The sequence below is a fragment of the Phodopus roborovskii genome, unplaced genomic scaffold (genome assembly GCF_943737965.1).
Source record: "Phodopus roborovskii unplaced genomic scaffold, PHOROB, whole genome shotgun sequence".
Classification (NCBI taxonomy): domain Eukaryota; kingdom Metazoa; phylum Chordata; class Mammalia; order Rodentia; family Cricetidae; genus Phodopus; species Phodopus roborovskii.
Genome location: NW_026126485.1, coordinates 2,744,040 through 2,997,047, shown reverse-complemented (window position 1 = coordinate 2,997,047; position 253,008 = coordinate 2,744,040). Strand labels below are relative to the sequence as shown.

The 253,008-nt window shown below is 39.7% G+C and overlaps 4 protein-coding genes across 10 annotated transcripts; 2 read left to right on the top strand and 2 right to left on the bottom strand.

The window, feature by feature from the left end:
* Nucleotides 1–33,688: 33,688 nt before the first annotated feature.
* On the top strand, nucleotides 33,689–70,142 carry B3galnt2 (beta-1,3-N-acetylgalactosaminyltransferase 2). Its single transcript, XM_051194735.1, has 12 exons — nucleotides 33,689–33,920; nucleotides 39,883–40,030; nucleotides 45,236–45,336; nucleotides 48,490–48,686; nucleotides 52,926–53,021; nucleotides 59,360–59,470; nucleotides 62,847–62,925; nucleotides 63,400–63,583; nucleotides 66,499–66,624; nucleotides 67,456–67,615; nucleotides 68,038–68,094; nucleotides 69,833–70,142. The coding sequence occupies exons 1-12, from the start codon at nucleotides 33,806–33,808 to the stop codon at nucleotides 69,971–69,973; spliced, it is 1,515 nt and encodes a 504-aa protein (XP_051050692.1). The 5' UTR covers nucleotides 33,689–33,805; the 3' UTR covers nucleotides 69,974–70,142.
* A 781-nt stretch (nucleotides 70,143–70,923) lies between these two features.
* Tbce (tubulin folding cofactor E) lies at nucleotides 70,924–98,239 on the bottom strand. Of its 2 annotated transcripts, XM_051194734.1 has the most exons (16): nucleotides 98,074–98,239; nucleotides 93,196–93,280; nucleotides 88,788–88,973; nucleotides 86,957–87,045; nucleotides 82,458–82,557; nucleotides 81,559–81,661; nucleotides 80,593–80,669; nucleotides 78,722–78,817; nucleotides 77,957–78,021; nucleotides 77,813–77,877; nucleotides 77,200–77,340; nucleotides 75,726–75,879; nucleotides 74,430–74,498; nucleotides 73,366–73,425; nucleotides 71,341–71,432; nucleotides 70,924–71,150 (listed from the first exon to the last, which is right to left on the bottom strand). In XM_051194734.1, the coding sequence occupies exons 1-16, from the start codon at nucleotides 98,171–98,173 to the stop codon at nucleotides 71,058–71,060; spliced, it is 1,575 nt and encodes a 524-aa protein (XP_051050691.1). In that variant the 5' UTR covers nucleotides 98,174–98,239; the 3' UTR covers nucleotides 70,924–71,057. The 2 variants fall into 2 exon arrangements, 1 of the variants encoding a protein (XP_051050691.1); XR_007835146.1 differs by lacking the exon at nucleotides 70,924–71,150 and having other exon boundaries at nucleotides 71,343–71,432; nucleotides 75,716–75,879.
* Nucleotides 98,240–117,662: 19,423 nt separating this feature from the next.
* On the bottom strand, nucleotides 117,663–130,218 carry Ggps1 (geranylgeranyl diphosphate synthase 1). 2 transcript variants are annotated; one of them, XM_051194733.1, is made up of 4 exons: nucleotides 129,988–130,218; nucleotides 124,027–124,119; nucleotides 121,333–121,403; nucleotides 117,663–118,945 (listed from the first exon to the last, which is right to left on the bottom strand). In XM_051194733.1, exons 2-4 carry the CDS (start codon nucleotides 124,094–124,096, stop codon nucleotides 118,184–118,186), a joined length of 903 nt encoding a protein of 300 aa, XP_051050690.1. In that variant the 5' UTR covers nucleotides 124,097–124,119; nucleotides 129,988–130,218; the 3' UTR covers nucleotides 117,663–118,183. The 2 variants fall into 2 exon arrangements, with proteins under 2 accessions (XP_051050690.1, XP_051050689.1); XM_051194732.1 differs by having other exon boundaries at nucleotides 130,001–130,218.
* A 456-nt stretch (nucleotides 130,219–130,674) lies between these two features.
* Nucleotides 130,675–252,496, top strand: Arid4b (AT-rich interaction domain 4B). 5 transcript variants are annotated; one of them, XM_051194728.1, is made up of 24 exons: nucleotides 130,675–130,821; nucleotides 131,585–131,639; nucleotides 175,610–175,720; nucleotides 178,326–178,391; nucleotides 179,913–180,003; nucleotides 182,428–182,507; nucleotides 187,773–187,864; nucleotides 198,781–198,919; nucleotides 200,633–200,712; nucleotides 203,639–203,715; nucleotides 204,902–205,056; nucleotides 207,806–207,878; nucleotides 210,105–210,199; nucleotides 211,030–211,127; nucleotides 213,625–213,865; nucleotides 214,264–214,439; nucleotides 219,180–219,329; nucleotides 231,753–231,837; nucleotides 234,470–234,668; nucleotides 236,995–238,203; nucleotides 241,902–242,015; nucleotides 244,125–244,334; nucleotides 245,714–245,860; nucleotides 250,734–252,496. In XM_051194728.1, the coding sequence occupies exons 2-24, from the start codon at nucleotides 131,634–131,636 to the stop codon at nucleotides 250,862–250,864; spliced, it is 3,825 nt and encodes a 1,274-aa protein (XP_051050685.1). In that variant the 5' UTR covers nucleotides 130,675–130,821; nucleotides 131,585–131,633; the 3' UTR covers nucleotides 250,865–252,496. The 5 variants fall into 5 exon arrangements, with proteins under 5 accessions (XP_051050685.1, XP_051050683.1, XP_051050687.1 ...); XM_051194726.1 differs by having other exon boundaries at nucleotides 219,180–219,437; XM_051194727.1 differs by lacking the exon at nucleotides 130,675–130,821 and adding an exon at nucleotides 130,885–130,978 and having other exon boundaries at nucleotides 219,180–219,437.
* Nucleotides 252,497–253,008: the final 512 nt, after the last annotated feature.

Here is a 253,008-nt window from a genome sequence, read left to right as displayed (position 1 = left end):
GGGTGAGGAGAATAATACTAGGCCCTAGGGAGTCTCTGCAGAGTCATCCCTGCCCTGAAATAGCAGAATGAGTCACATGCCAGTCACTAATCTGAGGAGTTATGGCTGTTAACATCTCTAACAATAAACACCACAGTGTAGGTCTGTAATAAAGAGGGAATATCCGAGGGACAGAAAAATGACATTTGCTCAAGGCTGCAGACAGTGTAGACAAAGCATGACTTCCATGTGTGGGTAATCTATCCCTAAAACTCTTCCTGAACCCCTGGACTGTGGCCACCTGTTGCAGGTGTACAGCACCACAAACAATCCTAACTGCACACTAGGAAGAAGCAGACACATTTGTCACACCAACTGCGCACTTCTCTCCCACCTTTGCTGGGAGAAGTCTCCCAAGCCTAGATTCTGGCAGTTTGTGGTAGATGATGTGTGGGTGCCTCAAGACCACATAGCAGTAGGTCTGAGCTTTTCTAAGACAATGCGGTAGGCCTCATCTAGAGTACCCCCATGCCCTCCTGATCCCCAAGACACAGTTGCTGAAGGCTCAGTGAGGACATTGTTTTGTAAATATTTGGAAACTGCCGCTCCTCTGACACTCAAAGAGACTTGCTGTGTGCTGCAGGACAAGCTGTTGTGTGCCAAGCTGTTCAAACCAGCAAACCGCAGACAATGTTAACCATCCCTCTTGCTCTTCTGCCAGGGCAGAAATCAAGTAAGGCTCTGATTATCCTTGAAAACCAATATGTGCTAGATGATAACCCATAATGTTGGGAAGAGTGTGTGACTTCATAGATACCATGGTTCTGATGATAAGGAATGTAAAATGGCCTCTAAGGGGGTCATTATCATTTTTATTAAATTATCATGGGTTTGTGCCTTGCTACCCTCTCTGACAGCTTTTGTGGGAACTGTTCTTAGTTTTACTACTGTACATGAGGCTTTGTTGGACTGTAACAAGATCTCTTTATTCTGTGGTCCATATTGGCATCATTAGCCTGACAGAGTAGAGCATGGTCCACAAAAGCCAAGGAAGTGGGTCAGCACCTAGGGTGGCAAAATGGGTGGGGAGAACAGTGTGCTTTAATCTCTTACCAAACTGTCTCTGCTTTACTGTCCCCCATTTCCAACCAACTTTCTTACATTCTCCTGTAGATGGTGTGTCCACTAGTAACTGGGAATTCAATCCCATGCCACACTTGGGACCCATTGAGCCTTCTCACCCCTCAACATCTTCCTGCTTATCCCTAGATTTCTGTTAATTCCCAGTGTCTCTGACATCCATCCAGTAAACTCATGAAATATCCTCATTTGGATGTAAATATTGTGTGAGCTGACACCTCTAGTCCTGAGTATACACTTGACAGAAATGTGTACATATCATCAGAAGAAATGTGCTAAAGTGTCCATGGAAGCCCTGTTCCTAATAACCCTAAGCAGAAGGCCCCTAATGCCCATGCTGGAAAGATAAGCAGATGAGGGACATTCACATGGTAGACTCCTGCACAGCAGCAGAAGGGACTGTCTCAGCTCCACCCACAGCTCACTGAGAACCCTGCTGGACTGATGCTGGGACTGACAGCAGGCAAGTCCAAGCCTACAGTTCTGTTCCATACAGCACAGGCCCGTAGGTCAACCCATGCTGACTCAAGGAGGAACAGTAGCTGCTCTCAAAGGGGCAAGAGGGGGGGACATGAGAGGTTTCTGGAATGTTCTGTCTCTGCATCTAGCTGCCTGTTCCCCTGATATGTTTAGTTTGTGAAAGCTCTCCCAGCTGTCTACTTTTGGGTGCTTTTCTGTATGTGTGTTATACTTCAATAAAACGTTGGGTTTTGTGACCACCAACTGGATCCCTCTGCTGGTTTGCCCCCACCTCCACCCCTCTGGCACTTCATTCAATGTTTGACTCCTCTTTACATGTCCTTAATACATGACATTAATAACTCCCATCATTAGTGGGACACTTTAAGGGCGTGTTTGACAACATTTTGAATACAAAATCCTTGTAATCAGCAGCTGTCTAGCTGGAGAACAGGCTGTTGATACTGCACAGGTGCCTTCCCACACCAACACTATGCTCTGTGATTTGTAGGTAAACAGCACGTGTGTCTCCCACTGAGGGGCTGAGGTGACATCCTCAGCCACTCTTGCCTTCTCACCCTGGGGAATGAAGGGACTGGATGGCCTTCCAGGAAACCCTGTAATTACAATGACCATTGGAGCGAGAGAGCAAGGTGTCATATGGCCCTGTGGTGACAAGGTGACACACAGGCAGGAAAAGCGGGTGCTGCATGCTTCTCCTTCACTCTGCTTCCACCGAGGGCTCCCCTGCCTCCGACCTGGAATGTCTGAGCTCCACGGGGCTGTCAGAGAGAGGCTTCCAGCTGTGCCCGCCACCCCTCACAGCAGTCTGGAAGCTTTGGTCTTTGATGCCGGTCTGCAGGAGTTGTCAGCACCCCCACCCCTCACTGAGGAGCCATAGGAGGGACAACACCAACAGACAGAAAGGGTTCTGTGTGGTGACTGCTGGAGCTTGAGCTGAAATCATGAGAGCTGCAGCTGGACAAGAACAGGGCTGTAGCAATGACTTGGGTAGAGTTTATCTACATGGACACGTCCTCAGCTTCTGGGTGGTAGGTCAACCCCGAGGCCAAGCAAGGGTAACTTCCAATCCCATCTCCTGAGCTGAGCACCTTCACTGCCCAGAGTGGCAGTGGTGGCAAATGAACTGCTCTCAACCCAGGGTTCACACTCATGGGTGTGAATGTGGGTGGCTGGCCCCGTGACACCTCTGCCTGTCACTCCCCGACATTTGTTAGGGGGTTTTGTGTTTGTGTTTTCTAATTATTGTCTCTCACTGAACCTAGAGCTCACTATTTTGGCTAAACTGTCTGACCAACAGCCTCCAAATTGCTCTGTCTCCCTCCCTCCCACCAGAGCCACGGTTCGGGCTATTTACCATCTCCTCTAGCTTTAGTGTAGGTTCTGGGGTTCTAAACACTGCTCCTTACGCCTAAGCAGCAAGCATTTTATTCACTGAGCCACCTCTTCCAAGGCCTCTGCTTTTTGCTTTCAGTCAAATCCCTATGTTTGATTCTGCTTTAGTTGTGTTTTGCTAACATGCCGTTTTCAGCCCCATTTGTGATAATTAACCATATGCTGTTGTCCTAGCTCCATGGCCTCAATGATTTCTAAGAGCCATGGTGTGATGTCCAGTGGCCTGCTTTCTCTGCCCTGGACATACTCTCCAGCGTCCTGTCACCTCTCTCCTCTAAACCACATGCTCCTCCACACTGCCGTTACTCAAGGCTACCTCTCTGCCTGTTTCTTGCTGCCACAGGGTCCCTGAACTTGCTGTATCTGTCCTCTGTGGCCCTGGGCTAAGTCTGATTGTCTTCTAGATCTCGACTCAAGATCAGCAAAGATTCACTGTGGCATGGTCTCTCAGACCAGCTCAGATCTGTTTCTAAGTTTGTCTGCAAAACAGTCCTACATCTGTGCTTGTGATAGCCAAGGAGTATCAGTCCCCGACTGTTATAAATCTCAGGTGGTCGGAGGCCCTGGTGTCATTCCCTTTGTATCTCATGGGTCACCTGGCCCATGAGAGCCGCTCTGTACTTATTGTAAGGATGGAAAAATTTAGCCTAATTTTCCCTAGACTCTGCCCCCTAGCAGTGAGTAGGCAAAAGGTCATTCTTGACTGTTTACAACAGGGTGGGTTACTGACAGCACCTGTGAGTGAATGAGAACAGGAAATGAGCCATGCCACACTACCCAGAAGCCCTAGCGAAAGCAGACTTCCTGGGCAAAGTACGGGCTTGGATAGTTCAAATTGATTGGTCCACACTGGATGCTATGAGATGATTGGTTCATGATGTGCGGGCTTTGTTGTAACCCTATAAAAGCTGTCTGAACCCTGTACTCAGGGTGCCCAGTCCTCTACCCCACGTGGAGTATGGCTGCGGACCACAGTGCACTGGAATATAAAAGACCTCATGCTTTTGCATCAAGACCGCTTCCCGTGAGTGATTGGGGGGGCGCCTTTCCTGAGTCGGGGCGTGAGGGTCCACGCCCTCCGTGGGTCTTTCATCTGAGGCAGTAGTGAGAGTGCTTGCCTAGCATTACTCCTGGTTCAGTACCAGGCTCCAAGTTTCTATTAGCTTTTTTTTTTTAAGTCCTTTTCTTTCTTTCTTTTGTTTTTTGTTTGTTTGTTTGTTTGTTTTTTGTTTTTTGTTTGTTTGGTTGGTTGGTTGGTTTTTTTTTTTTTTTTTTTGGTTTTTTTTCTGGCTTTTTTTCCCCCTCCACCCATAACATTTTCTTCTTATAACTTAAATTTGGGGGGGGGATTTTAATACATGAGTACTATATTCACATCATATGTATCCCTTCTCCCCCTCCAAGTTCTCCCACTTTCTTCCAAATCCCTTACCTTTCCTTTGTTATTGTTATATGGATGGAAGGATGGTGGATGGATGGATGGATGGATGGATGGATGGATGGATGGATGGATGGGTGGATGAGTGGGTGGATGGATGGATGGATGGATGCAAATTCAGTCTGCAGAGTCCATTTACTGTTGTCCTATGTCTATGTGTTTAAGGCTGACTACCTGGGAGTAGAGCACCTGTCAGGCTCATCCCTGGAGAAGACTGGTTCTTCCTCACTGTGCAGCCATTACTAATTGCCTGAAGCTCTTCATCTAGGCATGGGCCTTGTGAGAGTTCTCCCATCCTTACTGGCATGTTCACTGCTATTGCCATTGTGCTGGCCTTAACTTCTGCAGCTGTGTTGTTGAGATTTCATGGGTGTAGCTTCCCTGTCATATATAGAAGATACTACTTCACAGCAGATCCCTGTTCCTGTCTCTTGTAACCTTTCCGTCCCCACTTCCATGATGTTCCCTGAATCATAAGTGAAGGGGTTGCATTGTAGATGTATCAGCTGGGACTGGGTACCCCATGGTCAGTTGTTCTCTTCCGTTTAAACAGGTGTGGCTTAATGGTTCCTGACTGCCGCAAAGAAGCTTCTTTGATGAAGGATGGAGCTACACTTCTGCATAGGTATAAGGGTAGGCATTTAGAATGCAGTCAGTAAATATACTGGTTTGGGAAAGTGGTAGTCATAGGCTCTCCCCTAGGGTCTATGACCTCTCTAGCCATGGATAGTTGACTAGGTTTACAGTACTAGGCATGAATTCCCTCCTATTGAGCAGGCATTAAGTAGTACTAGATAGCTATTGGCTATCTAAAATATTCCCATTTCTCACCACTAGAACTGACTGGATTTTAATGAATATGGTCCGCGCTACCACCACACTGCCTATTGTTACACAAGGGAGTTTAAGAGCTGAAAGATGGGGCCTATCCAGTTAAGTACTTGCCACACACAAGCACAAGAATTTGACTTAGATCCCAAAACCCACATAAGAAAGTGGGATACTATGGTGTGTACTTAGAAACCCAACACTGGGGAGGAGGAGACAGGCAGATCCCTAGCAGGTTGCTGTCCTGCCAGCTTTGTCTAACTGGCAAGCTCACACCCAAGATTATTCTCCAGCCTCCACACACATGCCCCCACATACATGCACCTATACACATGTGCATACACCTTCATTTTGTAACCTGCTAGGAAACCACACACACAAAAAAAAACAAATAAACAAAAAACATGCACTATTGGATTCATAGCCTTGCCATGCTTTCTTGCCACTTACAAGCCATAAATCACTTGCTTGCTACAAACTTCACTTCACACTGTGTAGCTGAATGCTGGCCTAATGGTGGTAATTAAGGCTGGGGAAGGGCTGCCTCTGGGTGAGAAATGGAGGACTAGCTGGAACAGGAAAGCAGCATCCCCCAGTGAGCCACAAAAGCAGCATCATGCCATCAGTCAGTGCAGCGTGCATTTGGAGTAGGGCACATGGAAGTTTCTGTGAAGAACCAGGCCTGTCATTACCACAGCTGGGGGCTGCCAAGTGCTCACTCCCTGACTTTTCTTTGCAAATCTTTTAGTAAAATCCCCACCATTTACTTGAAGCTTTTTACATTGGTATTAGGTTTATTTTTTTGTTTCTTTGCTTTTAAGTTAAATTAGACTCAGTTCTGTTCTGTTTTTAAATATAAACCAGTCCCTTTGTCCTGGATGCTTTTCAGGCCACTGTCTCAATGCTTGCTCCTGGCTGCAATAATTGTGGCTTTGTTTTAGCCCTGCCTAGCCTCTGACATTTGGATGTGCAGATGCACCTGGGAACAACCCATTTTAGTTCAGATTGCATAGGAACAAGCTAATGACAAGGGACAGGAAGGAACTGGGAAGGTGGCTCTGGGGCAGGCACTTGCCTAGCACATGTGAGGACCTGGCTTCAACCTCAAAGCCATTAATATAAACCAAAAGGACAGGTAGTGTCTGTAGGAGGAACAAATAATGGCCCAGCCATCTAGAAGACTGAACAACAAAAGAAACGATGGAGGCAGGAGCCTGGGCTGGGGACTCAGCCTTGGGTTGAACTCTGGTTCTGTCAATAGCTGGCTTTGCTGATGCTGAGCGTCTTCACACCCTCCCCCACAACCCTCTCCACCCTCCCACACCACTCTGCTGCCATGGTCATATGAGGACAATAGCAGCTTTCCCATAAGAGCTCTTGAATATCCAGAAAATAACATAAGTGGGTAGTGTTGTCTGATGCAATGTGTGCTCAATAAATAGCATTGATTAGTGATTAGATTTGCCTTTGTAACAATTACTGTGGAAACTGTGTCCTTCAGAGATGCAGGATTGAGAACAAAACTGTACTTATGTACTGAAGAGAAGGGAGAAGATAACACACGTCAGACAGTAGCGGAAATCCCACCCAGCACCCTGGTACACTGAAACCATGAACTTTTTATGCACACTATAATTGAGGGTGACCATTCTGCAAGCACTGACCTAGATCTACCTGGAAGACAAGACTTTGCTATGATTAGGAGAGGAGGAATAGTCTAGCCTGTGGTTATGATAGCAGACTTCAGAATTGCTATGTGCAGAATCACTATAGGCAAAGATATTGGAAGGATTAAAGTGTTTGTTGGGCCCTATCAGTCTCCACCCATGGGAACAAGTCACTGCAAGTCTCTCTAGTGGCTAGGACTTTACTCTCTTTCCAGCCACTAACCAGCAGTGCAGTGCTAGACTGTCTTCTCTGTCTTGTGTCTTCTGGGTTCATGATAGTTTGCACCACTACACATGACATCAAGGGACCAGAGGCTGATGTTCTCTGAAGTGCCAGATCGTACATGGCCCACAGAGGGCAGAGCGATGCACCCTGGGCTCTCAGCTGGGCTAGGGATGCCTAGCTATAGCCCCAGCCCAATATTGGAGATGAGGATAGTTCAGACAGCCTTGGGGGATCCAGCCAGTGGGGAGTCAATTGGTACCCTGCTTTAGCCTGTTCCAGCTGCTATAAAAAAAAAAGTAATTGGGGGCTGGGAAGACAGCTCAGTTGACTTGAGTTCAATTTCAAGAACTCATGTATAACAGAGCCAGGCATTGTGGCATGCTCTTGCAATCCTGGCACTAGGGAAATAGACATGGATGGATCCCTAAATTTAGATAGCCAGCCAGCCTAGCCTACTTGGCAAGTTCTAGGCCAGTGCAACATCTTAACTAAAAAAAAAAAAAAAAAAAAAAAAAAAGCTGGACACCTGAAAAATGATACCACACACACAACACACACAATACACACGATCCTTGAGGCTCACAATTGGGGAGTAAGTAGCCACACAGTGGGGCTCTGGTAGAAGCCTTTCCATAGTGCACAGTCCTCTTCTTGGTTTTTCTCACATTTCAGACATCAGAGAGGAGCACATTTTCTCAGGATTCTCCTAAAGTCATCTAATGCCAATGACCTCAAATGCCTTCCCTCCTAATGCTGTCACAGTGAGTGGAAGGGTTTTAAAGGGAAACTGGGGACAGATAAGAACTCAATAACAGTGGCTTCAGGAGCCTGATGAGGTCCAGGTACAAATCATTTGTTCAGTTATTGTGAGTAGAACTGTGCCCCCATCACAAACCTACGAGTCTCAGCCTCAGCACCTCATGACATAGCTCAGCATGCACAAGGCCCTGTGGTCCTTCCTCAGCTTCCAAATAGAGGAATAAAGGCAGAGATAGAGAAAGAGGGATGGAAGGAGAGAGGGAGAAGGGGAAGAAGAAAACAGAGAGAGATGGGGAGGGAGGGATGGAATGAGGGAAGGAGGAAGATGGCTCGTGGCTGTAATTTTAGTGCTGTGGATGCTGAGGCAGGAGGCTCTCCAATTTGAGGCCAGCCTGGGTGACAAAGTGAGAGCGTGTCAAAAAAAAAAAAAAAAAAAAGGAAACCCAAAGTATAAAAGAGACCTGTTAAAGAAATAATTAGTTTTAAATGAAATCAGGTAGGTAAGTCTTAATCCAATCTGATTGGTGTATTTTTTTTTTTAATGAGACAGGGTTTTTCTGTAGCTTTGGAGACTGTCCTGGAACTTGTTCTGTAGACTAGGATGGCCTAGAACTCACAGAGATACGCCTGCCTCTGCCTCCCAAGTACTGGGATTAAAGGTGTGTGCCACTATTGCCCACCTGGTTGGTGTGAAGAAGAGGTAAGTGTGCAGGCATACACAGAGGGTCAAAAGAAGATGGCCATCTGTAGGCCAAGAATCAGGGTCTCAACAGAAGCCAACCCTGCTAGCACCTTAGGCTTGAATTTCAGCCTCAGAAACTAGGAGGAAATAACTCTGCTTCTTAGACCTCACAGTCCATAATGCTCTATCACAACCACCTGGAAATATTAGCTATTTTTCCTTGTTGCTGTGACAAAATACCTGAAGAAGCAGGGAAGGAGAGAGGGAGGGAGGAGGGAGGCAGGGGAGGTGGGAAGGACTGAAGGAATGAAGGAACGAAGGAAGGTTGGTTGTTTTGGTTCACTGTTTGAGGTACAGACCATCATGGCAGGAAAGCATGATGGCAGGAGTGGGAACCGGATGGTCACATGGTACCCGCAGTCAGGAAGCTAGGAAAGATGAACAGTAGTGCTCAGCCCACCTTCTCCTTTTTAAGTACTGGACTTGAGCCCATAGAAAGGAGTTGGGCCACAGTCAGGGTCTGTCTTCCCACCTCAGTTAACCCAGTGCAGACACTTCTTCATAGACATGCCCTGGGTGACTCCAGACCCTGACAAGCTGATAGTCAATGTTAACCATAACCCAAGAAAACATAGACAACGATCAGATCTTTACACAGAGCCTAAGGTATGAACCCTCCATATAGCACTTCACAAAACTCACTTTGTAAATCCTCATATCAGCCCTGGAGGTATTATTACCAAACCCATTTTACAGATGACAAAATGAGGCATACAGGGAATAAGTCCATTATCAATGTCACCAAACTGCCACATGCAACTCAGAAGCCCAAGAAGCCCCAAGGTGATGTAGGCTCTTAGTGACTTTACTATATAGTTCTTAGAGACAATGAGAAAGTAGCTGATACAAAAGTTCAAATGGAAAGAGCGAGTTACTGACTGGGGGGGGGGGGGAGGTAGGGCTTCAGAACATCTTGGGTGTGGTGTTGAAGAACTCCAGCAAGTTGGCAACCATTATGAGGGTAGGAGACCCAGAGATGGGACCATGGAAAGGAACCAGTAGCTTGGACAAAGACATGAGCAGAGTCATGGGGCCAGGTGCCACCTGTCTTTCAAAGGTGGATTATTTTGGATTTATGAAATGAGTCCCAAGAAGTAAGATTCATCAGAAGAGAAGTTGAGCTGGAGACCACAGCAGCAGCCTACCCAGACAGACTCACAGACACGAGTTCTGGCCTGAGGACATCAGGGCAACCTGTAACCTGAACAAGGAAGGACACATGGCCCAAGAATGTGGCAGATTATCACAGGTGACAGCCTCTACTTCCCAGATAGCCTTGTGTGGAAGACTGAAGTAAAACTCTTCCCAAGAGGCCAAGGCTAACAGGTCAGAACTGAGCCCAACTCTGGGATCCCAACAGAGCGAGAGAAGGGGAAATGAGAGAATCCCTTCTCCATGGCAGCCCATGTCCTCTGGGAAGTCTCTGTGCTTATTCTTACTAACTTTCCTGAGGCTTCTTGTTGAGACCAGGCCCAATAGGGAATGGCTTAGAAAGGACTGATTGCTTCAAGGGACAGAATCTGCAGAGGCCAACAAGCTTGTCAATACCAGGCACCTCCAGGGAGGGTTCTCAGTGGTCATCACAGAGTGCCATGCTTCATCCAGTGACACAAGTTTCACTTCCTTGCACGGTCCATCTTCTTAAATGCTGACATCTGATATTTGTAACTATCACCTTAAGGGGAGACTTGTTTCTGAAGAGGGCAATCTTTCAAGGCATGAACTCCCAAGTGTCTTGACTGAAGAGTTCTCCACAGCATAAGAGTGTCACTCAGAGTTCTGCACTTGCCTGGCATGGACAAGCCAGCTTCACACTCCAGCACTACAAAGAGTTCTCTATGATCAAGTCATCCCAAGTGCAGACTGCCTGTATTGACAACATTGTAGCTTCCTATCAGTTGGATGCATGGGAAGGTACATGAAGCTATGTATTCCATCATGAGTGTGTTTTATTAGAAAATAAATGCCCCTCTGGACTGTGGTGGTGCACACTTTTGATCCCAGCCCTCAGGAGGCAGAGACAGGCAGATCTCTGCCTGTTCAAGGTCAGCCTGGTCTCCAGAGTGAGTACCAAGACAGCCAGGGCTGTTACACAAAGAAACCCTATCTTGAGAAACCAAAACTATGTATGTATGGTGTGTGTGTGTGTGTGAGAGAGAGAGAGAGAGAGAGAGAGAGAGAGAGAGAGAGAGAGAGAGAGAGAGAGAGAGAGAGAGATGCTCCAACACTACTGGAAGTAAATGGACTTGCTTAAGTGTACATTGAGGACTGGGGCTGTAGTTCAGTTGGTAGAATTCTTGTCTCATATGCACAAAGTCTAGATTAGATCTCTGGCACTACATAAATTAAGCATTGTGGTACATGTGTATAATTCCATTACTTGGGAGATGGAAGCAGGAAGATATAGAGTTCAAGGTTGTCCTCAACTACATAACAAGTTCAAGGCCAGCCTGGAATAGATAAGACCCTATTAGGAAAAGGGAAAGATGTGTGGTGTGCCCAAGGCTACACAAAGAAACCTTGTCTCAAAAAACAAAAAGTGGGGGAGAAAGGAAGGATAGAAGGAAAGAAGGAAAAAAGAAACCTCATTGTGCTTAAGCTTTCCCAGTATAATATTTATATCCAAATATGTGATTAATTTGTTTGTGATCATGTTGAGTCAGGTATTTATTTATAATAGAGGTTGTATTTTTAGCATCCAGATAACAACAATCAATTCCCAAGAATGTATTTGCTTACCAAATCTTTATTAACTTGCATATCATTAATGTGAATTTGGGGCACATGTTTTAGTTCCACACAGCTATTTACATTTTTAGAACATATTTGTTTACTGAAGCACCAAATGCTGTAATAAACCATCTTCACAGCCTTAGCTTTAATTGGGACAAGAAAAAGAGAATTTTCAAAAGCAAAATTTCTCTAAATACCACCCAAATGGAACATGCCCAAGGCAGTGAATGTTTGGGCTATATTCTAACTTTTAAATGTATTTGTCATGTGGCTTGAGGAGTGGCTCAGCAGTTAAGGGCACTGGCACCTCTTACAGATGCCCTGGATTTAGTTCCAAACACCTTCATGGCAGCTCACAAACTGCCTGAAACTCTGGTTCCAGAGGATTCATGCCCTCTACTGGCCTTTGCATGCATTGCATGCATACAGTACATAAACTTACATGAAGGTAAAACATTAAAAAAATAAGCAAACTTTTAAAATATATGTGTGCATTTTATGGTTTTAATTTGCATTGTACCCCAACAGCTCTTGTGTTGAAGGTCTGGTCTCCAATGTAGCACTGTTCATAGCTGGGTGTATTAGTTAGGGTTTCTATTGCTGTGAAGAGACACTATGACCATAGCAACTCTTATAAAGAAAACATTTAATTGGGACTGGCTTACAGTTCAAAGGTGTAGTCCATTATTACCAATAGACCCTGACCAGATCAATGATTGAAAGCCACATGTTGACTGAATGATAGATCTATCTGACTGTCTTTGAGTTCTCCAGAAGGAATCCCATTCATACCACAGGTGCTGACAGACAATGATAATTTTACAGTAGTGATAGAAGAGGGATTTTTATGTCTCCCACAATAATAAACTCCTTTGGATGTATCTGTCCTACCAACTGAAGTGTCCCTGCCTACTTTACATTTTATCTTCATTGACAACTTGATTTGATTAAGAAACATTTAAGAAGTCACGGTGGTACAAGCCTATATCCCAGCACTGAAGAGTCCCCTGTCATGATGATAATGGACTGAACTCTGCAACTGTAAGAGAGTCACCCTAACTAAATGTTTATTTTTTATAGTTATATATTTATTTTTTTTCTTATTTTACATATCGATCACAGTTCCCTCTCCCTCCCTCTCTCACATGCCCCCAATCCCCTCTCCCCCACACACACTCCACAGGGAGGGTAATGCCTTCTAGGAGGGATCATCAAAATCTGTCAAGTCATTTGGAGTAGGGACTAGGCCCTCTCTCCTGCCTCTAGATTAAGGGAGTATCCCTCCATGGGGACTGTACTCCCAAAGTCCTTTCCTACACTGGGGATACATCCTGGTTCCACTGTCAGAGGTCCCTTAGACTGCCCAGGCCTTCTAATTGAGACCCACATTCAGGGGGGTCTGAGTTAGTCCAATTCTGGTTTCCCAGCTATCAGTCTGGGGGTTCATGAGCTCCCCCTTGTTCAGGTCAGCTGTCTCTGTGGGTTTCGAAGCCTGGTCTTGACCCCTTTTCTTATCATTCCTCCCTCTCTGCAACTGGATTCCAGGAGTTTGGCTCAGTGTTTAGCTGTGGGTGTCTGCTTCTGTTTCCATCAGCTACCAGCTGAGGGCTCTATAATAGTATATAAGTTAGTTGTCAATCTCATTATCAGGGAAGGGCATTTAAAGTAGCCTCAAGAACTTTGTGTCTTTAAAGAAAGAAATTAAAGAAGATACCAGAAAATGGAAAGATCTCCCATGCTCTTGGATAGGTAGGATAAACAGTAAAAATGGCAATTTGCCAAAAGCAATCTACAGATTCAATGCAATCCCTATTAAAAGTCCCAGTGAAAGATTTTAGTTTGCAGAGCAAGATTGTAGGAAAGGGGCAGGAGAATAATTCTTGCAAGCGGAATATAGAAAATCTTAAAAAATGGGTGTTGACCTGGGAGGAAAAACCAGGAATTATGAGAACAAGAAATGTTACTATGGTGATGGGGCTAGTGGTTATATGCTAGGCTGATCTTGTTAAATAGGGCTAGTTACTAAATCATCAAAACTTTGTGGAATAACTGAAGGCCCTAAATGCACAGCCAAGAGAAAGCCAGAGTATGAAAAAAGTTTCTCACAGGTCTTGGCCCACAAGTAAATAGGTCCTCAACCCTGTCTGGGCCACTCCTGGCCAACGGACAGTCTGGGAACTTTCCAAGTCATTCTATGGTTTATCCTTTGAATAAAAACAGGTCATACCTGGGTGGTCTCTCAAACATGAGATCATACTTTGTAATCAATCACCTTGGGCCCCATGCATGTATGCTGATTTGTGGTCTTCTCTATAAAAAGAACCTGGACCATTTGAGGGGTGTGCAGCTTTCCCCGAGTGCACTCGTTCAATAAACACCTCTTGCTTGTTGCATCTGGTTTTGGTGTTAGTGTCACAGGGCTCTCCCATCGGCCCATCAGGTTCCCAGAATTAGGGTCCAACACCAGCACAATTCTTCACTCTCCTTAAAAGGACAACACTCAACAACCCTGCACAATAAAGGAACTTCAGGAGGCATCACCATCAAACTTCAAGCTCTATTATGGAGCTATAGTCCTGAAAACAGTTTGGTATTAGCACAAAAACAGACAGGTAGACAGACCACTAGAAGCAAATAGAAAATCCTGATATTAATACACACACCTACAAACACCTGATTTTTGACAAAACAGCTAAAAATATATAATGGAAGTAGGAAAGCACCTTCAACAGAGGTGCTGGCACAACTGGATAATGGTGTGTAGAAGACTGCAGATAGACCCATGTCTATCGCCATGCACAAAACTTGAGTCCAAATGGATCAAAGGCCTCAACATAAATCCAGCCATACTGAACCTCTTAGAAGAGAAAGTGGGAGGTGGTTCTGGCTTTAGAAGGAACTGGTTATGGAAATTGCAGACCAGGCATGTGTCAGGAATGTCCCTGAATTGAGGCTGGCTGTAAGAATTAAAATATATATATTTTAATAATTTATATATTTATATAAATATATATAATATATTTATATATTATATATATCCTAACTCTTCAATGACCCCAGGAAGCTAAAAGTTAAGAAATACTATCTAAAAAGCCCTTAAAAACCTCAAATTCCAAACCCTGTCCTCTGCCAGTAAATAGGCAAGGTCACAGTCCTTGCTGCTTATGTCAGACAGGCCCTTGAGTATGTAATCCTGGCCTAGTAAGATAACAGAAAATGAGCTGACTAACCCCTTATCTGATGTCCGTAAATGCTTGTGAAACCCCCGCCCCAGTGACCTGTGTGTAGGCTTTGTTATAAACCCTATAAAAACTGTCTAAATTCTGGCCTCGATGTCCTCTACCCCTGCGTGGCATATGACCGTGGACCTCAGTGCACTTGGAATAAAAATTCCTTATGCTATTTGCATCTAGACCACGTCTCCTGAGTGATTTGGGGTGTCGCCTTTCCTGAGTCAGAGCGTGAAGGTCCATGCTCTGCAGGTCTTTCAAGGCCTAGTAGAGAGGCCACTGAGTGAAGCTATGAAGTTGAAGCCTATTTATTGCCTTGGAGAAAGGAAGCTGTTAGAAATGTCAGAGTTGTAAGTTAACTGCCTAGAAGAGCTGCTAGCAGGAAGCGGAACCAGCCCAAGAGAAAGAAGTGTGTTGCAAACTACAAAGCCCAACAGAGTTGGAGATCTGAAAAACATGGAGCTGCAGGGTTTGAAGTTTGCCCAGCCGGTTTTTTGTTTTTGTTTTTGTTTTTGTTTTGTTTTGTTTTGTTTTGTTTTTTGTCTAATATTTCCTCTCTATGTCCCCTTCCCTGTGTTTTGGAATTAAGGTGTGTGTGTGTGTGTGTGTGTGTGTGTGTGTGTGTGTGTGAGTGTAGTGCCATTATATGTTGGGAGTATATGATCAGCTTTTTGATTTTGACTTTATAGAAATACAGTTAAGAGGTCGCCATGTGTCTAAGAAAAGACGTTAGATGTTTGACTTTGAAATGTTTGAGACTGTTATAGACTATGGGGTCTTTTGAAATTGGACTGAATGCATTTTTTTTTTTTTTTTTTTTTTTTTTTTGCATTATGATATGGCTATAAGCCAGTGAATGGAATGTGATGGTTTGAGAAAAATTGCCCTCTCCCAATGGAGTGGCACTATTAGGAGGTGTGGCTTTGTTGGAAGAAGTGTGTCAACTGAATCTCTGAAGTAGTATAAACCACCCAATTAAATGTTTTACTTTACAAGAGTTGCCATGGTCATGGTGTCTCTTCACAGCAATAAAAACCTGCACTAAGACAGTTACATTATAAGGCTTTGTCTCAAAACAAAAAGAAAACGAGAAAGATATGAAAGGACATAGATCACGGATCATTAGAGATTTGCCAGTGGGTATGTCTGTGAGGATGTCACCTGGGAAGAGTGGGGGGGGCAGGCATATGTCTCAATATACACAGAATCACGGGCTGGGGGTCCTGGAATGAAGAGAGAGTAGGGAGGGACAGTGAGAGGGAGACTCAGAGAAAGAGGGGGACTCAGAGGAAGGGAGAGATGGAGGGAATGAGAGACATGGGGGGCTAGGGAAGGCAGTCCATTCTCTGTGATCCACCAGAATGTGAACAGGCAGCCTCTACAGCAGAGAGCTAGTCCCTGAGCCATGCTTTTCCGTCCATGGTAGACAAAACATTCTTTCCCTCCATTAAGTTGCTTCTTGTCAGACTAAGAAAGCAAGGAGAAGAGCATGCAAGGCTATGCTGTCTCTTTCTCATCCTTTCTCATCCTTTCCTGCTTGGAACAGGTGCTGCCTCACAATGTTCCACCGGCTAACACGTCTCTCATTGGGCTGCCCCCTCCAAGCTCTCATCATCTGCTGAGAAGATTTCCTCTTTGCCATTTCATACTTTCAGCAACTTAAGAACACCTACACACTGTGGGTATTCAATAAATGTGGGATAGGAAGCTGGGTAGATGGTGAAAGACCCGCAGAGCGTGGACCTTCACGCTCCCACTCAGGAAAGGCGACACCCCAAATCATTCACGAGAAGCGGTCTTGATGTGAAAGCATGAGGTCTTTTATATTCCAAGTGCACTGGGATCCACAGTCATGCGCCATGCAGGGGTAGAGGACAGAGGACCCTGAGTACAGAATTGACACAGCTTTTATAGAGTTACAACAAAGCCCACACATCATAAACCAATCATCTCATAGCATCCAGAGCCCTCGAGGTGTGGACCAATCAATTTAAACCATCCAAGCCTGCGCTTTATATACCAATTAGTTTTCTATAGCCCTGGAGGTCTGCATTTGTGTGTGCTCCTAGGTGGGGTGACAAATGGCAGTTAGGTTAGGTCACTGGGGCGGGGTTTCACAAGCCTTTTACAATGTCAGGTAAGTGGCAAGGAGTGTGACCTTTCGCTTATTTACTAGCTGAGGACAGGGTCTGGAATTTAAGGTATTTAGTATTTTTAAACTTCTAGCTACCTGGGGTCAGTGGAGAGTTAGGCTGTATTTTTCCATCCTTGCAATGGCTCAGGAAGTACAGTGCCTGCTGCATGAGTCTGAGGACCTGAGTATAGTTCTTAAAACCCACATTTAAAAAAAAAAAAAAAAAAACAGGCATGGTGTTTTGTGCTAGTAATTCCAGCAGGGGGGAGGCAGAGACAGGAGGATTCCTGTTCGCTGGCCAGCCAGCCTACTGGAAATGGCAAGCCCCAGGCCAGGAAGACACCCTGCCTCCCTAACATAGTATACAGCACCTGATGAACAACACCTGAGGTAAACTTCTGGCCTCCACATTCAGGAGTGCACACATGTAGACATGTGCACTTGAAAACACATAAACACACACACACACACACACACTCATGAAATCACTAATCACTGCTCTACTGGCAGGATGGGAATCAGCCTTCAGACACAAGCTGAGACAGGATTCACTTAAACTTAACATACAACTCAGTTTCCTCAGTGTTGATGAAGTGGTCCCAGAAACAAGTTCATGGTCTAGGAAAATGAGTGTGAATCCTATGACTTTTGTACTGTGCTGTGTTTCTATCCCAGGCTAAACCAAAGCAAGAGGCCCTCAGATGACTAACAAAACTCTCTATCTCTCTCCTGCGTTTAAGGTCAATGGGACACCTCATCTGTAAGATAAGTTTGTTTGTTGATTGAATGAGTGGCTTTGGGTGTGACAGCAATGAATGGATTAGTCTTTTAAATGGAACACTATGGAGTGAGCAAGATGGCTCATAGGTAAAGCCATCACGCTTGACAACTTGTGTTTGATTCCCCAGGACCTACATTGTAAAAGAAGGGAACTGAGTCTCAGAAGTTGTCCTCTGACCTCCACAGCATGCACACACACACACACACACACACACACACACACACACACACACACACACACACACACACATAAACACACACACACAAAAAGTATAAAAACATGAATCAGTATTTTTACACTCAAATCTACTGTAGTGAACAATGCTGAGAAAAAGAGAAAGGAATAGAACCAGGAAAAGGAACAAAAGGTCTGTATCACAGGGTCTTGCTTTATCTATCTTAACAATAAAACATTAAAGTCTTCTAGAATAAAAGCTTTCTATACCTGTGTAGGTCAAGGCTTGGGGGTGCCATGGTGTGACTTGACTCTTAGTAGTCCCTCCTATATGTTTTCCATACATTCACAACTCTTAGGGATCCATCCCGCAAATCAGGCTCAGCATGGCAGGCAGTAGTCTCTAGAAGTGTCTGCCTTACTGTCTAGCAGGTACTTCATAAACATTCACTGAAGCAAATCTAAGAACAGGGTATTTTACAAGATGTTTAACCATTAGAAAATCACAATCAATGATTTAGGAAGATATGGGATTATGTGTGAAATCTATGTATTAGCAATTTGTGATGGGTGATTCACCAAGGTAGATGGGATCCCAGATGGTGACAGATGGCTTAGCATAATGGGCTCCCAGCTGTGCTAAAGGTAGAAGTACAGAGATAACTGAGAAGAATTAAGTTAATTCTGAGCTATGAATTTACAATCATATCAAGGCTGTATAACAGCATTCAGGAGGCTGAGGCAGGAGGATTGATTGCCTTGAGTTCATGGCCTACACTGGGCTACTGATACTGTACCAGGCCAGCCAGGGCTACCTAATGAGGCTGACTCAACAACAACAAAGAGATTATACAACAATAGGTTACCTGGATACTTTTGATGTTACAAATTCAGGTATCTCTCCCTCGTTGTCACTGCAAGCATTACTCCTTGGCACATTGATCATATACTTCTCCCTGTAGCATTCAGCTCTATAGTGTTTCCCCAAGGCTATGGTTTGAAAGCGCAGCCCCCAGTTTGTAGCATTAAGAGGTAGGGCCTAGCTGGTGGGAGTAGTTCATTAGGGGCAAACTTTTGAAGGTGATCCTTGTCCCTGTTGCCTGTCCTTGTCTTTGTGTTGTTCTATCTGCTACCATGTGAACAAGCCATTACTTCATGCTTCCACCCCATGGAGAGGCTCCACCCTGCCTTCCCCATGGTGATGGACTTTTCTTCCTTTAAGCTGTTTCTAGCAGGCTACAGCAGTGAGAAAAACACCCACACCCCTGGGCAGCTAAAGACACACAGACCCATGCAGAGCAAGAGTGCATGGCCTCTTGCCACTCAACACTATCCATTTTAAAGGGGCCTGGCCTCTCCAGCAGGAGCTCATTCTCCCTGCATCATCTCAGAACTTCCCTCAGAGAGCCAAGGGAGGGGAGTCAAGTGAGGGGTTGGGAAGAAGTTACTATTCTCCAAGTGTTCCATAAGGTGAAACCAACAGGAGGATGTCCGTGCATGAACAGTCACTGTGAATGCTCCAACCTGCAGGAAGCAGTACTCACTCACCCTCTTATTGGTCAGCTAATGAAGTACCTCAATCTCGGTCTGTCTCTCTTTCTTCCTTCTTTCTTTCCTTCCTTCCTTCCTCCCTCCCTCCCTCCCTCCCTTCCTTCCTTCCTTCTTTTCGTTTTTGTTCTTGTTTTTTGAGACAAGGTTTCTCTGTATTGTTTTGGAGGCTGTCCTGGAACTAGCTCTGTAGACCAGGCTGGTCTCGAACTCACAGAGATCCACCTGCCTCTGCCTCCCAGGTGCTGGGATTAAAAGTGTGTACCACCAATGCTTGGCTATGTCCAATTTCTATTATGTGTCTCATAAGGTACCCCAGACCAGTGGTTTTCTCCCTTTTATAGTTTCTCATGTTATAATGACCCCTAACCATAACATTATTTCATTGATACTTCATGACTTTAATTTTGTTATTATTAATTATAATGTAAATATTTGATATACAGGATGTCAGATATATGACCCCTGTGAAAGTGTCATTCGACCCCAAAGGTCTCAACTCACAGGTTGAGAACTAGTACCCTAGACAAAAGTCAGCAGCTGTTTCCTCCCCTGGGAATCCCACCCATTCTCAGGAGTTTCTGTCGCATTTCCTAATTACTCACTTTACTTAATATCTCTTCACAAAGCTTGCTTCTACTTTGTTCACACCTATTAGTGTGAGACAAACTCAGAGCCACTGTCTGAGGTTGACATTTGGTGACTGTTGAGTTTCTGGCACCTTAAGTTCCCGGATCAAGCACAGATGGGCTGAGAAGATTCCTGTCACTCTCAAAACTACATCATCAGTACCATTGATTTTGTCTGACATGGCAGAAGACACAGCACGGGGCTGACCTTCACTACTCCATGTGTCTGTTTGAAGCATAGCGAATGTGAAATGACAGACACTATCACCACCCTATCCATTGGAAGAAACACCTCAGTTCACAGACAAAAGCCCCTTGAGTCTAGAAGGCTGATCTAGACTTGTCCTAGGCCCTTTACTGTGAGGTACAGGGACACCATCTGCTTTTCTGAGAGACTGTGTTGCCTCCATCTTATCCCCACTCCCTGTTCCTATCCTTTGCTACATGGTTTTGCATCTCCCTCATACAAAAATGAATACTGTTCTGCTGGAGACATAGGTCAGTGGTTAAGAGCACTTGCTTCTCTCACAGAGGACCTAGGTTCAGTTCATAACCCCCACTTGGCAACTCACAGCCAGTTCCAGGGGATCCAGAGTCCTCTTCTGGCCTCTGTGGATACCAGACACATGCAGGCAAAGTACTCATACACATAAAGTAAAAATAAATCTTTTAAAAGATAATAAAATGTAAAGATCTGTGTAGAGGGAAATGTGATCAAAACACATTGTATGTATACAAACTTCTCAATGAACTAATAAAATATTATAAAGGGTCTCACTATGTAGGCTTAGCTGGTCCTAGAACTGACTATGTAGAGCAGGCTGGCCTCAAACTCACAGAGATCTGCCCACCTCTGCCTTTGGGATTAAAGGCATTTACTACAGCACCTGGCAATATTATAATGCTTTTTCCCCCCTCAAAGATCAGATGAGGTCATATGAATAGCCACTTTAGTCTCCACAGGTTATTACAGGCTTTGTTTTCCAGCATCAGTTTCTGAGAGGAAGGATCTGTAATTCAGATGATATAAACCAGAAGGGAAAATTGTTTGATGGCCTCAAGTTATCGGAACCTGACTCTGATGGCCTGGTGAAAACTCACCCTAATGTGCACACCAGTGCAGATAATGAACCCTGGGCATAATTAGCTACTTAGAATTGCCCTTTTATCTGCTAAGATCAAAATATCATCCTGTCCTCTGACTCGGCAAGTTCTAAGACACTCTGGCTGAATTAATATAACGTCATTTTGAAGACCTAATAACTGTGTCTCTGCTAGCACTGGAAATTAATTTTCTCTGCGACTCAGCTTAAGGCTTCCTTCCCTGCGTGCATCTTAGTGTAAAGGCTTTGAAGTGACTTTAATGATGTATTCTGGGTAAATATAAAAACACTGTTGATGCTTAACCTAAACAGAGGACAAGGGTATGGGAGAAACTTCATTCTTTTCTCTTCCTTTGATCTCTTAAAAGCAAGACTCCTGACACACATCTGGGTGCAAAAGAAACAATGAGGAACTAAAGGAAAAAAGTCAGAAAGGAGGGGGACATAACCTGAAGTCACTCTGGGAGAATTCAGTTACAGAATAGAGTAACTTAGGAAGTGTGTGACAGCAACTAGGAGAAATGCATCATGTTATAGATTAAACAGCTAAAAGGAACATTAAAGACTGTTTTAGAAAGCTTTCAGATACTTGTAAAAGTGGAAGCATCTAGAACAGTGATTCTTAACCTTCTTCATATTGTGGTGACCCCAACTATAAAATTATTTTCATTGTTACTTTGTAACTGTAATTTCACTAGTGTTATGAATCGTAATGTAAAATATCTGTGTTTTCCAACAGTCTTAGATGACCCTATGAAAAAGGTCATTTGCCCCCCCCAAGGGTGTCATGACCTACAGGTTGAGAACCCCTCCTCTAGATTCTTGCTTCAAAAAGAGATTTAGTTTATGTTCAGAATAGGACAGTGCTATTTGACGCTAATTAAGTTTGGTTCTGCTTTTCATTTTTGTTGTTGCCTTGTAGTCAAGGTTGACCTTCAGCTTCTGCCCTTCCTGCCTTCCATTGTTTGGGTTACAGGTATGCACTGCCATCCTTGGTTTTGTAAGGTCCTGGGAATGGAACTCTGGGCTTTGTGCATGCTCAACAAGTGCTCTACCAGCTAGCTACACCCCCAGTTTGGGAGGCCAAGGAAGTTCCAATGAGAAAGAGTCAACGTTTTGCTTAAGGTTTTTAAAACTTGCTCATTAAGATAACCTAATTCATTTTAAAGTTACGGTTATTATGAACTGTGTAATCCTACTGTCCCACATTGCTATTTCATATTTGAAGCACTTGGCTGTCCTCCTCTGCCTTGTTCCTGCCCCTCCTAACTAACTACCTCCTCTGCTTCCAGCATTCTTGACCTTAATTCATTTTTTTTTTTTTTTTTTTTGGTAGCCACTGAGCATCCTCATCATGTCTCCTGCATCCACCTTTAGTTGAGCTGGGGTCCTGAAAGATCCGCAGAGGGCGTGGACCCTCACGCCCTGACTCAGGACTCACGAGAAGCGGTCTTGATGCAAAAGCATGAGGTCTTTTATATTCCAGTGCACTGGGGTCCACAGCCTTACTCCAGTCCATGTGGCTTCCTTTACTGAAATCAGCCCCTCAGAGAAATAGGTATTCATGCCACCACCCCACCACCACTCTCCACCCCACCCACCACCCCTGCATATACAGAGAAGCTGTTGTAGAGGGCCATGCAGCTGCTGAGCAGGTATAGGAAGACTCGTGGGCAGGAATCCAAAGGATTAAGCTGCAAGGCTTTCAACCCTACCAGCTATATATTTCAGTGAAAAACCTGCTTGTGCTGACCTGGATACCAGGAAGCCATAAGCCCATGACTGTCCATATGGCTGCCACAGTGTGTTCAAAATAGTCTGTTCTGAAGAAAACTAATGGCTCCCCCCCCCCTTGTTTACCTTTTCTACTAGAATAGAAGATCAAAACCAACTTTATTTAGTTCTCATCTGTAACATTACTGGTGACAGGCACACAGAGACATTGAACAAATATTTGTTGAAAGAATAAAGGAGGCAAGAATGGTGATATACACCTGTAACCATTCAGGAATCTGGGAGAGGATTGTGAGGCCAGCCTGGATGACAAAGGGAGTTCCAGGCCAGCTTATATACAGAGTGAGACTCTGTCTATACAGTTGATGATGCTCAGTGGAATGTATAACGTCTGCAGAGCCAATTGGCTGGTGAGCAAACACGGCTATGGTATTGACAGAAAGCCAGGAGAATTGTCAGTGTGATGAGGACATTGGGAGGGAGTATTGTAGAGCTGGTGAGCACTTCTCATTTATTGTGACTCTGTCTTTGCTAATTCCAGCTTGGCAGTGGGCTCATAATTCAGCTACTATGATCCTGTCATAATGCAGCAGCAGGACCCTACTGGGGAGACTCTGAGATGAGACCACTGTCGTGGACATTTTCCATAGCAGAACACTGTTAGTGTGTCTGTTGTGCTGGTGGGGAAAGGGGGAAGAACTAGAGGAAGCTCCAGGGTCAGAGGAAAAGGCAGAGGACTCCAAGAGATCTCCTAGTAATAAAATATTGCTAAGAATGTACTTTGTCCCTAGTAACAGAGTATGTGACAATCAGGACCCGAGACGCAGGTCAAAGACATGTCCATGTCCAAGGTATTTTTAGTTTTGTTATTTTAAGGGAATTGATAAACATAATCGACATAATCCTTCCTTGATTTTTTTTTTTTTTTTTGGAGACAGTCTCACTCTGTAGGTCAGCCTAGCCTTAAATTCACAGCAATTCTCCTGCCTCAGCCTCCCATATGTTGGGATTATAGGCATGAGCCATCATGCCTTGCCAGAATCAATTTCTTCAGGGACACAAACAAAAGAATCTCTGTCTTCATCTCTGTATCTCCGAAGACTAAGGTGGCACACACCAGGCTCTCCTCTCCGTGTCCCTATGAAAGTTCAGAGGTAGGAGCCTTTGCTCTCTCCTTTATATTCAAAACAGCTCTAAGGTGTTTCAGAATCTCCCTGCACAGCTCTAATGAGGCAACACGCTTTTCTCTCTCAAGGGAACATATGCAGATCCCAATCTTGAGCCCCAAGGGTCTCATGGGGCTACATGGAGTGCTTTGATTCTGTTCCTTTCCTTACAGAGGTTTCTGAACCTTAAATTTTATGGCATTAGATTATTTCCAAGACTGCATGAAGGATGTGTGCTCTTCTTATTCCCATCCTCCACTTTTTACATAGGGTCTTATTGTGTAGCCCAAGATAACCTTGAGTTCCTGGTTCCCCTGTTTTAGACTCTCAAGTGGCTGGCATTATGAAAGTATGCTATCATACTAGACTTTATGGCTTTTAATTTGTAAAAAATTGTAACCTTTGCAAGTCACTCATTTTTTTCTCTTTGCTATCTTTGGAAGTTTGATTTTTGAGACATGGTCTCACTATGCAGCCCGTGCTTGACTCCATAAATTTCTCCTGCCCAAGCCTCCGAAGTGCTGGGATTACAGGCATACACCACCATACCTCACTCTGGGTGGACTCTGTGTGTGTGTGTGTGGGGGGGTGCTTTCTAGGGTGGCCGGCCTGGGATTGGTGGGATCCTGTGGCCTGATCTTGGGGCAAGCTTGGGGATTGGTGGGATTTTGTAGCCTGATTTTAGGCTTTTTTTTTTCCCCTGTAGGGTGGAGTTTGGCCACCTGCTTCTTGCCGCATATGAAAAGCTTTTAGAGCAGTGTAAGGGAGGGCTGGTCACTTGCTCCTCCAGGGGCTTACAGTTGTTATTTTGGTTTCCTGGGAGTCAGGGTTTCTCTGTGTAGCCCTAGTAGTTCTGGAACTTGCTTTGTAAACCAGGCTGGTCTGGAACTCAAAGATCTACCTGCCTCCGCGCTTAAGTGCTAGGATTAAAGGCGTGTGCCACCATGCCTTCCTTATTTTACTATTATTAGTTTTAGATTTTTTTGAGAGAGGGTCTTACCACCTGGCCTGAAACTCAGAGATCCTCCTGCCACTGCTTCCCAAGTGTTGGGATTGAAGGTGTACATACATCACCATACCCATCTTAAAACTTTTTAAAAATAAAGATTATAAATTATTAGGATAAAGTGTGGATATAGCTAAGTGGTTATGTTACAACATACATAATATATTATTTATTCCTGAACTGGAAAGCAAAAGAAAGGTGAAGACAGAATTGTATGTTTAGATTCATGTACATGCGGTACTCATGAAGGCCAGAATTGAGTGTCAGATCTGCTGGAACTGCAATTACAAAGGGCTGTGAGCTGCCACATGGGTGCCAGGAACAGAACCTGGGTCCTCTGGAGGGGCATGTAGAACTTGTAACTGCTGAGCCATCACTCCAGCCCCATAATTATCTTCTTAAAGGCAAAAACCAGTGTAAAAGTACACTGTGAAACCAGCCTATTTAATATTGTGAAAAATTATCTTCTCTTAGAGAATCAGTAGGCATGTTACTTTACTAGTTTTCCCAGATAAAGTCTAAGTTGAGATCTCCTATTTTTGGACTTATGTGGCTGGCCTCTGTCAACTTTGGTTGCCTTCCAATTTCTCCACACAGATAAACAAGAGGAAAACAAGGGAGGGAAGCTTTTTACTGCCACCTAATGTTGGGGAAAAAAATAGCCACTAAGTGCAAAGTGGAAAAATTTGCATAAAATACTTAAGATGTAGTAAGGACAAGATGGTCACATGTCCTGGATTGTAGAAAATCCCTGTTGTCTTGGCATTTGTCTTGTTTAGCACTTGGCCAGCTCCCTTTTTCCTCACAACACTAAATTGACAATAGATTAAATGGCCACTATTGGTTCCTTCCATACTGTGTGTGTTTGTATGTGTGTGTACACGTGTGTGCAGTGAGAGTGCACATGTGTATGTGCATGTGGGTGAAAGAACTTGACCTCGGGTGTCTTCCTCTGTCATTCTCAACCTTGGTTTTGTTTGTTTGTTTGTTGTTTTTTTCCAAGACAGGGTTTCTCTGTGTAGCCCTGGCTATCTTTGAACTTGCTTTGTAGACCAGGCTGACCTCAAACTTGTAGAGATCTGCTTGTCTCTGCCTTCTAAGTTCTGGGATTAAAGGCATGTACCACTGCCGCCAGTTGCACCTTGCTTTTTGAGGTGGAGTCTCTCACTGAACCTAGAGTTATCTGTTTTAGCTAGGCCAGCCACAATGAGCCACAGGGATCAGTCTCCACCTCACCAGCACTGGGATTACAAGTACATGCTGATGAACCCTGCTGCTTTTTATATGTGTTTTGGAGGTTGCACTCAAGCCCTCGTACTTGTGTGGCAAGCACTTCACCAACTGGACCATCTCCCCAGGCCCCAGACAGCATTTAAAAAAACTCCAGTGGGGTATGGCTCTGCCAGCTAAGCACACAGTGACTCAGCCTGAGTGCTGCCCCCCCCCACCCCCTTATTCTTCCCTTTCTGAACTTCAAGACCAGGATTCTTGAAAAACTGACTCACATGTAGTTCTTCTTGTAAAACCTCACACTTCATCCTGCTCTATAGCCTTGTACACAGTTCCTACCTTCAAACCCCATCATACTTCTTGTTTTCCATGATGTTATCTTCTGTTTTCCTTTCCATATTCTGGAATCTTCTCAATGCCTTTATCATTCAGTTTCCTCTCCTCACACCTAAATCTTGATGTCTCCGATTAGCTCTGCTCCAAAGGCTCATATGATTTTTAATAATCAACTCTCTGAGATATCCAAATTCATTTATTCAACTCAGTAAGTCATTCAGTAAATATTTATGAAATACCTAGACAGTAGTAGTTGCCACTCCAAGTACTGGGATGCATCAAGGGACAAAAGATAAAGGGGAAATGTTTTTGTTCAATGTAAAGAGTAATTGTTAAACCATACTTAAGCAAAATAATTGAGTGAAATGAAATAAACAGGATAGGATAGCAGAAAATAAATGAATGGATTAGAATAGGACTAACAGAGATGGGGTGTGGTAGGAGGGCATTAAGGGAAGAAGGGAAAAGGTCGTTTTTTAACTGACTACCATGAGTTACAAAGCCATCTGAATGAAAAGCCAAAGAAGCAAGAGTGTACATGTGTGTTATCACAAGCCAGCAGTGTTGGTCTACACCTGTGGTCCATTATTCCAGAAGACAGTGAATTCAAGGCCAGCCCAGGTTACATATGAATTTCAGGCCAGTTCAGGCAACATAGCAAGCTCCTGCCTAAAAATATAAATCCAGAGAGCCAAGGTCACTGTGGTTCTAGAGCAGAGCCCGTGGGGGCACAGAAGCAAAGGATGAGGCTCGAAGGTGAGTGCTGCAGATCTCAACCATAGGCCACAGGAAGAAACTGAGTCTTCATGACAGAACTTTGCAGAGTTCTGGCTAAGAAGTTCCATCAGATTCACTGCCTTGGTTCAGGTTTCCTGGCACACGCTCTGACACATGAGACTGTTCTTGGGAACATGCAAAGGATGTGAGGAACAGAACTAGGCTGTGGAAGAAGCTGGTCTAAGATGCTGTTGTCACTGAGGCCATGAGATGACTTGAGTTGTCTCAAATCTTTGAACCCCTGTTCAATTAGTCACTGGTGTGGGTTGCCTCGGGAGAACACTGCCCCAGGCAAGGTAGCTACTTCTAGTCATAGGCAATTCCCAGACACAGACTGAGCACCACACAGATAACAACACTCCACCCTGGATGACAGATGCAGTGCAAGGTGTGTGGCAGCTACTCTCCAGGACAACTGCCTGGATGCTCCTGCATCCTCAATCTGCCTGTCACCACTGCCACTTGTCTCAGTGCATGCCTGACCCTCCACTTGCACATTTACTACCACGGAGAGACTCTCCTCCACACCAGCCAGTCAGTTCTTGGCTCAGCAGCCTGAATTATCCTGAATGATCAAACAGGTTGGATTTTGTCTATCCTCTGTGCACAGCCCATTTAGTGGTCATTCTCACTCATTTCAGAACAAAAGCCAAAATCTTGCTACAGTTTACACCATCTTGCTGGAGTCCAGATCTCTACTCACCCTCTGCTGCTCTGTTCTCCACTTCTTGCATAGCTTCCTTGCTGGAAGCCCACTTCTATGGAGAACTGAAGAGTTTCTACTTTCTTTCACTTCCAGGAGAACCCTGACCAAGTGGCACAGTCAAACTACACAAGGATCAGGAAGCATTGGAATGGTTTTCAACCTGTGGATCACTACCCCTTTGGCAAACCTCTTTCTCTAAAAAAAATATTTACACTATCATGTTAGCAAAATTACAGTTATGAAGTAACAACAAAAATAATTCTATGGTTGTGGTCACCACAACATAAGGAACCGTATTAAAGGGCTGCAGCATTGGGGAGGTTGAGAACCACTGTCCTGGGCTGAGATGTGAAGAACTGCATCTTCTGGTTAAAAGGTTGCCTTCTGCTAGTCAGGGTACAGGCATTTACTCAGAAGAAATCAACTATTGGCTAAAAACGCAAAAGTGATCATTTAAATGGTCACAAGGCTAGGGCAATGTGTGCCGGAGCCTCTAGAGAGGATGCTAGAGCCTTTGGAAAGGAGTCAATGTAGCGGTGACTAGCCAGGTAAGGTCATTTCCTTGAAGAAGAGAGGGACCAGTTGAGGGAGGCAGAGAAACATCAATGATGAGTTAGAACTGTATGTAGACCCAGCACTTAGGAAGGTGAGGCAGGAAGATCCTGAGATCAAGACCATACGACAGAAGCAAGAACCAATGAGTAAGAAGGAAGAGAGGGAAGGAAAGAGAGGAAGAGAGGGGAAAATAGCAGGTGTACTGTGGTGACATTTTGTTTATGATCTAACAAAGTAAAGCTTGCCTGAAGACCAGAGAGCAAAGTTAGCTACACTAGTCAGCCTTACAAGTTAGCCAGTGGTGGCACATACCTTTGATCCTAGCAGCCACATTAGTTAGCCATAGAGGCTGGGCTGTGGTGGTGCACACTTTTAATACCAGTACTAGGGAGGAATATAAGATGGGAGGAGACAGGAACTCATGAATTCTGAGTGGTGGAGACAGGATTGCCTGTTTCAGTCTGAGGTAGAGGTAAGAGCTTGTGGCTGCCACTTTGCTTTTCTCATCTTCAGCTTTAACCCCAAAATCTGCCTCTGGGTTTCTGTTATACATGCTACAGTGTACTGAGTAAGAATCAGTAAGAGAGACCCTCCCGTGAAAGAAATGCCAGGCCTTTGGAAGTGGCAGTAAGGGAACATAGGGACCTACAGACACAGGTAGTCAGCACTGGCAAGGAAATGGCAGGTAGATCCTAGAAACAATTTTGTCTTGTTAACAAGTTTAAATATTCTTTTCTGTACCTTATTAGGAGAGACTCTACATAGTCTGCTAAACTCTTGAGCCATATCTTAGCTGCAACAAGAGGGAGGGACAGCGTCCCCTGGTGGAGTCAAATCACATAGCCTAAGAATAGTAAGAGTGGAGATGCTGAATGGGAAGGTAGGACAGCATCCGGAATGAGTAGCCAGAATGGAGTTGTGCATTTGTAATCCTCAAATACATAGGAAAAGAAATGTCCTTTCCTGCCTCCAGCTGAGTGCTAGGATTGCAGGTTTGTGCCATCAAGGTAATCAAGGTAAAATGTAGATTCCTGGGCATGGAGAGATGCTCATCTTACTTACTGCTCTTGCAAAGGACCTGAGTTCAGTTGCCAGCACCCATGGCTCAAAACCACCTTTAAATCCAGCTTCAGCAGACCCAGCATCCTCCTCTGGCCTACACAAACACACACACACACACACACACACACACACACACACACACACTCACACACACACACACACACACACGTTCATACACAAACATACGTACTATCATAGTTAGGGTCTTATTGCTGTGAAGAGATGTCATGACCACAACAACTCTTACACAGGAAAACATTTATTTGGGGCTGGCTTACAGAAATTTACGTTATCATCATGACGGAAGTATGGCAGCATGAAGGAAGACACGGTGCTGGAGAGGTAGCTGAGACTTCTATATCAGGATCCACAGGCAGCAGGAAGTGACTGTGACACACTACCAGTTTTGAGCAACTTAGACCTTAAACCCCACCCCTTAGTGACATACTTCCTCCAACAAAACCAAACCTACTCCAACAAGGCCATACCTTCTAATAGTGCCACTCTCTATGGACCTATAGGGGCCATTTTTATTCCAACCACACACACATAAGTAAAACAAAATGCACCTATTTAAAAGTGTAGAATCCTTAGCATAATGTGTGATCTGGCATCTGTCTATTCTATTTGCATTAAGGTTTTACCAAGCTGCTTAAATCTTCCTAGCAGATATCTATTGCTCTCTTGAGATTTTATTGTTTTAATTTTTACTTGAGAGTGTCCTTGAATGTCACTTCTTGTCCTTGTTAGTTATACTCTTTGATTTCTGTACTCTTCTGTTTTTCCACCCCTAGAAGTGACCTGTATAGTGAGCTCAGGGCTAAGTTGAATATCTGTTGCTTTGGGCTGCCACAGCACCCTGGGCAGTCATTTCCTAGATACTGGTCAATGGCAATTGGAGAACCAGGCATCCTAGTTTGCATCTGCATAAATCTAAACCTCTATTAACTTGTTCATGTCATGAAAACATGAACACCTTGACAGTCCAGATTGATTGTATGCTCATTAGGTTTTCAAGACTTTATTTCTTCAGTATATTAGGACAATTTTGGTGCCTAGCTATAATGTTCATTATAACCAAGTTGTTTAAATACTATTGTATTAATTAAATTGTATTAATTAAATACTATTGTATAAGGCATTCTGCGCAATTTTAGTTTCACACAATTCCCTTACTCAGCTTTAATACATACATACATACATACATACATACATACTACACACACACACACACACACACAGCACACTAAGGTGTTCTAACATGCTGGCCAAGTTTTTTGATTACATTTAGTCTGCCCTTCACCAGTATCATCTTGTCAGTTTCTGTTTCAGTTACTTGTATATAGCAAATACCTTTGGAAGTGCCTGGCACATAGTAGGTGCTCAGTAAATATATATTAAATGAATAGATTTGACAAAATAAGAATTCTTCTTTGAGAGTTCATAATCTTGTTTTTTGATACTGACTTTGAATTCATGACTCTCCTTCTTCAACCTCCTCATTGCTATTACAAACATGTGCCTAGATCTAATTCTTTATTCATAAAATGAAAATGTTTGGATGTCAAAAGGCTAATTTTCTTAAGGACACACACACACACATATAAACACACCCTTTCTGACAACCAATTATTGCTCAGGACAACTTTTCTAAGATATACAGAAAGTAAATTAGCATAGTTTTAAAAGATTTATTTTATGGGTATGCATGTTTTGCCTGCATGTATAAATGTGTGTCACATACCCCCTGGTGCCCTCAGAGTCAGAAGAGGGCAGCAAATCCCTTAGAACTACTGTTAAGGTGATTGTGACCTGTTACGTGGTGCTGGAAACCAAACCTGGATCCCCTGCAAGAACAAGTGCTTTTCACCATTGAGCCATCTCTCTAGCCCCCATGATAGTTTTTAAACAGAGAAATTCTTACCAAGAAACTTTTAGAGGGGCTGGAAAAATGGCTCAGTGATTAAGAGTTTGTACTGCTCTTTTAGAGGACCTGAGTTCAGGTCCCAGAACTCAAAATGCAGCTTACCACCACCTATATTCCACCCTGGGGAATCAGATGCCCTCTTCTAGACTCCAAAGGCACTGGTGTTTATGGACATACATACTCACACAGACACACATACACATAATTTAAAAATGAACCTTAGAAGAAATTTGTAGAAATTATTCTTCCTTATTGCATTGTGAACACATATGGCAAAGGAGTATACAGAAATTGGTGACATCTGCCAAATACCCATCTGCTTCATCTTTTAATTCTGTTTCTTGTCTTCAGAGTTCTTGTATGGAGGAGTCCTAAAGTTACCTGAGTGTTGAGACAAATTTTCAGGACATGCTGTCTTAGTGTGTAAGATGGTTCCCAATGGTCTTTGCCTCCTGGCAGTCACTCTGCAGTGACTACCTGAATATTCTGCAAACCAGTATTCACTTTACAGAGTCTGTGTGACCAATTTACTAACCCAGAAGTGACAGTGTCTTCATGAAAGTGTCTGCCATCTAAGTAAGCAATGTAGAATGCAGACTCCAACCACCATCAAGCAAACCTTCAGATGACTGCAACCCTGGTGGACAATCTGCCTGCAACTTTGAGAACTTGAACCAGAACTCCACTCCCAAATTCCTGACCTGTAGTAAAGTTTGAGGAAGTAAATGATTACTGTAAAGTATTCTGGATTTGTAAAGGATAATATCAACCCAATACTGCCCATTGGTAGACCAAGTGTTCTACCATTGAGCTTCATCCCCAGCTAAAATTTCTTTTAATGGAAACGAAATTTGACTGCGTGTGTTAAGTTTTCATTTTATTAAGTACATACAACAGTGGAATACAGCTTTTACGTGGCTAAAGCAAATAAAAATTTCAAATTAAAAACAAAACAAAAAACAAACCGAGAACATTGCGAAACTACCCAAAGAAAAATCAATAGTAAGGGGCTCCGTGGTAAAGAGCTCTTGTTGCTCTTCCAGAGGACCCAGTTTCAGCTCCCAGCATCTAAATTGCGTGGCTCACAACCACATGAAACTCCAGCTCCAGGGGACAGGGGCAGGATAGGTCTTCCTGGCCGGTAAACACACACAAATGAAAACCAAACAGATCTCAACAAAAGCGTCGGGCTGAGGATGTAGCCCCTCAGAGCTGGTAGAGTGCTTGCCTAAGGCGGATTAATAAATCCTGGTTTCCATCCCCAAAAACTGCACAACAACCACATGTAGTGGCGCAGGCTTGTATTCTGTGCACTTTCGAAGGATCAACGGTTCAATGTTATCCTCAGCAGCGTAGATTCAACCAACTCCTGGAGGTGGATCTTCTAGAAACCCAGCCCTCTCACACACTTGGTCATCGCATCTTAGGCTTCCTCAACTTGTGGGAACTTTCAAAGTCACCCGGTCGCCACGACTCTCATTCCTGTCCTTCCAACAAGTATCTTCCTGAGGAGTGCGCACACGCCCAGCACCTAGGACGGCAGCAGCTTTCAAGTCCTGGGTTCTCCTCCACCTTCGCTTTCCTTAGCGAGGCCCGGGGCTTCCCGTCCTCACCCGGCGTTCTTAACCGAAGGACAGTCGGGAACTCCCCGCCGCCCTCTGTATGGGGATATGTAAGGGGAAGCACACTATTATCTCCTTCAGCGTTGAGGTGTCGTGCGATCCCGCCTGGGCTGGGGAACTGCTCCTCGAGGTCATGCACCCTGCAGCGCTGCCCATTGCTGAGGGAGTCGGACAACAACTTCGGCAGTCAAGTGCGGGTTCCGTATGCGCTATGCCCGCCCCAACCGCTGGGGAGCACTAGCATGCGGGTCACAGCGCGTGCTCTGTGTGCTTAAGACGCGCGTGCTCTCTGGTCTCTTCGCCTCCGCCAGCGCATAGCCCCATGGGAAATGTAGTTTCTAGGGCTTGGAATGTTAGTCACGCCTCCTGCCTAGGCTCAGAGCGGGACTACAGCTCCCGGCCATCCGGCCGACGGCGGTGCGAGGACGGGACGCGAACTAAAGGGCGGGGCGAGAGCGAGGAGGGCGGAACGGGTGGGAAGGCCGCGCGCGCGGGGGCGGGGCTTCGGCCGCGGAGCCGCTCGCTGCCGCTTGCGGTCCGGACCTGAGGCGCCAGCCGAGGACACGGCGCCGGGTGCGGGCTCGGGCGCGAGCCCTGCCGGTGGCACTCGGTGATCTTAGGTCCCCTCGCTCTCGGCCGGGACGCAGGAGAGAGCAGCGCGCGGCCGGGGCGCTAGGTGGTTCAGGCGGGGGCGGCCAATGCGAAACTGGCTGGTGCTGCTGTGCCCGTGCGTGCTCGGGGCCGCGCTGCACCTCTGGCACCTCTGGCTGCGCTCCCCGCCGCCCCCCCGCGCCTCCGGGCCCGGCGCGGCAGGTGAGGTGCGGGGCTGGGTGGCTGCGCGCGTGGGAGGCCGCGGGAAGGGCCGGAGGGGCACCGAGCGGGTGCGGACGTCCCGGGACAGACTGAACAAACGGGTCTTTTCATCCGCGTCGGGCGAACTCGGCTGCGTTTCTTTCTCAGCGTGTGCTCAGCGGCCCACACGGTGCTCCGGGGCCTTGGTCACAACTTGGGGGGGGGGCATCTCTCCGAGGGGGGCCGCGAGCGTGCCGGTGCTGACGGGGCTGGCTTCGCGTGTCAGAACTCACTTTGCGGTGAGGAGAGACTTGACTGTACTTTGTGTTCCCTGATCATGAGGTGAGCTGGTGAAACACTTCTAGACGTGAACTAGGGCGCAGCTCAGAGTGCAGTCGCCGCTGCCGTTCTGCTTGGGTAGCTTGCTAATAAAGGAGCATGTGAATACGGGATTCTTAACTCTCGGGTCCATTTGTTCCCAAACTTCATCCCTCGTGGGAATGAAATCTTTGTTTTCATTCGCTCAGTGTTGTCCCACCACCCTGAACACTGCCTTAGGGTCCCCTTTATGTCTTTTTCAAGTTTTTGTGTGTGTTTTTGTTTTGTTTTGTTTTGTTTTTTGTTTTTCTATTCCCCTCTTCCCCCGGAAAGCTTATATAGACCTAGATGGTTATTTTTAAAGATAGGGTAATGCTTGTTTTTTGTTTTGTTTTTGTTAAACTACGTTAGGATTTATCTTACCACTTATATCCAAACAGCTGTTTTCTTTTCAGAAAGTTTAAAAACAGGCCTTCACAGTCAGCATAGGACTGAGCCTTATAACGTATTTAGCAATCCTTAAAACTCTCCAGCTGTTACCAGATTACGCTGGAGTTATTTTAGTAATGATCTCTTTTCCTATTAGAGAAATCACCAGCTTTTGGAAAGGTTATTTGTGTGATTGAAAATAATTAACCACCTAAGTGATGTAATGAAAGTACAACATTAGTGTGTGTTTAGCTTGCTAAACAGGTGGGGGTTTTACAAAACTAGTTGAGAAAAGTGTCATGCATACAAAACACTTTGCAACCTAACATCTGTTGGGGTTGTGTTTTGTGGGTTTCTTTCTCTTTTTCTTTTAAATAGATGAGAGAGTTGCTAGGATCTACTTGCACAGCCAATAGAATACATACAGCCCCCACATGAGCAGTCTTTTTGGGTTCAACATAATAAACCTTGCCTCTGAACTTGTATTTTAGTAAGCCTGCAAGCAATTTTTGGGTTTGAACCAGATTATTTCCTATCCTTTTAATGTTTGAATGATGCTTTGGAACTTATCCATTTAGACTAGAGGAGGTTCTTTCAGGAAACAAATTGTAGGAAGGGTCAGAATCATATAGGTTCCTACTAGTTGTAAAAAGTTTTGTTGATACTGGAACTTTGTCAGATATGTTTTTATTTATTTATTTTTCTTATTGTTCATATTGATTCCAGTTCCCTCTCCTTCCCATCTCCCCCACTCCACAGGAAGGGTGAGGCCTTTCAGGAGGGATCATCAAAATTTGTCAAGTCATTTGGGGTAGGGACTAGGCCCTCCCATGTATCTCTAGGTTAAGGGAGTATCCCTCCATGGGGAATGAGCTCCCGAAGTCCTTTCGTGCACCAAGGATACATCCTGATTCCACTGCCAAAGGTCCTGTAGACTGCCCAGGCCTTCTAACTGAGATTCACATTGAGGGGGTCTGGGTTGATGAGATAATGTTTTAATATAAAGCCAGATTCCTATCCCACTCTTCTCCCTTCAAAAACAAAAGCAATATTTTGATTGCAACTTTTTCCCACAGGCCTTTTTCCTATTTTGCTGTTGAAATATTTAAAACATTTGGGCATATTTACATTTTAGTCTTTAAGCCTAAAACTCAAGCCTTTACTTGAGGTCGTGTGTGTGTGTGTGTGTGTGTGTGTGTGTGTGTGTGTGCGTCACAGAGCTCTTGTAGAAGTCAAAGGACAATTTGAGAGTTCTCTTCTACCATGTTGGTTCTGGAAATCAAACTCTGAACATCAAACTTGGGGCAAGTCCTTTGACCTGATGAACTGTTTCAAAGCCCAGTAATTTTTTGAAAGGGAAATTTACTTTCCCTGAATATTAGAAAAGCACTCCTGGCTGACAGTTGGTTCAGCAAATGGTAGTAAGCTGCTGGACTATCTCCTCTTGCAGGTTGGAATTAGCAAATAATCAAAATAAAGTACCTGCCCTCCAGGTGTTAACCATTTGAAAGGGAAGACAGCATAAGACTATAAATGTAAATGTCACAGGGATGGTGAGTGTGATGAAGGAAGACTGAAGCAGTTTCTAAGAGGGTAAACAGAGATCAAGGAAAGCCACTGTGAAGAGATGACGGTTGAGCAAGGACCTGAGGGGAGTGAGTCATGTTAGTACTAAGATTAGCAATTTTTCTAATGTGGCTTTAAACAGCACTGGAGAGGAGGAAGGTCTCTTGTGAAACACAGCATTCCAGAGGGACAGACGGCAAAGGAAAATACAGCCTTTGGACCAGGAGATATAAACTGTGACTTGATCACTGGTTCTAGACAGTGCCTTACAGAAATTATACAGTGGCTAATATAGAAAGATGATGTGACCTAGTGGTCAATATAGAAAAATAAGTGACTGAGAAAAGGCTTCTCTTTGTAAGATATCTGGAAAGAAGGAAGCCAGCACCGGAAAGAAGAGGAACTTATCACCAGGTATGTATGTACTACCTGGAGAGCTAGGTGTAGGACTGGATACCTGGGTACAGTATGTTTGGAGACAGACAGGGCAAGCAGCTCAAAAACAAATTGAGCTTGATGGCCAGCTTTTTGTCTAGGGCTGGTTCTTCCAAAATTATCCCTCTAGGCTGTATCTCAGGGCTTCACTTCCCATGTTTATAAACTGATGAGCTATAAAGATGAGTTCACCAAAACACTCAGAGCAGCACCCAGTCACTAAACACTCCAGGAATTCTGGAAAGTGCTGGTGGTAAGGAGGTGGCTAAAGCCTGTGTCAGTAAGGTTCCTTTGAAGCTGGCAAGAGCACACTGTAGTGAGGCAGTGACTATTTCATCAGTAGATGGACTCAATGTTTCTCTTCATTTTCAATATTTTTGCCTGATTGTGATAGATGCCATCCAAGAGCATACATACGAGGTTTTGTGGGGGTTTATTTGTTTTGACTTCTTAAGCTTATTTTGAAAAATCAGTTTTGAGGTCAACGTCCCTTAGACTTTAATATCCACGGTCATGAAAAGCTCAGCAGGTTGCCAGACTCTTGGGAAAGATTACATATTAATATAAATAGTCATTGCTCTTGGGGTGCTTGCTTGGGGTTGTAATTATTCTTGTCATTGTGGAGATCTTGTTCCCTGTAGGCCTGTGCCAATTAGCACAGCAGACCTAGGAAATGCTCAGTTTGAATGAGTGAATCAGGAGATTAAAATTGAGAAGATACAGTTTTTCTACCTGTATTGTCTGTTTACATGCCATGAGGACCTTATAATTTAAATATATTTCTTTCATAAAGGGAAACAAGTTCTGTGGAGGAAAAGTTGAAATTATTTTAAATGAAAGGAAAGAAACATGATCTGTACTTATACATTATTTTCAATATAATACATGTTTTGAAAAATGTATTTTAAAAATGTTTTTGATGTTTCATACACATGCTTTTTAGGCATGTGACTATGCTGGGTGATACATTTTTATAAGCTGAGCACTCTCAATCATGTTAATTTTAAATAGGAAAACTATGGGGTTGGGAATCTAACTCAGTTGGTAAAATGCTTGTCTTACAAGCATTCGGATCTAAATTAGATCTCAGCCAGGCATGTTGTAATCCCAGCCGAGCACTGAGGAAATGGAGAGTGGAGGGTCCTGGAGTTTACCCAGCCTAGATGGATCAGTGAATTACAATTAAAAGTGAGAGAGCCTACCTCAAAAAACAAGATGGATAGCATTTAGGAATAAAATGTCAGCAACTCTCCCTGAAGTGTTGAATATATATTCAAAGTGTGCCCTGAGTTTGTTTTTGTGGGTTTTTTTTTTTTTTTTTTTTTTTTGTTCTGTTTTGTTTTGAGACAGATTCTCTCTCCAGGAACTCACTATGTAGACCAGGCTGGCCTCAAACTCATAGAGGTCCATCTGCTTCTGTTTTTGCCAGTGCTGAGATTAAAGGCATGTGCCACAAGTCCCAACTCCAGTATTCCCAGTAAAAGACTTCCAGGTTACAGTCTTACCAACAGTGAGGTAGACTAGCTATTGTCCTGAGAACACTGTCAGCATTCTCTTGAAGTACCATCATTTGTTTACCTTATAAGAAGACATTTGTCACTGCAAATGCAGAAGAAATATAGTGTATAGTTGCTGGATTTCAATCTTGATTTTAAGTGAAGCTAGGCTTTTATTTCCTCCCAGAGGTTGTTGCCTTTTTTCAGGACTTGTCCTTTAGTGCTTTATGTCTTAGCCACCTCCCCTTCTTATTTCTAGATACTGGAATCAAAGCTATGTTTCTTATGCTTGTTCCATGTAACAGTGTGATGAGTATATAAAACAAAATTAGTGAGAGGAGCTATGAGCCTCAGTGGCTGGCTACCCTACCTAGGTACCTAAAGCACCCACCTGAAACTTTTACCCTTTTATATGAGGACTGTGTTGGGGGTTTATTATTGGCATCTGTGGTAGAAGAACTTGTTTCTCTTAATTTATCTGGGAGTAGAAGTTTTCTAGAAGGCCAAGAAACACTGAGTTTCTTGAGAGAGAGAGAGAGAGAGAGAGAGAGAGAGAGAGAGAGAGAGAGAGAGAGAGAGATTCCTTCAAAGAGAAGCAGTTTATCAGTGGTTTACATGGGGATTAGAAACAGACATCAGAACTGACATTGAACTGAGGCATGGCATAAGATCAAAAAGTATTTTACAAAGATAACTGGTTATCTTTGTGTGTATTTAGTTGTTTTAAACAAAACCAGAAACCTTGTTTGGCAATAATCTGGATGTTCATGGAGAAGCTAGCTTCAGTAAAGGCTTACAGTCTAAATGGAAGCTAGATTTAGAGCCCAGAAAGGGGTAGGTTTGAGAAAATTTTTTTATGAAAAGTTTGACTAGACACCAGAAACAGGGTACTATTTGGCAATCATGGATATTTGGATTGTTCTGAAATTTTGTTTTTGTGTAGAAACCTTGTTTTCTGATGTCAGATTAACAAAGCACTGGCTAGATGTGACTTTTGACCTTTTTCAGATTTTTAATCTTTTAGAAAGGCATTTTAAAAACAGAGGTAGTAGGTCATTTAAAAACTCTAGCTTGGTGTAGTGTTATTCAAATGTAATCCTGGCATTTGAGAGGTAGAGATAGGATCAGGAGTTCAAGGTCAGTTTCTGACCAAACCCATGACCCTGTCTCAAACAAAAAAACCTTTTCTGTTGGTTTCTCTTGATTAGGAAACGGAGGCACATGGGAAACTGGGGTAGTGCCTTATTTTAGCTGTGGGACCCTGTCAGGACTGGGTGGCTAGCACATTACCTCTATCCTGTCACTACAGTACACTTTTAATATCATTGGCAATTCTGTACAAGCATTTCAATTATATTTCAAATTTGACTCATTTACAGTTATTTTTAGCAATAGGTATAGCTTTTGATAAATTGTTAAATATCTAAGAAAAAGGTGCTTCTGGTCTGGATTTTTAAAAAATATTCATATTTAGGGTGAGGTACTGGATTCTCTGTATTGAATTATTTGCTGAGTAAGTATCTGTGTGTCATGGTGGTGACACATTAAGTCATACTGTAGGGCTGGGGATGAGTTTGTGGGTTGTTTTAAATTTAAAATAAAATTATAAATTTTATTTCTATTTATCTGTGTTCTATAAGCATAAGCATGTTTTATTTGTAATAAACTGCTGAAATATGCTGAGTTTACTGTAGTTGAGATGTTGTGAGTGACTTGTAGTCTATGTTGCTTATTTATAGGTCAATCAGCCTTATTTCCTCAGTGGAAATTTAGTCACTACGATGTGGTGGTTGGTGTGTTATCAGCTCGAAATAACCATGAACTTCGAAATGTGATAAGAAACACCTGGCTGAAGCATTTGTTGCAACATCCTACTTTAAGTCAACGGTAGGTCTTCTGGATTACTCCTTTGCCCATTTCAAGAATTGAAAAAATAAAACAAAAAACCCTTAAGTTTTAAAAGTCAGATATTGGGGCTGGAGAGATGGCTTGGTGGTTAAGAGCACTGGCCATCTTCCTGAGAGTCTAGGTTCAGTTCCCAACACCCACATGGTGACTCACAACTGTCTGTAACTCTAATTCCAGGGGATCTGATTTCCTTTCTGGTCTCTCTCTGGGCACTGCACACATGTGGTACACAGATATACAGGTAGACAAAACACTCATACATGTAAAATAAATCTTTATTTTAAAAGGAGAGATTGATTTAGAAACATGGCTCTTTTGGAAGAAATGGCTACTTTCTTTTGAATTTTAAAAGTAAGTTTTATCAAGATTTTAAGCCAGAAAGCACTTGGAAGAGTATGTTCTTGGGTTGGCATCCTAGAGTATTTTCAGTAACCTTTCTTTTTTCAGTTGTGTAATATTTTTAGTGTATAATGTATGGTGTGCATGGCATGCCATATTCTTTCCTACCCACCCTCCCAGAACTGGGTTTTGCACTGCCTCTCCTGCTGATAGTAGGCGGCCCAGCTGTTGGTCAGGAATGTTTGGGCATGAGTGGTTGTTGTGGGAAGTGAAAGCAAGGAAAACCAACATAACACTATGGTTTTTGTCTAAGCAGTTGAGGGCAAGTTCTTATTGGGCATGATGGGAAAGATACTGGAACTCAGTTCTGGAGGAGCATTAAAGGCCTTATCCTTGCTACATAATAGGATTTAGTATTGCAGTCATGTACTAAGGACCCGAGACCCTTCTCAATGTGAGCATCTCCTAAGACTGCAGTGAGGACCTGAGGAGAGAGGCCTGGGGGTGAGCTGCCTAACATGGGAAAACACTGAGGCTGTAGCAGAGAAAGTCCTCTTGGGGTTGTATTAAACTGTCACTTTCTTGGTTGGCTGTTAAGGTAAATTGCAGTTGGGAATTTTCTTGACACCTTCAGTGAACATGTATGGATTTCCTGTCTTCCTCATGGCAGCTTCCATTCCTCTTTCTGGTAGGTTTCCTTAGTATGTAACTGCAATAATAAATCCTGTTACCTAGCAAGGAATGGCCTCAGAACTACTTCCAGACTTTGAATTCCAGTATCTTTGCTGTCATGCCCAATAAGAATGTGCCACCAACTGTTCAGACCAAAATCATGGTGTTATGTTGGTTTTCCTTGCTTTCACTTCCCACACCAACCATTCACACATCCCTGGTACAGATTTTAGGTCATGCCTAGAATCAAACTTCTCAACACCCTTTACCACTGCCTTCCTTACCTAGCCTACTTTTGTCTGTCACTTAGATTGTTGCAGAAGTTTCCCTACATAGATTGCTTGCTTTTTTATCTTAGTCATATTCCACCTTATATTTTCCATATAGCTGCCATACCAGAATGATCCTCTTAAGATTAGTCAAATTTTGTTAATTCTCTATTCATACCCCTCCATTGATACTTGTGTTTGTATATGTGTGCAGGCTTGCACATGTGTGTACTTGCCTGTGCCTGTTGTCTTTTCTTAGAATAAAATCCTATCAGGCGTAGACAGGAGCTTAAGGTCATTCTCAACTGTATACTGAGTTTGAGGCCAGTCTTGGCTACATGACACTTATCTCTGAATAAATATAATAAAATAAAAACCCAAATCATAGTAGTCATTGACCTTTTCTCCATCACCTTCTCCTATGTAAGTCACTTACTGTGTTAACCTCATGCCCCCAGGGTTTATTTTTTTTTTAATGCATACCAAATAATGGTGGTTTCATTATTATAACATTTTCATAAGGTTTTCATTATACTTTGCTCATACTCGCCCTCACCATCTCATTGTTCCTGTTAGTCCCTCACCCGAAAGAGTCCACCCTTTTGCATTCGTATCTCTATGTCTCTCTCCCTCTCACAGTCACACTCAGTATCTGTGTTCTGCTTGTGAGAAAAACATGATGTTTCCTTTCCCATTCCCCATACCTACCCCAATTCCTATCCAAGCTTCTGCTTCAGAGCCTTTGCTGTTGACTAGACCACTCTTTCTTTAAATGTCCTCATGATAGTGTTCCATCAAGTCTCTGGTAGATGTTACCCAAGCAAACGGTGCAGATTAACTCTAATTCTTCATTACTGTCTTTCCTTGCTTACTTTATTATTATACTTATTACCAACTGGCATGTGTAATGCATTTGTAAGTTATTCATCATTCCCATCTTGGAGATAGGTTCTTTGGTTTTTTTGGTTTGTTTGTTTTGTTTTGTTTATATTAATGATAGAATTCCAGTATCTAGAACCTAGACTTGACTAAGAGTGAGGTACTCAACAATTGTTGAATGAATACATTAGAATTAAAAATAATCTGTATAACTTATACCAGTACTTCATTTGCCTTTGTAGCAGTTATTTAAATGTAGTAAGCTTGTATTTGTTTTCTGAAGATAATGGATTATCTATATAAAAACAGATTGAAGCCCAAAAATAACTTTCTAGAGCATAATAGTTATGTGGATTTAGTAAGGTTATTTAAAATAGCTACCAAAAAATGATGAGTATATATAAATTAAGTAGCATATTCACTGATGTCTGTCTGCACCTTTATTACAAATGCTAATTGTCTAGATAAGGTGTTCTACCTCGCTGGCCAGCAGTAAAAGACTGCATTCTGTGATTACGTTATTCTGTGATATCTTGTATTTGTACCAAAGGAGTCACACTCAGGGTTATTTATGAGGACTGTGTTTGGTTCTAAGCCTCTATAATAGACTGTAATTTGTCACTTTAATGTATTTATTGTTCTAAGCAGGTTGTGTACTATATGTGTTAAAGCACAAAGGTATAGTAGAACTGGAGTTTAGGGGCCCTTGAAGTTTAGTAAATAGAACTAAGTGTGGTAAAGCAGTGTGTGCTACAATGGAGATACATGTTAAATAGCCTGGAATGGGCCTGGAGAGCTGACTCAACAGTTAAGAATACTGGTTGCTCTTCCAGAGAAACCTGAGTTCTTATCCCTTGCAACCACCTGGAATTCCAGCTCCAGGAAATAACTCCTTTTTCTGGCAGCTGCAGGCACATTCATAGGCAACACAGGCTTGCATGTTCATACACACACACACACACACACACACACACGCACGCACGCACGCACGCACACACACACACACACACGAGAGAGAGAGAGAGAGAGAGAGAGAGAGAGAGAGAGAGAGAGAGAGAATGATAAAATCAGTCTTTTTTTAAATAGCCTGGGGTGCTTGAGAAATATCAGTCATTTGTAACCTGGGCTTTGTTGAAGGTGAGTGTTAGAGCAGAAGGAAGCCTGGCAAAGAAGGGGAAAGAGAGAAGACTGTAAGAGAGGGGGAAGGAGGAAAGCCTGTGGCTGTGAGAAATCAGCAGTGACCTGCTTAGCTCATGGCAAGCAGTTGTATAGAAGCTGACATGTTCAGACAAGAACTGCTGAGGAGTGTGACTCCTTAGTGGTGATCTCATCAAAGGATGTAGAAGAAACAGGAGGTGTGTCAGTGGCTGCTGGCTGGCTGCTGGCTGTCTGATGTGCTGAGGACTGGATGAAAAGAGAAAGAAGCTCAGCTGAGAATGTGTTTGAGATCAGGAACCCATAGGCTGTGGTGTCCTCTGTAAATGTTGATTGAATGGCTCTCTGTAAGAGTGCTTATAGGTACATAGATTTATCATAATTTTATTACTATAACAAGTGTAATGCATAATTGATAGGTAATAACACTCATGCAGTTAATTTTCATAGAATGCTTCTATTTTGCCAGGATATTAGGTCTGTAATGAACTTATGGCTGGAATCAGCAAAGGCATATAGCTCTGAGGTAAATATTTTAAGTTAAAGAATAAGACTTAAGTAAGGCTGGAGATATGGCTCAGCAAGTACCTACCTGTTCTTTCAGAGAACCCAGGTTCAATTACCAGCACCAACATGGCTGCTCATGACTGTATGAGATCAGTCCCAGGGAACCACTACCCTCTTCTGACCTCCATGAGAACTGCATGCATATAGCACATGGATGTACATGAAGGCAGAGTACCCCTACACATAAAAATAATAAATTGTTCAAAAAACTTTTCAAAGTAAGACCAAAGTATTTACTAAGATAGTCAGTACTTTATTTTCATCAATGAAGTCAATGCCTTCTTTGAATCAGCTAATAGTTTTTGGATGTTGAAAAAGTATTCAGATTTTTTTATTATTATTCACAAAGTAATGACTGAAGATCTATTATACTTAGTTTTAATCTGCATTACTAACATTTTCTCATACCTTCAGGCTAGACAAACAGTGATACAAGAAGTCCAGTCCTTATTTATATTGTTTATTGATTTTTGTGGTTTAAATATTTTACCAAGGCCAATTTCAAGCAACTACTGTGACATAACTGGGTATAGAACTGTGAAAAGATATATACCATGTACCATGAGTATTCCATCAAACATATAAAAGTATGGGGAACTCTAGTATTCCCTTGTTTTAAAACAGTTTGTTTTTGTAATTTAATAAAAGCTGTACTTAACCATTTATAAAGTTCCTGAAAAATTGACACCTAGCTCTCATAAGCTAGCACTTAAGAATTCAGCTCCCTGTGGGTAATCTAGATGCCAAAGAACTTGAGGATTGATTACTCTGAGGATGAGTCTACAGTAGATGTGCTAGGTCAAGAATCATTCTTTTACCGGTTATCGCTCTAGGAATAAATTAATGTTGTCAGAGGATAAAGGAGTAAGAATGAGCAGACCAAGAAGAGATGAAGGGCAAAACCCTGGGTAACACATCACGAGGTAACCAGTGTCACAAGGTTTGGGAATAGCAGGGATCTCCTCTGACAGAAATACTAGTCCAGCAAGAGAGAAGAAAAATTCCAAAGGCATTTTCTGAGAAGCTGGTATTATTATGATCTACTGCTAGCTGGCACAAACATTTGCTGGTAACCAGGCCAAACATATACACTTACTTTAGAACTATAGAAGAAGGCTCTTACAAAGGCATTCAATAGTATCAGTTCGTGGGTTGGATGTCTCCTTTTGTTGGGCTAGAAAAATGAAGTTAGAGAATAGCCCTCATAAATGCTAGTGTCTCAAAGGTCTGAAATGAGCATGAGAAAATGGGTGTGTGAGAAGTGAAGATCTGTAACTGACGTTAATGCCAACCCATCTCTCAGTGTGCTTGTGAAGTTCATAATAGGTGCTCGTGGCTGTGAAGTGCCTCTGGAAGACAGAGAGGACCCTTACTCCTGCCGACTGCTCAACATCACCAATCCAGGTGCGTTCAGGCTGCCATCTGTGTTTGTTGTCAAGTAAAAAGTGCTAATTTTATAGGAGAGAGTATATTTTTAACCAACTAAATATTTGTCATCAAAATTTGTGGTCCAGCCTTTTTGACAGACTGACTATTCACTCAGGGAGTCTCTGTGATTCTTTACAGCAGCTAGAGAATTACTCTAGTTTGCTGAATTTTGAACTTTTGGAAAATTGTCGATTTTACCTGTTAATTCATGATACCATGATACAAATACTGTGAGTTGACTTTGATTTTGAATTATTGCTAAAAACCAGGTGATGTGGCACATGCCTGAATCCTAGCATTGGGGAACCAGAAGTGGGAAGATCACCTCTGCTTAGGAATCAGCCTGAAAAATAAATATATCAGGAACATGCTGTATATACATATATATAAAGAGAACAATTTTAGAAAGTTAAAAACTGCAGACTATTGACCAAGCTTCTGCAAAAGAAACAGGAAAAAGTTCAAAATATTAGAAAAAGTAATTTCTAATATTTCTTAAAATTGAGTTTGTGAGAATCTAGGTGAGGATGCAGAAAGCTGATGCTAAGGAAGTTTCTGTGTGGGCAGGGAGGCTATTACTACTGCTTCATTAGCATTCCTATTGTGTTCAGCTACAATTCTAATGGAGACTTTTCAAATCTCTGTTTTGTGTGCTGGGTCTGGATTCTGGTCTTTCAAAGTTTATCAGATCTTCTTAGTTACATATATCTCACTTTTTGAAATATGATGTGTAGATATGAGCTGCTAATCTGTGGCTCTACAGCTAGCTTTGCCACATTCTAGCTCTGTGTCCTCCTTGTCTATATTTCATTATCTGTAAGCAATGAATAGAGGGTATAATTGCACATGCCTTTAATTGCAGCCCTTGGGAGGCCGAGGCCAGAATATTGCTACAAGATTGAGATCAACCTGCCTACATAATGAGTTCCAGATCATCTACAAAGTGTGATGCTATTCACCCCCCCCCAAAAAAAAAGGGTCTCCCTCATAGAGCTTAGTACAAGGGTGGAGTAAATGATAAAACATGAGCATAGGTCCTGGGACTCCATAGATATTTTGTACTAAAAAGCCCACCTTTTTCATAGGTTGGATTCCAGTCCACTTTTTAAGTAGAGTATATATTCTAGTCTATGTCATAAAGCAGAGGTTTGTAGACAATGTTTTTCCTATACTTGTTTACTACTCGGAGGTTTCATTACCTTTTAGTAGAGAGCCAAAGGATCATAAACTTCATCAAATGTGTTGTTGCTAATGTAGTAGCTTACAGAAATTAAAACAAACAACATACAGAAACATTACACAGGCCTGGAGGTATGGCTCACTGACAGAGTATCTGCCTAGGAGTGTGTAGCTCTGGTCCCATCCCCAACAATTGTTATATGGAACTTAGCATCTTAAGTATTTATTGATAATGCAGCAGATGCCATTAATAGAACACTTCCATCGTTTAATACATAGACAGTTTTAAAACCACACTGTTTAATGTAGATAAATCTTATTTTACCTCCTGAGCATTTGGGTTATTTCTGTTTCTAAAAGTCATGAACAGTAATCCTAGTGCTGCATGTCTAGACGGTTTGGTTGATAGTTGGCTGTCAAAGCCAACAAGACTTTCTGCTCCAGGTAGCTTGAACTTAAGGTACATTTGTTTAAGGTAAAGAAAGTCTAGGAATGACTTGACCTCCTGTTTTTTAATAGACATGCTATTTTGTACTCTGGATGCCTTTTGTCTCCTAAATATATTAAAGAGAAAAACTTGCTGTCATCCAGTCTGGATGCTGACAGTGCTCTCTAGCTCATAGCAAAAGTCTGTCCCTTTTTGCCCCTTCCTGCTCATGTCTATTGTCAAGAAGGAGGCAGTATGTCCTGTTAATCTCCTTCATTGTACTGAAAAATCTGTCTTAAGTATAAGATAGCTTCTAGGGACTAAAGTGGGGGATCTAAATGCCCTATACGTACAAGGTTGGGTCATATTTTAGAGTCTCTGTAGTAACGCAGGGTTGTCTTTCTTAGAGTATCAGTGTACTTGGAAAATTCTGTCAAAGCAGAATTTTGTGTTTTGTTGTGTTCTTTTGAGGAATGGGATCTAGTGGTTTTCAATGAGATCCATAGTGCCAGGAATCAACCCCAGGACCTTGTGTGTCCTGGGCATGTGCAGCTACACCACTGAATTGGATTCACAGCTCTGATATGAATGTTTAACCTGGCCACAGTCTGTGTATTTACTTTATAAGTAAATGTGTATGCATATATTTGTTTAACCGGTTGGATTGTGAACTAGAGAACTTTGCCTTTAAAGTAGGTTTTAGGGGTTGGGGATTTAGCTCAGTGGTAGAGTGCTAGGCCCTGGCTTTGCTCCTTAGCTCCAGGGGGGAAAAAGTAGGTTTTATATTTCTCAAACTAGTTTTGATAAATGAGCCATATTGCTTATCATCTAATCTGTGGTTCATTTATAGTAATTATAAAAGTTGCTTGAAAAGAACTATTGGCTGGAAATACAGCTCTCTGGTAGAGTGAAGCCCAGGTTCAGTTCCTAGCACAGGAGAAAAGAACAGTTCGAAGAACCAATGAGCCACTAAAAAGAGACTGACTTGTGAGTCACTAAACCTGGGTCTGATTCCTGAGTCTGTCACTTTTTGTGACTTGGAGATGATTACTTAAGTGTCCCTTAGGGTTACAGTGTCTTAACTAGGAAGTGACATGATGTTCCTCCCACAGAGGGAGGTGGTAATGTAAGATGTGATGGGCAGTGATACAGTGGGTGCTCAGAATCTGTTTGATTTACTTGTCTGCAGGAAATATTCTACAGCAAGTTTCTCAGTGTTTGCAGTGATTTCGGTTCCTTCTGTATTGCAGTGGTTTCCTTACATACCGTAAACTTTTAAATTGCTTAATAAGAGGTAGCATTTTTAGATTTTTTGTAGAGCAAGATCAAATTCCCTATTCATTTTTACTATATTAAGTACTGTTTTTATTATGTTCACTGAGTCCTTCCATGTAGGTGCCTGCAGTTGACTTATATTTAGTATTCACCTATGGGATGTGTGTGTGTTAGCACAGTGTGTGTGTGCAGAAGTCTGGATTTTATTTACTCGATGATATAAAACCCTATTCTCATTGTTTGTTTAGTTTTGAATCAGGAAATTGAGGCCTTCAGCTTTCCTGAAGATGCCTCCTCATCCAGACTCTCTGAAGACCGAGTTGTCAGCGTGAGCTTCCGTGTTCTCTACCCAATCGTGATTACCAGTCTTGGAGTGTTTTATGATGCCAGTGATGTTGGCTTTCAAAGGAACATCACAGTCAAGTTGTATCAGGCAGAGCAGGAGGTGTGTATTAACATGTACAGGATTTTTCTTTTCTTTATTTGTTTGTTTGTTTGCTTGTTTAGGTTTTTCTAGACAGGGTTTCTCTATCAGCCTGGCTGTCCTGGAACTCCCAGAGATCCATCTGCCTCTGCTTCCCAAATGCTGGGATTAAAGGTGTGCACTACCACCCAGCTGTGCCACTACCGACCGGCTAGGATTTTTCTCATTTTTCTTTTTTAGAACAACTTTTCCTTGTGACCCCAAGTAGACTGAAAGGCTGACCATTCTCCATGCTTGGGTGACTTCCATCTCCCAAGTAGATTGAAAGACTGATCATTCTCCATGCTTGGGTGACTTCCGTCTTCTGGTATTGGTTGAAGTTAAATATGTTGCACTGTAATGCTGGTTTGGAGAGAGATTACCATAGATAAATGAGTTATATGTACAAAAAAAAAAAAAAAAAAAAAAAAGAGTTGGACTAGATTAGAAATTCCCAACCTAAATCACCCATAGCTTCATTAACAAAAGTGTCACAAACATGAGCTGGAGAAAAGATAACCCTTTGAAAAACAGTGCTGGCACATTGTATGGCCACCTGCCAAAGAATAAAATTAGACCCATATCTTTTACCTTGCCCCCCCCAAAAAAAAAATCAGTTCAAACTGGATCAGAAACCTTAATTTAAAATTGTAGAGTGCTCTGGGAAAACATTTCAGGACATAAATACATCAGGACATTTGTTACATAAGCAACACATTTCTGAATAGAACCCTGATAGTGTAAGAACAGAGTTGACAAATTAGACTACATGAAACTAAAAGTCCTTAACAACAAAAGAAATTGCCTCTCAACCAAAGAATGGATAAAGAATATGTGGTATAGTTATATAGTGGAATACTACTCAGTGGTAAAAAAAAAAAAAAATAATGACATCTTTAAATTTGTAGGCAAATGGACAAAACTAGAAAAAGCTATCCTGAGTGATGTAACCCAGACCCAGAAAGACAAATATAATATGTACTCACTCATAAGTGGATATTAAACATGAAATAAAAGATAACCAGCCTACAGGTCACAACCTAGAGAATCTAGAGGACCCTAAGAGAGACATACCTGGATCCACCAAAGAAAGGGAAAAAGACAAGATCTGAGTAAATTGGGAGCTGGTGGGTGAAAGGGGAGAGGGGAGGAGAAAAGGGGAGTGGGAAAAAATGGATACCTTAATAAACTGTAAAAGAATACTTTACCAACAGAATGAGCATATTACAAAATGGAAGAAAAGTCTTTGCGAGCTATACTTCAGATTAATATTTGAATATAAAGAACTAGGAAAATGAAACATTAAAATAACCTACTGGTCAAAAAAAAGGCCAGTTTTTTGAACAGTTCCCAAAAGAAAAAAAAGGGGGGGCCAATTTTTAAGTGTTCAACATCTCTGGCCATCAGAGAAGTACAAATCCCATCTGACCCTATTTAGAATGATCAGTGTGAAGAATAACAAGAAATGCTGGTGTGGATATGATGGAAGGGGAGCTGCCATCCATTGTTAAGACAGCCACTTTGGAAAGGAGCATGACCATATGTGACCCAGCTGTGCCACTCCTGTACATACTCACAGGACACTACAAACTACTGCAGAGAAATATTCTCACATCCATGTTTATCACTGCTGTTTTTACACAGCAAGGAACAAAAGAGTGGATAATGAAAATGGGGCACATATGTACAATAGAATTTTACTCAGTCATAAAGAGAAGTGAAATTTGCAGGAAAATGGGCAGAATGGAACTAGGGAATGCTATGTTAAGTGAGGACACTAAAACTTGAAAGACAAATACCACCATATGTTCTCTTTCATAAAAATGTCGATCCTGTTAAATATCTGGGTCAAGTTGGAAGTAAACATGGCTGAAGGCCAGGACCCTAGAAGGCAATTCATGAGACTTTCTGGGGGTGGGGGGAGAGACAATGGAAAAAGTTGAAATAGAGTAATGGGATGTAGCAAGTCTTTCTCTGTCCTACCTGCCAGATATAACCACACAGAGACTTCTTATTAACTATTAAAGCTTGGTCAATAGCTGAGGCTTGTTTCTAACTAGCTCTTATAACTTAACCCATATCTTGTAATCTACATTCTTTTATGTGGCTCAACTACCTTTACTTTGTAATAACCATACTGCTTGCTCTGTGTCTCTCATGTCCTCTCTACCCCCAAAATCCTGCCTAGCTATTGGCTATTTATCTTTATTAAACCAGTCGTAGTCACATATCTTCACACAGTGTAAAGGAATATTCCACAATAGGAGAGCAAAATGCTACTGTGGGTGTGGGAGCAGGGAGATAAGAGGATAAATAATATACTAAAATGAAATATGTATGAAAACATCATATGGAAACCAATTAATTTGTTAACTGACAGTTTTTTAAAGCTTCTTTCTGCTTACTCTAAGCCCTTGTGGATTACTGTCTTGGTAGTATTGTCTTTTCTGTTGATGTAGGCTTTCCTTGTATGCCTAGCAACTAGATACTGTGAATGATCTATTGTAGGACCTCTCATTACATCCCATTTCGGTTTTTCTTTTTTTGCAGTAGCAAGCAATTACATTTGCTAGAGGAGATTCTAAACTGTTCCTTGCAGTGGACAACAGTTGAAACCCTACTTGGCTCTTTCTGCTCTTTAGTTGGGCTGCCTGGGTTCTGCTTCAGATGTGTGTTTCATGAGTCAGCCTCAGATTAGGGCAGTTTATATGGAGAAACTAAAGCTCACTCTTCCTCTTCCTCTCCTTCCTTTCCCTCCCCCTCCTCCACCTCTGCGTATATGCGAATTTTCCTTGTAGCTGATGCTTTTATCCCACCTGTGTCCTCTGACTTTTTTTTTTTAAAGTTGGTATAGAGCTGTGCCTTCAACAAAGGGGACTAAGGGGAAGATGGAATAGGCCCACTTTCTCCTTTTCCACAGTTTGAGTCTCTTCCAGGTTTTGCATGTACTTGAATTATAGTTTCTTTCAGATCTTTTGTTGTTGTTCCTTACTGGTCTGTTTTTGTTTTTTGAGATGGGACAGCCCAGGCTGTCCTTAAACTTGAAATCCTCCTGTCTTAGCCTCCTGAGTGTTGGCTTGCAGATGGGTGTCATCATCTGTGGCTAAGATTTTTTTATGTTTTTTCAGAGTTCAACATTGTTTCCTATACATAGCAATTGGTCTGCTATTACTAGAAACCTTTTTTTGTTTGTTTGTTTTTTGTTTTTGTCGACTGTTGGTTGGTTTAAGTTTCATTGAAGTCAGACAAGGTCAGACACAGAACTGTAATGCCAGTGTTCAGGAATCTGAGGAAGGAGGATTTCTACACACTCAAGGCCAGTCTAGACATTAAAGCTATTTCCAAACCAGCCAGGACTAGACCCTTTTTCTCTTTCTTTCTATACCCACTGAGTCCAGTTAGTGCTGCTTATATGACCATGGGCTCAGGGTCATCCACTGGGAGGCCCTGGGGATCCTACCAGTGGTCATATTTCAAAGGAAAGTGAGTTTCCCTCATGGCCACAATTAAGGACCTCAGCAGCTCCTCCCTCACCTGTGATAGAATATTTTTTAAATTTTTTTATGTGTATGAGTGTTCTGCATAATATATACCTGCAGGCCACAAGAGAGCATCAGATCCTATTATAGATGGTTGTGAGCTACCATATGGTTGCTGAGAACTGAACTCAGGACTTGAAGAGCAGCCATTGCTATTAACTGCTGAGCCATCTCTTCAGCCCTAATTTTAATTATTTTTTTAAGACAAAAATTGGCTAAAAATTTCAACAACTTTCAGGTTTTTCTTTTTTTTTTTTTTAAATCTATTTTATGTTTATGAGTGTTTTACCTACATGTATGTCTGTGCACCACGTTTATGCCTCATGCACACAGAATACAGAAGAGGGCATCAGATTCCCTGAAACTGAAGTTATAGACAGACAGTTGTGAGCCATCATGTGGGGTGTTGGGAACCAACTTCAGATCCTCTGCAAGAGTAGCAAGTACTTTTAACCACTAAGTCATCTCTCCAATATCATCAAAGTTTTCTAGTGCTATTGCCATGGTAATTAAATTATTATATTATTTGTTTTACAGCTCTAGGGATTCAAGTAGTGAGCATGATTGGTGGCTTTGTGGGTTTACTGACAAAGCTACACAATGTCTGAGGATCTGTTGAGTATACAGAATATAACAGGAAATATTGTCTTTGTTTTTCCATCCCTCCCTACCCATCTTGCAGGAGGCCCTTTTCATTGCTCGATTCAGTCCTCCGAGCTGTGGCATACAGGTGAACAAGCTATGGTACAAGCCTGTGGAACAGTTCATCTTACCAGAGGTATGGCTATAGTGAAGACCAGTGTGGCTTTTGTAGGCCTCACATCAGCTCTACAGTGTGGAACTTGCGGCACTACAAAGCCTGCACTAAAATTTGCAGTTACACCAGCAGAACTTCATAGCCATATTCTTCTAAAAGTGCCTGTTGCCATGGTTAACTTGAAGTTGAGAACAGTGTGACTGTCTTAGTGACAAAGGTAGTATTAGGTCTTAATAGAGAGCAGATCTTTTGGAAGTTCAATGTTTTACTCATCTAAAGAATTTTTTTAAATTCTTCTAGGATATTTTGAGTGTATTCTGATATCCCCAAGACTGCCAATAAAGTTTACCTTGAATCAGAGAGATGAGCTAGCTACTAGCTGACCAAAATTAGCCTTAGAGGTTTTGGAGGACCCAGGAGAAGCACAGGAAGTAATAGTTAAGGGCTTTGGAAGAGTCTGGCCTTTTGGGTCTAGGAAGGAGAGAGACAGGAGGTAACTGGTCACTTAACTGCTATTTCTTTTAGTTAAGGTAAATTTTATTAGCAATCTTGATAGTGTCAGAGTGCAATCAAAATATCCCAAAGTATTGCCAGGTATAATGAGGTACACTTTTAATCCCAGCACTCTTGGAGGTAAAAGCAGGCAGATCTCTGTGAGTTTGAGGCCAGCCTGGTGTACACAATGAGTTCCAGGACAGCCAGAGGTACATAGTACCAAAAATTAAAAACAAGTTAAGTAAAAGTTTAATAACAATGAAAACTTGTGGACGATGTCTGAAAACAGGTCTGTCATCTCTGGGCTGCCTTAGGACAATCTTACATGCTGGAGGCCATTTTGCCTATCAGGTGCCCTCATGTGTCCTGAGAGTTTCCCCGGGTAGTCAAGGACTGTCACAGAGGCAGGTATGAGCAGTGCCCATCCACCAGCTTCAGCCTATTCATGAGTCCACTTCTGAACGAAACCATGGTTGAGGTCAAGAGTGTTGGACAGTTGTGTAGTTCATTGAAAACTGAGTTTGTCTGCAATATTAAAACTTGAGTTAAGATGTGAAAGCTAGACCATTGACAGTTTCCCCTTTAAGTGCTAGTCATGGTGGTGTTCCAATTAAGGGAAAATGCAGAGACACATATTTTTATAGTATGTTTTATACTTTTTGAATCCAGTACAAGTAGTTGAAACATTTGCGTCCTGGTTAGTTTTATGTCAATCTGACACAAGCTAGAGCCATCAAAGAAGAGGGAGCCTCAATTGAGAAATGCCTCTATAAGGTTGGGCTGCAGGCAAGCCTGTGTGGCATTTTCTTTATTGATGGGGGAGCACTCAACTCATTGGGGGTGCCACCCCTGGGCTGGTGGTCTTGGCTTGTATAAGAAAGCAGGCTGAACAAATCATATAGAGCAAGCCAATAAGACGCTCCCCTCCATGGCCTCTGCATCAGCACCCGCCTCCAGTTTCCTGCTCTTTGTGAGATCCTATCCTGATTTCCTTTGATGATGAACAGCAATATAGAATTGTAAGACAGTTAAACCCACTCCTCCCCAACTTGCTTTGGTCATGGTATTGCATCATAGCAGTAGTAACCCCAACTAAGAGAATATGTTAATTCTATATCATAGGAATCTAGTAAGAGATACTTGTCTTTTCTATGGCAGTGTCTCCCTTGAAGTAGAGATGCTGCACTAGCTGGTCCTGAGATCTTTTTAGGGAATGACTGATTTTACATCTACACTTAAAATGTGCTCCCACATGGCAAGCAATCTATAGATTACTGCACCATCATTTCTATATACTGCTTAAGTTCCCCATGAGTTATCCACTTGCTCACCAGAGGATACTTAGCAATGCCTGGAACTCTGGTTTATAGCATTGGGGTGTGGGTATTCAAAATGTCCAGGGTTTGAGCTTGAGAAGCTTCTTGAGGGGAGGAGTCTCTGGGAGTAAGGTCAAAAGGAGGAAAGCAAGTTTTAATGCTGCGGCTCATCACAGGTCTCTAGAGTCTGTCCCCTACTTTTGATCACCCTTATAGAAAGAAGCTTTTTTTCTTGGTCTGTAAAACACATCCTTTCCTCAGAATGCCATTGCTCTTGAGAAGTGCTATGTCACTGCATCTGCATTTCTCTTTAGAATACAGACAGCAAGGAAGTGCATGGAGAGGACATAGCTGTTGAAGTGTGAACTGCTAGGGAGACCAGGCATTCAGATAGTGATTCTAGCTTCTTTGTAGGTTTATAGTTTTTCAGAATAAAAATTTAGTTCAGGGATAGGGGTGCCAATGGTTAGAGGATCTTTGATGATTTATTGTTTTTGTCAAAGAATAATCGAAAAAAATGTAACAAGCCCTGTCTGCGCCAGCAAAAGCAAAAGAACACTACTTAGTCTGGCTTACATTTTACAATGAAAAAAATACTTTATTACTACTTTAATAATTTATTCAATTTACTTTGATCATATTCACCCCTCCCACAAACTCCTCCATGAATGCACCCTCACCTTATCACCCAAATTCAAGTCTCTCTCTCTCTCTCTCTTTTTTTTTTTTTTTTTTTTTTTTTCATTTTCTAGATAAGCCATAAGGTCTAGTTTGTGCAGCCCATATACTTGAGTGTGGGGTCATCCACTGGCACATATTCAACCTACCAACCAGTGACTTAACCCTTAAAGAAAACACTGATTCTCCCTCACACAAAAGCAATCAATTGTCTGTACCTGAAGTTGTTTGGTTGCTTTTGTTGTTTTGATACAGGGTCTCCCTGTATAGTCTTGGCTACCCAGGAACCCACTGTGTAGGCTGGTTGACATCCCTTGGGTGTTCTGTCTGCCTCTGCAGGCATGTGCCACCATGCATGGCCTGAAAGAAGGTATTAATGTTGTCATTCCTAAGAACCTTACTTCCGGTAAATAAGGGTCAGGATAAACAAATAGGCCGAATAGATGTTTATTCAGGGAGAAATAACTTACAACCTAGACAGATGAACACCAGGAAATTCACCCCGATCCTCTCCTGTCCGAGTCACGCCAGAAAGAGAGCCTTCCTGGCCCCCTCCGACCCCCCCCCCCCAATGGGCGTGGTCAGTGCTACAGAAGGACTACCTCACTACAAACCTTACTTCCTTTTTAGCTTTAAGGTAAATATGGTAGGTATTTCGTTGCTTTTGAAAAATATGAGAAAAGTAAAACTTTATTGGTGACTATGTGGGAGAATATGGGATTTTTATACACACACACACATATACACACACACACACACACATACATGCACATATATACATGTTTATAGTTTTGTTTTTCAAGATAGGGGTGTAGCCCTGGCTGTCCTGGAACTTGATCTGTAGACCAGGATGGCCTAGAACTCAGAGATCTTTGCCTGTCTTACATATTTTCTAAAAGTCTATAATAAATGCATATTAGCTTTATAAAAAGAAAATGATAAACCTTTAGAAATCTAGAAATTAAGTTTCTACCATATGTAGCTTTTACTTTGTTGAAATGTGTCTGGTGTTACATGGATTTTTTTCCCCCTATATCAAACCTAAGTGAGAGTCACCCTTGTGGTAATCCATCTGTGAGGAATAGATGATATCACCTCATTACTGTCACACTATCTGGAGTATCACATCAGTATGGCTTGTCACACTGTGTTCTTTTGTAAAGTGTTCATCCTGTGGCCTGCCCACTGAAGTGTAAACTCCATGAGAGCCACAAGTTTAAGTGAAACTACTATGTGTTTATTATAAAATAGCTGTATTTCTCTAATTGTATATTTTTCTTAATAAATGCAGTTGGAACCTAAAACTGCTTTCAGTAGAAAGCCGACTTGTCATTCAGCTGAATCCCTGGGCACATTACTATAAGCTTGGTGGACACTTACAATTACATTTTTGTGAAAAATGAGTCTGTAGTCATTATTCCAGTCCACAAGAAGTTCCTATTGTTTATATGCTTTAACTACTGTGTTATAATGGATGAGAAATTAGAACTAAAACATAGAAGAATTACCATGTAGAAGGGTTTGTACTAACTTACTATTTTCCCAGACTATAACAATGATTTTTTTCCCCGAGTCATAGTAGTTTTATGAACTTCAAACAGGGTTGCTATAAGTTGTTTTGGGTTGTAAGAGTTTCCTGGTTTTATGAAACCTAAAACAGAAAATTGAAAGGTGTGGGAGAGGAGGTGTGAGATACAACTATCAGCTGTGGCCTAGATCAGGACAGGGAGTGTGCTCGCTGCTGCCTTCCTTATATACAGCTTCAGAGAAAGTCAAGGACTCTTGCACAGTGGATTTCTCTAGTGATGAACCTTGTTGACAATTATGTCATGGCCCACTTATTATGCTAAATGGATTTGGGTGCCAGGAAGAGCTACTGGCAAAGAGCAAGCCAGATACCAAAAGTTATTTGATTGGATTGAATAGAGAATGGTTTCCATACTTTTCTGTTTGTAGGTTCAAGGTATAGTTTTCACAGAGGCCTTTCCTTTTGGTGTGGCTCCATATCTCCTGCTTGACTCTTGACCACCTGCTTTATTTTACTCAGCATACCTAGACCATTTCATCCATTATTGCCCAAACGTCTCTAGTGAACTCCAGATATGCCTGCTGATTCTGGATATTGAAATGGTGTTGTCTTCCAACCATTCTCATTGCCTATACTTTCATTTGTGGGTCTAGGATTTTCTTAAACCACCTAAACCAGAATCAAGGGCTTTGTCCTTTGGTCTTAGACCCAAGTTCTGTCCATTCTAATTCTCAGGTGTTCTCATATCTTTCACATTTTTCTGATGTTAGAGAATTAGAAGAAAGAAAAAAAGACTGTTTTTGTTGGGAGATGGATGTGTGACTGACCCAGGCCATCTCATCCAGCACACAGCAGTGATCAGATTCCCACTGATTGACACTGTGGACCATTGTCAGTTTATCCATCTTTTATGGTAGTGACTCATAAGAGTGACCTGAATGACCCTTACCTCTGACCTGGAATGTCAAGGTGAAATAATAGTACTTAATTTTTGGCAATGAACTTGATCATAGCAATAAAAAATGAGTATTTTGAAGTGATGTTTCATCCAGGAGGGATGTGACTAGGTAGTCTATACCTAAATCTTTCTCCTGTACATATTGCTGCATTGGCAAGATTCTTTGGTGATTGTTTTTTTTTAATGCCATGGTCAGTGACAGATTGTTGGAGGGTGTAAAGGTCACTACTTAAAACTTTACTCTTAATCACTTCTCAGTGATTGGAACATGATTTCCTCATCTATAAAAGAAGAATTATAGTTAACCCACAGGCAGTTCCCTGGGAATCTCTGTGTTGTTCAGTAGTCTCACCAGGACTGCATGGCAGCTAGTTCTTCTCTTCCTACCAGTCTCTGCTACTCTACTGACAACCTCCAATCTTCCCCTGACAGTCTTCCCCACTTCCAAGCAAAGGCCAGGCTTCATAGTACCATGGTGGCAGAGAAGCATCTGGTCTACCTTAGATCTCTCCTCTCTTTAGCCTGGTGCTACAGTCTGTGAAATGTTTATGATTCTGATGGTGTTGTGCTGTTTCTCCCCACTTTTCTGACCCAAACTTTATGCTTTTGTGGTAATTTGAAGTTCTTTCTGCATAATACCTACCCCAATTCTTGCCAAAATGTGTTGTTGTTATTGTTGTTGTTTTGTTTTGTGGCCACATGTTGGTAGCATTTAAAGATAAGGGTTATTCTGTTTAAATTTCTAATATTCAATGTATAGACCATAGCTTGGTAAATATTAAAAAAAAAAACTACCACAATAACTTGAGCTTTTTTTTTCCCCCTAAATTTTATAGTAGCGAGCAAAATGCAGTTGGCATTCTCAAACTTTGCTAATGACCTTATAAATTTATAAAAATGACTATTCAAAAGCAATTTGATAGTTTGTACCAAATAAATACATAGACACACCTTGCTTTTCCCAGTAATTTCTGGGAATTTATTTTAAATGAAGTATTATGGGAAAGAGACATTTATACCAAAATATTCCATTGTTACAGTAGCTATTTGGTCAGCAAGTAAATCAGGTGTCAGCCAAGTGGCATGTTATACCCATGTTAGAAAGGACAGCTCTAAAAGTTGTAGCAACATTAGAAAATTGATACAGCAGGAACTGGCAGGAAGCATCTGTAAACACCATGAACTTTGATGTGTCCAGAAGAAATAATTGAGGACATACACTACCATGCTAATAAAGAAATGTTCAGGTTGTGGCTTAAAATTTTAACTGATGCATTTCAGGGGATGGGGAAATGACATTATTTTCTCTAAAGTTTTACATATTTACTGATAACCTAAATGGCAAGAATAAACAAATTGATCCTCTGTCATTATTCCCCCAAAGAGCTTTGAAGGTACAATCGTGTGGGAAAGCCAAGATCTCCATGGCCTCGTGTCCAGAAACCTACACAGACTGACAGTGAATGATGGAGGGGGTGTTCTCAGAGTCATTACAGTAAGCTGTCCTTTCTTTGTTTGGGTTGGTTAGAAACATTAACTGTCTTATGTACATAAAAACTGTAGAATTCGTTTTTATCCCAGGCAGTGTCGGACAGTGGTTTTGAATATACATAGTAGAAAGTGTTGCTTAATCACTTCACTGTAGTGAGGATGAGCAGCTGCATGGTGTTGTAACTCCAATATTAATGGTAATGTAATTTTGCCTTAAGATTGGTACATTTTAAAGTATGGTATTGTATTTCTTAACAATTTTTTTTATTGAGATTTTTGGAAACATTTGTTCATAGCTGAGTGTAGTAGTTTATACTGTGTTCTCAGCACTCAGGACACTGAAATAGCAGGATTGTTCTAAACTTGAGATCAGCTAGCTATAGAATAAGAAGGGAAGAAAAGAAACACTTCTCCCATAGGTGGCTATCTTACCTTGATAGCAAAATGGTTAAAAATACCAAAATATAGAGCTGAGCACAATGTCCTGTGCCTGGAGTCCCAGAGCTCCTTGTCAAGCAAAAGCTGGAAGATTGCTTTAGCAATCAGGGTCTGCCTGGGCAGCATAGCATCATGCTGTCTTTAAAAAGAGAAAGCAAGAGAATACTTGCTTTTGTTTTATTTTGAAGCAACCTCTGGAATTTCTCACTATATTTCTCATTTAGTCAAATTATCCTCAGATTTAAAGCAAATCTAAGTTAGGTAAATTTCTCAAACATAGCATAACAAAGGTATAGACAGACTTAATAAGCAAGTTGTGTTGTGGTGGTGTTACTAACAACTTCCCAATCCCCCTTGGTACTTGGTCCAATGAACAGGAAGACACTTGACATTTAAATGCAGAAGTTCAATAATCTCTTGAATGTTAGCCCTGCTTACATGAAATAATTCCTGGTTTTAAAATGAGTGTCATGTGATTTGTTACATATTCAGAAAGCATTTCTTGTATACCCACTGAAAGGCAGACACGTTATTCCATCACATCTAAAGTCAGGGAGAAAGTGACAGGCAGTATGCTGAGCCTGATAGTCTCAATTCAATAGACACACTCACAAATAAGTAAATGTAATTTTAAAGTGTTTAAAAGAAAAGGAAATATGTTAAATAAATGGACCCACAAAGTCACATGTAATTATACCCTCAGCCTTGTAGGCCATGTACAGTATATTATCCATTATTTAAGATAGACAACTTTATGGGAGGAATCATAATTTTTTCTTTTATTATTTTCAGGACAAGTGCCTTTAATATATTACCACTTAACTATTTGTGAAACTTAAAGATACCTAGCATATGCCAAAATTCTATAGTCTTTGATTTGTTATCCTAAGGAAATAAGTTTCCTTCTGAGTTGAAGATTTAGTTAAAATCTAAAGACAAATGATCTGCTTTGGTTGGAGGAAAACTAGCTGTGGAGGGTGAGAGACAGCTTATTCAGCCAACCGAAGAGGAAAGGGGGATGTGGCAAGCCCCTTAGTGGAAGAGATTTCATCAAGTCTGCTGCATGGATGAGTTAGCAGGCCTGCCTCTAAGTGCATGCTTTAGTGCCTGCCATGAACTGTCCTCAGTGATGGACGTGACCTCAAAGGATAAGCCAATACACACTTTCCTCTTAGAAGTTGCTTTTGGTTGGAATGTTTATCACAACAACAGAATCAAACAAGAGCACAATGAATATTAGAATATTAGTTACATTCTAAACAAATCAAAATAAAGTACTGCAGTTTAAACAAAAAAGTATGCCACAATTACAGAGTTTAAATCAGCTACAAACTGTATTTTAAATTGAAAACATGTTATCCACAGTGACCTCAGAATACTCTTTAGTGTCCTTAAAGTGGTGCTGTGTACAGTCCTTCTTTACTGAGATCTGCTTAAAGAGACAGTATTCTTTCTGACAAGAGGAGTGCAGTGGAAGTACTGAGGACTGATTGCTTTTGGCAGTTAGCTTCAGGCCTCACAGCTAGGGGAGAGTTCTGGAAGGCAGACATGTTGGAGTACAACATACTGATGAAAAGCGCCTCTAACCTTAAGAGGCAGAATTGTTGTTGACAGTTAAGTTCTAGGTCTTCCAAAGCAGTAGGAACTTAGTCTCCATCTGATTTTGTTGGGAACAGATGATGTTTTTTGTTTGTTTGCCTGGTTTCTGATACAGGGTTTCTATGTGTACCCTAGCTATCCTGGAACTCCTATAGATCAGGTTGGCTTTGAACTCATATCCACTTGTCTCTGCCTCTCAAGTGCTGGGATTAAAGGCATACACTACCTTGCCCAGCTGGGAACAGATGGAGATTTAAAGAGGTTTTTCTCTGCATGGTCCTAAGATGCACTAAGAGCTTGCCAAATTCATGAGGATTTTTGTGAGGAAAAAAAGTGCTAATTCTTTAATGTTTTTAAAGTGATAAAGTTAGATGTAACTGAGTTTTATACTATTGTGGTTATAACTATAGGAACATTTACTTATGTCTAAGTTGGAATTTTGAGCACTGAGACAGAATCATCTTGATGCTTTAAATCCATGGCATAAGGGCTAGAAAGGTGACTTAGTGGTTAAGAGTGCTGGCTGCTTATCTTCATTATTTTTCTTTTTGCTGTGATAAGGCAAGACCAAGGCATCTTATAAAAGAAAGGCTCATGGTTCCAAGTGGTCAGAGTTCATGACCACTATGGTGTGGAGCCTAGCAGAGGGCAGGCAGGCTGGCTTGGTATTGAAACAGTAGTTTGGAGCTTGCATCTTGATCTATAAGCTAGGGGCAAAGAGCTAACTGGAAATGGCTTTTTGAAACTTCAAAGCCCACCACAGTATTACATCTCCTCCTCCAGCAAGTCCACACCTCCTAACCCTTTACAAACAGTCCCACCAACTGGGAACCAAATATTCAAATATGTGAGTCCATAGCAGGGGGGCATTCTTAACTCAATCTACCACACTACTCCAGGGACCTGCACTGGCTTCCCAGCACCCACATAGTGGTTCTGGCCTTATGGTCTAATGCTCTCTCTGACCTCCAATAGCATTCAGGTTCAGGTGTTGAACAGACATACATGCATACAAAATATCTATGCACATAAAGTAAAAATAAACAAAGTAGGCCAGATGGTAATGGAACATACCATTACCATAGCACTCAGGAAGCAGAGGCAGGCATATCTCTGTGAGTTTGAGGACAGCCAAACATAGACAAAACAATTGTCTTGGACATCCCCCCCCCCCAAAAAAAAAAAAAAAAAAAAAAGAAAGTAAAAAGAATGAATAAAAATCCATGGCTTCAGTACCTTCTGTAGGGCAGACACCTTGGGTATCTGCTGATTCAGCTCTGCATTGTAATACATTCACTGTTAGTCCTGAAATGCCTGAGTATTTCTGTTCTCATCCCTTTCAGGCTGGGGAAGGGACACTGCCTCATGAATTCATGGAAGGCGTGGAGGGAGTTGCAGGTGGCTTTATCTACACTGTTCAGGGTAAGTTGACTAATGCAAAAGCAAACTCGGTGTAACTAACCTTGTTTTATAATATGCTGCAAAAGGTCATCTTTTCAAGTTAAAAGTTCCCTATTGAGCTGGGTACAAAGCTATATGCCTGATATGCTGACACTTATGAGACTGTAGGAAAACTGTGACTTCAAAGCCATCTTGGGCTATGTTGCAACACCCTGTCTCCAAAACAAAGCCCCAAAGCTTACTTTTTAAGGTACTGCATCCTGTTATTCAAGTAAAGCATAGCTAGACTCTTTCTGTTGGTTCCAGTTTTGTTGTTTCCCAGCATAGCTAACAGTGCTGCAGAGAACATTGTGGTGCCCACGTAAGATAATATCTCTAATGTCCTATCACAAGTAGACTTCACTGAGCTATATAACTCTGTACCACCTGAAGATCCTAATGAATGTGTGCTCCACAGCAGTGTTTTTTCTCTAGCAGTCAGCTTTTCCTTTTTAGAAGGAGATGCACTGTTACAAAGCCTTCATTCGAGGCCCCAGAGACTTTCAGACCACATACGGGATCTGCGAGTGGAAGATGCCTTACTGCAGGAGGAGAGCAGCGTCTTTGATGACATTGTCTTTGTAGATGTTGTGGACACTTACCGGAATGTTCCTTCAAAATTACTGAACTTCTATAGATGGTAGGTTGTGCAGATGTTGGGCAGCTAAAAGTTGCTTTGTTGTTGTTTTGATGTAGAAACATTAAACCATTGAGATTTCAAAATTCAAAAGACTAGTCATCTGGGGTGTATGACCTAATATATCACAGATCCTTTAAAAACAGTATCTTTTTAATTTTAAGGTTTTTAAAAAATTACTTGTGTGTGTGTGTGTGTCTATATGTCTGCTTTGTGAATGTGTGTACCTTTGGAGGCCAGAAGGTATCTCTGGAACTTAGTTTATTAGTACCCTATGTGGGTACCAGGAACCAAATGGGTGGGTCTTCTGGAAGAGCAATACTTAGTCCTGACTTCTGAACCAACTCTTCAGCACCTCCTAGATCCTTTTAAAGACATCTAATGTGCTGTGCTTTCTTATTTGGATGATCAGATAGATCCACAGTGTGAATGGCATTAAGTGGTCAAAACCAACAAAACAAAAATTAATTCCTTTGGAGTCATTCCTACACACTGTGTCTCACCTAGCATTGGGTGAAATTAGTGAGTGTGGAAATGGTCCTTTTTTAGTTTTGTTCTTACGTATCCACTCCAATTCCAATTCCAGTCACACTAAGGTACTAATCTGAATTCTGCTCAACTAAATATCCACCTTTAAATATCCAGTCTCTATTCCATCAACTTCCAAACTCCTTGCATTGGGATAGATGCAGTGGTACATGAATTTTGTCCCAGCTGCACAATGGCTGAGATAGAAGTCTCCTTTGAGTCTGTGTAGAAGTTTAAGGCCAGCTTTCACAACATAGCAAGGTTCTGAAAACCAACAAATACTCCTGGTTTACAAACTTTTGTAGATACTTAATGAAATTAGTTCTCCTAACTTGTAGACTTCCAGTGATTTTTTTTTTTTTTAGATCTTGGTTGTGTTCTACATTTGTGATAGTTTGTTTTTAACATGCAAAGTTGGTGGTGTTACTTGTGGCTGTGCTGACTTGCTTCAGTGTACCTTGCTCTCACAGGACTGAGGTTCTAACTCCCTGTCTGTCTCGCTCGTGCCTGACCTGGGAGTTTATAACTTGGGAGTTTGCCTTATCTTTTGAATCCTTGTCAAAGGCTTATTTCTTGGAAAGGCCTACCAGATCTCTTTCTGCACTTCCTTCTCAGGTGGGAAGTTCACAAGGGCACTGTGGATATGTTTTGTTAGAGTCATGATCTATAGACTGGGGCTAATTATTGTTGTCATTTTGGAATCATCTGTGGGTGGAATACCAGGATTGCATTTAGACAGCAATGTATTAGGAGCCTGTCACAGATGGGTGGTGGTGGTGCACCTTTAATCCCAGCACTTAGGAGGCAAAGGCAGATGGATCTTTTGAGTTTGAGGCCAGCCTGGTTTATTATCAAGTTCCAGAGCTACACAGAGAAACCCTGCTAGCAAACCAAAAAAAAAAAAAAGAGCCTGTCCCTCAGAGTTCCAAGTATAGATGAGGCCAGCATGAGGAGCTCCAGGAGGGAAGTCAGGACTTAGATGGGATAGGGCCAGTAGACTTTCTAGCATCCTTTTGTTCTCCCTCCCCTGTTCCTTAACATACTTCTCCCATTGTTTTCTGCTTCTCTCCCTCACTTCCTCACCTCATCAAGGCTGTTTTCAGGTCTGCCTCCTCATAGCCCACATCATCCTTCACCCTCTGCTTTTCAGCATGCTTTGTGTGGAGGGAGGGAAATATTAGGGATAGAAGGGAGGACATTGTTTTTCTAGTAGGAGATAACTAATTGTACCTCCCACATTTTAAATCAGTGCTTAATTATTTGGCTTTATTTCCTGAGTAGAATCACCAATGATCTAAATGTCTTTATAACAAACGCTTATTTTTGATTGGCAAATACTGTATGTCTGTTATACTGTTAAAAGTAGCTTAAAAGGCTAATCTAAGCTTGGTGGATGGGACCTTTAGTCCCATCATTTCAGAGGCAGAGGCAGATGCAGGTGGATTTTGTGAGTTAGCGGCCAACTTGGACAACATAGTAAGTTCTGGCTGGTCCTTTGACAAGACTATACTTAAGAACAGATGTGCATATCTAACACTAATGCACAAACTGACTTAGTGGAGCCCATTTTATATGGAGTGATACCTTGCTCAGCCTAGACACGGGTGTGTGGGGTGGATGATGGGCCACTTAGTAGACTTCCTAGGGGAAACTTTACCCTCTCTGAGGAACAGGTGGGGTGTATATGTGTGGGAAGAGTAAAGAGAAGGGGAACTGGGATTGGAAGATTTGAAAAAAAAAGAAAAAGAAAGAAAGAAAAGAATAGATGTACAGGGACTGACATTGAGGTAGGGAACTGGTTTTGCCCTGTTTGAGGCCATGCATTTTTGGTGTCTAGAGAAATGAAGTAAATCACCCTCCTGTTCTTCCAGAGATTGTTTATTATAATTTAAATGCTGGAAATTGGTTCCAAAGAAAAATATGTTTGCATGATATAAGTCATGTTTTAACCCATAATGTATCTATTTAAAGAAAAAAAAAATGTTTGAGACAGTCTTACTCAGTATCTCTTGGCTGGCCCAGAACTCCACCTCTCTGCTTCCCACCACACCTGGCCCGTTTCATAACACACCTTATTCTATGGTGTTCTAAGTGAGAGCTTCAGGTCTGATACCTTGATCCAGGACTTTAGAACTAGGCACACATGGGGCAGGGTACAGATGACAGGGAGGTCTGGCAGCTGTCATAGAGAGTAACTGGGAAGCACTTGTTAGAATGGATATTCTACTTCAGTCACTTTCTTCTCTGTCATGCCAGTTGGCCAGGTGAGGACCAACCACAGTTGATGGCTACAGTGATAGTATTCTCTGGATGCAGGACAAGACACTGAAGGTGCACAGCTATAATGCCTAGGGTTGTGCTTACTTGCGTTTCCCTTTTTCTGTCATCAGGACTGTGGAAACCACCAGCTTCAATTTGCTGCTGAAGACAGATGATGACTGTTATATAGACTTAGAAGCTGTGTTTAATAGAATTGCTCAGAAGAATCTAGATGGGCCTAACTTCTGGTGGGGAAAGTAAGTGAAACATGGACAGCCATTGGTTTTCAGTGTACCTAAGTGTAATTAATTTAGAATGAAATATGCAAGTTATTTTTCCACAAGGAAAATGTTGTGAGCTTTTAAAAATTTTTTTATTAATTATTTTTTATTTTACATATCTATCCCAGTTCCCTCTCCCTCCCTCCCATACTCTCTGACCCCCTTTTCCCATACCACCCCTCCCCAACTCCACAGGGAGAGTGATGCCTTCCAGGAAAATCTGTGAAGTCATTTGGAGTAGAGACTAGGCCCTCCCTCCTGCCTCAAGGTTAAGGGAGTATCCCTTCATGGGGAATGTTCTCCCAAAGTCCTTTCCTGCACCAGGGACACATCCTGGGTCCAGTGAGCTTTCTTATTAAACTATTTTGTATTAGTTTGCTGTCACTATAATCAGAAGTAATTTGGGGGAGGGGTGTCATTCTATTGAAAAATCTCAGGCTTATTAGCCAAGAGTCAAAGATGTGGTTTTAGAAGTGCATGGTCCTCAGAAGCTGTTGTATGGTTTTGTTAGAGTTATATATGACATATCCCCATAGCCATTGTCTTTGCTACTTCAGCAACATTGCAGGATTATTGGTTTGGTGGGCTTGGTTTCATTTGAATATGTACTGAAACACAGAGTGAGCTTCTCTTAGCTTCCATTAAACTGAGAGCTTACCTAATTAATCTATACAAAGTACCATTGGGTAAATAATTCCTTTCCTTAGATGCAAGAATTTTTCCCTGCTCTACAAGCTCATCCCTTCATAATAATCAAAAGAATGTAGTAGATGGATGTGGCCAGCCATCACCTTTGTAACATCTCAGTTTCAGGTTGAATTGGGCAGTGGACAGAACTGGAAAGTGGCAGGAGCTAGAATACCCCAGCCCAGCCTACCCTGCCTTTGCATGTGGGTCAGGGTATGTGATCTCCAATGATATTGTTGACTGGCTGGCAAGCAACTCTGGAAGGTTGAAGACCTATCAGGTAACAAGATTACTCATCCAGTCCACTGTCCTGAGATGTCCCTGAAGGAGAGCCAGCTCCCTGTGGTTTTCCTTTCTCTGTAGGAATCACTCTCTAAAGGTTAGGAATGTGTTCCTGCCACCTCTCAAACTCTAACCATGATGTCTGTTCATATTTGAGCCTGTTTATACTGCTTTTAGTCTTTGATTGTAAAGTGTATTCTCTGGAGGAATATAAACATTTTTTGCTGTAAGAAGGACGATAAAGAAGAGCTTTCTTCCTCCTGACCTGGTTATAGTGACCAAGCGTGCCCAGCTCTTAGATCCATAGCACACAGTCTGTCTCCCATCTCTAGCTTGCTCTTGTACATCTAGGTTGGCTTAATCTACATATGGCCTTGTCTTTACAAAAACATTAAAAACTTTGCATTTGATCGTGAGTAGGGTGAAGATGTCAGCATGGGCATTTGGATGGCAGCCATAGGACCTAAAAGACACCAGGTAAGTGGGTATGGGGGTGTTGGCTTCAGGGCTCTTGGAGGTGTGCAAGTGAACTTAGATACTGTGCATCCTATCCTAGATATAAGAAATGAAAGCCTTCTGGCATCCCAGCTGTGCTCAAAAGTTGCAACACTCTGCCTCATTCTTCAGAGCAGGTATCTAAGTTTAAATCAAAAGGAAATGCTATGAATGAAAGTTCCTTATCCACAAAAAGGAATTAGGTCTTTAGATTTCATCAGAAATTCTTTATAGTTTTATAGTTTAGAATCTGTTGACTTGGGTTTCTGGCCCATGACAGTGAGACCTCTCAACTGACACTCTGACAGCAAACTTTTCCTAGTATTTTATTTGTAAGGAGCCAGAGGTAAAAGTGTTTATGCAAAGACCAAAACTGAAGGTAGGAAACTTGAGGGCAGGAGGAACAGGCTTTTTTGCCTCACTTGTACTGACTTCTGGATTCTTGCACCTTCTACTTTGGCTATAAAAGATACAGAGAGCAGGACATGCAGTGCCTGCCATTTAGAGCCACACATCCACACTTGCTCACTTGGGAACAGGACTACATACCCAGTCAGCTCAGCCTATAAGTCCTGTTGCTACATCACACTCTCAGACCTCTCAGTGAATCTGAGCATTGTGACCTGTAGTTTCCAAAGGCTGTTTATGGGGCTTGTGGATGTGTTGAGATCCTTTATTATGACCCTGGGCTGTAACAGTAATACAGAGGATGTTCACTTTGTCCTGTCCTGTGGGGCACTGTCACTTTTAAATACTTCACATTGCTGACTTGGGCTTTCTGAAGCTGAAGAGCCTCTTGGATAGGAAGCTTTGCTCTCTTCCATGTACCAAGGCATGGGGCCCACTCTGCTGCCACTAGTAAGCCCCTCATGCTAGATGTATTTTTGAGAGACAAGGATCACCAAATACCCTCTAGATACATGCTAGTTCCAGCAGTTCCTAGGCCCATCAGAATTGTCATGGTTTAAAAAGATTTTCAGGATCAGGCAGTGGTGGCACACACCTTTAATCTCAGCACTGGGGAGACAGAGGTAGGCAGATCTCTGTTGAGTTTGAGGCCAGCCCTGGTCTAGAGTTCCAGGACAGCTAGGGCTGTTACACAGAGAAACCATGTATTGGGCGGGGGGGGGGGGGATTTTTTTTTCTTCTGGTTTTAGCCAGAATTTGTGTTCTCAGATTCAGTGTGTTTCTTCACATATGTGTTGTTAACTCTGCTTAGCAGTGTGGAACTTGGGACTCAGATCAGGAGTCTTGGATGTGTCTGTTCTTACAGCATAGTGATGGGAAGAATTCGACTTTGCTGTTATAGCATTTGATACTTAAATGAAATGATTTACAAAGAGTTGCAGACATCCTATCAGAACCCTGCTGCCGCTGTTTGTGACCAACTCTAAAAGGGAATACGAAAAGTGTTCATTTGTGTCCTCTGTACTTTTTATAGAATTGCATGTGCTGACCCTTCTGAGAATCTTAATGGTTTTAACTGACGACGTAATGATTGTGCATTTTATGGTGTAGTGTGGCATTCAGTGACTTTTAATCTTTACACTTTAGTTTCTGTGTTCATAGCCCCACGGCTATGAGGCTGTAGTGCTTTCCCAAAATCAGAAGCCACCCCCTCCCCAAATCCAGTGAGTTGGCTCAGCTTTGATAGAGTACATTGAAGTGTCTGACCCACATGTATTGTTTCCTTATTCTGTCTTATATTTCGTTTCAACAGGACAGTCTGTGGCTATGTGAAAAAACCTGTGAGACAGGAATGCTGTCTTCTCCACAGTACTCACCACAAGAGCTGAGTAGACTGTGGGAACTGAAGGAACTGTGTGGGGATCCTTGTCATTGTGAAGCAAAAGCGCTGTGATCCCCAAAGACCAGGGACTGTAAGTCTGAGGAGGAGACCCTGTGGCTGGTGTTGGGCCGTAAGCAGTATGATTATTACCAGTGTTTGCACAGATCTTAATGAATCAGCTGATACTGTAGCATAAGTTTTTATTTATAGATTGGAAGATTATTTAATACCAAATCATTTTTATAAAAAAATATTTGTAACTAACTTCTGATCACTGTTACTAATTAGTAATTCATCACTACCATTTTTGGTTAAACATAGCCAAATTCAAAAAGTTGTAATAACTCCATTTGAATCTCAATCAGAGTTATGAAATAGCTCTGTATAGCTTATGAAAATATAATAGTTATGAAATAGCTCTGTATTAGGCCAGAAAGAACCTACAAAGATGCTGTGTGGTGCTGGGGCCACACATACCAAAGTCTGGGTTGCTGGAAATACCAGTTTGTGGATCTCTGACATGGGCAAACTGGCCTTGAAAAGGAAATACTGTAATCTTAAGTTTGTGATCTTGCTTTTAAAGATTTTTTTTTTTTTTTTTTTTTTTTTACATAAGTGCCATGTTTTACCATTTAATGTAAATCCTGAATGTCTCAGCCTAGCACTCTCACGAAACTTTTTGTTGAGTATGAGTAAAAGTAAACACCTCAGGGTTCAGTGTCACAGGGAAGTAGGGAAGGCACTCTGCCTTGCCTGATGTTTACCTAAGCTTAAGGTGGTGGTAATATGTGGAAGATAGCGTCAGTGTAGGTATAGTATAGGGGAAAGTATGTTGTGGATGTGTTTCCCCAGTTTAAGGGACAGAATGACCAACCAAATCACTGCAGTAAACTTTTCAAACAGTTAAGCAGCCCATAGCAGATGTTAACTCTACTCAGATTTAGACTACTGTTTCTATTCCATATTTACATTTTCACATAATGGAATGCAGTAAACTGTGAAAACACAAGTAGAAAAGTCACTAGTAATCAAAGCCTTTATTAGTCTATTAATATACAACCAAATGGTCCTTTTCCAATTGGTCCTTTTCCAACAAAACATACATCCTTTGTGAAGGCAAAGTTTTTGTTTCTGGTATATACAACCAGTCGGATTGTTACCATCTCACTAGTAGACAATCTCCATTCTCCACAGAATAAAACTGTAATGACTGTAGGTCATTTTCAAGCTCAATTTCTCTGCCTGGCATCTAAAATTAGAACAAAGTGGGGAGGAGTGAGTAAGACAGATCTGAAGATGAATGTTACACATGTTGCCCTCCAATGTCAGGTAGCTTGAGAAGTCTAAATGCTGCCTCCATTTAGAATCTGTTATGTATGGCTCATGGTACTGTGGAAATCTAAGCTTAGCTTAGTTTGTGTTTTTGCTTAGCAACTTACCTTGGGACTCTCATAGGACAACAGAAGTTCTGACACAGGAACTTTGAGAAGACGTGACAGTAGTCCCTTTACCTTTTGGATTGTCATGGAATCTATCAAAGAAAAGGAAAATCCATTTCTCTCAAATGATGACTATGTGTAGAAACAGCTCAGGCGAGACAGCATGATTTTTCCTTTCTTAGCATCAGTTTACCTAAGATACTAAGTGATGAAGGCTTGAGTCATTTTACCAGTTGATTTTTTCGGCAAACTGAGAAATGGAGCCAATGTTTGACCCAGGTGGTCTTGACAGAGCTGTGTCATACTACTTCAATAGCATTTACTATTTCTTCCTCAATCTGAGTAACCAGAAATAATCGTCTCACTAAGGAGGAAAAATATAAGCCTTTGTGATAATTTTCTAATGGGTTGCTGAAGATCCTATGAGTGGGGCCTTGAGGACACCTCTCAGCCTTATTTTCCCTCTAGAAGAGAGCATAGACTTAAGTGGTTGATGAGGTCCCTCCCAGCACGAGCATCCAGTCACCATCAGGATGTGCACACATATGACCAGGTGTGGGAAGATAACTCAGAAAACAAATGCTCTGATTTATTCAGAACACACTACGAACTTCTTTCCAAAGACAGGTTGTGGTACATAATGATATTTTGATTAAGAATACAAGTTTCTCTGAAGCTTTAGCTGAAAGTACAGCAATAGTGTGGTGGTCCCACAAATATCACAATGTAGTCAATTATTTTTCTATAAAAATCGTTTTTTATAAAAGCTGTGTTTTTATGCAACTTGTGATAATAAATCTTCTCTATTTTAGAATAAAACTAGCCTTTTCTTGTTTGTGACCCACTTTGACAGCCATACTACCCTGAATGTGCCTGATCAAACTTGCTGTGTCTAGAGTAGGCTGGGTCCCAGACTGAATAAGGACAGGAAGAGGAGAAAGCAGGTTGAGTTGTCAGCATAGCTTTGCTTCTATAATATGGAAATGATGTGACTGCTGCCACATTCCCACAATTGTCTTTCCTGACATTAACATCCTTACATTGCTTATGTTGAGGATTTCTTCTGAGCAACAAGAAAAAAAGTTAATACACACTGTTAATTTGTCGTTACATGCCACAGTAATTTAAAAGGGAGGGGTGGTGGACTGACCCTAAATGGATGGTTATTCAGGAAAATATTCTTTTGAGTGCAACTAGCCTTCCAAGAGCGATATCACAGGCAAGCTTATTTTGTCTAATGAACAAGGATGTGAAAATCAATGAATTCACTGCACTGGTAGGCAAATAGAGAAATATATTTACTGGAGTCAAACTTGTGTTTCTTCAAGTGCCCCTGGCTTTAAATCTAACCCAGTGTTTAGCTGTGGCTCAAGTTAATCTTAAGAATTTACAGAATTGTGTAATGCTAAAATAATAGGCTGATTCTTCTGAGTGCAAGGTCAATTATATTTACCCAAAAGCATTTATTTCCCTAATATTCACTCAGTTTCTAGTAGTTCAAATGTTTTTTAAAGGATCCTGAAAAATACTCTCCCCCAAGTTGTTTAAAAGCACTGACTTTCCTTTGATCAGGAAATCGTCTCAGAAAAGCCGGAGACAATCAGTCTGGGAGCTTAAATACATAGGCGTGGGAAGTAATTCCTTTAAGGGGCCAAGTGTTTGAGTCCTTACACCTGTGGCTGGATATGCCATCACATGGCACAGGTGTGGTGGCAAAGCCTTTTACCTAAGCACTTGGGAGACAGGTATCTGAGTTCAAGGCTAGCCAGAGTAACACAGTAAGACCTGTCTCAAAACAAAAAGAAACCCCACCACCAAAGGCAGGGGAGCGTACAAATTTTAATAAAACCGTTTTCCAGATAAGCTGATGGCAGACTGGAGACTTGATATGTTTTAGATTAAGCACTAATGAAAACATCTAAGTTCTGAAGTCTATAGAAACTAAAAGCTAACACACTCCACCTAGCTCTAGCCTAAGCCAGTGCTTCAAAGGTACTTGAACAGCAGAGACAGGCATGCTCTTACCTGGCAACTGTTTTTCTAATACTTTCTGTTCATGTTGGTTTGAGCATTTTATCTTCAGTGCTTTAAGGAAAAAGGAAAAAAATTAATAACAACCATAGCAGGTATTCCACAGAACTATTATACCTCTGAGGTAGAGCTCATGTTTTGTATACACAAGACCTCCAGTAAGTAAAAAACATGCAGATCAAGAAACCATCAGATAATACAGCAGTTTGGCATAACTTGGCTCAATCCTCATAAATGGGTCTTAATGGTGTTCAAAATCTCTTATTTCCATGAAGCTAGCTGTGATGGTGCACACCTGTAATTCCAGGCTATAATACCATTTTGAAAGGCTGTGGTAGGATTATCACAAATTCAAGTTCACCCTAAACAACACATGCTAGCTATGAGATGTCTCAAAACAAAAAGCAAAAAGTCAAAAAGGTATCATCATGGTCATCCCAGAACTGGGGAGGCTATAGAAGAGAATAATGAGTACAAGGCAGCCTCGGTTTGTATAACAAGATCATATCTCAAACAGCAGAACCAGCATTCTATCACCTTTTCCTTCCCTCCATACTACTTCCTAACAGTTTAGCTAGGTTCTATATGAAGGACACACCACAGGATTGCACATTACAGCGTGCTTCACTACTCTTCTCTCTTCTACACCTAGAAGGCTATTCAGAGAGTCTGCAGCATGGGAGTGGTCAGAATGCCTAACACAAACTGGGTGAGTCTGAGATTATTACTCCCTAAGACTGGTTCTCAATCTGGGGGAGGCTGTTGCCTTGAATGAGCCTTTCACAGGGTTTGCCTTTGCCTAAAACCATCAGAAAACAGATATTAACATTATGATTCATAACAGTAGCAAAATTAGTTATGAAGTAGCAATGAAATAGTTTTATGGTTGGATGGGTCATCATAACATGAGGAAGTGTATTAATAGGTTGCAGCATTAGGAAGGTTGAGAACCCCTGCCCTAAGAGAACAAACGTACTTCACCCTTATCAAGCAGGTCATCACCATATACTTCACACCTAAGACCCCAGTATAAAGCAGGTGTATGAAAGGATTCTTACTTAGTAGCTGATTCTTGAGCATGAATGGCTGCTGTATTTTGAGTTCCTCATCCTCAGGTGCACCATATTCTGTTTGTTAAATAAAAAGGGATAAATAATAAGCTAGAGGCCATTGTAGAGAAACAATGTTAGTGTGACCAGAGCCTCTCCCAAGATCAATCCAGCATCACTGGTCAAATTATATTGTGATTGGCCTCCTCCTGCAGAACTGCTTTTTGGATGGTTAGGAGAGATAAATAGCCACTCCCAAGGAAGATCATCTTCTATGTGACTGTATGTTCCATGCTTGTTCTAACAGTGGCCTGACTACACTCCCCATGCTCTCAAAATCTTAGTGGTCTATATGCTGAGTTTCTGAATGACTCAGGGCAGCCAGCACATGTGGCATGGAATGCTAGGCAAAGGCAGTGTTGTACACCACACAGCTCAGAATGGTATGCAATTAAAACAATGAGTTTTTGATTTCTGGAACGTTCCACTTAATGTTTGGGGTTTAGGTGGGCTAAAGGTAAGTGAAACTGCAGAAAAGGCTGAACTCCTATCCTCTGCTGCCCTTGGTCAAGTGGTATTGGTTTCTTTGTACACACTTGCCACTAAGAAGCTGAACTACATGAACCTGCCAGCTGCTTAGAACCTTCCCTTTCCTGCCCTCAAGTGACTCAGAATTTACCTAGAGCAGCCAGGAAATTGGGCCAGCTAATGGAGTAATTTGAAAGTAATTCCCACAGGCAGCTTGTCTTCCTAAGATAATGTTCCAGCTGAAGCATTTATTCAGTTAGCTGCTTGCATTGAAAATATGTGAAAAGAAAAACAGCCTAAAAGTGAACCATGGAATTATGAAATGATGATATCAAAACAAAGTGAGAAGTATATTGGGACATAATGCCCAATCCTGTGCTTCAAAGCCTGAGGCCCAGCTATCGAGTGTGCTAAAGGAACTGAACACCAAGTACCAAATAACACAGGCCCAGACCTCAGGATAGGACTTGGGAAGAACAATACAGTTTATGTGTGAACTTGCCGTGCTGGGAGCATTAAAAACACCAGCACTTCCATGACCTGGAGTAGCAGCAACCTTTGCAAAGGGGCTACCCACCACCAGAAACTGAGGGTCTCTGGGGGAACACTTCCAATTTACTGTCTGTTTTCAACTCGCTGATGTGGTACCAGGAAAGTGCCCATAGCCCCTCCTAAAAGGGAACAGGTAACCCCCAAAGCAGGAAACACTGAGTCTTCTTGAACTAACACATTAGGGCCCTGTTCCAGCTGGAGTCCCCATGGGCTACCTGGACGTACTGTGGCACAGAAGCTGGTATCTAGGATGGGCTGAAAGAAACTCTGCATTTGGCCTGTTTTTGTCTGGATCCGGGTGTCCACCAGCTCTTCTCCATTCATTTCCAAAGGTTTTTCGGTAATCAAGCTCAGCTCCACGCCTTTCTTCTGGAAGAATCTGTGTTGATATGAAATCGAAATATGTCATCTTCCAGTGAGCTGCTCATGTTTTTACCCAGTTCTCCCTCTGGTGCTCTAGCACAGACAATACAGTTCTTGCCCTTTAACCTGAGCTAAATCCCCAACCATTCTATACCTTCCTTTTCTAACACAACTCAAGTTTATTCAACAATTCCAAACTGGGTGTTGTGGTTCCTACCAGTAATCCTGCATGGAGTTCAAAGCCAGCCTGAGCTAGAGACCCTTGTCTCAAAAAAACATTTCAAGGTAAATTTTAATTCAAGAAAGACTAGTCATTATATAACCCTTAAAACTTACTTACATCCCCAAGAACTTTCACATTCTTTTACAAAACTAATACCCAGGGCCAGCAAGATGGCCAGCAGTTGAAGCACTTTCTGTAGAGCCTAATGACCCTTGTTTAATCCCTGAGATCCTCGTGTTAAAAATTGAAAACAAACTTCTGCCAAGTTGTCTTCTGATCTTCATATGCCCACTAGTACACGACCCTCTCTCCCCGCAAACAAATAAATGTAATTTAGTTCTTTAAATTCTCGGTTTTTTAGTTTTCTTTTTAAAAAAAGATTAACTTTGTATTTTTGCTGCATTTATGTATTGCAGTATAGTATGCCTGTAGTATCTGAGGAGGCCAGAAGAGGGCATCAGATCCCTGGGAACTGGAGTTACAGATGCTGTGAATCTGTGGGTTGTGGGTTCTCTGCAAAGGCAATAAATGCTCTTACCCACTGTGCCATCTCCAGCATTCCATCCCCCATTTTGTAATTTTCATCATAATATCTGCACCATGTGCCTGGGTTCATCTTTCTTGGTATGGGCTAGAACAGCTGGCTTCCTTTAGGAAAATTCTGAGTGTGCCTAGGCCTCAAAGCCTCACTCTTGGGAGGAACAAAGAGATAAGAGACATGTTCTGGGCCTGTGTTCTGCCTTCTTTACAAGGACACAGGATAAAGTACCTACTAGTCCCCCATCACTCCTTAAATGGTCTTTGTTGTTCAGGCAGCAAAGTAACACTGATCTGGCACTGACCTAAGTATAACCCTCTTCCCTCCAAGGACTTGGCAAAGAATCCCAGTAAACAAAATGCACCTGGTCTTCACTTTATAACAGCTGAATGTAATTTGTCTTACAGTTTTGTCTAGTCTAAAAAAATAAAAATAAAATGTAAACCTAGTGCCATGGTACACCTGTAGTCCTAGCTACTCTGATGGCTGAAGCAGAAGGGATGCTGAGTACAGAAGCTGAGAGGCTTGCTCTCCAGAAAGAAACCAAAGAGCATGGTTAGGGTCCTAGTGCTCACCTGACACCTGTTCAGGGTCTTCAGCTGACCGATCTTGGCAATGATGATCTCTTCTGCTTTGTCTCTTTCACACAGGGGGTTTCTAGTACAGGACAGAGCCTGTAGGCTCTGTAATTTATCTAGCTCATTGATAAATGACCACTAAAGCAACAAAAAGCAAAAGCAACATGTGTTAGAACACATTTCAGATTACTTGGCCTAGCACATAACAGTAAAACTGCCTAGCTCTCACCTGAGGTACAAAGGTGCACGACACTAACACCCACCCATGTGAATTCAGTGATATTCTACGTCTGTATAAATAACTCTAACCCTATAAGTTTCACCCTGAGGAAGCACTTTGCTTTTGGTTTAATGTTTTTTTTAAGATCTGTTTTTATTTTATGTGTATGGATGTTTTGTCTGCATGTCTGTCTGGTCTGTGTATATGTGTGCAGTAAGCAAGGAAGCCAGAAACAGGGCATTGGTCTCCTAGAACTGGAGTTATAAATAGTTCTAAGTTGCCATCTTTCTAAGCCCCTAGTTTAACTTTTTTGACAGAAGGAACCTTCAAACTTTGTGTGCAAACAGAGACAAAGTAGTATTGTGCCCTACACACTGGGGCAGCTCTTACTTCTGAGATTTGGTTGTCATTGACTACGAGGTACTGCAAAGACGGGAACATGGATGTTTTGCACCCTAAAACAATAAAAATGAAACAGTAGGAGTAAAAGAAACAGCTAACATAGGAAGGAAGAACATTACTAATCTTATTTACCAATTCCAGCATCTGGAAAATGTATAGAAGAAAGTCCAATGTCAGAAATGAGTAGGTGTTCTAATCTGAAATTAAAATGTTAGATTTAATTACATAGGACACTAGACTAGACTAGCAAGTCTTTTCCTCCTCCTTGGGTTTCCATCGTATTGTGAACACAAGGTCTAGAAGGAAAGTTGACACTGATTTGTGCTCCCACATGGCCCTCTAAGATTATGGAGTACTACCTCCTATTTTGTCAGGTGCTAAGTGGGTCTCAAAAGAGGTACATGGTTTCACTTCCCCAAGACAAATGTAGATGTAGGTGTCACCACTAGGACCAAGTTTGCAGCTACAGATTACCTGATACCTAGTTCACATAGCACATGAGGGACAAGTACATTCTTTAGATGAGTTCAAGTTGAAATTCTCCAAGGGACTTGCCCAGTTTAGGAACTATATAATTTTTTTTTATCTATTCAGAAGATATATTTAACATATGACAGTTCATTCACTAAAAATGATATGGATCGACAGGCGGTGGTGGCACACACTTTTAATCCCAGCACTCAGAAAGCAGAGGCTGATGAGAGTTTTTTGAGTTCAAGGCTAGGTCGGACTACAAGTGAGTTCCAGAACAGCCAGAGGTGTTACACAGAGAAGCCCTGTCTTGAAAATCAAAAAGGGAAACAAAAACAAAAAAGAAAGAAAGAAAGAAAGAAAAGAAAAGAAAGAAAGAAAAGAAAATGATATGGATCTTCAAACAGGCAAGCTTTAAGGGATTACCTGGGTAGGTATGCTATGAGGCACAGCTGGCTTTCATCAATGGCTGGGTTAGAGGAAAGGTTTAGTAACCTCATCTTCTGCAGGACATTCATTGGCCTATATGGAAAGTACAATTTTTCAATATGGACTAATCTCTTGTACCAGGTGTTACAAAGGGTTAAAGATGGATTTGGCCCCCCCAAAAAAGGCTAACCGAAGGGATGCTCTGTTGAAATGCTGGCAGAGTCAGGGTCCCTATCCTGCCTTTGATAATGGAAGAAAAATGGCTGCACTTGCCTCCACAAATTAAACCATTCTATACAATACAATCTTTATAGCCTGAACTAACTCAAAAATTTCCCCATCCTAGACTTTTGTTCACATACGTATTTAAAAATGTTGCCTAAAAAAGGGAGATGGGGTCAGAGAGATGACTTCAGTTGGTAAAGGAACTTGCCACCAAGCCTGATGACTTTCATTCTATCCCCAAAACCCACATGATAAAAGGAGAGAACTGATCTCACAAATTATTCTCTGACCCCCACATACATGTACACACTCAATCACAGTCTAAATAAATAAACCAAAACAATTTTAAAAGAGGGAAATGAGGGCCTAAAAATATAATTTAGTATCTGAGAGCATTTGCTGCTCTTGCAAGTTCTGTTCTTAGCACCCATGTCAAGCAGCTTTCATTCAACTGCTAGCTCCAGGAAACATGATACCCTCTTCTGGCTTCCTCAGTTACCAGCATATACTAACAAAGACATATAACACAATTTTTAAAAAGAGAAAATACTATTTTTCTAAAGGAAGATAAAACCATATATTTATTTAGGAGAACATGAGTTCATACACTATAGTACAATAGCCTTAAGCAGATACTACCAATGAAAGATCCTTCATTTGCCAGGCACAGCCATCCACACCTGTCTTCACAGCAGTGGGAGGTAGAGGCAGATCAGAAGCTGAAGCTCATACTTGATACATAACTAGTTGGAGGCCAACTTTGAGACCTTGTCTCAACACAAATAGGTCTAACAGGATTGCTCAGTGAATAATAGTGCTTGCTGCACAAGTCTGCCAACTTGAATTCAATCCCTGGGGCTTACAATGGAAAGACAGAGCCCCAAAGGTTGTCCTTTACCCATACCCCCCTCTATTCACACATAAAACACCACATACACAGAATAATAAATTATAAAAAGAGAAAATTCATCATTTACTTTAAAATTTTTGCAATGCTAAAGAATGAACTTAGGAGCTAGAGGGATGGTTCAGTGGTTCAGAACAATGGCTGCTCTTCCAGAAAACTGACATTCAATCCCCAGCACCCAAATGGCAAATTAAACCCTCTCACTCCAGTCCTAGAGGAGCAGACACCAGTGCCTTCTTGAGCATTGCACATTTGTGGTATATAGATCCATTCAAGGCAAATACTCATACACATGACCCAGGGCCTTTGCACATGCTAGGCAAGCATGCTACCACTCATCCCTTAGCCCTTGGTTTATGAGACAGGATCTTACTAAGGTGCCCAGGATGGCCCTGTTTCAAACCATGGGGTGAAAAAAAGCCTGTACTCCCCCAAAAATCAGAGAATACATGTGTGCAAAACTAATAAATTCTAATATCTACTTTGGTTGTTTCTGAGAATTCAAGATATTAATACAACACTAATATTCAAATATTTAATTCGGATGTTTATGATGAGTTTCTTTTGGTTTGAATAACATTTCAGTTGACAATCTAATCTGTAATACAATGAGAAAGGAGTAAGTACTACTATAATGAATGTCTGCAAACTTTCCTAAAAGTTAATGCTGGACTTAACTGAGATTTTATTCAAAATAACTGAATAGCAATACAATCACTGAAGCAAAGCACATTACCTTTCTGAAATGGAGATATTGTTAGATTTGAGGTAAAGTTCCTCAAGGACTGGCCATGAAGGGGCACAGCGCAGCACCTGAAAAGGAAACTGAACTCAGTGTCTGGCAGCCTCTGCTGTCCCTGGCCATGTTCAGCCACATCACCACAGGAACTCTATTCCTTGTGAACAGGTCATGTAAGCACCAAGTGGTGGTGCAGGAGGATGAAGGATCATATTGAAAGACTACAGGAAGACATTTTTCTGACACTGTTAACCCAGCAGCTGAATCAGCACCCAACTTGGGAAGTACTCAAAAGGAGCTGGGAATGCTAATGGACACCCCAACTGGCTAGTGGTCTAAGTCTAGGACAGGATGTGGTACTCACCTTTTTAGTTCCGATACCACTTGGACACATAAGGATATGCTGAGCACATAAATATCTCATCAGTTCTTAAATTTATTCCCTTGAGCCTCACTGCCACCCCCCCCCAATCCAATTGCTAAGGGCTTTTCTGTCTCAGTATGGGTGTGCAACAGAAGAGGGAAGGAAATCTGCCAAAATCGGGGGCCCAGAAAAAGATGTACCAAATGCCACCATGCCAAGGACACATGTGGCTACTCATGAGCCAACCATACCAGGACAGTAGATTGTGAGGACAAATCTGTATACGGGAAGAAGAGACTCTTCACTTCATGCTCTGCCCTAACAACATCTGCAGGGAACCTGGAGGAGCCAGTATTATGGCTTTTAAAACCACACATATTTGGTACATGTCACTGTGAGCATCCATGTTCAAGACTGCAGAGCAATACAAAGGAGCTAAGAAACAGGGACAGGCTGAGAAAGAACATGGATTACCAGATCTACTCTTTTCTATTGTTTGAATAAAAGAGTGACTGAAATGAAACCAGTTAGTCTTCAATTCCCTTTTAAAGCAAAAATTGTAGTCATTTATTACTGTGTAATAAAGCAAATATAATTACCTCAGCCCATGTTATTCCCATTTTATTTAGGACTAAAATCTTCAGATTAGAAAATGTTCCAGTTGGAGTTGGTGAGTCACAGGGAAACTGCAGTTTATTTTCACTGAAAAGAAAAAGGAGATATGAAGTACATACTCCTACATGGCAGGTTCAACACTGTGACTTCAACAGTCTGGGGTTTAACCTGAAGATTTGAGAGGGGTGAAGCTTCAGGTTTCCTCATACAAGTGAAGTTGACTTGGGCTCCCATATTCCAGAAGAGGAGAAGTGGATTAAATTATACTCATGTGCTCTATAAGAGGTGCCTTCAAGCTTGACTGCCTCTCTATTGCACCTGTTTTGGCCTAGTAAGGCTTACCTGCCTATGTGAAGCACTTAGGAATGAATGCGATAAGGGCTGGGGTGTGTTCAGTAGTAGAGAGCATATGAAGCACAAAAACCTGGGCTTGGTTCCCAGCATATTCAGAAGGAAGGGGAGGAAGGAGGAATGTACTAGCCTAGTTGAGCCCTTGGAAAGTGAGGTTGAGAGATTAAACTAATCAAATATTTGGGAAGGCCTCCGAAAATATAACCTGAGTAAGCTGAGAAGTTAAAAATCTTTATTAAATCTACATTACGCAATGTCCCAATAAACTACTTATTCCTAAAGAATTAAACAGCGATTTCAAATAAACAAGTATGTTCAGCATTAACCCCTCTCCTCTGCTGAGACCACACGTACCATAGTCTCTCTTTCATGGTCAGACTTATAAGCTATGAATATCTACTCCCACCCAGCTGATCAGCACACAGATATATTCCTTATTCATAAACTTCAAGGGACCATTTGAAAACTGCCCTTAAATGAACTTTCAGCAAAGTCCATTCAGCTGTCAGAGAAGGCAGTGTAGAGTCCATACCTGAGATCCAGAGACTCCAGGTTATTGAGCTGCTCTGCAATAAGAATCACTTCATCCCAAGACGACAACAAGTTTTTGGACAAATTTACAACTCGAATATCTAAAGGCATATTTTAAGAAAAAGTAATTTCCAAAAGACTCCCCAAAGACAGAATTAGTAGCATTCTAATTCAGAAATGGAGATTTTATTTGTTTTGTTCTTAAGACAGGGTTTCTCTGTGCAACCTTGGAACTCACTCTATAGACCAGGCTGACACTGAACTCAGAGATCGCCCTGCCCCTGCCTCCCAAACGTTGGGATTAAAGGTGTGCACTACCACTGCCTGACTGGAGTGGTGATTTTAAAATTCTCACTGTCTGGTCTGAATTTTTTTTTCAGGAACTCAAGTATTTTTATCTTTTAAATTATCCGTTAGACTGGATATATAGAACAATGGTGGAATGCTTCTCTATATGTCCAAAGTCCTGAGCTCCAACTCTAACATTGAAAAACTAAAAGAAACACTATTATCCTGGTTCATTCAAAAGCTAAAATACTCATTTTCATGTAAAATGTGAGACAAGCATCTATAACCAAAGGAGAATCAAGTGTCATAATCAAATTTCTGCAGGATTGACTAAAAAAAAAAAAAAAAAAAGACAGTGACAGATAGCAGCTGATACACTGTGCAGCATCAGGTGACAACCAACAGGCCTTGCCTTCAGCACTGCCTTAAAGCCACATGCATGTACGACTGTGCACACAGCCACCCCTCTCTCCAGAGCACCAGTCCCAAACCCACAGAACTAAACAGCACCGGCCTAGAAGAGAACACATGGGTGGCAGTAACACAGGCAAGACAGAGGCTGAAAACCACCTGAGAACTCAAAGCCTGCAATATCTGTGGTTCAGGACCACAAATTTAGAACAAGGCTCTGGGACCATCACACATGCATGATCAATATCCATGTTCTCAAGCGGCTCAGAGTGTAACACAGTCCCAGACCAGCTAATGGAAGGCCTAACATTACCACCTATTAAGTGTGGGTGTTACTGTGGTTACTCTACAAATTGTTATTTATCAAGGGCCAACCTTCCTAATGCTGTGACTTCAATACATTTCCTCATGTTGTGGTGACCCCAACCATGAAATTATTTTTGCTGCTATTTCATAACTGTAATTTTGCTACTGTTATGAACCATAAGGTAAATATTTTAGAAGACAGGTTTGCCAAAGGGGTCACAACCTATAAGTTGAAAACCACCATCCTAGGCCTCGATGGCCAGACTACATCATGAAAGACATCCAGGCTGCTTCCAAGCCTACTAGTCTGACAGAAATGGAAATACTGGAGAGGCTTGAACAGACTAATAGGACATGACCTGGGTCTCAGGAAAGTCACTCTGCTATCAAGTTGAGCTAAGGACTATAGGGAAACAAAAGAAACAAATGGTACCCTGTCTTAGTTAGGGTTACTATTGCTGTGATAAAACACCATGACCAAAAGCAACTTGGGGAAGAAAGGGTTTATTTGTCTTACATATTCTGAACCATAGTCCACTGAAGAAAGCCAAAGCAAGAACTGTGTGGGAACCTAGAGGCAGGAGCTGATGCAGAGGCCATGGAGGAGGGCTGCTTACTGGCTTGCTAATGGCTTGTTCAGCCTGCTTTCTTACAGAACCCAGGGCACAGGGGTGAACACTACCCACAACGGGGTGGGCCCTTGCCCATCAACCACTAAGAAAATGCCCTATAGGCCTTCCTACAGACTGATCTTATGGAGCATTTTTCCAATTGAGGTTCCATCCTCTCAGATGACTCTAGCTTACATCAAGTTGACATAAAACTGGCCAGTACAGCCCCACTATAGGCTTGGATCGCACCTCAGCATGACAGGAGAAGGAAGTATCAGGCTGAGTACCTCAGGCTGAAAGCAGAACCAGCAGTATTTGCCAAACATAGGAAGTAAGGAAAACAGAAATAGAGTTGGTCAAACACATGGTACTGCTGTTTGCTGGATGTAGAAATTATCGTACAATGTGGTACATTTACACAATGGAGTACTACACAGTAGTAAGAAACAATGACATCCTAAAATTTGCAGGCAAATGGACAGAACTAGAAAAAAAAAATCCTGTATGAGGTAACCCAGACCCAGAAAAATAGATATAGTATGTACTCACTCATAAGTAAATACCAGATATAAAGCAAAAGGTACCCAGCCTATAGCCTACAATCCACAACCCCAGAGAAGCTAGAACCCTCTTTCAGAAACAGATGGAAGCAGATGCAGAAATCCACAACTAACCATTGGTCCGAGCTCCTGGAGTACAATCAAAGTGAGGAGGAAGTGATAATATGAACAAAGGAGTCAAGACCATGATAGACAAACCCACAAGAATCAGTTGACCTGAGCTAGTGAGCGATCATTGACTCCAGTCTGACAACTCAGAAACATGCAAGGATTCCCTGAACATAGGTGAGAATGGTGCAGCTGGGGCAATATATGAGGCCGCTGGCAGTGGGCCCAAGATCTAACCCTAATGCACAAACTGACTTAGTGGAGCCCATTTTATATGGAGAGATATCTTGCTCAACCTAGATATAGTTGGGGTGGGGGAGGCCTTACCCTCTCTGAGGAGCAGACAGGATGGGGGGGCAGTGGGAGGATTAGGAGGAGAGGAGGGAGAACTGGGATTGGAATGCAAAAAATAAATTCAAAAAAATATTAAGGCGGGCTAGAAAGATGGCACAGTGGTTAAGAGCACTGGCTGCTCTTCCAGAGGTCCTGAGTTCAATTCCCAGCAACCACATGGTGTCTCACACCATCTGTAATGAGATTCGGTGTCCTCTTCTGGCCTGCAGGCAGACATACAGGCAGAGCACTATATACATAATAAATCTTTGAAAAGATTACTGAAGTGGGCTGGAGAGGTCTCACTGTGGGACATGTTTTTGAGATAGACATTAGACAGAAACAGGTGTTAAATGAGCCCCTGGGAAGAGCAGGGAAAAGGGAAAGATGAGAGCAATAGGGGAAGGGAGAAGCATGTTGGGGTCCAGTTGTGCCCCAGCAGAGTCTCCAAGAGAAGCTGAAGACACACAAGCACTCTGCTGAGAGAAGGGGCCTTTCATAAAGAGACAGGATGCATTCACCCAAGGAGGAAGAAACCCACAGCTGAACCTTCAATTAATTTATTTATTTAATTTTGAGATAGGCTCTCTTGTAGCCCAGGGTGGCCTTAACTCACTATGAGGATACAAATTCCCTTAAATCCATGATTCTCCTGTCTTGTTTAATACCAGGATAACAGGCGTGCACTCCACACCCAGCTGCTGATTCACCTTTTCCACCTTAGAAATTCCAAAGCACAACTATGTCTTATATAGAGAAGCAGGGAACAATCAACCTGTCAGTCCCCATCAAAAGTCCGATTTTATGCATCCCACGATACAAGTAGGAACATCAAACATACATGAAACATGGAGACAGGGCAGTTGTGGCAACTCAGATGAATCATCTCAGTACTAGGAAGGCTGGGGCAGAGGGGCTGAAGCAATTTCAAGGCCAGCCTGAGCTACAGCGTGAGACACTATATCAGAAACGTACAACAACAACAACAAAATACCCACAAACATGGAGAGCCTGTTTTACCACTCCAGGGCTTTGGCTGGAAATGAATCAGTCTCAGGAGGAAACAGGCGGGGGAACTTCATGAGGAGCACAGGGCAAGGAAGAAAGGCAGACATATACAGTCATACCCAAACCTACCAACCTAATACATGTGCCCACCTCCAGTCAGCTCTCAGCCTTACTGGATAGCTTTCTTCACACTGGAAAGACAACTGATGGAACCCTGGGCATCCCCTGCCCATACTGAGGAATGACCAGAGATCAATACAACAGAGGAAATTTTAACCAAGTCTATCCCTTTGCTAGGGGCCCACTCTGAGAGCTAAGCATGGTGATTCATACTGTATGTAATACCAGCACTTGGGCAAAGCTGAGATAGGAGAACTAACATGAGTTCAGGGCCACCCTCAGGTTCATAGTGAATTCAAAGCTACCATGAACTGCCAAGTAAGACTCTTATATTTTTTTTCTTTTTTTTTTTTTCTTTCTAAATTTTATTTCTTTTTTTTTTTTTATTTTTTTTTCCTTTTTTTTTTTTATTTAAATGTGAAACAAGGTTGTTTTACATGTCAATCCCAGTTCCCCCACCCTCCCATCCTCCCCTATCACCCCACCAAACCCCAGCCCATCCCCTTTCTGTTCCCCAGAGAGGGTGAGGCCTTCCATGAGATAATTAATACTCTATCTTAAAAAAATAAATAAAAAGCCTCCTCCCCAGCACCAGAAAACTGTATTAAAGCATAATAAAAATTTTTACACTCATTGGCTTTACTTGCAGGCAAAAGTGTCTGAGAATGTTTGGGAATGTACTTAACTGAGCTGTATGCCTTAACAAAGGCACACAACCAATGGCTTCAGGAATGAGCTGGCAATGAAAAGGATACTGGGGCAGGCTTCAGCAATTCTTCCTTGTTCCCCAGCACAACTCACAGCACACTTCCACAGGGAAATGTCTTGCAATGCTCTCAGTTGGCTGCATAAAAAACAGTTCATATGTACATATAAACCATATGTTACCCACTGGTCCTTTAAAACCTTACACAAAATACTAAAAATGTAACAAATGCACTACCTACCACATAAATTAAGAAGCAAAGTATTACAAAGGATAATGAAATGAAGCATCATAGATTAGAGGCAGCTGTAGACAATGCCCCTCTCCAACACACCTTGCTCTCCCTCATTCTCAGCAAACTCTCCAGCCATAGCTGCCATGCACTTCATCCTGACCAACTCTGTGCCTCCACTGTTTGATTATCTACCATGAAGTAATGTAAGTGACACTCTGCTATACAGATCCTCCTGTGACTTCTTTCCTCTAAAGAATGTTGTGAAGCAATGAGATTCCATATCAGTGACACTCAGACACTTGTCTTCAAACTTAGTGTTATACTAGACCCCAATGAGGTTCCTCATTCTTCTGACAGTTGGCTGTTCCCTAAAAAGCTGAAGTGACACTATTGAGCATCTCCTGCCCACTGAAACAGACTGAAACAAAGCCTCTCTAGGAAAATGTCTAAAGCTTTGTGTGTGAGAGCTCTCAGCTATTTCCACATATGCAGGATTTGTGTCCTCTACCTGTCAGAAGAGCCAATGTCCTGGCACTCACAATCCATAGCTAGGCTTCAAGGCCCATTTCTACCACCTCCTGTGGTTCTAGGCAAGTTGATTAAACTCTTGGTGCCTCTAGACTTCATACTGGTAAAATGCTGTTGCATTCATTTTAATTGTAGCCGCTTTATTCACATAATAACCAAAAGGTAGAAACAGCCCAAGTGTCCAGAACAGATGAACCAAATGTGACATCACATTTGACATGCAGTGTTTGGCCTTAAGAGGGAAGAAATTCTGACAATCCATAAATGGAGAGAGCTTGAAGATGTTACTCTAATCAAAATGATCAGACAGACACAGGGATAAATATAGCACAAGGATCCCACCTGGTGATCCCAGAACAGATAAAGTGGCAGATAGAAAGAAAAGGGCTGGAAGAAGTCGAGATAGGGAATTAGTGATTATAGGGGATGGAATTTTAGATTGGAATGATGGGAATATCTGGGGACTGGTTTACACAATGACTAGAGTTGACACTGCTAAACCATTACTACGTATACTCTGCTATAATTTTAAAAACACAACAATGACTTAGTGAGTTAGTATTTATGAATGTCTCAAAACACTGCTTAACACACAACTGCTTATTTTAATTAATATTTGTAAAAACAGAAAATTGACCACATTGAGGTATAAACACAAGTTAAATGCATGGCAAAGGTGATTACAATCATCAGAAACAGGCTCTAGGCAGAGGCCCTTACACTTGTTCAACAGGCTCAGAGAGTTTCAGTGACATTTCCTAGCTCCAATTTTGTGTGTGGTTAGGACCAAACAACTTCATGATGACTTAGGTATTAACAACCTAACTTAGGTGCTACCAACTTAGTATCCCTGAGAACTGCATAACCAAGGATGATCACTGACTCCTGATTCTCCTACCTCCACCTCCCAAATTTAGGGTTACCAGTATGAATAAACCACATTCAGCTAAACGAGGGTTTTAATTTCCCCAAATAATCAGTGCTTGTGTTCTCCACATTTCAAGCCACTATGTGAAGATGAACCAACATGGAAGGAAAGTTGCAAGGATCACCACACAATGAGAACTTTAATCCTGGTCTAGTGACTAAAAGCCAGGCTGCCAACATCAGTTCTTACCTCTGCTTCTTTGTAATACTGTCAAAACCAACAGTTTCCACTTGTTTACTTCCAACTATTAGGGAACATGATTTTCCATCCTCATCAGATCCATCTTCTAATGTGTAACGCTTCTTAAGGGCAGTAAGAAAGTCTACTCCAAAATTAGCTTTGTTTGGACGAACAAAGGAGCCTCCTGTTGGGTGCCTGAGAAGGGAGAGAAATTACTATATAAATATCATCTGGCAATGAGCATGGTGACAGAGGCCTGTCAATTCTAGATAATGGGAGGCTAAGGCAGGTTCCAGACCAGACAAGGCTACATAGTAAGACCTTGTCTCAAAAAAAAAAGAATAATTTCTTACATTATTAGATACCACTTTATATTATTTAATCAAGAGATATTAATATGGCCAGGTAGTGATGGCACATGTCTTTAATTCTAGCATTCCAGAGGCAGGCAGAGTTCTGTTGAGTTTGAGGCCAGAATGGTCTACAGAGCAAGTTCCCGGATAGCCAAAGGTACCCAGAGAAACCCTGTCTTGAAAAGCAAATATAAATAAATAAATTAAATAAGGCCCCCAAAAGTAATGACTATTATAAGACTTTTAAAACTACTTTTAATAGAGGTATGTTACTGGGGTTTGAACTCAAGGCCCTACACATATTATACAAACATTCTATGATCCATATCTACAGGGTCTCATTAAGGGCCTTGAACTTTAAACAAAAGAAACTTAAATATCTACATATCTATGTGAGCATATGAGCGCCACGGCACGTATGTGAAGGAAGGTAAGAAGACAGTTTTCTCCTTTAACTGTGTCCCAGGGATCTAATTCTGGTCATCTAGCTTAGCAGCAAGTGCCTTTACCAGCTGAGTTATTTTACATGCCCACACTGAATTTTCTACACTTCTGCTTTAGCCTCCAGAACAGTAAGATAATGGGCATGTGCCATTATGCCCAGAAATTACTATATTTAATTCACATAGTTGCTTTGTTAATACATATTTTGTTTTCTGTGTTTTTCAGACAGTCTCCCTCTGTAACACAGGCTGGCCTTAAACTCCCTACATATCTCACACTAATACTGAACTTGTAAAGACCCTCCTAACTCAGCCTCTCCAGTGCTGGAATTGTAAGAGTTAGTTATTTACTACTTTTAATTACTTTAATTAATGTTTTTATTTTTTTTATGTATGAGTGTTTTGCCTGCATGTATGTATGTGCATCACATGTGTGCAGTGGTCAATGAAGCCAGAAGAGGGCACCAGAATCCCCGGAACTGGAGTTAAGGGCAGTTGTGAGCCATGTATGGGTGTGAGAAACTGAACATAGGTCTTCTGCAAGACTAAGCCATTTTTCCAGCTTCTTGCTTACTACTTTTTAAATAGTATTTTATGCCTCCCAGAATGATTCAGAATAGGGGAGGTGGGAAATAAAAACTGACCTAACATAAACTGCATAAAACTGTAGAATCTAAGGTTGAATGAAAACTTGGTTTTAGAAAAAGCTAAGAAAATTTTTCTTTTTATAAATAAATGTTGAAAAGGTTTTTTTTTTTTTTTTTTTTTTTTTAAGAAATGCTAAAGGCAGGGGATGGGATGAGGATGAGAGAGAAAGAGAAAAGACAAATTGTTAGGTAAGCCAAAGGGTTCAGTGTGCCAGTAAGTGCTTCTTGTGCCAACCTGGTAACCTCAGTTCAACACCAGGACGCATGTAAAGCTGGAAGAAAGACTGACTCCGTAAAGTTGTTCTCCAACTTCCACACATGCACAGTGGTACAGACGCCACACACACACCATGTGCATACACAATAACTTTTGAAATTAAAAAATGTAAATTAAACCAGGCATTGGTAGACCACGCCTTTAATCCCAGCTCAGTTCAAGGTCAGCCAGGTCTACAGAGATAGTTCCAGGACAGGTTTCAAAACAATACAGAGAAATACAAACAAACAAAAATTTAAATTAAAATGCTAATGTTTACAGTAAAGTACTGGAATTAGAAATACGAAATCTTTCTGGGCCGTGGTGGTTCATGCCTTTAATCCCAGCTCTTGGGAGACAGAGGCAGGTGGATCTCAGAGAGTTCAAGGCCAGCCTGGTCTATAAAATGAGTTCCAGGACAGGCAGGACTTAGAGAAACCCTGCCTTGAAAAACCATTAAAGAAAAAGTATAATTTTTTTTTCAAATACTGTGATCTAAATTAAAAAAAAAACAAAAAAACTGCAAGCTGGAGAGATGACTCAGCAATTACAGCATTGGCTGCTCTTACAGATGACCAAGGTTCAGTTCTTAGCACCCACATGGTGCTTAAAACTGTCTCTAACTCTAGTTCCAGGAAATCCAACACCCTCACACAGATAGATATACATGCAGGCAAAACACCATGGTACATAAAATAAAAATAAATAATTAAAAAAAAAGTTTTTAAAAACTAAGCTAGAATTTAAGAAACGGGACATTTTGCCAGATGTGATGATATATTTCTTCTATCCCAGCACTCAGGAAGCAGAGACAGGTAGGTATGTCTCTGTGAGTTCAAGTTAAAGGCCATTCTAATCTATATAGCAAGTTCCAGGTTAGCCAAGGCTATACAGTGAAACCTTCTGGGGAAAAAAAGAAAAGAAGAGAGAAGGGGAAAGAAAGAAAATATGTATTTAAGGTGATGATAGAGGAGGAAAAAAAACTGCAAATCACAAATAGGGGACTGGGGAGATATTAGCTGGGTAACATGAGTTAAGGCCCCCAGCATCCACATAAAGGCTAGCCACTGGTGACACATACCTATAACCCCAATATAGAAATAGAAAGATCCATGGGGACTACAAGCCTGCTAGTCCAGCCAGTAAATGAACTCTAAGTTCAGTAATCCTGCCTCCAAATACAAGGTGGAAAGCAATAGAGGGAGACACCATATGCTGACCTATAGCCTCTGTGCTAGTGCATGCATACGTACATACTTATGACTTTTCTGAGACTGTTTTGCTACTCAGTCCTTGAACTCACGATCATCCTGCCTCTACCTCCACCTCTACTGTAGTTTCGAGATTACATGCATTTAGCCTCAACTCATACTTCTTATAGCAATGGTAATGAGTCAGTCAAAGGGAGATATTTATCACTTTTGGTTGTAGGCAGATGGAGAATGTGGAATTGTGTCAAGGGGCTGTGGAGTAGAGCCTGTACCTGTTATAGATCAAAGATCTCAATCTTGAAACATTCCCAGCAGGTTTCTAGCCAAATGAATGCTCATCAGTAACAAATCTCGAGAAGATACAGTGATTTAGATGGAAATCACTAATATTCTAAATTAATGTAAAGATGCTGCAGTGAAACAAAATTCTGAACCCAGGAGGAAGATGGAGCAACTCATAAGTATCCTCATCCCACTGTTCCCTACTGTTCAGAACCCCAGAAAACTTCACAGCTTCTGACATATACAAGGAAACCAAAAAAAGGTATAGTGGTCTTTAATTCCAGCACTCAGGAGGCAGAAGATAGATCTCTGTGGGTTCAAGGCCAGCCTGTTCAACACAGTGAGTTCCAGTCCAAAAAAAGAAAGAAGAAGCCAAGGACTAGTCAAGGCATGACAGTGTTCACATATCATCCTAGAACTTGAGAGGTAGAGGCAGGAGGACCTCAAGTTCAAAACCAGCCTTAGCTATACAGCAGGTTAGAGGTCAGCCTCTACAACATGACTAAAACAAAAAGGAAGTGGGATGGGAGATGGCTCTGTGGGTAAGAGTACTGCTGTGAAAACATTACAGCTAGTATCCCCAGCACCACGCACAGCCACATAAACTATAATCCCAATATTATAATAGGGCGTGTGGCAGAGCTAGGTGGTTCATGTGTTTGCCTGCCAGCCAATCTACACAAAACAGTGAGCTCTAGGTAAGAGGCACTATCTCAAGAAAATTCAGCAGGGCTGGGAGGTAGTGGCACACACCTTTAGCCCAAGCATTCTGCAGGCAGAGGCAGGCGGATGTCTGTGAGTTCAAGGACAGCCTGGTCTACAGATTGAGTTCCAGGACAGGCTCCAAAGCTACACAGAGAAACCCTGCCTTGAAAAACTAAAACCAAACAAGAAAGAAAGGGAGGAAGGGAGGGAAGGAGGAAGGGAGAAGAGGGAGGGAAGGGAGAAGAGGGAGGCAGGGAGGAGAGGGAGAGAGGGAGGAAGGGAGGAGAGGGAGAAAGGAGGAAGGGAAGGAGGGAAAGTTCAGCAAGAAGCAAAAGACAACACTTCTCTGGCCTCTACACATATGAGTCTATCTACCTGCCTCTGCCTCCTGAGTGCTGGGATTAAAGACATGCACCACCAGGCTGAAGTACCTTTTCAAACCATTCCAGATCCAACTTCTTCTCCAGTCCTATTATTTAATGATTAATTATGACCTTGCCAATTCATAAGAAATATTTACCTGCATTTAAAATACATAGTACCTTCATGGCTGCCATCATGCTTTCCTCTCTCAGGATTGTCCCATTCGACTCCTAGCCAGACTCCTAGCAAAACAAAAAGAAAAAAAGAAATGAGTGATAAAAGATGAGAGGGACACTCTATTCTCCTTCAAGCAAATACAATTTGTAACAGAAGCTGCATCACACACAGGTTGAAAGGCTGGCCTTGAACTCATAAGATCTGCCTGCCTCTGCACTGGGATTAAAGACATGCATGGCCAACGGCCCAGTTCTCTCCTTTTTCAACTCCTCCCATTCTTTTTTCCCCCTAGGTTTCTCTTCCCAATTATTCTCTCTGCTTGCCAGCCCTGCCTACCCAGCTAGTGACCATTCAGCTCTTTATTAGACAAATCAGGTGTTTTAGACAGGCAAAATAACACAGTTTTAGAGTTAAACAAATGCAACATAAAATAATGTAACACATCTTTGCCTCATTAAACAAATGTTCCACAAAACAAACAAATCTTAACACATCTTAAACTAATATTCCATAACAAAGTAACACTCAAAGGGGTTGTGCACATATAATTAAGAAGTATGCAGGAGCTTACCAATCTTTCCCCTCAGTTCTGCTGTGGACTTTAAACTGCTCTAAAAAATGAAGTCTAGGAGCCAGACATGTCTAGGGCTGGCCAGTTGGTAGATCAGGATGCTTACCACTAAGCCTGTGTTGAATCCCTGGGACTTACATGGTGGAAGTAGAGAAACACCACCAGCCAAGTTGGACATGGGTGCTCACACGCATGTATTTACACAGACAAAATAAACTAGTCTTAAAAAGAAGCTTGTAAGGAGAATGGGTTTTTCTACCCGCCGCCGGCTCTTGTTCTGTCACCAAGCCAGCCCCAAATAACACACTGAGACTCTGTATTTGATACAATGCTGTTGGCCTGGTTACTTGTTTTTTTCGGCTGGCTCTGTCTTAAGTATTAACCCATTTCTGCTGACCTATGTATTTCTCTTACCGGGGAGCTGGTGGATACTGCTTTCTCCAGACTCTCCATCTTGTTTCTCTCTCTTCCTTCTTTTTTTTTTTTTCTTTTTTTTTTCCTCCTTCTTTTTTTTTTTTTTTTTGGCCAACAGTGTTTTTTTTTTTTAAAAAAAGTGAGAAATATATAAAAAAAATCTCCCCCCCCATGCTTACAAAGCCTATGTATAAAATGAGTCCATATGATCAGTGTATTTCTACCTTATATACTAACACAAAAGGCCATATTATAATTGGATTGACTGCTGAGCATTAAAGCCAAACTAAAGGACGCTAGTATACATGAAGCCTTGGGTTCCATCTTCAAGGCTAGGAGGTTAAAGTTGTTGGATAAGTAGACTATTTAATTGAGTTTGACAGAGGTATCACCAGGTAAGTGACCTTACCAATAGGCTAGGAGCTACTCCAATTACACTATCTGTAACTACAGGGCCCATCTCATCACAGGGCTAGCCTGACTACTGGACACTGCAGACATTCACGTGCCATTCCTTTACCCATTGTACTAAAGCACAAGGATGGATATTGCCAGAATTATTGGCTTTGTTGCTGCTTTGACTCTGGCTTCCTTGCACAAAGTCCTAAGATAACTATTTTGAAAGATACCTAACTATACTCATGTGATGAAAGATTCTCAACTATATCTCTACAATGCTCAAAGAGGGCACACCTTCTCAGAGCCTCCAAATGTAGCCAACAGCTCACAGCCAAAATTAAGTTTCACTATTCTAATGGTTGGAATCCGATATTGCAAGGTTAGCCTAAACAAAGCTATGAAGGAGGCTGGTTTGAACAACATACTAGGCAGTCTCAGGTCTAGAATACCCCAATGTCTCTGTGCTTTTGTAATCTACAACCTGTGTCTTTAAAAGATCTACAACAAACCGTGATGGTGGTGGTGGCCTTTAATCCCAGAACTTGAGAGGCAGCACTTGGGGAAAGCAGGCACTGCAACCTACCTGGGCAGCACAGTAGAGCTGACCATATTGACAGTGGTGTAGGTGAACCCAGCTGAGAACATGAGCATCAAAGATCAGGCCCCACCCATCATCTGCCATGTGGTGGTGTGGGCAAGGGAGAGATGCCCCCACCTTATGGCAATTGGGAGAGCTAGCCCTGAGGTCATAAAATTGGGTGAGATGTTCCTGCCCCTCACCAGCTGCAGCACTCAGGAGAGTGGTCCCTGCACCTCACCTAGGCAGTAGAGTAGAGCTGGCCCTGGTGGTATAGGTATGAGTGAGCCAACCCTGAGGGCATGAAAGCAGAAAGGGCTCCACCCCTTGCTCATTGCTACATAGGATGAACTAGTGGGGCAATGCTGGAGAGCTCACCCTGGTGGTGAGGACCAGGGAGAGCTGGCAGGCTGACCAACCCTGCAATTACCCAGGCCCAGAACCAGGGTTATGAATTGGCTTGCCCCAACATCCACCCCATCTATAATCTGAGAGGAAACATGAAGGGTATGATCCTGCAGATCCAAAGCTGCAGGATCTCCACAACACATGACAACAACAGGATATCCAGGAGTCTCAGTATCAACAGTGTAACAGAAACTATAATGAATACTAGCAAGTAAAGATCTATGGATAAAAGGATATACTATGTGACTCACTACAGCTTCCATGAGGAGATCTTTCTTACGTTTTCACTTAAATTTTATTTTGGGGAGAGGGAGGTTGCAAGGGAAAATATGAAGGGATGGGGAGATGAATGGGAGAGATGCATGATGTGAAAGACACAAAGAATGAGAAAGTTAAAAAATATTAAAGAACTGAGGACATGGCTCAGTGGCAGAGCACCTGCCTAGCATGTCTAAGGTCCTGGGTTTAGCCCTCAGTAGAAAAGAAAATTAGAAATTATCAAATTGTTTGTGATAAAATTTGCTACAAATTTTAAGCAGGGCTGCCTTCCAGTAACAAGTAAATTACAATAAGCTCCCCAAATACTTAATGCTCACACTACTTACTTGAAATTCTTACAATCTCTGGTCTAAACACAATCTCATGTCTACCAAAGACAATGACTGGTGTGACATAAGGTTTCAATAAATGTTTTGTCTGGTTGATAAATTTAGTTCTTTCTCTCTCTTACTAGCTCTCTGGTTTAGAACCCAGAAGCTTGTGGTTGGTTGCTGTGTGGCTGGGTAAGCACCACTTTAGCTGTTTCTGCCATCTCCGAGAACATATTTCACTGACTTCCCTCTTGTAGGGTCTGTTCACCCCACATAGGCACCGACAACAATCAAAGAAACACTCCATCCTGGTCTACCTGGGGAACCAATAAGTTTAACTGGGGTGACTTACAGGAGCAGGAGCCATTGAAAGCCAGCCATACCAACTCCAGCTTCTACTGCAAAGCTTCTACTCTCAGGAAGAAGTATAGCCTAGGGCAATGCCCCCTCCCCCATGTCCCCATAGGCCCAATCTTGTACTGGTCTCAGCTGACTGTTCAAGAGGAAAGCATTCCACAACAGGAAAGTATGTCAGGTGCCACACTTAAACACTCACACACTCCTGTCAGTACTGGTAGGAGGATAAAGTTAAAAAACAGTAACAAGATCTGAAAGCTAAAGAAGAGTGCTGTCCATGACATAGATAGGGATTTAGCACCTTACCACACTGAGTCAAGGTGTGGTACCTTAATGAAGCTTAAAAAAATAAGCAAACTTTAAAAACCTGCAACAAACAATGCTAGCTGGGTGTGATGGTACATCTTATAATCCCAGCACTCAAGAGTCTGAAGCTGGACACCAAGAATATGAGATCAGCCTGGGACAGACAGTGAGAACTTGTCTCAAAAACAAAACCACAGGTGGAGCATGCCTTTAATCATAATACTCAGCAGAGGCAAGTGAGTCTCTGAGTTTGAGGCCAGCCTGGTCTACAGAAAGAGTCCAAGACAATCAGAGATATACAGAGAAACCTTGTCTCAAAAAACCAAAGTCAAACAAACAAACAAATACCAATAAAGTACAATTAGAAAATGTTATATATATAAAACTTAGGCAAATACTCAGCTCATAATGTTAACCCTTGCATTAGGTAAATAAAGCTAAAACAATCTTAAAATATTAACACTTCTCTATTTTCAAGAAAAAAGAATATAGCAACAGGAAACGGTGAGGCCACAACAAAGATTTTGTTTGGGGGGTGGGAGGAGAGCAGGGTTTCTCTGTGTAACTTTGAAGCCTCTCCTGGAACTTGCTCAACACAGACATTCTTTATTTGGAAACCCATCTCTAAAATCAATCAAGAATTCTGATGCTTGGACAGATGGCTCAGTGGTTAAGAGCACTGAATGCTCTCCCTGAGGACCCTGGTTCAATTCCCAGCACCCACATAGCAGCTTACAACTGTCAGTAACTTCAGTTCCAGGGGATCCTGAATCCTCACACAGATATTCATGTAGGCAAAACACCAATGCACATGAAACAAAAATAAATAATTTAAAAAAAAGAATTCTGATGGCAAAAAGTAAAGGAATAAAATTCTATCATATGACCTCTAAAAGGAAGCTAGAATCCTTTGGTGCTTAAATCAGTAATCCCAGCACTGGAGAGACAGGAAGTCCACCTCAAGTTGAAGGTGAATCTAGCTTATATATTGAATTTAAGACATGGGGCTAGAGAGATGGTTTAGCAGTCAAAAACACTAGCTACTCTTCCAGGTGGCTTGGAATTTGCCATGTAGATCAGGCTGACCTAGAACTCAAGAGATCCACCTGCCTCTGACTCTGAGTGCTGGGATTAAAGGTGTGTGCCATCACATCCAGTTCAAAACTGGTATGATAAAGCACTACAGAGGTTTATATAGACTTGACTCAAAGGTTTACACATAGTGTTATAGCTTACCTGCCACAGGAGGAACAGCACCACAAAAGCGCACTGTTGCAAATTCTTCATTAACTTCAACTCTTCTACCAATGACATCTAATGGCAAAATGTCACTCATTATAAGACAGCAGGAATCCAAAATACAAGATCTAGGGAGGGAAACATGAAAAACTGACAAGAACTTAATAACCAAAGATTGTAGCCTAAGATGGCCTCAAGTGTTTAAACTTACAGCAAGTCCTACTGCCTCAACTGTTCAAGTGCTGGGGTAATGGTTGTAAGTCACCACACCTAGTCAAAGTTTCCCTTGGGGATTGAAGAAATGGCTTATTATGTAAGACAATTGCTAAGCACACACATGAAGACCTGAGTTTAGATTCCCCAGAAAAAGCCAAATGTGAGACAGTGTGAACCTATAATTCCAAAGCTTGCAAGAGGAGACAAGAGGATTCTTGGGGCTTACTGGTTAGCCAGTTTTGACAATTATTGGTGAGCTCCATGTTTAGTGATTAACACTGTCTCAATAGGCAAGGTGGAGCCAGGCAGTGGTGACTCACACCTTTAATCCCTGCACTCAGGATCAGAGGCAGATGGATCCATTCAAGGCCAGCCTGATCTACAAAGCAAGTTCCAGGACAGGCTCCAAAGTTATACAGAGAAACCCTTTCTCAAAATACATAAAATTAAAAAATTTTAAAAAGGCAAAGTGGAAAGTGATAGCATATAGACCTCTAGTCTCCATGGGTACACACATGCATGCACATGCACACATGATATTAAAGGACAATGGTTGGGCTGGGCTATGGTGGCTCTTGCCTTTAATCCCAGCACTTGGGAGGAAGAGGCAGGCAGATCTCTGTGAGTTCGAGACCAGCCTAGTCTACAGGAGCTAGTTCCAGGACAGCCTCCAAAACCATAAAGAAACCATCTCGAAACAAACAAACAAACACAAAAAAAGAAAGAAAGAAAGAAAAAAGAAAGGAAGAAAGAAAGAAAGAAAGCAGTGGTTGGGGCTGGAGATCTAGCTGAGTTGGTAATGTGCTTGCCTAGCACTCACAAAGCAGAGCGGCTCATGGCTTTAATCCTAGCAGTCAGAGGCCAACCTGGAATATGAGATCCTATCAAGAAAAGGATAACAACAACAACAACAACAAAAAGAATAACTCAAAATTTTAGGTGTGAAAATATAATGGATACTATCCCTTTGTTTGCTTTTTCTTTAAGACAGGCTCATGTAACCCTGCCCAGGCTGGCCTCAAACTCACTATGGGATTGGTCTTGACCTGATTCTCCTGCCTCCACATCTCAAGTGCTAGGATTACACACATATGGAACCATGCCCAGTGTATTCTGGAGACAAGATCTCCCATATAGTATATGGTAGCCTTGAACTCCTGATCCTCCTGCTCCCAAAATGCTGGAATTGGCTATGACATGCTCAGCTTGGCTATGACTTCTTTCAAACTGTGATCTTCTGAAAATAAACACTGAAATAAAGTTTCAAAAGCCATGTTTTAGATGTACCAGTAGCAGTGAAGACAATCCATAGAATGAAAAAGACACTGTGACTAGATTTTAGTTAAGTTTAGAATCAACATTTGGGAGAATAACTAGATAGAAATGGTGAAACAGAAAATTAGTATTCTTGGTTGGTTTGGTTTCTACCTTGGTGGTACTCTAAGACACAGCAACTTCTAAAGAGTCCTTGTACTACAATGGAGTCTTCAGCAATGAAAAGCAAAGGAAGTCATAACAGACCCTAACACATGGGGAAGTAAAACAGCTTACACAATTTGAGGAGACTAAGCAGTTAGTAGGAACTAGCCTGGGCTACTTAATGTTTTAGGAAACAGATTAATAGGCCAAGGCAAAGCCCTGCTCATAAGTCTGTGCCCTGAAGCAAAGTTCTAGTCAATGAGTAAGATGCCGTTCCTAGAATTCCACAAGCCAGAAAAGGAAAGAAACTCAAGAGTCCTGCCATGAGTCTGAGATTGCTGAGCCAAAGGGAATATGCATTTAAAATTTTGGTAACTAGTATCAAATGTCCTTTTATAATAGTTGTTCCAATATATATATAGTCCTATCAGGAGAATAAATCCATGTATCCTAACAGTCTTACCTTCACAGAATATCCACAAACTTTTACCAGTCTATGTTTTTTGTTTTATTTTGTTGTTTATGGTGGGAATCAAATCCAGGACTTGAGGCTTCCTATGCAAGGGCTCTACTGCTAAGCAAGATTGGTAAAACATGTATTTTACTTATATCCAGTTATAACAGAAGATGAGCACCTAATAACTTGGATTTACTTTTCTCTGGACTTATACTTGCTCTCCTTTCCTTTTGACTTCCTTGTTTTAGCTTTTTGTTTTGTTTTGTGAGTTCTATCCAGTCTCATCCTGTCTCCCATCTCTCCCCTCCCCACAAGACAGGGTTTCTCTGTGTGTAACCCTGGCTATCCTGGAACTTGCTCTGTAGACAAGACTGTCCTGGAACTCACACAGATCTGCCTTCCTCTGCCTCCCAAGTGCTAGGACTAAAGTTGTGCACCTCTGCCACCACCATCATACCTGGGGTTTTTCTGTTTTTTGATTTTGTTTTTTCTTGAGATAGGGTCTCTAGGACAACTCAGGCTGGCCTTGAATTCATTTTGTAGCTGAGGATGACCTTGAACTGATCTTCCTGCTATCACCTTCCCAGTGGTGGGATCAGACGTGTGTAGGTTTATGTGGTGCCAGAGAGGATTGCAGGGCTTTGTGCATGTTAGGCAAGCACTATACTCACTGAGTCACATCCCTAAGCCCCTTTGTTTGCTTTTCAGACGAGCTCTCAATATGTTGGCCTTGAACTCACAGCTCTTTTGCTTCTTCTAAATCACACTCAACTGTTTCCTATTGCTCTTGATGAAGTGACTAGTTCCTCAAAACAATTTGCAAAGAATTAAAACCATAAAGTCAACAACTATCTGTACAAATATGTTTATAACTTCATTATTCACTAACAGCCAAAAGATGGGGAAAGAAATCTAAGTGTTCATTAGAATAAAGAATATGGTAAATACTGTTGTGGGGTATTCACCAGGAAGACTGTTCAGACATGGGTTTAAGCTAACAGGAAGTCTTTATTGGCTAGCTGGTAACTACACTGGGTGTTCAGGATCCCAGTGTAGCCCTGAGCCTTTCTCAGGATGAGCTTTTAAGCACAAAAACCATGTTCTGGGTTGACACACGTCAGTTAACAGGAAGAGTTAGGCAGAAGTGGAACTACAGAAGCTAAAAAGTACTGTTAGCACATTAGTTTTCCAGAACTGTAGACTTTGATGGATCAGGCCTTTCTTTCTTTCTGTCTGTCTTTCTTTCTTTCTTTTTGCAGGTGGTGTTGTCTTTGTGCTGAGTTTTACTGCCTGAATGACACTTTTGTCATGGAGTCAGTTGTGCTAAAGGGTCTGTTACAATACAGCAAAAAGTATTATTCAACCTTAAGGACAGGTACCAAGTGATCCTTTTTCTATGCAGTATCCAGGCTTGTCAAACTCAAAAAGAGCATTGAGTGTGGTAGTGAATCCTACACTTGAGAGTAGATCTCTGTGAGTTTGAGGTCAGCCTGGTCTACATTTCAAATCCCAAGGCCAATTATGGCTACATACAGAGAATGTCTCAATTTTTCCCCCTTTGGTTTTTTCAAGACAGGGTTTCTCTGTATTGCTTTGGAGCCTGTCCTGGAACTACAACAGACCATGTCTAAATAGATAAATAAGTAAGTCACACATCAATCTATGATGTTTTCATTTTTTCATATTACCTACTTTCTAAATAATACTCATTTCACATTTAATATGTTTATCATGTTCCATACCTCCTACACATATCCTACACATATGACAGGGAAAATGTCATATGAGTTTTGATGTGCTAAATTTAAATATATATATATATATATATATATATATATATATATATATATATATATTATTAAACTGCATGATAAAAGTTTAATAAATTAAAACACACACACTGGGAAACAGTTCTAACTACTAACTCTATTGTTAAGAAATTCTCCAGACATGGTGGAACACACCTTCAATACCAACACTTGGGAAGTAGAGTCAGGTAGAGAGTTCTGTGAGGCCAGTCTGGTCTACAAAGGGAGTTCCAGGACAGCTAGTGCTGTTACACAGAGAAATCCTATCTCAAACCCCCACAATCCCCACCAAAGAAGAAAGTCATTCATATCACATAAAAAATAATTAAATGCTGAGATGAGCTAGGAAGCTTGCTGAAAATCAGCAACTTGAAGGTTAAAAAAAAAAAAAGTATTCCTCCCAGGGTAAAAATTCTATTTAGATTTTAATGAAGAATATACAGTAAAATTAAGTCAATCACAAGAAAGATAAAAACAGTGTATCTTTTAAATACATAGCAGGGGGGAAAGAGGAAATGAATTAACAATTCAAAAAAAATGGCAAGAAAGTACAAAGTGCAGGGCTGAGAGATGACTCAATGGATAAAACCTTTGCTATGCAAGCATGAGAACAAGATTTTAGATTCCCAGAACCCATGTAAGCACTCGGCATGTGTGACGGCCACCTGTAATCCCAGCATCTGGGATTAGAGACCGGATCCTTGGAGCAAGCTGGCTAGCTACATTAACAGGAATTGGTGAACTCCAGGTTCAGCAAGAGATATTGCCTCAATAAATAAAATGCAGAGAGATCAAGGAAGACACCAAATGTCAAATTCATGCCTCTGCATGCACACATGTGTACATGCATCTGTACCACATATATGTCCCATCCCAAGTACACAAATATGCATACACTCACACAAGTAAAGTACAAAGTATTGGGTATAAGATGTAGCTCATTGGCAGACTGTGTAAGCTAATATAGTATGGTAGAAAAGTGAAAATATGTTCATTCAACAATTAAGAGTGTCTACTAAAAGCATGACACTTCTAGGTAATAAGTGCACAGCAAAAAAAATACCTGCCCTCTAGAAGCTTCTATCCTTGTGGTGAGAAACAAAATAAACCAGATAACATAGCATGAACTTAGTAATAAACACAAGGACAAGAAGTACAGTGGCTCTGTTAAAGATGGAAAAAAGTTGGCTAAGGAAGTAGTACTCCAAAACAGATAATAGAGGTAAGGTATTGAACCATGTGGCCATATAGAAGACCATACAGGCAAAGAACAGCAAATCTGAGATTCTCAGAAGCTAGGATGTGTTTGAGGCCACATAATGAAGCAATCAAGTAGTTACTAAAACAATACATCAGGAATGAAGCAGGGCCAGGGCATTTAGAACTCTGGGGACCATTTAAAAGAATTGTCTGCAGAGTGAAAGAGCAAAGCAGTGTTTAGTAGTAGATTTTTTTTTGTTTTGTTTTCTTAAGAAGAGAGATTATATTACTTTCCTAAAAAGATCCCTCTATATTCTTTAATGCAAACTGACTAAAAAATAACAACAACAACAACAAAAACAAAAAAAACAAAAAACAAAAAACTGTGATTAGTAGTTAAGGAGTAGCAATCCTATGAGAGATACTGCAGTTTTTAAAGGTGAATGTTGTAAGAAAGGGCTTGAAGATCTGGACTATTTTGACAACCAGAGGATTTGTTGATATGAACATATTAGAATGCTGAGTCAGAATGACTCCAAAGGTAAGGGCCCAAACAAATGTCTCAGTACAAATTATTGTAAACACAATAAATCTGCAAGTCACAAGGCAAAGTGCTGCCAGACCCACAAGCCTGTAATCTCACCTGCTCAGGAGGCTGAAGTAGGAGATTCAAACACTCAAGACCAACACAGACAATAAGACCCTACCAGGTTGAGTTCTAGCCTATAAGGGAAGCACCAGAACAGAAGGAAAAAAAGATGAAAATGAATAAAAGTAGGAGAGGAAAATGTATTAGTTTCAGCACCAAGCTGTGGTCTCCTTTACCAAAAGCAAGTAACCAAAGCTGGATCAGGTTTCTCCTTCAACATCAAAAGAAGCAGACTTCCAGAGAAACGGATTCATTTGCATTATGACTCAATTGTGAACAAATAAAAAGTTCTCTTCATGCAACAACAATGACAAAACACCACATTCTTGATGATGCACTGAAAATGAAGCTGATTTATAGATGAGATTTATAGAATGGGGGGCAGGGATACTGATTCGGAAATCGTACAGTATGTAATAAACAAGGAGGAAATGGGCTGACACGATTATCTCCTGTGATTTGAGGGCCACTGTGGAAGAATGTTCTTCACATCAGGGCAGATCTGTATCAGGAATTTAACTTCTATTTTATATTTTATAGATCCTAATAAAAAAATGTTATATAAAGCTGTTGGCATTGAGATGTGATGGCCCACATCTTTAATCCCAGCACTCTGGAGGCAGAGACAGGAGAACCTGTGAGTTTCAGGCCATCCTGGTCTACATATTAAGCTTCAAGACAGCCAGGAGTACATAAAAAACCTGTCAAAAAACCAAACCAAAATAAACAAAAATTCCAGGTGTATGCTGTGTTTACAACAGCACCCATAACAAAAGCACATAGAAAGTTAAAACTAAGAAGACAGAAAAAGAGAGTACATAATATCAATGGACAGTGAACCTGAACATTCACACCAGATGAAATCAGTCTCTCCCTTTATCTGCTCTGTCTTTAGCATTTGTAAACCCTATTGTTTCAACAAGCCTATTTCTTTGGGGGTGGCTAAACCACACCCTAATTTGAATACAACAATTCACATTAACAGTCTCCAGATGAGAACTGTAAAGTCTTTGCAAAAAAAAAAAAAAAAAAAAAAAAAAAGTATTCCCAAGGTGTAGTGGATCCTGCATGTAATCCCAGCACTCTGGATGCTGAGGCTGGAAGTTTGCCACAAGTTCAAAGTCATCCTGGACTAAAATATGAGCTCCACATCCAGCAATGAATCCTTGCTTTAAAAATTAGTTAATTCATTCATTGCTGGGCATGGTAGCTCATGCAAATGATTTCAGAAATAGGGAAGCTAAAGCATGAGGGCTGACGGTAGTTCGAAGCCAGCCTAAGATACATAGTGAGGTCCAAGACGGCTTAGGGCTACATAATGAGACCCTTTCCCAAAAGAAAAAAAAATCTGAATACTGCCCCTACAACGACCGCAGTCCACCAGAACGGTCAATAACGGAAGCCAGGGCTTTCCTCCACAGTGGCAGCCTGTCAGGTCCTCGGTCGCCTGGCAGCATCATCTGAGAGCAGCGCCCAGAAGACGCTGACAGAGCTGGGGGCGCTTGGCGCAGGCGCACTAGCCTTCCGCCGGGTCAACCCAGAACGCGGCCCCACCGGACAGAGAAGTCTCGGAGCTTTACGAATGCGGAGCCACCTCAGGGTGCGACGGCGGTCCCATGGGGTAACCCGCCACCTCAGCTCCATGACTTTACAAAGCTCACCTGCCCTCAGCCCCTGGGTCGGCACCGCGGGGCCCTCACGCTCGAAGCGACGAAACTTCCGGCTCTGCGCGGAAGTACCTAGAGACCGGAAATCCCACATCCGCAGAGGAAGTGATAGCTGCGAACCAGCTTAACTCACCCAAATTCCAACCTTAGCCTGGCGAGGTTCTAGCAGTTCAGGAGGACAGAACCCCAAAAGACAACAATACCAACCTGATTTTAGTGCTGCAGCTGATACAGGACAGCCAAAACGAGTATTAAGAGTTCATAGCTGGGCGTGGTGGCTCATGCCTACTACAATCAGTTTTCAGAAGACTGAGGCAGGAGGATTGAGACCAATTCGGAAAGGGGGGGGGGCGGGCGAGAGGGTGCAGATAGCCTTGGTTGTCTAAAATACGAAAATGTTTCATTCTTATGGAGAAAAGTGTGGTGTTGATCCCTCCAGAACTGCAAATGTTACACAGCTAAGGCATAAGGCAGAATGAAGAGTAAATGGCAATGTTTTAAATTGAAGCCACCACTGTAAACAAGTAGTTCCTGTGAATCATGTTTTTGGTTTTCTGAGATATTAAAAGCCATTAACTAATTGAAAACCAATAAGATGCCATGTACGTATGGCAATGTGTCCTCTAACATAATTAAAGTTCAGTATACCTGGGGCTGGGCATAAACTTAGTGGAAGAGCTCTGGCTTTGCAGGATCCAAGTCAGATTAATCGTATATCACTACAAAAAGTAATAATAAAAGAAGGCTGTCACTCAACCAAAGCGGAACTATGTAACTTTCTAGCAGATGGCATGCATGACAAATCTATTTTATTTCTCAGCACCGATAAGTACCCTGTAGTCAATCTGCTGTCTTTTGATTTATGAAAGATAAAATGAGCTTTCCAGAAGCTTTCCTGTTTTAAATCCTTTAGTAGGACTAGAACATCCCACTCTTGCCTCAACTCTCTAATAGAAATACAGAACTTCAAATAAGAGTTTTCAGGGATAACATTCAACTAAGCTAGTGATGCCATTTGTTCTGATGCAAGGTCTCATGTACCCTAGGCTGGCCTTAAAACTTGGTATATAGTCAAGGTTGGCTTTGAACTCTGGATTCTCTTGCCTCTGTCTCCCAAGTGCTAAAATCACAAGCTTTCACCACCATGCCAATATCTCCACATAACTTCATGTTTTTCAAGGAATTATTGATACAAAACATCTGCTCATAAAGAGATAAGAGGTTATTCTGAGCCAAATTTGAATGACCTTGACCCAAAAAACACTGAGTTTACTCTGAGTGACTGTGGAAGAGATTACTTGCATTTTTAGTCTCTCTCAAACAGTTTCAAAATAAGTTGGGAAGACATGCGTTGCAGATTACAGCAAAAATGGGTCAGTTGCTTCAGTTTCAGAAGTCCTGTTGTTTTAGCTTTAGGGTTGGTAGAAGCTAGAAGTCTGCTAAGTTTAACAATGCATTCCAAAACAAAAACAACAACAACAAAAAAAAACAAAACAAAAAGCTGCCCTAATAATCAACAAGATGTTAAATCAAACTGGCATCAAACTCATGACAATCTCTCTGCTTCCACCTCCTGTGATAGGATTACAGCTGTAAGCCACCACAACCGCCAAAATTCGATTTTTAATTTTTGTTACCAAATGTCTCTTAAAATTGTACACATGTGCTGGGCAGTGATGGCACACAACTTTAATCCCAGCACTTGGGAGGCAAAGTTTGAGACCAGCCTGGTCTATAGAGAGAGTTCCAGCATAGGCTCCAAAGCTACAGAGAAACACTGTCTCAAAAAAAAAAAATGTGCACATGTAAGTATATTGTTCTTCTCAAGTGAAAGTGAACAAACACTGGTTGTTTGACACTACAAAAGGCATTACACAGATCTATTACCAAAAAATAGGATGGGTTTAAAGGAATTTTAGATAGCCATGTAATGAAGTTGGGCAGCACTGAAAATCTTGCACAAATCTCCATCTTTTCTCACTTGGCTTCTCCCATAGTATGTTGGAACAGGACATCTGCAAGATATTATAAACCCTTTTATAGGTATTCTTGTAAGTTTGATTCCCGAGGACATCTGGTCCCAGAGGGGATTGCTTTATATCTGGCTCTTGTCAGTTTTGTTTATTGTTATCTCAATAGGGTGACTGGTGTTATTCACACTACCTTTTGAAGATCTCCCCCAATATGTCCCTGGTACATGTGAATGGAGGCTCTTGAAGAGTTCCTGCCTGTTTCATAAAAATAGAAAAGATGACTGGAGGTTTTCCATGCCGTGCTCAAGATCATTGCTCCTGTGAAAGAAGGAAGCCTGGTGTGCTTCCAAAATTCATGTCCCAATAAATGAGTTGGGTACCATACACCTTTAGAAAAATTTTCCCAAATTTTCCCAATTGAAATTGCATGGGGTTTGTCTTGAAGGAAATCACTACTCCCAGGACTCAGGTGGGGGAGGCAGAAGCAGGCAGATCTCAGTGGCCTGGCCCAGATAGCAAGTTCCAGGCCACTCAGAGCTACATAGTGAGATCCTGTCTCCAAAAACAAGAAGAGGATCAGGAGGGTAAGGAGGGGAAAGTAAAGAAATTTCATTATCTTTACCCTTGGTAGGGAATTTTTTTAAATGTGTTAGGATTTTTAAAAGCATACCTTCACTATTTGTGAGGATCTTTGCTTTCCTTGGTTAACAGTTAACTATTTTCCTCAAGGTAGAGTAGTAAGGAAAAAAGCAAACCTCTGGATTCTCTTGGGCTAGCCTTGTGTCTGTTGTAATTTTCTTTGGGCCTTCAACCAGCTGCCAAATAAAGACACAGAGACTTACTGTCAATGTTTGGCCTTATCTTAGGCTTGTCCCACTAGTTCTTTTAATTAAATTTAACCTGTTTCTATTCATCTATGTTTTGCCTCAGGACTTTTTTTAACCTTTCTTTCATTCTGTAAGTCCTGCTTTCCTGCTTCCTCTGTGTGTCTTGGCTGGCTGGCTCCTCTCATCTTCTTTTCCTTCTTCATCGATCCTAAATTCCTCCTCCTACTTATTCTCCCTGCCTGGAAGATCCACCTATACCTTCTCCCTTGCTGTTGCTGTTCAGCTTTTTATTAGACTTTAGGCTGGCAAAGTAAAACAGCAACACATCTTTACATAGTTAAACAAATGCAATACCTCTTTACATAGTTAAATATTCCACACTAATCTTGACTTCCACTCAGGGTTTCCCTGAGACATTTTGTCCTTTGTGGACAGTGCACACATGCCTTTTCTGTTGTGATAATTGTTTCACAATCTCTTTTGAAATGGCTTTTTACATTGAGTACATGTAACTTTGTCTTCCTCAAGATAGATAGTGTGGTAGTTTGAATGCAATTGGTTCCCATAATCTCATAGGGAGTAGCACTACTAGAAGGTGTGACTTTGTTGGAGGAAGTATGTCACCATGGGGATGGGCTTTTGGGGGTTGGTCACTCTTTTTTGGCTTCTGACAGTACCTGTACTTACATGTGTACATTCTCTCTCTCTCTCTCTCTCTCTCTCTCTCTCTCTCTCTCTCTCCCTCTCTATCTCTCTTACACACACACACATGCACGCACACACACACACAGGTAAGTAAAACTAAATTAAAATTTTAAGTATTAGAAACCAACTAAGCAAAAACCATAGGATCATCAAGCAAAGCAAAGAGAGTTGAAGGAAGGGCTCATCAATATACAGCCAAGAAAGCAGCATAGAAACCAGGGAAGGAAGGTGAAGCCCCATGTTGTTTGTTAAGACTAGTGATACAAAACACAACTCTTGCTCTAAAGAGAGAAAGATAATTTATTACAAGTGAAGTATGAATGGCCATCATTGGGGAATATTATTTTAAGGCATGTGACTTTTGTTTATGTTGCATTTGTTTAACTCTGTGAAGTTGTGATTTTTTTTTTTTTTTTTTTTTTTGCCTTTCTAAAACACCCAATGGTCTAATAAAGAGCTGAATGGTCAATATCAAGGCAGGGCAAGAATAGGTGGGGCTGGCAGGCAGAGAGGATAAATAGAAGGAAAAATGAAGAAAGCCACCCAGCCAGCTACCCAGTAAGAGTGGAAATAAGATATACAAAAGTAAGAAAGATAAAAGTCCGGGGGGGGGGGGGGGGTAGTCAGGATAATTTAAGAAAAGCTGTGGGAGCTCATCTCACATAGAGAGATACTCCCTCAGCCTAGACACATAGGGGAGGGCCTAGGCCCAGCTCCAAATGATATAACAGACTTTGAAGAGTTCCCATGGAAGGCCTCACCCTTCCTGAGGAGCAGAAAGGGGATGGGCTGGGGTTTGGTGGGGTGATAGGGGAAGATGAGAGGGTGAGGGAACTGGGATTGACATGTAAAACAAGCTTGTTTCTAATTTAAATAAAAAAAGAAAAGAAAAGCTGGCTAGCAATAAGCCAAGTTAAGGCCAGGCATTTATAAGAAATAATAAACCTTTGTGGGTGATTTATTTTGGAGCTGGTTGGTGGGCCCCCCAAAAAGCCAAAATAGAAAAAACCAATTACAACCATAGTCTGAAAACATGGATTCAGGTTACCCTGACTTATGTCCTACTGTAAGAGGTTACATCAACTTTTATAGTTATAGAACAATTGATGGTCATAAAGTGATGCATTTATCAAATACTTTGGTGGGGACACTGAGTAGGTAGATCACAATAGAACAGGGTGAATCTAATTTATAGATTTCAAATGCTACTTTTTTTTCTGTTTGTTTTGAGACAGGGTATTTCTATGTAGTTCTGCTTGTCCTGGAACTCACTCTTTAGACCAGGCTAGTCATGAACTCTCAGAGACTCCTGCCTCTGCCTTCTGAATGCCAGGATTAAACACATGCACTACTTTTAAGAGTAGGTTTCCTGCCCATCTGGTCTCACCGCCCCACCAGCCCCAAACAACACACAGAGACACTGTATTAGATATTATGTTGTTGGACAGTTACTAGTTTCTTACTGGCTAGCTCTATCTTAAATACTATTTGTATTTTGTATTAATCTTAGTATTTGTATTAATCTTAGTATTTCCATGTGGTCTATCTTACTGGAGAGAGGGCCGGACCTCTGTTCTCTCAAGTCTCTACATCTTCTCCTCCCTACTACTTCCTCTCTTCTCCTTGTCTCCTAGTCATGCCTATCTTGCTTTCTTATTGGCCAACAGTGCTTTATTCATTAATCAATATGAGAAACATATTTCAGGATGACATCTCTCATCACACTACCATGCCAAGCTCTTTAAAAGATTTTTTTTTTTTTTTTTTTTTTTTTTTTTCGAGACAAGCGTTTCTGTCCATAGACCCAGCTATCCTGGAACTCACTCTGTAGACCAGGCTGGCTTTGAACTTACAGAGATCTTCCTGCTTCTGTCTTCTGAATGCTGGGACTAAAGTTGTGTGCCACCCTGTCAGGCTTCTTTTTAAAAATTTTTATTTACCCAGGTCCCCTCCCACTGCCCAGTATCTCTAAGTCTCTTTTTTTAAAAAATTAAAAACATTTAAAAATTTTTATGTGTATGGGTGTTTTGCCTGCACAATTTTGTGTACCACTTGTATGCCTACTAGTGACCTCAGGCCAGAAAACAGTGTTTGATCTCTCGGAGCTAGAGTTATAGATGGTTGTGAGCTGGAAGTTGAACCTGGGTACTCTGCATGAACAGTCAGTGCTCTTGACTGCTGAGCCATCTCTAGCCCGAGATGCTATCTTTATCTTTACGGTATGATAGACACTAATGCTCTGCTAAGTTTAACAATGCATTCCAAGATTTTACCTAATAGTAACCAAAATACTAAGTGAGACAGAGATGGTTGGTAAATGGCTATCAAAAGATTGATACAGGAAGACAGAAAGTTCAAGGGCAACCAGGACAATTTAACGAAACATGTCTGAGAATAAATGTAAAAAGAAGGCTGTGGCAACAAAGGTGAGGAAACTAAAAATACCCCGAACATAATGTGGCTTTCAATCTACAACATCCAAGGTCTCCATGTCCATGACATTCTATCCATGCCAGTCTGCAAGACCTTCAACACAGAGCATGTTGGTTCACAGATTTTAGATCCAACAAATTCCTGTTTCTTGTTGGGCAGTGGTGACACACACTTTTAATACCAGTACTAGGGAGGCAGAGGCAGGCTGATTGCTTGAGTTTGAGGCCAGCCTGATCTACAGAGCAAGTTCCAGGACAGCCAGGGCCAAACATATAATAAATAATCCTGTTTCTTCTCTACCACCTAACTACCACCACCTGCTAGGGATAGAATCTAGGCTAGGCCATTGCACTGAACACACACTTTAAAAATTGGGATTCTCCTGGCTCCACTAGCAATGGTGTCCAAATTTACAAAGTAATGTGTGTGAATGCACACATATATATGTACACAGGAACCTGTGAGCCATAGCACATGTTCAGAGGTCAGAAAATAATTTTGAGAGTTGTTTCAGCACATGGGGCTTGGGGATCTCAGGTTGTCAATGTTATAACAAGCACCTTTCAGAGCCATCTTACTCACACATGAGACCTTGTCTACACCTTTGTTTCCTTCTTGTTTTAACACTTCCTCACCTCTCTGGCTTCTCTCTTTCCCTCCATCCTTCCAAAATCATATGCTCAACCACCACCAGCAACTTTAAATCACTAAGGTGATTACTCAGCTTTCTCCATGTCAGACTCATAGGGACATGTTTGTTTAAAATAATGTTTAAAACAAGGGCAGGGGGAGCAGGCTCAAACTTAAAAGATCAAATATTTACCGTACAATCCATTTTGAATCTCATCATTCATTCATTTAGTCAATATTTAGTGAGTGCTAGCTTTAGTGAGTGCCTGGCTATTTTTAGGCCATGGAGACCTAGCAATGAAAAAGAAACACAGTCCTGGAGAAATTTGTGCTTCATGGTGTGAGAAAAAATAAAAGGACACACAAACGTAGCTTGCAGATGAGTTTGAAGATCCAGACCAGTGGGTAAAATGTTTAGGACAAGAGTTCAGATGCCTAGTACTCATGGAAAAGCTAAGTGTGCTGTTCATATCTGTACCTCTAGAACTGGACAAGTAGAGTCCTGTGCATCTCCAGAGTTTGCTGGCCAGTGAGTCTAGTAAATCAGTACGCTCTGGGTCAGCGAGAGACCCTGTCTCAAAAAATAAGGTGGTGGGGCTAGAGAAAGGTTTAGCAGCTAAAACCTCTTGGTGCTGTAGTAGGGCACCCAGGGTCAACTCCTAATACCCACATGGAAGCTCACCACCAGTTCCAGGCAACTGACCTGACATTCTCTTCTAAAATCCATGGGTATCGAGCATGCACGTGGTACACACACATACATGCAGGCAAAACACCCACACATAAAATAAATGAATATAAAACATAGAATAAGATGTAAAGGCTGGTCTGTAACTCAGAGAAATAGTGCTAGCTTTGTATTAATAAGTCCTTAAGCTTAATCCTTAGAACTGTCAAAATGATGATGTGATAATGTGGGGAACAGTACAAGGAAGATACCCACCATTGACCCTTGGCATGACATGCACACACATGCATACTCACACATGTGTTCCCACACAAATAGGAACACACAACACACACACACACACACACACACACACACACACACACACACACACAAATATATTGGGTTGGAGATGCAGAATGCTTAACACATACAGAATTGTGGGTTAGAGCCTCAGCACTTCAGCACTGCATAAACCAGGCTGGTGCTGCAAACCTGTAATCCTAGGATTCAGCAGGTAAAAGCAGGAAGATCATTTCAAGTTCAAGGGGTAAACCTCTCAAGGTCAAAGCAGTTAGGCCCCATTCTCCAGACTTTGTTAAGGACCACAAGAGCCTTTCCCAGTCCCTTGAGGTGGGAAAGTGGCCAGGCTCTGCCCTACAGGGAAAAAAAAAAAAAAATCAGGCCACAAAATCCCTCCAATCCCAGGCCACACTGGAAAACTCAAACTCAGTCCCCCAAGAAACCCTATATAAAGCCCACCTCCTGCTCCATTCTTTGCTGGCTCTCTCCTGGGCAGAGTCCTTCACTCTCTTGTCTTTTCAATTAAGTCTCCTGTGATGCTTGCTGTGCAGTGTGACTTTGAGGTATTTCTTGGTTCCTGACTGCCAGGATACCTTTCCCTTCAGAGCTGTAACACTTACACAAGGCAGGCAACATCACAATATCCTATACACAAAAAAGTATGTATGGGTAATGTATCAGCCACACACACAATATCATTTCAGGTTAAGCTAAGTGCCATAGTGACAAGATGGAAGAAGACAACCAACTTCAGCAAAGCTTGGGGATGGGAACTCAGCAAGTGAACTGCTGCCACATGGGAAGGATCCGGCTGTGGACTGAAGTATTTGAAGAACATGTGTCTGTACTGAAGAATCTACACACTGGTGTACTAACTAGAATAGGTGATTGTGTGATGGGAGATGTTGTATATATTTTGCTATGTTAAGGTTAAAACCCTTCTTTTTATTTAGACAGAAAAGAGGAGTTGATGGGAGATGTCATTCTGTAAATATGTTTCTCATACTGGTTAATGAATAAAGCACTGCTGGCCAATAGGAAAACAAGATAGGCAGGACTAGGAGACAAGGAGGATTCGAGGAAGTAGTAGGGAGGAGTCAGCATGTAGAGACCTAAGAGAACAGAGGTCTTAGCCCCACTCTCCGATAAGAGGAGACCACGTAGAAATACTTAGATTAATAGAAATGTGATGGGAGATGTCATTATGTATATATGTTTCTCATACTGGTTAATGAATAAAGCATCGTTGGCCAATAGGAAAGGAAGATAGGTGGGACTAGGAGACAAGGAGGAAAGAGGAAGTAGTAAGGAGGAGTCAAGATGGAGAGTGTGTTATTTGGGGCCGGCATGGCAGTGGGTCCAGGGCAGTAGGAGAAACATACTAGTACAATTGTGGAAGGAGGGGCTACTACAGATTGAGAGCCAAAATATCTTGGGTTATCTTTAGATCACTGAATAACCATTTCTACCAACCTCTAAATGTGACTTAACTTCTTTGTAACTACCAAGTAAAACTTGTGGAATACATTGTTTTTTTTTTTTTTTTTTTTTTTTTTTTTGATTCTTAGAGACAGGGTCTCTCTCTCTCTCTCTCTCTCTCTCTCTCTCTCTCTCTATATATATATATATATATATATATCTGACCTTGGACTTGCTATATAGTACATGCTAGCCTCAAACTAATTGTTCTGGTTTTATTTTTGAAATACCGGGGGTTAGGTGTCACTCACCCTACTTGGAATGCACTGTTGAACTTACAGGGCACCATCCTGGAGTGACCCTATAGCTGAGGATGTTATAAGGTAGCACCTGAAATTCATAGAAGACACTCCCTTTTCCTGATGCTGTGGCCTACCTTATGTCTCTAATAACAGATTTAGTAAATTCATGACATTCTTCTTATTTTTAATCTATTATATTTCATTTGTATTAGTATTTTCCCTGCATGTACGACTATGTGAGGGTGTCAGGTGTGAGCTGCCATGTGAGTGCTGGGAATTGAGCCTGGGTCCTCTGAAAGAACAGCTGTGTCATTTCACCAGCCCTGATTCACGACTTTCTTTTGTTCTCTGACTATAAAAGCTTATGAAACTGACGGGGGGATGTCCTTCTGTATACATGTTTCTCTTATTGGTTGATGAATAAAACAGTAAACAGGTCTGTAAACAGGCAGGCAGTATAGGCGAGGCTACCAGACAGGGAAAAATCTGGGGGAGGACGCAGAGGAGCAGCCAGAGACACCACATAGCCACTGAAGGAGTAACAGATCCGGACATTTTTCTCAGACCATGTGGAAATACTTAGATTAATGAAAATGGGTTAATAATTAAGAGAGAGCTAGACAACAAGAAGCCTGAGTCATCAGCCAAACAGTTTATAATTACTATAAGTCTTTGTGTGTTTATTTGGGGCTAAAGGGCTATGGGACCAGGTGGGACAGAAACTTCATCTACATGAAAACTGGATAGGTAAGGTGGCTCAGCAGGTAAAGTTACCTGCTACCAAATCTGGGTTCAATCCCAAGATTGATAGGATAACTGATTTCTACAAGCTGTGCCCTGGCCTCCAGATGTATGCCATAACACACATGCACTAGATAAAATATATTTAATAAAAAGCATTTTTTTAAAGTTTAACAACACTTTCACAGAAACATGCCATTCAGGGTAATAAGATTTTGTGTTGCTGGGGCATGGACACTCATATTTAGCTTAGAATAGGCTCCTTCTATCCTCTTTGGACCAAGATTTTTGTTTTGTATCTGAACAGGGATAAATAATAAGATGGCAGAGGGCTGCAATTGGTAAAGTAGCTGTCACACAAGTAGGAGGACCTGAATTCAGACCCCAGCACCTATGTAAACAGAGTGTGCTGACACACACCTGTAACCCAAAGCTGGGGAGGTGGAGAAGGTAGATCCACAGAGATCATTGACTATGCAAACAAGCCAAACTAATGAGCTCTGGATTCAGTGAAAGACCCTGTGTCAAAAAATAAAGTTGGGGCTGACCAGATGGCTCAGAGTGTAAAAGCATTTGCTACGTACGTATACTTGATAACTTAAGTTTGATCACTGGAACCCAGAGTAGGAGAGAACTGACTTCCAAGTCCTCTAACCTCCATGTTTTGTTGCATGCACACACCAGCATCCCCACACATTCTAATGACAAATAAATTAATGAGTAAAGAGTGATCAAGGTGGAAGGCAGAGGTCAGTGTAGTCTATGTAGAGTTCCAGGACAGCCAGGGGATTGTTAGAAAAGAGAAACCCCCCTCTAGGAAAACAAAACAAAAATATCAACGACAACAAAGCCTTTGACATGGCAAAATCCAACTCTCCAAGAGGATATTGGAAGACTTTCTTAGGCAGGAAAAACATTCCTGTAGTACAAATCTAAGTAAATAATTTTTCCCCCCATGACAGTATTTCTCTGTATAGCTTTGGGTGTCCTGGAACTCTGTAGATCAGGCTGGCCTCCATGGAGATCTGCCTGTTTCTGCATCCGAAGTTCTGGGATTAAAGGCATGCACAAATAAAATCATCGTATTCAATGAGTTGAGTGACTCATTTTTATGTTCTGGTTCTCTTCTGAATTAACAGCTGTGACCACAGACTAAGTAAAGAATGAAATTTTGATTATTAGATAGATAAAATGACTCTTATGAAGTCCTCAATTCACTATTTGTTACTGACAAAGCAAGACAAGAATGAGAGAAGCTGGACAGTAGTGGTGCAAGCCTTTAACGCCAGCACTCAGGAGGCAGAAGTATGTGAATCTCTGTGAGTACAAGACCAGCCTGGTCTACCGAGTGAGTTCCAGGACAGTCAGAGCTACAGAGACTCTGTCTCAAAAATAAAACAAACAAAACCAAAAAAACCAGAAAACCCAAAAACAAAATGACAGGAGAATCATGAATTAGTACCAGACCAAATTTAATTTGATTAGGCAAGGAAATAAATGACTTATATATTCTTTGTCAGGCATGGTGAGACACATCTTTGATCCTAGCACTCAGGAGGCAGAGGTCAGGCTGGCAGATCCTTTGATCTTTGAGGCCAGCTATAATTGTATAATGATACCTTTCTCAAGGAAAACAAAACAAAACAAAACAAAAAAAACCAAAACAACAACAACAACAACAACAAACAAAACCTCATAGTCCAGACTGCCTCAAACTCGTATGGCGGAGAATAACTTTGAACTTCTGATCTCCCTGACTCTACCTCAGGCTTGCTAGGATTAAAGCTATGTTCCACAAAATACTTTTTCTGTATATTTTTTCTCTCACAGGAACATTATACACAGATACTATTCAGTTTGGAGCACATGACACACACACACACACAGACACACACACACACACAGACACACACACACATACATACACACACACACACAGAGAAAAATAAACCGGAACCAGGATGTGACCTTCATTAAGTGGAGCCTCCTTGGTATAAAACCTGAACTTGTGGGGTGTTAAGGATGACACACTCTTAGCAGTATCATTCAGGGAAAGACAGTAGTTCTTTGGTTTTTAGGCCTAAAGAGATTTGTCTAGGAAGTCTTTGTTTTGAACTGAAGCATCAATGAATTGGGAACCATCCACGTCAAGCAGTTAGGAAGCAGAAAATTTCTTGGAAGGTAAGTCTTTTTTATTCATAAACCTGGAACACTTGTGGTACTAGGGAGTTGGTTACATTTAGCACCTCACATTTCTAAGCCCTGTGTTTGTGGCTCCTGATACTTTCAATTGTGCTTAAAAAAAAAAAAAAAAAAAAAAAAAAAATCTACCTTATGTGTATGAGTGTTTTGCCTACAGGTATGTCTGTGTATTATGTGCATGCCTGCTGCCTGCGAAGGTCAGAAGAGGCCATTAGGTCATTGGAACTGGAGTCACAGATGGTGATAAACTTCTATGTGGGCAGTGGAAATTGAACCTGGGTCCTCAGGAAGAGCAGCCTCTTAACCCGAGCCATCTCTCCAGCTCTCGTTTGTATTTTTATGCAAAGGGATTCTGACAATGAAACTCTTTCACTCACATCACCCTCATTTACTCGGTGTTTGGAGACTAGTACTTGAAAAGATAAATAGGAAGCCACTCCACGCTTTCAATTGAAAGAAGCTACTGAGTCTAATCAAGAATGGCAAATATTATTCATTTTCTTCTGTAAACATCTTACTTAAATGCTTCACTAAAGCCACTAGTGCAGGGTTCCCACCACAGGCCTCAATTTGTTTGTAGGCTTTAGCTTCCAGCTCTCTAAGAGTGTATCGAGTATATTCAAAAGAACCTACATCCTCCAGGTACTGCACACAGTATTTTTTAATATCTATATTTTCTGTTCTTTGGCGCAGGATGTTCTGTACCTGGGTGTTTTCTGGCCTTGACCAAATGGCGTGAATAGTAGGGAATGAGAACTTTCCTTCTGTCAGGTCTTCACAGAAGCTTTTGTTCTCACTGTATTCTTTGGAGTGTAGATTGGCATAATCATCTCTAATCTGGAAGAAGAGACCAAGTGTATCAAGCAGTGGCTTTAAATCTTCTTTGTAATCAGAGAACAACTGCATGAGACCTACTGCTAGTCCAAATAGTCCACCTGTCTTCTGCAACACCATGGCTTTATATTCTTCCTCAGTGGGACAGGTGTAGGTGTCCCTCCAGTAAATATCTAGGCCTTGTCCCTGATGGAGTTCCAAAAGTTGTCGTGTGAAAAGCTTCACAGCATCTGGGTGATCAAGTGTTAAGACTTTTTCTAGGCCAAGGAAATAGACATAATTGGCAGAATTGATGACAGATGGGATTCCATAGATGCTATGAGCCACTGGAAAACCACGTCGGAGCTTTGAATTGTCTTCAATATCATCAATGAGTAAGCTGGCATTATGCAGCATTTCAGTCACTTCAATGATAATCTAGAGGGAAACAACCAAAACAGAAAGAAAATTTCACTAACACACATATACAACACATACTGCTGTGGGATAATCCTTCTGAACACTGTGAATACATGTTGCTCTCATTGGTTAATAATAAATAGTAAAAGCTGCTTTGGTCTATAGCAAGACCGAATATTGCTAATTGGGAACGCCAAACTGAATACAGGGTGATAGAAGGGTAGGTAGAGTTGAGGGAGACTTGAGCCAACTTCGTTAGAAATAAGATGCCAGCAGACTGGTAAAAGCCATGGCCACATGGTGATACATAGATTAATAGGGTTAATTTAAATGAAAGAGCTAGTTAGTAATAAGCCTGAACAAAGGAGATTAAATTCAGGAATCATGGTCTAGAAAGAAAAAGGGGCATATAATATAGAAATTATAGGGAAAAAGGGTATATTAATATAATGGGGAAAAGGGTAGATTATTGAATCTACTTTAATCTAAAAAACAACTATTAATCTCAAAATATACATTGGTACAGATTTTAGTTTATTGATCTAAATTTAAGGTTAATTTTGTTATGCTGAATGTAATTTCTATTTGTTTAAGGTATTGTGTTTATACAGCTCAATTAAAAATATACTGTATAAGGAATATAGATTTAGAAAAATACAGTTAAGTCAAACTTAAAGTTATGTTAGGTTATCTAGATCTATTAAGAGATATATTTCAGATAGACAGGTATTCTTCAAACATTCAAAACCTATCAAATATGGTATTTTAAATGTTTTAATAACATACTCCTGAAAAGATGATGGATATCCAAGAAACCCTGAATGGAGGAGTTTGTTCTCTTTATAGCAAACATCAGCCATGTGGGCAAAGAAACTGCACTTGCTTTAATTGCTGACAGTTATTATCCAAACTGAACCAGCAGGAAACAAAATAAAGCAGCTGCCAAACTTTGCCAAAACAAGGTAGGACAGTCCTTTAAAATTCTTTGCTTCATAGGAAAGTCTGTCAGGCCAAAGAGAGATGCCCTAACGTTGCAGAGGAACCTTGGGTGACTGTCCAGGCAGCCAGATGTTTCTGTTGTTTCTTATGTATTTGGAAATCACTTGTCTGCACTCCCTGCTTATTAGGTAATAATATTATTTCCTTCTCTGGTCTTTGATGGAGTTGAAGACTAGATAATTACAGTTTTTCTTAGTTATGATAATAAGGTAAATTACATATAAAACTTTAAATTCACCAAGTCAGGATAAATAATTAAATATTAATTAATATCAATTTTGTCAAATATAGATTAGATATTGTAACTGTTATTCTTACTTGATAACTGTTTTATTGTCTAATTTAGTATGTTAAAGTTGAAACATTCCTTTTTTGATTAGACAAAAAGGCAGAAATGGGATATCCTATTGAATGTTGTGAATGTATGTTGCTCTCATTGGTTGAGAATAAAAGCTGCTTTGTCCTATAGTAAGGCACAATAGCTAGGTGGGAAAACTAAACTGAATACAGGGAAAAAGAAGGGTAGGGTCAAGGGAGATAAGAGTCAGCCACCCAAAACCAAGATGCCACCAGACCGGTAAAAGCATGGCCATATGGCAATATACGGATTAAAAGAAATGGGTTAATTTAAATGCAAGAGCTAGTTAGTAATAAGCCCGAACTATAGGCCAAACATTTTGTAATTAATATTAAGCTTCTGTGTAATTATTCAGAAGTGGCTGTGGGACATAGAGAGACAGAGAAATCTCTGATTATAACACACATGTAAAGGTATACAAACACATACATACAAAGACTATTGTACACACACACACAGAGAGAGAGAGAGAACTTTTTAAGACTTACTATTTTTAATCTGTGTATGTTTCAGTGTGTGAGTATATGCATGTGAGTACAAAAGCCCTTGTGGGCTAGAGACATCTGATTCCCTGGATCTAGAGTTATAGGCAGTTGTGAGGTGCCTGCCGTGATTGCTGGGAATTGAACTTAGGTATTCTGCTAGAGCAGTACATGCTCTTAATTAACCTCAGAGTCATCTCTCCAGCCCAGAATTTTTTTTTTTAGACATAGAGGTAGCTCCTAAGGTACATAATAAGTCAGAACAGGTTGTACTAAATGATATTACCAAAATTTCAAAGTCTCAATTGTCTTATGCTTTTACAACTAATTAATATTTAGCATCCTCCATATATAAATATTATATTAGCATTAACAGAATAAGGATCATGGAGTATTTTTAAATGGCACTTACTCATTCCTTGATGATTAAATGGGGGAGAAGAGTAAGATGAAAATCTCCTAAGGGCTGGGGTGTGGCTCAGTGGCAGAGCACTTGCCTAGCACATTCAAAGTCCAGAATCTGACTCACAATAGGACAAAACAGAAAAAGCAGACTGTCTAGTTACCTGTAGTTTGTCTTCTGGAACTTTTAGCCAGTGATTAAATGCCTGTGAAAGTTTGGTTCTCACCTGTTTTCCTGCAATTAAAACATAGGACATGACAAATAAAACATTATTTTACTTAAAAAGTAATTTCAAAATCATTTTCAACTGTGTTTGTACGTGCATATGCATTTCATGGTGTACTTGTGCAGGTCAGAGAAGTCAGCTTGCAGGAGTGTGTGGGTCCTAGAGATGGAGGTGAGGTCTTAGGCATGGTGATAAGCACCTTTACTGGCTATGCCATCTCATTATCTTCCAAATTGAAACTACAAGAAAAATTGAAAAACTTGCTTCAAAACTGATCAGACTTAGTAAGACAGTCACAGAAGCCCATTTCCTTCCCTGCCGAATACCTCTTAGATTCCCCATTGTAAAGGACACAGTGGGGCTGGATTCATTTTCATTTTGTCATTCAAACTATACTTGGGTGGGTAAAGAGATCGCTCAGTGTTAAAGAGCTCTTGATGTTCTTGTAGAGGACCCAAGTTTGATTCCCAGCACTCATGTCAGGTGGCTCACAACCATATATAACTCCAGCTCCAGAATATCTAATACCCTCTTTAGTCCTCTGTGGGCACCCACACTCATGCACACATGCTTCCCACCCCAACACACATGCATACACAAATAAAGATAAAAAAGCACATCTTTTTAAAATGAGGGCTGACAGGAAAGTCTAAAGCACTTCAGTGAGGTTTAGTTTTAAATTAGGGATGCAATGGACATTGAATGGAATGGACATTTTAGAAAATGCACTTTAATTTCTTCCTTTTTCTGAAAAACAAAGACAATCTATTTGGGGACAATAAGAGCACTATCTGTCACACACAAACTTCAAAGAATTTTGCCAATAAATTTCCTCATGAAATTATCTGTCATTCCTTTAAATTAAGGTTTTAGAAAGTACAGTAACTTCAGTTTACAGTTAAACCAGTTAAACAAGTGCTAGCCTCTTTGTGTTGACTAGGGCTTTCCAAAAGCATTTTATTTTCACATGGAAAGCTGGAGAAAGGTAGGTAGTAGCTGCCAGTAGAAGTTAAATTATCCTAAACATAAAGCAATAGTAGATTAAAAATTACAACCAGTTCATTCAGTAAAAATATTGTATGCACATCTAATATTGCAAATTCAGAGCTCAAGAAAATAGTTATACATAAGTAAAGTTTCAGAGGCTAGAGAGGTGGCTCTGTGGTTAAGGGCAGTTGTTGCTCCTCCAGAAGTTCCAGGTTTGATTCCCAGCATTCACTTGGTGGCTCAGAACTGTAACTGTAACTTCAGTCCTAGGGGAACTGACCTCCTGGCTTCCTCAGGCACTAGGAATCTAGGAATAAACACACACACACACACACACAGAGCCAAAACCTCCATACACATAAAGTAAAAGCTTAAAAAGAGACAAAAAAGTTAAGTTTCAGTCTGGGTACAGTGATGCATACCTTTAATCCCAGCACTAGGAAAACAAAGGGAGATGGACCTCTGTGAGTTTGAGGTCTGTAAGACTCTGACTCAAAAAAAAAAAAAAAAAAAAAAAAAAAAAGTTTCAGAGGTAAAGGTGATTAGGGCAAAGCCTAATGACCTGAAATCTATCCCCAGGATTCTCTATGCTCCAGATAAGTCACAGAAATAAATTAAGGAGAGTAAAAAAAAAAAAACCAAAAAGGAGTTGGGTTGGACAGATGGCTTAGACATTAAGAATGAGTTAAGAGCCAGACAGCACTTGGGAGGCAGAGGCAGGAGTTTCAGTCCAGCCTGGTCTATGACTGAGTTCCAGGACAGGCGCTAAAGCTACACAGAGAAACCATGTATCAACCTCCTGCAGTCCCCCACCCTCCTACCCCCTCCAAAAATAATGAGTTAAGGGTTAAGATCCTATAGAGAGCCTGGGTTTGGTTCCCAGCACCTACATTACAGAAGGCTCATAACTGGCTGTAACTCCAGCACCAGAGAATGTAACATCCCCTTCTGACCATAGTCATTTGCATGCATGTGCACATACCATCCCACAGACACATAATTAAAAGAAGAAATAACATTTTAGGATTGGTCACAGAACACATGTAATCCTAGCATTTGGAAAGCAGAGGTAGGTAGAAGGTTCACCACAAATTCCAGGTCAGCCTGGGCTACTTAATGAATTCTAGGTTACTTAATGATTCTATGTATCAACAAGATTCTGTCTCAATAAAACAGAAATGTTTTATTTCTTTTAAAATCAATTCTTAAAAAAACAAACAAAAGAAAAAAACAAAACAAAACCAACAACAACAAAAAACAAACTTAGGACCTCTTGAAGAGCAGCTAGTGTTCTTAACCTCTGAGCCATCATTCCAGTCCCCAGAAACATTTTCATTGTATAGTTCTTTGAATAATTCCTTTTTTATTTTGAGGCAGGGTTTCTCTGTGGCTTTGGAGGCTGTCCTAGAACTAGCTCTTGTATTTCAGCATTGTCTAGAACTCACAGAGATCGCCTACCTCTCAAGTGCTGGGACTAAAGGCGTGCACTACCATTGCCCAGTGAATAATTCCTTTTTTAATGATATTACTTCAAATAGAAGGTATCAAGACCATTTAAGTTTAACCTTTTATGCTGCTAACATTTAAATAAATACCATTCTCTGAAAACTATGCTATATAGACAATAACTGAACTGTTTGTTACCTGGTAATTGAAGTAAGTACCTATAGGGCTCTAGAAGAATTCTTTCAGCTTTCTCTTGAGTTTTCTCCATGTTTTATAAATTTCAAAGCTGACCTGTTAAAAAGGAGAAATAAAAAAATGATCTCATGAATCAAATTACCTTTAAGTGTTAGATTGCAAAGGAGTTTTTATTGAGGTGTTTTTGGAAAGACAGATCTTAAACTTTATTTATATAGCAAAAAATTACATGTATAAAACCTTGAGAATATTATGTAAAGCAAAAAGAGACAGCCACAAAAGAACATGCTGTATGATCCTATTTATAGGAAATGTTCTGAATCAGGCAATCTATACAGATGGGAATGCAGGTTAGTGGTTTCTGGCTCAGAAAAAATAAGGCTGTTACTAATGAATAATGAAGGTGTGTGCACAAGCTCGCATATGTGTGTGTGTACATATAGGATCAAAATGTTATTAGAATGGTGGTAACTGTACACTGTGACTATACTAAAATCTACTAAACTGTAATTTTTAAAAAGTTTTTGAAAAGTTTTATGGTGTAGCCCAGGATGGCCTGAAATGTGTGACTGTGGTTTTCAGTGCTGAAATAACAGACATGCATCATCATACATAGTTTGTCCTGAGACCTGGTCTCACTATGATGCCCAAGCCGGGCTTGAAATTGTAGGTTCAAGCCAGCAAACTCATCTTAACGATATACTTTATATGGGAGGTATATAAATTATATCTTAAGTTTCTAAAAAGAAAAATTCTTCATACCACTGATTACATGGATCAGAATGTTTAGTTGATTTTAAAGTAGTTTTCTTAGATGATTTATAGTAAACTTTGCTAGTTAATGAATCATAAATGGCTTAAATTGTTGACACCAAATAAATGTTAAAACAAATTCACAAAAAGATATTTCAATAATGATTACAAATATACTTTCCATGAATATTAAGGTAAGTGTGCTTTGTAATTTGTGAACATTTTTCTCAAATCAATAAATTTTAGAGATTGTTTTTAAGATACATAACAATTTGAATGCAATTATTTTATTTAAGAATTCCCTATAGTGCTTCATTATTTTGGATAGTGCCTTTATTTCCATACTTCCTAGAATATAAGTTGTGGCATGTATGTACATTGGCACCTCTGGCATCATTTTGATTTTCAGGACCACAAGCCCTCGTCTAATAATCTTTTATGGATTCATGGTGTATATGTAAATATAAAACCAAATTTAACTTGGTTACATAACAGCAGCTCATGGTTATTGCTGGTCAAGATCTTGCTGCATATCACAGGTTCTGGAACTGGAAAGCACCTGTGATGTGTACATTGAGTTTCTGTTCTACCTGATCCCACAGCTGTTTAGTCCCAAGTAAACACACAGAGGCTTATATTAATTATAAACTGTTTGGCAGGTGGCTCAGGCTTCTTATTGTCTAGCTCTCTCTAAATTATTAACCCATTTCTATTAATCTAAGTATTTCCATGCGATCTTGGCTTACAGGAGAATGCCTGAACCCATTACTCCTTCTGTGGTTACATGGTGTCTCAGTAGACAAGACAGCAATTTCCTGTTTCTTCCTGCTTAATAGCCTGTTACTGCCCAGCTACCTTATTTCCTGTCTATGCAGACCTCCAGCCCTCTATGGTTAGCTAATGGCAAGCTCCAATCTCTGACCCTCAGACAGGCTTTATTTGTACAAGCAAGATATCACCACAGTGATGGTTGGTGCTGCCAACTTGATGACTCTAGAAGAGGGACTCAGTTCTCTTCTATCATGGACAGAACAACTCAGGTTGTCAGGCTTTGTGTTAAAACCTTAACCCAGAGTCATCTGCTGACTCCATACACAAAATTAAAAGAAAGTTAAGAGCTAAAAGCTTTACTGATCTCCACAAAAGCACTGTGGCATATGGTTGATCACACACATACACACATACACACACACACAAATACCTGTGATAAACAAAAATTTTTGTGTGTACATGTATTCATGTGTATGAGTACATGTTTGTATAAAAGCTATATAACAACCTTGGGTCTTTTAAATCATTTTTCACCTTATATTTGAGACAGGGTCCATCACTGAACCTGGGCCTTGCCGATTTAGCTGGATTGGCTAGCCAACTGAGTTTCTGGGATATGTATTTTCTGGCCCAGGTAAGTGATAAGGTTAAAGATGGAGGGGATATGGAACTTGGTTTCTCATGCCTCATAGATGCTTTATTGACTGAGTCATCCCCTGTAACCTCAGTTTATAATTTTTTATTGAAATTCAGGTGGCTCTTTACAAAACACACACACACACACACACACACACACACACACACACACACACACTTTGTTTGAGGCATGATTTTCCAATGTGATTTAGGCTCCCCTAGAATGAATAATCCTCTTTTGTTAGCCTTCGAGTGCTAGGATTACATGTGTACCACCATGACCAATGAAAAGCATGCTTTAAAAAGTATTCCTAGCCGGTGGCGTTGGGCATGCCCTTAATCCCAGCACTTGGGAGGCCAGAGACAGCATAGCCTACAAAGCAAGTTTTAGGATAGCCAGAGCTGTTACACAGAGAAACCCTGTCTGGAAAAACAAAAACAAAAAAGTATTCATTTATTTAATTAAAGTACTCATTTATTTAATTTTGCTATAAAGATACATTATGACCAGTCCAGTGCAGTGGTGCACACTTTTAATCCCAGCACTCAAGAGGCAGAGGCAGGGGGAATCTCTGTGAGTTCAAAACTAGTATGATCTATATAGTTTCAAGATAGCTAGGGCTATGTAGAGACCCCATCTAAAAAAAACAAAAACAAAAAACCAACAAACCAGGATATTATGACTAAGGCAACTTATAAAAGAAAACATTTAATTGGAGGCTTGCTTACAGTTTTAGAGGGTGAGTCCATGAACATCATGATGGAGATCTGGCAGCAAGCGGGCAGGCATGCATGGCACTGGAGCAGTAGCTGAAGAGTTTACATCTTATCCATAAACTGGAGGCAGACAGCTAACTAGGAATGGCATGGTCCTTTGAAATCTCAAAGTCTGTCTTTAGTGATACAACTCCTCCAACAAGTCCACACCTCCTAAACAGTTCCACTAGCTTGGGGGGGGGGGGAGGAGTGGGCATTCTCATTTAAACCACCACAGTGGTGTAGGTGGAACCTTGAGATTGACACCAGGTAATTTGTTTAATCTTCCCACCTTATTTTTTGAAAGAGTCTTTTACTAAAGCTAGAGTTTGCTGGTTTGGCTAGACTGGTTGGTTAGCAAGCCCCAGGGATCCAGTCTTTGCCTCCCCATTGCTGGGATTACAGGTGTGTGCAGCCATATCCAGCTATATAGATGCAAGCATTTTACCTACTGGGCCATTTCTACAGTCTCAAGAGCCCTTTTTTTGGTAGTCAGTTCTTAATAATAATATATGTCAAACATACACACACACACACACTCTCTCTCTCTTTCTCTCTCACACACACACCAGCAAAATTAATTCAGAGAGAAACATCCCAAATACAAACTTTCTAGTCAAACGCAGTAGAACATGTTTGTAATACCAGCACCTGGGAAGTGGGGAAGAAGGATCAGTAGTTCGGGGCCAGCTTGGGCTACATGACATGTGTCAATCCCTCACTTCCCAAGTTCTCCATTATCCTTGACTAGTAGTTATTATTAAGAAGAGCATCATAAGAAAAAGAATGGTCATAAAAATATTTTGAAATATTTCAAATAGCAACCTTTTTTGCCCTCCAAGATACATAGGGTTTTGCAATGTAGTCTAGACTGACCTGGAACTCCCTAGATAGTCCAGGATGGCCTTGAACTTTGGTCTTCCTGGAGAGGTAGGATTGCAGTTATTAATATTGGGCATTTTACTTTGTTCTTAGAGGTTAAAGATTAAAAGATGCAAAGAAGGAAGACAAATAATGTTGGCAACAGATCATTTAAACATATGATAAGAAAAATCTGTTCTTTTTTCTTTTGGGTTAAGTCCAAAGCCTTGCATTTGCTCATGATCTACCCCAAACCATCTTTTAATACACTCTCTTTTTAAACCAGCTAGTAGTCATTTGTTCTCAATTAGGGCAGTAGCAAAAATCATGCTGCTATCTTGTTTGCATTCTGGAAAACAGATTTTACCTAACTTAAAATAACAATGCAGTCACCAAGAATTTGCCTCTGGGTCAACAGCAGGTACCTTCTGCACAGAAATTAAGAGTGACACATCCTTTAAACACTGAAGTGCCATGTTGTTCCCCCCACATCCTCAGAGCCCTGGCTTTCCTGGATTTTACTCTGTAGACTAGGCTGGCCTCAAACTCAGAGATCTGCACCTGAAATACAGAAGATTTTTATTTAATCTTTAATACTTCTCTACTAATGATAAATTAAGAAAAGTATTTCCTTTGCTCCCTCACAGTTTGACAGTACTCATGTAAATCAATTAATGTCCCCTTTCCAGAGAATATTTATACATGGTTTTTTGAGACAGGGTTTCTCTGTGACTTTGGAGTCTGTCCTGGAACTAGCTCTTATAGACCCGGCTGGTCTTGAACTCACAGAGATCCACCTGCCTCTGCCTCTCCAGTGCTGGGATTAAAGGTGTTCCTCACCACTGCCTGGGTGAGTTCCATATTCTTTTAACTTTCTTTTCTTTTTTAAACTAAGGACCGTCAATTGTCATGGGTAGAATTCTCAGCTTTTCATGTACTATACTTGTAAGTGTTGAGTGGCACAAACTCAGATAATCTTATATGGAATCTCTACAGAATGCCTCAGTGTGATCTGTTATCATTTTCTCACTTTCAAAATTGAAAAGCTGTTGGAAATTTGTTCGAAGAGTGGATTGTGAATATTTATGCAAGCAGATCATTTTCCCTGTTGAAATACTATTGCAGCTGCCTCTTTGATTTCCCATCATTACTTTTCTTTTTCTTGAGACAGGATCTGTCTGGCTCAGGCTAACCTGAAATGCATTAAGTATATCAAGCTGGCCTTGGAATGTGTCAGCACCACAATGCTAAACTCTTCCAATACTTTTGGGGGAGTTATCATTTTAGCAATTCAAATTGGGAATCCAACATATCCTACTGTTCACTGGGCCATTAGAGCAGATTAAACCTGTTTTAATTTTTTTTTTTTCTTTCTTGTGACAGGGTCATCCTGTGTAGTCTAGGCTGGCCTACAATACACAGTAATCCTCCTGCTTCAGTCACCAGGATGCTGTATCAAAATTCCTTAATCAACTTTCCTCACCTCTCTGTGCTTCAGTTCATCATACCGAGAAGCTCTCTGCTGAAACGGGTTTCCAGCATGTTCTTTCTGGGCTCTCCTTCTCTTTAGGATCTTCTCTTGCTGGCTTCTGGAGCCAAGTTCTATCCTCACTCCTTCAGGAAAACCTCTCTATACTTCCCTGAGCCAAAGTTCTAATTCACATCTATCACTTTGTCTGAGCAGCCGCGTTCAGGAAGTTGTACAAGGTCCAACCTGTCTTTCCATGAGGACTGAGCTTCTCCTAATATCTCAGAGGATAAAACCTATGCATCAGCACAAAGCAAATACTGAAAGTTCCATGCAGAGTATCTTTCTCTCTCTCTCTCTCTCTTTAAATAGGCAGGCTCTGGCTTGAAACTAGCTAATCATATATGGGCCACCAAGAAACGCCGCTGTGACGCGCACAGCAAGACCCTCTCACTCTAAGCCTGGAGAATGATGCTTCTGAGGGAAAAGGGCTCGACATGGGCAGTGGTGTAATAAGGCGGGCTTCTCCCCTGAGCTACATCGGTACCCCCTTCCTTTCCCCGGAGCTCGTCTGACTTCCCCCACGTCCCACCACCAGGTTGCTAGTCACCCCGAGCCGGGTCAGCATCCGGGTCCTCTCCCTCCTTTCTTCCTCCTCCTCCTCGGTATCCCCCTCCCCCACTCCCCATCCGGGTCCCCCTCCCCTCCCGCCGCCGCACCACCGCTGCTCACGGTTCCACAATGATCTCAGACTTCAAGACGCCGGTCCGAGACTAGAAGTACCCACATCAACTTCTCACTTTTTAGTTCAGACCGCGGCTCTTCGCGAGACCTCCTTGGAGCCCGCCCCCTACTTCACCACAGAAATCTCCGCCCTCCTCAGCGGCCAGCGACGCCGCATTACTCGGTGCAAGAAAATACGCCATCCCTGTCACACTGCGCAGGCGTCGTATGCCACCTCCCCTCTGTCTTATGGCCGCGCCCCCTTCCCCTCCCCTCTCCCGTAGAACTCAGGCGAGGCGCATTGTGGTCTTGGTAGGTCTTATGTCCGAGAGTTTGCCAATTGGCCTGGAAGAGTGGACTACAAATCCCAGGAAGCATTGAGGCATAACTTTCTGTTTCCATAGAACTGGTGGGAAAATGGCGTCGTTGTTTGCATCGCTCAAACCAATAAAAACTGCAGAGAGGCGGGCTCCGAAGAATCCTGGCCAATCCTAGATCGTCTGATCGGCATCCGGGAAAGAGGCAGGGGAGGGGAAAAGAACCGAGGGGAGGGGAGAAGGGAAAGGGGGGGCCGGGGTGGGGGGAAGAGATGTTTGCCCGTCAGTCGAGTCCGGAGTGAGGAGCACAGGCGCCGGAGCGGAGGGAGAGTCTCGAGCCACAGCTTGCCGCCGCCACGGCCACCGCCTGGACGCCTGCCCGGAGAGAGCCGCAGAAGGTCGGCCGCCGCGGTCCTCGGAGGGCAGCGAGACCGGGGCCCGGACCTCCGTCTGGGAGGGATTTTTCGTCGCCCCCTCCCCCCGCGAGGGAGCCGGAGCGGCCGCCAAACAAAGGTACCAGTCGCCGCCACGGGAGGAGGAGGAGCTGGAGCCCCGGCCGCCGGCGGACCCGCAGCTTCTTCGCCATCTCTCCCCCGGGCCTGCTGGTGTTGGGGGGGGAGGCGGAGCGGGGGACTCTGGCCGCACGGCTCAGACCTCGTCTGCGCCGGAGGTAGGGGCATTATTTTTCGTGGGGGAAGCTCCGGGCCGGGCCGGGCAACGGGGCTGAGTCGGCGCTCGCAACGGGGCCTCGGCCTCCCGGGACCCCCGCCCCCCGCGGTGCTGAGCCGGAGCCGCCCTTCCCTGGCCGCATCGTGGGCCCCGCGGCCTCGGCCGGTGGGGCTGGGAGCTGGGTGTCCTCGGTGCCCGTGCCCGGCCCCGGCTCCCACTTGTGGGCCTGGGCTCGGGCGGGACGCGGACCGGCTCTATGGGGTCGAGCCGCCGCAGCCCAAGGGCTCGCCGGTTCACTCAGGACTCATCCCGGGGCTCTGGGCATCGCGGTTCCGTGGGCTTGGACGGCTGCAGCCGCGCTCCAGGCCGCGCTGGACCCCGGGTTTGTTGTGAGTTTTCTTCTGACAGAAATGGCGTCATCGTGGAGGACGGAGAAAAAGTCCGTGGAGTCGCGACAATGGGGCGGCAAGGGGAGGGAGGTGGGGGCGGTAGGGGCTCCGGGATGGCGCGTGCCTGATCGGGCTCCTGGCCCCACTCGGTGCCGCCCCCGCCCCGACGGCGCAGGGGGTGCCGGTGTACTGACCGGGTGTCTTTGTTTCCCCTCCAGGTGCAGGTGAAGCTGGTGTCGCCGTGGGGATCGCGGCCCCAGAGTCACCATGAAGGTAAGGCGTCACTCAGCCAGCTTGAGTGGCTTTCGAATTCAGGAAGTGTAGGGGCCGTGACTGTGGCGGGCCTGCGAGTTTTGCAGAGGCAGGTGTGTGGAGTGGCTCGGTGCGGAGCTTTCCCTGGAGACAGAGGGTCAGCTGGTGCGAACATCCACGGGCTGTGTCGTGGAGTTGTGGAGTCAGTTAGGAGACTATCTTACCAATGCTGTGCAGCTCCGGAATAGAACAGCGCCTTTTGCATGGAACCTTAGGAACAACTGCACGAATTAAAGCGTCTTAATTCGGAAAACAAAGCTGGTCTAGTAGCCTGACTCTTGAAACAGTACAGTGTGGGTCTGTCTGTTAACACCGATGAAAGAAAATTTCATTTGATTGTATCTCAGAGCCGTGAATTTTAAGCAGAAAGCAAAAGTTAATTTTGAAGATGTTTAAAGCAGTTTGTTGCTCTTTACCCTTGAGATCCTATTTGGCCTGTCGCACCTTGTATTTCCAGGGACTTAGGGTTGTATGGTTATTTTTCTTTATGTTGATGTACTGGGTCTTGGAGTTGTCACGTGCTCTGTCTGCTATGATGTGTTGTGTGGAAAACTGATGGACAGGTTCCTCTGAAGTAAACATGTTGACCGCAGAATAGCTTCTAAGAAATAAATGTGTCTTAAGTAGTTGTTTGCTAATTGGTGGAATAAATCGTAGCAATAAAATTTAGTCATTTTAGGAAATTGTAAAGTTTCTTTTTTTTAAATTACTCTGGTTTGAAAAGCTTTGGATATCTGTCTAGATTTAACAGGTGGAATTTTGATACTATAATATTTTTTCCTTTAAATCTATACAAATTCGGATGTGCTTGAAAATGGTAGTAGTGTGTGTTTACGGGAGTGAAATGTAACTGATAACGTGTCAGAATGTAAATGGCATCTACTTTTGACAGTTCTTTTGGATTTTTTTCTTCTTGTTTTAAAATTAATTTCACTTGTTTCCAGAGTGAGGATTGCTTTTGTGGGACTGCATGCAGGTACAGTTTCAAAAGTTGAAGAATGCAAATGCTCTTGCCACTTAGGTATTTGCCTATTGTACAAAGCATTAGCCCATTTTTAAATGGCTTTTTTTTTGTTTGTTTGTTTGTTTTCTTTTTTTTTTTGAGTTTAGGGCTCTGTAGATGACTTGGGTTTTATTTACTGAGTCTCTGTCTTTCATGTGAATGAAAACATAACCAGTGGTTGGGAAGAAATTTTAAGTTGACTGATACATGTTTAATATATTTGGAAGATGAATACATTTTTGGAATGTTGTAATCTATCACAGTTCCCATTGTAAAGCCTGCTTGACATATCTTAGAATGTAAATGTTTTTCTGAAAGGGTTATACTAAATTGAAGATTAGATTTTTTTTCCCTTTCTTTTCCTGTTTAAAAAACTTGCCTGTTTAAAAGAAAGAAAAGAAAGGAAAAGAAAAGCCAGGTGTGCCAGTGCATGCATGTTAATCCAGCAGTGGAAGGAGGATTCAGTAGTTCAAGGCCAGCCTGGGATAAACAGTGAGCTAGAAGCTAGCCTAGCCTACATATTGAGTTGGAAGCCAGCCAAGGCCACATGAAACTCTGTCTCCAACAAGCAATCAACAAATAGAAAGTATGCTGGAAACTTTAGCCCTTAAGAGTTTTATGGTATTAGACAAATGCTGTGTGTGTTACTCCTTTTAAAATAAAGGTATTTGTTATTAGTAATGTTTAAAAAGTTGTTAAAACAAATTTCCAACTTTATAAAGAACTTTCTGTTTTTTAGTTTAGGAAATTTTGGGCACTCTGTTACTAATTGCTAGTATTAAAGTCTTTGCAATTTAATTTTCTATGTGTAAAGATAAATTCCTCCTGAGTGCCTGAGTGATGGCTCCGTGGTTAGGAGCCTGCAGCCCTTCCACATGGGAGTTGAGTACCCAGCACGTATGTTTTGCATCCACCTTGTAGCTATAGTTCCTAGGGAGGGATCTAACACTCACTTCTGGGCTCCACTGACACCTAGATACATGAAACATTCATTTACATAGCCATACACATAATAAAAGTAATAAAGATAAAGCCTTTAAAAAAAGATGGCATACACCTTTAATTACAGCACATAGGTGGCAGAGACAGGCAGATCTTTGTGAGTTTGAGGCCAGCCTGGGCTACAGAGTGCAATTATCAAAGAAGCAAAATAAAATGAAGAAAAGGTATTTAGTGTTGAATATATTGGGTCTAGTTTTATGTGTGAAAAAAAAAGGTCTCATGTACTTGGTATGTCTGTACATGTGTGAATAACATTTGAGAAATAGAGTGATTTTATGCTGTTTGTTGAATCTTGCCAAACATATCTTCTTTGAAGCAAGCTTTTTTTGGGGGGGGGGTTGATTTCGAGACAAGGTTTCTTTGTGTAACAGTCCTAGCTGTCCTGGAATTTACCCTGTAGACCAGGATGGCCTTGAACTCACAGAGATCCACCTGCCTCTGCCTCCTAAATGTTGAAACAAGCTTTTAAATTTGTTCAAAATTAATTTACACAAAGCCTGGTCATGACTAATGCTCTAGAGATTATTTTTGCAATTTGTTTGTGAGAACAGTGACTTGTCACATAAAAGTAGCCTGCTTTAGGATTGGTGTTACTGTTGCTATAGACAGGGCTATCAGGTAAAGTTGTTGGTGTCCTTTTGTTTTTTCTTTTTGACAAGTATATTAACTTTTATTTATTCGTGTGTGTGCACACTCTCATGAGGTCAGAGGACCTCATTTATGCAAGTTCATTTGTCTCTTTCCACCAAATGCGTCCCTAGGATTAGACTCATACTATATGAGTCATAAGGCCTTATGGTAAGGACATTTAACTGCTGACCATCTTTATAGCCCTTCTGTTGTTTTTCATAATTTTGGTTGGTAGACCTTTCAGCATCAATATGATACATTAGGAGATAGGCTATGAAAATTGCAGCTAATTATGTTATATTGAGTCCTACTTTTTTTTTTTGGAACTAACATGTTTCTGTTTTTTTATACTGTGCATGTTACCAACATTTTTAATATACCACAGTAAGCTGTGGAGTGAGGTAGGCTGTGTGTGTCCTAGACATTAGAATGTTTAGGGAATGAGTGATTTAGATGCTGTCTGGACTTTTCCATGTGTCATTGTCTGTCAGTGAGTACTGGCTTGGACCTTGTAAACACACTGCATGGTTATTAGTGGCCTCTTTTTAGTTGTGGATATGCTTGCATACTACTTCTTTTCCTCCTTTCTCTTTCTTTGTTTCCTTTTCTGCCTTTTTTCCCCCCCTCAAATAAATCATCATTTAAGAACCACTTCCATGTGTTAGCCAGGGTAATGAGGTAGCATCAGCAATTTGGCTTTCTCTCCATGTAGTAGAAGACACTGAAAACTTTTAAAGCACTTTCTAGCATATTTGCTCCAACATATCATTGTTCCAGTATGTGCTGTGGAAGGACAGCTAAGTGAAAGAGTCATGGAAAGTGTTCTGGTACAGTGTGCTGAGTGAGTGTTAAAGAAAGGGAAAAGCATTTCAGATAGAAGGTAACAGACACTGGGTGGTAAGGAATGAAACAGGGTTTTTTGAATGAAATAGGCAGGAGAATGGCAGTTCAGTGTTGCTTAGGTTACAGAGCTGACCTGAGTGATTTTGTGATAAGAATCCCAAAATTTAAAAACAGTATGATGTGTTTGAGTGAGACTCAAAGAATAGTGATAGAAGATAAAGTACTGCTCCTTTTGAGCTAATGAGATTGAAGCATCTACTTTACCGTTGAGTTACAATTATAGTCTGAAAATTTCCTGAAGTGCTATGTGAGAGGCCTGGAGACGTGGTTCAGTTCATAAATTGTATGTTACACAAGCATGAGGGATCTGAATTGGACCCCAGTACCCATGTAAAAAGCCAATATAGCGGTGTTTGCTTGTAATCCGAGCACTAGAGAGGGAGGAGATATTGGGGCTTGTGGGGATAGCCAATCCAGACAAATCGAAGTGGTGTGTTCCTGGTTGAGAGAAAGACCCTGTTTAAAAAAAAAAATGGAGAGGAGCTGGCAGGATGGTTCAGCTGGTGAAGACACTTGCTGCCAAGCCTGACAACCTGAGTTTGATCCCAGGAATCCTCTGGTTTCCACATAAGTATGTTCCTCTCCTAACCACTCACCAAATAAGTACATGTAATCATTTTTTTGTTTAAAGATAACGATGGAAGAAGGCACTTGATGATGACCTTTGACCTGTGTGCATGCACTCAAGTGCATTTGTACCCGTACACATGCACATGTGAACAGGTACTCATGTATGAGCTACATGAAACTTTAAAACTTTAAAAATTAATTTTAAGGAAATTGTGTGTGTGCCAGAGAGAGAACGAGAGGGCATATTTTGTGTGTCAGAGTGAACATTGGAGGTCAGAAGACAACTTGGTGTAGTTGGGTCTCACACTTTTCCTTTATATAGGTGCTGAGGATAAAATTCAGGTCACCAGCCTTAGTACTTTCATTTTCCAAGCTCTCATTTGGCCCTCTTCATGGGATTGCCCTGCCTTGAAATTTTCAGTCTCCAAAAACTGATAAATTTACAGTTTTGTATAGTTAATATGTTTTGTAGCTTTTGTTGTTGTTTTGTTTTTTATTTGAGAGAGTGTTTTTCTCTGCAAGCCTTGGCTGCTCTGGAACTTTTTTGTAGAACTGGCTGGCTGGCCTCAAACTACTATGATCCACCTGCCTCCGTCTCCCAAGTGCTGGGATTAAAGGCCTGCCTGAGTGTTGTGACCATTAAGTTATCATCCTTGTTTACTCTGTAGAAGCCTGGAAGTCTTCTACAGAGTGCGATATGGTATACATTTTCAGACAGAGCAGTAATTGATGTAAGGAGAGTAGACAACTGTATAAGAGTGTAAGTGGACAGACTGGTCATAGAGCTGTCAGCTGGTAGTGAGAGGGTGACGGGAAAGCCATAGTATTGAAGATGGAGGATATTGGATTAGAAATGCTACAAGTGAATGTTCTCCTTGTTGTTAACAGAGCAGCAGCTCCTGAGATACCTGCCCTCCACTTAACACTGTTTTATGTAGTTAGTAAATGGAGCTCCTCAGATTGAGTGTAACCAAAAAGGTCTTTCTCCAACTCCTTCCTAGTCTACCCTCATGAACAGGAGTATGAGTTCAACAGTCTGTTAGTTATTTTGATTTTTGTAATTTTAAAAAATGAGATAGCACTCACAAACTATAAATTTGCCTTTTTTTGTTTTTCAAGACAGGGTTTCTCTGTGGCTGTTGTCCTGGAACTTGCTCTGTAGACCAGGCTGGCCTCCAACTTACAGAAATCCGTCTGCCTCTGCCTCCCAAGTGCTGTGATTAAAGGCTCAGCCACTGATGCCCAGCTAAATTTGCTTTTTACAGTTTTTTTTTTTTTAAAGACAGATTTTTATTATTTATTTATTTATTTATTTATTTATTTATTTGTATAGCCCTTGCTGTCCTGGAACTAGGTCTGAAGACCAGACTGACCTCTAACTCACAGAGATCTGCTTACCTTTGCCTCTGCCTCTCTGCCTCTAGTGCTAGGATTAAAAGCATAAATCACTACTGTCCAGTTAAAAATATTTTTAAAGATTTGTAACATTTATTTTCTGTGTGCATACACATGTGCTCCATGACGAACATCCTCAGATGTGTCTGTTCATATGTGTTTATTTGAACATAAATATGTATACATTAAAATTTTTGTTACATACTAAATGTATTTTTGTGTGTGGGTATGTACACCATAGTTTTTCAGAGGGCAACTTGTGTGGGAGTCTCTAGGGATCAAATTCAGGCTTAGTGGCAAGTGCTTTTATCTACAAAAGCATGTAGGTAGCCCAGATGAATATTTATTTTTCAGTCTGTTGACTCCTAGGAGTGAACCTTTTTCTTTTCAGGGAGTGTGACTTGTGATAATGTATTGAGTGCTAAGTATTTACCTTCGGGTGTTTGTGTTGTGACAGGTGGCTATTAAGACCCTGGAGACTTAAAAAATGCACTCATCATTTACTGAATGTTATAGTGTGCTAGTTTCTGTTCTAGCTGTTTTAATAAATATCAGTGAATCAAACAGATGGAAGTTCCTGGGTCTGTGGATCCTACATGTTAAGATAGTTTGTTAGCAAAAAGGAGTAAATATGGTAAATTACTGCTTTTTTAAAAAATTATTTTATGTTCATTGGTGTTTTGCCATGGGTATCAGGGGTCGGGGTCCTCAGAAACTAGAGTTATAGTTGTGAGCTGTCATGTGGGTGCTGGAAATTGAACCAGGGTCCTCTGGAAGAGCAGTCAGTGCCTTTAACCACTAAGCCACCTTTCCAGCCCCCAAAATTACTGCTTTAAGGAACAGATAGCATGAGAATAAGGAAAGGCCTGGACTAGGTAACAGTGAAGAATTCAGGGCCTGGGTGGGGTGTAAGACGGCATCATTGAGAAGAAATTTGGGCAGGTACTTGAACATGCACTTATGGGCCATTTGGATGGCCTGGTCTCAGAGCACTAGAGGTCAGGGTAGTTGTTGTGGAACAAGGGAGGAAAGCAGTGGGAAGAGATAGTGTAAATGGATGTGGCTTGGGGCAGAGCACAGAAGGCCTTTCTAGAACCTGGGAGGTATTTTGAGGACTCGGCTCAGACTGCTGTGGAAATAGGTAGCATTGCAGGCCTTAAAGAGAAGTGGTGCAGTCTCACTGCAGAGCGATGGGGTTTGATTATGTTGTAAAGGGTCGCTGACTGCTGTGGAAAAAATGCTAGTAGGAGAGGTGAAGATAGGAGCCATCAAGAGATGAAGCTATTTTATTAAAGGATGATGGTGGCTGCTTTTGGAAGTATTTATGTTCTGTGCCAGCAAAAAAAAGTCTCATGTGTTGCTCTGTGAAATGTGGCTTGAAACAAGTGCAGACATGCCATGCTTAATGACTTTTTAGTGTAGAGTTAAAACTTTGATTTGTGCTGAATTTTTATGGCATATTTAATCCCTAATTCCCCCTTCTCATTCACCTCTGAGCATCTCAATATGTTGAAAAAGTGCAGTGGATAGCCACAGGTTGTCATTTTACTACTATTGTTGCTGTTACTGTTTTTATTACTACTAATATTTTATTTTAGAGATAGGGTCTCACATAGCTCAGGTTTGCTTTCAATTTGCTATGTAGCTGATGCTGGTCTAGAACTACTAATCTTTCCTGCCTTTACCTTCTTCATGCTGGGATTACAAACATATGCCACCCCACCTAGCTCTGTTAACTGGGTTTTGAACTCTGGGTTTAGCAATGACAGGCAAGCACTCTACCAATTGACTTGGATGTTCAGTTCCTCTAGTTTTTAATGATCAAAAGTCATGTAAAATTGAAGCTTTTGAAAGAACCATTTGTTTTTGCTCAACACTCTCAGAACTAGGCCCTAGCTTCCAATCAATCCTACACTTTCAACACATTCTTGTTGACAAGTTTGGTCTAAGTAGACATCTATGGAGTTCATTGTGTATGTGAGGTGATTGTAGTTACAAATTTTCACAAAAGACATGTTCTTTTATCTCTTGGCAATTTTCTTTCTTTTTATTTTTATTGTGTTTTATTTTTGAGACAGGGTTTTACTATGTGTAGCCAGCCTTGACTTGCCTGGAACTGGTTATGTAGACCTGGGCTGGCCTTGAACTCATAGAGATGAGTCTGCCTGATGGTGCCTCCCAATTGCTGAGATTAAAGGTGGTGTATCACCATGACCCCTGCTCTTTTTTTCTTCAATTTTTAAATTTATTTTGTGATTTTGAGTGTTTGGTTACATATATGTACCACATGTATGTAGTGCCTGCAGAGGCCAAATGAGGATCTTTTGGAGTTGTAGTCACACGAGGTTGTGAGTGGCTATGTGGGTGTTGGGGACTGACCCTGACCCTTCTGCAGGGTAGCAAGTATTCTTAACTACTTGACGATTTTCTTGCTCATGGCAGTTGTTTCTTTATGGGGATAGTGCAAATGCAGTCACACTAGCATGCCTGGAGGAGTGATATCAGGTGCCATTGTTACCTGGGTTGTTGTTTTTTTATAGTGACAGCCTTTCATCCAGCCAGGACCAGTGGCACATTCCTACTTTTCATTGATCTACCCTGCCACCCCCCACCCCCCCCACACATATATAGAGGCAGGGTTTCTCTGTAATAGCCCTGGCTGCCCTGAAACTCACTCTGCAGACCAAGCTGGTCTGGAACTCACAGAGATCCACCTGCCTCTGTGCCCCTCACCCCTCTTAGTGCTCGCATTAAAGGCATGTACCACCATGTCTGGCTGGCATACCCATTTTTATAATAATTAACCTGGATCTATAGCAGAAATTAGTAGTTTAAGACTGGTCCTCATTTAACCCAGGCTGGCCTAAGACTGGGTATATAGCCAAGGATGATTTTCCTGCTCTTCCACCTCCAAGTGCTGGGGTTACAGCTACATGCTACCACATCTAGCAACAATAAATTCATGAACAGGACACATACTGTCTTCTTTCTGATATCATGGATCAGCATAGTGACTCTTTTGGACAGTTTTAACTCCATTAGAAAGATCTGCTAGTATTCTATGAAAGATGACATCTATGGACCTACCTGTCTCAGACTCTCAGTGCTGGGGTTAAAGGTATGTGTCACCATTCCTATCTTTCATTCTTTTAATAATAGTCAAATGATTGTAGAATGTGGAAGATGTAGATTTTGGTAAAATATGGAATGTTGTGATGTAATTAACTTGAAATTTTTATTACCTAAGTGCAAAGTATCAGTTTAAGCTTGTAACTTGAGTGAGACAAAGGAAAATATTAATGAAAATAGACCATTATTACCTTTTTGGCTTAGCTCCCTTTAAACCTGATGGACACAGAGCAAAACATATAAATGAGTTCCCTTTTGTTACTAGATGATTGAAATACTTTGATATAAATGATTTACATCAAAATGAGAGAATATCTATTGCTTCTTAAACTATATTGCTTTAGTCCATTTGATGTTACTAATTTAAAGAGTTATTAAATTGATTTTTCTTTTTAAGTGGAAATGACATTGAGATTTTCCTATGAAAAATAGTATGCTTTTAAGAAATGTGATCATTTTCTTACTAAAATTGGAGATGGTGTTCAGATTTGGGGAAAGTTGGATGAGGGGTTAGACAACTTGATAAAGTTTACGTGAATATAAAAACCAAATAAACAAAATGAAATAAGAAAAGGCTGGTTTGCATAGATCAAGAAACCTTATTTCAGCAGCTCAGTTGGCTATGCCCCTAGTGCTGGGACTAAAGGCGTGTGCTACCACCGCCCGGCTGAGGATTGTATTTGCTAATTGGTTATAGAAGTAAGAGGTGTAGCTGGGCGATGGTGGCACACACCTTTGATCTCAGCACTCAGGAGGCAGAGGCAGGCAGATCTCTGTAAGTTCAAGGCCAGCCTGCTCTACAGAGCTATTTCTAGGACAGTTGGGGCTGTTACACAGAGAAACTGTGTCTCCTGTCCCTAGAGTTAACAGGTGATTGTGAGTGAGCTTCCGGGCAAGGCCTTATATGGATGCTAGGAACAGATCTCTTGCTCTTCTGCAAGAGCAGCAAGTATGCTTAACTTGAACCATTTCTTTAGCCCCACAGTTGCTCTTAGAATTCCCCAAAATCTGTTTTTTACAGGTTAAATTTAATTAAAATTAATCTTGGATTTCATGGGAATATTCCATAAAACATTTATTTTATGTGTGAATATTTGCATATATCCTTGTATGCCACATACATACCTGGTGTTCTCAGAGGCCAAAAGCAGCTGTTTGATTCCCTGGAACTACAGTTAGAGATGTTTTGAGCCACAATGTGGGTGCTAGGAATTGAACCTGGATCCTCCACAGGAGCATTGCTTTTAACTGCTGAGTCATCTTTCTGGCCCTTGTGAAATTTAAAAGTCACTGGGAATTTTCAAGTGTGATTTTGAAGCATATGTGTACAAGTTAATGTATATTTGCCCTTACACTTTGCATAGTCATTCATTTGTCCTATTGAGTTTTTCATAGAATACTGCCTATCATTACAAATTGATTCAGAGGATACAGTTGGAGATCAGTATGAAAGAAGACATTACCTTGGGTGGTGTGGTTTGTCCAGGTTAACTTTAGTGTTTGGTGGTAAGGAGGTTGAGAGGTTCTTTTCTGGACTATTATTACTGTCAAAGTCTTAACAGGAAATAATCTGTATCTCCCTTATGTAGTGAGATAGTCCTTCTGTAGCACTGGCCACGCCCATTGGGGGTGGAGCCATGGGTGGAAGTGACCGGTGGAAGGAGGTCGGAGGGGGCCAGGAAAGGCTCTCTTTCTGGCGTGACTCGGACAGGAGAGGATCAGGTTGAATTTCCTGGTGTTCATCTGTCTAGGTTGTAAGTTATTTCTCCCTGAATAAACATCTATTCGGCCTATTTGTTTATCCTGATCCTTATTTACCGCATTACCCTTATGTTTCAAATTTAGCCATCACTTAAGAAAGATAATTCTGTATGAAGTCTTATACTACTCTAAGTGTTAGGTTACAGTGTGTCTTGGACACATATTTTAGAATGGGCTCAAGAGCGTTGTTCAGCCTTTTGATGTTGAGACAGAGTCATCTATAAGATTCACATTTGAGAACCTGCAATCAATTTACAAAAAATAATTGCAAAAATCTACTTAATTTATTTTTATTTTTTTATGTATCTGTGTGCACATGCATGCATGGTGTGTGTATTTGTGTGTGGGGTTGAATGTGCCATTATGTGTGTACAGAGGTCAGAGGACAACGTGACAGTTCTCTGCTTCCACCTTGTGGGTTCCAGGATGGAACTCAGGTCATCAAGTTTGGCAGCAAGTGCCTTACTCACAGTCATGTCACCAGTCCCACTTTCAAAGTTTTAAGCAAGTTTATGATTTTGTGTTGGACCACTGGTTGTACATACCCTCTAGATCAGTGGCTCTCAACCTTCCTAAAGCTGTGACTCTTTAATACAGCTCCTCATGTTGTGGTGACTCCCAACCATAAACTTACTTTCATTGCTACTTCATAACTGCAATTTTGTTACTCTTGTGAATTGTAAATATCTGTGTTTTCTGATGGTCTTAAGAGACCCCTGTGAAATAGTAGTTCAAGCTCCAAAGGGGTTGTGTCCCACAGGTTGAGAACCACTGCTGTAGACAGACTTATTTAAAGTATTTTCTCACCCACTGTGTAGCCTAGGCTGACTTTGCATTTGTAGTCTCCTGCTTCAGCCTCATAAGTGCCACAGGCATGTGCTAATATGCCTTGACTTGTAGTCTCTTAAATTCTAGTTTTGGAACTTCGGCAATGTAAGTCAAGGATATCTGAATTACTGCATACATGTTCTGTTACTATTCTTTTAAAACAACTTTTTAGTTGAAAAATATCTGTGACTATTTATGTTAATGTGTGTGTAGGTAAGTGCATGCCACTGCACATAGGGAGGTCAGAGGACAACTTGTTGAAGAGCCCCTATTGTTTCTACCTATCTCTGCTTCCCATCTTGCCACAGGAGTGCTAGAATTACATATGTACTCCCACATCCAATTGTTATGTGGGTTGTGGGAAATGACCTCAGGGTTCCAGCCTTGAATAGTTTAGTGTTTTTACCCACTGGGCATCTCCTTGGCCCAGGGCTGTTATTGTATCCAAAACATTAGTAGTTTTTTGTTGTTGTTGTTTTTTTTTTTTTTGTGAAATGAATACTGATGAATACTGTTGCAGGTTATTTGCACAGATACCCTGAGACTGTTAATAAAGTTAACAGAGCCAGCTCCTAGCTGACCTGTATTAGAGGGACTTAGAGATTTCCAGGTTTTTTACATCTGGGAAGTGTGTTGAGAAGGTCAGCAGGCTGCTCCTCCCATTTCTTTAATCTGTCAGGTTTTCACCCCAATATCTGACTTCCTGAGTTTTTATTGGTAATAGAACAACTTAGATACACAAGAGTACTGTAGGAAGTCAAACCAAAGATCTTGTGCGTACAAGTACTCTACCACTGAGCTATATACCTGTAAGCCCAGATTTGGAAACATTTGACTTCAGAAAACAATTGTTTATCCAGAACATAGTCATTGATGACTACTTAATAAGCTTCACTGAAAATAATGTTTTTGGCTTTTAGCAGTACGATAACTACTATCCAGCTAGCTGCTCTTGCTGCAATGTACACAATAAATTTTTCTTTGAAAAAACAAAAGAGAAAATGTAATTACTTCTACAGCAGAAATGAACATTTGATGCTATTGAAATTTTCAGCAAAAGACAGAGAAAAGATTTACTTGCACTGATAGTTAAGAGTCTTTTAAACTGTTTTTTAAAAAGTACCCAGTAAGTGGTATTAGTGATTAATGGTGATGATAGCTAGGACAAAGAGAGGTCTTTTCTATACTTTATTGGTTGCTGAAATTTAAGTACAGTTTTTGAGATGAAGGTAAATTATTAATTTCATATGTTTTGCAAAATGGGGATTTAGAAGTCACTGCTGAACAAAGCTGTAGCTGCAGTAAGTGAAAAGTACATTGAAAATAGTTTACACAGTGCTTGGTTAGGTGCTGAGAGGCCAGTACACATGGTAGCTGTGCTCGTCTGCTAGGAGCATGAACTGTTTTATAAGCTGGTACAGTGAGGCATTACTAGGACTTTTTGCGATTTAGTTGTAATTTGTATTTACCATGGTGTATGCTGTTTCTGAGTGATGGCTAGCATCCATATGTGAAGTTAGTTATAGTACTCATCCTAAGGGCTTGTTGGCAGTGACTAAATGTAATAACAGTGGTTACTACATAGCGGGGTGTGTGTGTGTGTGTGTGTTTCTCTGTGTATCCCTGGCTGTTTTGGAACTCACTCTGTAGATCAGGCTGGCCTCTAACCTATAGATCTACCTGCTGTCTGCCTCCTAAATGCTGGGATTAAAGGTGTGCTCCACTACTGTCTGGCTGACTGACCCTTAGTATATTGTAGCTAATTTACTAGTTTCAGACTACTAGACTTGTGTGTGTGTGTGTGTGTGTGTGTGTGTGTGTGTGTGTGTGTGTGTGTGTGTGTGCGCGCGCACACACATGCTATGATGTTTGTGTGGAGATTTGAGGACAGATTATGGTACTGTGTTCTCTCTTCCCACTGTGTGGGTCCCAGTGATCAAATTCTGATCTTCAGGTATGATTGCAAGTGCCTTTATCTCATTTTGTAGACTAGGCTGGCTTCCACCTGCCTCTGCCTGCTGAGTGCTGGGAGGAAAGACATGGGCCACCATACCCAACAATCTGTTTTTGGTTTTATGCTTTAAATTCTACAAGACAGTGCTCTGTGGTAGAAATACAGATTTCTTTATCATGAGGACTGTGCTCTACTCCCTTCCAGTCGTTTACCCCCCCCCCCCCACCTTGAACCAGGGTTTTACTCTAGCCCAGGCTGTCCTGGAACAGTGCGCCCAAGTTTTCTAATACATTTATTGGCAAGAGTGGAATAGTTTCTGGTCCCAACACACTATATAGTTGGTTAGTTTGCTTATTTATTCAGTTTGTGTGTATGTGTGGGACTGAGTGTGTGGAGGTTAGAGGACAGCTTTGCTGAGGTTCTTTCTCTTTTCCACTGTGTGAATTCCAGGGATTGAACTCACATTGGGCTTGGTGGCAGGTGCTTTTACTAGCTGACTTTCCTAATTGGCTGACATCTGTTTTTTGTTTGTTTGTTTTTGTTTTTGTTTGGTTTTTTGGTTTCTCAAGGCCGGGTTTCTATGTGTAGCCTTAGCTGTCCTGGAACTAGCACTTGTAGACTAGGGTGGCTTTGAACTCACAGAGGCCTGCCTCTGCCAAATACCATAGGGCACTACTATGAAGGCCTGATGTAGAGTCGTTTTGGCATTTATTAGTTAATTTGAATGTCTAGTGTTACTTAACAGCCTTGTGAAGTAATTTTGCAGCTGTTACTAATGAAGTCTAATTGTAAGGGATTGCCTCTTAGGTAAGCTATAAGGATTAGCAGAGGAGGCCCTTTTTGTTGGATGGTTACTTCTCAAGAAGCTCCTGTTGAGCCCAGTGTAGGGAGTACCCACTGATATAGCTCAGGTGTAGGGAGCTTTCCCTAAGTTAGATCTCCAGTACCTACAAAACAAACAAAACCTAGGCTGTTTGGGATCTTTAATGTAGCAATCTTGAAAGGTTAATTTTGGGACAGACCAGTATAGACAGTGACCCCAGCAGATGGAGCTTTTGGTCCAGAGTATATGGCTTAAAGGGATTCCTTAACACTTATTCTGTAATATTTTAAGTTCTGTAGTCATTAGTTATTTCTTAAAACATCCCTCTGAGGCAGGTCAGCAGCATTTCCCTCTTTTTATGGTTGAAGAAGCAGATGCAAAGATACTGAGTGATGTGCCCACAGGCACACATTTAATTGATCATAGAGCTTCACTCCAGTTAGTACACTGAGCCCTGCTGCCTAATTATTATAAGTAAGTCATAAAGTTGTGGCCATTTAGTGACCTTTCGATAGTTTTATTGAATAGTGAATATAATTGCAAACCTTTGACTACTTTATTGGAAACAGGTTTTATATCTAGAATGGATTTACATAGTAGTATTAAGCATTCTTAAATTACCTGATACTCTTAAAAAATAGAAGACATTTGAAAATTACTAAAATGAACTATAGTGGTTTAATTCTGGGAAACTTTTCCTGCTTCATAGTTGGTTTCTTTTCTTTCTTTTTTTTTTTTTTTTTTCCCGAGAAAGGTTTCTCTGTAGCTTTGGAGCCTGTCCTGGAACTCACTCTGTAGACCAGGTTGGCCTTGAACTCAAGAGATCTGCCACCTCTGCCTCCTGAGTGCTAGAATCAAAGGTGTGTACCACCACCCCTCTGCTACTGTTTAATTTTTAGAAGTGAAGAATTTATGTAAAACTATGTTAGCTAAATTTTGAGGCATGGAATGGGACAGCCTTTTATAAGCCTGTCATTGCTAAAATTTAGGTACAACACACACACACACACACACACACACACACACACACACACACACACACACACTGTTTTGTTTTTGTTTTTTAAAACAGGGTTTCTCTGTGTGACAACACTGTCCTGGAACTCACTCTCTAAACCAGGCTGTCCTTCAATTCCCTGAGCTCTACCTGCTTCTGCCTCCTGATGCTGGCTGGGGTTAAAGAAGTGCACCTGACCCGTACTTATAATCTTTACAAAACCATTTAGCAAATTTCCTTGTGTGATGCTGGTGGAATGTATTCATTTCCTGTTAAATGAACTTGTTACAAATTTAGTTGCTGTTGAAACATCAGACTCCATTAGCTTAGATTTCTGGAGGTCTGGAATCCTGCATGGCTCTTACTGGACTCCTTTCTCTTCTTGGGATGGCTTACATTCCTGCCTTTTGCACCTTTGGAGACTGAACACAGTTAGAGTTTCTTTACCCCCATTCCAGCATTCCGGTTTTTAAAAATTAAAATTTTATTTTATTGTGGGTATGGGTTTTTGCCTGAATGTATGTGTACCACATCCATGCAGTACCCAAGAGGGCCAGAAGAGGGCATCAGATTTCTCCCAAATTGGAGTTACAGAAGGTGGTGGGCTGCCATGTAGATGTTGGGAATTGAACTAGGTCATCTAGAAGAGTAGCCAGTTGGTGCTCTTAACTCCTAAACCATCTCTTCAGCTCTTGAACACAATTCCTTTTCTTTTGGCATTTCTATCTCTGTTTATTCAGCTTCCTGCTGTCAAGAATAATGATCCATATGATAATATTGTATCCAGCCTTTTGCTGTTGTGACATAATGTTGCCATCCACAAAGTTCACACTTCAGAACTATGCAATCACATTACAAACCACAAAAATTCCAAGATAATCTCATAATGTTTTAAGTAGGTTTATGATTTTTGTTTTGGGCTATATTCATCATGATCATTGCATTCCAAGTTCATCTGAACCCTTAGTCCATTCTACAATTTTAGATTTTCCCTTGATAGGTAGTACAGCATTTTTACATTCTGTGGACCAATGTGCAGACAATTTGTTTGGAGGTATTCTACTTACCTCAGCCTTCTTTGTTAGCTTAGCAAAACGATTCAGCAGTTTAGATAGATCTCTTTGTAAAATGGGATTATTATCTACTCTTTACCACATTTGAATTTGATAAAGATGGAAATTGTGTGCTGGTACAGACCAGCTATGCATAGACTACTCCTCAAATAAACAGGTGCTTTGTGGTTGATCTTACCTGAAATTTAGATGCTTAGGGAACTAGGTAGTTTCCAAGATAGTTAGTTCATCACTTGGTAAAGTCCAAGCTGGGCACCTGGTTCTCACTAAGCTTGGTTGTAGGAAACAGAACAGGGTGTCTGGGATCTAGGTGCATCCTTAAGAGTAAGGATATCTAGCTGATTTCACTTTTCATTTGATTCCTCTAAAGTCAGTTTTTTTTTTTTAATTCTTTGAGATATTCATATGATTCACTTTGATGGTATTCCCCACCTCACTAATCACCCTAACTCCTTCCAGATCCTTCTTACCTCTTCATTTCTTTTTTAAAATAATCCATGAACTCATTTGTGTTGTTCAGTTATTGGGTGTGGGACCATCGACCAGAGAATGGTTGACCTACCAGGAGCCACACCTTTAAAGAGGAATGACCCTCCCTCCCCCAGAGGCCTTTGACTGTCCATAGCTCCTCACCTAGGGGTGGGGCTTATGAACCCCTGTCCACTCCATGCTGGAATGTTAACTGATATGCTCTTGTGCAGGTCTTGTGCATGTAGCCATAGCTGCTGTGAATCTGTGAGCATAGGGGTACTGTTTTGCTCCAGTCCTTCCTTGTCTCCTGTTCTGAGCCTCTTGTCTCTGAGCCTTGGGGAGAGGATGTGATACAAAGTTCATTTTGTGGTTGAGCACTCCACTGATGCTTGAACTAGTTGTGAGTTTCTGTGTGAACCACCATGAGATAGTGTCTTAATGAGCCTCAGGCTGGCCTCAAAGTCACTGTGTAGTTGAGGATAAACTTAAATCCTGCCATCACTTTCACATACTAGGATTACAAGTGTGAGCAACTGCACCTAGCCTTTAATCTGAGTCATCTTTTAACTTGGTCTTTCAGCTTACCAAAGGCTGGTAATGGGAGACAATATTCACAGCGAAGGAGCATGTGGTGGGAATGACTGCTAACCCTTCTGATAGGACGTTTAGGAACAGGCATAAATCTTCTGTGTTATTCTTATCTTCAGAACATTTGGAGTACACTGCTCTAGAATACATACATTCAGTACATTTCTATATCAGCATTGGCTAGGTAATCTTGTAGTTGTTCCAGGTAGAAAAAGAGATCAGTTTTTGTTTGTGCTGGTAAGCCTTGATGAGCTTTCCATTCTTGGGACCCATCAAGTTGAAGGAGAGAACCCATTCCTGAGACTTCCATAGTGCTGTGGCAAGCCTGTGCCTGTACACATACAAATAGATAAATACAACAAATATTTTAAAAGTTATTTTGCCTTTATTTTTTATCTGTATGAGGGGTTTTTGCCTTCCTGCATATAGTGCTTGTGGGGGCCAGTGGATACCCAGGAATTAGAGTGCATTGCTGAGCCATCTCTTTATTCTTGGGGGGAAGGGTGTGTGTGTGTGTGTGTGTTGATTGGTTTCATTGTTTAGGTAAATTTTTCAAATAATTAAGAAATTGTTTTGTTAAAAATACATTTATATTGGGGCTAGAGAGATGGGTACAGCAGTTTAAAAAAAACAAAACAAAATAAACAAACAAAAAACCCAAAAACTTGCTGCTCTTACAGGGGATCCAGGTTCCTAGTATTCATGTGATGGTTCACAGCAACCATGAACCAGTTCCTCTTCTGACCTCCATAGGCATCAGAGACTGTGATAAAACTCTGAAACTATGCAGCAAAAGAAATCTTTTCTCCTTTTAATTTTCTCTGTGGCAGTGAGCAAAGTCTGGCACATTGTTTTAATTGTGGTGCTTAAATTGAAACAAAATCTTGTAGACGAAAGTATGCTCTGTAGTCTGTACAAACAAGATAAAATGCTGTAAACAAAATATCTGAATATAACATTTCAAAGAAGTACCATAGAAACTTATTTGCCTTTGCCTTTAAAGGTATTTTTTTTTTTTTTTTTAAAGGATTTAGTGGGATGGGGTTTTTTGTTACAGAGTAATTTCTTAAAAATTATTCAAATCCTTTGTATCTCAAGTAAGGTATATAAAAAATAGTAGTGATTATAAAAAATGATGGTCAAATGTCACTAAGTGTTCATGTCTTCAAAGTAAAGCTAATTTTCATGATCATACTTAAAGGGTAGGTTTATAGATAGGAGAATAAGACCCATCTTAGCAACCATGCTGCCTTGCCTGCCTATTGGTTGCTGGGTAGAATGAAAGGACAAATGAAAGTGTTTGTTTCTTTTGTAGAATTGCTGGAGTAGAGTGATGTGGTATGAGGGCCAATGTTTCAACAGTCCACTTAAATATTTAAGGGGAGGACGAAGTGTTTAAATTCCTTTTTGAGTCAGTAAAAAGATGCTCATACTTTTTAGATTCCAGTTGTCTCCTTTCCTTTTCTGTGCTGAGGATTAAAGCTGGGGACCTTGTGTGTGTCACAGCACATGCCACCCACTGTGTTCCATCCTTAGCCTGAGGGAGGTTTGTGTCCTACATTTGACAACTGGCAGGGCCTTGAAGAAGATTCTTTTGGTTGTAAATGTAGCTTTAGAACTTTTTGCATGACAGTACTGTAGGCAGCTGCCACTACTGGACAAGAATTAGGGATTCAGACTCCAGAGTAGATAGACTAACTTCTTCATTTGGACCTCCTAACCAGTGTTCATTTTTCCAACATCCCAGAAAACTTCTGCATTTTCAGCCAGTGCCAAACTTCACATTTCCTCAAATAGTGCTGTTACACTCCAGTAGGAAATTACTTGTCTCTGAGAGTGCAGAGTAAGTTAACACTCTAAATTTTTAACATGTTGGATGTTGGATTCTTAATCCAAAACTTCAGATTTTAAAAATTTCAGACAACTTAAAAAACTTTATCCCATAGAACAAGCTTAGTCATTTACTTGTATTAGGTTCATGTTAGCAGTGATTCTTAACCTTCCTAATGCTTCAACAATTTAATATAGTTCCTTATGTTGTAGTGGCCCCAACTGTAAAATTTACTTTTGTTTCTACTTCATAACTGTAGTTTTGCTACTGTCTTAAACCTGTTGTCCCCCCCTCCTTGAAAGGTGACCCCCCCCCCAAAGGGGTTGTGACCTACAGGTTGAGAATCAATGCTTTAAAGGATCTACAAAGACCCATAGGATGCATGACAGAGTTTGGTATTTCTTTCATTTTGCAGTGTTGGGGCTTGAACTGGACACATAGTATGAGCTACCCCCTGAGTTCCAGGACAGGACAGCAGTGTGAGCATATAGGTTGAAACCAACTTTTATGGCAAACATTATGCACGACTAGTTGCCCCTGAAGTTACAGCATAAGTTGTTTTATTGTAGTATTAACTGTGATCAAGCGTTGATGAAACAGATGCAGGGTCTTAAAAACAGTGACAATATCAGATCTTACTGAAGCAGAATGAAGTAGGACATTATCAGAGCAGCTCTCTGCCTGACATATTTAGCTGTGTATAAGTAGTATCTGTTTATAAAGCAGGTAATCATGAATATACTGAAGGAGGGGTTTTTAGCTTTTGGAGATGAAAGCTAGAGTTTTAAAACTAGGCATTCTAGAAATGCATATACATACTGGAGATACAGCTGAAAAAAACTAAGATATTTAAAATTTGTAAAAACAAAAGATTGATTTCACATAATTCACATTTTGGTACCTATTTGTTTCATTCTATTACCCCCTCCACTATGTGGCATTTTAAAGGAATCCTAGATACTAATTCACCCCTTAATATTTCAGTATATATCCACTAACATACTTGGACTTTAAAATAAAAGTATAATCACAGTGCTGTTAATGTCACTAAATAGTACTGTTAACAAGTTCTTAAATTCCTTAATATGATGTAGATAAAATGTTCACATTTGCCTAGTCTCAAAAATTGTCTTTACAATTGGTTTTGTTAATTTAGGAGCCCTAAGTTCTCACATCACAGTATTTCGTGTATTATGGCCATTAGTTCTGAAGCCTTTTGGTTAGCATCAGCATAGCAGGCTCGGTGTTCTTCATTAGGTGGTTTCGTTCTTCCTATTGGGATGATCATTAGGTTGGTTTAGTTTTAGTTTTACAAGAACTGGTCAGGTACTATCAGCCTTTCTAGTAGCTTTCACTCACAGTTGTTTCAGCTCACCCCAAGGATGATCGAAAGTGGTCTGTTGATGATAACAGCTCAGTGGTAGAGTGCCTTGCCTAACATAAAAGATGGTTTTCTTGTTATATCTTACTGACATTTATTAGTTGAAATCCTTGTATAAAGAAAATTCTTGCATCTTTAAAATCTTCAAAAGCAAATAGATGCTTAATTTTACCTTCTTCATTTTGCTAGGTTGTGGGGTAATTTGTCAATGCTCTGGTGACTGCCAGTTTTAACCTATGGTTTCTTGAAATGTCGTAGATCTTTATGTATGATGGGGTTTAAAACCACTGTAATTGTTTTCTCTTTTTTTCATGTCCCCTTCCCTTTCTTCCCCTCTCATTGCCTTTTCTCCTCTCCTTTCCCCTCCCCTCATCAAATCATGTCTTTTTTTTGTTTGTTTGTTTGTTTGTTTTTTGAGGCAGGGTTTCTCTGTATTGTTTTGGAACCTGTCCTGGAACTCACTCTGTAGACCATGCTGGCCTCAAACTCACAGAGATCCTATTGCCTCTGCCTCCTGAGTGCTGGGATTAAAGATGTAGGCCACCATTGCCTGGCTAAATCATTTCTTTTAAAGATTTTTAAAGCATTTAAAAATTATATTATTTAATTGTATGATGTGTCTATGTTATGTGCACGAAGTGAAGGTACCTGAGGAGTACAGGACAGAGTATCAGAATCCCCTGGTGCTGCAGTTAAAGGTGGATGTGAGCCATCTAGCATGGGTGTTGGGAACTGAACTCAGGCACTCCGAAAGGGAAATACATGCTTTTTAACTGCTGAGCTATCTCCAGCCTCTGATTTCTTTCTTGCTTATTAATATTTTTTATGTGATGGGTGTATTGCCTGTTGTCTGTGTAGTGAATGCAGTGCACACAGAGACGACAAGAGGGGCTCAAATCCCCTAGGACTGGAATTGCAGATGAGCTTCCATGTGGGTATTGGGTCTTCTGGAATAGTATTTAGTGCTGTTAACCACTGAGACATCTCTTCAGCATGTTCTCCTCCTCCCCAAAAAACACTATTTCATGTAACCTAGATTGGCCTTTAACTCACTGTATAAGCAAAGCTAATCTTGAATTCTTGCCTCCTCCTGCCTTTACCTCTGAGGTATTGGGATCGCAGGAGTATTCCTCCCGCTATGCCTGGCTGCAGTTGTGTGTTAGATATTTCTGTTGTCTGTCTTGTAGCCAGATGAGTCCTTTGTAATGGAGTCCTCTGTTCTGTGCATTTCCTGCTCTAGCCTGAGAACCAGCTATTTCTTCAAGGAGCTCTGGTTTCCCCAACTGGGAAATGGCCTTTAGCGATCACAGTTCAGTTGTCAGTGATGTTTGTTGCTGTTGGATTACTCTTTCAAAAATAATAAGTAGAACTGGGTGTAGCAGCTCACTCCTGTAAGTCCAGTACTCAGGAGGCTGAGGAAAGAGGATCACTAGGAGTTTTTGGCCAGCTTGGGTTAGAGAGTGAGACCTTGTCAAAACAAAATTTAGAAACATGGATATGTTATGACTTTATACTGATATTTTCAGTTTTGCATAATTTTTTAAATTACATTTTTGTATTTGTGCATGTGTGAGCTCACACATGTATACACTTGAGGAGACTGAGAGCAACTTTGGTTGGTTCTCTCCCACTGTGTGTGTCCTGGGGATTTAACTCAGGAGTAGCAGCAGTTATCTATTTGTTAAGGCATTTTGCTGGACCTACAGTTTTAACTTACTTATAATGTAAATGTGTATTTAGAATTAGCTGGCTGTACTCAGTTTCAGCGAAACTAGCTTGTTTGACAACATACAGAGGCATCCGAATCAGGAGTCAGAGGACCATGTATTTGCCTTCACATCTTTAGGCTTGAGCAGGGTTTTGACATGTGCCATGTTAATGTCATAGGCTGTTTTGTTTGGCATTGACACCCACAGTGAAACAGATTTGTTGTCTTTTATCTACTTTCTGTCTGACTCATTGGTCAAGGGGAGTTTGATGGTGTTGATGGTGGCATAGTGGTCCAGTATCTGACCATTTGGGTTATTTCTAGAGAAGTGTTTCTTAACCCGTGGGTCAAGGTCCCTTCGGGGGTGTGGGTAGCAGCATTGCTATGTAGCAATTGATAGGTACACATGCCACTGTTACTGTCCTAGCAACATGACCTGCAGCTTTGCACACTGGGACTATGTATGATCTGAAGCTGATGATTTGCTGACATTGGGGCAGGGATGGAAGCCAGCAGGTATGGATAAGGAGCAGCAGATAACTGGTGACAAGAACTTTGCTCTTCTGCAAAGGGTGAAGAAAAAGGGAGAATTAGGAAGGCTTATATAGTTGGGTAGAGGATCCTGGTAATGTAAGACTTGAGGCTAGAGGGATCTGTGAGAGAGTGCACTGAAGTCTAGTCTACGTAAGTGGGTGTGAAAGTGGAAAGAGTGCTGGTAATGTTGGGGAGATCGGGTCACTTGAACATCTGCATCTAGGCCAGTGGGTCTTTTCTGTTGTGTTGCCTTCTAGTTGCTAGCCAGTGAGCATAGGGCATGACAATGCAGGGATGGTCTGGCTGAGTTGCTAGCCACTCTCTCTCTAGAGGAATCACAGGCTGGAATGAAAAGAAAAGGGAATAAATAGGCCAAGCTTGAGGTAGTTACAGAGGCCTTGCTAATGAACTTGCTACTCCCTCCCTCATCCAGGTAGCTGGGTCATTGTTGTACAGGGCTAATATTGTAAATATATAGCCCCAAGTTCCATTGCTCCAAGTCTCCATGCTGGGAGACATGGCATGAGGTAGGGTTATGTTTGCTAACAATACTCAGTGCTGGAGTGACAGAACCTACAGAGCTCGTGTTGGGCTCAAACAGACTGATGGATGGGACATTAGGACCAGAGATAGCACTGGACTAGAGCCTGGAATACATGATGAGGTAAAGTCCAAAAAAAGAAAAAAGGAGTTCTAGGAACAGTTTTAGGTGGTCTCAAACTCCCTTCTGTCTCAGTGATCAGATGCCAAAGTGGCTCATTGCAATAGAACCTTGCCTCCAAGGCCAGGACCCCTGTCCCTACATCCACTATTGTCTTTCCTACTGTCAATAGATAGAACTTTCCCACTGCCCATGAAAACCCATTGCTCATTCAGACTTGGAGACCACCTGAGTTCTTGCTTTTCAAGTTTTTGGTGGAAAATATTTACCATAATCAAAGTGTTCACAATGTTTTTAAAGTGATGATATTGGTTTGCATATCAGCAAAACCCCATATTCTATGTATAACTAAAGAAATTAAGCTTTATTTTATCTTGTTTTTATTTAAATTTTAATTTATGCTTCCATGAACTTTTTTAAGATTCTGATTTAAAAGTCCATTGTAAGATTTCCAAGTCTCCAGATGGTTATTAGACATCAGCAAATAATTCTTGTCTATATATCACATTTTAGAATTAATTTTTTTTTTTTAAAACTGGGTTTTGAACTTACTGCCTGCTATTGGGAAGCAGGTGGAATTATAATTGCTCAGAGTTGAAATTGTAGTGTTTATATATAGTCATTTTCATTCTGGCAACCTCTGTCCATTATTGAGTTGTCTTGCAGGCCGATGTTCTCAGACATAGATTTAAGCTTCCAAATTGTGTTCATCATTTTTCAAACTAGACCCCTCCCCCCCCCTTTTTTTTTTCTTCTGAAGACAAGGTTTCTCTGGGTATCCCTTGGCTATTCTGGAACTCAATATGTGGCCTTGAACTCAAGAGATCTGCCTGCCTCTCTGTCTTCCAAATGCTGGTATTGGTGTTACTCATGTGTGCCACCACTGCCCAGCTACTAGACAGTTTTTTAAATCTTCTAATTTGAGTTTAGGCAAAAATGTATATTTTTAGAATTAAGTGACTTAATTTTTATTTAATGATAACTTATCATACATAGTCATTTGGGTCTCCTCATCTCCCTTTTGCTTGCTTCAGAAGCAGGACCTTGCATATATTAGGCCAGCGCTGTGCTGCTGAGATATATATATATATATATATATATATATATATATATATATATATATCTCAGCAGCACTTCCCAGCACAAAGACATTATTAAAAATTAACAACAACAAAAAAGAATCCAGTGGTGGTGGCATACGCCTTTAATCCCAGCACTCAGGAGGCAGAGGCAGGTGGATCTCTGAGTCCCAGGACAGCCAGGGCTGTTTCACAAAGACACCCTGTCTCAAAAAAAGTAAAATGTTTTTACTAATAGATCAAATAAGATTAACACAAACATAGCAGACTTAATGGTATTGACAGTGTTTTCCCTCAATAGTGTGAGGTAGAAAATATATTAGGGATTCCCAGCACTATTTTCCAGGTTGGTAATTTGCTAGGAGAACACACAGACCTGACTCTGTGATGATTGTTTTTACAACCCTCTATGCCTTATTACAACAAAAAGATGGAAAGCAAAATCAGCAAAAGGACAAGGTTCATGGACTGATGTTTGGGGGAATCCAGGTACAAGTCTCTGCCAGTAGAGTCACACAAGCCACACCCAATTCTCCAAGAAATTGTGACAATGAAAGGGAAAATGTTCCTAACTAGGGGAAGCTGGTTAGAGGCTACATGCAGGGCTTGGTGACTGTCACACAAATACCCCATGCCTGCCATATATACAAGTAATTCTGGACTCTTGAGACTGAAAGCAGGTGCTGAGCATAACCATTTTGTTCAAACATGCAGTTCAGGCACAGTGAGCCTTTCTTATCAGTTGATGGTAGGAGCTCTAAAGAAATCTAGCTTTCTGTAAATTCCCAAGTGCCAGTCAAGGTCAGCCCTGTAAGCAGGCCTTTAGCAGAGCAGTCTCACTGCTTTCCCTATAGAGAGAAAGATTAGCTCTCCTTGCCTGTGATGTTAATTCACTTGAACTTTTTGTTTTTTTTGTTTGTTTTTGTTTTTAATCTTCTAGAAGCACCCCTCTTTTAAGAGAAAACAACTTTTCTATAATATGCTTTAATGAGCTTTTCTGTTTTGTTATTTTGATTTTTTTTTTTTGAGATAGAGTTTCCCTATGTAAGCTTGGTTGTTTTGGAGCTGATTCTGTAGACAAGGCTGGCCTGGAATTCTTAGAGATCAACCTGTTTGCTTTCAGATTGCTAGGATTAAAAAGGCCTGTACTACCACACCCAGTTTGTGAGTTTTCTTTTATTGCCTTGTTGCATGTTGTGTAGATGTTACAATTTAGAAAAAAAAAAATTTAGATTATTTTTATGTTTTATATATGAATATTTTGCCTGTGTACATGTGTGCACACAAGAGAGTGTTGGTTCTTCTGAACCAACTGGAGTTGTAAGATTGTTGAGAATTACCGTGTGGGTCCTGAGGACAGAACACAGGTCCTCTGTAAGAGCCAACAAGTGCTTTTAACTACTGAGCCATCCCCTCTAGCCCCAACTGTCGCACTTTTCTATGATTTACCAAACCACTTGCACTTGTCCATTCCACTCATTTTGTGCTACATGGCTCAAGAAACCAAATGGGAATTCTGTTTCTGAGAACCAATATAGGACCTTGAGATAACCTTGGGACCCATTGTTCCTTGGTGTGTGGAGTTCTCTGGAGAGCTTGTTAAATCAGTAGTTGATAGTTTTTTTTTTTTTTTTTTTAACCTCAATTTCTAAATCAGGGCATGGAGTAGAGCTGAAATTATATACTTTTAAAAATTTTTGTATATGTGTGCCCTTTCTGCATTCCTCTGCTCACCAGAGGGTATTGGATCCCATTATAGATAGTTGTGAGCCATCATGTGGTTGCTGGGAACTGATGTCAGGATCTCTAGATGAGCAGCCAGTGCTCTTAAACTCTGAGCCATCTCTCCAGCCCCTGAATTTATACTTCTAACAGATTTCTAGGTAATGCTGATGCTGTTGGTCTGGGGATCCCACTCTGAGAACCACTTTGTGATCTATAATCATATACTCAACACATCCTGTGAATTCAATAGTTTGAAAGTGAACAAGCATTTATACCACTGTAAACTCCTATATGTAATGTTTTTCTTCAAGATAAATGTGGTTACAGGATGCTTGTATAGACTAGCCCAAGAAATACTAGGGAATCAATTAATTCATGTTTTAAAAGCTAAAAAATGGCTTTCCTGGGAAAATGAAAGTGACTGTAATGTGGACTTAGCAACTAGGTTGGAGAAGAAAAGAAAGCATCTGAATTCCTGGGTGATGTCTGCCAGCTCTTTGTCTCTATTTGCATGCATTTTGTTCTTTCTCTGGACCTGAGAGAAATCAACAGCCACCTGTGTTCCTTAGTGATGGATGATTCTTCCCTTTCCTGTGATTAGAAACCATGATATTCCCTAAGACAATCCCTCCTGGAACGAATTTTTTTTTTTTCTTTTTTTCTCTGAAGCACCTATCCAGGTTTGTTGTAGTCCTAATTTGGTTGATAGATTGTTTATTTACTCATACACTTAGTTGGTACCAGTTTGACACTTACTGTTCTTTCGTCATTCCTGTTTGTGACTTAGCAGAAGGGTTAGCCAGTGTTTTTCTCATACATAGCATTTTACCCTTTCTGGAAGGATGGAGACATGGAGAATCAGGATGTCAGGTAATAAGATTGGGTTATAAGCCAAGGCATTTCAGTTATATCCTCATTCTTCCACATCTTGTTATCTCTGTACAGCCATATCAAACTGGGCTTCTCAGAGATTCTCTCCAGTCTAGCCTACGAATTCACTGTGAAAACTGTTTTATTAACACATGTAAATAACTGTATTCCAAAGATACAGAAGGTAAATTCTTAGGTTGGGTGTGGTGGTAAATGCATGTGATTGACTGCATTGCAAGTTTGAAGCAAACTTGAACTATAAAAGTCCTTGTCCTAAAAAAAAAAAAAAAAAAATTTGCAAGGCATATACATTTTCTTAATTTTTTTGTTTCAAGTTCCTGCTATTTCAGTTGACAAAGCTAAAAAGATTTAACGTAAATGTGTTGTAGGTTATCTCTGTATCTAGGTAACAGAATTATCTGTTTGGTTTTTGCAGTTGTATTTTATGTTGTACAGTCAGCTTTGGCAATACTCACATGTTATGGGTTTGATGAAACAACAGAGATAAGATTAGTAGTAAATGACCTGCTGTTGTGTGGTGATGCAACACTGGCAAAGGATCTGCAGCCTTTTGAATGGAAGCAATAGTATGAGGCTAGACTCTTATGCACAACACTGCTTAATATCAATAGCAATCTAGTCTGAAGTAGCCTGTGTCATGTTTTTATTATGAGTGTAAAGTTTTAGCAGAATGTTATCCATCATGTTAAATATATACTATTTGAGTTTTTTACATATTGGTAGTTTGAAATTCAGTTCTGCTGACCTTTTTACTTTAGAATGCATAGTCCTGTAAGCATATAGAATCATTGTGTTGGGTGGGTAAGATGGCTCAGTAAATAAAGGCACTTGCTGCTAATCTTGATGACTTGATTTTGATTCTGAGAATCCACCGTGGAAGGGAAGAACCAGTTTCACTAAGCTGTCCTTTAGCTTCCTCACACAGACACACAAATTGTATAATTTTAAAGAACCATCATGTCTCAGGTGTGTATATTCTATAATTTAATGTTTTTGAAATCAGGGTGCACTAAGCCTTCAATGGATAGTATGTTTTGGCTAATTGGCAGCTTTTCTCCCCTTAGTGTTAAGAGTGGCTTAAAATCAATAGTGACTTAAGCAACATGAAATATGGTAGCTTTATCCTTATATGAATTCAATTATATAAAAATAATTTATCACTTTAAGGAAGAGAAGGACATTTAAAAAAAACAAATTTAAAGATATTAATTTAATTTTGTGTGTATGGATATTTTGCCTACATCTGTATCTGTGCACCATGTGTATATGGCACTGGAAGAGGGCATTGGATTCCATGTGTGTTCTGTGAACCAAATTTGGGTCTTCTGGAAGAGTAGCCAGTGCTCTTAACCACTACGTTGTCTGCAGCCTGAGAAGGGCATGAAAAAAAAAGTTTTAATAACAAAATGTTTTAGGTGGCTGAGGCAGGAAGATCTTGTTTGAGACTCACTCTCAAAAACAAAAGCAAATCAAGAAAAAGTGTTGAGATGGCTCAACGGCTGCTCTTCTAGGGGTTCTGAGTTCAATTCCCAGCAAGCACATGGTAGCTTACAACCATCTGAAATGAGATCTGATGCCTGCAGGCATATATAATAATAAATAAATAAATCTAAAAAATTAGTAAATAAATCTAAAACATTAGTGTTGATCACCTTTTCTACCATATAGCATCTGTTTTGATTGCAAGACCTGTGGGTAAATGGAGTAGTCAGGAAGCTGGACAGAAATGTCCAGAGAACATTGCCTCTTTGTTATATTTGGAAAACTAATGAGTCTGGTTCCAAAAATTGCTGCTGTATATTCTCACTATTGATGTTGTTCAGTCATCCCTTGAGCTGTCTCATATCCATAGGACTAATAAATAGCCACTCATATTTAACTACGTCTGTCATTAATTTCTGTATCATCTGTTTAAATACAAAATTTTTAAAAAGTATAGTGATAACCTGGCCTTGGTGGCTTATGCCTTTAATCCCAGCACTCTGGCGGCAGAGGCAGGTAGATCTCTGTGAGTTTGAGGCCAGCCTGGTCTACATAGCTAGTTCCAGGACAGGCTCCAAAGCTACACAGAGAAACCCTGTCCAAGTATAGTGAGAGTGAGTAAAACAGTCTTTATCATAGGCCAGATACTTAAACAGTAAAATGTGATTTTTTTTTTTTTTTTTTTTTTTTAATTTTAAGCACAAGGTCTTAGTGTTTATATTTAGCTCTGACTGGTCTGGAACAATCCATGTATATCAGGCTGACTTCAAACTTACAGAGATCAACCTGTCTCTACTTCCCAACACTTGGGATTAAAGACATATACTACAATGCCAAGCCTTTACATTTAATATTTGTGTAATAGATCACAACTTAATTATATGTGTAATGTAATTTATATTTAAATGTTATTCCATATTAATACCTTCTACTTTGATCACTGCATCTTAGAAATGTGACATTAGATGAGGAAGCTAAGTAACTTGTCCCAGTGACATTATAGTTGTGGACTTGAGCCCAGTACTCCAGAGTTTTTGCCTTCATCTGCTAGTGTAAGGTGCCTCTTAGTAGTAGAAGGTCATTTTTGCATATCTTAACCAAATGATGACTCAGGTTTTCTGTTGTTTTTGAGATAGAGTCGCAGTTTTTTTCAGTTCTTTGTATAACAAGTTTTCCCTGAATTCCTTCTGTATGTAGGTGCTATTGCAATAGCAGGGTACACAAAGATAAGTAAGATGATCTTTCTCCTGCAGGCAGCTCATTCTAGTGCAGTGATTCTAAACATCTGGGTCTTGACCCCCATGTGGGTTATGCATTAGATATCTTGTCAAATCACATATTTGTATTACAATTCTAAACAATAGCATAAATTAGTTATGAAGTGACAACCAACAGAAAAATTTTATGATGGGGTCACTACAACAAAAGGAACTGTGTTAAAGGGTTGCAGCATTAGGGTGGTTGAGAACCACTGATTTAGAGGATTGATGGGAATCACTAAAATACAGAGTGAAGACTTAGGAGTATAGTTATCTGGCTAAACCTGTGTGAAGTCCAGCACCACCAAAATTAACATAAAAAGGAGAAATGAAGCATTGACCTCTGCTATGGTTAGTATAGCCTACTTGACACCTTGGAGGCAAGCCCTTGAGCAGGTCTGTGAGGGATTATCATGATTGTGCTAATTGATATAGGAAAGCCTACTTTAAATTGAGGGAGTGACCATTTCCTGGTCCTCCATCCTAGACTGCAAAACATTTTGTTGCTGCTGGGTATTGAAAGCAGGGCCTCACTTGAGTTTGACCACATACCTATGCTCTGAGTGATGTTACTGATAAGCAGACCCTTCTGTATTTGAATAAAATTTTGAATTCGCTGAAAGTTAACAAATAAGATTAATTTATTCTGAGGACAAAGTGTTATTGTGTTATTGCTTTGGGGCACTTAGGAGAATGTGTTGTTGCTGGGGTTGCACTCAGGTGAGCTACACCTCCAGTGTCTTAATTACAGTAGACATTGAAGGAAACCTGCTAATTATGTGCCTCCCCTCCCCTCCCTCCCCTCCCCTCCCCTCCTCCCTTTTCCTTTTCCTTTTTTGAGTCAGGATCTTACTATGTAGCTCTGACTGGTTTGGAACTGCTATATAAACCAAACTGGCCTCAAAGTTATAGCGATCCATCCATCTCTGCTTCATGGGTATTAGAATTAAAGGTATGAAATATCATTCCTGGCCTCCTCAAAGTGTTTGTCTTAGTTATTACTCTCATAATTAGGGTTTCTATTGCAGTGAAGAGACACCATGACCACAGCAACCCTTATAAAGGAAAACATTTAATTGGGGCTACCTTATAGTTTCAGAGGTTTAATTATCTTCATGGTGGAATCCAGGCAGACATGGTGCTGGAGAAGGAGTTTAGAGTTCTATATCTTGATCCTCAGGCAACAGAAGCAACTGTGAGGCACACTGGGCGTAGTTTAAGAATAGGAGCTCTCACAGTGACATACTTCTTCTAACAAGGCCATACCTATTCCACCAAAGCTACTCTCTTTGGGAACCATTTTCTTTCAAACTGTCACATTCCATTCCCTGGTCCCCATAGGCTTGTAGCCATATCATAATGCAAAGATGCATCCAGTCCAACTTTAAAAATCCCCATACTCTATATAAATCTCAAACTTATTTAAAGGTCTAAAGGTCAAAGTCTTTTCTGAAATTTATGTAATCTCTTAAATGTAATCCCCTATAAAATAAAAATAAAAAAAGCAGATCACATACTTTCAACATATAATGGCATAGGATATACATTAACATTCTAAAGCATTTGGAAGGGATCATAGTGAGGAAATCCTGGACCAAAGCAAGACCAAACTCCAAGCTCTGCATTTCTATGTTGATGTCAAAATGCTCTTCAGATCCTCAACTCCTTTCAGCTTTGTTGTCTGCAACACACTTGTTTCTCTTGGGCTAGTTCTACTCCCTGTTGGCAACTTTCCTTAGCAGGTATCCCATGGCTCTGGCATCTCCAACATCTTAGGGTCTCCAAAGCAATCCAGGCTTCAATTATCACAGCTTCACACAATGGCCTCTCTAGGCCTCCATTCATATACACCCCTGACACATGCCTGGCCACAGTGGCAAATTTCATAGCCCCCTTCTTCTATCCTTAACTCCAGAACGCATGTGGCTGAAGCTACCAAGTTCTGCTGCTTACTGGGGCTGGAATATGGACCCCTCATTCAATTACATCATCATCAGCTTTCTGTTTTCCATGATTTCCTTCACTGACCAAACTTGACTGTTCTGGAACTTAAAGCATTCTACTGTTTTCCTAACCCAGAGTACCAAAGTATAAATTCCTCTAAACAAGCATGGTCAGGCCTATCTCAACAATAACCCAGTCCCTGGTACCAACTTCCTGGTACCAACTTCTATGTTAGTTAGGGTTTCTATTGTTGTGAAGAGACACTGTGACCACCTCAACTCTTATAAAGGAAAACATTTAATTGGGGTAGCTCACAGTTCAGAGGTTCCTTCCATTATCATCATGGTAGGACATGATGCTGGAGAAGTAGCTGAGAGTTCTACATTTTGCCGGCAACGGCAACAGAAAGTGGTCTGAGACACTGTGCAGTATCTTGAGCATATATGAAACCCACAGTGACTCACTCCCTCTAACAAGGACACACCTCGTAATAGTGCCACTCCTTTTGGGGGGTCATTTCTTATTTTTAAACCACCACAGTTACCTTTCTCATTGATGTGACAGAAACACCTGACAAAAGCAGCTCAGTAAGGAAGGGTTTCCTTTGGCTCCAGTCATAAGAAGGCATATTGTCTATCAAGGTAGGGAAAGCGTGGGGGAAGGATCTTGAGGCAGATGGTTGGTTGTATTATGTCCACAGTAGGAAGTAGCCAACCGCAAATACGGCCAGGATATAAAACCTGAAGACCCACCCATTGATCTACTTAGTGAGCTCCAATTCCTTTATGCTTTACAGCCTTATGAAGCTCACTAGCTAGAAACCAGGTGTTGGGACACATGAGCCTATGAGAGATGTTTCATCTGCACACAGTGACAGTGTTCCTTGCTCAACTCTGCTGGTGAAATGTCCAGTTAGAATGTTTGAGATACTTGTTTTCAAGAATGTGCAGGTACCACTTAACATTCGTGAACATGAAATTATTCCCTGGGCTGATAGGTATGAGTCTAAGATTTACTTAGAAGTAATTGTGATTCTATCCCCCTAGAGTAACTTAAATTTTAGAAGAATGTTAAATGTAGGTAGGTAGCATCTAGAAAAGATTTTTGTGCTTAGGAAAAGGTGGTTTTTAAAACAAAAATTTGGAATACCAGTTTAAAAACAATAAAAGAAAAACCAGAAGGACAGGTAAAGAGCCTAAGTGGATAATTCATTAAAAAATATATTTGTAGTTCTCAATATATGCTATATATTTTCAAATCCAGTACAAAGAATTAATGTGCTTCTTCACCTGACCTGCCCATTGGCATTCAGCCTCATCTGTTCTATATTTCATTTCTTTTTCTTATGTATGATTTTCACCTGAAGGCACACTTTCCTACTTACAGTACATTCTACTCCAGGGGAGGAAATCAACAGTATTACTATCCCGTAAGACTCTGCCAGCTCTCCTAATCCATTTTCCTTTCTGGCCCATTTCTATCCAGGAACATAGGTTCCCTGTTTGTTCAGAATTCTTCAATCTAGAGCTTGCTTCCAACTTTCTCCATATTTCTTGTTCTTCATAATTTGAAGGAACACAAACTTTATTCTGTAGGAAGAACAACTTTTGTTTGGATTGTTTCTCACATTAGTAGACCCAGTCTTGGAAGGAAGGATGCTCTTTTTCCCAGTGCATCACATGTGCCATCCCTGGGGATGGAATGTAGTCTAGGATTGTACCAGTATTAATCAGACCTCCTACTAGTCAGCTTGGCATCTGTTAATGGTATTTTGCATTACCTGTGTCATTGTGGCTCAAGGATGAACCTTTATCTCAGTCACATTTATTAACACTGTATTGAATGGATGGGCACCTTGTTTTCTGCATTTTAAATTTGATCATTCATTCACTCATAGTATATGGAGGAGGCATAGATTCAAGAGCATGCGTTTGACTAGATGCCCCATGTTGTGGACATCAGAGAATAACTTTCAAGAGCTGGTTTAGCCCTTCGACTGTGGGATCTGGAGATTAAATTTAGGTTGTCAGGGATAAAGAGCTTTTATCTGTTAAGCCATTTTACTGCGCCCCCCCTCCCCACGTTTTTGGAACAGGCTCTCAAAAATTAACCTAGGGTTCATTTATTGACTGGATTGGCTCTTCCATGAGCTCTATCTACTTGTCTCTGCCTCAACTCCAATAGAGGTTAATGTTTGTTTAATATGGATTCTGGGGATCCAAACTCAGGTTCTCATTCTTGTCCAGCAAAAACTGAATGACTGAGCCATTTCCCAGTCCCATTGAATGTCTAATAAGTTACAGTGGGATATGGGGACCTTAAGTTGATTAGTTTGATTTACACACACACACACACACACACACACACACACACACACACACACACACACACACACGCACACAGCCCCGGAAATATGTTGAACAATTAATAGTTATGTGATATATAATTTTATCTAGCTTGGACTGGTTGTAAACGCCCTGTAAATTTGAGGCTGACCTTGAATTGCTGATTCTCTTGCCTCTCTACCCTCTAAGTGCTAGAATTATAAGTATGTACTACCTACATCTACCATTCTTTTCTGCTTTTCTGCTCAGAGTTTGCCTCATCTGACTAGTAGGAGCCCTTCAAGCTGCTTCTTGGGTGATCCTTTGAGATATCTCCACCATTAACTGAGCTTTTACTTTCTAGTATGAAATGCTTCAGGTTCTTGCTGTATTTCTTCCCAACATTGAAACCAGCCTGGCTCTAAGGCTTACTGGTTTCCTTTAAGGGAGTATAGTGTGTACTATGGAAATCGTAAATTAATGTTATGGAAATGACATTAATGTATTAATTCCTCTCTGCCCCAGCTTTTCTGGCACTTGTTCCTGGGCTTTCTTGGTGCAAAGAGTTAGGAAAAACAATAAGTATGTGTGTATGCACACGCTTTTGTTCACGCCCACACATATGCATGTATATTCCCCCTCCACATAAATGTGCATTTATACTTCCCTTTGTCTATGTACTTACTGTATACTGTGAACCCAAACCTTTATACTACCATTTTGCTGCCCTCTTTTTATTTTATTTTATTTTTTTTTACTTTTTATTGATTCTTTGTGAATTTTGTATCATGCGTTTGAATCAATCCCACTTATTCCCCATTACTTCACATTTTCCCATGCCCTTGCACCACCCATCAAAACCAAATTTAAAAGAAAAGCCAAAAATAATAATAATAACAATAACCAAAAAAGAAGAATCCTGTCGTGGAAGCTGTAGTGTGGCCTGTTGAGTCACATATTTGACAGTTCAGTCCATTCATCCTTACTTGGAAATGCTCATTGGTCTGGCCTGAGGCTTTTGGTTTCTTCTACACCACAGATAATGGGCTCTTACTGGAGCTACTCTTGGATTTCCTGTTGTCCTGTGTCATGGAAATTTCTGTTGTTTTTGATCTGTAGGTTCATTCCCTTCATATGTTCTAACAGTTCATAGATTTAGTGGATATTGGGGTAAGTCAACTCATAGCCCCGGGTGCTAGTTGGTTTGATCATTTCCCTAACTTTCCCTCATCACCACTACCCAGGTGTGATCTCTCCAGCACTGTCTCAGCTGGTTCAACCAATGCAGCCTACAGCAAGGGACAGGGTCTATTTTTCCTGCTCTCGGGCCCTCAGATCCAGATTTGGGTCTCCCTCACTCATCCCCAGGGCCAGCTTTACTGTTTCGCCCAGAGGAGGTGCAGAACCCTCTTTCCTGATTGCTATAAGGGGAGGACAAGGGGGTGGTGGGGTCAGCTCTCCTGTTCTCACACCCTCAGGGCTGGGTCACCCGATCCTGACAACAGGGTTAGCTCTAGTGTGCTGCCCAGGCTGGGTGCAGGACTTGTTCTCTTTTGTGCTGCAGCTGGTGTGGGTCAGGGCTAGTTCTCTCACTCATGATGCCCAGGGCCAGCTCTCTTGTCTGCCACAGGTAGGAAGTGGCAGAGGTGCTTCCCTCTTTTTTCCACTGTAACCTTTGATTGTCCTCAATGTAGCAAAGTTTCCAGCTGTGCTGCTCATCTCCTAGCCTTACTCAGCCTCATCCATGTCTTCAGCTGTACAGCCAGGATGTGCCTGTGTTGTCACTTTTCATTCAGTGTATACTCAGCATTTGTTTCTCCCTCCCTGAGCCTTTGTAAACTTTACCCTTATTAGCCCATGACCTTTGTACCATCAAAGAAGAGAGTGGACATTGCCCAGAGAAGATTTTAAGTTAGATTGTATAGTTTTATTTCCTAAATATGTTTTGTAAAATAATTGTGTGTATTAAACTTTGTTCTGTCCTTTAGTGCTCATCTATGGTATATGGACAGGTTCTTACTCATATGCCTGTTGGAACTTTCCATTGTTTTAATGCCGCTTTGGGATTGTCATATACAAATAGGTTGCTTTTCACAGATTTATTTCATCCGGTATGTGTAAGAAACATCAAATTTAATAGTCTTGTTTTGTGTGATTCTCCCAGTTGCATCAGCACTGTAACCAATTTAAATGCCCCTTTCTTTCTAAGAAACTACCTCAGTGAAATGCTATATGGCATGTTTTAGGATTTAAAGGATTGATCTTAATAACCAAATGTTTTCTTGGCAGTATCAATGTTACCCAGCCATTGCAAGAGCTGCTTTAGCTGTTGTTCTAATACTTTATGTGGTAAACTGCAGCCTGGAGGCACATTAGAGATCACTGTTAGTGCCTTTATGCACTTATGTGGCTTCCCTGACACTTTGAAGGAGGTGCAGCCATTGGGAGTGAATTTTCAAATTGCTTTTTTCCATGTTCCCATGGAATTGATTGATTTTTGTGTAAGGTGTATATGTGTGTGTGTGTGTGTGTGTGTGTGTGTGTGTGTGTGTGTGTGTGTAAGGACATTTGGTCGATTGACTAGAAAAATAATTGTTTAAGCAACATGGGGTAACTGAAATAGCTGTTGCCTTAGCAACTAGGAAACTGTTCTGTTTGCTAAACAAAGGGATGGTAATTTAGTGGTTTAATTTCCTTTGTGGTGTGGAGGTACTACTTAAAAACATCTTATTTTAGCTGCTGGGATGGTCTATATTACTAAGATCTGAGAAGCAGAACAAAAAGAGAAGGTAAGAGGATTTTATTTTCATTGACCATAAAGATACACGTATCTGTCAATTCTCTTAGACAGTGGAGTTGGTTAACCTACTGACACAGTTCTTTGTGTGCGTTTGCCTTGGACCATAGTACATTAGTTTCAGAGTAGCTGTGCAGACTTGGTTGAGTTCTGCTGTACTAGTGGATTGTGGTGCACTTCATTAGGCATCAGCCTTGTGGAGACCTAGCAAGTGTTACTACTAGAAGGCAGCCTGATTATGTCATAGGTGAATTGAGCAAGGGAAAGGAATCAGTTACACACACACACACACACACACACACACACACACACACACACACACACACAGGAAGAAAGAGATGATGAAATTCTTTATACAGGAATTGATTTTTAATGACTACCCTTTTTAAGGACATAAATTGTTTGCTCTGTATTTTGCACTGTATACTGGACATGTTCTAAATACTGCAGGTATGTAATGTGTTACTTTTCTTCTCTGTGAGGTAGTAACTGTATTCTGAGCCACAGATGTCCTAACCCAGTATCTTTTAGCTGTAAAGTGGTAGAATTGAACCTAGGTATCTCATTGAGGAATCTGCCCTTGCGGGTGGAGGGTGTTGGGGATGGAGCTGAGGAAAACACCCATTTTATCACTGAGTTACATCCTTACAGAGGTTGGTGGGGTTTTTTGTTTGCTTGTTTTTTTTTTTTTTGGTTTTCAAGACAGGGTTTCTCTGTAGCTCTGAAGCCTGTCCTGGAACTCTTTCTGTAGACCAGGTTAGCCTTGAAATCACAAAGATCTGCTTGCCTCTTTCTCCCAAGTGCATGTGACACATAGCAGGGCAGTATTCTTAATTAATATTTTATATCATCTTTTATTAGTATAAAATGTGGGATATAGGTATGTATGCACTTACCCATATGTACACATATGGAGGACAGAGTAAATGTTGGGTATAATCCCTTAATGGATTCTACCTTACAAATACATTTTAATTAAAAAATGACTTTTATATGCATGTATGTATGTTTTGGGGAGGTGTGCATGCCACACCAAGTGTGTGGAGGTTGGAGGATGAATTCATGGAGTCGGTTTTGTACTCTAATTTTATGTGACTTCTAGGGATTGAACTCAGGTGGTCAGGCTGGCAAGGGAAGTGCTTGTATCCATCAAGCCATTTTGCCAAATCCTCCACCTCATTTTTTAAGGAAATGGTCTTTCTCTGAACCGGAATACTGGGCATTTATACTTGCCTGGCTGGCCAGTGAGACCAGGATCTGCCTGTTCCTCTACTCTACACCTTACAGTGCTGGGTCACACATATGCATCACCACTTTCAGTGCTCTCTCTCTCTCTCTCTCTCTCTCTCTCTCTCTCTCTCTCTCTCTCTCTCTCTGTGTGTGTGTGTGTGTGTGTGTTGTGGATCTTCATGCAGTTCCTTATGCTTAGTCATATCTCCAGCCCATACAAGAGAATTTAACTCTGAATCCCTGTCACTACATACAGAGAAGAATAATTTTTTTATTAATGCAGTACCTGGGATTTCTTTAAAAATAATAAGGGTGTCAGGTGGTGGTGGTGGTATAGGCCAGCCTGGTCTATAGAGTGAATTCTAGGACAGGCTTCAAAGCTACAGAGAAACCCTGTCTTGAAAAACAAAACAAGGGCATAGATATAAGATGGGCAATGAGGGATGGATATCATTCATCAAAGCATCTTATATTCATATGTGAAAATGTCAAAATGAAATTTATCATTTAACATAATATGTACTGATAAATGATTTAAAATTGTGAAAACAACAACAAACCCCAATAATGTTGAAGACGCCATGGGAAGGGAAGTAGATGGGATAGTTGTTAATGAATTCACAATTGGTAGCGGCCAGTTTAAGGTTATGTGCAGGAGCTGTTATACTGTATGTCTTTTGTGTGTATGTGTTTGGAATGTTCCTTTACAGTTAAAAGGCAGGGTATATGCCAGTTAGAAATGAACCTTTTTCAAAGGTAGGTTCTTACAGTATAGCCCTAGCTAGCTTGGAACTTGCTATGTAGGTCAGGCTGGTCTCAAACAGAGATGTATCCGTCTCCCTCTCTGGAGTGCTGGGATTAAAGTTGTGCTTTGCCATGCCTGTGACATCTTATCTTTGAAACAGACTTTGAGCAGAATATTTTCATTCACAAATCAATCTATTGTTATATGTGTTTTTCTGCTTATAATATGATGCCTTTGATTAGTTCTGTACTGCTAGAAGTGGAGAAGTAACACTTTAAAGTCATCTCATACATACCATTGAACTTTATTACTAGACTTAGTACTAAAAAAGTAATGAATTCTGGTTAGTATTGATTCTAGTTGACCAAAAGAACAAAGTGATTCAGCTTTGAATTTGCACCAATTTATAGTGAGCAATCGTTTCAAGTGAGGTTTGTCTCTGGAATACAGAATTAAAAAGGAGGTAGCCACATGTGAGTTTCTGTTGATGTAATTTCTGATTTAACCACATGGAGAGCTTCATAATGATATTGTTAGTAACTAACTACTTTGGGTCTCAATCCTCACTGATAATGCCTTTATTTTTATGATATGCAAATTAAAACCTAGATAGGTTTAGTGAAAGAAACCATCTAGTTATAACCTTGACTTGGTGCTATGAAGGTTTGTGTACTTAGTTGTCTGCTGTTGATAAATGACTGATCTCATAATTACTGTCTCATCTAACATTACTTATGATAGTCTGACCATATCAGTTAGAGATGTGACTTGATTATCTTCAGAGAATTGCATTTATAGTTTGGATATTATTTAATAATCCTAGTTATGTAGTTTTACTTCTAGATGATTACGAATGTCTCAGAGCAGCTCAAAAATTTTGATGTCTTTGTAACTTTTGTGCCTCAAATTGTTAGACAGATATGTTTAACATTCAGACACTTAAACCAAAGGAGAATTTAGGAACAGAAAGTAACTTGCATAGAATGATGCAAAGGAAATAGAATTAAGATGGGTGTATTGCACAAGTCTGTACTTGTAGAGCCAGGGGGCTGAGGCAGAATCACCACAGGCAAGCTCCAGGCAAACTCCAGGCTACATGGGGAGATCCCATCTTAGGAATATAAAACGGGGGCTGGTAGGAGAAGGGGGGAATAGAATCAGAATGCCAGCAAACATGGGTCACTGCTTTTCCTAACAGGTTATCCCTACCCGGCCTATGTTTTTGTTTTAGGTTATATTTGTTTTCCATCTGCATACGTCGTTCTAAGAGTTATTTCCTTATATGTAGTTTAACTTCTTTTATTGAGTTTTAGCTTGAAGGAAGGAAAATAGAACTTTAGAAAAATGAACTTCCTTGGTATTTTAAGGAATTAACACTCTGCTGCTGCTAGTGTAGATTCTAACTCGTGAGGTTATGGTGGGGGCTTAGTGTGGAGAAATCCTTCCTTGAGCTTCAATTCAATGAATATCTTGAGTACAGTGGTTGAAATGGTGCTAGTATTTGATGTGAACGTTAATGAGAATATACTAGCAGAATTGGAAATTCTTACTACTATATTTTTATTCAGAGGTCTGTTAAAAATTGAAAAGCCCACCAGAAGATTACATTTTACAAAATATGGTTCAGTTATATGTGCATATATGTGGACACACACACATAGACAAGATGCCATACCACAAGGCCTAAATTTGTCTGCTGGCTCTATTTATTTTTCATCTCAGTGATATTGATGAAAAGAAAAATTGTTATGATGTACAAAATAGAGATGATACTTAACCCCAACCCATTTCAGTGGGCTGCTATTAAGAAACAAAATTAAACTAAAACACTTTTTTTTGTTGTTTTGCTTTGTTTTGTTTTTTGTTTTTTTTTTTGTTTTTTTTTTTGTTTTTTTTTTTTTTTTTTTGAGATGGGCTATCTCTGTGTACTCATGGCTATCCTGGAACTTTCTTTGTAGACCTGACTGTCCTCAAATTCACAGAGATTTCATCTGCCTCTGCCTCCTGAGTGCTGGGATTAAAGGTGTGTGCCTCTTTCATTTTCATCCTCCCCTCCCTCCCTCCTTGTGTGTGTGTGTGCATGCGCATTCACACGCACATGCCATGATGTACTTGTGGATATCAGAGAACAACTTGGGGGAGGTTTTTTGTTTATTTTGGGGGATTGAACTTAGGTTGTGAGGCTTGGTAAAAGCATCTTTACACACCAAGTCATCATTTTATCTGCTCCCAAAGTTAACTTCAGAAATATTTATTTACCTCTGTGTAGGTACAGATAGGAAGCTGTGTGCGTGTATGTAGGCTTGTGGTTGACATCTGGTGTCTCCATTGTCCTTAATTCTTAAGCTTGTGTCTCTTACTAAACCTGAAGTACATCAATTTTGGTAAACTAGCTGGTCAATAACTTCAGGAACTTCTCCATCTTCTTCCTTAAAGCTTGGGATACAGGTACATACCAGACTTTGCATGTAGGTTCTGGGGATCTCTACTTGGGTTGGTGCTTGGGTGTCAGTTGCTTTACCGACTGAGGCATCTGGCCAGGTCCAATTGGGTAATTTTGTTTTGTTTTTTACTTAGTCTATAGCTCATAATTTGGGGTTCCTCACTATATACTATATCTCTCAAATGAAATGTTACTGGCTAGCAGGGGAGGAAGGATGCATTGCCAGTGGAATTTGTGAGTTGTGGAGAGTTGTAGTTGTGATGTGGTCATGAAGACTGTCCACACCTAACTGCTTAACCACAGTGATTTGAAACTTCCTTAGTTTTTACTATCTAATTTGAAAATACTTGATAAAGATGGCGTTAAAGATACAATGTGATGATTTTATATATGTGTGTTCTGTAGTGTTTATTACAAAAAAATTGATACCCTTCTCTTTCCTTACTCTTTGTGAAATAAATCCACTAAATCCATCCTGTGTGGAATTTGGCCAAGGAAAATGGTATTTTAAGATTGCTTAGATGAGTGGATAGGAGGTATGCATTTGTAAACCTTAAAAAGAACAATATAAGTAATTAGAGAGATGAATAAGAATACTGGCTGCTCTTCTAGAGGATTGGGATTTGATTTCCCAGTAACAACATGTTGTCTCACAACTGTAAGTCTATTCTGAGGTCATCTGGCATCTTCTTCTGGCCTCCAAGGCCACTGAGCATATGTGGTGCATAAACATACATGCATTTCAAACATGAATAAATAAAAATATGTAAAAAGCAACAAAGTTACCAAGTTATAGTTAACACTAAAACATTAATAACAATAAAGAAAGTGGTTCTTCACTTCACTCTTACTACAGCCTAAATGTACTGATTGACTAATAGACATTTTCCTAATTTAAGAAGACATATTGGTAAGCATGCTTGTTGCCAAGTCTCATGACCTGGAACCTACATGCTGGAAGAGAATAACTGACTCATAATTTGGTGCAAACATAATATGCACACTAAAATTTTTTAAAATGCTGGGCAGTGGTAGTACAAACCTTTAATCCCAGCACCCAGGAGGCAGAAGCAGGCAAGATCTCTGAGTTCAAGGCTGGCCTGGTCTATAGAGCAAGTTCCAGAACAGGCTCCAAAAGTTCACAGAGAACTCTTGTCTCGAAAAACAAACAAATAAAACTTAAAAAATTAAGGGTGTATACTTGATTTGTCATTAAAAAACAAAACAAAACATTTTTTAAGCTGGGCATGGTGGTCATGCCTTTAATTCCAGCACTTGGAGGCAGAGACAGGTCGATCTGTGAACTTGAGGTCTGCTTGATCTACATAGCTATTTTCAGGGCATCCAGGGCTTTATAGGTTCAGAGATCCAGTTTCAAAGAACAAACAGCAATTCAAAACATTTTGTGGCACATACATGTAATTTTTGCTTGAGAGGCTAAGAAAAGTGGTTCTTGAATTCAGTGCCCATCCTCCCTCCCTCTCCCCTCCCTGCTCTCCCTCTCTTTGTCCCTCCCTCCTTTCAAGATCAAGCAAGATTGGGTGTGTTCAGGGTGGTATGGCCATTATATCAGGGTGTCCAACTTCTTCATATTTGATAAGATGCTGTCATCTACAAATTATGTTCATATGTTGGGACACATGTATGCCTAATTGTAGCCAGTGGTTAATGTCATTATAGAAATCTTAGATACAGTTGCAAACACTTGGTTATAACATTGGAATCTCTGTATACTCTTGATAGATTGTTTCTTAGCATCAGGGGTGCTTTTAGATTGAGAGATCCATGCTGTGTGTGACTTGAGTTGGGTGCTTATGGTAGAATTTTGTACTTCATGTTTTTTGGGATTTCTAGAGTGTGTTAATGAGAGTAAGAAGAAAAGGGTTGGACAAGTACATTGGGGCACTTTTTGAGTATTTGTCTTTATAGTAGGTCTTTCTAGTCCTTTTAGAGAAGGCACTGGGATTATTCAGTAAGGGATTTTTCCAAACTGTTACTACCTCTTTTTGATGAACATCTTAGGCTGTTACTAATTCTTATAAAACAGTTTGGGGGAAAAGCTGATTACATTAATCTTCCTTCGGCTATGGAATTGATGAATGTGAGATCCAATGCAGAAATACAGCCTACTATAAAAGTCAAAGCAGCCAGATTAGAATCAGTAAAAGCAAAACCACAGGTGAGCAGTGTATTACTTAAGGCAGAAGAGCAGACCAACAATGAACACAGCATTTTGCCAGTAGTTTGAGACAGTATGGGATGGAGTGATTACTCATGTGGCTCTCAGCAATAGTTGGGAACACATGTATGCCTTTTATTCTGTCTTAAAGTTCCATAGATAAAGAACAGAACCATCCTGAATCTGGATGACTACAAGGTACAGCCTGTTAAAAGACATTCATTCCTGCTTTTAGATTTAAGATCTGCTAACTAGCAAATTATATAATAAGTACATGTTTTAGTAAGTCAATGAGTGAATGAATGAATAGAAGGTGGGAATCTTAAATGGGAGGCTACATCTTGAGTGATTTTATAATTCATTGTGTTTAACGGAAAAAATGTCTTTTTATTGTGCATGATGTACATTTAATTAGTCTATAATACACATTTTATTATTTTTAATTCATTGTATTTTATAGATGGCTTGTTTATAGTACACATCATTATTCTAACTTAAATTGCTGTAATGAGATTAGATGTATTCTGAAGCCTGATTATAGGAAAAGCAATTAAGCAGTTTAAATCAGGTTGTATTTCTTTGCATTTTTAGGCCCTCGATGAGCCTCCCTATTTGACAGTGGGCACTGATGTGAGTGCAAAATACAGAGGAGCCTTTTGTGAAGCCAAGATCAAGACTGCAAAAAGACTTGTAAAAGTCAAGGTACAGTATCATTTGTAATTTAATAGTCATTAAATATTTGATAGTTGAAGTCTAAAAAGCCAAAAATACTTTTTGTACAAAATGAGTTTTTTGAAGTGGTGGCTATAAAACCTTATAAAAACTAAACTATTTGTAGCTTTAAAATATTCAAATTGAAATAAAATTTGCTTGTCACAGCTGATAATTTTACTGCAGACATGTTTCTTTAGGGTTGATATTTTAGTGTTCGAAAGGGCTTTAGAAACTATCTGATTTGATTCTTTAGTTTTATTATATGTAAACGATAGCCATATTGGTACATTCCTTTAATTCTTCAGGAGGTAAAAAAAAGGCCAGTCTGGTCTCCATATCAAGTTCCTAGCCTGCCAGGGCTATATTTCTTCCCTATAGCAAAACATTATCCTGCCTTCCTTTTGTGACCCTGGGATGGAATCTTGGGCCTTGAGAATACTAGGCAAATATTCTATCTACTAATCTACTACATATCCTCAACCCATCTTTTGTTTCTCTCCTTTCCTCTTCTTTCTTTCTTTCTTTCTTCCTTCCTTCCTTTCTTTCTTTTTTTTTGAGACAGAGTCTTGCTATTTAACCCAGGCTGTCTTTGAACTCATAGCAGTTCTCAAATTGTAGCTTTCCGAGTGTTAGAATTGTAGGTATATGCCACCTTAAACTTGGCCTTCTGCCTTTTGGAAAGTCTTACTAAAGTATTTGAGTTTTGGGTTTGTTAATGGACAAATATAAATTTAGTTGTCTTCATTTTAAGAAATTACCATACGCCTGGTGAGGTGCACCTATGGTCCCAGCTATGTACAAGGCTGAGGCGGAAGATCATTTCAGCTTAGGAATTGGAGGTTCTCCATTTCAAAAACAGGCAAGGGGCTGGAGAGATGGTTCAGAGGTTAAAAGCACTTCCAGAGGTCCTGAGTTCAATTGTCAGCAACTACATAGTGGCTCACAACCATCTATAATGAGATCTGGTGCCCTAGTCTGGCATGCAGGCATACATGCAAGCAGAACACTGTATACATAATAAAATCTTAAAGTAAAAAAAAAAAAAAAAAAAAAAAAACAAACAAAAAACAAAAACAGGCAAAAGGGACTGGATTTATAGCCTAGTGGTGCAACATCTGCCTACCATGATGAGCAGGGCCCTGGATTTGAAGATAGCAGCATGAAATATGAATAGATGAATGAATATGTGTGTTTAATAGAAGATGTCTTTGTATTTGAAAAATTTAGGGCAGTGTAAACTGAGGACCAGTGAAACATCTTAGTGTTATGGGTACCTACTCACATGTTGGTAATGAACTGGGTGGCATGACCTTTCAGGGAATTCTGTTAGATAGAAGGAGAATAGAGATAGGAGGGGTTACATTGTAGATGAGCAGGTAAACATGTAATCATTGAGTTGAATAATTAATCAAGTGGGAAAGGTATGATATGTCCCCTGAAGAGTTCTGTACTTGCTGCCTTTTAAGCGTGTGTTAAAACTTCCTGGGCAATTCTGATTTCTATTTTGGCTAAAAACTATGTGATAAAGCCTCTAAATTAACTGTGAACCCAAAGGATGCTTATCTTGCCCCCACCATTTCACAGGCTGGTGCCTGGAGTTGCTTTTTAATTGGTTAAGTGGGTATTCTGACAGTGACATTTCCTGTTCTGTCTGGCATTATATACTTATGTTTCCGGAGCACCTAGTTAGTTGTTACCACAATCCTATGGATGAATAAAAAACCCACTTATGAAGCTGTGCTGTGGTGGCACGTGCCTTTAGTCCCAGTCCTTGGGAAGCAGAGGTAGAGGCAGGCAGATCTCAGTGTTTTTAGGTCAGCCTAGTCTATATATGGAGAGTTCTAGGACAGCCAGGGCTAAGTAGAGACACCCTGTCTCAAACGAAGTGAATACATTTTAAGCAGACTTGGTGATACATTTCTATACTGCTAGCTTTAATCTATTGGACTTTTATTCCACACCAAGTATTAACTAAAAGATGTTGGGATTCTAGTGTTAAGATTTAATCTTAATGCTAATGCTGCTTTTGTGTGACACTGAATTGTATGGGACATTGTGTGTAAAAACTCCTTTTCCATAGTTGGTTAGTGAGTGTGCCTGTTCTTTATTGACCACAAGACTCTAATAAAGAGCATGCTATTGTATCAGGTTTCTTGGGTTTTTTTGGGAGGGTGTGTGTGTGTGTTGAGACAGGATTTTACTGTGTAGCCCTGGCTGTTCTGAAACTCACTCTGTAGACCATGCTGGCCTCAAACTCACAGAGATCCACCTGTCTCTGCCTCCTGAGTGCCACTATTTATTCTTAAATTAGGCCTTCACAAAATGATAAATTCTCCATAGATTAAGAAAAAGTTGCATAGGTATAGTAATGAGTGGTAGAATGTAGTATGATGAATAGAACACCCAACCTCATAGGTATGGTTACATTCATTTTTGAATAGAAAAATCGGTTTAAACAAGTTTTCTATTAATCTCTTTAGTGTTTGGGTTCTTATTTAGACTAGGTAATCTTTATTTAGTTTGTGTTATTTGTACATAGAAGAGCTTTGTGTGTGTGTGTGTGAGATTAATTAATTGGATTCATATTTTCTAGGTGACCTTTAGACATGATTCTTCAACAGTGGAAGTTCAGGACGATCACATAAAGGGCCCACTGAAGGTGAGTCATCATTATTCTCAGTTTTAATTGTAGACTGATACTTGATCTTTTCCCTTTTAATGTATTTGTTTTAATTAATATAGTTTTATCTAATTGGAATATATTTAATGTTAAATCATATCTGAAATGATAGCAAAATCTGTTTTAAATGCAACAAACATCAAGGAGGCAGTCACTGCTTTCACACAGGTATTCCTTTACTGCAGGAGTGGGTTTTCCAGGAATAAGATTTGTAAAATGTAAGCTCTATGCTCTAAAAAGTGAGAAAATTAAAACATCCATAGCTCTTGATTTTGGAGCCACCTGCTGGCAGATGAAATCTTTTGAAGGTAGCTGAGAGTTTGACCCATTTGTTCTTTGGAGTAGATGTTGCTTTACCTTATTGCTTGCCAGTAAGCCAGCTACAGGTAGTTTGGGAAACCACTGTGTCTGAAATTGCCTACTGTCTGGGCCTGAGGAATCCTAGGGAATACTTAAAAGAGTGAAGAAACATTTGTAGATCTTTGTAGAAAAAGAAAAAAAATCTTACTTGGTACTGTTGACTTCTAAAACTCTTCAGTTTTAAAAAATGTTTCTTATTACTAACTAATAATTTCCCATCATTTCTATTTTATAGACATCATGTTTAATATTTGATATACATATCTGTCACTTGCAAGAATCAGGACAAAGTCATATACAGTTAGAACTTTAGCTAACATTTACTTAGCACTTAATGTGTATTAGTGCTGTGCCAAATCTTTTTTGTACTAGGATTTTGTTTAGTCTTGAACAGCTCTGTAGAAGGGGAAACTGAAGGAAAGAAGTAATTTGACCCCAGTTTTACAAGGATTAATGTCAGTGCCAAGATTCAGACTGCTTCACAGCCTGTGTGCTTGAGAAGATATGCTGTTTGGATTCTCAGTACACAAGCCTATCCCTGCCTCCTAGGCATAGCACTATTGTTTTTTGCTGTCTGGCTTGCTTTGTTCTGGCACAGGCCCACAGCTCTCTACCACCAGGACTGTTTTAATCATCACTATAAGGTCCTTGCAAGTATAAATACTAGCATGTTTATGATAAGATAGAAAGTACTGTAAATGCCTGTCAGCAATGGGACATTCTAACCCTTAAGAAGAGATCAGGACTTTTTTGATTACCTCTATCCATCATCCCTTCCATGAAAGAAAGGCAGAAGGCTGGGGAAAGACAGTCATTTTACAGGCAGTACTTCTCAGCACACTGTAATGACCCGTGGGGGTTCTCAGGACCCTTTTATAGGTCTTTAGGGACAAAACTGCTTTCTTAGTAATACCTCAATGTATTTGCCTTCCCCAGTATATGAGCATTTTCACTGATGATAAGTAGAAAAGTATTGTCAGTAAACTGTAGGCATCTTCAAAACAAATCAAGCCAGTAGCTGTTTCATTCATCACTGTGTATTCATTAAAAAACAAAAATTAAGGTTTGTTGTTACTTTTAATTACCTTTTGGTTAGTTTGTCTTTAAATTTTTTTTCCTAATATTTAAATAATATTTTAGGTAGGCGCTATTGTAGAAGTGAAGAATCTTGATGGTGCCTATCAGGAAGCTGTTATCAACAAACTGACAGATGCAAGTTGGTACACTGTAGGTAAGACAGTAATTTTCTGTTAAAAATTCATTTTTAGTATATAAAATTTGTTCTAACAATTCAGATAAAACCAGATTTCTTGGATTATGTTTTCCTTTACTAATGCCATAGATGCTGTTGCTAGTATCGGTAAAAAATATTTCTAAGCTGTATATGTACATGTAATTTGAAATTATTTAGTAAATGGTGTGGTTGGATTTCTATTTTGACTTCAACATATGTTAAAGAAAATTCTCCATTTTAATCATTTCTAAGTACAGAGTTCAGTAATACTAGCTGTTCAGCCTGTTGTATAACAGAATTTCTTAGTGGCTGGTTGTACTCATTCATTTTCAGTTCTGCCAGTCGTTTTGCTGTTACAGATGGTACAGATGAATGTTCAGTGTGCGCATATTATCCTAAATTTTCTTGTGCACTGAAGAATAAATAGAGGTTAAAGGGACATGTGCTTTTTAACTTGAATAAAAACTACCTGCTAGTCAGGCAGTGGTGGTGTGTGATTTTAATCCCAGCACTTGGAAAGCAGAGACAGGTGGATCTCTGTTGAATTTGTGGCCAGCCTGGTCTTTCAAAGCCACAGAGAAACCCTATCTCCAAAAGCAAAAACAGAACAAAATCCTGTTTGTCTGTCTTGAAGATTACTGTACTTAGTGTATATTTCCCCAGTTCTTGTCAGACTGATGTCACTAGTCCTTTGAAGTTTTTGTTAAGTTGAATGTGTGTGTTGTTGTGTATCAGGATGTGTAGCCCAGGTTGGCTTAAACTCACAAGCATCTTGTATAAGCTTTCCTAGTCTGGATAAAAGCATTCACCATCAAACCTGAATCAGACTTAAATCCCTGGTATCCTCATGGTGGAGGGAGGGAATCTATCTGCACAAGTTGTCTCTGATCTGTGGCAAGTACATGCAAATATGCACACGTACATATGCTAGTTAGTTTTGTGTAAACTTGACACAGGCTAGAGTCATTGGAGAGGAAGGAGCCTCAACTAAAAAAAAAAATACCTTGATAAGACTATGGGCAAGCCTGTAAGGCATTTTCTTACTTAGTAATTGATGTGGGAGGGCCCAGTTGGTTGTGGATGGGGTCACTCCTGGGCTGGTGGTTGTAGGTTCTATAATAAAGATTGAGCAAGGTAAGTGAAACAAGCCAATAAGCAGTATTTCTTCTATGGCCTCTGCATTAGCTCCTACCCCCACGTTCCTGTCCTTTTTTGAGTAATTGTCCTGCTTCCTTCAGTGATGGACTGTAATGCAGAAGTTAGAAATATAAGTCAAATAAACCCTTTCCTCACCAAGTTATTTTTGGTCATAGTGTTTCATCACAGCAATAGTAACCCAAACTAGATCACACGTACAAACATGCACGTGCGCTGTCGAACACACACGTGCTTACACACATGAACACATGAACACAAATGTAATAAAAAATTTAAAATTCAGATACAGTAATTTTATTTGATATGACTATACTCTATTCATGATTCCTAAGGAATATTATTGGGTTTCTTTTAAGTTTTTTGTATTCAGTATCTTCATCAATTTTCAAGTTGTGACACTGTTATCACAGTCAAATAAGTTAATAACTTCATCAATCATAACAAACATTGTAGTACCTTTAATCAGTAAATCATAGTTTTGCCACCTCAGGAAACATTTGGCAATATCTGGAAACAGTTGATTTTGATAACTGGGATAGTAGTCTTTCTTGGGTGCAGATTCCCATTGTGTAAGGCATAGGATCAGCTTGTCACACAGCAGCTTGTTTGGTACAGTTTGTTTGTGGGAAGTGTTGAGATTGAGGAACCTTATTGTATTGTAAATGGAGTTATTTTTTCAGGGGAGGGGACAGATGGTGCATAAATTTGTGAGTTGCCCATAATGGGTGTTTGCTCCTTTACCATTCTGAGATTATTAATAAGCATTTAAATGGTTTCCTCGTGAAATGCTACTTTTTTTTCTGTGGGTGTGTTTCTTCAAGAATGAGTTTTTAAATTACATATTGGGGTGTGTGTGTGTGTGTGTGTGTGTGTGTGTGTGTGTGTGTGTGTGTGTATAGAATGTGTGCTGTAGTATGTATATAGAGGTCAGAGGACAGGGAATGTGTGTATAACAGTCAGGACAATTTGTAGGAATCAGTTCTCTGTTGTATTGTGAATTTGGGTCTTCAAGTGAAGGTGGCTGAAAGTGCCTTTATCCATTGAGCAGTTTAGTGACTCAAGATGATATATTTAAGATGCATTTTCCTAGAAATGGCAAGCAACTATAAAGTTATTTGTTAGAAAATATGAAACATGAACTGAATTCCAAATGTAATTCTTAAAATTGGGACTAGTTGTAACTTCGAAAATTTAATGATTCTGACATCATGTTGTTAATTTAAAAAGTTTCTCAGTTGCTTCCATTTTTACTTCCTCATATAGTTTTCGATGATGGAGACGAGAAGACTCTGAGACGATCTTCTTTATGCCTGAAAGGAGAGAGGCATTTTGCTGAAAGTGAAGTAAGTGTAGTAAATGAATATATCTACAGGGTTTTCTTTTTCTTTTTCCTTTAGACATGGTCTGACTATCTAACTCTGGCTATCCTGGAACTCACTCTGTAGACCAGGCTGTCCTCAGTTAAGTTCAGAGATCCACCTACCTCTTCCTCTTGAGCACTGGGATTAAAGCCCGACACTGGCTTGACATATTTTGTATGGGGGTTAGTAAAGTTCTACTTTTTCAATTCATTGAACAAACCTGTTAGTCAGGAAATTCCTGAGTGCGTTAAGTGTCATTAGGATGTGTTTTAGACCTAGAGCAAAGGATCACAAAACCAGAGGAACTAGGATACAAGGTGTATTTTAAGAGATTCATATAAAGTCCCTCACAGAAGGGAGAAGGGACAAGGCCCCAGAGCACAGGGGAAGTGGGGGGAGGGCAGTGAATGGAGAGAGAAGTAGGAGAAGGGAGGAGAGGAAAGCACGTGCGACTAGGAAGAGTGAGTCAGGGTAGGAATAGAAGACGGAGAGAGAGAGAGAACATAAAAGAGGGAGCCATTATTGGTTTGAAGAGAAAACTGAACCTAAAGAAAGGCCTAGAGACCTACAAGACTGCTGCCAACTAACAATTTGAGCAACCGTGGAAAGGGGCTACCATAAATGCCCTTCCCTGATAGTGAGATCAACAACTAACTTATCCACCACCATGGAGCCCTCATCTAGTACCTGTTGGAAACAGAAGCAAACACCCATACCTAAACACTGAGTTGAACTAGAATTCAGATGCAGAGGGAGAGGACAAGACCAGGTTTCAGAAACACAAAGAGACAGCTGACCTGAACAAGGAGGAGCTAAAGGGCCCCCAGACTGGTAGCTGGGAATCCAGCATGGGACTGACTCAGACCCCCTGAATATGGGTCTCAGCTAGAAGGACTGAGCAAGTCTAAGGGACCTCAGACAGTGTAACCAGGATGTTTTCCTGGTGCACAAAAGGACTTTGCGGACACATCCCCCGTGGAGGGATACTCCCTTAACCTAGAGACAGGAGAGAAGTCCTAGTCCCTACTTCAAATGACTTGACAGATTTACATGCCCCACCTGGATGGCATTGCCCTACATGTGGAATTGGAGTGGGGGGGTTGGGAGGGGAGGGTAGTCAGGGTGTATGTGAGGGAGGAGAGAGGATTAGAGGGAGGGAGGGACAGAGAGGGAACTGGGATAGACATGTAAAAAAAAAAAAAAACCTCTTGTTACAATAAAATTGAAAGATAAAATATTAAAAAATAAATGTAATCTGTGAACTGTACTGAAAGCCCTGAGTTAAAACACCAAATTTTGTCTTCTTTGTTGTTTAAAGCATTTCATGACTTTTCTATCAAGAAAATAATAGGCTTGTCTAGTCACCTTGAGACTGCCTGATTTTGTTTTTGATTTTTTAAATAGGGATTCTATGAATCCCAGGCTGGCCTTGAATTCATGATTCTCTTGTTTCTATATTCTGAGTGCTGGGATTATGGGCTTGTACCATTATGCTTGATTTTCTATATACCTTTATGTAATTTGTAAGTAACAATGTGAATGAGAAAAAAAGTGTGATTTATTATCTCAGGTTATATATGAGTTTGAAGGCTTCTTAAGAATTAATGAAAATACAAAGAAGAGTTGAAGGTTTAAAGATATACAAGCATTCAGGAACTAGTTCTTATTGACACTTCTGTAGCTTTGTCTGGCTGCTCTTTCTGAAATTAACCTGTTTATGCTTTTACGTTTCTCTTTTTCATGATGTTAATCATTCTCTGATACTAAAATGTATATTTTGTTTGTTTTTGAGGTTTGTCTTCCTAGGTAGCATGTATCACAAGAGCAGGTGATTTGTCTTCTTCATTGCTTTGATCATATTTCTTGCTTTAGTGCCTGGCACAGGAAGGGAACTGAGCACTTATTAGTTAGATGGAATGAAGTGCATGTGTCTACCAGAGTCTTTGCTAAGTGACATGTGTACACTGTCACATTCTCTACATTATTCCTGATTACTGTTATTAATCATCCCTAATTAATTGGTTAGGATACTGATGGACAGAACTAGTCAGACTAGCACTTTCCAGCACCAAAGCCAGCTCTTCATTTTAAAGCTGTGTCCAAGGATCTGAACTTAAGTGCTTGAGTCAGCAACACGAAGTAACATGATATGCATGGTCCAGTTAATCTGGTCCAACCAAAGTGACTGATAACACAGTGAAACTCACCTGCTAGACTTTGTCCTCTGTGTTTAGAAGAATGCATTAGTATTATTTACTCATCTATTAGACCATATTTTGTTTTTAAAATACTTAAGGTTCCATCAGTGATTTTTGTCCCCTGTATATTTTCAATTTCTCAGTCTTAGCCCTCCCTGCACTTAATAAACTGCTTGATATTTCCAGATTGTGGTTTGTATTGTCTTGTCTTTTGGGTTCCTTTTGAGCCCAGATCCTCTCTACTTACTTGTTGGAATCTTCTCTTAAGGCAACCTGAAATGCTTTCTGCTATACAATATCTTCCATGTGGTTTTTGCCCAACTTACATCATGTAATCCTTTATTTTTTTGCACTTTGCTCAAGTATTCCTGCTGTGTGATCTTTTTGTTATTTACTTCCCTTATATGAAATTTAAAGTACTCTAGGGGGAGTAACCACATTTTCTTTTCTTGGTGATTCCTCCTTTCTCCAGCAGTGTTTGCTAGACTAGAGCCTTCAGTAAATAATTAAAGGAGAGGTTTTTTGTTTGTTTTTTTGTTCTTTGAGACAAGATCTCAATGCAGCACTGGCTCACCTTGAAATTCTGATCTTCCTGCTTTACCTCCTCAAAGCCTTCTCAGAGTGCTAGAATTATGTACTGTTAAAATTTGACTTAGTTTTCCAGGTTTGCTATTTTGTTGGCTTTTGGAAGCTGCTCTCTGTAGCCTGGGTATATATTGAACTTGTGGCATGGAACTCTTCCTTTTCTCCCAAGTGCTGGGATTACAGCTTTGTACCAACATACCCAGGTTTTGAAGGTTCACATACAAGAAGTCAGACTACTTTGGGGCAAATGACATGATAAAATACTCTTTCTGCATTTATGACTTTTATTTGTATTTATTCACTTAGAACATCTATCTTGTTATTGCTAGTATGTATGGAGTTTTAAAACACTGACTTTTCACCTGATGTGGGCTTGGTGTAAAGAAATATTTAATATAATAGTTTTTGTTTCATTAGAAGAATTTGAGCCAGGTGGTGGAGGCACACCCTTTAATCCCAGCACTAGGGAGACAGAAGCAAGTGGATCTCTGAGTTTGAAGCCAGCTTGGTCTACAGAGTTAGTTCCAGGACAACTAGTGCTACTCAAAGAAATCTTGTCTCGAAATAAAGAAAAATTAAAAGAATAATTAAAAAAAGAATTTGAAACTGAATTCATCAGGCAGGTATAAGCTGAAGTAGTATGAATAGGAGCTATGTGTTTATGGTGCCTTTAAGGAGGGTGTTTTCTTTTCTCTGTGAAGGTGTACACTTTCATTTATGTTTTGCTGAGGGGATAGTTAGGATAATAGGGGTGCATTAACTCCTTCCCATGTGCCAGTGTTCGCTAAGGTCACTGATGAGCTATGTGGACCTGGGTGTCTCTAATTGAGTAGTTTACCCTGTATTGGGGGGGCAATAGTTAAGCAATGAGAAATATTTTATAATTTTACTATATTAAGGCTTGGTAAGGAAAGTATATAGAAGGGAATGTAACCTGCACCTGTGTATTCCTTCTCCTTTATTTGGTTTCTCTTGCAGGGTGCTCAGGATCAAACCTAGGTCCTTGTGCTTGCTTGACAAGTGCTCTGCCCTGTCATAGACACCTCTTTTTATAACTCTCTAATATGTAACTTTAAAAAAGCTTACTTTAAATAGTTCCTCAGCCTTACTTTTATCTTGATAATTTCCCTAGGACTCCATCATTTCCAGAGCACTCAGAAAACTATGTCCTAATAGCAAGCATTCTGTTGATGGGAAAGGGGGAGGAGAAGGTGTGTGTGTGTGTGTGTGTGTGTGTGTGTGTGTGTGTGTGTGTGTGTGTGTGTGTGTATGTGCTCTACTAGGTGAAAAGAAAATAGATAGACACATCAACACTGATCATCAAAGGGTCAAAGTTAATTAAAGTAGCGTCTTTGAAGTGCTATCTGAAGTTTTTAGATACACTTGTCAGGAAATAAAGGCTGAAAAAAGTACAAGAGAAGCTTGTAAAGTACATTCTGATGAGGTGTGTAGTTAATAATCAAGGAAGGAATACTCATTTTCATAGCAGCAATTATATTGTGTGCAGCAGGTTAAAACAAAAGAAATTAAATACTAAAAGTCAATTTTAAACATTTTTTAAATTTAATTTTATGTGAATGGGTGTTTGCCTGCATGTATGTTATGCACCACATGTATGCATGCAGTATCTACAGAGGCCAGAAGAAGGTCTTGTATCCTTTGAAACTAGAGTACAGACAATTGAGAGCTGTCATCTTGAGTGCTGGGAATTGAATCCAGGTCCTTTAAAAGAACAGCCAGTGCTCTTAACCACTGAGCCATCTCTCCAGCTCTTAAACATTTTTTTTTTCAACTATTATAAGAGAAAACATTTAATTAGTGGTTTGCTTACAGTTTTAGAGGTGCAATCCTTTACCACCATGGTGGGGAGCATGGCAGCATTCAGGCAAACACTGGAGCAATAGCTCAAAGCTATATTATGATCTGGTGGAAGGAAGGAGGGAGGGAGGGAGAGAGAGGGAAAAAGCATTTTCTTTAGGAAAGATTTATTGTAGAAAACATTTGACAAATTATATTTTCTCTGGAGCTCCCTTTCAAGCTCATGGTACTTATTTTGATGGTTAATTTTGTTTCAGTTACTTGTTACATTTTATTTTTTAAATGGATTCTAATTTGACCTCTTACTATATAAGTAGGAGTCTCATTTCATATTTGTGCTTTGGGTAAGCTATTGGTTGTTTTGTATTTTAGTGATTTTCGGTGTGTGTGGGATTCTAATAGGTAATGAGTCTTCTAGATAAGCAGCCAAGGCTTTTCATTCTTTTCTCCAAGTATGGGCTCATTCATCTTTATTCTAATATCTTTGAAGCTAGAATTTTCTTTCATTAGGAAAGATGTATTGTAGCCTTCCTTGAGTGAAAAAATTTCAGTTTCAAAATATGAGCATATTTCACTGGTTTGGTTTAAAATGAAGAAAGCACTTGCAAAGTAATAACTTTTGATGGGTTTGTGTTCTCACCCACAGACACTAGACCAGCTCCCACTCACCAACCCTGAGCATTTTGGCACTCCAGTCATAGGAAAGAAAACAAATAGAGGAAGAAGATCTAATCATATGTAAGTCAATTTTCATAACTTAGTGAACTTGAATTCATTTCTCTTTCTAGTGTTGTTTTAATAGTTGCGATTTTTAAATTGTAATTTGCAAAATGCTAATGAGGTCTTCCAGTGATATCTGTTCTAATATCTATTCAGACTCCTCAGCATGGACTTATCTCCATGCATCCCTCCAGCCTTAACAGCTGGGTTTATCCTAGGTCTTTCTTCATATATCTTGATCCTGCTTTTGGAGCGAAACTAGTCATTTGTCCCCATCAGCTCATTTGATGATATCATGCTTTTAATCATGTTTTTTAAATTTTTTTCTCCTCTGTTCCTAGTACCTCCCTTCTCTGTCAGTATTTTGCTTACTCTGAACCTCTCACCTTTATGTGTACCATTTTGTTGTTGCTGTTTTTTCCTTTGAAACCAGATATGATTTTTCTTTTATGAATATCCTAAATTCTTTGCATTTATCAAATGTCATTGATAAAATTTCATCTCCTACTATTATTAAAGTGGTTAAAACCAACTTCCTTGAAGCAAGAAACAGAAGTTGGAATGGATGGGACAATAGAATATAATTTTAAAATTTATTCTCTCAGAAGTTTTAAAAATTCAATAATTAGACTAAACATTTATATATGAAAAAACATTCTAACAAATTATATAATCTTGAAGCAAAATATTGTTAAACAACTGCAAATAAATAATACATATTATGTTAGATTATAAAAATCCTTAAGTGAATGCTTTCACTATATAAAATCAGATATTAAATCTGATTGTTTTTTGAACCCTCAAGATGGAAGGTGGGTAAAGCATACTCATACTATTTAGTTTCAGTCACTTGTGAAGATAGGTGGGTATCTGGAGAGATGGCTCAGCATTTAAGAACTATTGCTTCCCTTTCAGAGGACCAGAGTTTAGTCACAGTACCCACATTGGGTGACATTGATTACTTTTGGTTTCCATGGTGTCTTTTCTTGCTCCTATACATACACGGATATCTATCACACACACACACACACACACACACACACACACACACACACACACACACAAATCAATAAAATTTCAGATTAAGGAAATCACTCTGAGACATAGGAAGGAGAACCGAGGCTTCAGCTCATCCTTGTCCCTCAGGCTTTTTCTGTTCAACTGACGGATTTGGATTTCCTCAGCTAGAGTACTTTGCTTACTTTCCAAATTAATTTTAATGGTAAATAAACTCTCAGTTGAGGAGTAAAATTAGAAGACTAATAACTGCACTGAAAAAAACATTCATTGCTACCCATTTTCTTATCTTACTAATTTGAGTTATGCATTTACTCTCTGAATCTTCTAGAAAATGTTTTAGTTGCCAGAAAAATTTTCTGCCTTGTTACTTGGCTGGTGACTTGATTATTTTGAGGATACTTACTTCATAGATTTAAAATATTATTATTATTCTGTGTGTGACATTTTAAAATTGAATAATTCAGCCACAGAGAAAAATAAACTGAAAATAAATGGTGTGCCCAATGTAGTGGCATGGACCCTTAATACCAGCACTTGGCAGGCATAGACATAAAAATCTCTGAATTCTTTACCAGCCAGGCTGCATTCTAACACTGTGCCTGAAAAAAAAAGGAAAGAAAATGTGTGGTGGTTATCAGTAAGAATGACCTTCATTGTGAATATTAGTTCTAATTCTGACACAATGTCTTTGAATTTTGAGAGGATTATTATATTGCCATAAAATATTCACTGAAGCATGTGAATTGTGGAGTGTTTAGATAGTTTTGAAAATTAATGAGCTAATGTTTTATCATTTATCATTATTTGTCCCATAATACTGGGGAGTATATTCAGGTTTTAATAACTGATTACTGATACCAGAGTGGTGAGTGTGAGACGTCAGAGAATCTCATTAAGTGCTGATTCTATTTATCTAGCTCTGTGTGAGTGTAGATGGCTTGAGTTTGCATATTCTGGTGCTTGCTGTGTGACTTTGCAGGTTAATCTTCTCATGTCATGTCTCACTTTTCATCTGTAAAATTAGGGATGTAGTATTAACTCTCAGAATTTTGAAAACTAAATTTATATTATAAGTTTTACATGCATATATACTTAAAATGCTTATATAGCATGTACAGGTTGGTAATAATCCACCCCAAATGCAAAAGTGTTATAGGTTTGGGCATTCAAATTTGAAGATATTTGGATAAATAGACTTTACTGTTGGAGTAATCCCAGTGAAAAGTCTAGAATGTAAGGACTAAATAGAATTATCCCATATTTACTTGAAAACATAGCAGGATCAAATGTGTATAAAGAGATCTCCTTCTTAAATTGTTCTGGAATGCAGTCTGTAGACTTAGAATGGCTGGGAACTCAGAGATATGCTTGCCTCTGCCTTGGGATTAAAGATACACACCACCATCACTCAGCTAAGAATTATTTTTTTGATTTTAAAAATTACAGTTTTTTTCAAACCATTTTACACATCATCCAGAAATGCAAGAAGACATTCAAAATGGATTTAATATGGAATGTCACATGGTTTGATCTATTAAAATGACATAAAGATCTATGTAACATGAGTTCTCATAGGTAATAATAAAAGTCTGGAGTCAGATATAGGGGAAAATGCTGAGAGATCAGAGAGACGAAGGAACAAAACCACAGTCACTCAACTTCCCAGCTGAAAAGAGTGAGCCCCTTACTCCTCCCACCTTATCACCTCTCTCTGCCTAGTTATATTACTTCTTGTCTGGTCTGTCTGTATATACTTCTAGACCTCTATGATTGACTAGTGGCTAGCTCTACCCTCAGGCAAGCTTTATTTGTACAAACAAGATATCACCATAATTTCCCCTTGTTGTCTAAAATTAAAGGTTATAACTAATATAAGAAAACTGCATATAATAAGTACAATAACTATATGCAACATATGTAGCCAATAAATACATCAACAATGTCTAGTACAATTGACAAATTCAGAGAAAATACTCAATATCCTATTCTGGTGAGTCCAAAGGTTGTACCTAATTCACTTTCTATTTTAACTTGCAATTCAAAAGCTATCTTTTTATGTCTTTCAACCTTATACATTTACCTTTCTTTAGTGAATTTCCTTTCTGAATCTGGTAACAAGGAAAACTAAAACTATAACTATAAAGTCTTCAACTCCAGCAAAGACCTCAGAAGGAAATAATATTACCTTAGTAAGCAGGAAGTGCAAGCAAGTGACTTTCCCCCCCAAAATGTGAAAAATGGCTGAAACAACTGTCTGCTTGGACAGTCACCCAAAGTTCCTCTTCAGTGTTGGGATATTCATCTTTGGCCTACAGGTCTAGCACATCAGACTTTTTTTTGTAGGGCTGTCCTACCTTGTCTTGGCAAAGTTCAACTGTCCTTTCTTTTGTGTCTTCCTTGTCCAATTTGGACTGTGTACTGTCATCAGTTGAGGCAAGAACACTTTCTTACCCAGTGGCAAATGTTTGCCACAAAGAAAGTAAACTCCATGTGGAGTTTCTTTGGTGTCCATCATCTTCTCTGAAGTAGATTGGTACTGCCAGGAGCAAACATGTCTCATTGTCATGGAAAAAAACAAAACAAACAAACAAAAAAAACCTGTTAGTAAAACATCTTAAATGCCGTATTTTGCCAATCTGTAAAGTGTTTGAAGATGATCTGTCTATCTAAAATACATCTCTTTTTGACCTTGAAGACAACTTAATATGACTACAAGTTCCATTGTAATGGTGACTAATTACTAACCTTATTATCCTAAATAGTAATAATAACTTCCAAGGGCTGAAAATTTACATTACATTGTTAAATGAGTTGCATATGTAGAATATCTTGAACAAGATTAGAAATGTTTATACAGTATGTTCTAACAAAAATAATCTCAACTTCAGATTTAATATTTAAAACTAGTACTTTTTGGTTTAAAGTAGGTTCAATAATCTACCTTTTTATTTTGTTTCTATATTCCCCCCTTGTTTCTTTTCAAAGTAGATTCAATAATCTACCCTTATATCCTATCATATCTATATCTGCATTTTTCTTTTTTAAACAAGAACTCTGAATCTATTTTCTGTTGTTCAACTTTTTTCATGACCATTACCCATACCCACTTGTAACCATACCCCTAAACGATGACAAATATCCATAACCCATTGAAGTTCCAAAAGCCATCCATGCCAACTCTTGGGACTGTAGTGTCATATTTACTTTCTGTTGGCCCCTTTAGGGGATCCTGAAAAGAAAAAATTGAGTTAATTGTCAAGTCTTATGAGAGGTAGCTGTATCATTTGTTGTCTAGTCTCTGCATAATGGGAAAGTGCAGGGAAAGTGCTGGCTACAGTAGTCTGTAAGACTGGGTCATCTCGAAATTGTCCTCAGCAGTTTGTAGTTCAAAGCCAATCTTTAGGTGGTGTTTTTCATCTTAAAGATGTTGTCACAGTCCTGATGAAATTGTTGTTGTGGGGCCCCATCATCCTTTTGGAGACTTGGTCATGGTTCACTGCAGAAAACTTAAACATTTTAAATGTCATATGAATCAGATTTCAAAGAGATTAAAGGATCAGTAACTGTTATGTACATCCACAGTACAAAAACGTAATTTCTAGTTGTCTGATAGAGACACAGATTCAAAATCATATATACAGGAAGCTAAATGAAGCCTTTTTCTAGAATCAGTGAGTACTCTATTTGACAATTACTTTCATGGCAGAAGTTAAAAATACATATATGAATCATATAAATTTTGCGATAATATTTATGAGATTGGTAAACTATGGATTGAGGAAATTGCTTACATACTATTTCCAGTGGCTGACTTGCAAAATATTGGCATATGGTAGGGTTATTTAATATTCCCTGTGGGAGATCCTTCCACTGATATCTCTTAGCAGGCTGAGAATTATTATAAGTAGGCACTATGAAGGCAAATTTTTCTCTTTTTCTTGTAAAGGTATAGTGAAAAACAGTCTTTAAATCAATAACTGTAAGACGCTATTCTTTAGGTAGTAATGAAGGGAAAGCAATTCCAGAGTGTAAAGAGCCCATTGATTGAGTCATTTTAGTTACAGTTTTTAGATCTGCTAACATTCTCCACTTTCCAGATTTCTTTTTAATAACAAATACAGGATACTTTCAAGGGATGGATGATTCTTCAATATGCTGATATAACAGCTCCTGTACCAGTTCTAAAGGCCCGCAGTTTCTCTGTTGTTAAAGGCCATTACACATAAAGGTATTACCCATCAACCAATTTAAAGGAAGGGCTGTTAGTGTCTTTAAAATATCAGCATCTGTTGTACCCTGTTCTTGAACAACCTGAATGGCTTGTGATTGTTCTTTGTAATACCTTCTAATATATTCCCCAGAAAAATACATTAATTTATGTTTTATTTCTGAGATTGGGGGGAATGTTAATCTGAGTATTCCATTCCTGTAATGTCCACATGTTCTCATAAGTTGATTGCTATATGGCTTTAATTTTCCTTTCTGTTTTTCTGGCCCTATACATTCAACCCATCTTGTGCTCTGTTTTACCTGAGATAAAGTTCCAATCACTAAAAGCTGAACATATACCTCCTGAAGCAACCAATTTGGATGCCAAGAATCTGGTGCAATTATTGTGACATCTGCACCTGTGTCTATTTATTTGTATTGCTAATTTTGGTGTTTTTTTTTTTTTTTTCCATTCGTAGAAGTTTGTCAAAATATTTGTTTTATGGTTTCTCCTGAAATTTTTTAGTCTCTTCTTCTTTAGCTTTTCCATCATCCAGAGCAGTATTGTTTCTTATAATAGGCATTCGGTTCTTTAATTGCTCTGGGAAAGCGTTTCCTTCATGGTTATAGGAAATGACTGAACTGAATTTGGCATAGGGGCCTGTAAGAGGCCTCTCAAGGCATTTCCCAATGGTAAAAATTTGACTTACATTCATTTGTCCAATGCTTGCTTTTGCCACACCTTTTGCATAATCCACAAGGGAGAGGTATTCTGTTTGAGTTATGCTTAGAAAAATCGTTATTTCTAAGAATGCCCTGCCTATCATCCCTTTTTAAGTGACATTGTTTGCAAAAATTGAACACTGTATTTTGATGTGTTTTTTTTTTTTTTTTTTTTTTCCCCAATCGTCTGGAAATCATCTTTCCTTTCCATGCCTCTTTGTGGTCATGAGATTCAATATTGATTGTATCTTGGATCCATTTTTCCAGGTGTGCTGATTTTTGCCTTTAACAGCCTAATTACCCCTTTGCATTGTGCATTAGCATTTTCTATTTACTGCTGAAGTTAGTCTTTGCAAGGAATCTGTTAAGGCTTCCTTCGGGCCCTGTATAACTTTTTAGTAAATGATTCAATTTTCTTATCTCCTTCTCCAATTATGTCCTGAGTATCAAAGCTGCCGTGCAGCATAAATGCAAGACATGGCCATCATACAGAGATCCCTTTTTACATCAGCATAATCTCCCTTTCCAAGAAATTGATCTTGGAAGATTTCCATACCTCTAGCCTTACTTTGTAGTTCAATGGTTTTAGCCTCATCTTTCTACCAGGTCTTCTATTGTAATTGAGGACCAGGGTCAGAGACTACTTTAACCAAATCTCTCAAGTCCTGAGGTATAATTCTATTACAATTTGACCAAGAGTTTAATGTCTGCTTCACAAAAGGTGAATGCCTGCCATATGAGACTATCACTTCTTTGAATCTCCTTAAATCTAACATTTCCAACAGGACTCCATTTAACCCTTGCCCAATTTTGGGGATATCTGTCATTGGGCAGTTCCTGTAAGGTTACTGGACAAATTAAAGTTGGTTGTTTGAAATCTTGGACTATTCATCTCTAACCTTACAGTGTAACAGTGAAATTGGTTCTGAGTTTTTCTATAACTTATATCTTAGCACTCAGCCAACTTTTTTTTAATGATAAAAATGATTAAGTTATCCTGTCATTTAATTGTTCCCTTTTCAAACCGTCTAGCATATTATACAGAGAACTAAATCCCACCATTGTAATAGGTTACCATTTTTAATGTAGGAAAACTCTCTCCCTTCCCCCTCCTCCCCTCCTCCCCCTCTGTCTCTCCCCTTCCCCTCCCCTCTCCCTCCCCCTCTGTCTCTCCCCTTTCCCTCCCCTCCCCCTCTGCCTTTCCCTTTTCCTCTCCCTCTACTAATTCCCTCTTTAAGAATTCCCAATTGTCTCACCAAATCTGGCAAAGAAGATGGTGGAGCTTAAAGTTGCATAGCATGTGTGACTGGAAAACACAGGTGGTGTACAGCCTGGATGAGGACAGGTGTAGCTACTAATGTTTAGCCAAGAGCTGAGAGTGGCAGCTCGAGGAGAGGTCATCTAGGGAAAGCCTGAAACCCACGGGGTGTGTGTGTGTGTGTGTGTGTGTGTGTGTATGTATGTATGTATGTATGTATGTATGTATGTTGTAGGGATAGGGGAGTGCTGGCTGTCTGAAAAAGGCACACAGGATTGTGTGGAAGAAGCACACAATTGTGGTGTGAGCTGCCTGAAGGCAGAGCCAGCCAGTCTAGGATGGGTAAGTCCTGTGGTGTTTGGAGCCCAGGTGGTTCTGGGGTTTAGGTGGCAGCTGGAGACTTTAGAGAGGGTACAACAGGAAAATCCTAACCTTGCTCAGAGGCTTGAGGAAGAAAAAGAAAACCTTAGCTGGGTGTGTGGGTGACTCCGGCAGTTTCAGCTTGTGCCAGCGGCTGCAAAGCCATAGGCAAGTGGCTTTTCTTGTGGATTCATGCCTTTAAGTTGGGTGCCAATATGTGACATGAGTTCTAATACGTCTTAATAACAAAAGCCTGGAGTCAGATATAGGGGAAAATGCTGAAAGATTAGAGAGACAAATGAGCAAAACCATTGCCATCTTACTTTACTTCTCAGCTGAAAGAGAGTGAGATTCTGTCTCACTCCGCCCAGCTATATCACTTCCTGTCGCAGCTCTACATTGAACATAAGAGTGAAGTTATGTAGGCACTGCTTCTTAATAACTAGTGAACATGTTAAATCAGTAGTTTTTATGTTAAGAATCCTAGCACACAGTGAGAGGTGGGATTTGGGATTATATTAGACACAGTGGATGTTTGAAAGCTGTTTGTTACCGGTTTTACTTAGTTGATACCTTTCACTGCTGTGGTTGATTGGCCTTACTGCTGAGGGCTCTGACGGTATTCCTGCTTGGTGTTTTGCACTTTGGTTTGTGAGCATTGTAAGCAAATATCACAGCTTGAAACACCCATCTCTTTACCTACATTTCCCAAGAGTTTGTTCTCTTGTTTATTTCTACAACAGTCTTAGACCTAGATCTTAAGGACATTCTTGTGACCTTTTCAATTACTTTATTGTAAAATGTCTTCATTATGGCTTGAACAATGGTTATTTTAAATGTACTTTAGCCAGGCATGGTGTGTTGTTTACTCTGTCTTGGGAGGCTGAAACAGGTAGCTGACAAGTTTGCAGCCCACCTGGGATACAAAACAAGACCTTTTTTATTTATTTATTTATTTATTTATTTATTTATTTTTTACAAACAACCAAATAAGCAATGTGTTTTTGCAGAAATATAAGGTTATATTTCCCTAGGTTTCTCAGGACTTCATTGTTGCAGTATTGCAGAACCTTTGTTTTTCTTTCAGCACCTATAAATCCACACATATCAGCTAATCTGCCCCCATTCTGAAATTGTTTTTGACACCTTCCACTTGATTTCCAGCTTGCCTGTAGTTAATCCAAGAAATTTTTTTTTAATGACCAACTTCTACCTTGTTAAAATTTAAAGTAAGTTGTTATTCTTACTGTGTAACTGAACTGAGATTTATCCTTACTGTGTTCCTATTCTAGACAGAGCTTGTGTTTTATTCTGCCTAAAACAAATTCAATATTTAGAATTATAGACTAGTTTCCATGTGCTTTTCTCCTCTAGCTTTGTTACTGTTTTTATTTATTTATTTTTTAAAGATTTGTTTATTGATTATTTATACAGTGTTCTACCTGCATGCCATAAGAGGGCACCATATCTCATTATAGATGGTTGTAAGCACCATGTGGTTGCTGGCAATTGAACTCGGGACCTCTGGAAGAGCAGCCAGTACTCTTAACCTCTGAACCATCTCTCTAGCCCTGTTGTTTTTATTTTTAATAGCCTGTTAAAGGTGGAATAGGTAGACAAGTTTCTGATGTCACTTCCCTTCAGAAGAGGAATAAAACCTAGCAAAATATGTAGTGATTTTTTTTTTTTTTCCCCCTAACAAAGGTTATTTATGTTTCCCCCTGGGACAGTGCTAACAATTATCTGGAAAATGAATGTCTTAACTTAATATTTGCAGGTCTGTGACTTTAGTCTGCATATTATAAACCTTGCCTTTAAAAAATTTATTAGTTAACAATTTTAAGTATGTTCACAAAATTGTTCAAGAATTACTACTTTGTTACTGTTTCCAAAAGATATATATTTTTTAATTTTACATAACTTCTTTTGAAATGAAATTGTTTTTCTCCTTTATTTTTAAATACTAAATGTGGTGGAGATTAAGGCCAGGTCACTTGAACATGCTAAGGCAAGTTGTCTATCTCTGGTTCATGTTAACAGTTTCACTTTTAGTAGAAATTAGAAAACATTCCTTTTATGATTGCTTACGCCCATATATCTAGTGGTTCAGTCTTTAAGAACCTATTCATTATTAATTTTCAATCTTTTTAAAGTCTACAGCACATAAAGTATGAAATTCCTCCAGACTTGTCTGAAATAATAATAGATTGTTGAAACTATGCTTGCATTTGAGCTCTTAGATATTAGAAATCTTTTTTTATTTTCAGGATTAATTGTGGATTTTCTTGTCATTATACTCAGTATAAAGTATCTTTGTTTTCTTTATCTTTTTGTCCTTTTTGTAAAATTATGTTGGACTTTTTTTCTACTGTCAAGGAAGTACAGTACCTAGTACCTGATTCCAAATATTCCTCTTTTATAGTTGTCATCTTCCTAAATTACTAGCCCAGTGCAGTATTCTGAGTTTCTGTAAGGCATTTTACACCAACACAAAAGAATCATGTGCATATTTTTTGTGTGCTCAGCTGGGTTTATTTGCTGTTAATGATTACTGTAGCAGTCTGGATTTTCTTCTTGTCCTCTCACTGTAACTTCCAGTTAAAAAGCAAATATGCCCTTTTGTTTTAGATTTTATTTTATGTGTATGGGTGTTTTGCCTGCATGTATGTTTGTGCACCATATATATGCATTGCCCACAGAGGCCAGAAGAGGGCATCAGTTCCCGTGGAACTGGAATTAAAGATGCTTTTGAGCCACTACATGAGTTTTGAGAATCTAACCTGTTCCTCTGGAAGAATAACCAGTGTTTTTAACCCCTGAGCCATCTCTCCAACCCCTGCCTTCTCCCTTTTTAAATTTTCTCAGTATTGTGAATGCCATAAGACTATCTCCTCATATATTTACAATTTGACCCTGAGATCTTGTATTTTGTAGTGTAATACTGAGATTTGTACTATGGGCCTTTAGCTTTTTTGAAGACTTGAGGACTGGTTGTTGTGTTCTGTTTTTTTCCCTTAATCTTTATTTTATCTTTTGGGACATGTATTTCTATGTAAATCAGGCTAGCCTCAAACTTTAGATCTCCATGTCTTGTCCTCCTGCCTGTTTGAATTATGGGTGTGCACTACTATGTTTATGTCTTCCCTCTCCCTTATTTTTCAAAATAGTAAATCCAAAAGATTATGGGGGATATAATGTACTTTTGTTTGAAGATATACTTGCTATTACTGTTTGGAGATTAGAGAATGATTTAAAATCTAAAAGAGTTAATTTTCAGCTTTTGGGAAATGTGGGAAAGTTCTGAAATAGCTTATTTATCTTCATGAAGGTAAATGAGAATGTCTTACTTTTTCTCTCTCTCTAGACCAGAGGAGGAATCTTCGTCCTCATCCAGTGACGATGATGAGGATGATAGGAAGCAAACTGATGAGCTACTCGGCAAAGTTGTTTGTGTAGATTATGTTAGTTTGGATAAGAAGAAAACATTGTGGTTTCCAGCACTGGTGAGTATTTGAGTATGAAAAAAATATTTTTTTAAATTATGTGTTTAAGAGTGGCTGGAGAGATGGCTCTGTAGTTAAGAGCACTGGCTCCTCTTCCTGAGTTACTGAGTTTAATTCCCAGCACCCATATAGTGGTTCACAACCATCTAGAGCGGAATATGATGCCCTCTTCTAGTATGCTGGCATTATATTCATATATAAATAAGGCATATAATGTTTATTTTTATTTTACTTGTATGAATATTCGCTTTTATGTGTTTATATACCTTTGGAGGCCAGAACAGTGTGCTGGATCCCTGCTAAGTGGGTGCAAGAAAGTGAACCTGGGTCATGTGCTGAAGCAACAAATGTTCTTAACCACTAAACCATCTTCCTGCTGAGCCATTCACGTCTTTCCTCCTTTTTAAAGACAGGGTTTCCTGTAGTTCAGTTTGGCCCCCTGTTGTCTAAGTAATTAGGTTGGCTATCCATTCTTGATCCACCTTCACCTTCCAAGTGCTTACAGGTGTTATCACCCATGTGTAGTTAGAAAGGTAAGTTTATAAGAGAAATGGTGGCTTTTCCAACTGATTTTCTTTTTTTCTAGGTAAAAACATAGGAGAAAGTATCAAGCATCATTAGGTGAACAAAGATTACTTCCCCAATTGTTTTGATACAAAGAAGTCTTGGTGATTTCTAAGAGAGGTGGTTTTCACAATGAAGAAACTGGGTGTTTGGGGTAGAAAATTCATGATGTAAACTTCATAACTCCCAAGTCCACTGTAAAGTCTAAAATACAAAGAAGGGCAGACTTTTTGTGGGCTAGACATTGCTCAGCTGATAAAGGTTTAGCTTGCCACTAGCCCTGATGACTTGAGTTCAAGACCTCACTCATAAGTAGGAGAGAATTAGCTCTTACAAGTTGTCCTTTGATCTACACATTCCTGCAGTCTTGCCCTTACTCAAAGTAAATAGTTGTTTTAAAAAAATAGTTTTAGAGAGGAGTGCTAAAAGGAGGGATATTTTGATAAAGACACCGTCCTTTGTAAATAAAATATAATTCTATGAAAAAACTTAGCCACATATGCACACAAACTCGGTGTTTGTGACTTTGATTAGCTAATGGACTCCTACACTGCTTCCCCATACTGGCCTTGACTGTCCTGGAACTCTCTCTGTAGACCAGGCTGGCCTTGATCTCACAGAAAATTGCCTGCCTCTGCCTCCCAAGTGCTGGGATTAAAGTTGTGTGCCCCACCCCCACCTCCCTACCCCTGGCCATTTCTGGCTGTGATTAATCATTAGGAATACTAATTCATGTCCTAATGCTTTCATGACAGATACTTTTCTATCTGACCCATTTCCCAGCTCAAGAATTTTTGAAAGTTTTTTTTTTTTTTTTTTAAATTAAGTTTAATTGAATTTAAATGTGTTTGTTTCTGTGTGACTGTGTACCATGTATATGATGGTATGAGGTTTGAAGAACTCAGAGACCTGTCTGCCCAGCTGTAAGGTGAATCTTTTACAGCATACTTCTGTGTTAAACCATCCTATAAGCTTTTAGTTTTTATTGAAGGCTTAGCATGTGTTATATGAGACTCTGGAAACTCTGGACCCTTGTCCCTCTTCAGCCACATTTTGCTGTTCTCTACCTTCAGAAACATTTAAATAGCAGGCATGAAAATAACTGTAAATATACTCTGACTTATGATAGTTCTACACTTTCTTTTAAAGGTGGTTTGTCCTGACTGTAGTGATGAGATTGCTGTGAAAAAAGACAATATTCTTGTTCGATCTTTCAAAGATGGCAAATTGTAAGTATTGCTTGTGTGATTTTTTTTTTTTTTAATATCTCCCATATAACCCAGGTTTTCCAAATTAGGTTGTTAAATGATGAATTTAGTTATTTCTCTTTACCATCTTTAATTTGGAGAGGAATATTTCAAAGAGAATGATTTCAAAGAGAATGGTTTTTACACTCTCTGGAATTCTTATGGTGTCTTTATTTACTAACTAGGTCTGCTGCCATGACTCTTAGCAGTATCTTAGTCATGGTGGTTCAATTAGGCAGATTTGTTGTTTAGTGGATCTAATGAGCTACTAATATACTTTATTTCTTTGGTGTTACTTATTTTATTTATGGTGGGGAGTGCATTGGTATCATAGTGTACATGTAGAAGTCAAAAGACATCTTGTAGGAGTTGTTTCTCTCCTTCTACCACATGAGTTATAGAGAATCAATTCAGGCTATTAGGCTTGACACCAAATATCTTTACCTACTGGGCCATGTTAGTGGCTCTAGGATTTGTTTTTGATCATTTACTACTCCTTGTTTCTAAATAAGATGTGTTGCAGTAGCTCTTAATCTCTGACCTCTTTGGGGATTGAATGACCCTTTCACAGGGGTTTGCCTAAGACAATCTGAAAATACAGATATTTACATTATGATTCATAACAATTGCAAAATTACAGTTATGAAGTAGCAATGAAATAATTTTATGTTTGGGGTCATTACTACTTGAGGAAATATATTAAAGGCCGTGATGGTATTAGTAAGGCTGAGAACCACTGTTCTATTGGCTAATGCATGACTTCTACAATGATCTTAGGATTTTAATGGATTTTTTTTTTTTAAATGCATTTCACATGTCAAGAAAGCGGTCCTTCTTGGAGCTTTTTTTTTTAAACCACATTTTTAGTTTTACTTATAAGAATTAAATAGATAAAGAAGTTGTGTGTTTCCTCTTTTCCTCCCTCCTCTTCCTGGGACTGTTGTCTCTCTCATGGGCTGCTCAGTATCATGTCTTTTCAGCCTCCTAGTAGCGAGGACTACAGAGTCATGCTACCATGCCCAGCTGAAGCCAAATCATTTTCTGCTGAATCTTAACTAGTGTCAGGACCGTCAGGTCACCACTTCTTGAGGATTAGTGTTAGGTTTTCAAGTTCTGAAAAGTAAACTTGAAAATAATCTTTGAAAACAAGTTTAAGAAAATTGAGATAATCAGATAAATTTCATCACTAAATTTGAGTACTTGTTTCATATTAAGAAGTAAATTACATTTGGGAATAGAAGGATAGGTAGATGGTAATTAAATGGCATAAGATTGCAGTTTGGTGCTTCAGAGTCTTACATATAATGTTACAGTTGTAGTATAGTTCTTAACACCATCTTATGTACTTGGTATTTCTCATTCCCTACTCCATTCCCTAAAAAGGTAACGGTGTAAGGTAATAGATGTGTTAATTAATTGAGTTGAATTTCTTATAATATGTCTGTCAAATTATCATATTGTATGCTTTAAATATGTACATTTTCATGTGTCAGTTAAACCTGGCTGGCTAAAACTAGAAAAATATTTTATATATTAAATTAAATTTATATATAAATTAAAACTTACATATTTAATATTATACTTTCATTAAAGTGTTTTAAAGATTCATACTGAGCTGTGCAGTGGTGGGTGCATGCCTTTAATCCCAGCTCACGGGAGGCAGAGGCAGGCGAATCTCAGTGAGTTCAAGGTTAGCCTGGCCTACAAAGCAAATTCTAGGACAGCCAGGAATGTTACACAGAGAAACCCTGTCTGGGGGGGGGGAGGGGTGCACGCAAACAAACAAACACAAACAAATAAATGATCTATAATGAAACATGAAGTATATATTGTATGGATGTGGGAAGGAGGTATATAGAGATGTAAATTAAACAGTGATTGAGTTTCAGACTGCTGTATTGTGATTGAGGCATGTTTGAGACTTATTTGCACAATCCTTACCCATTTTTGTATGTGCTTGAAATTTTTGAAAGATTAAATTGTTTTACAATTTAATATTATGCATATGAATGTTTTGTCTGCATGTGTGTCTGTGTATGATTTTGTGTTTTGGTACCTTTGAAGGCCAGAAGAGATGGTCAGATCCTCTGGAACTAGTTAGAGATAGTAGCAAGCCTTCTTATGGGTTCTAGGGATCAAATTGTGGTCATTTTGAAGAATAGCCATAGCTATTAACCCCTGAGCCATCTTTCTAACCACAAAACAAATGGTTTTAAAGAGATGGTTTGATTAAAATTGTATTTGGAATGTCATTTTTTTTAATTTTGTTTTTTTTTGGGGGGGGCTACAAATCAAATATGTAGAAGCCAAATTTTTGTCTTTTTAAATTAGAGAATAAATATTATTTAACCTGTCCCAGTTGTTTGCATAACTCTCCTTAGGGTTGAGGCATTCCATAAGAACCCTGTTTTCATTGTAGAAATTAATTTGTAATCCTAAAATAGTTCTTGAAACATTATGAAACACCCCCAGAACAAACATAGACTAGAGAAATTTGTCTTATTAACAGGCATATTTTCTTTCTGCCTTAAACTAATATTATTATTATTATCCCAAGACAATGGCAAGTTTCACTGTTGATTTTTTTTCTTCATTTGATTTGTGTGTTCTGCCATCCAAATGCTTATTTTCATTGTTACATTGCTGTAGAGGTTCAACATTTGTTTCTAGGCAGAGAACTGTTTGATACTGTGTCCCTCTTTTGCTGGTTCTGGAATTTGAACCTAGCTATAAATGAAACAAATCTTACAGCAGAATCCTTTCATAGACAGTGTGAGATTTGGGACTACAGCCTTATGTACAGTTGTTTTTATTACTCATACGAGTGTTCTCAGTTTTTTGGTATTTGTGATTTGATGACTGCTGCCTTAATATCTCATTTTCTCATATTTATAATTGAATAATGCAGTACTTCAGTTCCAAGGAAAGATGTCCATGAAATTACTAGTGACAGTGCACCGAAGCCTGATGCTGTATTAAAACCAGGTAAGGGAATAATTTTGGAAAGATTATTAGTAATTTAAAACCTGTTTGTTTTATAAATTAACACCCTAATCCCCCCCCCCCCCCCCTTTCCTGGTTTTTCTGTGTAATAGCCCTGGCTATCCCTGGAACTCACTCTGTGACCTGTTTAATTATAAATTAACAGACCATATTCCACCTCTGACAGGGTTTTCAACCCTGGCTGTCCTGGAACTGCATTCAGTAGTTGTGTAGACCAGGCTGACCTCAAACTCACAGAGATTCATTTGGGTCTGCCTCTCAAGTGCAGAGATGAAAGGCAAGCGCCACCACTACCTGGCATACATGAATTTTCTTGATTTTCAAGTTACTTTATTTTATTAACATTTTCAGTAGATTTATATTTTGAAAACTTGTGAATCTTGTTATACATCTTTTTTTTGGTAGAAGTTCTAATTAAGGTGATAATCTGAAACAATAGTTAAAAATATTATTAGCTATTTTAATAATGTGAATTTTACCTAATGAATTCACTATTGGTTTACAGGGATGACAAAATTAGAATCTGGGTAATTTTAATTTGTTAACTCTACTAATAAATATTCCTAGTCAAAAGGCTCTAGTAGTTATTATATCTGACTGAGAAGATATAATACTGTTATTTCTTTTGTTATTTATTTATTTACTTATTTATTGCCATTGTGAATTACTGTTTTCACTTTTCCTTGTTGGGGTCGGTAGACTGCCTTAAAATCATAACAAATCATGATTTTAGTTAATACTATGTATAAAAGGAGACTAATTGTTTTTAACTAGTTTTAGTTTAAACTCATTAATAATAGAATTTCAAGTTTAGTTCAGTTAGAGGTGCAGAGAACATTTCTGAGTAGACTTTGTATTTGATATGGTACAAAAACATTGCTTCTTTCTTCTTGTTTTTGTTTGTATCTAAGAAGCCTTCCAGTGGTAGCAGTGGGCTTTCCTAGCTATAATTTGGTCTCCCCGGTATATGATCAAAAGGATGAAATGAAGCTTCATCTAACAGCTGTTAGTACAGAGCTGGGAACCTTACACACACTTGACAGATGTCAGTGCTAGTACCACAGCTTTTATCATAGTATTTTTTGATAGTTCAGTTTTCATACTTACATTTTAGATAATTCAATTGTTTTAATCTGTCCAGTTTGCTAACATTATGATCTGTTTCTAGCCTTTGATCAGGCTCTTGAATTTCACAAAAGTAGAACTATTCCTGCTAACTGGAAAACTGAGTTGAAAGAAGATAGCTCCAGTAGTGAAGCGGAGGAAGAGGAAGAGGAGGAAGATGATGAAAAAGAAAAAGAAGATAATAGCAGTGAAGAAGAGGTAAATAAAAGCTGTTGATGCCTTTAAAAATGTTAAGTAATGTTTTACTGTTAGGAATCTTTTCATTATAAAATGTTGTCTTATTATCAAGTTGTTTGCTTCTTACCTGAAAACAGAAATGTAGGCTTGAGGATTCAGAGTAGTTTCATACTTTCATCCTAAGGTGATTTTGGGGTGCTTTTATTTTATAAGATGACTAAAGTACCAACTAGTCCTTAACATGGTTTCTATTTTCATGTCCATAGTTACCACCTTATGTTAGGTACATAATTATGTACATTTTCATAATTACCGAAGCACTAGGAAAGTGTCCAGAATCATGCCCAGTCACCATTAAAGAAAAAAGTGATGGTCACCATCTTTTAGATTCACAGAATGGAAAGGATTTTCATTTCATACACATGTGTTTCCTTATGTATTAATTTGGATCATGCGGTTACAGTTTTAGATTTTATTGTGACTTCAGGTAACGGGTATTCTAACACAGAAAATTACTGAGTAAGTGGTATGCAGGTAATAACACCTACTGATTTGACCATGAAGTGAGCTGTGTTTTCTATTTGGAAAAACCACAGTAATTTCTGGTGAATATGTAATGTTTTCAGTTGGGGGATTCTGTTATTTAACTGAAGTAAATAGTTAATGTAATAGAAATTTTTTTTGGAAATTATGTTTTAGAGTACAATGACAAGGGATAGCATAGAAACTTCTCTATTTCAGTCTGGCCTAGGTCTGCTCTTTATATTAAATAATAAAATGAGAACTGGGTGCTTGCCTGGAATGCTGGAAGCTCCTTCCTCCATTATTTTGTAAACAGAAGTCAAAATAACCAGTCATGTGTTCAGAATCTCTGAACCCCCCCTCTCCCCCAGTTTAAAAGTCAGGCTTCAAGTGTAAAGCTTCCATAATGGTCCATCCTCTGCCCCTTTCTCATCTTTGTCTCTGTGCCCTTTCCCTGTGATCTCTGAGCATCGTGACCTTACATATCTTGTTGTTTCTCATCTTTCACACAGTAACACTTTTGCTTCTCCCTCTATCTTTCCCCCATCCTGCTTGTGTGTGTGATAGTGGTGGTGGGGACTGCATGGCAAACTTACGGTCAGTTTCTAAAACTCTGGAACCATAATATCCCTCATATTAGGAAACTTCATCTCTCCATTCTCTGAAGTACAACTTTTTTGTGTACTTTTCCCCTTGTATTTTTATATGTGCTTGTGTGAATCTCTCTGTCTCCTCCCACCACTCCCACCTTTTATTTAGTTTTATTGCCTGTTTTTCCTCTCTGTTTTGTAAGCTCCTCAAAGAGAGGTTCTCTATCTTATTAGTATTCTTATATTCTCAGTGTTTATCATAGTGCATAGCCTATAACAGATGGTCAATAAATATTAGTTAGCAAACATTTTTAGATTTGTGTACAAGTATTTTTATAAAAGCAAATCTGGATTCAGGGGTGCTGTTGGAAGCAAATCTGATCATTAGTCAAACATTTTAAGTTAAAAAGAAACAAATAGAAACAAAATTGGCTTAAGTCAATTATTTTACCATGGTAATATTTAAGATAATGTCTTAATTTTTTTCTGTATTTGTATTTGACTGCTTTACCAAAACCATGTGGGCTGTTTTAAGTTGAGAAATATGGTTTATCACAAACAGGTTAATAGTTGTCATTTAATCTTTTTCTAAGTACCAACCAAATGGTTTAATGATATTAATGTTTTGTTCCTTTTTAAAATTGACTGTCCTTTGCTCCAAAAAGTTCTTAAAACAAAGGGGAAAACTCACTAGAACAATGGCAGTGGGCATGTGACTTTTCCAAATTAAAAAATATGTTAGTTTTGTTTAATATACTAGTTGGATCTCCTATGATGAGTATTAGAATTTTTCTTCCAGTTAGAGTAACTGCACAGCTTGCTTATGTGTGCTGAGTCATTTTCTCTGCAGTTACTCCTAACCATGTTCTGTCACAGCAGGCTCCATAGCTTTTTCTTTCATTTGACTGAGCACCTAGCTTAGTGCCTACACTTACAGGTGCTTTTTGTTTGTTAAATGGATGAAAGTCAATGAATTGGTGAGTTTCTCAATCTTACCTACTACCCTGCTCCTTGCAGGTTGCTTCAGGACCAGCTCCCTACTGCCACAGCCCTTGGCCACAGCAGCAAGAAGCTAGTCCCTCCCTTGTAATTGATAATTCGGGGAACTATTTTATTACTTGAAGATTTCCCTAAGTCTGAATCTTCAGGTATTGTAGATCAAGTTTGTTCCCCACTTCACTGATTATGTAAGCTTGAAGTACTATACAGTGGGGCTGCCTATAAAGAAGGATACTTAGAGCAAATGGGACCTGTGCTTACTGAGTTCCTCGAGGAACAATAAAGGAATCTGCTTTGATGTTAAACTCTAGCCCAATTTTAATACAAGTGAAAGTAGGTGTTCTTGAGCCTGTGACCCTGATTTAAGGAATAGATCTCTGATAGCAGTACAGAGTTCAACAGTTTTATCAGTCTTTTCTTATACAAATTTTGACAGTTGGAGTTCTGTTGATACCTTTTAGGATGTATTCTTCTATATGGTGCAAAATGTGTAGACTTAGTTGGTTTTGAATAGCTTAATAGTAAAAAAAAATATTTTGTGAACTGCCTTTGAAATATTTAAATGAGTGTTAGTTGCTGTTGGCAAGAAATGTTGTTTGCATTAATAAAATTCTGAATTGAGGAAAATAATCTTTTTTTCCCCCTGTGGTTAAAATTAGGAAGAAATAGAACCATTTCCAGAGGAAAGGGAGAACTTTCTTCAGCAGCTTTATAAGTTCATGGAAGATAGAGGTAAGTGTGCCAGTCTTACTGTGTAAGTGTGGGGTGTTTTTTTTTTTCTTCTTTTTCTTTGAGATAAGGTTTCTCTGTGTAACCGTACTGGCTGTCCTGGAACTCTTTGTAAACCAGGCTGAACCCTTGCTCACATAGATCCACCTACCTCTGCCTCCTGAGTACTGGGATTTAAGGTGTGTGCCACCACTGCACAGCTGAGTATGTCACTATTACTATGTAAATTCATTGAAGATAGAAGGTATGTATAAGTTCATGGAAGAAAGAGCTGAGTGCATCACTCTTACTGTGTAAATTCATGGAAGATGAGGGTGAGCTTGTCACTCAGAACTGTGTGTAAGATAGAAGACAAAAGATCACCCTTGTTTTTGCATTAAGTAATTCCTAAGACCCAGCCTCATAGACCAAGAGAATTTAACTAAGTAGAGATCCAGAAATAGAGAAAGACATGTAGTCGGGATGTGATGGTTCTTGTCTTTAATCTTAGCACTATGGAGGTTAGTGCAGGAAGATTTTTGAGCTTGAGGCTATCTTGGATTATACAGTAGTGAGAGCCTGTAGCAAATGCTTATTATCAAACCTAGTACTCTCCAGTAGAGGCAGGGTTTAGAAGTTCAAAATAATCCTCAGCTACATAGCAAATTTGAAGCTAGCCTGGGATACATGAACCCTTCCTCAAATCACACTCTCCAAAGGAGACAAGGACTAAAATTTGAGATAGGTGTTCTACACCTGTAATTTCAGCTGCTCAGGAGGTTGAGTCAAAGAAGATTCAAGCCAACCTGAGCAACTCTGTGAGACCTGGTCTCACAAGTGAGACTAATGCCAAGGGGTAGTTTAGTTGATAAAGTTCTTTCCTTGTAAGTATGAGTATATGAGTTCAATCCCCATTACCAATATTTTATAAAAAGCCAGGTATGGTGGCATGTACCTGGAATCCTGGTTCTGGGAAGGAAGAGACAAGCCTGCTAGTTTAGTCAAATAGGTGAAACCAGTGAAATACCCTGGGGAAATAAAAATACCTCTGTCCTCCACATACATGTACATGCGCAGAAAAATGAATTTATATGAAAAGCAAAAAGGAGGACTAGAGAGGTGGCTCGGTGGGCAACAGTACTGACTGCTTTTCCAGAGAACTTGCACCCTGAAGTAACTGTCAGTTGTTGCAGTTCCATGGGACCTAAGGCTCTCTGTTGGCTTCTGTGGTTATCAGGCAGACACATGGTGCACAGACTTGAATGTTTGTAAAACACCCATTCATTTGAAATAAAAATCTAAAAAAAAAAGTAAAATAAAATGAAAAGTAGGCCAAGTTCATAGTTCATTGGTTGAATACTTGCGTAGCATGTCCAAAACATGGTCAGTCTCTGGTCTCTCACACACGCATGCAGGCACATGTGAACTTGGGCAGGGCAGAGGACGTATGCTAACAACCTTTTAGAATTTACTGTGTTAACGTAGACCTGGTTCTGAGTGTCTTTTTGTATTCAGGAATGGTAGTGGCTGTCATGGTATGGGTTTTTTTCTTTTCTTTTTTTTAATTCTTTAACGTTAAATGTTTTTGATCCCTATATTATGCTTGTGTGAATGGAGACCTAGCCTAAGAAGTGAGGTCTTCCTTATAGTTTTGTGTGATATATAAGAAAAAGTGTAGAAAATGAGTAAAGCTTAATTAGAGAAGAATGAAAATGATATGCTTATCCACTCATCCACTTGGGTTTGGTAAAGGGCCCTGTCCTCTCACTTCCTACCACTTTTTAATATCTTGGTAGTTTTGCTTAGTGTCTCCTTGTGATTTCCTCTGTTGAATGAAACAGCAGTGTAGCTTTACTAGAGAATCATTTGGAGTGTTAATGAGTAAAAAAGCATAAAGCCTCATAAAATAATGGATTGACAGCTGCCCATTGTGTATTTCGTGCTTCTTTAGTTTTTCTCAGCTTTGTCTTCCTGATGTTTGAAAGTTTTTCAGTTTAAGCCTTACCTGGTACTCATCCTTTATACCACCAGAGGGAAGATGCTAGAAAGAAATACAAGACTGTAAAAAAGACTGGTGTGCAAAATCTTTAAAAAGAAAGAAAAAATGGTGACCTGGGTTTAGATAAAAAGTTTTCTGTTTTTTGGTCCTGTGGAGTATGTATGTGATAATCATTGGTATTATGTAAAGTTTTTGAGATTTTAGATAAAAATATGTCACATGGTGCTAATATATATTTTGTGTTTTAATAGGTACACCTATTAACAAACGACCTGTGCTTGGCTATCGGAATTTGAATCTTTTTAAGTTGTTCAGACTTGTACACAAGCTTGGAGGATTTGATAATGTAAGTACTATGTGTAGTGATTGTGTAATGTAAGATTTGTCACCTCTAAAATTATTGTCTATTAATAAGAATGTAGGGAAACTAGGATGAAAAGTACAGTCTAGAAATACAGAGTAAAGGTGATTCCCCCCCCCCCCCGTGACAAGTTTGATTTCCTGTAGAGTGCCAGACTTTGACGAAGTCCTATCTTAGTCAAAAGTCAAGGCACAGCCACAGAGGTGGAAATACTTTTTTTTTTTTCCACCCTGGAACTTCCCATGTAGACTGTCTTGAAACTCACAGAGATCCACTTGCTTCTATTTACCCCAGTGTAGACATTAAAGGTGTGCACCACTATACCAAGTCCCTTCCTCCCTCCCTCCCTCCCTCCCTCCCTCCCTCCCTTTCTCTCTCCCTCTCTCCACTAAACTGTGTATTGAGCTGGTCTGAGATGATTTTTCAAAGTTATGTATGATTTATCTAACTCATAATGTACTATAGATTAAAATGATGTACTAAATTTTGACTTACTAGCTTGTAAGTTATGGGAAGAATATACTTTGAATTTTTTCTTTTTATTAGAATTGACATTTTATTAGTATTGACATTTACCATAAATGAATTTATTTAACAGTCTAATAGTTCAATATTTTGATACTTAAAACTGTCTAATATTTGTTAGAGCAATAAAGCTTTTTATTTGTAAACCACACTTAAAATTTTTCATTAGGTATTTTTTGTGCTTTTAAGGCTAGAATTAAGAAATGTAAACATATATTTGTTATGTATGTAAAATGTGTTACTACCTTCCCACCTTTGATTTGAAAAATTTTATTTCCTTTGTCCATTAGATTGAAAGCGGAGCTGTTTGGAAGCAAGTCTACCAAGACCTTGGCATCCCTGTCCTAAATTCAGCTGCAGGATACAATGTTAAATGTGCCTATAAAAAGTAAGCCAGTGTACTCAATGTGACTATCTTTAATATCTTACCTAGAAAACAGCATGGGATATATTATTAAACTTAAGCTATTTTAGAAGAAAATGGGATTTTTACTATAGAAATATTTCTATATATTAAATATATGAGTCTGTAAAGAAAATATTGGATGCCAGGATCATTTGAAAAGTACTGCATAGAAATTAAGAAGCTAATGTCCCCGATCTCGTTATTAGCTGTTGGTAGGTGACTTTTGACCCTATGTGGTTTTCCTACATCTTAGAGATAAAGAGAGTTACTACAGCTTAGGAGTACTCTGCTGATTGAGTGAAGTTAACTAAAGTTCCTGATACCTTGCATATTAGAAATACTCAACAATTGATTTTTACCATTTATAATTTTAATAGCTTCCACTAATCCATCTGGTAGCTGTGGTTGTACTCTTTTATTTAGATGTATAACTTTTCACTCTTGCCACAGGTATTATGTTTTAAGCAGAGCTTCCTGTGTGCTTTGAACATATTCACCCCCAACTTTTCCTCAATTCACCTTCCCTTCTCCACCACTCAACTTTCACCCCCACCCTCTTTGTTCCCTTCAATACCAATTTGTACTGCCCAGATATTCTTGGATGTGTGGTCTTCTGCTTAGAGAGTGGTTAATATACCAGGGGCTACTCTCTTATGAACAATTATCTTTCCCTCTCCCAGCAGCTAACAATTTTTTATAGATCCATAGCTTGGGTGGGATCAGGTACCCAATTCTTCTTTCCTTACTGAGATTTGGTCTGGCTTTGGCTTGCATGGGTTTGTACATTCTGTCACAGCTACTGTGAGTTCATGTGTGTAGCTGCCTTGCTGTGTCTGGAAGATAGTGTTTCTTTGTAGTCATATACCACCTCAGGCGCTTATAGTCATTATTCCCTCCACCCAATCTTTCTTCCACAGTGATCTCTGATTCTTGGGTGGAGGTTGGGCTCTCTCTCTCTCTCTCTCTCTGTTTCTCTCTCTCTCTCTGTTTATTTTTTCTCTCTCTGTGTCTCTTTATGAATGACATTCGTCAGTCTCTTATTCTCTTCACTTTAGCTGTGAGCTAGTGGGTCACTATTGCAAGTAGGAGTTTCTCAGGTGATCTATGAGTATGATGATAAGCCATTTAGTTTAATGTTATGTCATTTAGCTGCAATAGTAATAATAGGGTCTCCCCTAGTGTTAGTGACCCTAGTGTTAGTCTCCATAGGTTTCTAGCCTGATACTGGTATCCATGTGTGGGTTTTATTCTGTGGCCTTGAACTTAAATCTAATCAGAAAGTAGTTGCTTTATTCTCATAATGTTTGTGCCACTGTTGCCCTAATGGTCATGCCTTTCCAGGTCACTTATTATTGTAGCTTGAAGGGTTAAAAATAGCTGGGTATGATTTGAGGATTACTCTTTTAGTAGTTTGCTTAGCATGTTCTAGCACTATAAAAGTGTGCATGTAGAGATGAATCGTCCAGGTTTGTTATAGCTTGATTTCATCATGTCCTATTACTCAAGCATGTGTTATGTTCAGCAATAGGATCTTACTGCCCATTTCTGGAGAGTAATCATGAGCAATGCAGTAGCCTATAATGTTTGGGAGTCTATAGAAAGTCAGGCCAATAACTCCAAAGGAAACAACTCATCCCTCTATTGGACTTTTTGTTATCCTCTGGTGTCTGGTGTGGGCATTGTTGGCCTGTTATGGGATAATGTTTTTCCAAAAGGTATTTGGTATTATTTATCCATACCCCTATCCCTCTTCTGACAAACTCTCCCCTCCCTCATTACCATTTAGCTCTTCATGTTCCATTATTCTCTTTTAACCTTTTATACAAGTGTATTCTATTCCCTCCCTTAGAAGTCCCTCCCTGTGACCAGTTAGTAATTCCCTGATCTTTGTAGATATTCCTAATAAAATACGCATATTCTGAAGTTCAACAATAACATTCACAGACAAGAGAAAACTTGTTATGTCTTTCTGGGTTCAACAGTAACATTCACAGACAAGAGAAAACTTAGGATTGTCTTTCTGGGTCTGAGTTACTTCATTCAGAGTGATTGTTTCTAGCCCATCCATTTAATTATAACTTTAAAAATACATGTTTTATTTGTGTTTTTCTTAAGGGAGGGAGGGAGGATTTAAGCAAAGTAGCCCATAACTGTAATCCCAGAATTTTGGAGGCTGAGGAAGGTCAAGAACTTTGGAGATACATAATTAGACTTTTTCTCAGTAAAAGTCAAGGGAGACAGAGAATTAGAATGCGTTGAAGTGATTATATAACCTAAAACATGAATACATATTCAATAACAACTCTGTAATTCGGGCATGGTGATGCATACCTGTGACCCCAGGAGGCTTCCTCATTGCTTCCAGCTTTAGATCACCTCAAAGGGAGAAACAAGAAAACAAACCAAAGCAATTCCTCACACTGTTCAGTAATATATTGGAATATTCCTTACCAAATGTATCCTTTCTGCATGTTTCCAGGTACTTATATGGCTTTGAGGAGTACTGCAGGTCAGCTAATATTGACTTTCAGATGGCATTGCCAGAGAAAGTTCTTAACAAGCCATGTAAGGATTGTGAAAATAAAGAAGTAAAAGTTAAGGAAGAAAGTGAGACAGAGATCAAAGAAGTAAATGTGGAAGACAATAAGAACATGACAGTAAAAGAGGAAACACCTGCTGAGGATGAGAGCGAAAGAAAAGAAAACATCAGACCCTCTCTGGTAACCTGACACTGTTCATTTTCTTTTGTTATATTTTCTACAGTCTTTGTAAGTTCTCCAAATTAATTTATTAGTGTACTGCACAGTATTATACCTTGTTGTATCTTTTGTTAAGGGCATTTGTTAGTTTTTGATATGCTGGTGATTAAACTTGGAGTCTCCCCAGCCCTAAAATGTTATTTTAGAATAGTTTTATAGTAACTATTCAAACTGAGTTTTAGCTGTTTTCATGTAGTGTGTTCTTTAGAATGTAGGAGTTTCTTACAGAGCATTCTGGCTTTACCAGTAATAATAGCTGTGTCATATTGGCTGGCACCTCTCATTGCTGACAGCTAGGATCATGGATTTAGGCTTAAGTTTTTACTGTTGTTGGTTTAGTTCTTCTGATCTTTCTCTAGGGAAGTAAAAAGAATTTATTAGAATCTATATCTGCACAGTCTGATCAAGAAAAAGAAGCCAACATTAAAAAGCTAGAAGAAAAGGAAAATTTAGAAGTTAAAGACAGTGACACAGCCAGGGTGGAGGAGCCCCTCGGCCCAGAGGTAGACGCCAGAGAAGAGCACGCACAATCTGGGTAAGGTCCTTGATTTGCTTGTGATATGTTTTGACTGGTTGCAGTCCCTTACCTTTTGTTCTTGTGAAGGTTTGAAAATAAATGTATTTGATGGCTGAAGTGCAGAAGAGTTATTTGCATTTGTTAAGAAATATTGATTCCTTCAGAGACCCCATTAATGTGAATTATTGAAAAGATCATATATTTTTGATCTATTCTTGCTCTCATCATGGAAATTTATATAGGTTTTTTTTTTTGTTTTGTTTTGTTTTGTTTGTTTGTTTTTTTGAACAGTGCTCTTTACTGGACCGCTAGTAAGAGTCATAAACACAATACACTATCTGTGGGGTCTGAGGGTGTACGTGCATCTTAAGCAATGAGTGTGTGGGTGGGTCATTTTGGTTGCATGTGATGAGGAATACTTAACTTGATTTGGCTTCTTGCGTGCGAGTGTTGACTCATATACACTGCTGGTGGGTTCTTGGCTTTGTAGGTAATCTTTGAATTTTATCTCAGATTTTAAAAAATCCTAAGCATCTATAGTGCTAGAAGCTCTTTTAAATATATACAACCAACATTTTTTCATTTTAGAAATTTAGTTATAATATATAAATGCAGAAGAAAAATAAAATTAAATGTGATCAGGTAAATATAGTAAGAAGTGTTTTTATATTTTGTTATGTTCTTTTTGTATATGTGTACATATCTGAAGTATATCTTACTGTTGTTGGAGATTATTCCATTTAAGAAACTGTAAAGATTGGGAGTTTTACTGAAACGTTGATCACGTTAGCTTTCTAAAATATAGAAGAAAACAATACAAAGATATGGCTTGTATACTTCTGGCAAGATGGAGCAGGAAAGCGATGAATATAGTAGAGTGTGTTCTGAATGGCTTCTTACTACTTGTGTAGAGAATATTAGAATTATTCCTACCAGAAATTTCTAACTCAGAAAAGAATTCATTTGCAGCTGTTAGCTAAAAATCTGAGAGCTACAGTGTCTCTGGAATGTATTCTACTGTTCAATACGTGCTAGTAATTCTTCTCTGTTTTACTAAGTGTCCAAGTTGGCCCTTTAGTCAGTAAATTCTATTTTAAAGTTTTGGTTTTTTTTAACTTGTCAGTTGTATGAGTCCTTTATGTAATAACTGAATATTCATGAGTACAGTTGTGGCCTGCACAATGATGATATACCCAGCCCTGTTAATGTGAAGATTACTTCATAGCTTAGGCATATAGAAAGCTAGGTTTATATAAGTACACTTTATATTTGTACAGTGACATATTTCTTAGAACGTATCATTTTTATTAAGTAATGCATGACTATTCATAGCACAAACCAAAAAAAATCATTTGATATTATTTAAACGCATGAAGAAAATGAATATTAAAAGTGCACTTGCATTGCTTAATCCCAGGTACATTCTTAGATACCAATGCTAGGCAATTTCATGGTTGTATGTAGCAGACTATGACATCACTACTAGGCTGCATAATCTTAGGTGGACACTTACTGTATGTGCAGTGTCAACATGGCTGTGCTATGTGTAATGTCCCCTGCTGTACCACTAGAGTTCATCTGCCCTTCAGTTCTCTTGCCTTGCTGCTACCTTTCCAGCACTGTTGCACTAACGTGGCTGCCAAATGAGTAATGGGTGGGTTGCACACAAAGTGATTAGCTCCTGGCAGAGTGGAGCAGGATGGTGCAAGCTTTTCTCATATACTCATAATGGCACACTATTTAATACATAAGAATTGTTAGGTTTTGGAATTTTATATTCAATATTTTTTTAATTGATAGTGATGGTGGGTAACTAAAACCAAGGGAAGCAATAAAGGTAGACACTACAATTGATTTCTTGGTTTTATCATTAAGCGATAACAGAATATTTACATTTTTAAATAATTAAACATATTAGGATATAAGGTGTTTTTTTGTTTGTTTTTTGGTATTTAAGTTTTCCATATTTGGCTACCACCAAGCATTTTCTCTATCCTAACTCTATAGTCTGGGTTAGGAGATTAAAATGGTAAATACTAACAAGCTGCTTGGCTTGGTGCTTGCTCTTCAGCATGTATTAGTTCTGCTGAGGCTTCCTTTTCTTCTTACATTGTGAGGAGTAATAACAGACTAGGGAAATTTTGCATTTCTTGTTGATTCAGCTTTATTTTGTCAGTTTTATTTTGACATAGCTTATTTCTCAAACATCATTGATCTTCAAAAGATAAATAACTTCAGGACAGCCAGGATTGCTTAATGGGTAAAAGCGTATGCCCTACAAGTCTGACTGCCTGAGTTGGAGACCCAGAACTCACAGTGGAAGAAGAGAACCAACTCCCCAAAACTGCCCTCTGACCTCCATACTTGCCCTGTGGATCATTACACTTGTACTCATATAAAACATACATCAGCACAATAATTTTTAAAAGATAAAATGTGTGTGTGTGTGTGTGCGTGCGTGAATGCGCGCACACCCTTTTATGTAATATACATCAGCTTAGTTTTTAATGAGTATGTTGGTTATAATTGGAATTTTCAGGAAATGCCTTTCTGGGCATTCTATGCACCATCAAGTTCATCATTTACTCTTTGAATCTGCCAGTGCTGCCTTTTTAAAAACACAGTAGTTTTCCTTTGCTAGTTGCCAGTATTTATGTTATTTGCTTCTTTGAACTTCAGTGTGTGGTTTAATAAAATTTCATTTAGTTGGTGTCTGAGATTGTATGTAATTGCAAATTTTAAAAGTTTTGATTTGTTTTACAATTTCCAGTTTCTTCAACCACTTACAGGGCTGTCTTTTTGTCTGATAATACTGACATGTACCCAGTGGGCTCGGTGTATTATTTGATGCATGAGTTGGGTGTTATCACTACTTTATTTTGGAGCTTTCTTTCCTTTGTACTATGTTCCTCATCACTCTGTTAGATGTCCAGGATATAATCCTTTAACATGATGGAGTAGTAATTTTTAAGAGAGCTCTCCTAGCAGTTTCAGTATAGTATGTAAATAATACATTTATTTAAGGTTATTCTTACTAGTTAGAATGCCAACTCTGATTATGTAGTTATCTTGGCTAATTACTTGGCAAAAATACTTTGTGATAGAAATGCTAATGTTTGTTGAATAACAGTTCATGCTTTTCATTTCAGATTAAAGTTGTTGTCATTAGGCCTAGGTTTGTAAATACAGACTGACTTGACTATACCTATATACCTAAGTCTTTACCCATTTATTTGTTTTGAGTTTCTGAGAACAGGGTCTTGCTATTTTGTTGTCTTTGATCTAGAGACCCTCCTGGCTCAGTCTCCTGAGTATTGGTAGAGAGTATAGGCTTGAACCATCACTTCAGACAAAGTTGATGAATTTAATATCTCCGTGACCTCACTCTTCATTCCATGTATCTGTTAGGTTTTCTCATTACTTGTGTAATTATGTAGCTGAGACACATTTTATGAAAGAATGTAAAACTGAGACTAGCCCTGCAGGGACCTTTCTATATCTATATTCATATGATCACACAGTCCCTAGCTTATGAAGTGATAGATCCTTTATGGAAGAGACTTGTTGATAGTGTGTTCACATCACAAAGCAGACAAATTGCCTAAATAGAACACTGAATTCATATTGTAACTTATTTTATGTAAAACTAGTGATTGGGAAGACTCACGTCTGGAGATTTTACCCAACTTTTTCAATACAGATTTATGGATAATATAAGAAGAGCGTGAAGCTGGTTTGGTGATGTCTTTTAGAGACTGTGGCAGGAAGATCACAAGTTCAAGGCTATGCTTGTTTGTATAATGAGACTGTGTCTCAAAATCCCAATTGGGGGAAAAACCCCCCAAGAATACAAATGCCAATTTTAGAAATTATATGGTATTGAGATAGTGAAAACAGTTAAGTTCTGTTAAGTTTGTGATAGTTTGTGTTTTAGTTTGTCAGTATTCACAGTTGGCCTCTCAATTTGCTTGCCTTTTTAGAAACTTTTAGGTTGAAAGGATCCATGGCATGAAAGTTCAGTAATATCTGGTAAAGAGCAGAAATTGTGATATTTGCATAGAGAGATGTGATACTCATGTGACTGTATAGAAAATTCTTGTGAAAGTTAAAATTATATTTCATTTTAACATTTGAGGATCTGGTTGGAGCATATCTTTACTAAGAATTGCCATTTGTTTAATATTTTTGTTTTAAACATTCTTAGGTTGGAAATACTGGTTTTAGAATAAGTTTTAATCAGAAAATGACAGTTAAGTGGTCTGTGTATATGTTTGTATCAGCTGAGTTGTAAAACACTTTCATAATAAAACATAAGAGAATGATTAGTTAGGTTTCCTAGTTTCCTACCACTCAACACAACTTACATTCTTTTGACTCGTGGAAATCAATCACTCAAACTTAATATCTCTCTCTGTCTCTCCGTCTGTCGTTTAAGCAGGGTCATACTATGTAGCCTGGGCTGGGCTCTGAATTCAGATTGGTCCTCCTACCTCATCCTGGGATTGCAGTACAGGAAATTTTCTTTTAATGGACTTACTTTTACTTCTTCATTTTTCTCTAAATAGATCTTTCTGACACTTGTCCTCTCATACAGGTTTTAGTTTTTAATGCTAACTTGAAACTCAGAGCATTTTATACACATGGAACCTGCTGTTCTGGAACAATCACAGCCACGATTTTTATCGGTATATGTGGTTTGGAACTGAAACGCATATGAAGTAACTTTTATTAACTCTGCAATTTTTTAAACCTTTCAAGAGATGAAACCAATAAAGAGGAAGAAGAAGATGATGAAGAAATAGAAGAGGAGGAGGAGGAAGAGGAGGAAGATGAGGATGAAGATGATGGCGACAACAATGAAGAAGAGGAGTTTGAGTGCTATCCACCAGGCATGAAAGTACAAGTGCGGTATGGACGAGGGAAAAATCAAAAAATGTATGAAGCTAGTATAAAAGATTCTGATGTCGAAGGTGGAGAGGTCCTTTACTTGGTGCATTACTGCGGATGGAATGTGAGGTAACTTGAGTTTCAGCTAGTGATTATTACAACCACTTCTAAAATACTTTTCTATTAAAAACTTACATAACGAATTACAGACTTACTACTATTCTAACTGAAATCACATTAACATTAAAAATACCAAGCTTTTAGCATGTAAATACCTCACTTAATGACACCCTACCACTCTACTTCATGTTTTCAGCACTCCACAGACAGCTTTAGTGTATGAGAGATAGGTCTAGACAGTTAAGTCTAATACATGGAGGTTAATAGCGTGTACACTGGAATGAAATGATAGAAAAACCTCACACAGGTTATGTTTTTTCGATTCTTGACTTCGTCATATCATTACCAGGCTGCCTGCTTTCTCTATTTTTAAGTCCACACATTCTTCTTTGTGGTCTTCCTAAGTCATCTCACCCTCTTCCAGTAGGCAAGGATTTCAAAGTTGGAATTTCTGAAGAAGCATCACCAATTTAAAAAAGACCTTATTATCAGCAGCTACATTACTGCTTTTTCAGAAGTCTCAGGGACTTACTTGTATCTTTGAAACTGTAGCTGAAAACAGAGAGAGTGCACCTGCCCACTGCTCTTTAGTCCAGGCAACGAAAGACAACACAGGTCTGGATATAGGTTGTGCTCAATGACTCGAGATTTTAACATGCATGATTTTGGGAAGTTTATCTGAAGAGACTGTATTCCAGCTTTATCCAAAATTGAGAAGTCAGTTTTTAAGACAGACCACTTAGTTGTCTTTTAACAGTAACCTCATTAATTTTATAATAATTATTGTTACATATGAAATTGTATGTATTAAATTTAGCTTGTGATAGTTGGGACTTGAAAGAAAAATTAAGCTTAGTTGTTTCCACTGGTGGTTTTATGAAGGGAGTCCTTGTGTTTTCCAGGAACAATACAGTTGTCAGGTTTTCTAGTTAAAAGTTATTCTTGGGGAAGACATGTGGTTCATAGGTAGAGTACCTACTGAGCACTATGAGTCCTTCAGTTTAGTCTCTACTATCACATGTACACAACCACAGTAATGAGAAAACATTTCAAATTATCAATTTCTTAGCAGTACACCTTTTGTTCTGTTGTAACTAACAGCACCAAGTTTTGGAAGTGTGACCTAATGTCATACCTTTCTAATTTGAGAGAAGTATAGTTTTGGTCTTTTCTAACTCTAGGAGAAAGCAGCAACTTAAGTCAAAAAGTTCAGACTCATTAATGTTCTGGTCAGTAAGATTAGTAAAGGTGTGGGCTTTAAGAATGCCTTCTCACCTGTGCTTTGAAGTGCAGTTGTCCTGAAGCATAGACATTGCAGATGGTATATGCACCCCTGGACTCAGTCTGTCCTCACAGCTCTTGGCTCTTCTGTCTATTGCAGGGCAGTTTTCTCATTGATAGGCTGGCTGATTGCTAGAAAGCTCAGATTCTTCCATGGGAGTATTCTGTGTAGTGTTTCAGTCTTGGGCAGTTTTCATCTTACTGAATAAAGGTGTTAAGGTGGTTTTGCTCCTCCCTCAGGTGCATGTACCCTAAATGTAGACAATGAAGCCAGCAGGCTGAACCAGCCCAGTTTCAGCACCACCAGAGTAGAGAGCTCTCTTTCAGCTGCCCTTTCTGCTCTTCATTCTTATTTTGCTGATTTCCACACAGAAACATTTTTTCGTCTTTCTGTATATTGAATACAGTACTTGAAATTTCATGACTGAGAAAGGCAGTGTCTATCTTTCACAGCATTAAGGCTTGATTATCTTTACTAATTCTCTTCCTAAGCGAAAACATAAGAAATCAGACATGAAGGAAATTATTTCACAATTTAAATGCAACTTTTTATAAAACCAGTAAAACGTCATGTTTTTTTGTTTTTTTGTTTTTTTTTTTCAAAGAAAAGAATAACTAAAGAAAAGCATAGTTAAGTTAGTGTTTGGGTTTCAGGAGGTAGAAGAAATAGAAAGAAAGGAAGATTTTAAGTTGAGGTATTCAGATTTATAATGACACAGGAAGGAAAGTGGTACCTGAACCAGCAAGTCATGCTTGTATTGTTAAGACGGATGCTGTCTGTTTTGACCTCAAACAGTCCAGTGCTAAGAAATTTGCAAAGAAGAACCTAACCATCTCTATGAAGACTTCGGGGGTGGATCTGCATACTTCTGCAGCATAGAGGACAGGATTGTACTTCAGCACATTAACAGTTAATCTCCTTTAAGTCTCCCGGTTCTCTGCATTAGTTCCAAAGAGTGTCTTACTGATAAACCAGCAAAAACTACTGCTATTATTGCTGTATCTTCATGTCTGAAACTAATCCAAAGGACTGCAACAAATCGCCAACAGCTCGTCAGTTGTTTCCTATTACTTTAGGGGCTTCAGCGTACTGTCTGCACCAACATTTAAGAGATGTTAGAGATGAAACGTTATGCATGGAGGTTCATGAAAACAGCTTTGTTGGCAGTTACATTGGTTAACGATTGAGGATTTCTTAGAACATTTAGTATGGAGCCGTTTTTGTGTACATTTTGTCTGATATTTAAGGAGAATTTTTCTTAAAGGAAATAAGAGTATATTAGCTTTTCAAAGGTTTTTTTTTTTTTTTTGTAAGGAGGCCAGAGAGCTGGCTGAGCAGTTAAAAGCACCCACTGCTCTTTCTGAGGACGTGAGTTCAGTTTCCAGCACTTACACCATGACTAGCAAACATTTGCAATACCAAGTCCAGGGGATCTGATGCCCTCTTCTGGCCTCCAAGGGCAACACACGCATTGCACAGAAATAGACACACACGCATGTGCACATGCACTAGGTACACATATATGCATACATACATACCTACATGCAGGCCAACACACATATACAATAAAAGTTGTTGATTTTTGTAAGTTTCCTTTTTCTGAGATTCATAAATTTAAATTTTATTCATATCTTAATTTACAGTTCTAGTTTAAACAGGTATATTTATACAAACATACTGAGTCAGTTTCTGCTGCCGCATGAAAGAATAAAATGTATTTTATTTAAATTTACTTCAAGTAACTTTGGAGCTCTTGAGTACAAACCATGGTAGTGAATTTTTCTGATACAGAGATTGTGTATCAAGTTAGTACCTAATTCTATAGAATCATTAAGCATAGGATGTTTGGAGTGTTCTAAGTCATTGTATTAATAGTTTTTAACCCTCCTCAAAATAGCATTCAGTCTAGAAAAATAAATACAAATAAGATGAATGGACTAAAATTACAATGTTTTTGAAAATATGTCTCCATAATTTTTTAAAAATTCTACTCCTATGGATGGGTTGTAGCAGCAGTAGGGCACTTTTTAAGCAAGTGTGAGGACCTGCCTGAGTCCAACCCCTGGTAATACTGCCACAAAAATTTATAAACATTACAATACTTTAACCTTTTTGTTTTTTTAATTGAGAGGGAGAATCAGTTTTTTTTTTTTTTTTTTTTTGTTTTGTTTTGTTTTTAACATGTAAGAGTGTTTTACCTGCATGTTATCTGTATGGTGTCTGCAGAAACTGGAAGTGCATATTAAATGGATCCCCTGTAACTGCAGTTACAGATGGTTGTGAACCACCATGTGGTTTCAAGCAACTGAATCAGGGTCCTCTGGAAGAGCAGCTAGAGGTCTCAACCATTGAAACATCTCTCTAGCTACCACTTTAGCCAGTTTTTAATAGTTGACACTCTTCTGTGTTTTTAAAAATATCTCTAAGTGGTGTTAATATTGGTGTGTTTTGGTATCATGTCCTTGTTATATAATAAATTAGGGCTGATTTTAGAAAATAAGGTTATGCATTATGAAAATAACCCACTAGGATCTACATGTGAAATTCTAGTACTTAGTTTCTGAGGCAGGAAAATTATAAGCTTGATACCAGCCTGGTGTGTATATAGTGCAGCTTTTTTTTTTTTCTCTCCTCACATCCCCCAATAACATACCATGTATATCATTGAATGTGGTCAGTAGACCCTTCCTTGTTTTATAACTGGGTGTATTAGAACCATCTAGGTTACTAGGTATTTATTTTTGTTTTAGATTTATTTGTATTATTTGTATTTCTGTGTGAGTATATGCTACTGGAGGAAGTAGTAAGCGGTCTTAACCACTGAGCCATCTCTGCAGCAGCACTGGCTTGTGATGTATAATAAGTGAATACTTTATTACATTACATAGACACTGATTGATTAGAGATACAGGAAAGTATCTTCGTCTTTGGTTTCTGAGTCAGGATTTGGTTATATAGCCCTAGAATTGGCTTCCATCCTCTTGCCTCTGCCTCCCTACTGTCGGGGTTACTGGTGTAATCCCACCATGCCTGGCTACCTGTAAACTCTGACATACCTAATAATAGTTCTCTTCTATATTAGAAGTTAGAGAAAACTGAAAATACCTTTATACCTAATAATATGTTATTTTAAATAAAAATGTGTTATATACTTAAATTGTGTATTTCTCCTTGTAGAGAGGGAAGTGTAAGAAGAGAAACTGCATGCAGGGGCAGATTGTGGGGAGGCAGATGATAAAGTATAATAAATATGAAGATATTTCCTCCCATTACTTGTACACTAACTTTAAAAAGACTACATGACAAATTCAGCCTTACTTTGTGATCACATTTAGTTGCTGTTTATCAGGCTTTATATTTGATACACAGAAGTTGAATGCCTGTTATGTGACAAGCATGGGTCAGCACTGACATTAAGAAAATGGTTTCTATGAAAAGCTTTCTAGTCCAGTTGAGGACACTGTTCGGTGAGATTTATAATTTTAAACTCTCATCCCCCCCGTCCTCAAGTTTTCTCTGTGTTTCCTGCTTTTCCTTGGCCAGTCCTCATCACTTTATCTGAATTGTGGCTCTTCTTTTACTTCCCTGTCGTAGATGAGAACACAAGTTTGACAGACCTCAAGCACCCCTCCCCTCCTGCTCGACCCTTTACTTGAATAGCTGATCCTACCTGAAGTAAAACCAGTGCACCACTCTGTTAGGATTTGATTTATGCCTTTTTTTCCCCCTTGTTCACTCTCCTGTTTTCTTAGCAGACTATTTTACATTGTTCCTAATTTCTTCCCTCCCTTACACTATATCTACCTCATGCCTGCACCTACAGTTATTCTGAGTGTTGTCACTTCTAGTCACAAGTCAGTGCCATGCTAATGGCTAGATATTGTTGTCTAGTAAAGGACATGGGACTCATTTTCTTGATCTGTTCAAGTTAACTCCACCACTAGACTTGCACTTACTTCTCCTGTCTCAAAGAAAATCCTGTCATGAGCCTGTTTGGTTCTGCTGTGCCATCTATGTGCATCACTCCACTGACTGTTGGACAGTGTTGTTGCATCTGTCCTGTTTTCGTTTCTGGGTAAGCACGCTCTGGTCAGGCCCCACATCCCATGTTTTCAGAACAGTCCTTATACCAGGACCATGAGTTATGCCATCCTGTCTTCTCAGTGATGTCACATCCAGCTGATTACTCCTTCCATGATACTCTTGCCTGGGTTTGGGCTGCTGCAGCTGCACCTGTTTTTGCTTTTTTCCCTTAATTAACTTGTGTTTTATTTCTTATTTATAAATGGAAGTTTTCTCTATTTTAATTTCTTATTTTACTTTTTCTTCTGATAACTATTGCAATTTGTTAGCTTATGTTCCTGTTTTCTAATCATAACATGATTCAGATAATGAATTTTTCTGAGCTCAGGAATATAATTTCTCTTCAGAACACTGAGCCTGCCTTCTGGTTAGCAAATGAGAGATAAATTTCATTGGGAATTCTCATTTCTTAGTACTTTCCTCTTTGTATCCTTTCAAAATTATTGAACTGTTACTTTTCAACTTAATTTTTTTATTCTTTTTCTTGACTAGTCTATCCTTGCTTTTTGTATTTCTCTGATAGATTACATTCGGTGGAATTAGTGTTCTAATGAAACTGTGCGCATGCTTTGAGATTATTATAGTAATGGTAAAAAGACAGTGAAAACTCTGGAAAACAATATTGTACTTCTGTAGTGTAAAACTTAAAAGGTTCATAAAATAAACCTCATTTGATAATGGTTTGTAAGCAAGTATCTGTAAATTTGTTTTAGAAGAATTGACATTTTGAATTAACCACAGTTTAAGAGTACAAGTGAAAATCAGTATCAACTTCATGAAAAAAATTAACCTTTCTTTATATTTTCTTCTCAGACTGTTGACTGAACCTGGGTCTGTCCCATTGAGCATTTATAGGTTGCAGGTGTTTTAAAGACATCCACTTGGACATAATTTATAGATTAACAAGTACATCTGTTTTTTGTTTAAATGTACAATTTCTTAAACTTAATCATTTATTAGAAAACCCATTACCTTGGGGATGTTTATAAAACTTAGTATCTACATCACAATATGCAGTTAGCACCACAGTTTTTTAACCTTTGCAGAGATCTAAGCTTGGTTCATATTGTGTGATGTTTCCTTGTCATTACATGTTACCTCTACCTGCTGACCTACACAAGCATCACAAATCCTTAGAAATACTATTGTTAGGGTAACTATACCGTTTTGTTGAGCTGCTTGTAACAATACTTAAATACAAGAATGCTGTAATATTCATGTTTCTATCGTTCTACTGTTATGTTCTATTGGAGGAGGTGGTAAAGATAATGTATTATGTAGCCCAGACTGGCCTTGAACTTCCTGTGTAGCAGAGGATGACCTTTTTGATGCTTCTGCTCCATCTCCTAAGTGCTGGTTTTAGAAATGTGTTCCACTATGCCTGGCTCTGCTATTTTATTCTTTATTGTGATGAATTCACTGGATTCTGGATTATAGTATTGGGGGTATAAAATAATGTTGTCAACAATTTTAATTATTGAGTATCGTTTTAGAATTTTGATATTTAACTTAATGGCTGATCATTTGAGTTTTCGTTGTATTAACCTTTACATGTATTTGAGATAGTTTTTAAGAATTATGTCAACTTGGTTTTTCTCTGAAAGTTTGTTTTTAGATTTGTTTTGCTTTGCTTTGTTTGTTTTGTTTTGTTAAGACAAGGTCCCACTCTGTAGCCATATCTGGCCTGAAACTCTCTAGGTTGGCCTTGAACTTAGAGAGGTCTGTCTACCTTTTTCTCCTAATTGCTAGAATTAAAGGCATGCACCACCATGTCTAGCTACTCTGAAAATATTTTTAAAACATCTGTTTCTGCATGTAATTTGTATTTTAAAATAATGGTATGGCTGAGTATATATATTATGGTGTGCATACAATATTTCTTTGCAAGTTTAGTTTCAGGATACCTGTGCTGGAGATGGGTATAGTCACCATTTTGGTTAGTATATTTAGTAGACTAGCATTCTATTCCTTGTATTATGGCCAAATGATTGCTTAGATGATTTTGCTGATATCGCCAAACAAAAGTCATATTTTTTTTGGAATTTCTGATTTTCTCTGGTGAGAGCAAGTACAAAGTGGTCTCTGAATGGTTTCTTTTAGCTTTGTGTCAGTATTTTGAACACATAAAAAAAGTCAAATCCACCGTGGCTGCTTCTTTCAGGTTTGTATTGTTACTTTTACTGTTCTGCACTGCTGTCTTCTAGGTTAACTTGTGAGCTCCTTGAAGACAAGAGCTGTGATTGGACTTCATGCTGAATATGCTGAGATGTGTTTTATAAATAAGTTTATATAAGTTTTGACCATTTTTATGTGGCCCATGAGATATATGAGTCCTTTGTGTTAGGTAGTTTCAGTAGATGTCTTCTCAGATTTGACACGTTTACTTTGCATAGCAGTTTTAATGTATAATGGATGCTTACCTGGGTTCTGAGTGTACGATTTATCATTATGTAATGTACTAATAATGGAACTTAAAAGCTGAGGCTAACCAGACTCTCTCCCCCCCCCACACACACACTTTTTTTTTTTTGTAATAAGGCTTAAATCTAGAGCCTTGCTCATGTTGAGCAAGTGCTTAGCCACTGAGAACTATAGCCCTTAATTAAAATAATCAGACTTGATTTTTTTAATATTTGTTTTTTGTTTTTGTTTTCTTCAGATAGGGTTTCACTGTGTAACTGCTCTGACTGTCCTGGAATCACTCTGTAGAGCAGGCTGGCCTCAAACGCACAGAGATCCACCAGTCTCTGCCTCCTTCCCAAGTTGTAGGATTAAAGGCATGAACCACCTGCCCTGCTCAATATTTGTTTTTGAGTTGGGGGAAGAAAAACCGATAATTGTCCTTTTCACTGATACCCTGTGAATCTCTCCATGAAGAGGCCAGTTACTATTCCTTGGTACTTTTAGTGAAAATCTTGGTAGAGGCAGAGGGTGTGTTAGCCATCCTGTCTCCCAGTTTTCTCTAGTAAGAGTCTTAAGAAGACAGCAAGTCAGGTGGTGCTTCTCCAGCCTCTCTATGTCATGCTGACAGATAAAGAGGATAACCTTGAAGACCTGTTCCTCAGAGTTGCTGGTACAATTCTAGTGTTCTGTCTGCTCAGTAGACATCCACATTGGAATGCATACCCTAGTGTCTTGATTTCCTGTGTTGTGGTTCTCTTTCCTAATGTCATAATGGCATTTTCACTCATACTTTGTTCTTATTGCTACTCCTTTCCCATTCTCTCCCTCCTTTGCTCCTCCTGTAGGTTCCTTTCCTTCCTCACTCACATTGCTCCCCTTCTTTCATGTCACATGTGTTCTATTACCCTCTTCTCCCCATTAAGATATCTCTGGGCAGGAGAGACAACTCAGAGGTTAAGAGCACTAGCTGCTCTTCCAGAGGATCTGCGTTCAATTCCCAGGAACCACAGGACAGCTCACAACCTTCTGTATAATGGGATCCTGTGTCCTCTTTTGGCATGTAGGCACGCATGTAGACAGAGCACTCATACATAAAAAATATACATAAGTAAATTAATTAAAAAGAGAAACCAATGGAAGATGTCTCTTCATGATTCTCATTCTAGTTTCATGATCCACATTCAACACTCTTGCATACATATATCTAAAACTTAAAGTCTAGAGTTTGCATATTGAGAAACAATGAAGTATTTTTCTGAGCCTGGCTTATTTTACTTAACCTAATGATTTCTGGTTATCTGTTTTCCTGCATATGTATGATTTTATTTATGGCTTGATAAAATTCTGTTATATATGTATATATGCCAGATTTTCATTATCCATCCACCTGCTAATGGATAATTATTTTGCTTCCGTTTCTTAAATTATTGTGAATAGAGGTTATCCTATGTGATTCCTTTTTTTTTTTTTTTTTAACACTAACTTTTTTTGGTCTTTATTCTCTTCATTTGTCAATGTGTATGTGAGTGCAGACACCTTTAGCCTATGTACTCTTCTGCTGAGCTATCTCCCTGATTCCTGCTGTTGACTCCTAAAGCAGTAGTTAACTGGGGGAGCCTCATGTACAGGGATGATCAGGATAGCCAAGAAGACAAGGCTGGTCATGTTTGCAGGATAATCTTTTTTTTATAATGTTGGTTTGGCTTGGGTGTTTTTTGTTTTTTTGGTTTTTTTTTGTTTTTTGTTTTTTTGTTTTTTTGTTTTTTTTTGAGACAGTTTTTCTCTGTATCCAGGTTAGCCTGGAGCTTTCCATCTTCCTGTTTTGGCCTCCTGTGTGATAGATTATAGGTGTGATTAATGTCAGCTCCAACGATCCAGTATTTCTTGTTTTGAGACAGGGTTCCACTATGTAGTTCCTGGTTGGCATGAAACTCCATTTGTAGACCAGAGTGACCTTAAATTCACAGATATTGTCTTACTTTTGTCTCCTCCCATATGTTGGCATTGAAAGTGTGTAGCATAACACCAAAAGTTCTAGTATTCTTTAAAGATGTACTTTGAGGTAATTGCTCTGTAGACCAGGCTGACCTTGAACTCAGAGATCTGCCTGCCTCTGTCTCCCAAGTGACAGGATTAAAGGCACGTGCCACCACCACCTAGCTGTTTTTCTGTTTCTTAATTGGAAATTTTCTCATTTTTGCCATTTCCTTTAAAAACACGGAGTGCTTTAAGCTATTTGAATTTCTTATAATCCTAACACCTGAGTCAAAAGCAGGATCATTAGGCATTCAAGGTCAGTCTCAGCTGTATAGCAAATTCTGACTAGCTCATACTATATGAAACACTTTCTCAAAAGCAAAAAAGAGGTCAGCCTGACCTACAGAGCAATTTTCTGCACTTCTAGGACTATACAGAGAAACACTGTCTCAAAAAAAAAAAAAAAAAAAAAAAAAAAACAACAAAAAAGTAGTACTTTAAGTGGTTATGATGGCACACACTTGTAGTCCTTGCACTTGGAAGGCAGAAGCAGGGAGATCTACATGAGTTTGAGGCCATCCTGTTCGACAAACAAGTTCCAGGAGAGCCAGAGAAACACAGAAACCCTGTCTCCAAAAGTAAATAAATAGGCTCACAGTAAGAAAGGAGTTTCTGTGCTTTGTTTTTGAAGTGCACATGGCATGTGTTGTTATTCCCATTTCACAAGTTGGCTTGAGATTTGTTCTGTTTTTCAATTTATTATTTGGGGAGGTGTGTGTGTGTGTGTGTGTGTGTGTGTGTGTGTGTGTGTGTGTGTGTGTGTGTGTGTATGTATGTGATGTGTATACCTATGCACCTCACAGTGTGCATGTAGAAGTTAAAGAACAACATTGTAGAGTCAATTCTTCTCTTTCCATTTTTATATAGGTTCTAGAGGTTGAACTCAGTCAGGGCTGTCAGGCTTGGATATCAAGTGTTTTTACTTGCTGAGCCATCTTACTGGTCCTTGAGATAGGTTTCCCAGGCTGGATTTGAACTCCTGGGTTCAAGTGTATCTGAAACTCTAGGTCCAACCAATGCCCTGTTCATTCTTACAAAATTTATTATCTCTAGGATATGTTAGATTTGGGAAGCCAACATTCTATCATTCAGGTATCCTTTGTCCTAAGTGGATTTCTTAAAGCATAATGGAGTTTTTGATACTGCTGTGAAAGGTCAAATGTGCTGTAAAAGCTACTGTATCAGGATAAGTACCAAAAGAAAAGTAATACTTGATTTACAGCTTTCCCAAATATTATTTATTTGAGCCTCAAAACCATATGTGGCATGTGACTAGTAAGAGAAACATTGAGATGTTCCCAGCATGCAACCTACATCTGTTCGCATTTTCTCCTTTATGGCCACCATGGTGATCGTCCTGTGTGGAGTTGAGTCAGTAGTTTTACTGTGACCCATATAACACTTGCCGAAGGGTTACTCTAAATACTTCTAGGCCTTCTGTTTGTCATAACATGAAAACATGTTTAACCAAATGATGACCTGTGTAATTTACCTTTTTTTTTTTTTTTTTTTTTTTTTCCTTTTTCTAGAGGAGTGGCCCATTTTTAAGATAGCGTCTGTCTTTGAAACCCAGACTGGCCTGGAGCTCCTGACACTCCTCCCTTAGCTTCCTAAAGCCTGAATTACCATACCTTGCTATCATAGTTCTTGATTTGGGACCTTTGTTACTTCCCTATAAATACTTGTAATAATGAATTTTATTTTAAATATTTTAAACCTCATTTTCAGGTTCTATAGTTTTAAATGTTACTGAAGGCTGAAGCCCATTGAGCATTTGCCTAGTGTGTACAAAGCTATAATTTTTAATCTCCCAATATTGCAGACAGATAAACAAACAAAAAATAACAAATTGTTACTCTCTTTATTTTAGAACACAAAAAGAGAATGACTGAATTCATTTCTAATGTTACTTTTTTTTCTAGATTTTTTTTTTTAATGGAATTGTTCTTTGGTATAAATAGCTTAATGTTGTCAATATTTTGTACCTTGTTTTTAAAAAGTCATCACAGCTCTGTTGACCCTTTAATGTCTGCAAATGTATGAAAGCTTTTTATAACACAGAAAAGTTGACAGAATAATATTTTTCTAGCGTTTTATCAGCAGCACTCTCTACCCTGGGTTATTTGGCTTTCTATCAGTATTGCTTAACTACAACATGCTTTCTTGACAGGTCTAGAATGAAAAGAAAGAAAAAAAAAAATGCATACCTGCTGCTTAGGAGCAAAACAATGTGTAGAAAAGATTGTAATTTCTCATGTACATGTTTGGTTTCAATAGAGCAGAGGATTTATGGGGGTCTGTTTCAGTCAGTTAGCTATATTGACCTTGGGACAGTCAATTTGACTCTCTTGGATGTCTTAATTGCATACCCATATCAGGAGGTTGAATTAAGAGATCTCCAAAAGACTTAGAAGTTGTAAGATGTTAGCACTCAATATTTGAGTTTTCTATTTGAATATAGCATAGTTCCTTCTGAAGCACGTAGCTTACATATTTATGTTCATTTCTTTTCATTTTAGATATGATGAATGGATTAAAGCAGATAAAATAGTAAGGCCTGCTGATAAAAACGTACCAAAGATAAAACACCGGAAGAAAATAAAGGTGAGCCTTGATTCTTGCCACGCACCATGGCTGTTAAGTACATTTTCCCTTTTTTTTTAGAAAAAAAAAAAAGGGAATTAAATGGGCATGTGCTACTCCTGATGTTATCTTCTCTTGAAAAGCACTTTCTATCAAATGTTAGTTTTTGCTCTAATTTTGTCACCTTGTTGGAAGGGTTTTAGGAACAGTGCTCACTGATCTTTGAGGCCTTTTCAATCTCAACATTGTCTAAAACTATATGACAAAATTCATCCATTTAAACCTTTCCTGTCTCTTGTAGTTTCCAACTAGGAGCCGTCATGCATTGCAGGTAGGGGATGTGAGTTGTTGTAAGTGGATGTAAGGTCAGGAGAGGAGATGTCTAAAGATAGAAGAGAGTAGTATCTTTTCATTTTTATCTGACTGGTTACTGGGTCAAAATGTTTTCATTTTCAGCACCCTCTTCACCACACACTTTAAATATAGCTACCATAGGACCTGTGTTCTCATGTGCAAAATTGTACTCCTAACATGATATGATTATTGTTACTAATTATGAGATAAATATTTTTAATATTTTATTAAAAACAGACCATTAACATGATTTTAATACATTTCTAATCTTTTTAAAAAGGTTTTTTATAATTTGTGTGGAGTTCACATGCTTAGTAGTGGTTCCGAAACTCAGTCTTCTTAGTCCAGTGAAATGCTGTTATGTTTTTATTTAGAGACCCCTTGTGGTCTCAGATGCTGAATGCATTTATCTTGTTGGCAATCCTTTTATGTTAGTACAATAATCCAGTACCTAAAACTCAGGATTTCTTAAACCTGTTACACTCTTCGTTGGTAATTATTGGAAAGTATGTAAATCATGCTGTATTTAGCATTGTTTTTAGTAACTGGAAGAACATTTGTTAAATGTTTGTTAAAAACCAGTGTCTTTGTACAGAGCAAGTTTTGGAATAGCATTGCTAAGTAGATGAGTCAGAGAAGCAATGTTTGGGTAATGCATATGAAGTGTTCTCTGAATGGCTGTCTCTGTCCACTGCTTGGCACTACACTAAACATGTTAAAATTCCTGGTCTAAGGAAAGAAGCTTGAGAACTATTAAGTGTTTTAAAGGTTTATTATGTATTTCTCTTTGGTATTGTACCTCCCTCCTTCCTTCTCTCAAGTTTTCTCTGAGAGCCATTGTTAGAGACACTCCTTTGACAGCCACTAGAAAAAATGTTTGAACTTAGACTGAAGTGGATTGTTTCATCCTTCAGTGTGCATGGTACATTGTGATTTCTGAGATCAGGTCATGAAATGCTTAAATGCTGGGAGTAACAGTAGACATTACAGGCTGTGGTGGTCCAACTGCCCTTCTTAGGATGTTCTGAAAGTTATGCCCAGTCCCTTGATTGACCCTCACTATAGAAACATGTACCAGAGTCACCTGCAGAATACAATAAAACAGCTATCTGGTTCTATTGTTAGCATTTTGATTCATCTTGTTTTTAGGGGTCTGCTTTTCTAGCAAGTTCTCAGAAATTGCTGTCTAAGGACCCACTTGGAGAATAGTGGCTAACCAAATTTTAACTGTTACATGTAAGGGACTGTATTTCCTATGCACCAGCTTTTGGAGATTTGTGAAAATAATCCCTCATGTTTTCAGTCTGTCTGTATAATAGGACTTAAGAGTTGTTGTTGCAAAGTCACACTGTGAAGAGCATAAATTGCAAAACAAACAAAAACATTGCTTGTAGGAAATACCTTAGCTTTAACTCATGTGTTTGTTAACTGAGCATGAGAAAGTATCAGCCTTTGAGTGAGGTGAGAAGGCTGCTTCTGAGCTTGCTTCACAGAAGGTCAATGTGTATAATTTCTTCTGTAAATTTCAAAGTACAGAACATAGCAACTCCCAGTTTGTACTTTACAGCGAGAATGTTCAATTTTAATATAAGAATGTTGAAATTGAGTTTTTAATTTTATACATACTAAATTTGGATCTTTTATTTAATTTTCAAGAATTTATAACAGTTATTAGCAGTACTCACTTGCTAGTCTTAATCACCTGTTGGATTTGATCCCTACTGTTAGATTATAAATACAGAACAATCTTTTCATCTCATTGTTTTCATGAATAACCTAAAATAAACATGGTATTCTGTTACAAGTAGGTTTTTCCGCCAGCCTGGCCTCACCACCACACCAGCCAAAATAACACACACAGACTCTGTATTTGATAAAATGCTGTTGGCCAGTTACTAGTTTCTTATCGGCTAGCTCTGTCTTAATTATTAACCCATTTCTATTAATCTAAGTATTTCCATGTGGTCTCATCTTAACAGAGAGAGAGGCCCAGACCAGACCTCTGTTCTCTCCAGTCTCTCCATGTTGACTCCTCCTTACTACTTCCTCGGATCCTCCTTGACTCCTAGTCCCGCCTGTCTTTCTTTCCTATTGGCCAACAGTGCTTTATTCATTAACCAGTATGAGAAACATATTTACAGAATGACATCTCCCATCAGTATTCTTTCTCAGTTATACATTTAATAATATTAATTATAATAAACATTTGATGTTTCTTTAAAATAGAATGAATATTGTTACTAATAAGTTGTTCATAGTACATTATAGCTAATATCTAATGCTTTGTTTCTTAATCTAGAATAAATTAGACAAAGAAAAAGACAAAGATGAAAAATATTCTCCAAAGAACTGTAAACTTCGACGCTTGTCAAAACCACCGTTTCAGTCAAATCCATCTCCTGAGATGATTTCAAAGTTAGACCTTGCTGATGCCAAAAACTCTGATACAGCTCATATTAAATCTATAGAAATTACTTCTATTCTTAATGGACTACAAGGTAAACATAACTGTTGTATTCAAGTATTGATTTAAATTTCCATAAATATTTAAATGAATTTGAGTGTGGGTGTGCATGACTGTAATCCCAGTATTCAGAGCTGAGGCAGGAGGGTTGAGAGTTGAGGCTAATCTGAGCAGTATATCAAGAGTCTATTCCCCCCTACCCAGAAAAAATCCCAAAAGTTAAGTTGTATAAAAGAAGTTCTGTGGCATCAGGTTGGCTTTTGACCAGATTTTGCTGTGTGTTTAAATTAGTTGGGCACCTCCAGTGTTGGTGTTTCTCTAGTTCTTGTCAATCACTGTCCTGTGTGTTGCTGTCAAAAACATAGGTTGTGCTGTGTATTGATATAAAGCAATTCTGAAAGTTATTTGTGAAGAACTCATCTGCTTATTTGTTCTTTTTATGATGCTGTTATGGTTATCACACATGGTAACAATGAAGCAAATAATAAAAGCAGAGGACTGGCCTGGAGAGATGACTTTGTGGTTAAAAGCACTTGTTGCTCTTACATAGTCCTGAGTACAATTTCTGGCACCCACGTGGCGCCTCATTAACCATGTAGCTCATTAGAGATTATTAAATTTGCTGTGAAAATGTAACAGGGATCTGATCTACAAATTAAATTAATTCCTTTCCCTAAAAGTTTTTTAAACTGCTCATAACATGAGTCTTAGTTTTTTTTTTGTTAATTTTGATTATAATAGAAATTAGATTTTTTCCCTTATTTTAGAAGACTGTATATAGATTCATTATATAAGCCTGCTGCTATGTACTATTCTAAAAATTTGCTTTAAAAGTTTTCTAATGTATCTGACATGTAGACTACTATATGAAAAAAATACAGTTTAAAGAACAAAAATTAGACACTTCCGTCATGAGCAGGTAGCAGTTAATTAGGCATGCCTCCTCAGGACTTATTGCTACCTTAACTTTATGTAACATTTTTTTAAAAAGTAGGATTTAATTATTTATGGTTATACTTCTAAACAAGATATTGCTTACTTTAAAAATAATAAATATGAACATTTAATATAAACCACAATTTGTGAGAAAGCTTAGGTTAAAGTTGCCTGTTCTTACTGCTGTTTGGGTCAAATGTGGTGCACACCTTTAATTCCAACACTGAAGAGGCAGAGGCAGGCAGATGTCTTGAGAGTGCTTGGCCAGCCTGGTCTACAGAGTGAGCTCCTGGCCAGCCAAAGCTACACAGAGACTTGTCTAATTAGACTCTCTAGGTTATATTCTGATTTCAGAGTATGCTTCATTAGAGAGAGATTTGTTATTAATAACTTCTTTGGGGAGGTAGGTCATTCTAGAATTATTAGCTGCCTAGAAGGCAGAGGAGGTGGGTCTCTACAAGATTGACTCCACCCTGGTCTACATAGTGAGTTTCAGGACAGCCAGGGGTACATAGAGATACCTGTCTTGTCCCTACCTCCCCACCCCCACCCCAATATTGGGAGGGCAATCTTGAGGAAGAGTTAAATGTTTTTGACTTGGCTGGATAGAAAGATTCAAGAGCTTTTCTCTAGTATAGGTTTTGGGTTCTGTTTTTCTTTTCTTTTCTTTTTTTTTAAATTGAGAATTCTCTTGTCCTGAATTCTCAGTAAAAATATATTTTAAAGATGGATTTATTTTATATGTGTGTGTATGTATTTGTGCCAAGTGCCTGGTGCTCACAGAGATCAGAACATGGGTTGGGTCTCTTGGAATTGATGTTAGAGATGGTTTTGAGCCACTATGTTGATGCTGGGGACTTGGGTCCTTTGCAAAAGCAACAAATACTCTTAATTGCTGGGCCATCTCTGCAACCCTCCATAGTCTTATTTTGATAACAGTATTTTCTAGTACTTTATGAACAAGTACAGGAAAATGACAAATTTCTTTAGAAATTTTCTGTAAATTAGTTTTTATTGTAGTTACTACAGTTTTGTTGTTGTTGTTCAGGGTTAGGGTTAGGGGTTAGGGTTTTTAAGTCTGTTTTTCACTAGTCTATCAATGCTGCAGCCTGGACAAAACTCAAAAAGAAAAGGATTTTTATTTCTTGTGTTGAGGGTGTTGAGCAGCTCTCTGTGTTAACTCATGCAATAGCTAATTCACTACTGTGAAGAGGATATCCATCTGTTCATGACTTAGGCACTTCTTAAAGTTCCCACTTGCCAGTATTGTCATAGTGTCAGTTAAGTTTCAGCTTTAGCTTTGAAGAAGACATTTAAACCACAGCACCTAGGATGGAAGTTTTTCTTTCCATTTTTGTTTGTTTGAGGCAGACATAAACAATAGTCTTACTAGGCTTATTATCCCTCACCTTCTTATTTTTTAGCTTCTGAAAGTTCTGCTGAAGAAAGTGAGCAGGAAGATGAGAGGGGTGCTCAGGACATAGACAACAGTGGCAGAGAGGAATCAAAGGTAGACCATTTGACCCACACCAGAAACGAGCTTATTTCAAAAGAGGAGCAGAGCAGTCCATCTTTACAAGAAGAAAACAAAGTCCACACAGATTTGGTAATAGCTAAAACAAAATCTCCAGAAAGATTAAGAAAAGACATGGAAGGGATATCAGAAGATACTGATTTTGAAGAAGATGATGAAATCACAAAAAAGAGAAAGGATGTTAAGAAAGACACAACAGATAAATCTTTAAAGCCACAAACAAAACGAGGAAAAAGGCGATATTGCAATACAGAAGAATGTTTGCCGACTGGATCCCCTGGAAAGAAGGAAGATAGAACCAAGAGCAAAGAGCCACTTTGCACAGAAAACAGTAGTAATAGCTCCTCGGATGAAGATGAAGAAGAAAAGTCCAAAGCAAAGATAACACCAACCAAGAAATATAATGGCTTGGAGGAAAAGAGAAAATCTCTACGGACAACTAGTTTCTATTCAGGATTTTCAGAAGTAGCAGAAAAAAGGATAAAACTTCTAAATAACTCTGATGAAAGACTTCAGAACAGCAGGGCTAAAGATAGAAAAGACGTCTGGTCAAGCATTCAGGGACAGTGGCCCAAGAAAACACTAAAAGAGCTTTTCTCAGACTCTGACACTGAGGCTGCAGCTTCTCCACCCCATCCTGCCCCAGATGAGGGCGTAGTAGAGGAGTCACTGCAGACTGTGACAGAAGAGGAGAGTTGTTCACCCATTGTAGAGCTAGAGAAGCCACTACCAGCTAGTGTGGACAATAAATCAGTTGAAGAAAAACCCCTAGAGGTTAGTGACAGAAAAACAGAATTTCCGAGCAGTGGCAGTAATTCTGTACTTAATACCCCACCTACTACACCGGAGTCGCCTTCATCAGTCACTGTGACAGAAGCTAGTCAGCAGCAGTCTTCTGTCACAGTGTCAGAGCCCCTGGCTCCAAACCAGGAGGAGGTTCGAAGCATCAAGAGTGAAACTGACAGCACAATTGAGGTGGACAGTGTTGTGGGGGAGCTCCAGGACCTCCAGTCGGAGGGAAATAGCTCACCAGCAGGCTTCGATGCAAGCGTAAGCTCCAGCAGTAGCAATCAGCCAGAACCAGAACACCCAGAAAAAGGTGAGGTTGAAAAGTACATACTGACTACTTGTAGGATTTTCCCCTTAATGTCTTGGTAGTTTTTTAATGTGAGGTGGTTAAATGGTGTGCTTGTATGAACACAGTGAAAATAGACAGAAGGAAGGTAATTTAAATAATGATAATAGGATGCATTTGAGGGCCTTTAATGTCCTTTTCCTGAATCATCCATAACATTTCAAGTGGACTTTAGACCTTGCATATTGGCCCAGAGCTAAAGCTAATGAAATTCATTCTATAGGTTGGTTGACTTAACTATATTTCTATAAACACTGTGTTGGCAGTTACAATGTGCAGTCTCTCAAAAACATTTTGAATTGTTGACAGACCCCTACACCCTTAACCAAATACTGTAAATAGGGCTTTGGAGCAACCAACTGTCCAGGCACTGCTTCCGTCAGAAAACCGTGTCAAACTGATTTGCAAACCTGACTTGTGTGAGTTTGTAAAGGAATTTGATGCTTTACTAGATGTATAGCTTCCATATTGAAGGATCAATGTATATGTTAACAATATTCTACAGTAATATTCTTGATTTTCCTCGTAGTTGTTCAAAGTGGAAAATCAAATCAGTACTTTATTAACAATTTATTAATGCCTCCTCATAGTGCCATAGTTGTACTCTGCCGCCATTTTTCATATAAGCTGCTTTGATCGGGTACCTTAAATCAGTATGCTTAAGGCCAGCACTTGGTTTTGTAATGTACATACACATTTTAAAGATAGAGCACCAGAGGGCATGTGTTTTGAGTAACAGAGGGTAGTGCAATAGTTAGAGGGTCTTAGTTGACCATAAAGAAATATGTCAACTATGTATGCTGTAATTCCAGCCTTGGGAGTCCTAGGGAGGAGGCCCTAGTGTTGAAGGGCAGCATGGGCTACAGAGTGAATTCCTGGCCAGGGGTGCTGCATAGGGAGAACCTTTCTTAAGTAAATAAAAGATATTCAGTAAATCATAGTAAAAACAGAAGTTGTAGTTATTGGGGATTTACAATTCTAGGTATGCTATGTCATGGAGTTACATTATATATTCATGAAGAAAGGCATTTTCGAAAAGAAAGTCAGGCCTTTATCAGTGTTGTATTAGGATTTCAGTTCTTGAGAGATTATATGTCCTTTTTGTGGTTTTCATCTCTTAAGAAAAAAAAAAAAATAAAATCAACCAGAAAGAGTTTGATATATTCTCTACTGAGAGTCAGTCAGGGCTGCCCTCTTGAATATTAAATTAAAAGCATGGAGCGGGGTAGTGGTGCACACCTTTAATCCCGACACTCAGGAGGCAGAGGTAAGTGGATCTCAGAGTTTCAAGGCTAGCATAGCATGGTCTACAGAACAACTAGGACAGCCCCTGTCTTAGGAGGAAAAATATGGAACTTGGACTGGCAAGAAGTTCTATGGGTAAAGGCACTTGTCACCAAACCTGTATGACTGGGACTGATTCCTAGAACCCACTTGGTTGAAAGAGTGAATCAACTCATAAAGGTGTCTTCTTACACACACACACACACACACACACACACACACACACACACACACACACACTTTATAATTTTACTGTTTATTTATATGTACTTGTACATGTGGGCATGTGAGTGGAAAGGACGAAGGGTGTCAGATCACCTGAAACTGGAGTTACAGGCAGTTGTAAGTAGCCAGATGTGGGTGCTGGGAACCAAACTCAGATTCTCTACAAGAATGGTATGTGCTCATAACCACTGAGCCATCACTCCAACCCCATTTTTCTTTTTCTTTTTTAAGTGCTGTGGCTGGAGAGATGGCTTAGTGGTTAAAAGTGCATACTTCTTTTGCAGAGGACCAGAATTCAGTTCCCAGCACCCACATCCTATGGTTTACAACCTCTTGTATGTAACTCCATCCAGGGGATTTGAATTCCCATCTTCTGGCCTCCATGGACAACTCCATTCACATGCTTGTATTCACACATATAACTGAAAATAAAATAAATTTTATTTTTAAAAAAGTATGAAACTTGAGGCCATCTGGTTTATGAAATCAAAATTCTTAAGTGTTTTTTTTTTTAAATTCATTTCTCAATAAACTCTTAGGCACCTATCATACAACCTCATTTTAATTAAAATATTCAATAAAAAATACGAAGTTCCTTAAAATGAGTAGCCTATTACAGTTTTCAACCAAGGAAACTGTGTTTTGTAAACTGCAGATTAATTTCACAATTGGTAAAAGAGGTAGCAAGAAACACTTTTGTCTGGCATAGTTTTATTATATAATAATTTCTATGATGTATTATAGTCTTAGAAATTGGAAGCAAGTGGGTATACCTCTTTAGTTTCTGGGCTTTAAAACAAAAGCTTATTTTAGGTAGTCTAAGAGATTGTGTATAAGTAAAAGACATAGAAGCATAGCATGTACCAAAGACCTCACAAGTAGTGTACACAGATGCTGCAGTTTGGAGTAGTAATGAATCTGTGAACCTGCAGCATCAGGGAAGTTCTTGTCCAAGATAAACACGTGAGCTAGATCAAGAAAGGATGATGTTGGTTTATAATATTATAATATAATGCAGATCATTTCACCCATAAAGATGAGTTTGTAAGTTGTATGCATATTAGTTTGCTAATGCCCTAGAAGTAAATTCACATAAAACAAGCATGAATTACTGCCAAAATGTATCCAGTTAATATATTAAAAAGCACCATGTTTCAGGTCTGTAATTGCAGCACTGGGGAAGTGGAGGCAAAACCAGGAATTCAATGTAATCTTCAGCTATATAGGAAGTCTAAGCCTACGTGATTTCCTTTCTTTCTCTTCTATCACATCATTCAAAATTGCATTACTTTGCTAACATTTCGTTTTGTAACAGGACCTTAATACTTCAGTTTTATTGAATCTTAGCAAATTTTAGCATATTCTTAGGTTTGAGTTACTAGACCCATTAACTGTGCTGAGAGCATTTTCAATCTTGATTTTCCTAAGAAGAGTGTACCTTGCCTTTCTGAACGAAGCCCTTATTTTTTTTTTTTTTTTTTTTTATTCCATATTATATTTTTTATTACTGGGCAAATCATTCCCAATTTAAACATGACCAAATCTGCAGGTTAATAATCTTGATCTCCATCCATCTGGCAGATAGATCATGTTGACCATGATTCAGTACAAACTCTCAGTTTTGTCATTGTGTGAATCCTTCCTTACAGGCCCAGCTTGGTTCTCCTCCAGTGTCTTCTCTTGGAGTTGTACATGATTTTGTTACCGGTTTTCATCCGAATCCACTGAGGAATAGGACGATTTTGCTTTTGTTTCTTGGCCAGGAATCGCTTGATTCTGAAAGTCTTTTGAGAAGACATGGCAAGAATCTGAGTTAGGCGTGTGCTGCCCTATGGCGGAGGAAAGGCGAAGAGCGAAGCCCTTAATTTTTAATGGGTAGCTGAGCTTCATTAATAACAGTTAATTAAAATTTGGGAATATTATCCTATGATAATTTATATAAATCTTATAAAATTTAGTTTGGGGTTTGCTTTCTAAATATTTAAATGGTCAGCTAGGGAATATCTGACTCTGGTTTGTGTTACTGGACTGGTTTTGCATCTTCATTGTAGAGCAGTGCCCTAGAATCTGTGCAGCCCTAGTTTCAATCCCCAGGCCCATCAGAATAAAAGTGAGATTCTATTCTGTATAACTTAATTTATTTCTCATCACAGCCTGTACAGGTCAGAAAAGAGTGAAAGATGCTCAGGGAGGAGGAAGTTCATCAAAAAAGCAGAAGAGAAGCCATAAAGCCACCGTGGTGAACAACAAAAAGAAGGGGAAAGGCAGTAAGTGTGAAATTTGCTTCAAAGCTTCATGGTATAAAAATAACCCCCCCCCCCCATTAAAAGATTATTTGGTTATGGGATAATTCTACATTTTGAATTTTTTTCCTCATAACTTTAAAAAATGTCACAGAGGCTGGACAGGTGGTGCACACCTATAATGCCAGTGTTTGGGAGGTAGAGCAGAGGAATCGGGAGTTCAAGATCACTCTGTCCTACATAGCCAGTTCAAAGTCAGCATGGACTACATGTGACTCTGCCTCAAACAGCTAAAAGTTACACAGATGTTTTCTGATCGTGGGTAAAGTCTAGGAGTGTTCATGTAGACATCATGGTTCACTTACCTTCATGTTCAGTGTCTACATGTACTATGTGTACTTCTGTTACAAGGCAGTGGATTGTTTTGTAATTCCAGAACAGCAGGCAAAGATAAGTGTCGTAGGCAAAGTTCCAGTCTATGAAATTACCCTTTGGTCCCCAATCCATACTACTTGAAAGCAATCACAAGCAATGCTTTTTGCTAAGTGTGCTCTAAGGCTGGCAGGTACTGTTCATTGGCCTGCAGAGTATACTGCTTTGCTTCTTCTGAGGGCTATGCATTTGATCTTTATTTATTATTTTTGTAGACAAAATGAGAAGTGGAAAATATGTAAAGAATTTTTTTTCAGGTGCCCCACACTGACCCCTGCTGCTCCTCCGAGACTCCTGCCACCTCCACTGCCTGACCTTTGCTAGCAGCGGCCTTGGCTGCACTGCAGTGCAGAAAAGGGTTACGCGGTCAGCTCCCCGAGCTTCTGCTGAGCCCATATGACTTCCAGGCGGTGAATATGGCATCCTTCGGGGCCCCGGGTGGCTGTGCTCAGCAAGGCCGTGTCAGGCAGGCTGAGGCAGGCCACAGCACACAAAGGGGCCAAGCCTTGGGTGGCTTAGCTTGGAGTTGCTATGGTTCCAGAGTGGCAGTTAGGACTGGGAAAGATTCATTGAGATATGTATAGGAGTGGCAGAAGTTGTTTACTTTCAGGGAAAGAGGTGTACCTTCACAGTTTGGAACACTTTTGACACCTTCAGAGCCCCTGCTTGAGTGCTGTTAAAGACTAAGCCATCAATGTATGTCAAATTGGTTATAGATTACTTGGTGTAAATAATAGAATAGTTAAAATATGTTTTTCTTACACTGTAATGCTTTTGTCATCAACATATCAGTTTATGTCATTTCCACAAAGGCTCCTCTTCAAAGAGTCAATATATTAATCCATTTAGAACAGTTGGTGGTAACTTTGATTATCTGGCTTCAGTCCTGATAAATTTACCATTACTCATTCTCTGAGCATGTCTTAGTGCAGTCATTGTAGTGGGATCTAATGTGGTACTTTGTGTCCGGAAAGAGGACATGCTCAGCTAAACAAACTACTCCTGTCATGTGACAAGTGGTCAGGGATAAGTTCATCCATTCTATGACTGAAGCTTTATTAGCAGATTTTGATAAACTCTGGCATATGTTGACCACAGAGATTGTGATGATGACTTTTAGGAATCAAGTTGTTGTGTGAGGAGATCAAGGAATTCATTACCCATGTCAGTGTAGTTTCCCAAGGTATTCTTCAGTGATAATGGTGATTATGCACCAATGTGGTAGCAGAATTGGTACATTTTGCTGTGCACAAATAAAGTCTTTGTAAAGAAGTTTTACAAGAAATGTCATATTCCAACAGAGTAAAAAGCTCTTTAGCTAGGGAAGACTGTGTCTGAGTGAAGCATCTGTGTATGGATATGTGGGAGCATCTAGATACTAGCTCACTGTATTTATAGTGAAACCAGCAGAATGGAAGATCAATGAAAGTGAGTTCATACTATTGACAACCCAGGTGGAAGACTTTGGCTTTCGTTTCCCTTGGCTAAGTTATGTCTGCATTTGCATGTGATTTTTCTAGGTTTTATTTTTCCAGTGCTGGGGGCTGAACCTAGGGACTAATCTTCCTACTGATTTTCTAGGTTTTTGTAGGTAGATTGTTTACTGTAGTGGAAAATTCAAGTGGTGAGTTTATAGTTACCCTCTTAAGTTGATGATAGAGTGACCAACTTTTGTTTATTGATGGTTTCTTTCTCTTTCAGCAAACAGTAGTGACAGTGAAGAACTTTCAGCTGGTGAAAGTGTGAGTAAGACTCAGAAGTCAGTCCCCACTGGAATAAAGTCCCACAATAGCAAGTCTCCTGCAAGGATGCAGTCTCCAGGAAAGTGTGGCAAGAACGGGGATAAAGATCCTGATCTCAAGGAGCCCAGTAACCGGCTTCCCAAGGTGTACAAGTGGAGTTTTCAGATGTGTAAGTAACATATGTGGACTAGGCTGTAGGCATTTTCTTAGTTCCTCCTGATGCCAGTGCTGGAAAAAATAAGCTACACTGAGCCTGAGAGACCTGACAGTGACATGGTATAGACCTTACTAGGATCCTGACTGGAACAAACAAATTGCTAAAAGAAAATATTAAGGCACTGAGTACATGTGAGGTTGATAATCTGCTTGGAAACAGCATAGGGGTGCTGGAGGAAAGACTTACTGGTTAAGAGCTTATATTGTTCTTTCGGAGGATAACAGTTTAAGTCCCAGCACGCACATCAGGCAGCTCACAACTGCCTGTAACTCCAGACTGGGATACAGGATTCTGACACCTTTGGCCTCTTAGGACACCTTCAAGTATAGACCACACACATATACAAAATTAAAACAATAATTTAAAATGATAAAATGTATCTTTTTCTTATTTTGCTTTTTAAAGAAACAGTATGAGAGCTAGGCATAGGGACACACACCTATAATCCCAGAGCTCAGGAGCCTGAGACTGGAGGATTGAGAGTTTGAGAACATCTTGGGTTACAAAGTGAGACCCTGTCTCCCTTCCCTTCCTTACTCCTCCAAAATATAGTTTTAACCTTCTGGTGTCTTTGCATACTACTTGTAAATATTAATTTGCTTTTTGAGACAAGGTCTTGCTACATAGCCTGTTTGGCCTTGTACTCGGTGTATAAATCAGGTTGCTTTCAAGCTCAGGCAATCAATCCCCTTGCCTTAATTGCCGATAGCTGGAGTTTCAAGGCTGTGCCATACCTGGTCTCTCTCTCTCTCTCTCTCTCTCTCTCTCTCTCTCTCTCTCTCTCTCTCTCTCTCTCTCTCTCCCTCCCTCCCTCTCTCTCTCCCCGTGTGTGTGTGTGTGTGTGTGTTCTACTATGCCTTACACCAGATATAGCCACGCTACATTATCTATTTTTTAACTGATACACTATAGTGTTACTGTAATGACTAGAAAACAGCGGAGCGGATAGTAGTGGATATAGTGGCAAATGTGTACTCCTAGTATTCAGAAGGCAGAGACAGCAAGAGTGGAAGTCCAAGTCAGCTTGGGCTACATAGCAAGACCCTGTCTGCCCAAAAGAAGTAGTTTAGCATAACGCATAGACCATAAGGTCTTTTGGTTTGTACATGCTCATTCAACAAATCCTGTGTTGTGCATTTTATTTGGTAGTAATTTAGGAATCAAATTTTTTGATGTCTTTGTTTTTGACGGTTTATTTGGTATCACAGGTATGGACCATCATACCCAGAAAATATTTCTTATAATTTATCTTTGACTTTATAACCATATTGGTTTTGGTTTTTTAACTTTTACTTCCAAAATACATATTAATGAATATTTTAATTTGACAGCTGACCTGGAAAATATGACAAGTGCCGAACGTATCTCAGTTCTTCAAGAAAAATTGCAAGAAATCAGAAAGCATTATCTGTCATTAAAATCTGAAGTAGCTTCCATTGACAGGAGGAGAAAACGTTTAAAGAAGAAAGAGAGAGAAAGTAAGTACTTTTTCTTTAAAACACTGCTGTTGAAGAAAATCTATGTTTTTTCATTGGACAAATTTTTTATTTTTGTCAGCCTCACCTGATATGACAGCATAGTGCCCACTCACATGGAGCTCACAGCACACACTCAATCTGAAGGAAGATAAGGATGTGAGGGCCTTCACTGAATGACAAATGGCTGTCATCCTATCATTAAGGAGGCAGAGACAGCATCCTAGCATTAAGGAGGCCAGGTCAGCTTGGGCTACATAGCTAGATTCTGTGTCCAAAAAGAAGTTTAGCATAATGCATAGATCATAAAGTCTTTTGGCTTATACATGTTCCTCCAACAAATCCTGTGTTGTGCATTTCATTTGTGCCAGGTATTAATTATTGTAGCAACTTTATTTTAAATATTTTGACATACATATTTATACATCTTATGGACACAGTGTGGTGTTTCAGTATATCCATATTTGTGGTGGAATGATTACTTCAGGATTTCTAGGTTGTCTATCTTCTCTTGTTACAAAAACATTCAAAAATCCCATCTTTTAGATATCCTGTATTATATATAATATATATAGTACAGTATGGTTGACTCTCATCACTCTGTGTGAGTACACTAAAGTGTATTGTTTCCATTTGGTCTTGATCTTGTATCATGAACTTATCTCCATGCCTCTCTCCTACTTTGCTAGCCATTGTAAACACTGTCCTGCTTTGTACATAATGTGGTAGTTTTGCTGGTACCTTTTGAGGGAACTCCTTATTTTCTATAGTGGAAGTAGTTGACAATTCCATCCCAACAGTGTAGCAGCTTTTCTTTCCCCTCACTATTTAGGTTACTTTAGAATATGAATAGTCAGAACTTTCTCTTGAGAGCTAAATGGCAAGAAATGATAGGAAATCTCAAACTGTTTCTTGTCTGTCATGACAAAATGGATGAGAGAGTAGATGACCTCCAAAATAGAAACTTATTTTTCCACAGTACTTGAAGTTAAAAAGTCAGCACCTTGTTTTTTCTCTTGAGATCTGCCATATTTGTGATTTGTGTGTAGGCTGTCTTTTCCACCTTCTTCCCTGTGTAAACATCTATAGTGGATATAGAGATGTCTTGAGTCTTCTTTTTATAAGGATATTCATTGGATTATATTAGTGCCCTACAGCTATGACGTATAATTATTTTCCATTAGTGTATATGGAGTTTGGGTGGCAGATGACTCAGTTCATACCAGAAATCCTTTGCAGATGTCCCTGAGACAGAATTGCTTAAATTCAACACTGTTGACATTTTGACCTGGTGATTTTTTTCCCCCGATAGATAGCTGTCCTTTACATTGTAGGGTGTTTAGCAGTATCTCTAGTCACCATCCCACATGCCAATGCTATAGCACAGTTGATGCTTCCAGACACTGCCAAATATCCACAGGTTGGAGAGATAGAATAACCCCAAATTAGGAACCACTGCTCTTAGGTGAGAGTGTACTTGGTTCCTTTCCACATCAGAATGAAAACCATTTGGTGTGAGAGTAGTAGAGATTCTATTCAGATAGCAGAAAGCATGTCACGTGGGGCCTTGTAGACTGGAGTGAAGGGGTTGCAGTTTTATTCTGAGTAGATAGAGAATTTTTGGAATGTGTAGACAAGAAAATGGCATGCTGGGTGCAAAATAGACTCTAGGAGCAGCAGTGGGAGTGGGCTATAAGGGAAGCATGTACCATTCGTTCAGATAGTAGCTTAGAGTGACTCGAGTCTGGATCCAATCAAGATGTCAAGCAATTAATGTTGAAATAACATTGCTGATGAAAATTGTTAAATTTTATATTCAAGCCAGTGAAAATAGACATTGAGTTTTTAATTTGTAGCAGGGTGGGCATGGTGGCACACACAATTCTAGCAGTTGAAAGATAAAATAGAAACAAGAGAATTGTGATCTTAAGGCTATCCTTGGCTACATGGTAGGTTTGGGACTAGCCTGCTGAAGACCCTGTCATTAAATAAATAAAATTATATTTGTTGTACAAAGTGTTCATTGTTCATAACAACAAAAGCTTGGAAATAAAAGAAGTTATTGTTTGTAAATATATAGTTTGATGCTATTTGAAAACAAAAAGAAACAGAGTCGTATATGCTGATATGAATGGAACATGACCTTACATTTTTTGGTTGGCACATACTGCAATCCTAGCACTTGAGAGGCAGGGATAAGACAGTGTTTGCAAATTCATGGTCAGATTGGTGTACATAGTAAAGTTCAGGTTAGCCAGGAATAAATAAATACATACATACACAGAGACAGAGTCTCTCTCTCTCTCTCTCTCTCTCTCTCTCTCTCTCTCTCTCTCTCTCTCTCTCTCTCTCTCTCTCTCTCTCAGTCCCTATCTTATAATCTAAACCAAAGCAAAGGCAAGAGATAGGGTATTGTATAATACTGCACTACCTTACACTTTCCTTCTACCTGTCTGTGTGTATGTGCATGTGTGTGGAAGCCACAGGACAACCTCAGATACCTTATTTTTAAGAAACATCTCTCATAAGCCCGGGCCTTGCTCGTAGGCAAATCTGGCTGGCCAAGCTCTGCTTTTTTATATAGGTTCTAGAGATGGAATTGTCCTGATAATCACTTCAGTGACTGAGTTACCTCCCCACCTACTACTTGTGTTTTAATAAGTGCTGCTAAATCTAAGAAATTTAAATTCCTATTTTGAGATTCTACAGATGAAATTGTTTTAGAATGTAGGAGGTGGGTGTTGTCTCTACAGAGATGGTGGCTGTCTGAGGATCACATAGTCTCTATAGAAACTATTCATCTCTGGTGGTTCAGGTTGGGAATCTCTCAAAGGCTCCAAAATGCATTAAGTAAATGTGTGTGGTTATGTTCCATTACAGTTGTCTTTATAAAAGATTAGGCCTTGTGGCAATAATTTCCCATCTAAAGTTTAAAAGAATATGAACAACTAGGGACAGTAGAGGGAACACTTGGGCAAATAAGAGAATTCTAGGTAATAGATTTGCTTCTCCAACTTATACCCATGTATGGAACAAAATTTTGCTTTTACATTTTGTGTGTCTAAGTGTGCTATAATGTGCATCTAGAGGTCAGATGACAACTTTTGAAAGTCAGTTCTTTCTTTCCACCTTATAGAGGCCAGAGGTCAAATTCAGATTGACCCAGGAGACACACACACACACACACACACACACACACACACACACACACACACACACACACTCTTGTAAACTGAGCAAGGTAGTACAGTTGGTAAGGATTTCAATTTAACCTCCCATTCTTTTTAAACTTTGAAACAAAATCATTTATTATATGAGTGTATGTGGAAGTCAAGAGGAAAACATAATGGAGTCATTTTTCCCCTCCACTTTTATGAAGGTCCTGGGAGTTCAACTCAATTGTTAGACTACAAAGGCAAACAATTTGTGCCTGCTAAGCCATCTGTGAGGTCTCAGCATCCCTGTTCTTAGCACCATATGAATTTATAGGAAAACTTGGAAGAGCAGAAAGACAGAAATGACAGAAGCTTCTCCTGTTCCATTCAAAACTATTTTGGTGTTTGGTGACTATCAAAAGAGGCCATGCAAATTATAGCAGGTGACGACTAGTGGTGAGATGTCAACCCACCAGAGGAGTGACTCTCTGATCCTGTCCAGGCAAGGCCTGCAGGGTTACTTGCAGGGTTACTGGGAACTTGCTCACTTTTGCTAAAGCAGCTTAGTGTCTCCCCAGTACCTGCATTGTAGTGTGTAATCTCATGTGATGTGTATAAGTAATCTCATGACTATATCTCCATCTACTGGCATATATATCTGTGGGTGGTCAGGAAGGTTACTTTTCATTTACCTGTATAAGTTTGATATATAGAAATATACTGGAACATGTTTCATAACTAGATCTATTTATTGTCCCACAAGGACGTAGACACTTTAAAAAACTGCTTTGTTTCTTTTGCTCAGACCGTATACAGTTAGTTCACTTTTACCTCAGAGCAAGTTCAAACTAGACTATAAGTTTAAAACTTTACAGCTATGCATAAGGTCAGAGTCACAGGTGTCTAACCAAGGTTACTACACAAAGCACCCTAAGGAAAGCATGCCAATTCTTGGATTGCTGAGTCTAGCTGTCAAAAGACCTATGTCTTGGAGTTTGTCACTGGCCACTGCCACCAGGCTTTGATCACACATCTTACTCCTGCAACCTTAAAATCTTCTGTTGCCATAGTAAACAACTTGGCTCCTTATTGCTTACCCTAGGAATGTACTTTTGACCAATGAGAATGAACTCTTGTAATTTTTTCATTGCTTCAAGTCTCTTGTTATAAGAGAATTTTGAGGCTAGGAGTAATTAGAATTAGGACAGGAGAATTAGAATAGAGATAGAAGAATAAAGAGACTTGCTTGGAACAGTACAATGTGAGGGAATTTATTCACTCTCAGATACTGTAAGTTCCTTTTGTGTCCTATATGGTCCAATCTGAACCCTGAAGAGGATCTTGGGACTGAACCCCAAAGGCCCTTGTTAGGTATTGTGCAGTATGGGTACCTAGCTCCTCTCCGCCCACACTCTCTTGATTTTATTCTTTCTTTGATAGGGCTGGGAAAGAACCAATGGGCTTGTAATCCAGGCAGGTACTTTGCCACTGCTGTACCACTTGTACACTCTGTGCTCTATACTGGATGTCTCTGTTGAGCAGTGGCTTGCTGCTTAAGATGCACTAGCTTTCCCTTTCTTTATAATGTGGGACTGTGAGCATGGATGGCTCTTATAAGGTGAATTTGGAGAACACATTAGGAATTTAGGCTAAGACTAGCATTTGTTTCTTTCTATTATAGTTTGCCTTGTAACTCAACATGTGCACTTCCTTTTTCTCAGGTGCTGCTACATCTTCCTCCTCCTCCTCATCTCCCTCATCCAGCTCCATAACAGCTGCTGTTATGTTGACGCTAGCTGAACCATCAATGTCCAGCGCATCACAGAATGGAATGTCAGTTGAGTGCAGGTGACAGCAGGACCTGCTAGAGCACTTTGCACTTAATGGCTGTTGAGGGCCACATCTTTTTTTATACTGCACAGTGGCACACACACACACACACACAAAATCAGACAAGCACTATTTTATATTTAAAAATTGTTTCTTGACAAGCTGACTTGGCACTTAAGTGCACTTTTTTATGAAGAAAAAGTACAACGAACTGCTTTTCCTCAAGCAATAATTGTTTCCAACTTGTCTGGGAATTGCGTGTCTGGTAACTTGAAGGCCTTCCACTGTGGCAGAGGAGGCTTTTCACTGCCTGTAGAGACAACACAGTAAGCAGAGAAAGGGTGGGCCAGAACATGTGAGATGACTTACTGTTTATGTATTATTCCCTTGTATTTTGTTAAAGCTGGAACATTTGATATTTTTCCATTCATTTATTAAAAAATATGAACCTATTTTCATTTGTACAAGCTAATTGTTTTTTAAAGCAAGTCACCTTAGGGTGACTTTAATTGTATAAGTCAAGCACATGTAACAAATTCAAAACCTGCAGTTAACAGGATATTATTTGACATCAGTCCTGGTAACCAAATAGTAAAGATTCTCTTTAAAAATGACTGAACATGTTTACAGGTTTGAATTAGGCTAAAGGTCTGCAGTGGCTTTTCATGCCCCTTGAAATTGAAATGGGACTACTGTACTTTGCCATTTTTCTATAAATCAGTATTTTTTTTTAATTTTGATATAATACATTGTGTGAAAAAAGAAAATGGCTAATAAATTGTATTAAATCTTAAACAATGTATAAAGATTGTACTTAGCCAGTTCAAAGTGTATATTTATTCATAATGAATTATAACAGTTATATTTTTGTGTTTTCTTGTAAATGTTTCTTTTCCCTTAAATACAGATAATTCATTTGTATTGCTTATTTTATTATGAGCTTACAGCAAAAAGACTTCAGGAACAAACTGTTAGAATGGTTCTAGGTTGTTTATATGACCTGTCTCAAAAAGAGGGTTGTTATTTTAAGTATAAATAGCTAATTGGGTAGTAGGCCTATACAATTAAATGCCTTGTATAAACTGCAAAATGAGCGCCAAGTTGTTTTCTCTTGTATTGACTTTTATGTTGTATGATTCCAATCTGTTTGGCACTTGTATTTAATTCCCCACCTTTGTAAGACATTTGTATATTGCGGATGTGTTCATTGAAGCTATTTAAAACCTGGCACTGTTAATACACAGTACTTTACTGTACAGACTGTTTTACTGTTTTAATTGTGGTTCTGTGTGATTTTTTTGAACGAGGCTGGCATGTTTTATTTGTTTTCTGGCAATACATGTGAGAATCTCGAAGCGTTTTGTTGTAGATGCTAATGTGTCAGAACCTTTAATCCTTTACATTCAACCTTTCTAAGAAAAGCATTTTCAGTCTTGTAATGTGTGCTTACAGTAACTAATTTTGTTGAAAAATGGTTTCAAGTTATTCAAATTTGTACAGACTGTAAAGATTTGTTGACAGCAAAATGTTGAAGAAAAAAACTTATAGAATAAAACTATAAAGTATATATTAGGATCTGCAAACATGATGAATTATGTAATATATTGTACAAATGTAAGCAAAGGCTCTGAAATAAAATGCCATAGTTTGTGAATCCTTGATTTTGTTTGTAGAAGATTAAGTAATTTTAGTTTACTTTGTATGTGATGACTGTTGAGAATATGTACATGCAGCCTATATCATCACAAGGGCTCATACTGATACCCCAAAAGGGATCGTTCTCCCTTTAGGTACCACACATGCTTAGTATGTTGTACAAGGCCTTGGTTTCAGTCCCCAGTATTGCACCAAACCAAAGCCCAAATCAAAGAAAGAAAACCAAAAATGTTTAGGCTGTGATTATCTTCCTGTATACTATTTTGCTACAATCTGAATACAGATTTGTTTTTTTTGTTTTGTTTTGTTTTGTTTTTGTTTTTGGTTATGATTTGGGAGCTTGTCTAAAGAAGGAAAAATATTAAGTACAACTTTTACCTTTGTTTGGGGGCCAGCAAGGTACTTAGCAGGTGAATACTGATGGCCAATGAATTTACGAATCCCTGGCACCCACATAGTAGAAGGAAAGACTGCCTTCTGCAAGTTCTCCTGTGTGGTCACACACATAAA

Coding starts and splice junctions, on each gene's coding strand:
- B3galnt2 (XM_051194735.1), top strand. CDS start 33,806: ATGCGAAACTGGCTGGTGCTGCTGTGCCCGTGCGTGCTCGGGGCCGCG. Junction 33,921..39,882: donor CTCCGGGCCCGGCGCGGCAG/GTGAGGTGCGGG, acceptor GCTTATTTATAG/GTCAATCAGCCTTATTTCCT. Junction 67,616..68,037: donor GAAGGTTGAAGACCTATCAG/GTAACAAGATTA, acceptor GATCGTGAGTAG/GGTGAAGATGTCAGCATGGG.
- Tbce (XM_051194734.1), bottom strand. CDS start 98,173: ATGAGTGACATTTTGCCATTAGATGTCATTGGTAGAAGAGTTGAAGTT. Junction 73,426..74,429: donor GCTCAAGAATCAGCTACTAA/GTAAGAATCCTT, acceptor TTTTCCTTAAAG/CACTGAAGATAAAATGCTCA. Junction 71,433..73,365: donor ATTAGAAAAACAGTTGCCAG/GTAAGAGCATGC, acceptor TTTCTTTGATAG/ATTCCATGACAATCCAAAAG.
- Ggps1 (XM_051194733.1), bottom strand. CDS start 124,096: ATGGAGAAAACTCAAGAGAAAGCTGAAAGAATTCTTCTAGAGCCCTAT. Junction 121,404..124,026: donor GTACTTACTTCAATTACCAG/GTAACAAACAGT, acceptor TTTTAATTGCAG/GAAAACAGGTGAGAACCAAA. Junction 118,946..121,332: donor TTCCAGAAGACAAACTACAG/GTAACTAGACAG, acceptor GTTTCCCTCTAG/ATTATCATTGAAGTGACTGA.
- Arid4b (XM_051194726.1), top strand. Junction 244,335..245,713: donor CAAGTGGAGTTTTCAGATGT/GTAAGTAACATA, acceptor TTAATTTGACAG/CTGACCTGGAAAATATGACA. Junction 245,861..250,733: donor AAAGAAGAAAGAGAGAGAAA/GTAAGTACTTTT, acceptor CCTTTTTCTCAG/GTGCTGCTACATCTTCCTCC.